A 288,358-nucleotide genomic window follows, 5' to 3' on the forward strand; every position below is an offset into this window, starting at 1 on the left:
TCGCGGCAAGAAGGGGTGCAACGTCATACTGATATGTGAGCTCCTATTACCAAATTCTTTGTAAATTTGAGATCACTGAAATCACATCACATACCCTCTCAAACTGTGAATTTTGTTTCTGTTTCTTCCTTCTTTCGTTTGTGTTTGTCTTTTTATGTCAGGCTGTTTACTGCTTTGTCACGCATCTGATGATGGCGGCGTCTAAACGTTTCAAGTTAGTTGAATCTGAATAAAAAATAAATAACAACTGAGCGGTCAAGACAGAAAATAAATATTGGGTCTATCACGACCCCACAACCAGAATATGACTAAGTACTCTTGCTATTAGTTTGACACTATGAAGGGTTAGCCATCATCATCATCATCATCATCATCATCATCATCTGCATAGTGAATCAAATGATACATTGAGTTCAATTAAGATTTCCAAGGTTATCCTCCCACCTAGTCGTCGCGAGTCTAACATCGGTCCGACATGTCGGTTTTGTAGAGCAAAGCATTTTTCACAAGTCTTTTGATTACCATTCGTGGGATGTGATGTTACCAGTTGTATTTTTGTTCGTCTTTTTGTTTCATTTATATCAAATGAGGTTTTCACTTTTTATGTCATGTCTAATGGTACATCTCGCAGTTCTCCTTAGAAATTTCAACATCGCAGTTTTTCAACAGCTCTCCTCTCCTGTCTGTTCAGAGCCCAGTTCTGAGAACCACAGAACATAATGGCCACTGCCATTTCGCTATAAAATTTTATTTGTGTGTTCTTTCTTGTTCCATTGCCAAGAAGTTACTTCTTTTCGTTGTAGTTTATTACTAGTTAAGGAGCCGACGCATTCTCAAAACTGTAGTTCAGTCTAGTTCCCTTCGACTAAGACGTTGTGCCTCCCAACCAGTACTCGCTATTAAAACTCATCAAAGGTAGACACCGAGATCATATCCAATGACAATCTTTGTCTCTAACAACGACCATGTGCCCTCAAGAAATACAATCACAGCTGACTTTCCAAAGCGAAATTCTGTACCATTCGAAGGAGGAATTTTTTAATAAAAAGCTTCCACTATTTTTTGGTTTATTCTGGAACTATCGCGTAGGCTTAATTCTCCTAACAAGTCGAAGCCATACACATTCAATTTAGAGGTCGCAATTCTATATTTCACTCACATAGGTGCGCAACAAGAGATGTGTTTTCAGCAGTTCTTTCGGATTAATTTACATGAGTCGCTTGGGGCCCGAAAGTCATTGGAATAGAGATACTTCGCATTCTTCAATATCGTTTGCGTCAGTAGTAAACTAAATACCTGTCAAAAATCTTACCTATACACGATACTCGTGATTTACTAACTTGCATATTGTGTGTACTGACCATAGCGTATGAACACACCCCCAACGCGAACACGCGCTTAACTCGAAAAACCGTTTATGAACACGGAAAAAGAGTCCACACGTCTTGATATCGAGTACATTCATCTTGAGAATGGTATTTTTTTACTCATAAGTCTTCAACTGTTATCTCTTCTCATATCAGAACTTTATAGCAGATGTATCGAATAACCCTACTTACGATTAATTGCCTTTCTATTATTTACCGAAAGGTTTTGTCGCATAACTCAGCTCCATTACTTTCAACAACTGAACGCGCGAGCAGCAGCATACTAACAGTTTAACGAGCGGTGTGCGTGCCAGCAACAGAGTGCTGTACGAAAATATTTGCGATGTTTCGCCAACTTGACAACGTTCTATTCGCGGTTCGTTCACGTGGAACGCACTTGTTCTCAGGATTCGACTTACTTGACCGATTTCATAATGTTGTTTAACGCAGTTTACGTGAGAGAAATACTGTATGAACAGGCAGAAAGGTGCCTACCAAAGGAGAAACTTTTTTGATAAACTAGATAATGATGGTGGAAAATCTGTTTCAAAAATTTGAAGTCTTCGGAAAATACTTCATACCATGAAAAGCAGTTAGGAAAACGCTTCACCACAAGAGCAAGGCAAAATTATTTTTCTTATGAATATAAAAAGAGAATGAATTTTGTTAGTACAAAGACATGAGAGGAAGGAGGGTGTAAATGTATCTTTCAGATACAAGAGTTTCAAAAATTATGATATTAAAAATATGGTCTGTGCTATATTTGGCAACACCTGTGTGGCCACTATGGGCTAATACTTTAAGAGCAATGCGGAGACATAAAAGTTTTATTCTCCTAGTTGTATAATCTATCCAACGAGTACGTGATACTTCTTAGCGGCATCTGTGCACTACGAGCGTTTATTTTCAAAGCCAGGCAACAAGTTGTCAAAATCACGCAATAGTTATCAACTAAACGAGTGGATAAAATGCTTTTTTTAAGTAACTGTACACAGGAAGGTTGCGAAGCTCACGTATGACAATTTATTCATTTTTCGGTCGTATTCAGATTTTTTTCTGATAGTGTTACTTACAATCGTATTTCAGGATTGAACTCTGCTGGGGATACTTTCATTTAGGTGTATGAATGTCTATGGAGGACTGACGGCCCATTCTTCCTCAGCAGCCGAATCCAGAGAAGGTAGTGATGTTGGTCGATTATATACGGAAGGTGCTTCGAACCATTCTCAAATGGTATCTGTACAAGATCCATATCGTACAGCAGCTTGAGCCACAGAACGCACAACGACTTGTTGACTAAGCCCGCCGCATCCTCGCAAGGACTGAAGTTGACGAGGGCTGACCCTGTACCATCCTATGGACAGATGAAACTCTGACGGGCGAGGTGAACATAGAATTTCCGAGTGCGGGGGTCTTCACTTCCAGTCATTGTATATGAAGTTCCTCTGTGTGGTGAACGTGTCACCGTATGGCGTGGCTTCACGGCTACGTTCATCATTAGCCCATTCTTTTTTGAACAGGTTGGCGCTCAGGGACCAAACGAGCAATGTGATTGGCCAGCGTTACTGCGATATGCTTCACCAGCATGTCGTACCCGCCCTACAGGAGAGAGAAGCATTGAACTCAACAGTTTTCATGCAAGATGGGGCCCCACCGCACATCGATCGTGAAGTTCACTTGCTGCTGCGAAATACATTTGGAAACGATTGAATTATCATCCGATAGTTTCTAAATGCTTGTTCGGCGCCATCACCTGATTTCACTCTCTGGTTGTGGGGCTATATGAAGGACAGGATTTACCAGTGGAATATTTACACATATGCTAGTCTGAAGCGCAGCATATCAAGAGAGGTGGCCAGCATACATAAGTAAATGCTTCGTTCTGTTGCGCATAATGCAATCCTGAGCTTTCAGACTCTTCTGGACATTGATGGGCGCCATATTGAGCCTCGTTTGTAGCTCTAATGATACCGATATGTAATGGTATGATGTACCGTAGCAACACATTAAAAGTGTTTCAACTGAATTTATTCTGCATTATTTCTCTTCCCCATGTCCTTGACATTAATGCTAGCAAGTTTGCTCCTCATACAGTAATTAGTTTCCATGTTATAAAGTGTTAAATAGGGAAAGTTTAATTATAATCACCCGGTAATATGGAGTTGAGCACCAGATGTCACGAGAGGCGTATCGCCAGCATATAAGGAGGCAGGAATGTGTTGTCACTAGACAATCAGTAATAGCGAAATAGGTCAAACAAGAGAACTCAACGACTTCGAACGTGGACTAGCCATTGAATGTGGCCTGAGCAACAGATCTATCAAGGACATTTCAACCTTTCTAAAGCTGCCCAAGTCGACTTTTGGTGACATGACTGAAGTTGAAACGCGAAGAAACACCTAAAGATCTCAATTACTAACGGACGGAGACTGTCGAAAATTGCTGAGGGTGGTTGCAAAAAATTTCATATAATCAGCAGAAGGAATCGCTTGTGCGTTTCAAAATGCTGCCATCAATCCAACTAGAACAATGACTGTGCGTAGGGAGTTAAAGTGAACGGAATACATTGGTCGAGCAGCTCGTCATAAGCCACACGTTTCTGTAGTCAGTAGTACTGGGCGACGCTTGAGGTGGCCTAAAGAGCGACGCCATTAGAAAGTGGATGGCCTGAAACGAGCGATTTGGAACGATGAATCGCGCTATCCCATGTAGTAGTGCGAGGGAAGGGTCTGGATTTGGCGAATGTCTTGAGAACGTTGCCTGCAATGAAATGTGGTTCCAACGGATGAGGTGGTGTTACGGCGTGGAAGTGTGTTTCGTGGTTGGGTGTGATCTTATCGCGCTTGTAGTTGTTGTGGTCTTCAGTCCGAAGACTGGTTTGATGCTGCTCTCCATGCTACTCTATCTTGTGCAAGCCTCTTCATCTCCGAATAACTACTGCAACCTACATCCCTCTTAATCTGCTTACAGTATTCATCTCTTGGTCTCCCTCTACGATTTTTACCCTCCACTCTTTCCTCCAGAACTGAATTAGTGATCCCTTGATGCCTCAGAACGTGTCCTACCAACCTATCCCTTCTTCTAGTCAACTTGTGCCACAAATTACGCTTCTCCCCAATTCTGATGAGTACCTCCTCATTAGTTACTTGATCTACCCATCTAATCTTCAGCATTCCTCTGTAGCACCACATTTCAAAATCTTCTATTCTCTTCTTGTCTAAACTGTTTATTGTCCATGTTTCACATCCATACTTGGCTACACTCCATACAAATGCTTTCAGAACAGACAGTAACTTAAATCTATACCCGACATTGATAAATTTCTCTTCTTCAGAAACGATTTCCTTGCTATCCCCCTCTACATTTTATATCCTCTCTACTTCAACCCTCCTTAGTTATTTTGCTGCCCGAATAGCGAAACTCATCTACTATTTTAAGTGTCTCATTTCCTAATCTAATTCTCTCAGCATCGCCTGATTCATTGGACTACATACCATTATCCTCGTTTTGCTGTTGTTGATGTTCATCTTATATCCTTCTTTCAAGACACTGTCCATCCCGTTCAACTGTTTTTCCAGGTCCAATGTCATGGGCAAACCTCAACGTTTTTATTGCTTCTCCTTGGATTTTAATTCCTACTCCAAATTTTTCATTGGTCTCTTTTACTGCTTGTTCAGTGTAAAGATTGAGAAACACCGGGGATAGGCTATAACCTATCGCACTTATGGAAGGCTACATGTGGAAGGACATAAACACATTTCAAAGCGTTGTGCAATGCGGTGCAGTAGAGGAACAGTTAGAAGACGATGATTGCATCAACATGAGAATGCACCCCGTCATAAAGCAGCGTCCAAGAGGCAGTTGTTTGTGGATAATAACGTTCCTGAAATGGACTGGCCTGCCCAGTGGACGCAATGGAACTCCTGTGGGATGAGTTAGAACGTTGACTCCGCTGCAGATATCATCGACCAACATCACGACCTGCACAGCACTCGCACTGCCTGCATGCACGGCTGTCTGCCATTGCAACAGCGATTTCATCAACCACCTGTGGTGCAACCACCCGACGCCCAGTTCTCCAGTTGATCTGAACTACTTCATCATGCTCCGCACAGCAGGTGGAGGAAGACTACCCTTCCGTAATCCTTTCAGTAGACGGTATTCTCGAAACGCAGCTGCAGCATTACTGGTGTTTTGATAACAGAGCTTCACCAATAATGCTCTGCTCCTTTCGTCCAAACTCATGTTGAGACGTCAACATGTGCACTGCGACTGATCACGTGCGTGAGACAATGTATCAGGACGACTGATCACTGCACCTAGTGGCCATAGTTGCAACTGGACGGTGGCGCTGTGAGGCATGGAAATTATGAGCCATACTCTGGACATTAATGCTGCAAATCTGGTACTCATACCGTAATTAGTTTCCATGTTATAATGTGTTAAATAGGGAAAGTTTAATTATAACCACCCGCTACATGGGCTGTCAGGACACTTTCGTCAGATAGTGTATGTTACTAAACAGCTAATACGGTTGAAGAGTGGCATCACTCTGTAGTGTGCTGGGAACGCTAGGGCATGAGTGAGTGGTGGTGAGAGGTCGTGGGGCCCAGGACAAACACTGCTAAAGTTTCAAAAAACTTTATTGGTCTTGGTACATGGCGTATTCAGGTGGGCGCTCTCTCCTTGCTGACCCTGGCTGGAGCCGATTAGCAGGCAGTAGCTTCCTCCTGGTGCTGCTGGGATGCCAGCTCGTGCTCGTGAGGCCGGCAGCCTCTGTAGGCCACGGGCGCCCACCTCAGCGGCGCTTTGTGTTGTGTTGCGATAGTGCCCAATCGTGCAGAGCTGGGGCCATTCCCAGAATGGAGCACCATCGCAGCACTGTGAGGAGAGTGAGGAGCTGCTTCCCTGGGCGTCGTGTAGACCCGGCGCTCCCTCACCCCTGCCCCCTCCCCCCTTCTCGTCAACGAGACGATACACGAAGACGGCTGTGCCTGGGGTACGGTCGCTGCTCTCGCTGATGGCCGGCGTTACGGTGCTGAATCCCACTAAGAAACTAGCGTCGGAGTCGGCGGGGCAGCAGATCGGTAGGTCGGAGACGCCAACTCCCGTGAAGGACCTAGAAAGAACACCTTGAGTGTGAGATCGCAAATTCGATCTTCAGTAAGGCTCATTTGAAACTGCTGTGTTAACAGTTATGACAGGGAAAATATTAGCTGCTGATGACTTACCATGTGCTTCAGGAGAGCGACAGAAAATGAGTGTCTGGAAGGTGCAGAGACTCATTCACTCAGCTGTCTTGACGTCCTACCCGTTTTCGAAGCTAATGGTCTAACTGTACCAGAATTCTCTTTCTCGTAGACAAATACGTTTTTACTTTTATGGCGATTTGACGACTAGTAAATTTCTCGCTCACTAAGACAGCTATCACCATACCTCGGCTGCAGTCTTCACAGCTTCAGTCACTTCAAATACAGAAAACGGATAACTCCACTCATTTCTGCCTCGGCGTATATGGACAACAGAGCACATACATGAAATGCTCCGAAATCACTATACACAGAGTTATTCCCTGAACTAGCGCAGATGCTCCTCAAGAACAACAATGAGATTAAGGTACGTCTTTGTAGAGTCCGTGCTACCAACATACGAGGCAGGAAAAAAAATGCAATTACAAACTGACGTGCCCTCGTAGATGTACACTACTGCGCATTAAAATTTCTACACCACGAATATGACGTGCTACAGACGCGCAATTTAACCGACAGGAAGAAGATGCTGTGATATGCAAATGATTGGCTTTTCAGAACATTCACACAAGGTTGGTGCCGGAGGCGACACCTACAACATGCTTACATGAGCAAAATTTCCAATCGATTTCTCATACACAAATAGCAGTTGACCGGCGTTGCCCGTTGAAACGTTGTTGTGATGCCTAATGTAAGGAGGAGAAATGCGTACCATCACGTTTCCGACTTCGATAAAGGTCGTATTGTACCCTATCGCACTTGCGGTTTCTCGTATCGCGACATTGCCGCTCGTGTTGGTCGAGATCCAATGACTGTTAGCAGAATATGGAATCGGTGGGTTCAGTAGGGTATCACGGAACGCCGTGCTGGATCCCTACGGCCTCGTATCACTAGCAGTCGAGATGACAGGCATCTTATCCGCATGGCTGTAACGGATCGTGCAGCCACGTCTCGACCCCTGAATCAACAGATGGGGAAGTTTGCAAGACAACAACCATCTGCACGAACAGTTCCGACGATGTTTGCAGCACCATGGGCTATCAGCTCGGAGACCATGGCTGCGGTTACCCTTGACGCTGCATCACAGACAGGAGCGCCTGCGATAGTGTACTCAACGAGGAACCTGGGTGCATGGATGGCAAAACGTCATTTTTTCGGATGAATCCAGGTTCTGTTTACATCATCATGATGGTCGCATCCGTGTTTGACGACATTGCAGTGAACGCACATTGGAAGCGTGTATTCGTCATCGCCATACTGGCGTATCACCCGACGTGATGGTATGGGGTGCCACTGGTTACACGTCTCGGTCACCTCTTGTTCGCATTGACGGCACTTTGAACAGTGGACGATACATTTCAGATGTGTTACGACCCGTGGCTCTACCCTTTATTCGATCCCTTCGAAACCCTACATTTCAGCAGGATAATGCACGACCGCATGTTGCAGGTCCTGTACGGGCCTTTCTAGATACAGAAAATGTTCGACTGCTGCCCTGGCCAGCACATTCTCCAGATGTCTCACCAACTGAAAACGTCTGGGCAATGGTGGCCGAGCTTCTGGCTCGTCACAATACGCCAGTCACTTCTCTCGATGAACTGTGGTATCGTGTTGAAGCTGCATGGGCAGCTGTACCTGTACACGCCATCCAAGCTCTGTTTGACTCAATGTCCAGGCGTATCAATGCCGTTATTACGGGCAGAGGTGGTTGTTCTGGGTACTGATTTCTCAGGATCTATGCACCCAAATTGCCTGAAAATGTAATGACATGCCAGTTCTAGTAAAATATATTTGTCCAATGAATACCCGTTTATCATCTGCATTTCTTCTTGGTGTAGCAATTTTAATGGCCAGTAGTGTATTAAAAAGATTCGGCGGTTCTGTGAAGGTGTCCACACAAAACTACGGCAAATACACTGACGAAAAAATAATCACAACACCCAGAAGGAGTTTTGCGACATAAACGAAACTTCGTAGGCGTGTCTCTATATCTGAAAGATTATGTTTATTCAAATTTCGCACCAGTTGCGTAAGAATGGCCTGGTAGTACCACTAGCGGGATACAAATGAGGTTTGCTTTAAATACACGCTGTAACGGTCGTGAGCGTCAGTTAACTTTGAGACTGGCCGTGTTGAGTTGAGATTAGTCAAGAATGCCTTTAAGGCGACACAGACGCCAGTAACAACACCTCACTGAGTTTAAACGAGGTCGTGTAGCAGGGCTACGAGAATCTGGACGTTCCTTCTGCGATTTTGTAGAAAGACTTGGCAGAAATGTAGCCACCCTACATGACTGCTGGCAGCGGTGGTCACGAGAATGTAACGTCGAAGAGGACCGGGCTCTGGACGGCCACGTGGCACTACCGAGAGGGAAGACCATCGTGTTCGGAGTATGGCTCTGGCGCATCGTACTGCATCTGCAGCAGTAATCTGAGCAGCAGTTGGCACCACAATGACGTAACGAAATGTTACAAATCGGTTACTCCAAGAAGCCACATGCCCTGTAGCATGTACTCCACTGACCTCAAACCACCGCCGCCTGCGACTTCAGCATTTTCAAGCGAGAGCTCATTGGAAGGCAGGGCAGAGGTCTGCTGTGTTTTGTGATGAAAGCTTCCCGTGCCAGTGAACCCCAAGTGTTGCTTTAAGGAGACCAACTGAGGGCCTACGGTCAAGCTGCCTGCGTGCTAGACAAACTGGACCTACGTCTGGTATTATGGTCTTGGGTCCGATTTCGTATGACACCAGAAGCACTCTACTGGTAATCCCATGCACCCTGTTTGCAAATTTGTAAGTCAATCTGGTGATTCGACCTGCTGTGCTGCCATTCATGAACAGCATTCCAGAGGGTGTTTTCCAACTGGATAACGCTCGCCCACACACTGCTGTAGTAACCCAACATGCTCTGCAGTGCCGACATGTTGCCTTTACCTACTCGATCACCAGATCGGTCTCCAATCGAGCACTTATGAGACTTAACTGGGTGAGAACTCGAGCGTCACCCACAAACAACTTTAACCATCCCTGTACTGACCGACCAAGTGCAGCAGGTATGGAACATCAAGTGCAACAGGCGTGGATTTCCATCCACAAGCACATCCGGCCATTCATGAACAGCATTCCAGAGGGTGTCTTCCAACTGGATAACGCTCGCCCACATACCGCTGTAGTAACCTGTTGTGTACATAGTTCCGCGTAGTCAGCGTGTACACAACTTTCCCAATAGAGCGCGCCCCGCTAAGCACAACAGCACAGGCGCAGCGTTCGTCTGTCTCCACACTACGAGATGGCGCTGCCATAGAGACGGACCAAATTCTGCTTCCGCCGATCCGCGTATTAATATGTAACGCAGCCAATGAGATTGCTGCTAACGTAGAACCTTTTCTCCTCGCGGATCACACTCGCGCAGTGATGCATGAATGTGCGAGGTATTATAACGAGTGTACAGACCTCCGATTAGTCAGTCTGCATTTGTCTGCACCAGTCTGTACCAGTCTGCATTTGTCTGTACCAGTCTGTACGAGTTCTGCATTTGTCTGTACCAGTCTATAGTCAAGTTACAGTTTGCGCCTAATAAGATTACCATATTCCTGTACATAGCCATGAAGATAAATTTATAGACACTTTTGTCAAGTATCAGAAATATATGTGAGAATAAGATTAACGTACCAATACCAAAGTAACATCAGATTGTCAATTGTAAATAGCATCCAGAACCAAGTTAAGTAATTTTTATGCTTGTTATTATTTTATTAAATGTGTGTGAAAATTAATCAAGTTCTGTTTAATGTTGGTCACCGTCAATCTGCTACTCTAAGCGTGCAAGTGGTATTTCTATCGTCTGACCTAACGGCAGAGGATAAACACGCCACGATAAGACCACGAGACATATTGCTGACACTCACCTACTTCGTTAGAGCGACAAGTCAAATAATCTGATGGTGTGTGTACTGAAGGTCTTACAGTACGCTCACCACATAACCCAACATGCTCTTCAGAGTGTCGACATGTTTCCTTTGCCTGCTCGATCACCAGATCGGTCTCCAATCGAGCACATATGAGACATCACTGGATGACAACTGTAGTATCACCCACAAACAGCTTTAACCGTTCCTGTACTGACCGACCAAGTGCAACTGGCATGGAACCCCATCCCACAAACTCACACCCAGTACTTTTACAACACAATCATGCACGTTTTCATGCTTACAATCAACGTTCTGACTGTTACACTGGTTATTAATATACCAGCATTTCACATTTCCATGGCTTTTCGCTCTTACAATAACGTGTGATCAAGCAATGTTAATGACTTAAATATGTTACCTAGACAAATGTACTCCCAAAAGTTCATTACTTTACATTAACTGTTTTTTTGCTGTGTGAGCAAGCGCAGCGTTCGTTCGCAGTGCCGCGAATGAGCCGCAGACAAGCCATGCCCGGGCTGACCTCGAGCTCCGTGTCGGAATGAGAAGGCCTTTGGCGGCGACTGTTATCTGTTTCCGGTGGTACAAAACTCGCCGGAAGCGGAACTATAAACACTGTTCACTGGCGGGGCGACCTTTGTACACCAGGCTATTTCTCACCAGCAGCAATACTACTAGATAAAATGCGGCATACGTAATTGGAGACAAGGCGCACATCGTAAATAGCAGTGTAACGTAAAATGCACCCGGGGCTCGTGGCAATAAAACTGAAGTTTGCATTACTTCTTAAAACGACTACTTCTATTCGTTATTTTAATAACACATTACGCAACTGATAACTTATGTCCTGATTGAGAATAAGATTTTAATAATGTAATTTTTCACCTTTCTTATGAGACCTATGTTATGTTATGTTAATCGGGGACCTAGAAACGACGGAGAGGCTCTGTCCCCGCCGCAACCGCAGTAGTTCCCAACCCCACAACGACTACCGCAGTCCACTTCACTCCTCCGCCGCCCCACACCGAACCCAGGGTTATTGTGCGGTTCAGCCCCTGGTGGACCCCCGGGAACGTCTCACACCAGACGTGTGTAACCCCTATGTTTGCGTGGTAGAGTAATGGTGGTGTACGCGTACGTGGAGAACTTGTTTGCGCAGCAATCGCCGACATAGTGTAGCTGAGGCGGAATAAGGGGAACCAGCCTGCATTTGCCGAGGCAGGTGGAAAACCGCCTAAAAACCATCCACAGGCTGGCCGGCTCACCGGACCTCGACACAAATCCGCCGGGCGGCTTCGTGCCGGGGACCAGGCGCTCCTTCCCGCCCGGAAAGCCGTGCGTCAGACCGCACAGCCAGCCGGGCGAGCCTCTATGAGACCTAAGTTTGCAGCCGACGGTTCCATGACGCATCCGTCACGCGCGCATTTAGGTATGTTCCGATATAAGTAAATACTCGATGCTTTTGTTTAGATACCGAGCACTCTTGGAATCGAGTCATTCTTTCGATACTTACTCGATATCGAAAGAAAAGTAGATTTTATGCGATATCCGAATAGTCCATCCGCCCTGTCTATCTGCATTTTTTTCATTTCATCAATTTATAAAAGTACCTAATATGAATAAGCTTAATTAGCGACATCTAAAGTGCCTACGACACAAACATATATTGTGGCTACTGTACCTCAAGTTTATTTTGAACAGCAACGCTGTTAGCAGGCTGACTCTGCCGGCACTGTGGCCTAGCCTATCATCTGTCAAAAATGTGCGACGAAGCTAAGCTGATTTTGTCTGTCTTTCTTGACATGTCACTATTGCTTCATTTATTAGGCCATGTTGTGAAACAGGTATGCCTCGTCATATTTTAAGCCTATGCTTTCTCATCTGTGAAAGTAATATATTTTAATTGTGACAGATTTTGTTGTTTTCAGATGTAAACCGTCAACTAGCTGTATTCTTTTCCCTTGTTTTGCTGTAGGTCTCAGGACTGTCACTATTGACCGAAACCGGTAGTCTATGGACAAAAACGTTCTGGAAATTTGTGGTAAGGTCTTATGGGACCAAACTGCTGAGGTTATCGGTCCCTAAGCTTACGCACTACTTAATCTAACTTAAACTAACTTACGCTAAGGACAACACACACACCCATGCCCGAGGGAGGACTCGAACCTCCGACGGGGGAAGCCGCGCGGACCGTGACAAGGCGACTTACACCCCGCGGCTACCCCGAGCGCCAAAACGTTTTGTGGTCATTGATGGAAATAAAAGAAATTTATTCTATGGTTCTTCCTATTCCTGTGATTTATCACTTTATGGTACAACAATGGATTCGTTCACCTGCTTAGCAGCATTACGTTAGATACACATCGAGATAACAAACGTCATGCGATAGCGATATGTACATATACAGACGGCGGTAGTATCGCGTACACAGGGTATAAAAGGGGCACCGCATTGGCGAAGCTGTCATATGTATTCAGGTGATTCATGTGAAAATGTTTCAGAGTGTGTGCGTGTGTGTGAATTCCTAAGGGACCAAACTGCCGAGCTCATCGGTCCCTAGACTTACACACTACTTAAACTAACTTATGCTAAGAACAACACACACACACACACACACACACACACACACACACACACACACACACACACACATGCCCGAGGAAAGACTCGAAGCTCCGGCGGGGGGAGCCGCGCAATCCGTGACATGACGCCTCAAATCGCGCGGCCACTACGCGCGGCAATGTTTCCGACATCATTCTGGCCGCACGACGGGAATCGAGACTTTGAATGCGGGATGGTAGTTGGAGAAAGAACGATGGCACATTTCATTTCGAATATCATTAAGGAATTCAGTATTCCGAGATCCACAGTGTCAAGAATGTGCCGAGAATACCAAATTTCAGGCATTGTCTCTGACCATGGACAACACATTGGCCAACCGCATTGCCAACAGCCTTCACTTAACGACCGAGAGCAGCGGCGTTTGCAAGTGCCACGAAATTTGGCATTAATGGGCTATGGCAGCAGACGACCGACTCGAGTGCCTTTTCTAACAGCACCATATCGCCTGCAGCGCCTCTTCTAAGCTCGTGACCATAGGAGTTGGACCCTAGACGACTGGAAAACTGTGGCTTCGTCAGATGAGTCCCGATTTGATTTAGTAAGAGCTGATAGTAGGGTTCGAGTGTGGCGCACACCCGACTAAACCATGGACCCAATTTGTCACCCTGGTAGTGGGTGAGTCACCAAGGACAGGCCACCTGAATAAACTAACCACTTTTAGTGACAGGAGAAAATCTTTCAAACAAAAGCTGCTTAGCTTCAAGGGGGCCATAGTATAGTGTTCATATTTTTGTATGTGGAAGGGTAAAGAAAATATGATACTCAGCTTTGTCATTTTAAATGGACTGGAATGTTTTATTATTTACCTTTAAATAATACTTTTGACGACACATACGACACATTAGGTCGTATAGCAATTATCTTACACCAGATCATGCTGTGGATCTTTTACAAGCGCAGTTGCAAACGCATGCACTGAGACTTGGATGAAATGTACAGTAAGCAATTTAATGGGACCAGAGAAGGTTGTCACAACACGTATTCAAAATGCTTTCCACTAGCAGTCACACGTACTGTTTAACGATTGGATGTGAACAATACTGCACGCTGAATTTCGCCCGAGTTGATACCAGAAGAAGCTCGTATAGAACGGTCTTTTATGGCTCAAATGGCTCTGAGCACTATGGGACTTAACATCTGAGTTCATCAGTCCCCTAGAACTTAGAACTACTTAAACCTAACTAACCTAAGGACATCACACACATCCATGCCCGAGGCAGGATTCGAACCTGCGACCGTAGCGGTCACGCGGTACCAGACTGGCGCGCCTAGAACCGCACGGCCACAGCGGCCGGCCGAACGGTCTTATATGTCTCCACCCGTGGTTGGAATTTCGTTGTAAATTCGTTGTTTCAGTTTCGCCCACGAGTGAAAATCCAGAGCCCTTAGGTCTGGGGAATGTAATGTGCAGGCCATTTTGTGCTGCTGACCGACCAATCCAACGACCTTCAGGTCTATTGTTCAGAACCTCTGTCAGTCTCAGAGCAAAATGTGCAGGAGATTGATCGTGTTGGTATCACCCGACATGACTTCCACTAAAACTCACAAATAATTGGACTGTTCTTCCTCATATACCCTACAGGCAGGCTTTTGCACCTTCCGACCTTCATCTGTCTTACCCAATGAATGAAGTGGAGTTTGTTGATGCAGCAAGACGTTGGTTCCGACGTCGACCAATAGCGTGTTCCGTGCAGGCACACAGAGCCCTTCATTTAGGTGGCGTAAGGCCATCGGATTGAACGGAACTTATGTTGAAAAACACGGTTTCGCAGCCAAAAGAGTGGGGTATCATATGGTGTATTGGAATCCTGAATAAAACCAACCTGCTTTCAGAAAAAAGTGCGTTGCATTAGTTATTGAACGCCCCTCGTTTTCTAAGTTCAAGCATTATAACATACCAGGAACAAATTAGTCTTCTCAGTGGTTATTATCACAAGTTCCGAAAACATCGATCGCTGTAAACTGAAGTAGCACTCTTCATACATGATTGGCTTTATCACATTGGCACTGACTCTGTAGTAGGTATACCAAGTGTCAGGCTATAGTTATTGGTAGGATACTGCATAATCTGCAGACTGTCTAAAAAAAAAAGATTACATACTAATCACTTGCAGGCACATGACAGAATACCGTTCAAGTGTATAGGTTCCATATATAGCCGGACTAACAGGGGATACGAATTGCCACAGACTTGTTTGGTCGGCTAAGGACAACAGTCGAAGAAAATACGACGTACAAGTAGTGAGAATCTGCTTAGAAAAGTTCAATACATATCTGCAGGAACTATGCATATATTCTTCATCCCACTACGTGCCTCTGCCGTAGAGCTGGTGAAGATAGAAAACGGATAACAGCTCGCTGCTCTTTCCACGCTCTATCTGTGAATGGAGAGACAAGACACCATACAATGTTGTTGTTGTGGCCTTCAATACAAAGACTGGTCTGATGCAGCTCTCCATGCTACTCTATTCTGTGCAAGCCTCTTCATCTCCGAGTAACTACTGCAACCTACATCCCTCTGAATTAGCTACTGAATTCATCTCTTGGTCTCCCTCTACGATTTTTACCCCACATGCTTCACTCCAGTACTACATTGGTAATCCCTTGATGCCTCAGAATGTGTCCTACCAACCGATCCCTTCTTTTGGTCAGGCTGTACCACAAATTTATTTTCTCCCCAATTCTATGCAGTACGTCCTCATTAGTTACGCGATGTACACATCTAATCTCCAGTGTTCTTCTGTAGCATCACATTTCAAAAGCTTTCATTCTCTTCTTATCTAAACTGTTTATCGTTCATGTTTACATACTGTTTACATACATGGCTACACTCCATACAAATTCTTTCAGAAAGGGCTTCCTGACACTTAAATCTATACTCGATGTTAACAAATTTCTCTTCTTCAGAACCGCTTTTCTTGCCATTGCCAGTCTACCTTTTATATCCTCCCTACTTTGCTTCCCAAATAGAAAAATTCATTTTAAGTGTCTCATTTCCTAATCTATTTCCCTCAGCATCACCTGATTCAATTCGGCTACATTCCATTATCCTCGGTTTCCTTTTATTGATGTTCATCTTATATCTTCCTTTCAAGACACTGCCCATTCTGTTCTACTGCTCTTCCAAGTCATTTACTGTCTCCAAATTTTTCTTTTGTTTCCTTTACTGCTTGCTCAATGTACAGATTGAATAACACGGGGACAGTCTACAACCCTGTCTCACTCCCTTCTCAACCACTGCTTCCCTTTCACGCCCCTCGGGTCTTATAACTGCGATCTGATTTCTGTACAAATTGTAAATAGCCTTAGAATTTGAAAGAGAGTATTCCAGTCAACATTGTCAAAAGCTTTCTGTAAGTCTACAAATGCTATAAACGTAGGTATGCCTTTTCTTAACCTATTTTCTATGAGAAGTCGTAGGGTCAATATTGCCTCGCGTGTTCCTACATTTCTCCAGAATCCAAACTGATCTTCCGCGAGGTCGGCTTTTACGAGTTTTTCCATTCTTCTGTCTGCTATATGGTGCAATAACCTCCGCCATGCAGTTGTCAGTGAGTAGCAGGATGTAAATGTAGATTTAGTTGTGGACGTACTATACTGAGTTCAGTTTTTATCAACATACAGCTGCTGCTCTTCTACTTCTTGTAAACATCCTTTTTACTACATTTGACATTTCATTCCCCGTTCCCATCGTGAAACTACAGATGTCTGACGTCGACAATCACAGTAAAATTTAAAAAGAGCATACGACGCTTCAGCAGATTACAGGACTGATAATGAAGCGACGTATGAATGTGTAGCATGAATCCGTTATTGTGAGACTCGGGGGAAGCAAAGATAGGACGATTTAAATCACAACTAGGGCAGGAAAAAACACCCAAAGGCAGCGTGAAGAGAAGACAAGCTCATGACAAATGCGGCAGCTGGCCTCGCAGGGGGAAGACGGTGATATGGGCAGCTTGTAAGCTGAGAAGTGGACCCATGCTAGTCACGGAATGGCCACGGGAGGAGGGGGGAGAGAGGGGTGGGGGTGCCCGGAGCAGGTGGCTGGTTTTTGTGTGGCACCTTATCTGGACGTCGGCGGGAAAAACGCCTAATTAAGCTTATTTACGCCGGTCGGCCCTCCATCGCAGCAGACAGTTTATGACGGGCTGCGCCGGGGTAGATATCGGCTGCGACTTACTGCTGGGATAATGGCGGGCCATCGCAGCCCCCTTGTATACTGCTAACGACTAGGCCAGCAGCCTTAATAACAGCCAGTCGGTATGGAAAAAGGGGGGGAGGGCGGCCAGATGCTGCAAGACCCAGTACAGCGTCTTACACCGGCACACGGCACTTAATAAAGAACAGACGACACAATGGATGTGCGGCTACAGCAGAATCGGCGAAAGACCGCCCGAGAGAGTTGCATGGCTGCATCGCCTACTTCAGTCCCTCGTAACACGAGTTTGTGTACGTTTCTATGACAACGCCCCTGTGTTGTTGCTTCTGTATAGACAATAATTGTTTTCTCCTTTAGCCGTTTCCGCTTCCTAGCTGAGAGCAGCCAGGTGTCACGGATTTTCTTGCGGCGACTCCACTACAGTTCTACAGGCAGCGAACTACGCATACCATTCAAGTTGATCAATGACTACATACATTTTATCTGACCAGCTCTTGTGATCTACAGAAACTCAAAAATCTGGCTCACTACCAATATCAAGAATTTCTTAGACTACCTTCAGCATATTCTTGCACCTTTCTTCCATGCTGGTTTGAGGAGGAACAAAACTGAGCTGCTCGTCATAGACAAAAACGATAACTTTTCCTTCTGCGGTATTTACTGGTGAACAATTTTTATACTCGGTAGATTTCGATGCTAATACACAGTTGCTAAATGAGATTTTTACTCTGCAGCGGAGTGTGCGATGATATCAAACTTCCTGTCAGATTAAAAATGTGTGCCGGGCCGAGACTCGAACTCGGGACCTTCGCCTTTCGCGGACAAGTGCTCTACCATCAAAATGCCTAATTAAGATGGCAGAGCACATACCCGCGAAAGGCAAAGGTCCCGACTTCGAGTCTCGGTCCGGCACACAGTTTTAATCTGCCAGGAAGTTTCACACAGTTGCTATATGGTACAAGGACATGAGTTCCTATATAACAGAACGCGGCATGTCATTCTCAATGGAGAGGAGTCTTCCGAAGTAAGAGTGATTTCAGGTGTGCCGCAGGGGAGTGTCGTAGGACCGTTGCTATTCACAATATATATGAATTTCCTTGTGGATAACATCGGAAGTTCACTGAGGCTTTTTGCGGATGATGCTGTAGTATATCGAGAAGTTGTAACAATGGAAAATTGTACTGAAATGCAGGTGGATCTGCAACGAATTGACGAATGGTGCAGGGAATGGCAATTGAATCTCAATGTAGACAAGTGTAATGTGCTGCGAATACATAGAAAGAAAGATCCTTTATCATTTAGCTACAATATAGGTCAGCAAATGGAAGCAGTTAATTCCATAAATTATCTTGGAGTAGGCATTAGGAGCAATTTAAAATGGAATGACCATATAAAATTAATCGTCGGTAAAGCAGATGCCAGACTGGGATTCATAGGAAGAATTCTAAGAGAATGCAGTCCGCAAACAAAGGAAATAGGTTACTGAAGACTTGTTCGCCCAATGCTTGAATACTGCTCACCAATGTGGGATCCGTATCAGGTAGGGTTGATAGAAGAGATAGAGAAGATCCAACGGAGAGCAGCGCGCTTCGTTACGGGATCATTTAGTAATCGCCAAAGCGTTACGGAGATGATATATAGACTCCAGTGGAAGACTCTGCAAGAGAGACGCTCAGTAGTTCGGTACGGGCTTTTGTTGAAGTTTCGAGAACATACCTTCACCGAGGAGTCAAGCAGTATATCGCGAAGAGACCATGAGGATAAAATCAGAGAGATTAGAGCCCATACAGAGGCATACCGACACTCTTTCTTTCCACGAACGATACGAGACTGGAGTAGAAGGGAGAACCGATAAAGGTACTCAAGGTACCCTCCGCCACACACCGTCAGGTGGCTTGCGGAGCATGGGTGTAGATGCAGATGTAGATGATCAAAACATTTACATTCGATCAAATCGAGACCCGCAGTCTTACAAATCCAGGTGTACATGAGATATAGCACTGTTTACATATCCAGCTGACGAATTGTTTCTATGTACATTAACTACCACGTCAGTTAACGTGTTTACAATTCTACAACAGACGCAAAGAGGCGCATGTCATTCCCGTTTTCAAGAAGGGTCACCTAACAGACGATTATAGACGGTCAAGTCGCATTAATGTGATCACTGTCCATGTTCGACGTCAACGTGCAATGACCACTCTCGGACGACAGATGGCAACACTAGCTGTGGGGGCGGGAGGGGTGTATAAAGCGTTTCGGGGGGCCGCGGAAAACAGTGCAGTCGTTATCATAATGCGAAAACGCAACGATTTATCTATGGATCAAAAGGACATGATCACTGGCATTTCCGAAACCGCTAAGATTGTAAATTGTTAGCGTGCCGCCGTGGTTAAAGTACGGGGTGTTCAAAAAGTCTCTCCGCAGTGTCGCATGATAGCCGCGCGTGCCGTATGATTGTTCGCCTGCCTGGGTTACTTCCTTTCAAGTGGGGGACACTTTCAACATTTAATGTGAAAATTTGTAAGTAAAAATGAATATTTCAATAAAATAATAACTTGTATTTCACCGAGTTTCATTTCGGTATATTCACTGCGGCATACGGCACGCGCGGCTAATACGGCACTGCGGAGAGGCTTTTTGAACACCCCGTATATTATGCATGGCAAAATTGCGCTATCCAAAACCGGCGCCGAGGCAAACGTGTTGCACCACGGCAATAGATGACAGGGGTGAACGATGTCTGCGGAGATGTGCAGCTGTTGGGCAGCTGACCGCACAGATGAGCCAAGGGGCTATCAACAGTGTCTCCTCAACGACTGTTCAACGAACGTTGCTACGTATGGGGATGCGCAGGAGGCTCCTCATTCAGGTACCCATGCTGACTGCTGTTAATCAACGATGAAGGCCGGAATTTGCACACCAAAACAGCAACATGGAGTCCCCTGAGAGGTGACGTTTCCGGATGAATCACGTTTTATGCCATCAGCGTTAAAAATCTGAAAGCCAACGCACTGCAACAATCGTCGGAAGGGTCCAGACAGGAATCGGGAGCGTTATGATCTGGGGAATATTTCCGTGGTATTCCCCGGGTGATCTCGTCATTCTGGAGGGCACTATGGGTCAACACAAGTACTCTACTGGCCATTAAAACTGCTACACCACGAACATAGCGTGCTACAGACGGGAAATTTAACCGAAAGGAAGAAGATGCTGTGATATGCAAATGATTAGCTTTTCAGAGCATTCACACAAGGTTGGCACCGGTGGCGACACCTACAACGTGCTGACATGAGGAAAGTTTACAACCGATTTCTCATATACGAGGCCTGTTCAGAAAGTAAGCTCCGATTGATTGCCAAATTGAAACCACAGTGAACATCAGAAATGTTTTACTTGTAACAATTAGCTACACCTTTCAGCTACTTCTCTACGTAGTCGCCGTTCTGACTTAGACTTTTGTCATAGCGTTGTACCAACTTTTCAATAGCCTCATCATAGAAGGCAGCCGCCAGTGCTTTCCGCCAATTCTCCACGCTGGCCTACACCTCGTTGTCTGTGTCAAAATGTTGTCTTCAAAGACAGCGGTTCATGTGACCAGAGATGAAACTCAGGGGGAGACAATTGCGGACTGTATTGTGGGTAATCTCACATTTCCATTTGAAAACGATGCAGGAGCATCTTCATTGCCCCTGCAGAATGAGGCTGAGAATTGTCTTGAAGAAGAAACAGCACGACAGTTATGTAATGTTAGCTGCATAGCTTCAGGCGAAATTTCTCACCAGGCCCTCGTACTTGGCGGCAGACACTATTTTCTAGACATCTTTACGCACTCACTGCGAGCTCAGAAATGAGAAGAGCGACGTGATGCTAACTGGGGTTATACTAGAGACACTACCCAACACATCTGTGCAAAGCTTTATCGGATTTTCATAGTCGTTTCCATTTCGCGACCGATCGGAGCTTACTTTCTGAACGCCCCTCGTACAAACAGCAGTTGACCAGCGTTGCCCGGTGAAACGTTGTTGTGATGCCTCGTGTAAGAAAGAGAAATGCGTACCATCACATTTCCACTTTGATAAAGGTCGGATTGTAGCCTATCGCGATTGCCGTTTGTCGTATCGCGACATTGCTGCTCGCGTTGGTCGAGATCCAATGACTGTTAGCATAATATGGAATCGGTGGGTTCAGTAGGGTAACACGGAACACCGTGCTGGATCCCTACGGCCTCGTATCACTAGCAGTCGAGATGACAGGCATCTTATCCGCATGGTTGTAACGGATCGTGCAGCCACGTCTCGATCCCTGAGTCAACAGATGGGGACGTTTGCAAGACAAGAAACATCTGCACGAACAGTTCGACGACGTTTGCAGCAGCATGGACTATCAGCTAGGAGACCATGGCTGCGGTTACCCTTGACGCTGCATCACAGACAGGAGCGCCTGCGATGGTGTCCCCACGACGAACCTGGGTGCACGAATGGCAAAACGTCATTTTATCGAATGAATCCAGGTTCTGTTTACAGCATCATGATGGTCGCATCCGTGTTTGGCGACATCGCGGTGAACGCACATTGGTGTATTCGTCATCGCCATACTGGCGTATCACCCAGCGTGATGGTGCCATTAGTTACACGTCTCGGTCACCTCTTGTTCGCATTGACGGCACTTTGAACAGTGGACGTTACATTTCAGATGAGTTACGACCCGTGGCTCTACCCTTCATTCGATCCCTGCGAAACCCTACATTTCAGCAGGATAACGCACGACCGCATGTTGCAGATCATGTACGGGCATTTCTGGATACAGAAAATGTTCGACTGCTGCCCTGGCCACCACATTCTCCAGATCTCTCACCAATTGAAAACGTCTGGTCAATGGTGGCCGAGAAACTGGCTCGTCACAATACGCCAGTCACTACTCTTGATGAACTGTGGTATCGTGTTGAAGCTGCATCGGCAGCTGTACCTGTACACGCCATCCAAGCTCTGTTTGACTCAATGCCCAGGCGTATCAAGGCCGTTATTACGGCCAGAGATGGATGTTCTGGGTACTGATTTCTAAGGATCTATGCACCCAAATTGCGTAAAAATGTAATCACATGTCAGTTCTAGTATAATATATCTGTCCAATGAATACCCGTTTATCATCTGCATTTCTTTTTGGTGTAGCAGTTTTAATGGCCAGTAGTGAAATGTATCTATCCTTGGTGACCGTATCCACCCCTACAAGCACTTTTTTTTCCTCCTCGGCACGATGGCATCTGCCAGCAGGACAGCCCAACGTGTCACACAGCTTGTAGTGTACGTGCGTTTTTCTATCAGCAGTATGATCAGTTTATCGTACTTCCCTGTTTCCGAATTTAAACCTAATCGAGTATTTGTCAGACCACCTCGATCGGTGTGTTCGCGCCATGGATCCTCAACCAAGAAATCCAGCGCAGCTGTCTACATCACTGGAATCGCCATGGCTTCACATCCCTGTCGGTACCTCACTCTCTTGCCGCTGTGGCCGAGCGGTTCTAGGCGCTTCAGTCCGGAACCGCGCTGCTGCTACGGTCGCAAGTTCGAATCCTGCCTCGGGCATGGATGTGTGTGATGTCCTTAGGTTAGTTAGGTTTAAGTAGTTCTTAGTCTAGGGGACTGATGACCTCAGATGTTAAGTCCCATAGTGCTCAGAGCCATTTGAACCATTTTTGAATTTTGACTCTCTTCCTGGACGTCTCGTAGCGGTCCGCGCTGCGAAAGGAGGTTCAAAATAGTTCAAATGGTTCTAAGCACTATGGCACTTAATATCTGAGGTCATCAGTGCCCTAGACTTTGAACTACTTAAACCTAGCTAACCTAAGGACATCACACACATACATGCCCGAGGCAGGATTCAAACCTGCGACCGGAGCAACAGCGCGGTTCCGGACTGAAGCGTCTAGAACCGCGTGGCCACAGCGGCCGGCGCGAAAGGAGGTTATCCATGCTTTTGACAGGAGGTCATATTAAGCTGACTGGACTGTCTAGTTTTATATTGCTGAAGCCAGTACGTCGTAAAATTATACAACACGTTTTATGCCCACATATCATGACTTTTGGGTAACAAAAAAAATGTTCAAATGTGCGTGAAATCTTATGGGACTTAACTGCTAAGGTCATCAGTCCCTAAGCTTAGACACTACTTAACCTAAATTATCCTAAGGACAAACACACACGCACATGCCCGAGGGAAGACTCGAACCACCTCCGGGACCAGCCGCACAGTCCATGACTGCAGCGGCAAGACCGCTCGGCTAATCCCGCGCAGCTTTTGGTAACAATGCTCAGCTCTGGAACTACTGCAATTAATAGAGCTCCTCTTACCAATGTAGGCACGTCTAGGTTTTCGACTACAGAGTGACAGCTACACGAATGAAGATGTGCGAGCAAGAATCAAAGTGGCCTGCATGCGATACAGATGTCACTGGTATTCTTTGTGATAAGAAGATACCTATCCACCAACAATCAAAAATAGACCGCATAATGTTGAGACCAGATGAATTATATGGCACCTAGGAATGCTGAGCACCCACTACATGTCATGGAAATGCGGATACTGAGAAGATCATTAGACATGACCCTGCTCAAATATATTACAAATGCGACCATCCGACAACTAGCTGGAGTTGTTCCAATCAATGAGAAGATGCAAGAATGGAGACTTCAGTGGTACGGACACATCAAACGGGCACAACATACTTCATTCAACAGCTCAACCTCTCATCTCAATGTCGAAGGCCAGTGACAACGTGGAAAACCCAAACTACAGTGGCTAGGCACTAAACGCAGATCTAAGATTAAGAAGCCTAGAACCACAGGAAGCGTTAGCACGTAAGAAATGAGATGCATTGACACAAAAAGTGGACCCCTTTCCAACGGGACGTAGCTAAGAAGAAGATGGCCCGCTCTAAAAATGGTTCAGATGGCTCTGAGCACTATGGGACTTAACATCTGAGGTCATCAGTCCCCTAGAACTTAGAACTACTTAAACCTAACTAACCTAAGGACATCACACACATCCATGCCCGTGGCAGGCTTCGAACCTGCGACCGTAGCGGTCGCTCGGTTCCAGACTGTAGCGCCTAGAACCGCACGGCCACGACGGCCGGCGGCATTGGGTCACAGTGCTTCACCACACCCCACACATTTTTGATTGCCGACAAGTCTGGTGATCCGGCGGGCGAGGGGAAAAGGTTGGTATCCTACGACACCAAGAAGGCACGTGTTCGTGCAGCAACATGTGATCGTGCATTCTGCCGGCTGGCCCGCTCTATAGAAATCTATATGGATTCCAAAACACAGATCTTGCGAAGCTCAGCTCGGACTGTTCGTCCATGATATCTACAGGGCAGTACATAACGGCGTCCAGGCTTGTGCTATATTCCTTGACTGCCGGAAGGCACTCAATACTGTGGCGCTTGAAGAACAAATCGTTATAAAATTAACTTCGAGAGTTCACCAAAGGAATATTATAGGGCCTTTTGTGTTATATACATACATGATATACATAAAATTTGAATAGATTATGTTGGGAGCCCAGTGATGCCGTTTGCGGACGATACAGTTGTTTATTAAGAAGGCTGCAGCGCCAGAAAACTTCAGCGCAACGCACGAAGAGCTACAGCGTATCGACGGGGCAGGGACCATCAGTTGACCCACACCGTAAACAAAAGTAACACATTATGCATGAACAGGTGGAAGGATACATTACTGTTCAATTACACTCCTGGCACAATCTCACTGGAAATAGAAATAACCGTAAAATACACTGAAGCGCCAAAGAAACTGGTGTAGGCGTGAGTATTCAAATACAGAGATATGTAAACAGGCAGAATGCGGCGCTGCCGTCAGTAGCGCCTATATAAAACAAGTGTCTGGCGCATTGTTAGATCGGTTACTGCTGCTACAATGGCAGGTTATCAAGATATAAGTAACTTTGAACGTGGTGTTATAGTCGGCGCACTAGCGATGGGACACAGCATCTTCGAGGTAGTGATAAAGTGGGGATTCTCCCGTACGACCATTTCACGAGTGTACCGTGAACATCAGGAATCTGGTAAAACATCAAATCTCCGACATCGCTGCGTCCGGAAAAAGATCCTGCAAGAAAGGGACCAACGACGACTGAATAGAATCGTTCAACGAGATGGACTTCCGCAAATTTCTGCACATTTCAGTGCTGGGCCATCAAAAAGTTTCAGTATGCGAACCATTCAACGAAACATTATCGATATGATCCCTCGGGCCCGAAGGCCCACTCGTATACCCTTGATGACAGCACGACACGAAGCTTTACGCCTCGCCTGGGACCGTCAACATCGACATTAGACTGCTGATGACTGGAAACATGTTACCTGGTCGGACGAGTCTCTCTTCAAATTGTATCGAGCGGATGGGCGTATACCGGTATGGAGACAACCTCATGAATCCGTGGACCCTGCATGTCAGCAGGGGACTGTTCAAGCTGGTGGAGGCTCTGTAATGATGTGGGGCTTTTGCAGCTGGAGTGATATGGGACCCCTGATACATCTAGATACGGCTCTGACCTGTGCCACGGATGTAAGCATCCTGCCTGATCGCCTGCATCCATTCATGTCCATTGTACATTCCGACGGACTTGGGCAATTGCAGAAGGACAACGCGTCGCCCCACACATCCAGAATTGCTACAGAGAGGCTCCAGGAACACTCTTTTTAGTTCAAACATTTCCGCTGACCACCAAACTCCCCAGACATGAGCATTATTGAGCATCTCTGTGATGCCTTACAGCGTGCTGTTCAGAAGAGATATCCGCCCCCTCGCACTCTTACGGATTTACGGACAGCCCTGCAGGATTCTTGGCGCCCCTTCCCTCCAGCGCTATTTCAGACACTACTCGAGTCCATGCCATGTCGCGTTACGGAATTTCTACGTGGTCGCGGGTGCCCTGCACGATATTAGACAGGTGGACCAGTTTCTTTGGCTCTTCAGAGTATCTAAGAGTGACCGTCCGCATCTAAAGAGGGACAACGACATAGAATTAGCTGTAGAAAAAGCAGATTCCAGGCTGAAATTCATTGGAGAAAGCGCCCTGAAAAACACTGGTTCGACCTATTCTCGATCATTGGTCGCCACTCTGTGCCCGTAATCAGGTAGGATTAATAGAGAAGAAACGAAGAGCCAAAGACGAACAGCGCATTCCGTCGGGGATTGATTGAGATGCGAGAACGTTACGGAGATGCACAATTAACGCCATTGGCAGGCGCTACAGGAGAGGCTCTTTGTATCACGGAGAGGTTTAGTGTTACCTTTCCGAGAGCGTACGTTCCACGAAGCCGCGAGCAAAACAGAGGGTAAGAATAAGTCTCTTCGTGATTACAAGAAATTATTCCTAAGGAACTATACCGATTGTAGCTATGCGGTTTTCTGCAAAGGGTATCTTAACTCATATTTTTATGGATGTAATTCCACATATTACGCGGTGTTTTGCGAATGGTCACTCACTCGTGAAGTTTTTCTGCGTATGTGCTCTGACAGCATCTGATATCTTTCCTCCCTCTCTCTTGTTACAGGCAGCGTAAAATTGGGACTGCTGCCGTCACAATGACAGGGGAAAGTGAAATGTGTTTTGTGTTTTCGTGAAACGCGGTCGCCTACCACATTACAGTCACAGTTCCGAAGCGCCTACGGTCGAGATCCGACAGAAGTGTAGAGAATCAAAGGACAGTATAGAAAGTTCCCAGAGCACTCTCGTGAAAATTTTACACAAACAGCTGCATTTTGAGATGTTTATATTTTCCCACCACCGCGTTGCAAATGTTTTGAGTGAAATGCTCAGTCGATGCGCTGTTGTTTTCACGTCAATTCTACCAACATTGAGAGTTGTTTAGTTCTCGGGGTTTTGTAAAATTCCTGGATTCATGTGTCGTCGCTGTGCAGCCTATGAAAAAGATTGCGGAAGACTCCCAAATAAATTCCAAAGTACAGTGCAGTTTTAACACCAATATATTTCTAGGACTCTCGTGTCCGAGCCTGGTGAACTGTACCGGTTACATCACATGTACCCAAAGTTGACATCAAACGACACAGAGTTCACAACAATCAACAAACGATAGGAGCCTACAATACATTTGCTCGCAACCCTAGCCAAAACACGAGTGCCCCAAGGCGCCTGCGTGACCTCTTTTATACTTTTGTTAACAATTACCTACAATGAAAATTACAATTTTATGTAAAATCACAATCAAAAGTTAAACCGAATATGAGATACACATTGCTAAAAATTTACAATCTCAGTGCTGAACAAGGTGAACCTATTTTCAACTTAGTTACGAGTTAATATAACATTTTCTGACTAATTATGTTACAGGTAACAATTACATTTCTAAATTTGTTTATAACAAATCAACTAGTGCCTGAATTTTAGTGCTAACATATATCGGAGATTCAATTAACATGCTTTATTTATACACTGCTGGCCACCGTAAATGCAACACCCTGAAGGAAGCATCCGAATCAAGTGAAATTTACACCATGGGTTTGCTGCGATGAGATATGCAACTGATTAGAATTTCAGCGCAGACGCACATCATGCGCGCCTGCGGCGCCACCTCATAGCGCTATTTAAGGCTTGGCGATTTCTACGAGTGTACGTTCGGCACGTGTGTTTACCTTGTGGTTGTTTCACAAGACGATCAGTTATGCCTCGTAGACAACAGTGAACATCGTTTGATCAAGTATCCGAGTTCGACAGAGGAAGGATAGTGGCTTACCGAGATTGTGGATTATCATACAGAGAAATCGCTAGTCGTGTTGGACGAAACCAAACATCTGTAATGCGGATATGTGACCGTTGGATGCAGGAGGCTACGACGGACCGACGTGGTCGATCGCATTCACATCGGTGCACCACTGCACGTACTGATAGGCAAATTGTGCGCATGGCAGTGACGGATCGCTCAGTGACATCCCGAACCATAGCACAGCACATTGCGTCTGTAACGCATCATCCAGTGTCTGCGCGTACCATTCGACGCCGTTTACGCAGAGTGGTCTGTCCGCAAGACGTCCATTGCTTCGTCTACCATTGACGCAGAACCACAGACGTCTCCGTCGCCAATGGTGTGATGACAGACGGATGTGGACGGCAGAATAGAATGACGTTGTCTTTACTGACGAGGCACGCTTCTGTCTGCAGCACCACGATGGTCGGATTCGAGTGTGGAGACACCATGGAGAGAGGATGTTGGACAGCTGCATCATGCACCGCCACACTGGTCTTGCACCGGGTATTATGGTATGGGGCGGTATTGGATATTACTCTCGCACGCCTCTAGTACGCATTGACGGTACTTTAAATAGCCGGCGCTACATATCCGAGGTGCTGGAGCCAGTTGTCCTTCCTTACCTTCAGGGCTCAGCCACAGCCATATTTCAACAGGATAATGCGCGACCACACGTGGCACGCATTGTCGAAAGGTTCTTCGTCAATAACCAGATTAAATTGCTTCCCTGGCCGGCTCGCTCTCCGGATCTTTCGCCGATAGAAAACATGTGGTCCATCGTTGCTCAACGAGTGACCCAGATTACATCCCCAGCTGCCATACCAGATGATCTTTGGCAACGTGTGGAAGCTGCTTGGGCTGCTGTACCCCAGGAACACATACAACGTCTCTTTGACTCAATGCCGAGACGTGTGGCAGCGGTGATCTCCAAACATGGCGGCTACTCTGGCTACTGATTCTGGCAGGAACCACATGTCACAGACGTCTGTAAACGTAATCATTTGATACTTGGTCAACATGTTATCTACAAAATAAATTTTGTTGTGCTACCTCTTGTCTTTCTTGGTGTTGCATTTACGGTGGCCAGCAGTGTATGTTCTATTTAAGTTGCTGTAGTAATTTTATACTGATAGATTTACTGGTACATCCTGACCATGTGCTACCTTTCTTTCGATTAGTTACAGTATTAATTTCACATTTATATTGCGTTTCTCACATGAGAACAATGTTAATCAGCAAAGCATCGTTTTCGAATTATATGTATACTGAAATAGTGGTTATTTTTGTACGTAATTTGGAAACAGGTCACTTTACAATTGGACAATTAGGACTGGTGTTCCACAAGATTTCGGGATTGCAGCCGGATCTCATCGACTTCTTTCCACGATATTTCGGCTGACAACCTTACAGCCATCTTCAGGCGAGTGTTTGACACTGGAGATTGCTAGTGCAAGTCGCTCTATTTATACGTAAAAGTGCCGCCGGCGCGCATTATAAAATACCTTGCGCGTGTGGGAAAGCCTACATTGGTCAGACCACACGCACAGTACACGACAGCTGCGTTGAACATGAACGCCACACTCGCCTTTTACAGCCCAGTAAGTCGGCCACAGCCGAACATTGTATTTCCACAGGACATACTATGGATTATTCGGCCACGAAAATCTTGCCCCATCGAGATCTTTCTGGGATTCAGTTGTGAATGAATCCGTGGAAATACGTTTATCGGAAAATCTCATTAACCGTGATGGCGGCTTTTTATTGAATAAGGCCTGGGACCCGTTGATTTCTTTAATTTCAACCAAAAGAAAACTTTTTATGGCTTCTGACATGTCGAGCGACATGTAATTTTAATTTTAATATTGAAATTTTGCATTTCATTGTTTTGGACACATCTGCGTGCATGTTTTACTTTTTTCACGCATTCGTTTGCGCTCCATAGATGCAGTAATATTGTAGAGGGCCTTGGAATCGACAGGTGGCGCGCATGCTACGGTAACTTGCGCATGCGCGCCGGCGGCACTTTTACGTATAAATAGAGCGACTTGCACTAGCAATCTCCAGTGTCAAACACTCGCCTGAAGATGGCTGTAAGGTTGTCAGCCGTAATATCGTGGAAAGAAGTCGATGAGATCCGGCTGCTATCCCGAAATCTTGTGGAATATTCAATACGCCGGGAAAATTTCAAGAGTCACATCAAATACCTCTTCGGGGAGGAGATGGCATCTAACATCCAGAAGTTGGATAAGTTACGAAACAAACGTGTGAGATTGTTTCCTACTGAAATGCCGGGATAATGGCCTTATTCCAAAGTTCGCCAGAGTGACACATTTTATCAAGACCGCCGCTGCGAAGTTCATCACTCGTAAAGCAAGTTTAGCCCTTGTGAAGGAGAGGATACGCTTCACTCGCCGGGAACTGGACTTGGTTTCGAAAGAGCTGTTTTATTTGCATATGGAGATTGCATCTAATCTTCCTTCCCTCTCCTGGGAATGGGTCGATAGTGTAACATGGGCCAAATCAGACTGGGTCCGTCAGGAGTATTCTTTAAGACAATCATCGAAGTTCGACCGACTCTCAGCAACGTCACGACAAGAAGATGTTTTTCGACGCTCTGTGGTAAATTTCACGGATAAGGATTTAGACAACGTGACACTGTCTGTACTTGGGAAAGGTCTGAACTTCGCACCGACACCTAGGACCTGACCTTTAACAGATTTTATTAGTGCTGTTGAAGAAGCTGTCAGGCCTCTATCCAGTGAAGCAGCAGAAGAAATCAGGCGGGAAACATGTCGCGCCCTTACGAGAACTCGGCCTCAGAAGAGCAACATTTCTTCAATGGAAAGGGCTGCGCTGCGCAAGTTACGGGAAGATCCTCAGATGGTGGTCCTTCCGGCGGATAAGGGGAATGCCACTGTGCTGTTGCCACGTGATATGTATGATCAGAAGATATATACTTTGCTGAGTGAGACAACGTACAGGAAGCTTGATAAAGACCCTACTCGGAAAGTAGAAAGGAAAACGTCAGAGTTGCTAAACTCTTCTCTGCCGCAAGAAGTTGTGAAAAGGTCTCACAGTTCTGTTCCACCGATGTTATATGGTCTTCCAAAGATCCATAAGGATAATGTGCCCTTACGCCCCATAGTGAGCAATGTCGGTGCTCCAACATATGATTTATCTAGTCATCTGGCTTCGCTACTGAGACCTTTTGTTGGCAAATGTACGCACCATATTCGCAACTCTGCGGACTTTATCAACAGACTGAGAACACTACAGCTGAAGGATTCGGACTTGTTAGTAAGTTTCGATGTCGTTTCACTCTTCACGAGGGTCCCTCTTTTGGATTCATTGTCACTTATCGGCAATAAGTTTACGGCCGATATAACGGCGCTGTTTCACCATGCCCTGTCCTCTACTTACTTTCTATTTAATAATGAATATTTTGAGCAACTTGACGGTGTTGCCATGGGTAGTCCTCTGTCCCCTCTGGTAGCAAACTTTTATATGGAAGACTTTGAGGAGAGGGCTCTCGATTCGGCGATGTTGAAACCAACAGTCTTCTGGCGGTACGTCGACGATACCTTTGTAGTGTGGCCTCACGGTGAAAAAGAGCTTTCACGGTTTTTACAACATCTGAATTGCGTCCACACAGACATTCAGTTTACGATGGAAGTTGAAAAGGATGGTTGCCTACCATTTCTGGACGTCACGGTTAAACGCAGGGTGGATGGGTCATTGGGGCATTCTGTCTATCGAAAACCCACGCATACGGACCTGTACCTGCAGGCGTCAAGCTGTCATCACCCGTCACAAACTATGGGCGTCCTTCGAACGTTGGTGAATAGGGCACATGTCGTGTCTGATAAAGACAGCCTTGCAGTCGAATTAGAGCACTTGAAATCTGTATTTCAACATAATGGATATTCTGCACATCAGGTCAGTACTGCTTTAAGGAGGAAAAAACGTGACCACCCACAAGATCAAGAGGAAAAGGAGGTGTTTAAGTCCAGAGCATTTGTCCCATATGTCGGGAACATTTCATCGAAAGTAGGCAGAATTTTAAAGAAACATCGTGTGAAAGCAATCTTCCGGCCACCTACAAAGACTCGTGCTCTTCTGGGCTCAGCCAAGAATGATCTGGGATTACGGAAGGCTGGAATTTATAAAATACCTTGCGAGTGTGGGAAAGCCTGCATTGGTCAGACCACACGCACAGTACACGACCGCTGCGTTGAACATGAGCGCCACACTCGCCTTTTACAGCCCAGTAAGTCGGCCATAGCCGAACATTGTATTTCCACAGGCCATACTATGGATTATTCGGCCACGAAAATCTTGGCCCCATCGAGATCTTTCTGGGATTCAGTTGTGAATGAATCCGTGGAAATACGTTTATCGGAAAATCTCATTAACCGTGATGGCGGCTTTTTATTGAATAAGGCCTGGGACCCGTTGATTTCTTTAATTTCAACCAAAAGAAAACTTTTTATAGCTTCTGACATGTCGAGCGACATGTAATTTTAATTTTAATATTGAAATTTTGCATTTTATTGTTTTGGACACATCTGCGTGCATGTTTTACTTTTTTCACGCATTCGTTTGCGCTCCATAGATGCAGTAATATTGTATAGGGCCTTGGAATCGACAGGTGGCGCGCATGCTACGGTAACTTGCGCATGCGCGCCGGCGGCACTTTTACGTATAAATAGAGCGACTTGCACTAGCAATCTCCAGTGTCAAACACTCGCCTGAAGATGGCTGTAAGGTTGTCAGCCGTAATATCGTGGAAAGAAGTCGATGAGATCCGGCTGCTATCCCGAAATCTTGTGGAATATTCAATACGCCGGGAAAATTTCAAGAGTCACAGGACTGGTGTTTATCTTTAATGCTCTCCGAGGGATTCTGATAGGTAGCAATGAGATACAGTAATATTTCAATTTCCATCCATACAAACTGCAGCTCCTGCAAGCTTTGGAGCCAAGTGATAGACCCATACGTGCTGAGTTTGCTAGCAACATACTGGGAAAAAAACGATGCAGACTTTCACTTCCTGAACAGGTAGTACTTGAATAATGATAACAAAACCAGCAGCTGTATTTGAATCTACTCTCGTTTCTTCTTTTTAATACATGCTACCAGTTTCGATACCACATAGTGTCATCTTCAGGTCCCGAGCGTAACCTGCCATCCACAATCATTTTCTACCATGCTGGACTTCTTGTTGCCACGGAAGGTACGGAATCCAGTTAATTTTGGCCCGCTGCATACGATTCTGTTCATTGGTCATGAAAACAGTTGTGGGTGGTAGGTTACGTTCGCGGCCTGAAGATCACACCATGTGGTGTCGAAACTTGTAGCATGCATTAAAACGAATAAACGACGGTGGATTCAAACACAGCCGCTGTTTTTGTTATCATTATTCAAGTACTACGTGTCCCGCTGCAGTCCCACTTTTCTTCCTGGATTACCAAGTCCTGAACAATTTTTTTTTTTCAATGAAGCAAGTTTTCACATAGCTAGCAAAGTAAACAGGCGTAATGTCCGGATCTGAGGGCCAGAGAACCCACATACCACGGTACGACAGATTAGGGACAGCACGAAAGTATATCTGTGGTGTGGCTTAATGCACAACACAATTCCTAGATTGTTCTTTTCAAATGATTCAAATGGCTCTGAGCACCATGGGACTTAACTTCTGAGGTCATCAGTCCCCTAGAACTTAGAAATAATTAAACCTAACCAACTTAAGGACGTCACACACACCCATGCCCGAGGCAGGATTCGAACCTGCGACCGTAGCAGTCGCGCGGTTCCAGACTGTAGCGCCTAGAACCGCTCGGCCACACCGGCCGGCTCGTTCTTTATACTGAGGATAATATTAAGGCAAAAATTTAGCATAGGACATGTTGGAATTTTACGTTGAACCTCATTCACAGGAATTTCAACCATGAGTAGTGTTTTAACAAGATGGTGCCCCTCCACAATGTGGGTTATTTGCTCGTCATTTGTCGAATGAAACGTTTTCGGATAAATGGATCACCAGAGACGGTCCAGCATTATGGCCACCTCTTTCACCAGGCATATCCCTCTTGAATCTTTTTTTTTGTGGGGTCACGTTAAGGATAAAGTGTTCCAACACACCAGTTCCTGAAGTGCAAACTCTTACGGCGGGAATAAGAGATGCTGTACATGCGGTGGAGTGAGAGATGTTGGCAAAGACGCGGATAGAAATTGAGTATCGACTAGACGTTCTACGGGAAACAAACAGGGCACATGTGGAAGTGTATCCACAAAAAACGGTATGAGTAAAGCTGCCGTTTGTTTCTAACCCTATAGCTATACCTACAGTTCCTTAGAAATACAAGGATGCTTTGATAAGTCTGGTAAATTTCTAAGAAAGAATGGAACATTTTTGTTGGCCTTCATGGTTGGTAAGCCTGATTATTCCAACGATCCTATACAGAATTTCAAGAGTGGACAGCGAACATTTCAGTGTTGACAGCAGTCTGAACTAAATTAGAATCATATTAATACCGTCCGGCTTCCGCGAGACCCAAATTCTCACCTTGTATGTCCACACACTACATTCGTAGTGTCCCACCCCAACACACTCATTACTCGTGGACGACATTCTTACCAAGTTCCGTAAGAGTTCGGGGAATATGTGTGCATCCGCACAGAAGAAGAAGGTCATGGCCGGTATTGCTAGAACTATATACTTATATGGATATGGTGTCTGTTCTTTCGGACATGTCCGGAAGAACAGATACCATATCCATATAAGCAGGAGATCCCGGGTTCGAGTCCCGATCGGGGCACACATTTTCACCTGTCCCCGTTGATATATAGGGCAACACCCGTCAGCAGCTGAAGGTATTAATATAATTCTAATTTCGTTCTAGACGGCTGCATGTCATCAATGGTGTCTGTTCTTTCGGACATGTCCGAAAGAACAGACACCATATCCATAAAAAAATATGCAGTCTGAACTGGTCAATTTGTCGACTGCTACTGAACATGGATAAAATTTGGTTTCGTGCTGTTATTAAATATTTTCATTTGATGGGTTGGACTGCGGCACAGACCAAAACAGAATTGGATGAAGTTCACACAAACTCTGCACCATCATTGAAGACCATTTTCTTTGGGATTAAAAAATATAAACGTGATCGGACAAGCATAGAAGACGAAGCCACTGACAAAATCCATGATATGTTAATCCAAGACCACCGAATAAAAAAATTCGTGAGATTGGTGAGACTGTAGGCATCTCAACTGAGCGAGTGCATAATATCCTGCAAGGAGAATTGGTATGAAGAAGCTATGTGCGAGTAGGGTGCCACGATTGTTCAAAATGGCTCTGAGCACTATGGGACTCAACATCTGAGGTCATAAGTCCCCTAGAACTTAGAACTACTTAAACCTAACTAACCTAAGGACATCACACACATCCATGCCCGAGGCAGGATTCGAACCTGCGACCGTAGCGGTCGCGCGGTTCCAGACTGTAGCGCCTAGAACCGCTCGGCCACAACGGCCGGCACGATTGTTCATAGTCGACAACAGCGCATCTGGCACAACAGTTGTACGCAATGCTTGTGCTTGGCTATGTTTAATCGCAAGCCGCAACAATTTTTGCGCCGATTTATGTCTTTTGATGAAACCTGGATCCATCATTGCACACCACAGTTAAAACGGCAGTCTGAACAATGGACAAAGACTCGTAAATATGCACCGAAGAAGGGAATGACCGTTTCGTCAGCTGATAAAGTGATGACCACTATTTTTTGGGATTTCTAAGGAACAATCCTCATAGATTACTTGGAAAAGAACAAAACCATAACTGGACCCTATTATGCTCCATTGTTGGATCATTTTAAACTTGCGTTGGCTGAAAAAAAAACCATAATTGACATGCAAAAAAGTTTTCTTTCGCCAGGATAATGCACCATCCCACACATCATCGATAACAATGGCGAATGTGCATGAACTGGGCTTTGAATCTGTACCTTATCCATTCTTTTCACAAGATATCAAGTGACTTCTTCCGGTTCCCTAACTTGAAACATTGGCTTGACTGAAGAAATTTTCATCAAATGGGGAAGTAACGGATGCAGCTAACGAGAATTTTGCAGAGTTTGACACAACCAATTTTTCTGACGGGATGAAAAAGCTGAAAGATAGCTGGACAAAGCGTATGTTCTTCAAAGCAACCTATGTCGCGATGTAAGGTGACTGTTTACGAAGCAAATCATACTTATCAAACCATCCTCACAAGTGTTTGTAAGCAGTGAAAGACTCTATGCTCACACTGTATTACTTCTTCCCACATATATCGCGTGAAATGACGACGACGGGGAAAATCAAAGAAATTCCTGTTCGTCTGGAGTCTTACCGACAGCAGTTCTACAGAACACTGATTCAAATAAAAAAGGCAAAACAAGTAGTTGGATGCCATACAAGTAACTGGTCTCAATGAGGAACGTCTAAACGACGAAACTATGAAGGACTTGGTAAAGGACAAAATTTTGCACCCACTCCATATAATAATCAAATAGCAGATCATAGCAGCCCTACGTAATACGATGCAGCTTCACTCCCGAGAGAAATGACAGAACAGGTTTGCCATGGAAACTCTACAGCCTAACGTCTCCAAAAAAGTGTCACTTAAGAAAGCCACGGGAGGACTGGAAATCGGTTGACAGGGGTTTTGCTACAATCGTAAGATTTTCGATCTGATGAATGATGTTACCTAAGACAGACATGTCAACACCACTAGTAAAACTGACAAGAAAAGTCTGTCCTAGATGCTCCATGATTGCCAGTTAATGTGTTAGAACAGGAACACAAGAAGAGCTTTGCCGGAACAACTGTATGGGCTTCCTGAGGGTACACAAGGAAGGCATTGTCTAACATTTACATCGTTGCCAAACAAAAGACGTCGTTTGAAACACTGTTAATGTTACTAAAATATTCGTGTCCGTTATTCAAGGTAATATTTTCATCATAACCTCAACTGGCAGCTGCAGTATTTTATTGAGAAAAAGAGTGCGAGATACAGAATGAACGTCGGCGTAGGGAAGTAGTCTGAGACTGGAGGAACTAGAAACCAGTACGCAACACACAGAGCGTTTACACTATTGCGTCACGTGTTCAGCTGCACGAAGCTGTACATTAACAGAAATCACAATGGTTCAAATGGCTCTGAGCACTATGGGACTTAACTTCTGAGGTCCTCTAGAACTACTTAAACATAACTAACCTAAGGACATCACACACATCCATGCCCGAGGCAGGATTCGAACCTGCGACCGAAGCGGTTGCACGGTTCCAAACTGTAGCGCCTGGAACCGCTCGGCCACCCCGGCCGGCCAGAAATGACAGCTGAAGCTAAGAAAGTAAGTTTTTATGTCTGTGTATGTTAACATTTCTGTTTTGAGTTGAGATTTTTATGGAACTACTTTTTGTTTTTGGTAATTTCAGTGTACCATACAAAGTGACGAAAAATAAATCACTGTGCGACTTATACTACAGGTGCGTTCAATTAAGTAATTCAACACATTTTTTCTGAAAGCAGGTTGGTTTTATTCAGGATTCCAATATACCATGTTACTCCCAACTCATTTTTCAACATAATCTCCGTGCAATGCGATGGCCTTATGCCACTGTATAGGGAGAGCTTGTACGACCCCATGTTACCACTCTACTGCTCGACGGTGGAACCAACGAAATGCTGCATCAGTAGCCTCCCATCGTCAACGTACTGCTTCCCGTGGAGCGCATCCTTCATTGCACCAACCAGATGGAAGTTGGAAGGAGCGAGATGTGGGGATATAGGGATGATAAGGTTTCGCGAGCTCCTCTTTGGGTGCGCAGAGTTGTGCGAGGCCTTGTGTTGTCACGGAGAAGGAGAAATTCGTTTGCACTCTTGTGGCGATCCGTTTTGTTTCCGGTGCGAAGTGATGAACTCGTGTTGACGATGTTCAACAAAATATCGTCACGATTAGCCTCGTAACATCAAGCAATTCCGCATAGGTAGTCCTTCGTTGCTCTTTATGGTCTTGTGTTAGGCGTCGAGGAACCCAACGCTACATACCTCTGAGTGCCCCGAATGGTTGATGAATGTCAGCAGTACCAACAGAGACGTCGAGTTGTGCAACGAGGTGTTCGATTGTGATCTATTGATCACTTCGAATGAGAGTGTCCGCACGTTCCAACATTGCAGGAGTCACAGATGTGCGCGGACTGCCGGCACGCAGGAGATCGGACAGGTTTCTGCGACCTTACTGTAATGATTACAGACACCTTGCCCAACGACTCACCGTGCTTTTGTTCACAGCCAGGTCTCCGTAGAAATTCTGCAAGCGGCTATGAATATCTGTGACGCTCTGGTTTTCCGCAAAAAGAAACTCGGAGACAGCGCTCTGCTTGGAACTCATCTTCGTTACAGGCGCCATTTTGAAGGCTATGTACAGCGCTGCCACCTATCGGAGCTTCATAAAACTGTGTAGGCCGAACCGGGAATACTCCAAGTTGTCCCACAACAAATTCCGCATTTTTAAACCGAAATTGGCCGAGGAAAAAATGTTACATTACTTATCAAGCGGCGCTCGTGATGAACAGTATTTATTTACGTGTACCAGTCTGAAAATGGATAAATGTTTTATTAATTCGATAGAAAAATCAATACAGCAGACGCCGAGGTTCTTCAGTTAGCATTTTCATAGTTACAGGCCCGTCGTGATCAACAGCTTTGATAATTCCCATTTGCCTTATGGCGCACACACACACGAGCGACCGATCGCAGCCATCCGTCGTATGCGATATTGCCAGCTATAGGTCGCTCGCCTCGAACACTCCATTCACTAGCGAATTGCCAAGCAATTTCAACCACTATTACGTACGCCACTGAGTCGAGAAGTTTTGCTGTATTAAGGACCTGCTATGTTTAGCAGCAGTCGCAGTTGATCTCTGTATCACCACGATACTTGCAAGAAATAAATTTAAAAAAAAACGGGAATTGCAAGTTATTAAACTTGTTTTGAAACGCTATTCTTGGGAACAGTAAGTTACAGAGTACACAGAATATACTACTTTTTTCGCTGACACCAAGTGGGTTGCGTGCATCTTGCTAGTGTACAAATACAATTCGTTTTTCGTTTATCTGTCTTGTATTCGTATTTTATTCATTGGCCCTGTAGTTCATCCCGATGCAATCTAAATGTGTCTATAGAAATGTTGTCATTAGCAGCACTGCTTCCAGAATGAGATTTTCACTCTGCAGCGGAGTATGCGCTGATATGAAACTTCCTGGCAGATTAAAACTGTGTGCCAGACCGAGACTCGAACTCGGGACCTTTGCCTTGGTAGAGCACTTGCCCGCGGGAGGCAAAGGTCCCGAGTTCGAGTCTCGGTCGGGCACACAGTTTTATTCTGCCAGGAAGTTTCATATCATCGCACACTCCGCTGCAGAGTGAAAATCTCATTCTGGAAACATCCCCCAGGCTGTGGCTAAGCCATGTCTCCGCAATATCCTTTCTTTCAGGAGTGCTAGTTCTGCAAGGTTCGCAGGAGAGCTTCTGTAAAGTTCGGAAGGTAGGAGACGAGGTACTGGCAGAAGTAACGCTGTGAGTACCGGGCGTGGGTCGTCCTTCGGTAGCTCAGTTGGTAGAGCACTTGCCCGCGTGAGGCAAAGGTCCCGAGTTCGAGTCTCGGTCGGGCACACAGTTTTAATCTGCCAGGAAGTTTCAGCAGCACTGCTGATTATCACAACTCCCGTTATAAATTCTAGAAAGGGGAGTAGACTATATGGAACAACAAGGGACTTGAGTATAGCAGTACAACAGATCTGCTTTAAACATTTAAATTAAAATATCCACTTAACGTTACGGTATCTGTAAGTCATTCTGTTTGGAAATTAAAAACTTTAATGATAGCTGTACATACGTACAGAAACATGCAGTTATAAGAGTCGAGGGTCTTGAAAGGGAAGCAGTGGTTGGGAAGGGAGTGAGACAGGGTTGTAACCTATCCCCGATATTATTCAGTCTGTATATTGAGCAAGCAGTAAAGGAAACAAAAGAAAAATTCGGAGTAGGTATTAAAATCCATGGAGAATAAATAAAAAATTTGAAGTTCGATGACATCGTAATTCTGTTAGAGACAGCAAAGGACCTGGAAGAGCAGTTGAACGGAATGGACAGTGTCTTGAAAGGAGGATATAAGATGAACGTCAACAAAAGCAAAACGAGGATAATGGAATTTAGTCGAATTACGTCGGGCGATGCTGAGGGAATTAGATTACGAAATGAGACACTTAAAGTAGTAAATGAATTTTTCTATATGGGGAGCAAAATAACTGATGGTGGTCGAAGTAGAGAGGATATAAAATGTAGGCTAGCAATGTCAAGGAAAGCGTTTCTGAAAAAGAGGAATTTGTTAACATCGAGTATAGATTTAAGTGTCAGGAAGTCGTTTCTGAAAGTATTTATATGGAGTGTAGCCATGTATGGAAGTGAAACGTGGATGATAAATAGTTTGGACAAGAAGAGAATAGACGCTTTAGAAATGTGGTGCTATAGAAGAATGCTGAAGATTCGATTGGTAGATCACATAACTAATGAGGAGGTATTGAATAGAATTGGGGAGACGAGAAATTTGTAGCACAACTTGACTAGAAGAAGGGATTGGTTAGTAGGACATGTTATGAGGCATCAAGGGATCGCCACTTTAGTATTGGAGGGCAGCATGGAGCGTAAAAATCGTAGAGGGAGACCAAGAGATGAATACACTAAGCAGATTCAGAAGGATGTAGGTTGCAGTAAGTACTGGGAGATGACGAAGATTGCACAGGATAGAGTAGCATGGAGAGCTGCATCAAACCAGTCTCAGGACTGAAGACCACAAGAACAACAACAACCAATTGGGTTGTGTGCATCTTGCTAGTGTACTAATACAATTCGTTTTTCGTTTATCAGTCTTGAATTCGTTTTTTATTCATTGGCCCTATAGATCATCCAGAAGTAGTTACTGTACACAATTTGTTTGGTAATCTAAATGTGTCTATAGAAATCTCGTCAACAGCAGCACTGCTGATTATCACAATTCCCGTTATAAATTCTAGACAGAGGAGTAGATTATACGGAACAACAAGGGACTTTAGTATAGCAGTATAACAGATCTGCTTTAAACATTTAAATTAAAACGTCCACTTATCGTTACGGTATCTGTACGTCATTCTGTTTAGAAATTAAAAACTTTAATGATACGTGTGATTGTTTCATAAATAACTCAAAATCAGCAGATGTAATCCAGTGTATTGCAACTATTACCATAAACTTCCCATCAGTTCTACTTCTTCAGCACAAGATTGAAAATGATCACTGCAAAATCGGAGTATAATTTTTGTATTATATTCTAATATAAATAGCAAGTCCGGCCTCCACTTCACTTCTCAGAGGAGTTCGCGGTTCCTGAAGAATTACGTATTTTAACGATAAGCTCTTAATAAATGTGGATAAAGCGAAACGAAACAAAACCACACAACCACACATACTAATTAGAGAAACGAGTCGCAGCCATATTGCAACACATCGCTGCTGACCAATCAGGCAACCATATTGCGTGCACGAACAGCACTCGATCCATCAGACTGCCTGGAATTTTGAAGTGACTAGCGATCAGCGACCGAGCATTGCGATTTGCCAACACGCAACGAATCGCCCATCGCTGCGAGCCGTCGCTCGTGTGGGGGGCCCTTAATACGTCATTGATACGAACAACGACTAGAACAATTAACATACTCGATTAAGCACCCTAATAACATTTCGCAGAATTCCTCTTACAGTGGTGTATAGGTTATGAGCATGCATGAAAATGCTATTATGCAACTGTCTTCGGGGATTTCTTTATTATGTATTACAGTATTTCGGAATTGATCTTCTACCTTCAGTTACTTATAAAGAAAAATTCATTACATATGGAGCGAATGTTGCCTACGTCTGTAGACCATAGATGAGATAGACACCGTGTGATGTCGTAATGTACAAATAAATATCATAATCATCTGACGGAAGCATAGCGTTTACCGATAACTTACTGGGTAAATATTAATTTTTCTGCATTATAGTGTTTTTCAAACATTGCACAGCTTTGTGTAGCGAATGGTTGCACAGAAAATTATGTGGTAGGACACAGCATTTCTTTCCACAGTTAAACTTCTTTCACAAATACATAAATATTGCTAACGTGTTTTTCCAAACACAAATATTGAATTACTAGCTGAAACTAAGGGGCGATATCGCTACCAAGCTGATACGAATGGTCATTTAATTAAAGAAATGTTTATTTGTATATAAAAGGTGCGAAATTATTTATGATGGTGCTACATATCGGTCTCGTAAAAATACGAGCGAAAATTTACTGAATAGAGAAAAACAATGGCTTTCTTTTTGCTGCCAATATTATGAATTTCTTTTTACATTACAACCAACACTGGTAACAGTTTTCTCTTTGATGAAGTACTGAGGGATGTTTTGACCTTTACTTTGAAAAGGAAAATGTAAGCCAAACGAGTATGTTTTAAAATTACCAAAATACTGCTAACACGTTTTTCGAAATCCAGTCACGGAATCGTAGTTATACGCAGTAAAGATTAATTTACAGCTGTTCAAAAGAAAAACGCCTTTCGCATACTGCATGTTAAGTTTTTTATTTATCTTTTGCATTGAGACGCGTTTCGCCTTAGCTACAAGGATCTTCAGTGGACCTCCTGAAATATTAAATGGTTTTGTCGTTTACATATACAGGTTATCGTTCGCACTTATAGTTCATAGGTTTAAAGAAGTTCATTGAGCTTTCTGTAATAAAATGGAGAAGTACTTACGTATCACCGTCTTATTCATTATTGTTAAACCATACAGCTTCCTCACACGTGGTAAACTGGTTGAAAGTTTGCACTTTCTCTTTGGCCAATTTTTTTCAGGGCACAGCAAAATAACTGCCATTTTCTATGTGTATAGCGTCATTTGTTTCAGTAAGTGTTGCGAACTTCCCACGGTTTTTCTTTCAACTGATTTTTCTTTTATGACTATATGTATGGTAAAGTAAGTTCACACACAACAGATCAACAATGACACAAAGGTATAATCAAAACAAGATGGTACACAATGACCTACAAGCACAAACTCACACATAAAATAACAAAAATTTGCAAAAGACAAGGCAAAAACGTAGCATTCAAAACAGACAGTTCAATCCAAAAGTACATTCCAAAAATTAACAAAAGACACAGACATCTACCGGAAAGCAGGAACAATGCTATACATGTGATGGAAGATATGTAGGACAAACCAGCAAAACATTCGACACCTGGTACAAAGAACACAGCAGAGTATGGAAATATGGAAAAAGCCACTCAATTTTCGCAGAAAATTTGAGAAAAAATAATCACGAACCTGCTACAAGAGAGGAAGACATGAAAATAGAATAAATAATGAACGGCACCACCTAACCTTCCAAGAAAATTATCACATATACAAAACAAAGGCTGAAAGGAAGATACTACTAAATGACCAAGTGAATATGACTAAGTACTCTCTGTTTACAATGACTGATGATAAAATAGACATTAATCCCAATAGATCTTTCACAAATCCCATCCATTTTCCTCCCAAGAATATCAGTGTATGCGAAAAAAATTAAATTAAAAAGTAGACCCCCCCCCCCCCACACACACACACACAATTTCCATTACCACAAATATAGTCACAAAAAAACAAAGGCAAAAACTGATAAAGTTGGCAACACTTACAGAAACAAATGATACTATACACACAGAAAATGGCAGTTCAATTTCTGTAGCAGAAAAAGGTGACCAAAAGGAAAAGTGCAAACTTTCACCCAATTTGCCACCTTAGGGAAAGCTGTGTGGCTTAAAAGTAATGAATTAGACCCTGATCTGAAAGTACTTCTCTATTTTATTACAGGAAACCTCAACGAACTGTTTTAAATCTATGACCTGTAAGTGCAAACGATTTACCTGTATGTGTAAACGAAAAAAATCATTTAATATTTCAGACAACCACCGAATATGCCTTGAAACTAAGGCGAAACGCGTCTGCGTGCTCAAGATAAATAAAAAAACTTAACGTGCAGATACAAAAGGTGTTTCCCTTTTGAACAACTTTAAATTATATACAGCTGCTGCGAAATAGACCAGCACAAGAAACGTGCAGTAAAGATTGTTCACCCGAATGTTTCGGGGTCGGAAAAAAAGAAGTTTAAGTCAGACGGCATACTCGTATTATAAACTTTTATTTTTCCTCCGTATCTAGTACTTCAGGAGAAAAAAGGGAAAACTGCCATTTTAGAGAGTTATGGAAGAAGAGTCGTCTGTAACGGATAATGAAATATCATACGCATTTTATCTATGCTTCAATACATACGACTGTAACGAAAGTTGTCATTTGTTTAAACATATAGCTTGATTGAATAAGAAATTTCGTTTAACTCAAGATTGGTTCACTTTGGATAAAAGTATGACGATCACCAAAACAAGCTTTGTTAAATATGATCTGCTATTATAAGAACGTTGTAGTAAGGATACTGTGAGCAAAACGTCAGCAGCACACTGTTTTGTAGATATTTTTAGCAGTTAGTAGTCAGATTGAATCAAGAGTTATTTTCGATACTGGTAATCGGCTTTGACTCGTGATGTGTGACAATGCCTGCTACTGCGCCACTTCTTTGTGCATATTTTGAGTTTGCATTTGTGTCGCATTTGTAGTTTTCACATTTTCGCTGAGTTCGAAGCAAATTACTCTTTAATCTGCCGTGTATGAGGAAAGGTACAATAGTTCTTGCTTCTGTAGTAATTCTAAGATTTTGTAGAGCTGTCAGTTCTTTTTATTGTGAAATGTGGAGGTGGTCGCCAGTCCGAAAACTGTACCTGACACTACTGATAGTTTCGAAAATAGCGGGAGTATTGATCTTGGAATTCTGGATGTGCGTTTCACTATTCTGTAACTGAACGAGGAGAGCAGAAATCTGTTGGCCGTCATTAGCTGCTTGAAAATGTATGTCATGTCGCAATAAAAACTTCCGTTTACGTCTGTTACATAGACATGTTCGTAGACACCACTTGAGTTGTCTAAAGTCTATATTGAGATACTAGCTACGATTATTTTATTACAAATGTTTTTTGCTTAGCTTGTGCACATTTTTTCTTGTCATGTACAGGCTCTGCATAAAAAAAAACCGCCTGTTTCATTGCTTTCAAATTCACTGGCTTCGCCAACACACAATCAAACTGTCGTCTCGTGCTACGGTACATATTAGCTTACATGTAAATTGAAGGAGGAGGGGGGGGGGAGGGGGAGAAAAAGATTACTGATGTCAGCTGCATCGAGACATTACGCGGAATCAGCGGCGACGAGTGAAAATAGGCACCGGACCAGAATCCCAACTAGGGATCTCCTGCTTACGGGTCAGATGCGTTAACCACTGCGCCCTCCGCGACACAGTTTTATTGCAACTACGCGGACTATCCCGACAGGCCTCACGGCCGACCTACACCCCCTATCCTCAGCCCCTGTCCTCTTTCTTCATACCGCTACTCTGAGATTCCCGGAGGAGGTCGGACGAACTTGTGCCTCCGTACTGAAGAATGTGGATCGATTGTCCGTCTAGGTGAATCAATTATAGTAATGCGTGGTGCCTGTTCCTCCGGACATGTCCGAAAGAACAGATACCACGCATTCATATAAACACACACTACTGGCCATTAAAATTGCTACACCAACAAGAAATGCAGACGATAAACGAATATTCATTGGGCAAATATATTATAACAACAACTGACACGTGATTACATTTTCACGCAATTTGGATGCATAGATCCTGAGAAATCAGTACCCAAAACAGACACCTCTGGGCGTAATAAGGGCCTTGATACGCCTGGGCATTGAGTCAAACACAGCTTGGATAGCGTGTACAGGTGCAGCTGCCCATGCAGCTTCCACACGATACCACTGTACATCAAGAGTAGTGACCGGCGTATTGTGACGAGCCAGTTGCTCGGCCGCCATTGACCAGACGTTTTCAATTGGTGAGAGATCTCGAGAATGTGCTGGCCAGGGCAACAGTCGAACATTTTTTGTAGGGTTTCGCAGGCATCGAATGAAGGGTAGCGCCACGGGTCGTAACACATTTGAAATGTAACGTCCACTGTTCAAAGAGCCGTCGATGCGAAGAAGTGACCGAGACGTGTAACTAATGGCACCCCATACCATCACGCCGGGTGATACGCCAGTATGGTGATGACGAATACACGCTTCCAATGTGCGTTCACCACGATGTCGACAAACACGGATGCGTCCATCATGATGCTGTAAACAGAACCTGGATTCATCCAAAAAAATGACGTTTTGCCATTCGTGCACCCAGGTTCGTCGTTGAGCACACCATCACAGGCGCTCCTGTCTGTGATGCAGCGTCAAGGGTAACCGCAGCCTCGGTCTCCGAGCTGATAGCCCATGGTGCTGCAAACGTCGTCGAACTGTTCGTGCAGATGGTTGTCTTACAAACGTCCCCATCTGTTGACTCATGGATCGACACGTGGCTGCACGATCCGTTACAGCCATGCGAATAAGATGCCTGTCATCCTGACTGCTAGTGATACGAGGCCGTTGGGATCCAGCACGGCGTTCCGTATTACCCTCCTGAATCCACCGATTCCACATTCTGCTAACAGTCATTGGATCTCGACCAACGCGATTAGCAACGCCGCGATACGATAAACCGCAATCACTATAGGCTACAATCCGACCTTTATGAAAGTCGGAAACGTGATGGTACGCATTTCTCCTCCTTACACGAGGCATCACAGCAACATTTCACCAGGCAACGCCGGTCAACTGCTGTTTGTGTATGAGAAATCGGTTGGAAACTTTCCTCATATCAGCACGTTGTAGGTGTCGCCACCGGCGCCAACCTTGTGTGAATGCTCTGAAAAGCTAATCATTTGCATGTCACAGCATCTTCTTCCTGTCGGTTAAATTTCGCGTCTGTAACACGTCATCCTCGTGGTGTAGCAATTTTAATGGCCGGTAGTGTATTAGTCACCACATCAAAGACTTCAGGGAGGGGAGGAGGCGCCCCACTGCAGCCGAAGAAAGTACAGAGAGTAGCCATAAACACAAGGTTGTGCTTTTACCATGGTTGGGCAACGTTAATAAAAAGATAACTTCATGTTAAACTTATCGTTAACTCGTAATTGTAAACTTTACGTTGTGGATGTAACGAAATGAGCAAGTGAATAAACCATATTACGGTTGCTTCAATAAAAATGCCAATTGCTGCAATGCCAAAAGACTCCCCAATGCTTCTCTGTCTTATTCTTCAAACCGGATTACTGCTTCTGGCTCCGCTGTCAATATCTGAATCCTCAAGATTGATATTTTTTCTTGGTTTTCGACGACCGGCCCCTGCCTCTACTGTTCCTTCAAACTGTACATACCGCGATTCATGTGCTCTTATGTGATGTTAAAAACACTAGTAAACAGCCAACAACTAATTATTCTCATTAGCGCTCAATTGCTCATATCAATCGTGCACTTCCTGCGTAGCCACACACCTACATGACCTGAACTTGTGAAACAGGTTTCGGCACGCGAGTCATTTTTGCCAGAAATGGTTCAAATGGCTCTGAGCACTATGGGACTTAACTTCTACGGTCATCAGTCCCCTAGAACTTTGAACTACTTAAACCTAAATAACCTAAGGACATCACACACATCCATGCCCGAGGCAGGATTCGAACCTGCAACCGTAGCGGTCGCGCGGTTCCATACTGTAGCGCCTAGAACCGCTCGGCCACTCTGGCCGGCTGCCAGAAATGATAGGTATCTAATTAAAGATAACGTAGTCAGACAAAAGTAACGTTTATTAAAATTAACTTGAGAGTTAATTAAGGATTAACGGATTTAAGGTGTTGTACCCGACTACGGCGTTTGCGCTACTGAATTTTGAAAAAATGGTTCAAATGGCTCTGAGGACTATAGGACTTAACATCTGTGGTCATCAGTCCCCTAGAACTTAGAACTACTTAAACCTAACTAACCTAAGGACATCACACACATCCATGCCCGAGGCAGGATTCAAACCTGCGACCGTAGCGGTCGCGCGGTTCCAGACTGAAGCGCCTAGAACCGCTCGGCCACACCTGCCTGCCGAATTTTGAAACGATACTCACTGCATCAAATATTGGGTATTTTGCAGAATTTAGGTCTCTCGGTTTTTGAAACCAATGGTCGACTTCAATCACAACTGGAAAATCACGGACAGTCAGTACCACTTAGCACATGGTTGCCATCCGTACCGATACATCCGGACCGTCGCCGTTACGGTTATCCCGACATCCCGCCGAGACTCAATTTTGTCCCGATTTTGCAGAAGACTGTTACGAGCTTGGTTCAGGTACTGAAGTAACGCCATCTCTTAGCGCATCATGTAGATGCATCCTCGGTTAGTTTTATTTCTCTCCACAATACTATATATGCGCTGCTGGAGTCTTTAACTGTCGACATTGAAATTAATAAAAATATTTAATTATTTTTCAATATACACTGTAAGGACAGAGAAGCTGAAACAGTTCTGCTTATACGTTGATGTCAATCATCAGACGCTTCTGTCTCACTCAAACAGAAGATCCCCGGTGTTGAGAGAATTCTTAAGCATTGGATTCCATTAAAACAATTTTTGACGCCCAAGACAGGCCATCTAGAATAATTTCAGATTTTTTCATCAGTCCGATCAGTGATATTTATTTCATGTTTCTACAGTCAAACTCGGCTCTGTTTGAAAAAATAAATAAAAAGCGTGGAGAAGAATAAAGCCTCGATAATTGAAATAAGAAATATGTTAATCGACACTCAAATATGTCTGAATGAAAGGAAGACTGCCAATTTTATTGACATGCAAACCGAGATGAATTTGAACAAATTAAAGATTGATTTTGAAATTTGAGGATGAGACAACGGCTTTCTATACTGCAGTATTTTATAACAGAGAAATGGGCTATTTCTTTTAATAAAGATCAAGTATTTGAATAGATGACCCCAGATTGGGTGATGACTGAAAACACTATCGTTTACCTGACTAAAGATGTGTGAAGATTTCAGGCGACAATTGTTTTCAGGAATGTGACTCAGTAGAACGGAAGTCTAAACAATCTGTGGAAGGAAGGTGGGTTTACTTTGTTAAGGAAACCGAAAATCCTCACCGCAAACGCCAACTACTAAAATTATGCGAGTATTTCTTTCTGTTCCCGCACACAACGCCACTGTGGAAAGAGTATTTTCGCTGATGTCGGTCAAATTGAGTGATGAAGGAAATCGACTGTTGCCAGGGACTGTGGTATCAATCTTACAGTACCAGTTTAGCTACAAGTTGACTTGCATAGAGTTTTATAAATACGTAAAAGGGAAAAAAGACTTGGTGAACAGGGTAAAATCTTCCGCACAGTATGGTGTACCAACAACTTCTGCAGCAACAAGTTTCATGTAATTGAGTACTAAATAAAAAGTAATTATATTAAATAAATTTTGTACTTCATTTCTGCACGCTCATCTCAGAGTGTCCCGACGAGGTCCCAGCTAGATATGGCAACCCTGACTTCGGATGACGGGTAATGACTACGACTTGGCTTTGTTCCACCCGTCATGTGGCCTTGATGTTGGGGTCAAAGCTCGCAGATTACAATGCTATTTTAATCACACGGAATATGTCCCGCCGTAGCTACAATTAATGTGTTAATATTTTTTAGCAGTACCTTATTTGCCTATGTGGCTATTGTAAAATAATGATAAATATTGACCAGATTCTTTCTACCGTAACGTTTCGATGTAACGTTTATATTTGTACCAAGTTGCTACCGGTATATTTCAATAAACAGAACCTAAATAAATAGGGAAAAAATCACAATGCGACGTAAATAGCATTAAGTGCGGTCTAAATCTATCAATCTGGTGGCTATGATAGATTATATCCCAAATAAAAAATGGCCGAATCGGTCATAAAAGAGAGGTCGCATACCATTATAATGCAGTGTATTAAATATGGACAATTTCGAACGTATTTTTATTAACTATATGCCTCACAACAGATCAGTGTGCCAGCACAACCAATACTTCATTCGGGAGAGAATAACTTTATCCGGACGAGCTATTATGAAATAATACATTGGAACGATATAGTAACACTTAAAGATTTAAAACTGGAACACAAGGTAATATGATTTCTCTGGTTAGATTCAATACGGACGCGTCACCATTTCGTTAACGATTAATTTACTTTATGTGAAAAGAAAATCGACTACGAAAACATAGACAAGTTTGTGGACAACTGAGTTCTATAAGCATGCCATAAATTTACATTCATCAGAAGTACAGTAAGCATAAATGAACGAAGATTTAACTAAGTATGCTTTTAAAAACTAAACTTTTCCAGTGTGTTTAATCTTAAGGACTAGTGCAATTTTCTAGGAATTTTTAATAATGTTTGCACGTAGCATTAGAATAAAATCTGAGTAAATTATTTATATAAATGTTTGTGACGTATTCCTGTTCAAAGGCAACTTGAGTGGCGAAATGGAAGCTCGACGCTATACATTTAGAGTTCGCGACTGCTCTACTATTAACTAGTTTCATGGCAAAGCAAAGATTATGCCAGTGCGTGACTTACGTGTTTTGCAGATCTTCGTTACTATTCTCATGCCTGTTATTTCGCAAATCCAATGAAACCTTTTTTTGCCAGCCATCAGCTCACAACAGAACTTGCAAAGGCTATATAACAATGTCCGGTTATCGTCGATATCAAGAATAGAGCAGTGTGGCCAACCCTAGTTTCGCTAAGAATTCTGTAGCGGCAAGCCATTTCTTATTTGTTTCTGTATCTCTAATTAGACAGTTTTACGATTTGATCTCCGTGAATTTATTGCTGTAATGGGTCTCTAACGCTATCAATATTTTAGCTTGAATTTTCAAGAAAATACATGTCTCTTGAAGGAGAATTTAAAAAAAAAGTGAAATAAAGGAACTGTCTGGTCCTCAAAAGAGTACCGATGGCTTTCTCGAGGTACATGTGCGAGTATGCGTATTTCACTGCGAATATACAAGACATCCTACTTTCTAGTGGATCAACGTTGAAACTAGGCTTCGTAATGCAGTTTCGCGGTAATTCAGCAGAGATTTCATTAATCAGCAAACAAACGTAGATTGGTGTATGATGAGAACTGTCATTCCTAAACAGTACAGTTCCACGAAATTAAGCGAACAAATTCCTAAAAAAGAAAATTTGCCTTGACTTCAGCAAAAAAAAAAAAAAAAAAAAAAGAAAGCTTCTCTTCCTGTCCAGCTACGCATCTCATGAACAACTATTCCATTAATCAACGTTCGACAACTGAAATTTGTATGGAGTTTACCTCATAACATACGGACGGTGGTAACTTTATAACATGTGCAAAAAGCGGCCAACGTTTGTGACTGTAGAACACTGAATCCAACGTACGAATCTATCTTCTCACTGTGTACCCCACATATTTTCTGAGCCGAAGTCGCTGGCCATTATGACATGTATATGACAGTGCACAAAGGCTTACAGATTTTTCTTTTCAAACATATCGAGGATTTGAATAAAGTCATTAGTTTACCAAATAAACTACGAGCAGTTTTCTTTTTGCAGTATATTTCTACCCCTATCTTCTGTGAACTTTGATGTATCTACTTCGGCATGATTTACATCATTATACAAGTGCTGCCATTAACTTTAGCTCCACAGTATTGAGGTTTTCGTTCCTTGTTGAAGGCTGTTAAACAAACCAGTGTCATCCGTTAATTGTAAATTATTCCGTCAGCACCTCCCTCTTCATCACTCCGCATTATTGAACTGAACACCTGTTCCAAAGCCACTGAGAAATATTTGGGTGAAATAGTTCTCTCATCCGAATACTCCTCTGTCTTAGAGCGACTGAATTAAAGCTGTAATGCTATTGTGAATGTCGCTTAATAATTCGATATATGTCAATTCGATCCCCAGTTTCTCGAGTGCTGATTTTGAGGAATCGTTATCGCCCACTCACAAATCTTTTACCTTAAATGCAGTAATAAAGCAACGCCACCAATTATGTGGAATGAGTCATGTTGTACATTTACAGACAGAAGGAGCCACTGCTGACCACATTTAAAGTAAACCAACAACGAATTGCGACTAGAACTTATTAAAGCGATACGGACAGTTTTACTCTCAAAGTGGATCTTAGAGCCTTCGAATCCCGAAGCACGCCCTTAGGAAAAGTAACGCGTATTTTTTCGATGGTCACTGTAGTAGGTAAGTATTTTTAAAAAAATATTTTTAGCTGCAAGAGGAACAGGGTTCTGTTAAATAGATCAGCACGATTTTAAATGTAGTTCTTAGCAGCATTTGCTCCACTGGAAACCGAAAATATCATTGCGAAAATATTATAGAAAAACTTAAAGGGCTTCATTTCTAAGATCTTCGTCACAGGCGGTAAATATGAAAAAAAAATCTATTGCTACATATGCTTCTGCTACATACTTCATTACTCAAAACCAGGCACCGAGCGAGGTGGCGCAGTGGTTAGCACACTGGACTCGCATTCGGGAGGACGACGGTTCAATCCCGCTTCCGGCCATCCTGATTTAGGTTTTCCGTGATTTCCCTAAATCGCTCCAGGCAAATGTCGGGATGGTTCCTTTGAAAGGGCACGGCCGACTTCCTTCCCTGTCCTTCCCTAATCCGATGAGACCGATGACCTCTCTGTCTGGTCTCCTCCCCCAAACAATCCAATCCAATCCAATCAAAACCACGCTTTTAGTTGTGAATAAATGTTGATCCCTACATCACGGCAGTGGCGTAGGGGACGATGTTACTGTGGACAGGAGTGGCATTCCATAGTGTTTTCGGACGAATCCAGGTTCTGTTTGTTTGAAAACGACGACCACATTTTCGTTCGCCACAGAAAGGGGGAGCGGCATCACACTGACTGGATTCGCACAAGACATACAGCGCCAACTCAAGGCCTTATGGTGTGGGGTGCTATTGGGTCAAACCACAAATCACGGTGCGTGTCCAGGACGCAGTGACCAGTGTCACCTACGTGAATGACATCCTACGACCCGTAGCCACACCCTTTCTGCACAACGCCCCAGACGCCATTTTTCAGCAAGATAATGCACGACGACATATTGCTGCACGAACACGTGCCTTCTTGGTGTCACAGGATACCAGCCTTTTTCCCTCGCCCGCCATATCACCAGACTTGTCGGCAATCAAAAATGTGTGGGGTGTGGTGAAGCACTGTGACCCAATGCCAACCACCACAGATGAACTTTGGAACCAGGTGAATGCAGCATGGATGGCTATACAACAGGACGGCAATCGCGCCTTAATGCGCATCGATGCCGTCAAGCATGCAACAAGTTATTACGGCCCATGGCGGACTCTGTGTCTGCTAGGCAACAGGACACGTGCTGAAAAATGGCTCTGAGCCCTATGCCACTTAACTTCTGAGGTCATCAGTCGCCTAGAACTTAGAACTAATTAAACGTAACTAACCTAAGGACATCTCACATATCCATGCCCGATTCAGGATTCGAACCTGCGACCGTAGCGGTCGGTCGGTTCCAGACTGTAGCGCACAGAACCGCACGGCCACTCCGGCCGGCACACGTGCTGAACCGAGGTGACTGAAATGTTAATCACTTCTACATAAGATACTAATGTACATGTCTTGTGAATATGAATGTTCTATCTCTAATCGTTCAAGGTGTTCTCCTTTTTCTGAAAATGAGTGTACAGTCTCACAATCGACGACGATGTGCTTCAGGCCCTTCTGGTTCAGAGGACCTTTATCTCCGTAAAGTTTCATCGAGCTTAAATCCATCTCTTTTGTGAAGTTGTGCAGAATGCAACACGCTCCAATTATTATTGCGAAGGGGTCCTTCTTCGCATTTAGAGGGCGATTAAATATTTCCCATTTGTTCGATAGCATCCCAGAACTGCACTCTATGTAGTGATGCCCCCTCGATAACATTAACAACAAACTTTTCTTTTCTCTGTGAATTTTTTTTCCACTGTCTGGACGTTACATGTTGTCTTCATGAGCAAACGCTTTACCTCCGAGAAAACAAGGTTGAAGCTTTGGCAAATTTAACTCAACAACAGCAATGCCTCAAAAAGTGGTTATCCTGCGGAATGAAACAACAAATATATATTTTTTATTATGCTAAATTTCCTATCACATGAAATTACCACCAAACCATTAGAGTTGGAAGAAGCAGAAGTAAGAGAGAAAGGATGAGAAATGAGGAAAAATTGTTTCAAGTGCTTGCGCAAACATTAAGAAAAAAATTCATCGAAACCTGAAGCAGATAACCCTGACAAGCATTCTCTATTGTCATTAGTTGATGATTTGAAATCTGTGCCACAGTATCTGAAGATGGACGCCAAATTTGAAATAATGTGAGTTTTGAGAAAATAGATCTTACAGTTGACTAGAAAACTGTAATTTTCAGTTCGATTCACCTGTAGATTCAAATCCACCCATAACTGGGCTTGCATCCAACCCAAGCTCAAACATATCAAATCGCCATGCCGCATTTTCACCTTTCATCTGATTCAAGAGTAGTCAGTGATTTATTCTCTGGGTAGCGCAAATATTAAAGAGTTGGTTCACTGTATTTTAATATTATACATCAGAACAAATTACTGTTAAACCTACGTTAAAAATAAGTGTACACTTTAAAAAAGTATTTTATTTACCTTGAAATAATCATCGGTCTTTCATCTGGTGATATACTATTGCTCGTTTGCGCTCTTTCTTTTATTAGATTAGCCCTTAGCACAAAACGTACGTAGTCAAAAAACGTCACACGAATTACGAAATAGTTAAAGAATTTTGCAGAGTTTTCTCTCAATTCCTTATAAATTGTAAAAAAAAAAAAAAGGTCCATGTTGCTCTCGAGTAATTAACATAGGACGAATGCAACACTTTCGTTGACGTCAGTGGCTTCCGTATTTTCTGTTCAATAATAAAGCGAAAGTTCATTTCATACCTGGCTCGCACAAGCACGCAGACAGTACTTGCCATAGAGCTTCTGCTGCGCGCTTCAGTCGCATGTCTCACGATTCAACCGGTCGGTTCAGAAGTGTGATAGTCGCGCATTGCAGCGAATGAACCGCTCGGCGTAATGGTCGAGACGAACTCGCCAGGTTGAATGCAACCTATAGCAGGCAACATATCGTAATGTGACGCAGTTCTCAACAATACAGGGTTCCCTGCAGTCGTCAACGCCGTTGCTTAGCATCAGTTTGAAACGAGACGAGTGCTGAGCGACACTAACGTGTCCATTCCCGGTCAGAAAAATCTTAGGAAAACCGAAATGCGATAAGAGCAAAGAGCAACAACAGCAGTCAGAAGGTAAGCTATCAAAAAACATCTGAGTTTCGTCAACCCGTCGCACTGAAAAACACAGGCATCAAAATCGACTGCACCTTTCCTCGAATTCATGAATGGATGAACATAGCTAATGGGATAATTTCTAGTATCCGATTCCATTCGTCGGCTTTGAACAATGACGTCTTGCCTAAGGCAAGCAGACAACGGATCACACTCGCAAACAAAAAAAAAAATGGTTCAAATGGCTCTGAGCACTATGGGACTCAACATCTTACGTCATCAGTCCCCTAGAACTTAGAACTACTTAAACCTAACTAACCTAAGGACATCACACACACCCATGCCCGAGGCAGGATTCGAACCTGCGACCGTAGCAGTCCCGCGGTTCCGGACTGCAGCGCCAGAACCGCACAGCCACCGCGGCCGGCCTCGCAAACAAACAAATGTAGCATACGATAAAATTACAATCACATTCACGCAGTTATTTACTTAGTCACGAATTATATCGGAACGAACTGAAGATAACGAGAAGAACAAGAATTAAAAACAAATTTTAATGTCAGGTAAGAAGTGTTCTCGTAATTTATGCGACTAGAAAAGCACAGAGAACCTTTAAATTGCATTAGTGAGGCACATGGTGAAGTCATAGTTATAAAATAGCGTTAATTTTACATTAATTATTGAATCTAACGGGAGAAGTGCAGTAAAGTCAGGGTTTTTGGCGGGGAGAAACTAAAATGTATCAGAAAAAGGGAAAAGTTAAATGAATGACAACAAATACGAAGCAGTAGCATAAAATGTGGAGAATCCGACACACTAAATTCTAAAAGAAAAGCCAGTGCATGACAAACGAATAGCTACAAAAAATAAAGAATATTGGAATCCATAACTAGAATTAACCTATGTAGGTAAATTCCAGTTACAGATTCCAATCGCTCCACGATTCATATGTAAATTATTTTCGCAGCTGTATGCACTTAAACGTAATACCATTTTTACATTTATAATGGCCCTCTAAAACTACTGCGGTGTATAACAAAAATTGGAACAAGTAAATAGACCTGATCTTCTACACTCCTGGAAATGGAAAAAAGAACACATTGACACCGGTGTGTCAGACCCACCATACTTGCTCCACACACTGCGAGAGGGCTGTACAAGCAATGATCACACGCACGGCACAGCGGACACACCAGGAACCGCGGTGTTGGCCGTCGAATGGCGCTAGCTGCGCAGCATTTGTGCACCGCCGCCGTCAGTGTCAGCCAGTTTGCCGTGGCATACGGAGCTCCATCGCAGTCTTTAACACTGGTAGCATGCCGCGACAGCGTGGACGTGGACCGTATGTGCAGTTGACGGACTTTGAGCGAGGGCGTATAGTGGGCATGCGGGAGGCCGGGTGGACGTACCGCCGAATTGCTCAACACGTGGGGCGTGAGGTCTCCACAGTACATCGATGTTGTCGCCAGTGGTCGGCGGAAGGTGCACGTGCCCGTCGACCTGGGACCGGACCGCAGCGACGCACGGATGCACGCCAAGACCGTAGGATCCTACGCAGTGCCGTAGGGGACCGCACCGCCACTTCCCAGCAAATTCGGGACACTGTTGCTCCTGGGGTATCGGCGAGGACCATTCGCAACCGTCTCCATGAAGCTGGGCTACGGTCCCGCACACCGTTAGGCCGTCTTCCGCTCACGCCCCAACATCGTGCAGCCCGCCTCCAGTGGTGTCGCGATAGGCGTGAATGGAGGGACGAATGGAGACGTGTCGTCTTCAGCGATGAGAGTCGCTTCTGCCTTGGTGCCAATGATGGTCGTATGCGTGTTTGGCGCCGTGCAGGTGAGCGCCACAATCAGGACTGCATACGACCGAGGCACACAGGGCCAACACCCGGCATCATGGTGTGGGGAGCGATCTCCTACACTGGCCGTACACCACTGGTGATCGTCGAGGGGACACTGAATAGTGCACGGTACATCCTAACCGTCATCGAACCCATCGTTCTACCATTCCTAGACCGGCAAGGGAACTTGCTGTTCCAACAGGACAATGCACGTCCGCATGTATCCAGTGCCACCCAACGTGCTCTAGAAGGTGTAAGTCAACTACCCTGGCCAACAAGATCTCCGGATCTGTCCCCCATTGAGCATGTTTGGGACTGGATGAAGCGTCGTCTCACGCGGTCTGCACGTCCAGCACGAACGCTGGTCCAACTGAGGCGCCAGGTGGAAATGGCATGGCAAGCCGTTCCACAGGACTACATCCAGCATCTCTACGATCGTCTCCATGGGAGAATAGCAGCCTGCATTGCTGCGAAAGGTGGATATACACTGTACTAGTGCCGACATTGTGCATGGTCTGTTGCCTGTGTCTATGTGCCTGTGGTTCTGTCAGTGTGATCATGTGATGTATCTGACCCCAGGAATGTGTCAATAAAGTTTCCCCTTCCTGGGACAATGAATTCACCGTGTTCTTATTTCAATTTCCAGGAGTGTATATAGGTCAATTCTACAGAGTGGCGCACATAAAACCGGCCCGAACCGGACTGCGAACGCGCGTGAGTAGCATTACTAGCATGTCAGTTTCTTTGCCACATTCCAGTAACAGAAGCGTGTGAGTAGTTCATACGGAAAGTAGTCGTTATAAACCGTGTACTTCATTGTCGTGGGTCAATTCTACAGAGTGGCGCACATAAAACCGGCCCGAACCGGACTGCGAACGCGCGTGAGAAGCATTACTAGCATGTCAGTTTCTTTGCCACATTCCAATAACAGAAGCGTGTGAGTAGTTCATACGGAAAGTAGTCGTTATAAACCGTGTACTTCATTGTCGTGCCTTACTCCATTGCTGGAAAATGTCACTGGGGGACATCTTGATCCGTTCCTCCTTTTTTCGACGGATGAAGCTTGGGTTTCATCTGTCGGGTTACGTAATTCACAAAACACAAGAAACTGGGCTACAGAGAATCCCTATGGCATACTGCAAAAGCCGTTATACGATTTAAAAATTTGTCTATAGTGTGCTGTATCTGGTAACAGAATTATCGGGCCATTGTTCTTCAACGAAACTGTCAACACACATGTTTACTTGCAACTCTACAATGAGTTTTGGGCTCTGTTAACCCCAAACGAAAAATGTTGCGCATATTTCCAGCAAGATGGGGCAACTTCTCATATGTCGGATTTGTCCTTAGCTCGTATATACATACTGATTTTACAGAAGAGAGGACCATTAGTAATGGCTTGTGGCCACCCTGCTCTCCCGACTTGTCACCATGTGACTTTTGGCCGGCCGAAGTGGCCGCGCGGTTCTGGCGCTGCAGTCTGGAACCGCGAGACCGCTACGGTCGCAGGTTCGAATCCTGCCTCGGGCATGGATGTGTGTGATGTCCTTAGGTTAGTTAGGTTTAACTAGTTCTAAGTTCTAGGGGACTAATGACCTCAGCAGTTGAGTCCCATAGTGCTCAGAGCCATTTTGAACCATGTGACTTTTACCGCTGGGGACTTCTAAAGGCTGGAGTCTACGGCAACAAAGCCAGAACACTTGACACATTAAAAAACAACATACGCGAAGAAATTTCGAACATTCCTCACAGACTACTGAAAAGTGTTTTCCTTAACATGCTTCGACGCGCACAACTTTGCTTGGACGTTGGCGGAGAACATTTTGAACACAGACTTTAAATTCCTTTCTAAAATATGCTTATCAAACTAATAAAAGCAAATCTGTTACTTAAACTGTTAATTACATAGTCAATAATGAAACTGTACAATAAAAATGTAAGAAAGGGATGATGTACGTTGATTCTCTTCATTCATATTCCTTTCAGCGCAGGGGCCGGTTTTATGTGCGCCACTCTGTAGTTACCGATTCCAATATTAGTAACTTTCTTGCAGTAGTTCAGAGAGCGATTACACATGCAGAAGTCATATTATCCTATATTTTAGTGGGCACACGTGCTAAAAAAACTATCTAATTAATGAATAGCCGAATGGCTGGAATCGGTAACTAGAATTGACCTTCACTTCCAATTACCGATTCCAACTTTTCGATGGTTCATGATTTTGGACATTTTTGCAGTAAATCTGTGTACTATGTTTTTGTAGGGTTTCTAGATTTCTTACTGATCTCAGAACTTCTACAAAAAACTAATAAATATTGTACGTACAGCTTCCAAATATTTCTCCTTTTCATAATAATGACGATAGTAATGACATATGTACAAATTCTCTAACACTTTAGTACACGCACTTATTGTTAAAAAGATTTAAATAACGAACCGTGGAGTGGGTGGATTCGATAACTAGAATTAACCAATATAGGTCAGTTCCAGTTACCGATTCCAGTATTTGTTATACCCCACTTTTTTGTCAGTTTTCGTTACTTGTGTACTCGTCCCGTGAGATTTAGCAATTAGTATTAAAAGTTAACGCTGATTCATTATATTATGACTTCACCATGCGCTATATTGGACTGGATTTAAAGGTAGGTTCTCTGTGCTTTTCTTACTCGTATAAATTGCCATAATAATTTATTTCAGACATATATACTTCTCTTTTTATGTTCTTATTTATTTTCGTTACCTTTAATGCTTGTCGGTATAATTTGTGGCTAAGTAACTAATCACGTGCACTGTGTTTGTAATTTTATCGTATGCGACACTCGTTTGTTTACGAATATGATTAGTTGCTTTCAAAGAATGCCTCTATGTAGCGTCTCTGTCTTAGGTATGACGTTATGGGAGCCTTTATATTTTATGAAGTAACAGCTTTTTCATGAGACGAGAAAACATTTTATTTTGCAAGCACAGATCAAAAACTAACAAGAATAAACAACTCGTAACCAAGCCGACTACGGCAAAGATGAATATTTATCAGCTGCAGCTTTCACCCGCTGTTTTTGGCGCAGTGGATAAATGACGTCGCCACATCAGCCCCCCTCCTTTTGAAACCGGGTGCACCAGGTTTGTGGGGAAACTTGCACTTGATTTTTCTACCAGCTCTCGTGAAAACATCTGGTGCAGGCAATGGCTGCTCCTGCTCTGCACTTGCTGCTTCGTTGTCCTCTTCTGAAACCGAGGGCTCGGCGAGACTCTCTGCTGTTTCTTTGGCCTCCACGTTTGAGGGTGATTTTGCAGACCGAGGAAGGAGTGTACCCTCTTCGGTGTAAGCAGGTTTAAGCCGCTCAATTGAGACTGTCTCTTCTTTACCATCCTTATCGATTTTGAAGCTGTGGCTTCCTCTTGTGATTACCTTGTATGGTCCAGAGTAAGGCGAAACAAGCGGCGGGCGCACCGTATCATCCCTAAGCCACACGTGGGACGTTGCTTGCAGGTCTTTATGTACAAACACTCTCTGGTCACCATGTCTGACAGGGTTAGTGGGTTTGATGTTTCTCATTCTAACGCTGAGTTGTCTCGCGAACTGCGTGCATAGCTCAGGGGCGAACGGCTGTGTACATGCTGGAACGATAAATTCTCCAGGAGCCCTCAATTGCTCGCCATAAACCAATTCTGCGGAAGAGCATTGTAAGTCCTCCTTCACGGCCGTTCTCAATCCGAGTAGGACCAGCGGTAGTGCTTCAGGCCATGAAGTGGAACTACACATTAATGCAGCTTTGAGCGTGCGGTGTAGTCGTTCCACCATACCATTACTAGATGGATGATAGCTTGTGGCGCGTAGGTGGTTGCACCCGCACAGTAGTGAAATTTCATTGAAAAGTTGGCTTTCAAACTGCCTTCCGCGATCTGTTATGTTTTGCGGAACGCCAAACCTGGAGAACCATGAATGCAACAGTGCTTTTGCAACCGGCTCCGCAGAAATGTCTTGTATTACAACTACTTCTGGCCACCCGGTAAAACGATCAATGATTGTGAGCAAATAGCGTTGTTCTGAAGAGCATGATAGCGGGCCCACAATGTCCACATGTATATGTGAAAATCTTGCAGATGGCGTCGGGAAGTCAACAATAGGTGCAAAGACATGTCTGCTGATTTTATTACACTGGCATGTTAGGCATGCACGCGCCCATGCACGACAATCTTTTTGTATTCCAGGCCACACAACTTTGGAGGAAACTAACTTGGCTGTAGCTCGTACTCCTGGATGTGCTAGGTTATGTAGTGCACTATAAATCTCGCGACGATATTGTTCTGGTACGTAAGGTCGCTCCTTTCCTTTTGCTACATCACACCAAATTCCGTCTGGAACATTTGGGACAGACACACGTCTGAGCTGCAGCGCAGTTCTCTGTTCCTCTATTAGACGGCGCAAGAAAGGATCTTCTCGTTGTTTAGACGCTAACTCGGTCCAACGAATTGAATTTAAACTGGCACAATTCTTAGACAGGCAATCTGCGACCAGGTTGTCTTTTCCTGCTATGTGACGCACGTCAGTTGTGAACTGTGCAATGTACTTGACTTGCCTGCACTGACGTGGTGAATTGAGTTCTGTGTCTCGTTGAAATATAGCTACTAACAGCTTGTGATCGGTAAAAATTGCAAAGTGCCTCCCTTCGACAGACGTGCGAAAATGCTTTATGGCTAAGTAAATAGCAAGCAACTCACGATCAATAGCACTCCATTTTTGCTGCTGTCGAGTCAGGTTTTTAGAGAAAAATGCGAGCGGCTGCCATCTGCCATCAACTTCTTGCTGTAGCGCTGCACCCACTGCTGTTTGGCTCGCATCAACCATGAGCGCTAAAGGAGCGCTCGATCTTGGATGTCCCAGTAGTGTTGCCCGAGAAAGACATTTCTTTAAGTCATGGAAAGCTGCTTCAGCACCTGGACTCCATGGAATTTTACGATTTCCTGTTGTATTTTTACCTGCAAGTAACGTTGTGAGTGGCTCTTGGACGGCAGCTAATTTAGGTAAGTGACGTCTGTAATAGTTGAGCATGCCTAAAAATCTGCGAAGTCCTTTGTAAGTTGTGGGAAGGGGCATCTGTTGTACTGCTTCAACCCGCTCAGGCAAAGGTGACAGGCCTGCTGCTGAAACCAAATATCCCAGGAACTTGACCTCGCGTTTTCCAAACGTGCACTTTGTTTCGTTAATAATTATGCCATACTCTGTCAGACGGCGGAAAAGCTGCCGCAGATGTTCGACATGCTGATATACAGAACCAGAGAATACTAAAATGTCGTCCATATATCAAAATACGAATGGTAATTCTCGAAGCACCTCATGCATGAATCTTTGCTGTTTGGGCAGCGTTTCTGAGGCCAAATGGCATAAAATTGTACTAAAACAAACCGAATGGTGTGATAACTGCTGTTTTTTTAATGTGAGATGGAGCCATGGGAATCTTGGAAAATGCTTTGGCGCAATCAATCACACTAAATATTTTGGTATTGCTAATCGTACTGTTAAAATCAGTCACATTGGGTACTGGGTAGCGGTCGGGAATTGTGCGGGCATTGAGCGCCCTGTAGTCTCCACATACTCTCCATGAATTGTCTTTTTTACGGACCATGTGAATTGGAGATGCCCATGAACTATCAGACCTACTTACCTGTTTTTAGAAGTGTGTCGAACTCAGCTCGCGCCGCGAGCAGCTTCTCTGGAGGCATACGCCGCGGGCGGAAGGCAATGGGTTGACCTTGTGTCGTGCTGATGTGATGTTGAGTATTGTGTCTGCATTTCCTGGTTGCGTTGACGGGTTCGGTAAGTGCTGGAAAGTCTTGAAGCAGTTTACGAAAAAGTGATTCCTCCGACAGTGCTCTGATATTGCCTACAGTATACGAATCTTTACGACTATCGGGTGTCTTCTTGCGTGACGCACACGTGTGCGCCCCGCTTAGTTGCGGGTACGAAATCGTATCACAATATCCCGACGCGGATGACGCGGTAGAGGAGCCGGAAATCTTCGTGCGGAAAGACACGGGCACATCGCACTGCACTTGAACCGACGCGGAAGACGCAGTAGGCAATATCCCTACTGTGGGAACTGTCACCAAACAACGGTTAACCAGGTCGGGCATAAGTCGGTAGTTCCGTAAAAAGTCCGCTCCAATTATAGGACTCGGCACATCAGCAACCACAAAAGTCCATTTTGGATGGAAGTTGGAATTCAGATGTAATGCCAACTGTTTCTCACCATAGGTAGATATTCTGGAATTGTTTGCCGCAGTCAGCACATGTTGCGTTGTTGTCGTGAGTATATCACCTCTCTTTCTTGGATAAACACTGACTTCTCTGAACCTGTGTCAATCAGAAACTTCTCACCTGAAGAGAGGTCCAACACGAACAATCGGTGTGATTGGTTGACTGCAGATACCGTGGCGTTTTCACCTCTTTGAATCACGCTATGACTCGGGCGCCTATGTTGTTGTTGACGAACGTTAGCGCCCTTTAACGCTCGCCTTGAAAGTTTGGGTAGCTGCAGGGTTGAATACATTGACGGGCAGTGTTACCGAAGCATCTGTGGTACCAGCACCATTCATCTGTCAAATCCTGTTGGATAGCATTTCTTCGTCTTTTCCAACTGCGACTTCGTAGCTGGTGGTGGTGTGAAGTTACTTGCACGTTGAGTTTTGCCACTTGTGCTGCCAGTTGCTGTATGGTGGGTTCGGTCGATGAGCACTGCTGTTGGGAAGTATTATTGCATGTTCCTGGCTCACTGACGTCAGATTCCATCACACTACACGTTCTTGGGCCTCTATCCTGGCTCTAGTTGAATTCGGAACACGCAGAACCTTCGGTAAGGTGTTTGCGATGGTGTCTGCCTTTTTTGCTGACTTGCAATGGTAAGTCTGTTTCTGCTGCAATGACGGCACGGATGTTGGCAGGAAGTTTACGAATCCATATTAGACGTAAAGGCTCTTCAGGTAGGAGTTCCGGGCCGGCTAATGTACGTAAGGCTTTGAGTACTTGTGACGAAGTCTTGTCGCCCAAATCTTCGTATGCGAAAATTTTTTGTAGTCGCACATCTGGTGACAACGTATAATACTGTATGAGAGCTTCCTTTAGCACAAAGTAATTTTGTTGCGACAAGGTTTCTTCTACTTGCTCTATCACTTCTAAATTTAGATTTGAAACCACTATATTAAATTTGTCAATGTTGTTAGACACCCCACGCTGCCGAAATATGCATTCAGCCTGCGTAAACCAAAGTTGGGGGCGCGTCGGCCAGAACGCGGAAAGCTTAACATTTCCGTGTCGCGCGTAGGTACTCCCATCTTTTGCGTTAACATCTGTCGTTCCGTTTTGTGGCGAATCAAAGGGCGTGGACCGCGATCCTTGGTCGAACAGACTGTAGTCTTCAGTCTTGATTCCACTGCCCCATGCTTTTGTCTCTGAATTCATTATTCTCGTCGGTATATATATTTTCTTTATGCTTCTGCTACGATGTTTCGAGTTCACCACTATGGGAGCCTTTATATTTTATGAAGTAACAGCTTTTTCATGAGATGAGAAAACATTTTATTTTCCAAGCACAGATCAAAAACTAACAAGAATAAACAACTCGTAACCAAGCCGACTACGGCAAAGATAAATATCTATCAGCTGCAGCTTTCATCCGCTGTTTTTGGCGCAGTGGATAAATGACGTCGCCACAACGTCATTGCTCAAATCCGACGACTGGAATCGGACACTAGAATTGACCCTAGCTAATGTATATGGAGATCTGCGCCACTGATGTTATGTTAACGACAATTTGATTCTGCAAACCAGTTGTCTAGACGTTTTACCAAGGTTTGTCTGTGGCGCAGAAGCATGTATTTTATAAATCTTGTAATTACAGGAAAATCAGAATGCTGCAGATTATATCTTCTCTTACGAAGTTTCGGTGCCAAGTGATCTCTATATTCGCTCGTAAAGACGTTGTTGGGCAAGTTGAGCATTTCATCGTTGTGTCTTGAAACACACACTTTCCACGCACATATCATTGGAAATAATGCATTTTTATAAGAATTCCTAACGATTATAATAGAGTTTCAAATATTACGCTGTATTTTTGTCAGGTAACTGATTTGTCTTTTAAATCAGAGGTGTCTTATAAACGGAATACAATGCGTTTTCAAATTGTTGTTTCTGCTTACACACAATTAAATACGTTGGGTCAGATTTCGCCTTTTTACCAGTGCATTTCCCATCCTCAGTCCCAGTATACTGCGACCACATATTCTTGACTTCTCGTCTTCCTAGTACTGAATCGGTGAAGCTCGTTTGAACTGCAGCTGCTAATATGTTGGTTCCTCTCTCTCTGCCAACTTTCGCAATCAAATGATAATGTGTGCAATAGGCCTGACACTATAGTTGTCATTATTTTATGCAGTGGTTCATTCCGGTTATAAGGAATTTACAACAGTGGGTATCATTTTAAATTACCTCTCACTCCACTATGTGCTCCCTGACGTGACACAACAAGCATTAATCATTCACTGAAAGACTCTAGCAATAGAGGTTGATGCGAGTAACTATTTAGATAGAAGTCGAAAGGCTGTGTATGACTTCAGACTCATATTCAATTGTTTTCGCTCACTAAAAGTCTAAATTTTCGTACTGAGTGCGAAGAGTATCTTCATTATACATATCGATATATTTAATCCATTTCAAATTCAGTTACAGATAGCATTTCTGTGATTTTAACTCTGGCTCTTACATGTGATTTCGTTTACAAGTACATACTCTTTGGCGACGATAACTTGACGGTTTCGCTGGTGCTGCCAGAAGCGAAGAAAATCGACACAAACTGTAGGATGTTCGTTAGCCTCCGAGCGCAGCGAGCGTTTAAGTTGCTCCGAGAGGTGAAGTATTACTGTGCCCATTGAAAGGATTGTGTCGACGGCAATTACCTTCTGCTAACACTCACTGAGGGATTTACAATAGCACAAAAATTTACACCAGTTAAATTCTTCAAGTCGCTGAGGCAAGTTAATGTTAGGGACTTGTCACGCAAGTGTAGTCGTTCTTAAGAACCAGAGCAGTCGCATTATTATTAGTGAATAAAAATCGTGATGAAACACATAAACAGTGAAACACAAAAAAAAGGTAACTAGAAGAAATGGATTCAGAAGTGTACATATAGATGCTAGCTATAGTTGAATAATTGATTCGTATTTCTATTCCTCAGAATGATTTCCAAAATCCAATTTGATTATTTTCATACAGAGCAGAATTGATAGATCGATGTTCCTAATTTTTACGTTTTAATTTTCGCCGTTCTCTTTCCTTTTTCGGTTACCAGGGGCTTCTCAACAGTGACTGGGTTACTCTAGCTTAATTATGGCTTGCCGTTGCCACTAGAACAGCCAAAAGTAAATGGTGCAGCCCATTGGTAAACTTGAGTACCGTGTGGTAATTGGTTTCCGTTAACGTCACTGATGTTATAGGTGCATCAGGCCAATCCAGGTGACTCCTCTAGCCGACTGAATTTACCTGATACAGCTGCAACACATCCGCTGCTTCCGAAAATGAACTAAAGCCACGATACTCAACTTTAACAATGGGCTCTACCATTTTGTTGTGGCTCATCTAGTGGCGTGCTACAGTACAGTGGAGCGGGGACTTCCAAGGTGTACCAGGACTGCAGATCTGTAATCTGCAAACAAACGAGCAAATTAATTACGTAACTTTATTTCTTCGAGGTGACTTTGTCCACCCGTCGTATATCGGTGATTGGATCTTGAAAATTGTGTTACCATTATTTTCGTGCTTTTTGGAATATCCCGTCGCTTGAAACAAACAAACAAAATTGGAAATTTGTAGTAAGGACTATGGGACCAAACTGTTGAGGTCATCGGTTCCTAGGCTTAAGCACTACCTAATCCAACTTAAACTAACTTACGCTAAGGACAACACACACACACCCACGCCCGAGGGAGGACTCGAACCTCCGACGGGGAGAGCCGCGCGAACCGTGACAAGACGCCTAAGACCGCACGGCTACCCCTCGCGGCTTTGAAACAAAATATTACTTTCTTTCACAATTACATCCTTTTCTTAATCTAACCAAACACTGCTCAAAACTTCACCGTTACAATCCTGTAATCTTGACCCAAATCACTGCAGAAAAGAAAAATTAATATTTAGTCCATAAACCGCTCGCAACGGATCAGCACGCATCAGCCGATCGAGATAGTGACGTCTAGCGCTGTCCATCTCATCTATGCTCTAAGTTTTCTTCGCAAACACTGTTTGACGCTTACGGGAACTGGTACCTGCATGGCTGTGAATCCACATACCGAGCTCCAACGTGGAACAGAGGTTGTAAGTAGGCTGTTTAGGTTTTTATATTGGTAACGCCACGTAGCGCTCTGTATGAAAATCACTGGCTGTGCTGTGTGTAGTCTGTGGCTGGGTGGCATTGTTGTAATATTCACCAATGTAGTGCTGGGCAGCTGGATGTTAGCAGCGCGTAGCGTTGCGCAGTTGGAGGTGAGCCGCCAGCAGTGGTGGATGTGGGGAGAGAGATGGCGGAGTTTTGAAATTTGTAAGACTGGATGTCATGAACTGCTACATATATTATGACTATTAAGGTAAATACATTGTTTGTTCTCTATTAAAATCTTTCATTTGCTAACTATGCCTATCAGTAGTTTGCGCCTTCCGTAGTTTGAATCTTCTATTTAGCTGGCAGTAGTGGCGCTCGCTGTATTGCAGTAGTTCGAGTAACGAAGATTTTTGTCAGGTAAGTGATTTGTGAAAGGTATAGGTTAATGTTAGTCAGGGCCATTCTTTTGTAGGGATTATTGAAAGTCAGATTGCGTTGCGCTAAAAAATATTGTGTGTCAGTTTAAGCACAGTCATGTATAATTAATTGTTCAAAGAGGACGTTTCATATGTCGACCCTTAGCCGAGGATACCTCACGGGAATCTTCTGATTTTTTTTCCTGTAGTTTGTGTAATTAGTGTAGTTATTGTTTATTGCTAGCGCGTAATTGTAGAGAGAATCTCCTTTGTAGTTGCAGTCTTTCATTGTTGTTGTGGCATGCGTGTAGATTTGCACCAAGTATTTAGTAGCTGCGCTTGCAATTAACTAGATTTTATTTTCAGTGCTATGTTAATGTGTTTTCTTATTTTGCTCTTCAAATTGTGGTTTTCTGTGTTGTCGTGTGAAATATTGTGACAATAATGGCGTGTGAAAAACGTAATACTAGGCTCCAAAGTAAACTGAGAAATGACAGTGAAGACGAAAGCAGTGTGTCAGCGCCACCGTGTAATGAATTAACTAATGTTCAAACTGGTGATTTGGTAATTGTGCATAGGGAAATGGAGCGGGTGGCAAATAATGGCGTAGACAGTGAAACAATTAGTGAACAGGGAAGTATTATCGATCGATCGGTCGGCAACAGCTCGCCTCAGGATTCCGAAGTGACAGGACACAATCTCGCAAATACTGTAGATTCAGGTTTTGGGTCCTCACCGTTTTCTCAAATAAGTCAAGACACATTTTCTGCTTGTCAAAATGTGAATGTTGCCGGTGCATATTCACTGCCGAAAAGCACTGAGGAACATGTTTCAGACACCAATACATTATTATTGCAATTAATGCAACAAATCGAACAAAATCAGAGACAAACACAGTAAAAGCTTCAAAAGTTAGACACAATGGAACAAAATCTTCAAAAGTTAGACGCAATGGAACAAAATCAGAGACAAACACAGCAAAAGCTTCAAAAGTTAGACACCACACTTGAAGAAACACGTCAAGATTTAACTACTGAGTTACATAACATTGAATCGAAATGTCAAAAAGTCTGTAATGACGTAAAAACACAAATTTGTGAGCATTTTCAACCTATTTTTTCGCGGCATGAATATGCATTACAGAATCACGAAGCAGCCGTAAAAGAACTGCAAACAATTGTTCATGAAAATCATGAGACCTTGCAAGCCAAAATTGACTCAGTTGCATCTACCGATTTGGTTACGCAACTTGCAAAAACTCAGGAAAACTTAAAGGACACAGTAGATACTCTGAAAATTGGTTCAGAAAGACACATGGAAGAAATTAGTTCACTATCAGAGAAAGTAGTCGAACTTTCGGATCAGCTAAATAATTTATCTACGAAGGCAGATGATAATCTGAATGACACAAAACCGGTAGTCTTTACTGACACAGAAGAGTGCGAACAAATTAGGAAATTCAAACAAATACAGAATCAAATTAATACGCAACACTAAAGAGAAATCCGGGAAATACAAGATCAACTGACACAGGTAATACAAGAATTACGTATTTCAGAGGACACTCGCGCTCCAACACGGGAAGAGGGACTTAGAAATACGGAAAAGCCGCAAAATAATAACACAGCGCATTTCGGAAATTATGAAAGAAACTGGCAAGGTGCACCGAATTTTGAAATGGAACCGCCGAAACGACGTAACAATGACCGATATGCTACTCGCCGACACGATGATTTTGACTATAAGCTGTTCATTACTACACGCAAATTCAAAATATTTAAGAATTCTGGCAACGACATTCATCCACAAGCGTGGCTTCATCAATTCTCTCATTGTTTCCCCCCCCCCCTACTGGTCATTAGAGCACAGATTAGAATTTATGTGTGGCTATTTAGAGAATGAACCAGCTGTAAGAATGCGATCGGTCATTCACGATTCCCACAGTGAAGGAGAATTTTATCATGCCTTCCTCTCAGCATATTGGTCTCAAGCTACACAAGACCGAGTAAAACATAGCATCATAATGATGAAACATTTCGAACAATCTGAATTCTCCAGTCTTGTGAAATATTTTGAAGACATGTTGCACAAGAATCAGTACCTGTCAAACCCATACAGCCCCTAAGAACTCATCCGCATTTGCTTAATCAAATTACCTGAACATTTACGACATATTATTTTGGCAGGACGTTGCAAAGACGACATTGAAGCTTTTCAGGGACTCTTACAAGAATTAGAAATTGACACTGACAATCGCGGAACGCGAAAACAGGAACACAACAATTACAGGTCACATCCGTCGCAATTCCGCGATGAAAGAAATAATAACTGGACACGACAAGGCTATTCTCACAACACAAATCGTGACCAAAACAGACACCACCCATATGACAACCGTTGGCAGAGTAGTAATAACTACAGGGAAAGATCACCTCTCCGCGGTAATGACTATCACAGAGACAATCAGAGAAACAGACAATATGGGAAACAAAATAAATATTATCAAGGGAGACAGAATAACTTCAGATGCAACGGTCTACCATGCAGTTACGATTCCGGGAGAAATTCTCCACCACATGACCGACAAACAAGAAACTATTTAAACAACCGACAAAGCGACAAACCTGAATTCCATCAGAACTGGCGAGCTTCAAACAGGGCAGGGCCTTCTCGTCAAGGTGAATTTGTAGAAGTTAGGTCTCCTAATCCCAATAACGACGCGCGCCAACAAAGAGACAGACAGACAATGACTTGCACCACAGGCAGCCACGTGCGCCGGCTGGCTCAGCGAAAAATAACATAGACGATAACCTTGAGAAAAATTCCAGTATTCTTTACCGACATATACCACATGATAATTGCGTTCAAGTTGAAACTCTGCGTACTAGGAAGAGTAAAGGTTTACACCACATTTCACATGTAAAACCGTTCATTGAGAGATAATCTGTTTTTTTAATTTAGTCTTTGCTATAAAATTTTTCACTTTACATTATTGTATGCTTTGTCAGACTTAGAATCTGTTAACATGCAACAATGTTTGAAGTTAAATATCCAGTCAAGAACCAAGAGAACTTATTTAAACAGAAATTACGAATGCATTGTTATAGTGAACAGACGTCACAGTGTTATTGTGTATGTACATTCTTGCTTGTTATTTGCACGATTACGTAACGACTACAAGGCTTACATACTTAGAACATATACTGGTACTGCTAATGAGATTTTAATGCAACATTTTGGTTTACTTGAAAATACATTCTGGATTTAAAATACTTTCTGCGAGATACCAGATGACACAGTGGTTAGTTTATGTGACAGCTACACGATTTTATCACAACACTACTAATGAGTGACAATTTACAATGTTGCTGTTTCAGTGTTTCTGTTTTATATCTGCACAGTTATTCTGTATTATTCTGGAAAGTAAAACATGTTTTTGTAGTAACTTTTGTGGTATAGCTACAATGAGACAGCCTTTTTCGTAGCACAACAGTACGTTACATTATAGTACTTTCTTGATCACGGTAAGGTACGTAATAACTACGATATCTATACTCAAAGCATTTCACTTTCGTTTCTGATGAGGTAAGTACATTGACTTCAGCAGAAATTTGCTTACAGAGGACGATAACTACGACACTTCCACAGAATTATCTTACAGCAAGACGCACATTTAGCGCTACAGGACACGCATTTGAGTGATTAATTTTGTACTTAAACCATTTATTTTTCAAGATTTTTTAATTACAAAGAAAGTTTTCCCTGATACATTTCATTCCATTGCTGTAAGCTGTAACACCTGAGGGTATAATTACATTAATCCTCAGGGGTGTACACGCCTACTTTGTGTACCATGTGTTTGGCAAGCACAAGGAGCCCTAGCTAATATGGTATTTGCTTATACAACTTTACACATCGGTACCATATTTCTCTAATACAGAATTACACAGCTATCTGATCATTTAACTGAGAGAGACGAACATTTATTTTACTACATCAGTGACAGATGTTTACGTAATTACACAGTTGGATAACTTCACACTTACGAAATTGTATTTTGTCTGTACTTTGTGAACTGTTCATATTTTTTCAGAACCATTGTGATACTATGAGGGCTTTGAATGATGTATTTGGTATGAGATCATGATTTTTAAAGTACGTTTGAGGTAGATGACACTATTGAAATGAGCAGAGAATATTTTTTTAGGTTTTGAAATTATTGGAGGAAGCTACGACGATTTTGAGAATTGACTGAGATGTTATGATATTATTACGATGACAATGTGTATTATGCTGTTGAGGTATGTTTATGATCAATAAGCTGATACTATATGAGGAATGTGATTACGTGTTTATATGTATATGAATAATGAATAGAAGTTAGGGACTGGTTTGTGAAAAAGGATGTTGGAAACCGAGAATCGTACTTTAAGAGTTATGAAATGTGTGTATATGCGTGAATGTATCACTATGCTGGCGAAAATTTTTTGGACACTGTTATATTTACAGGATTTTATTTCTAAAGTTTTGAAACGCAAATTCTCGACCTGTGAAATTTTTATATGAGACTGTCACTGTAGTGCAAACTGGTGTCGTAAATATTTCGGTAAGAAAGTTAAGTGACCACTTGCATGTAATGCATCGTGGACGCCCAGCTGTACCACCTGCCTGGAAAAAAGCCATTAGTGTGTGCCTTCCAGAGGCACAGGTGGAGAAAAAAAAGCGGCCATTATCCTCGCTATTGACATTTCTTTGCAGAAAGAATCGCAAATACGACACACTCATTACTTGGAAACATGATTACTCGTACTTTGTGCTACTTACTGAAATGCTTATGAATTGATGGGAAATATTCGTACATCTGCACACCTGATTATGACAAGTGTCTTTCTACAAGAATTGAGAGAATTTCTACTGACTTATGAAATGCCACATACCTGTTGAATGATGTTTTTATGCTTTGATTTGCGTAATTGCTTATTTCATTTGATATCTGTTTTCCAGCTGTGTTGCAGCATTGGTTTTATAAAATAAACTTAAATGCATTTGCTAATGTGAACACTTTCTGTCAACAGATCTATTAAATAATAATTTTGTGATCCATATTCTTCGAAAAAGGAGCACTTGGAATGAAAAGAACAATAAGAAGGGTTTAATAACAGTAACTGCACACATAATTTTCTTTTCAACTACTTGGTAATTTTTTTGCTAGAGTAAGTTATCGTGATGCATCACTCTTAGTATTAAGATGTGACATAGGTATTAGACATGGCCATCTTTAGCGTAATATTTTTTCTGCTTGAGCTTTGTCATGTTTAGATATCAGTTATTGCATTTGCTGCTGCTGTTTGCCAGGCATAGTGCTACTGAATTTTAATTTGTGTTACTCCGCTAAGCCAGTTTACTACTGATTTATTCTTCTTGTTTGCTGCACATTGCGTTATATTAGTTGTTATATTGCAATTGCTTTGCTAATTTCTATAATGCTGCTTGCTTTGCAAATCTGCATTTTTTGTCATTGCTGTTTGCGTTAATTGTTTTGCGCTGCTGCATTGCCTCATCCCTTAGTTTAGCATCTGAGCTCAGTAGATTTAAGTTAGCTTAAGAGGGATAGACTATATAAGAGAATGAGTTGCGATGAATTGGAAGAAATGCATTGAGAAGTTTTACAAAAAAAGTACAGAAAGCAGGTATAGATAGCACTTTTTGAAATAATTAAGAACGAAGGGAGATCTCCAAGAAGTAAAGGAAGTTTTGTTTGCAAGATACTGCAGTAAAACAAACCCTGTCCTTTCCCTTTCTGTTATTCCGCTATGTGTTTGTGTACTCTTGTATATTTGTGTTCTTCCTGTCTTTATGTGTTTATCTGATGAGAGTTATGTTGTAGAATTTTTCTGATAATATGTTATTTACCTTGTAAAGGTGCTTAGACATTATTTATTCTGTTTTGTTTTAATGCTCATGTGTGAAGTTGATGTTTCAAAAGTTATTCTGATCTTTTATGTATTTACTTATGTCATAATTCCTGTAACACTGATGTATATGTTTATTTCTATTCTTTTGTAAAGTCTGTGTTACTACAAATGTTATCTGTATTGTTATGTTCTTTAATGATGTATTTTGTACCTTTGTTATTGTATTCTTATGTTATCAAATTGTAATTGACACCAGTTCATCAAATTAAGTAACTTGTAAGTTACATTTCACTGCACACGTTTCTGTTGGTCATAGTATATGGACAATATGTGAGAAGTAGGGACTGATAGTGTTTGCATGTGTGTTAATAATTCAGCAAGGGACTGGATAACAGCATTGCTGGTTCTAAGGACATTTCAAACAAATTTTTTGAGTGGACAAGTGGTGGTTTATGGATTTGCTATATTCTCCGCAAGACTCTTCGATGGTGATTGTGCACCTGCACAGTCGCAACAGATGGCTGCTGGCCGTCTCTACCAGGACTACAGTGGGTCTGCATCTTTGATGGCCCACCAGTACCATTATCTCTACAAGGACTGCCCTGGGTCTGCACCTTTGGTGGCCCACCAATACCGTAATCTCTACAAGGACTACAGTGGGGCTGCATCTTTGATGGTCCACCAATACCATTATCTCTACAAGGACTACAGTGGGTCTGCATCTTTGATGGCCCACGAATACCATTATTTCTACAAGAACTGCACTGGGTCTGCACCTCTGGTGGCCCCCCAATACCATAATCTCTACTAGGACTACAGTGGGTCTACTCTGTGATGACCTACCTACCAATATTCTTCAAAACTTCGAACGACTCTGCTGTGGGTTTGCTCTGTTGTGGCGCATTACCTGTCTGCATGTCAAGAGTCAGCACTGTCTTTCCGTTGGAAGGACAATCAGACTGCATTGAAATCCACTACTTCCATGTGCATTTTCTTTTACTGCTCAGACTTTGAGAAAAAAAAAAACACTGCAATTTTACTGTGATGAATGATCAGGACTGTCTTTATGGGCTGTGAGAAAATTTTAGCTTTTGACCAATATTGTATCAGTAAGTGTGTGCATTTGATTTCTTTGTTGTTGTAATTATGAAAATTTTTTTCAAATCTGTATTGGCCAGTGCCAAAAACAATTTGTAAAATTTTTTGTGGGGAGCATGGGGGCTATGTAAGTAGGCTGTTTAGGTTTTTATATAGGTAAATCCACGTAGCGCTCTGTATGAAAATCACTAGCTGTGCTGTGTGCAGTCTGTGGCTGGGTGGCATTGTTGTATTATTCGCCATTGTAGTGCTGGGCAGCTGGATGTTAGCAGCGCATAGCGTTGCGCAGTTGGAGGTGAGTCGCCAGCAGTGGTGGATGTGCGGAGAGAGATGGCGGAGTTTTGAAATTTGTAAGACTGGATGACATGAACTGCTATATATATTATGACTATTAAGGTAAATACATTGTTTGTTCTCTTTTAAAATCTTTCATTTGCTAACTATGCCTATCAGTAGTTTGTGCCTTCCGTAGTTTGAATCTTTTATTTAGCTGGCAGTAGTGGCGCTCACTGTATTGCAGTAGTTCGAGTAACGAGGTAAGTGATTTGTGAAATGTATAGGTTAATGTTAGTCAGGGCCATTCTTTTGCAGGGATTATTGAAAGTCAGATTGCGTTGCGCTAAAAAAATATTGTGTGTCAGTTTAAGCACAGTCATGTATAATTGTTCAAAGGGGACGTTTCAAGGTAACTAAAAGTCTGAATACAGAGTTTACACTTTTAACTATTTCGTGATCTGTTAAACTTCTCGCGACGTAGCTGGCAAGTATGTCTGTGGGTTGCTTCAGTATTTCATTTGACGAACGTCAAAAAAATTCCTCTCGTCTTGTAGGAGGATTTGAACACTAGTCTTGCGTGTTTTTATAATTGAGACAGTATATTAAAAATTCTTTTGATATAGTGTTCCAGGAGAGACTCACTTGACAAAAAAACGTGTTATTTCAACATTTTGCGTTAATGTTGAAGTAATCTGTAAAAGATATCAGGAACAAAATACAGGGAGCGAAATGTACCTATAGATTCCATAGAAATCACGTTGCAGTTACAGCAACCATAGGACATGAAAAGGAAGCAGTAGTTGAGAAGGTAGTGAGACAGGCTTGTAGGTTATCCCGTTTTATCAACGTGTAAACTGAGTAATCATTAAAGGAAACACAGAAGAAATTTGGAAAGGGAACAAATTTCAGGGAAAAGAAGTAAAAGCTTTTACATTATCCGATAGCACTGTAAATCTTTCAGAGACAAGGTGAAATCTTTTCCATGCCGAAGTTTATACTACTTACAGGAAACCGAAGGAAGCACATTTGTGCCTGTCAGTACTGATAAATTTAACCCTGACAAAGTACAGCTAAGATGTGATACCCTGATAGCTGATTTAAAAGAACTAGATGAAGACGAACTGGACAGGAATATCGCATTAAATTACACTACACTGGGACAATCTGTCAGCTTGGTTGCACTAAGGAATGACGTAGCACATCTATGGGGATAGGACAAGGAGGACATAAAAAGCCTTTACAAGGATACATAGGTTTGTTTAATTCTCCTGGCCCATTGCCTACGGCACCACTAGCTCAACATTATATTCCCACTAGAAGTGAAATAGAAGACTTTATAAGGTAACAGCTTCAAAAAGGTATCGTAGAAACAAGTAACACCACCTGGTCAACACCTGTTGCCTCGTCGTACGCAAGAAGACTACAGCTACATAAATCAAAAAACAGTATCAGTTGCCTATTTGATGTCAAACATAACATAAACTTTAGATACTCTGAGCCCTTGTTGGAATACCACAACTGTGTACGTCCGAAGTGGATACCATTAATTATAGGTAGCGCTTAAAGATCGTGCGAAGACTGTCTTCTGAACCCCATCTGGTCATTATCAATACAGTGGCATGTCTTTTAGGCCGAAAAATGCACCAGCTATACGTACCAGCGATTATTAAATAGTGTGTTGTGAGGATTATAACTGAAGCAATGCAGGATCTATTTAAATGGTATAAATTTGTTCTCCAAGACATCCAGGAGCATATAGTACATTTACACGAAGTTTTCGATCGTCTGTGTACAGCACAATTAACCCTTATCATGGAAAAGTGCCATTTCGTTTTAGAAGTTACGTTATTGGCCAAAGTAGGGTCAGCGCTGATCCACGATTTTTAAATGGCATCAGCCAGCCGCTGTGGCCGAGCGCTTCTAGGCACTTCAGTCCGGAACCGCGCAGCTGCTACGGTCGCACTTCGAATCCTGCCTCGGGCATGGATGTCTGTGATGTCCTTAGGTTAGTTTGGTTTAAGTAGTTGTAAGTTCTAGGGGACTGGTGACCACATATGTTAAGTCCCATAGTGCTTATAGCCATTTGCGCCATTTAATGGCATCAAAAATTTTCTGACACCAGTTACAGTTAAGGAATTAGTCATATTTACGGTACACAATTTTTTATCGAAAATTCGTCCCAAAATTTGCTGAAATTGCAAAATCCCTCACACAGTTGTTAAGAAAAGGGACAAAGTTCCATTGGCCACCAAATTGTGAAGCGACATTTCTAAAAATGAAAGATTTATTAAAATGTAGTCCAGTTCTTTCCTTTGCAGATTGCCAGAAACAGTTTATACTGTCGTATGACTCCAGCAATTTTGTGTTAGGTTGCCTTTTTTGGGAAATACAAGAACAGGGATACCCCATAGCGTATACATCCAGACAGCTTAATAGGGTGGAAGACAATGATTCGACAACTGAGAAAGAAGTGTTGGCACTGATACTCGGAATAACTTCTTTCCAATGTTATTTATACGGACGACATTTAAAGTAATAACCAATCATACACCTCTCAACTGCTTATTGGGACTTAAAGATCCAACTACGAGGGTGAATCAGAAAGTATTTGCCCCTACTTTTTTAGCGAAATTATGGCTGTAATTGAGAAGCCAACATATCCATCCTCGACAATGGACCTCTCTTGGAGCCGAGAGGCTTTACCTGCTGATAATTCTGCAGCACAGCGCTGCTGGTGACTGTGCTTCGCACATCCATGGCATACGAGCAAACGAAGTCCACAGGGGAATGCAGCCCACGTATGGGGAAAAGTGTATCGCCCTGCGGAGTGTGAGAAGGCGATGGTGGTATGAGTACGCAAAAGGCCGTGAAGACTTGCATGTCAATGTTTGGGAAGACCGCTTTCATCGGTGATTGACAACGTTTCCCGTGTGGATGCAAAGACGCAAGCGGAGCGGCGTGTACAACTCAAGAACATTTCCAAGGGTCTTGCATTTCGTATAGGAGTGTTTACGATATCGTTCAAAAATGGTTCAAATGACTCCAAACACTATGGGACTTAACATCTGAGGTCATCAGTCCCCTAGACTTAGAACTACTTAAACGTAACTAACCTAAGGACATCACACACATCAATGCCCGAGGCAGGATTCGAACCTACGACCGTAGCAGCAGCGCGGATCCGGACTGAAGCGTCTAGAACCGCTTGGCCACAACGGCCGGCGACATCGTTCATAAGTCCTTAGGGTATTCGAGTGTTTCATGTTGGTGGGCGCTTAATCATTTGGGTGACACGATGAAAGGCAAGTGAATGATTGCCCTCACTGAATCATCTCACCGGTATGGTGAGGAGAGTGACATTCTCCTCGACTACATTGTTATTAATGAAACGTGGATACTGTGTTTCACGCCGGAATCGAAGCAACAGAACATGGTGGGGGAACATACTGGTGTGCCTGTGACAAAAAAAAATCCATTCAGTCTTCTGGGATCGCCGTGGACAATTCCTGCTGGATTTCATGTCACTAGGAGCGATAAGGGATTCTCGATGTGGACAACGTGGTTATCCTTCACGACTATACGACACCACATGCATGAGCTCCAGTCATTTCACTGGGAGAGTCTGGATTGCCCACCTCACAGTTCAGACCTCGCCCCTAGTGATATCCACATTCTCGTTCCGCGGAAGTAGTTCGTGACTGGACAGCGACTCACGTGCAACGGTTAAGCCAGGACAGCAGTCCAGTGGAGGTTCCACAGTCAGCTAGGCGAATTCTACCACACAGACATCTCAAATTCAGTGCTGCGATGGGACAAATGTCTCAACCGGTGTGGGGACTAAGTGGAAAAATAGTTTAGGGTATGTAGAATAGTACATACGAGGGCCGTTCAGAAAGTAACCTCCGGTTGATTTAAAAAAATACACCAAGTTAAATAAAAATATTTTAATATATACATCTTACAACTACATCTTTGCACTATTTTTCTACATAGTCTCCATAGCGATTGAGGCACTTATCGTATCTCTTCACAAGCTTTGAAATTCCTTCTGCATAAAAATCACCCGCTTGCGCCTGGAGCCAGCCTGTGACCGCATCTTTGAGCTCTTCGTCGTCATCAAACCGCTGTGACCCGAGCCATTTCTTCAAATGTATGAAGAGGTGATAATCACTTGGCGCCAGGTCTGGGCTGTAAGGTGGATGGTTGATAACGTCCCACTTGAAGGACTCAAGAAGGGCCGTTGTTCTGCGAGCAGAGTGAGGACGGGCGTCATCGTGCAAAAAAACGATACCGGAAGTCAGCATACCACGGCGTTTGTTCTGTATAGCCCGTCGTAACTTTTTTATTGTTTCACAGTACACGTCTTGATTAATGGTCGTACCACGTTCCATGAATTCAACCAACAACACCCCTTTGGCATCCCAAAACACCGTTGCCATCAGTTTTCTGGCAGAAAAATCTTGCGAGGCTTTTCTTGGTTTGGTAGGCGAATTTGAATGTGCCCACATCTTTGATTGTTCTTTTGTCTCAGGGTTCACGTACTTAATCCAGGTTTCGTCACCGGTCACGATTCTGTTTAACAATGGTTCTCCTTCGTCCTCATAACGTGACAGAAAGTCTAATGCAGAGGCCATTCTTTGAGTTTTGTGGTGGTTGGTAAGAATTTTGGGCACCCATCGTGCACAGAACTTACGGTAACCCAATCTTGCTGTCACTATCTCGTACAAGAGAGTCTTAGAAATCTGTGGAAAACCAGTAGACAACTCCGACATTGAGAAACGTCGATTTTCACGAACTTTTGCATCAACTGTCTGAACGAGTTCGTTAGTCACCAATGATGGTCTACCACTCCTCTCTTCATCATGAACGTTTTCTCGTCCACTTTTAAATAAACGTACCCATTTACGGACAACTCCTTCACTCATAACTCTTGGTCCGTACACGGCACAAAGCTCACGATGAATAGCTGCTGCAGAATATCCTTTGGCTGTAAAAAACCTTATGACAGCACGCACTTCACATTTGGCGGGGTTTTCTATTGCAGCACACATTTCAAACTGCCACAAAAACTAAACTAGCGCAGGTACGACGTTCACTCGACCACGGCTTGATGCCAACTGACCTGTTGAGTGCGTGAACGCACAGATGGCGTCGCTACTCCCCCCACAACCCGCACTGTGACCAATCGGAGGTTACTTTCTGAACCGCCCTCGTATATTTGTAATTACCTGTAATTGCCTTATTTCGGCTAATAAGAAACAGGGGCAAAGACATTCTGATTCACTGTCATAGTAGACTAATTAGATGGGCGTAACATCTCAATAAGCTTGATTTGGAAATAATACACCGTCCAGGAAGCCCACATGCAAATGCAGTTGGGCTGAAGCGGAAAGTGCGCATCGCGAAATGCGCTGACTTAGACAAAGATGAACGTAAGGAAGCACAAAGCAGTGACCTAGACAGTCACCAGTTCGCCAGACAGCAGACATTCAGAACATTTGACAGTGTGTTGTACAGGAGACCAGATTGGGGGGGGGGGGGGGAGCTAGGCATAATAGTACTGGAGAAATTACGAAACTTGGTATTTGAGGCATACCCACGATTTGAATTTAGGAGGACGCATTGTTCGCAGGGCAACGGAACGCAGAATAGCGCAAAATTACTGGTGGGTAAACGCAGACAAGACGGTATGCCTAGAATTACATTCCGAACGCACAAAGAGCAGAGCTTAATCGTCAAAGGATAATGTTACACAGATTACCTGGAGCAGATAAAGCATTCCAAAAAATTGGTATGCATATTCTCAGGCTACTGGCACAAAAACAAGCAGGGAAAAGTTATGTATTGACGAGAATCGATAATTTTTCACGCTTCGTTTTCCGTGATAGCCAACATAAAGCAGTAGGCCGAAATAGTAGCACATGCAGTGAAGACCAGTGGATACTAAAATTCGGTACTCCTGAAGCAATAGTGACTGACCAAGGAACAAATTTTATGCCGCTTATTGCACATTAAAAAACTGGACTAGTGCATTACATCTTCTAAGTAAATGGTCGAAGAGAGAAGATTCACCAGACAACTGCAAAGTTGTTAAACTAGTACGTTAACTCGCAGCATAATAACTAAGACGCACTACTTGTATGCGTCATAGGAACATACAGTTTCAAAACCCACAACAGCACAGGGCTGTCCACGTTTGAGGTTGTTTTTGATCATAAGATGCCTTCCGCTTTTTAGTTTGTAAGCCTCCCCCCAGGAAGTGGTACTTCATACGTCAAAAATTTCTCTAAAAGCTTAAAAACTATTTGACGACATGTGAAAAAGAAGAACATCAAAGCTTTACAACGACAAGACAGGTTTCATAATAGGAAAGCAGTGTTACTAAATATCACTTAGGTCATTGGACTATGATGAGCAACCCGTATATACCAAATAGAAAAACTAAGAAGTTTGTGACACGCTATCAGGACCCCTTTCAAGTGATAAAAGCGACATCACCTGTTAACGTTAAGCTACAACTCCCAACTCGTCCCACGATAGTTCACGTAGGTCGAATTCGTCCTTGTAGGAGAACCATAGAGGTGCTACAGCGTCTTCGAAAGAAGAGGTACTAGGCGCTTCAGTCCGTAACCGCGCTGCTGCTACGGTCGCAGGTTCGAATCCTGCCTCGGGCATGGATGTGTGATGTCCTTAGGTTAGTTATGTTGAAGTTGTTCGAAGTCTAGGGGACTGATGACCTCAGATGTTAAGTCCCATAGTGCTTAGAGCCATTTGAAAGAAGGGGGGAATCTGGGGAAAAGGGAAAGAAGGGAAAAGTTAGGCAAGAAAAGCGTGACAGTTCTGTAGTAGTCCCGATACATTTCTATGCACTTTGGCCACGACCAAGAGTAGTAAATTAACAACAGGCATTCCTCTTCCTTTAGCGCGCGTGGCTCTGCTCCTGTACAAGCAGAAGCAGTTTCAGCACCAACCATCTTCCTCAGGGCGGAATGGAATGGGAACGCAAAAAGTCCAGGCATAACAAGTCCGCTATGCTGTTGGAGGGTGACGAAAGCCTTGAAAGTACGTCCTCTAACAAGTAGTGCCTTGTTTACTCTACAAAAGGCCTTGATAATGTCAATCATCAATGAAACCTAAAATAAGACTACACTACTTGGACACTAGACAACGAAATTCGGAGGTTGGAAGGCACGTTTGACAAATTACGGCTCATAATAAACAACGAAACTAGGTACAGCGATGTGCAGAAAGGGTATCGGTTTGTTGCAGTCAGATTTTGCACTACTACAGGCACAGATATGCCAGACTACGGAGTTAGTCCCGCGAGTACGACTAAAAAGAGGTTGGTTAGACAGGGGCGGCCGAATTTTGAAAACAGTTTTCGGAACAGCCGTCGCAGAGGTCCTTGAAAATATTAACAATGCGTTACAACAGGTGCAGGCGGATTTAAAAAGCAACCAGGAAACAGAGGAGTTGCACACTACCCAGGTCGCTAGTCTGGAAAATAGCGTTTTAAACAATACCAGGCATCATGCATGCTTCTACGGCTTTGCATTTCTCCTCTTGCCATTCCTGCTTTGCCATTTTACGCTTTCTGTCCGTCTCATTTTAAGGCATCTCTATATTACCAAGCCTGTGACCAGAATAGTTCTGAGAAGAACAGAAAGGAAAATAGAGGAGAATGTAGGAGAAGATGAGCTCGGGTTTTTAAAAAGAAGGTGGAACAGAAGTGCAGTTCAGTGTCTGAGGATGGTGGAAAAAAGATTTTTGGAAGTGAATAGAGAAATGTATGTTTGTTCTGTAGACCGGGAAAAAGCATTTGACAGAATTGACTGGTGTGTGCTGTTGAAGATTCTGAAAGCTACTGCTGTAGTTTGAAAGGATAGAAGGCTGATAAGGCACCTCTACATGGGATGGAAAGTGGTAGTTCGAGAACAAGAAGATGGAACTGGAGATGTGCGTACTGGAAGAGATGTGAGACAGGGCTGCTACGCAGCGCTTTTCAATACATATACTGAAAAGCTAATCAGTGACGCCTTCGAAAAAACGAAACGTATTGTGGTGAGAGGATAAAGAATAAAAAGCATGAAGTATGCTGATGATATGACTGCACCAGTGGAAACGGAAGGAGAACTCCGAGTAATGTGGGTAAGGAGTTTGGAATCATACTAAACACTGTCAAATGAGTGTGTCAAGTCTTATGGGACTTAACTGCTAAGGTCATCAGTCCCTAAGCTTACACACTACTTAACCTAAATTATCCTAAGGACAAACACACACACCCATGCCCGAGGGAGGACTCGAACCTCCGCCGGGATCAGCCACACAGTCCATGACTGCAGCGCCTGAGAACGCTCGGCTAATCCCGCGCGGCCTAAACACTGTCAAGAAGAAAGTGATGTGATCGGAACAGAATTATTAATATATCACTAAATGGAGCGGTATTAGAACAGGTTCAGTCATAGACAGAAAGAACGAAAATATTTGGAAAGTTTTGAAAGATGGTTATGGGGAAGAGTGGAAAAATTAAAATGGATCAACAGAATAAGAAATGAGCAGGACAGAATTACAATGTCAACGGCAACCCTCAAAGTTTTTATTTCTTCTCCCTGTATTTTAATTCCTACTCCAAATTTTTCTTTTGTTTCCTTGTTTGCTTGGAAGAATAGTTGAACGGAATGGACAGTGTCTTCAAAGGAAGATATGAGATGAACATAAACAAAAGCAAAACATGGATGCCGTGCGGGGTAGCCGCGTGGTCTCAGGCGCCTTGATATGGTTCGCGCGGTTCCCCCCGACGGAGGTTCGAGTCCTCCCTCGGGCATGGGTGTGTGTGTTGTTCTTAGCGCAGGTTAGTTTAAGTTAGATTAAATAGTGTGTAAGCCTAGGGACCGACGACCTCAGCAATTTGGCCCCATAAGAACTTACCACCAATTTCCAAAAACAAGCATAATGGAATGTAGTCGAATTAAATCAGGAGAGGCTGAAGGAATTTAGATTAGGAAATGAGACGCTGAAGGTAGTAGATGAGCTTTGCTATTTGGGCAGCAAAATAACTAAGGAGGGTCGAAGTAGAGAGGATATAAAATGTAGACTGGTTATGGCAAGGAAAGCGTTTCTGAAGAATAGAAATTGGTTAACATAGAGTATAGATTTAAATGTCAGGAAGTCTTTTCTGAAAGTATTTGTATGGAGTGTAGTCATGTATGGAAGTGAAACATGGACGATAAACAGTTTAGACAAGAAGAGAAGATAAGCTTTTGAAATGTGGTCCTACAGAAGAATGCTGAAGATTAGATGGGTAGAGCACGTAGCTAATGAGGAGGTACTGAACAGAACTGGGGAGAAGAGAGATCTGTAGCACAACTTGACTGGAAAGAGGGATCGGTTGGTAGGACACGTTTTGCGGCACCAAGATATCACTAATATAGTACTGCAGGGAAGCGTGGAGGGTAAAAATCGTAGATGGGAGACCAAGAGATGAATACACTAAGCAGACTCAGAAGGATGTAGGTTGTAGTAGTTACTCGGAGATGAAGAGGCTTGTACAGGATAGAGTAGCATGGAGAGCTGCATCAAACCAGTCTTTGGACTGAAGACCAAAACAACTAAAGTTTTTAAGCAGAGGGAATGGAACGATCACATAGGCTCAGCTGAAGGTGGCAGACTTGGTTCGATTGGTAGCGTAACAGGAGTACGCAATCACTCAACAGAGGAGATTGCTTACAAAACACTCGTGCGAACCATTCTGCAATATTGCTAAAGCGTATTGAAGCGAGACGAAATTGGTCTACCGTATCTTACGGAATTTAAGACATACAGTACGTGTTTCTTCGGAAAATTGCCTCCAAAATTCAGGTGCGTTTTTTACTCGAAAGTAATATAAAAATGTCCAGCGTTTGATTTAAAATTATGGCCAGTGTTAAAAATGGCCATACATTCGATGCCGTGGGAATCATATCTCTACGAGGTGTGGCTAGAAAAAAACCGGACTAGTACTGGTGAAACAATAAAACGAATGCAATAAGGCTGAAAGTCGCGTGGCCTGTCACGTGACTCTCACTCCGCCTACTGCTCGAGTTTCATCTGCCTCCTGCACTCAGTCTGCCCGTGGCGTCTGTTTTAAGTAGTTGACGTTTTGTCTGTGCGTCGGAAAATGTTGAGTGTACAGAAAGAACAGCGTGTTAACATCAAATTTTGTTTCAAACTAGGAAAATCTGCAAGTGAAACGTTTGTAATGTTACAACAAGTGTACGGCGATGATTGTTTATCGCGAACACAAGTGTTTGAGTGGTTTAAACGATTTAAAGATGGCCGCGAAGACACCAGTGATGACACTCGCACTGGCAGACCATTGTCAGCAAAAACTGATGCAAACATTGAAAAAATCGGTAAACTTGTTCGACAAGATCGCCGTTTAACAATCAGAGCAGTGTGAGTTAACAGGAGTTGACAAGGAAAGTGTTAGGCAGATTCTTCATGAAAGTTTCAACATGAACAAAGTGTGTTCAAAAATGGTTCCAAAGTGTCTCACAATTGAACAGAAGGAACGCCGAAGAATGATTTGTTCTGACATCCTGGAAAACATTGAAAGTGATCCCACCTTCTTACAAAATGTTATTACTTGCGATGAATCGTGGTTTTTTACTTACGATCCCGAAACTAAACGCCAATCGATGCATTGGAAAACTCCTGGTTCTCCACGACAAAAAAAAGCACGAATGTCAAAATCGAAATTCAAGGCAATGATGATTGTTTTTTTTTTTTTTTGACATCAAAGGGATTGTGCACATTGATTGGGTACCAAAGGGACAAACAGTGAATCAGCATTACTACATTAGCGTCCTGGCTACCCTACGTGAGCGAGTACGGAGAAAACGGAACGATTTGTGGAGAAAAAAGTCATGGATCCTTCACCAAGACAATGCCCCAGCTCACAGTGCGTTGTCAGTGAAGACGTTTTTGGCAAAACACAACAGTCCCATCTTAGATCATCCACCCTACTCACCTGATTTGGCCCCCTGTGACTTTTTTCTTTTCCCTAAACTCAAGTCAGCTTTGAAAGGAACTAGAGTTGAGACTGTTGAAGCAGTAAAAGAAAAATCGACGGAAGTAATGTATGGACTTACCGAAAATGATCTGCAGCATTGCTATGAACAGTGGAAAATTCGTATGGAGCGGTGTAGAGACCGAGGAGGAGAGTACATTGAAGGAGATAACATGAAATTGTAAATAATTGTAAATAAATGTTTTTTCCAGCATCAGTCCGGTTTTTTTCTAGCCGCACCTCGTACCTGGCAACATTGGAATCAACCGGCAGCTGCAATGCACCGATGCGACGAACACGAGTTGCGGGGATTCACAAACTCGCTAACACAGTCTGCCCTCCCTGTCCTCCATTACAAACCCAGAACACTGTCTATCCTGTGATGTGTCATTGCATTCTACGGTGGCAGTCTACTTGAATTGAAAGTGATTTGTGTTATCGGTAACAGTACAATATTTTAGGTGGTAGCTAGTTTCGATAATGGAAAAAAGAAAGAACATGGGAACAGAGCAGCTGAGCGGCATTTCGGCCGTCCACCAACAGAAAAAAAAACCCATTCGCAATTGGCGGGCTAGTAACGATAAACTGAAAAAAATGAGGAAGACAAAATGTGCAAATAGAGGACTGAATTCAAAATGGCCAAAACTAGAAGATGATGTATTGAAATCGATTCAAGGGCACTGTTAAAATCGCACTCGGATTAATACAAGAGTGATTCAAATACATGCTCGTAAGCTAGCGCTGTATGGGGTCGAGTTGGTTGGTGCTACAGATTTATGAAGAGTTATGGACTTAGGATACGAACCAAAAGCAAAATATCTCAGAAAATTCCACAAGAGCAAGAAGAGAAAATATTATCTTTCCATCGCTTTGTTATTCAACATCGAAAGAAAACCAGTGTGGAACTAGGCGACATAGCGAATATGGACGAAACTGCGCTGACATTTGATGTGCCGAGTAACAGAACTGTTGTCATAGAAGGTACTAAAACTGTAACTATAAAAACAAGTGGACATGAAAAAATGTTGCGCTGACCGTACTATCCAACTATCATTTTCAAGCGCAAGACAATGCCAAAACCTGAAATACTGCCAGGTGTTGTTGTTCACGTACATGACAAGGGTTGGATGGACGAGGCTGCTACCAAATTATTGATTACCAGAGTGTGAGAGAAGGAAAGGTGCTTTATTGAAAAAGAGTTCTCTTCTTGTGATAGATCAGTTTGGTGGTCATTTGAAAAATTCTGTGAAAGAGAAATTGACACAGGGAAATACTGAGCTTGGAGTGATTCTGGGACGACTTACTTCACAATTGCAACCTCTGGATGTCTCGATAAATGAACCACTTAAAGTGTATATGAGAGAGGAATGGAACAAATTGATGATGGATGAGATCCAACATGAATTCACAAAGGGATCTTTAAAACGACCTACAATCAAACACGTGTGCCAGTGCAGAAAACAGTCATGGTCTAGTGTGAGAGAAGACATTATTGTTAATCTTCCAAGAAGTGCGGCACAAGTAATGCTCTCTATAGCAGTGAAGATCATCTTATATTTAAAGACGACAACGATGACGACGAAGAGGAAGAAGAAGAAAAAGGAAGAAAGTTTAGTTGAAGATTTTCAGGGCTTTTAAAGGTCAGTTCGGTTTTATAAACGAAGAACTTTTTTTAGTCTGTTTTTGCAGTCTAATAATAAAAATTCTATAAATGTCATTTTTTAATAATTTGCTTGAAATTAAGGTGCGCCGTATAGTCCTTAGCGTCTTATGGTCCGTAGAATACAGTAAGAGGGGATACTGAAAGTATAATAAGAGTGGCGTCACAAATGATGACATACTTGTTTGAGCCTCGGGTTGGCGTCACTAAAGTCCTGAGAAACCTGAAGCGGCAGACGCTTGAAGACAGGCGCCAGTTACCTCGCGAAAGCCTACAAAGAAATTTCAAGAACGAGTATCAAGTGAAGAATCTAGGAACATAGCACAGCCGGTAGGGACCACGAAGACAAGAGTCGTCCAATCACAGCGCACATTTCCCCCCGTCGGAGGTTCGAGTCCTCCCTCAAGCATGGGTGTGCGTGTGTCGTCCATAGCGTAAGTTAGTTTACGTTAGATTAAATAGTGTGTAAGCTTAGGGACCGATGACCTAAGCAGTTTGGTCACATAAGATCTTACCACTTTTTTTTTTCTCTCCAGCGCACATTGTGCCATTCAAGCAAGCGTTCTCCTCGCACTCCATCCGCGAATAGAAGAGGAAGAACTCCAACTTCGTGGTACGATGGGAAGTACTCCCTTGCTATGCATTTCAAAATGGTTTGCAGAGCATAGATGTAGACGTAGATCGTCGTAGGTGTACGCTACGGAGGCGTTCATCACTAACTCCAAGCACCGTGGTGTTTCCTAACGGGAAAACATCGTTGTATTCAGCAATATGAAGCACAACTGCCTCTACAAGTTTCTTTATCAGGTCCGAAGCTTTTATATTTTTGTACAGATTGGGGAGATGATAATGTCTTCTTGCAGGTCGTTACTAAGTGGTGCAGCCCGCATCTCGTGGTCGTGCGGTAGCGTTCTCGCTTCCCACGCCCGGGTTCCCGGGTTCGATTCCCGGCGGGGTCAGGGATTTTCTCTGCCTCGTGATGGCTGGGTGTTGTGTGCTGTCCTTAGGTTAGTTAGGTATAAGTAGTTCTAAGTTCTAGGGGACTGATGACCATAGATGTTAAGTCCCATAGTGCTCAGAGCCACTAAGTGGTGCAGAGTTGTTTTCTATCTACATAAATGATATTTTGGATAGGGTGGATAGCAATGTGCGGCTGTTTACTGATGATGCTGTGGTGTACGGGAAGGTGTCGTCGTTGAGTGACTATAGGAGGATACAAGATGACATGGACAGGATTTGTGAGTGGTGCAAAGAATGGCAGCTAACTCTAAATATACACTCCTGGAAATGGAAAAAAGAACACATTGACACCGGTGTGTCAGACCCACCATACTTGCTCCGGACACTGCGAGAGGGCTGTACAAGCAATGATCACACGCACGGCACAGCGGACACACCAGGAACCGCGGTGTTGGCCGTCGAATGGCGCTAGCTGCGCAGCATTTGTGCACCGCCGCCGTCAGTGTCAGCCAGTTTGCCGTGGCATACGGAGCTCCATCGCAGTCTTTAACACTGGTAGCATGCCGCGACAGCGTGGACGTGAACCGTATGTGCAGTTGACGGACTTTGAGCGAGGGCGTATAGTGGGCATGCGGGAGGCCGGGTGGACGTACCGCCGAATTGCTCAACGCGTGGGGCGTGAGGTCTCCACAGTACATCGATGTTGTCGCCAGCGGTCGGCGGAAGGTGCACGTGCCCGTCGACCTGGGACCGGACCGCAGCGACGCACGGATGCACGCCAAGACCGTAGGATCCTACGCAGTGCCGTAGGGGACCGCACCGCCACTTCCCAGCAAATTAGGGACACTGTTGCTCCTGGGGTATCGGCGAGGACCATTCGCAACCGTCTCCATGAAGCTGGGTTACGGTCCCGCACACCGTTAGGCCGTCTTCCGCTCACGCCCCAACATCGTGCAGCCCGCCTCCAGTGGTGTCGCGACAGGCGTGAATGGAGGGACGAATGGAGACGTGTCGTCTTCCGCGATGAGAGTCGCTTCTGCCTTGGTGCCAATGATGGTCGTATGCGTGTTTGGCGCCGTGCAGGTGAGCGCCTCAATCAGGACTGCATACGACCGAGGCACACAGGGCCAACACCCGGCATCATGGTGTGGGGAGCGATCTCCTACACTGGCCGTACACCACTGGTGATCGTCGAGGGGACACTGAATAGTGCACGGTACATCCAAACCGTCATCGAACCCATCGTTCTATCATTCCTAGACCGGCAAAGGAACTTGCTGTTCCAACAGGACAATGCACGTCCGCATGTATCCCGTGCCACCCAACGTGCTCTAGAAGGTGTAAGTCAACTACCCTGGCCAGCAAGATCTCCGGATCTGTCCCCCATTGAGCATGTTTGGGACTGGATGAAGCGTCGTCTCACGCGGTCTGCACGTCCAGCACGAACGCTGGTCCAACTGAGGCGCCAGGTGGAAATGGCATGGCAAGCCGTTCCACAGGACTACATCCAGCATCTCTACGATCGTCTCCATGGGAGAATAGCAGCCTGCATTGCTGCGAAAGGTGGATATACACTGTACTAGTGCCGACATTGTGCATGCTCTGTTGCCTGTGTCTATGTGCCTGTGGTTCTGTCAGTGTGATAATGTGATGTATCTGACCCCAGGAATGTGTCAATAAAGTTTCCCCTTCCTAGGACAATGAATTCACGGTGTTCTTATTTCAATTTCCAGGAGTGTAGATAAATGTAACTTAATGCAGATGAATAGGAAAAAGAATCCCGTAATGTTTGAATACTCCGTTAGTAGTGTAGCGCTTGACACAGTCACGTCGATGAAATATTTGGGCTTAACATTGTAGAGCGATATGAAGTGGGACAAGCATGTAATGGCAGTTGTGGGGAAGGCGGATAGCCGTCTTCGGTTCATTGGTAGAATTTTGGGAAGATGTGGTTCATCTGTAAAGGAGACCGCTTATAAAACACTAATACGATTTATTCTTGAGTACTGCTCGAGCGTTTGGAATCCCTATCAGATCGGATTGAGGGAGGACATAGAAGCAATTCAGAGGCGGGCTGCTAGATTTGTTAGTGGTTGGTTTGATCATCACGCGAGTGTTACGGAAATGCTTCAGGAACTCGGGTGGGAGTCTCTGGAGGAAATGAGGCGTTCTTTTCGTGAATCGCTACTGAGGAAATTTAGAGAACCAGCATTTGAGGCTGACTGCAGTACAATTTTACTGCCGCCAACTTATATTTCGCGGAAAGACCACAAAGATAAGATAAGAGAGATTAGGGCTCGTACAGAGGCATATAGGCAGTCATTTTTCCCTCGTTCTGTTTGGGAGTGGAACAGGGAGAGAAGATGCTAGTTGTGGTACGAGGTACCCTCCACCATGCACCGTATGGTGGATTGCGGAGTATGTATGTAGATGTAGAGTTTAGGTGTTCAACTAGTATTAACCCACACCTTGTCGACGAGGGGAAAAAAATTATGTTTGTCCCGTTTAGCACTTTCGATGGGAAGGACTCCACGGATTTCGCGGTAATGAGCGGTGAGCAACCAGGACTGCTTGGGTTTTTAATGAACTGCGTTTTAATCGTCTTTTTTGTACCCGTTGAAGGAGTCATGCATGGGACAGAACTCATAGCACGTCGTTGATACAATAAGGTGAGTATCGGTCGTAAAGGCGAACGCTAGGGGAACGTCTGATACTGCCTACCTCCATGGCGACTTCGTAGAGCCACACATGACATGGATCATCTGATACTGCCTATCTCCACTGCCAGCTTCGAAGGGCCACAAACGACACTTTGTAGACAGGATGTCAGATACTTGCGAATCCACGGACACACTTGAAATTCTCACCGAACATCTCATTTATCCGTCTACGAATTTCATTCAGGTAGTTACCATAGGCGAGAAAAAATTTGACAATATCGTGTTATTGCGTTAGGCGCAGCCACCTAATGGTATGTATTGGAGGGTTCTTTTTGTACCACTAAGTGAGCCCTCCAACCCTGATCCACACGCGAATAGCGTTTGGGAAGATTTATTGTAGATAAATCTCTGTATTGGCTCTAATGTCTCGAAATTTGTCCTCATGGTCTTGACACGAGACGTATGTGTGGGGAAATAATATGTTGTCAGACTCTTCCCGGAAAGCGCTCTCTCGAAATTTCAATAGAACATCTCACCGTGATGCACTCTTCTCACGTCTGCCAATGGACTTCGTTGAGCATCTCCTTAACGCTCTCGCGCCGGCTGAATGATGCCATGACACAACGTGGTGCTCTTCGTTGGACCTTCTCTATCTCTTCTATAAGTCCATCTGGTAGGGACTCAGGCAGATGAACAGTACTCAAGAATCAGTCGAATAAGGCCCTTGTAAGCCACTTCCTTTCTGGATGACTTACATTTCCTTAAGCGTCTTCCTATGAACCTGAATCTGGCATCTGCTTTTCCCACTACTTGTTTTATGTGGTCATTCCACTTAATGTAGCTCTGGATACTTACTCACAGATATTTTACGGGAGATACTGTTTCCAGCTGTTTTTCATCAATAGTGTAACTATAGAGTAGTGGATTCCTTTTCTATGTATGTGCAATATGTTAAATTTATTTATGTTCAGGGTCAACTGCCAGAGCCTGCATCATTCATCAATTCTCTGGAGGTCATTTTGCAAATCGTTACTATCTTCTGGCGTTGCTGCTTTATTATAGGCAACCGCACCATCTGCGAACAGCCTTAGAGATCCGACGCCTTCTACTAGATCATTTATATATATTGTCAACAGTAACGGTCCTATCACAGTTCCTTGGGGTACTCCGGAAATTGCATTTACAAGTGTCGATTTTGTTGTGTTAAGAGCGACATGTTTAGTTTTCTCTGCAAAGACGTGTTGAATCCACTCACAAATCTGCTCCGATACTCGATAAGCTCGTATTTCTTTTTTCACTAAATGGTTGTGCGGGACAGTGTCGAATGCCTTCGTGAAGTCAACGGAAACGCCGTCAACCTGAGCGCCATTGTCTACGGCACTGTGTATCCCACGGAGGAAAAGACCGAGCTGAGTTTCGCAGAATCTCTGTTTGTGGAATCCATATTGATTATTATAAGAGGAGATTTTCCTTCTCCAAGAACGTCATAACTCTTGAGCGTAAAACATGTGCCATAATTCTACAGAAGATTGGCGTCAACGATGTGGGTCTATAACTGTGTGCAATTATACCCAGTTCCCATAGTATGTGTTATGGTAACTCGTATGTAATTGCTAAAATGTCGTGGTTATTTCTTTAGTGAAACCATCGTCAGGAACAGTAGCCTAAGATTTTAAGTTATGGAAATATTTTTATTACTAAACGGCTAACCCAGTTGCAGGTTGCCTATCTAATAGTTCTGGGGATAACAAGAATTTGATTTTCAGTGGTTCGCACAGCTGTTGACCGAATTCAAAAATTTAAAATGCTGTCATAAACTACTCGTTAGGAGGTAGAATCTTACATTAAACGTTTAACACAGTGAGACAAGTTGTAACCTCCCCACCAAAATATTAAAATGAACTAAGTGTAAACTCCCCACGGAAATAAGAATTAAATGAATTTTAAATATTGTAACCTCTGAACAAAATTGGTTCCCATTTATAGTCTCCGTGCAGATATGCATTCACATTTAATGTAACCACAAAATTCAATTCCTAAACCAGGAAATAATAAAAAATTCAGTAACCTGGTAAATTTTATGACGACAGCAGCGCTGCGCCACGGCTCTGTACTCTGAATAAAAAAAAAGCAAAAATTCTTACCTCAACAAAAACTGCAAATATATCTGCTCTTACCTAAAATTTTTCGGCACAGCTCCGTGCAATGCTGGCCTATGCTTTGTGACTCGTGAAAGGAATTAATTATTCATTGGATAAAATCTTTAAATTGAAATGAATGTTTTTTTTTAATTACTTTATATTATAAAAATTATTATTGGGCATTTTTTTTGAAAGAAATTAAATGACAGTTAACATACATTATTAGATATGCGCAAGGCTGCTTCTTTACCTTCTACAATAATACTCATCCTCCAGAGTCCCGACCAGAGCAGACTGCACACAAGCGCAGACACGCGCCGACTACCGTACACTACTGCCGACTCACGCAGACTACTCAAGACTACAGCAGACTGATGCCGAATAGCGAAAGCAACAACTAAGTACATACTGCTCTCTGGTCAGAGACTCTCCTAAGTCTTGCCTGTTGCAGGCAGCGCATACATCGCATACCTCTTACATAACCCTCCACTGGAGGGGGGGGGGAAATTTGGCAGTGATGGTGAGTCAATTGGACTTGCCATGAGCAACAAATTTTTCCTAATTAACTAAGTTTACAATCACAGAATATATCCATATATATATAAGTACAGAACATGAAATAAAATATAGTGCACATGCACTGGGTACAGAACATATCAAGCAATGACAAAATGTATACACAATGAGTACAAAACATATTAACAAATGGCAAAAGTGCACACGCACTGTAGTACAGAATATATCAGCAAATCACAAAACGTATACGCAATGAATACAAATCATATTAACAAATGACAAAGTGCACACGCACTGTAGTTCAGAATATATCAGCAAATCACAAAATGTATACGTAATGGATACAAATCATATTAACAAATGACAAAAGTGCACACGCACTGTAGTGTAGAATATCAGGAAATCACAAAAAGTATACGCAATGAGTACAAATCATATTAACAAATGACAAAGTGCACACGCACTGTAGTGCAGAATATCAGGAAATCACAAAATGTATACGCAATGAATACAAATCAAAAGTGCACACGCACTGTAGTACTTTTTTTTTACTATTTTACAAGAACTAGGATAGGAAAGGGAAGGATTGCATCATGGTTGTAGCACATTAGGTTGCACGCAGCTGCACTGAAAGTCCATATTTTTCTACAGAGGCACAACACCAAGTGAGACAATCTGAAGTTCTTTTCCCTGAAGTATTAATCAGTGTAGCCAAGACACTGAAATGTCGTAGTAATATTCCATGTTATCATTTTGGTAGTACACCAAACAGTGGGACCATAATAACATCTCCATCGCTCAAGGTGGTGGATAGCATGTCGTGTCAACACCACGTTCTTGTAAGGTACACCAACGTAGAATTAGTGCAAAAACCAAATATAGTGCTCCATGAGCATGAGGATAGACAGGACAAACGGATATTGCAGTAATTTCTGGTAATTAGGTCAGAAGGTGAAGGACATTGAGTCTTATGCCAGTCATAATTGATAATTACTAGTCTATTAACTGATTTAAGTAATTCGTGGCACTCATCGCCCAGTTACTGCACATTTCTGTACCATGTATGAAGTATTACAGAATAATGTTCATAAGTTATCTGTTTACAGAGAACATTGGCACTCATTGACCAGTTACAAATCATCAGAAGTCATCATTCAAAACAGGAGCTAATGAGTGTAGCATCAAGCTACTGGTATTCATATATATAGCATGAAAGTGACATAATATAAATTTAAAGTATAAGAAACAGTGGCATTCGTTGGTCAGCAAGTATTGAATATTACAAAACATTTTTCATCATTCAGGTGACATATGACATATTTAAAAATAATTATTGGCACTCATTGGTCAGTTACAAATCATCAGAAGTCATCAGTCAAAACAGGAGTTAATGAGTTTAGAGCATACATGCATTATTACAAAATATTCACTATTACTCAGAACTCATCATTCAAGTGACATAAGACATAATTAAAATGTAACACTCTGTAACTATTACTCAAAGTCTGTGATTAGAAAACATCATTCAGTATTACTCATAACTCTTTTAAATTGGTAGCATTATTTGGGACTGGTAATACATTTTTTTTGTGCTAGCAATGCATTGCGTTGAGGTCGATAGTTAATTGCTGGGGCATAAAAATATTTGCATTTGACTTATTGCTGCAAATGAAGATGTGTAACGTCATTCGTCATGAGTCAGCTGTAGCAAGGTTATGAAACAAATAGAGTATATGTGATCACATTCATGAATGACACAGGTTTAATGACCAACTGCTTATAGCACATTGATTTCATGAATAATTTCTCCTGCAAAATATACAAATGTATTATTAAACTGAAAGAAGAAACGCATATTATGCTGAAAAGTAATGAACTTCGAATTAACAGGTAATGAAATGTGTATTAAATATATATGTTCTGTAGCTGTCCTTTCCAAAACCTTCAGTCATCATACCATGCGACATAAGACATACTGTCAAAACGAACTGCACCAAATACTTAAATAACTACATGACATAAATACATAAACTTCAACATTATCCTCATCTGTAAAGAAAAACTTCATTATCATCACTATCATCACCCGCAAAGAAAAACTTCATTATCCATATCAACATAATTCCATTATTATCATCACCTGTAAAGAAAAACTTCATTATCCATAGTAGCATATTCTTCATCACTGTTCATCATCATTCATTATCATCTGCAAAAAAGTCACTTCATTATACAACTATTCATAGTATAAAGTTCCTTATTTCTAGCATATTTCATCACTAAAACTAAAATGTGTAGTTCTGTCCGACAGTCTGCATCAATCGCCTCGTATTCTAAAAGAAAAAATTAGTTAAGGCTGCTATCATACGATGTGTATACTATATTATTGTTAATGCTTGTTAATTCTGATCCATTTACTCTTCATGACGAGGTATTGTATCTTCTTTCGTTCATTCCGAAGGTGAAATTCCCATTTCTGTTTAATTTATTTCTTTTACACGTTATTTCTTTCTGAAAATGATGAACAATTTAATGTCTTGCATTTAAATCATATATCCATTAAATAAAAGCTGGTTTCTAGTGATATAATTGAGCATACAGCATAGCATGACAGAAAACGTAATATGTCAAAAACATAGACAGTGTTCAGATGCAAAAATGTACACAGAATATCACAATGTAGCAGAAAAAAAAGAAAAAAAAAGTAAAATAGTCACGATGTTGAGATATCATCAGGCAAAATGTCAAAGTCAATTAGTGTTTGCTACATCTTAAATATTTCATAGTGCATATAAACAAAACAGGAAAACAATCATACATACATAAAAAATGGAAAATGTGCACGGTCTGATGTGTAACGACACGAAAAGCGACCTGCTAACCTTACCTTGCCGGGCACTTGCCAAAAAAAAATACGATAATCATCAGTAAGTGTTCATGTGAATATAATTACATAAGTGGTTATATAAAAAAAATCAGGAAATGTCATTACAGTGTGATAAATCGTAAAGTATGTTCATTCAATAAAGGGTTTGATGTTGGAGATATGATGATTCCCTTTGGTTTTTCTGGTTCTCAAAGATTCGACGTGTACTACATTGGGGTGAGGAATGCTGCGAATTCGATATGGACCTGCATATAGAAGCTCAAATTTACTACATCTACTTTTTCCTCTATTAGATAAATAATGTGTGCGTACTAATATCTTCTGTCCAATGTGAAAGTCACGGCGTGTACAAACCTGTTTTTGCTGTCTTTTCCGGCGCTCTGCGGCACGTTTGATGTTGTTCAGCGCAATGTAAATTATTTCATGGTGTCGTAGTCGACGAGATGTAGGAAAGGTTAATAATTCTTTAATTTTGTTATGTGGTTCAACATTTTTCAGTATAACAGACGGAGACAGCATAGTAGATTCATTTGGTATGGAATTAATTACATCCTGGACTGAGAGTGTGTGTGTGTCCCAATCAATATGTTTTTTATGGCAGTATATTCTACACAGTTTACCAATTTCTTTCATTAATCGTTCACAAGGGTTCGAAGAAGCATGGTACCTGGATATATAGATTGGAGAAATGTTTCTAGCTCTTAACATACGTGTTCATATAGCAGATCGAAACAGTGGTCCATTGTCGGAAATTACTTTCAATACATGCCCTACATGAAATAGAAAATGTTTTACAAATGCTTTCGAAACAGTTTTAGCAGTAGCTTTGCGTAACGGAGTGAAGGTAACAAATTTTGAACTGAGTTCAACAGCGACAAAGATGTAGCAAAAACCTCTATTAGTTCTAGGAATCGGACCAAAAATGTCTACAGCGGCCATGTGCCTCAATTTAACAGGTACAATGGGGTGTAATGGAGGAATATGTGAAGTCGTATCTGACTTAGCTTTCTGGCAGATTTTACATGACGCTAAAACTCGTCGAATACGTTTTTCCATGTTGGTAAAATAACAGTTCTGTCTCAATATAAGAAAACATTTTCTGGCTCCGTAATGTGCGTAACTTAAATTAGTATACCAGATTAATTTGTTAACAAGCTCGTCAGGAATGCATAATAACCAATTGTTGCTGTCAGGGTGAGAGCGGAGAAACAGAATGTTATTGCGTACAATGTGATGGTTTCTAATGGTAACATTATTTCTATCTTGCCAAAGGTGTTTAACTTCTTTCCATACGTTGTCTTTACTCTGCTCTTGAGCTATGTCTTGTAATGACGACGAAACGAAATTTTCAAATGCAACTTGTTGAATGTACATGACGCTGAAATTTACTTTGCAGAAGTTGGTTGCGATGTCTTGCTGATTGTTGCTGAGAGAACGGGATAGTGCGTCTGCTACAATATTTTGTGTACCGGGAATGTGAACAATTGTAAAATTAAATACCTGCAAATAAAGTTTCCATCTACTTAATCTGTCGTGTGTAAATTTAGCGGAAAGTAAAAACTGTATCGCTCTATGATCTGTGTAAACGGTCGTATGTCTTCCATAAAGAAAATGCTGAAATCTCGTAAATGCCCAAACAACACACAATGTTTCAAGTTCTGTAACAGAATAATTGCGTTCAGCAGGTGACAGAATGCGACTCGCAAAGGCGATGTTTTTAATTACTGTAGTGCCATCTTCTTCAATTTCCTGAAAAATGTATACGCCTAAAGCGGTGTTAGAACTGTCGGTGGCAATGGAAAAAATTCTAGTAAGATCTGGGTGTGATAAAAGTGGTGCATTCAACAAAGCTTCTTTCAGGTTCACAAATTCAGGATGTGCTTGCCTATCCCAGCACCAAATAGTGTTTTTACCTGTCAATTGACATAATCTAGGGGTGTCTAAAGCAGAGTAATGAATAAATTTACGAAAAAAGTTAATTAAACCCAAAAAGCTGCGTAGTTGTTTCTTCGTCGTAGGAACAGTAATGTCACGAAAGCTTGACGTTTTTCCGGGTCAGGCGCAAAGCCTTCTGCTGAAATTACATGTCCAAGAAATTTTATAGAAGTTTTGCCAAAGTGCGATTTACTGAGATTAACTGTGAGTCCTTGTGCACGAAAAGTTCGTAACAGTTGTTCAAGAATCAGATTGTGTTCAGACCAGTTAGCTTCTGCAATAAGAATGTCGTCCACATACGTTGTGATTCTGTCTTTAAGTTCTGTCGGAAGTATTGTATTCAAACCGCGAATAAATGCTGCTGAAGAAATAGGTAAACCGAACGGTAATTTACAAAATTGATAACAGTCACCAAAACAGAGAAAAGCCATGTACTTTCTGCAGTCCGGATGGAGTTGAATTTGCCAAAATCCCGATTTCAAATCTAATGTGGAATAAATAGCAGTACCATGAAAATTCTGTAGAAGTTCTTCTAGTGTCTGTGGGCGATCTGTTTCATTAATAATAATGTCATTGATGTGCCGTGAATCAAGTACGAGGCGAAGTGAACCATCCTTTTTCTTAACAATATGGAGCGGGTTTATGTACGGACTAACTGCCGGTTCAATAATTCCTTGGTCAAGCATAGCTTGCAATTCTTTTTTAACTTGTTCTCTGTGAATATACGGAATGGGATAATGTTTGGCTTTAAATGTGTCGTGCTGTTTAACTTGAAATTCATACATAAAACCGGACATAGTACCAGGAACGTTGTCAAAAACTGGAGCTTACTGTAAAAGAATTTTGCGTAGTTGCGTGCGTTCGTCATCTGTATAACGTCATAGTCGGCTTCATCTGGAGTATTATAGTTGTGTACGTACGTATCTGTTAACAATGTGGAATGACAGTATGTTACGTGATGCGGAAGTCACCTCTGTACTATTAATTGTTTGTTCTTCTGCAGATAAAGAGTGCTGAAATTCTAAAGCCAGTTGTACATTTTCATCCTTTAACATTAAATAGGAGTTTTGAAAGTCAATAATTGCATCGTTTTGTACCAGAAAATTCGTACCTAATATAACGTCTGTTGTCAATAAAGGAACAATCCAAAAATTTGAGTGAAATGTATGGCCTGCAATACAAAATGATAAATGTGTCTGTAATTTTACATCTACTCCTTTACCAGATACTGCTCCTTTTACTTTAGTTTTACCTAATGGTAATGTAGGATAGGTATTTTCTTTGTTACATTCGTTGAAAGTTTCCTCATTTATGACTGACATAGGAGATCCAGAATCGATTACTGCTGAAAATTTGGATGATCCAATCTTTACTTCAATGACAGGGTGTGAAATGGTTTTTTGAATAACTGGTTTTTCCTGCAAAAGAGTGTCTCGGATGTTGTCAAAAGTAATAACATTTTCGTGAACAAGATTCCCCGTGTCAAAAGTATTGCATACGTTGCTGGAAGATGCAACCTGTACTGTATTTAGTCAAATTCTATCTGATGTGCTATTATTTTCGGGAGGATGCTGCGGCATTTCGACTATTTGAACTGTTCTGTTATTTCTTCCTGACGTATTACGTTCGGGATGATACCGACTGTCTGGTTCATTCATGATAATATGTTGTTGCTGATGATTTTGCTGTTGGTAAGACCGGCTGTTATTAGACGTACGCTGAAAATTGTGCTCATTACTTTTACGTCTGTCATGATAGTCATTTCTATACGGTGCATTGCGATAGGAATTGAAATAGTGTGTTTTCTGTACGTACTGATTCCCTTGTTGCTGTGCGTTACTATTTGTTGGGGCCGACGCTATACGCGTACGCGGCGAAACATTAAGGCTTGGTTGACCTTGTACATTACATTGTTGGTTAGGTATGCTAACCGGTTGGCTTTCACGCTGTTGCGGTGAAAAACGTCTAATGTTACAAAAATGTGGTTCCTGTTGCTGATAATTTTGTCGATACTGATAATTAAAATTTTGTCTGTTATTAAAGTTCTGGTGGTTGTCGTTCCTAAAGCGTCTATTAGCTTTGCTATTGAAATAGCGTGACTGATCGTAATTGCTATATCCTCGTTGACCTTGGTCATTATGTGAAAAATTTTTGTTTATGAAGGAATAATCCGATTGCTGCACTTCCAAAAGCTGTAACAGATCTCTGAATGCCGAAATATTTTCTTTTTGCTGACCCGTTAAAAGTGACACTCTTAATGATCATGGTAATTTAGAAATACATAACTGAATAAGTGCAGATTCACTGTATGGTTCACTTAAGTACTGGTTTTGTTGGACCATGTGCTCAAAAAATTGCGTAACAATGGGAAAATTTGAGTTCTCATAATTCGGTAAACTAATTAATTGATCCTTGATTCCGCGCTGTGTCGTCTTCGACCAATACGCTGACAGAAAAGCATTCTGAAATTCTTCTACCGAGTAGCATTGTCTCGCGATCGGTCTCATACGAGTTGTCGGTTCGCCTTCCAAAAAACTGCAAATAAATTCAAGTTTATGTGTTACAGGCCAAGTCGGTGGAAAAGCAAAGCTAAATTGTTGTAGCCAATCCAAGGGATGGATCTGTGTTCTGTCATTTTTAAATACTTTAAATTTTCTCACTGATAGAAAATGTTTGTAATCAAAATTATCGTCTCTGTATGTCTGAACAGGTTCACAATTGTATGAGAATCTATTTGTGACTGTTCGGAATTTAACTCACGCCGGCCGAAGTGGCCGTGCGGTTAAAGGCGCTGCAGTCTGGAACCGCAAGACCGCTACGGTCGCAGGTTCGAATCCTGCCTCGGGCATGGATGTTTGTGATGTCCTTAAATTAGTTAGGTTTAACTAGTTCTAAGTTCTAGGGGACTAATGACCTCAGCAGTTGAGTCCCATAGTGCTCAGAGCCATTTGAACCATTTGAACCAATCTAACTCACGTACTCTCTGTAAATTACCTAAATTATACTGGCTGTGTGAGTCTGACAAATGTTCGCAATGTGGCGTCTGCTGTGATGTGTTAAACGCTGAAAACATTTTTCATCTCTGTTACCTCTTGCTGTAAAGTTGACAATTTTCTACGTAATGTACACTCCTGGAAATTGAAATAAGAACACCGTGAATTCATTGTCCCAGGAAGGGGAAACTTTATTGACACATTCCTGGGGTCAGATACATCACATGATCACACTGACAGAACCACAGGCACATAGACACAGGCAACAGAGCATGCACAATGTCGGCACTAGTACAGTGTATATCCACCTTTCGCAGCAATGCAGGCTGCTATTCTCCCATGGAGACGATCATAGAGATGCTGGATGTAGTCCTGTGGAACGGCTTGCCATGCCATTTCCACCTGGCGCCTCAGTTGGACCAGCGTTCGTGCTGGACGTACAGACCGCGTGAGACGACGCTTCATCCAGTCCCAAACATGCTCAATGGGGGACAGATCCGGAGATCTTGCTGGCCAGGGTAGTTGACTTACACCTTCTAGAGCACGTTGGGTGGCACGGGATACATGCGGACGTGCATTGTCCTGTTGGAACAGCAAGTTCCCTTGCCGGTCTAGGAATGGTAGAACGATGGGTTCGATGACGGTTTGGATGTACTGTGCACTATTCAGTGTCCCCTCGACGATCACCAGTGGTGTACGACCAGTGTAGGAGATCGCTCCCCACACCATGATGCCGGGTGTTGGCCCTGTGTGCCTCGGTCGTATGCAGTCCTGATTGTGGCGCTCACCTGCACGGCGCCAAACACGCATACGACCATTATTGGCACCAAGGCAGAAGCGACTCTCATCGCTGAAGACGACACGTCTCCATTCGTCCCTCCATTCACGCCTGTCGCGACACCACTGGAGGCGGGCTGCACGATGTTGGGGCGTGAGCGGAAGACGGCCTAACGGTGTGCGGGACCGTAGCCCAGCTTCATGGAGATGGTTGCGAATGGTCCTCGCCGATACCCCAGGAGCAACAGTGTCCCTAATTTGCTGGGAAGTGGCGGTGCGGTCCCCTACGGCACTGCGTAGGATCCTACGGTCTTGGCGTGCATCCGTGCCTCGCTGCGGTCCGGTCCCAGGTCGACGGGCACGTGCACCTTCCGCCGACCACTGGCGACAACATCGATGTACTGTGGAGACCTCACGCCCCACGTGTTGAGCAATTCGGCGGTACGTCCACCCGGCCTCCCGCATGCCCACTATACGCCCTCGCTCAAAGTCCGTCAACTGCACATACGGTTCACGTCCACGCTGTCGCGGCATGCTACCAGTGTTAAAGACTGCGATGGAGCTCCGTATGCCACGGCAAACTGGCTGACACTGACGGCGGCGGTGCACAAATGCTGCGCAGCTAGCGCCATTCGACGGCCATCACCGCGGGTCCTGGTGTGTCCGCTGTGCCGTGCGTGTGATCATTGCTTGAACAGCCCTCTCGCAGTGTCCGGAGCAAGTATGGTGGGTCTGACACACCGGTGTCAATGTGTTCTTTTTTCCATTTCCAGGAGTGTATTATTGGACGGATCTATCTCACTGATGGTCTGCTGTAAATTTTGGAATTCAGGTGTTTGATTAAACGAAATCGGCGAAGTATCGTCTGATTTGCTGTCATTATTACTTTCAATAACGTCAATACGACTGGACAATTCATCATATTTTTCAGTCAGTATTTTTACCTGATCATCGTTTTTAGTGTCACAAGCATTAATCTGTTTTTGTGTTTTACGTGTGCTTTCGTTCAATTTTTTAACGTCTGCTTTGATGACATCGGGATCCTGTATTAGTTCTAATTGTTCAAGTCTGTCGGTCACTGTCTGAAAGTCTACTATGTGTGTATCTGTTTTTGATTTAAGATCGGAAATTTCATCACGCAATTCGGTGTTCAATTGTTTGATAGTATTAATTTCGTCTGATACTGTAGCAATATTGTTGTCTACGTATGTTTTTTCTTTCGTAAACAATTTACGTTTATCTTCCTGTCTCTGTCCAGTAATTGTTTCCATAACTTGTCGTTTTACTTTATTTTGTTCCTGTAAGAATTTACGGTAACGCGTTTCACTGTTTTGTAGGTGGTGATTAAAATGTTCGTCAATTTGACTATTCTGTTGGTCGAATTTCGCGTCTACTTTTGCATCCAGTGTGCGCGAAAGTTCTGCTGACATTAATTTAAACTCGCCGCGTAACTGTGTTGCGTTTTCAGAGCATTGTTTACCGACTGCATTTATTTCGTCTCTAAGTAATTTAGTTGTATCTGCATGTCTATTATTTAATTCTTGTGCCACAGATCTATTTTCTTCACTACTGTTTCTAGCACAAGCCTTAATTTCCTCACGTAATTGTTCCTTAGTATCATGACACTGCGCGGCAACGGCTGTAATCTGTTCACTAAGCTGTCTGGAATTGTTGTCTAATTTTTCATTAAGGTTGTCATGTTTTTCATTAAGTTGTTTGAAATTTTCATTAAGGTTGTCTTGTTTTTCATTAAGTTGTTTGAAATTTTCATTAAGGTTGTCTTGTTTTTCATTAATTTGTTTATTCTGTTCACTAAGTTGTTTGTGATTGCTGTCTTGCTTATCATTCGACTGTTTGGAATTGCTGTCTATTTTTTCATTCATTTGTCGTAATAATGCCATAACTTGATCCCAGCCAAAATTATCGGCTCTATTCACTGTGCTATTTGATGGCGTACCTGCAATTGTCACGTTTTGTGTAACCATTTGGTCATTCTGTGATTCTCGAAAAGGTTTGCCAATCAGATGTGCACTGTTAGTCACTACCTCGGAATCAAATAAATCTGACGTATTCTGATTACACTGTCCATTTTCGTTAGAAACATTTATCTGTTCATTACGTAAATTTTGCAGACCGGGTGTATCAAGCTGCACAACGTTGATTGTAACGGAACGTGCCGCGTCATCAATTGTCGTTAAATTGACAGAGGACCCAATTGAATTTATTTGTTCATCATTAGGATCAATATCATTATTAGTGGTCGGTACGCACTGATTGTCTGTAAATGGAGGACTATCATCATTACACTGAGTGTCGCAAATATTATCGGTCAAATTATTAGAGTCGGCTATTTCGCTCATTGCACTTCGCGATGTACTGTTAACAGTTTTTCGCGGCATTTTTCACAAATCAAAATTATTCACAAATGAAACAAAGACAATGCAAAATGCAACAAACACAATTACAACAAAGAGCAACAAATTGCCGATGATCTGTGAAAGAAAGAGTGACAAATTAGTAAATGCGTTGCGCCAGATGCAAACTACGTTTAAATAAATAAGAGCAGATATATGGTTACTTATCAGAAGATTCACAAAGAAATACGATCCTGGCCGGATGTCGTCAAGCGTAACCTCCCCACAAAAATATTAAAATGAACCAAGTGTAAACTCCCCACGGAAATAATAATTAAATAAATTTTAAATAGTATAACCTCTGAACAAAATTGGTTCCCATTTATAGTCTCCGTGCAGAAATGCATTCACATTTAATGTAACCACAATATTCAATTCCTAAACCAGTAAATAATAAAAAAATTCAGTAACCTGGTAAATTTTATGACGACAGCAGCGCTGCGCCACGGCCCTGTACTCTGAATAAAAAAAAGCAAAAATTCTTACTTCAATAAAAACTGCAAATATATCTGCTCTTACCTAAAATTTTTCGGCACAGCTCCGTGCAATGCTGGCCTATGCTTTGTGACTCGTGAAAGGAATTAATTATTCATTGGATAAAATCTTTAAATTGAAATGAATGCTTTTTTTAATTACTTTATATTATAAAAATATAATATAATATAAAATATAATATAAAAATAAAAATTATTATTGGGGCATTTTTTTGAAAGAAATTAAATGACAGTTAACATACATTATTAGATATGCGCAAGGCTGCTTCTTTACCTTCTACAATAATACTCATCCTCCAGAGTCCCGACCAGAGCAGACTGCACACAAGCACAGACACGCGCCCACTACCGTACACTACTGCCGACTCACGCAGACTACTCAAGACTACAGCAGACTGATGCCGAATAGCGAAAGCAACAACTAAGTACATACTGCTCTCTGGTCAGAGACTCTCCTAAGTCTTGCCTGTTGCAGGCAGCGCATACATCGCATACCTCTTATAAAGTGCCACGGTTTGAAAGTAGGCGTTTGTCTTGAAGTTACGTAACTCACAGCTCACAAATTACCAAGACTATATTTATACAGTATCTGAGAATGACAGCACTTAGCGATTTTCAACAAACTTCGCAAATAATTCCCAACCTTTACCAAAATCTTTCTCGCTGACTACCCCCCCAGAAAAGGATGAAGGGAAAAAAGTTTATAGCTTACTACATTTTCGTTGTCCGTGCAGTAAAACTGCAGCCTCAGACAGAACTTTTTAATTTATTACTTCTTTATAACGCATTTTGCAGACATTTACGACATATACTGCTGAATGTAGGCGCAAAATTATATCACTATACGTTACATGGTTCAGGAGATAGACGTCATAAACATTGAGAAATATGGAAAAGTACACTCCACAACAAAATTAAAGTATCACTTTTTTGAAATGCCATAATGTCTCCCATTCCGACACATAAGTTTGAAATTTGGCTCAAAGACGCCTAAAACATTCCTCTATAATGATGAAAACGAGTTGGGCCCTGTGACGTCACTCTTGGTTCAGCGACGCTTCAGATAGCAAGGTGTCACAAGTGCGAGAAAAAGACCACAGCTCATAAGTTCATGTAAGCTTCAAGACGGATTAATGATGGCACATTGGCACCAAATCTCACCACAATTCCACCTAACGCCATTATGGACATGTCACACGATAGGAAGCCCGTCACAACCAGTCTTGCCCAAATTTCACTCCTCCTCTAGCCGCCTCTGCGATGGAGGTCAAAACCGCGACTCTGATAAACTCAGCACTGAGCGTCCGCAAGCTCCAAGACCGCTACACCCAGCGTCCAAATCACGTGGTTTTCTTATGAGTGGGTGAGGGAAACATTCCAGACACACCGCCGCTCGGAATCGACACAAAAATGCCGAAGGGGGTGGCATAGAGGGCGTCAATGAAACCACCCCTTGCCTTGGGGCATTCCCACACACATCGCCGTCGAAGTCGACAGTTTTCAGTGCTATGAGCAACAGGAAGACATGCTTGACGACATTCGACACTGATGCCGCCCTCTGGGTGTTCAACCCTATCTCTAAGAACATCGTGGGGGTGAAACCCCACTGAATGTGATCTGAACCCTTTGGAGTGTAACGAGACTGCAATTTTTGCACTGATATACTATGGTGGAATCACTAGGATTTGTTGAAAACCATTGGACAAAATTTGAACGTGATCCGAAGGAGCAAAGAGGTTTTATGCTTTTCAGTCCTTTTGTTTCGCGCGATTCTGTGGTGTGATCACAGGAGGTGAGGGGGGGGGGGGGGGAGGAGCTTACATTAACATGTGCTTGAACAAGATGGCAAAGGCCCCTTCTAACATCCAAATTTCCACAACACCGTCGGTACCACCCACGCAACTTTGTTGAGCACTTTAGAAATGTACCCATCCGAAACTTTTGACACCAATTGAGTCTCGCAGCGGCTCTAGCGCCTGAATGTAGGAAAGCCCCATGTAAAGTGTGTAGAAAGGGGTTGCCTAGCCCTCAGGCGTTACAGCAACGCGAGACTAAATTGGTGTCGATGTTTCTGGCAGGTATATTTTTTAAGTTGCCAACAAAGGTACACGGGGATCAGCGAGAGTGTTGCTCAGCTGGGGGTCTTAGAGGGACCCATTGCCATATTATTCACGCACAGCCTGCCGCCCCCCCCCCCCCCCCCCCCCCCACACACACACACCCTGCCCCGCCACAATGGGGCTCGTAACTGAAGAGCTGAAAAAGCATAAAATCACTTTGCTGCTTAAGATTTCGTCGAATGGTCTTTAACAGTTCATAGTGGTTCCACCCCGTATACCAGATCAAAAATTACGATCGCACTACACTCGAGAGGTGCCAGATCACGTTCAGTTGGGTTCCAGCCCCAGGATGTCCTTAGAGAACGGTTGAAGCACTCAAGAGTATGGCTGTTGTGTCAAACGTTGAGGACAGAGCCGTTCTGTTGCTCATCGCATAGAAACGGTCGTTTTCGACGGCGTACTGTGTGGGAACCAACGCCCCAAGGGAACGGGCGGCTTTTCGTCTCAGTTCTGAGTGGCTGTGTGTCAAAATGTTACCCTCGACCACCCATAAGGAAATCGCGTAATTTCTCGCTGGGTGTTGCTGTTCTAACTTCCACCACAGACGCGGCAAAAAAAAAAGGGTGAAATGTGAGTCATAGGAGCTGTACGTCGCGTGACACGTCGACGGTAGCGCTGAGCAGAATTGTGGTGAGATTTGGTGCCACTGTGACATCATTAACACACCTTACACATCACGTCCAGTTCTGGTTGTGGCCTGTTACCGCATGTGCCAACACCTGGCTGTTTGAAGCGCCACTGTGCCTGAGGGTGACGTCAGAGGGCGCCTGATTTCTGCACCGTTACAGAGGAAGTTCGTAGGCACAAAAGTTTTTCTAACTCATATCGGAAATGGTCCAGCAACTAGTAATACACAATGAAGAAACTAACAGTCTTGGTTGCAGAGTTGTAATTATTATTTATTTACCAATGACGTGTTTCACCTGACTCAGGCATCTTCTGATATTAGAGGTGTTAGGCACATGGGAAAGCAGGCGTACAAAACATACCAGCAAACAGCTGCTCTCGTCAAATATTCGGAAACATTGCGCGGTGTCCGTGTTGAGACACGCAACGTAGTCCAGTGAATACAAAACAGGATCAGACCTACCTACGAGGGTTGCCCGGAAAGTAATGCACCGTATTTTTTTTTTCTCAGCCGAAAAAAATGCTATGAAAGCGGAACCTTACGTATGTATTATTTGAAGTCTCCTGAGGGAGCGCGCCAGGTTTCCGTCACTTCCGACAGATAGCGTAGCTGCAGGACAGTTTCAAAATGGCGTCTGTAAGTGATGTACGTTACAAGCAACATGCCGTCATTGAATTTCTCACTGCAGAGAAAGAAAAATGTGGGGAATATTCACAAACGCTTGTGCAAAGTCTGTGGAGCATCTGCTGTCGACAGTCGTGCAGTTAGCCGCAAGACACTGAGGGTGAGGTAATCAGTAAGCGGTTCGGCGGAGCTCCACGATTTACCGGGTCGGGGAAACCTTCCATGGCTGTCGCACGTGACCTAGCCCCATCGGACTCCACTTGTTTGAGCCATTAAAGAATGCCTTCCGTGGATGATATTTTGAGGACGATGAGGAGGTGATCCACACAGCGAAGCACTCTTTCCGTCACTAGGACAGGGACTGTAACCTACACGGCATACACGCCCGCGTTTCGCGCTCGAGGAAGGCCATTAACGGGATGGAGATTACCTGGAAAAATATTGTGTGTAGGTAAAACACCACTCTTTCGTGTGTGTAATTCTCGTTATGTTCAATAAAGAATTGTTGGAGAAAAAAATGCGGTGCATTACTTTCTGGGCAACCCTCGTAGATCTGTCACCATGCAAACAAGTTGGAGGTGTAGTTACTGCCTCACGTAATTGGCAAATAAATAATATTTACAGTGTTGCAACCAAGACTGTTTCTTCATCGCTTGCATGCAGATTTGAGCCAAATTTTAAAAGTAGAGGAGAAGGTCCAAGTATAGAGTAGCTAAAGTTTTTAGACAGTAACATGTTTCTGTTAATGATTAAATTATTGAAGAAACACTGAGATGGTGCAGTAACATGTGGCCTTCAAAGTTATGGGGGTTAAACAATTAAAAAAACATTATTATAAATAATTTATTTCAGAAACCAATACAAATACGCCGTTTTTTTTTCTTGGGTCTAAATATGGGCTACGTTTAACATGAAGGGAAAAATATATAAAAATATGTTTTAACTGCAAGTTTATTTTCAATAATCACAAACATAAACTCCATTGTCCATCCCTGCACGTTCAGTATGCACCCTCATATGGCAGTAGATACACTGAATCCAAATTTCTCCGTTGGCGTCCGCTGAAAATGGCTGTCGTACAATATGCGCGATACATCTGTCCCAGAAGGCGTTCTGTGTTCAGAAAGCTCGAAACCACTTTCCTTGTCGTCTAGAGTAGTCTCATTAGATAATTGGTCAAACGAAGATACGTCAACTTTTTTTCTTTTGTAGAGTTTTTTTGTTTCTCTTGCCCTCTTTATTTGATATTTGAATCTGCTTCAATTTTTGATCAGGAAAAGTTGGCTGTCTCTGCCTTTTCATTGGCCTGTCCCAGGAACTTGTAAGCTCTTCCTTTTACGATGATCCTGTAGTCGAGCAAGCATTTGCAGATTTCCGAATTCCTGGTTGTGCATCTGAAGAGGAAGAAATGGGCAGGGGAAATTCTGAAAACGTTTCTGGCTGAGGAGAGGATAATCACCAATTTGTTGGTAGATCTGCTGTTGAGATTCTGTGTTACCCGTTCACAACGATCCTGGCTGAGGGTTGGGTGAGGTAAGAGACTGTTGTGCTGGTGCCTACATGTTAGCAGCATCCGGTAGCACTTCAATAGAGGCAATCAATGACAGAGAGTTACAAGATTTTTGAGCTTCCTTTTGACCAGCCAGATAATCGGCGTCATTGAAGAGATGCTCGTTCAAAGGACAAATCCCTGTGGCTTTAAAACCGCTTACTGCAATCTGACCAGTCTGAACATGCAGATAATCTTTTCTGAACACATCCATTACCTCATATGTTGTAATAGGTTCCTGACCGTACTTTAATAGGGGGTCCCATGAAAGCTTTATCGAGGGACTGGAGCTTGTGTGTTGAGTGGGGTGGCAATGAAATGAGGCAAATGTTGTTCATACGGGCCTTACCAATCACTTCATAGTTGTAAACATGACTGCAGTGTCCATCTAAAGCAAGGAGAACTGGTGAATCTTCAGCTGAATTAACCGTTTTGATGAAGTGGTCGAACCACTCTGTAAACAAATGAGTTTGTAGCCAACCAGAAGGGTGGGCTCGGCCGATACTTCCTAGAGGAGCACCGTTCATCAATAGGTCCGACGTTCTGGTTCTGGGAAAAATAATTTAAGGAGGAACAAAATGTACTGATGCACTCACGCAAGCTATGAATGCTATTGCCAGTAAACAGTTTTTGATGTTGCTGAGCAACAGTCATACCGTAATTTTTAAATGAACACACCGCCATTTGACTGTGTTGTTTAATTACGACCCAGGTTTCGGCCTTTTATGCCATTTTCAAGTGATTGAGTCATTTTCAAGTCATTGACATATATTGGAGGACATCAAGCTCAAAATTGGCCATAAATTAAGAAAAATATTCACTCCCCAGGAAATGCCAGATGTAAAATCATCATCTTGTAAAAAAGATCAATAAATAACACTTCATATTTAATAAAGAAGATTTACTTTGGTATACAAAACATGAACACATGTCCTCGAGTCGTAATGATAGTGAAATCAAAGATTTAATGTCTCTGAGTCGCACTGATAGCGAAATCAAAGATTTCACTATTAAGGACATGTGTTCCTCTTTTATATACCAAGGTAACCAGGTAACATTGTTTTTATTAAATATGAGGTGCTTCCACTATTATTTATTGATCTTTTTACAAGATGATGATTTTGCATCTGGCATTTCGTGGGGAGCGAATGTTTTTCTTAATTTATGGCCGATTTTGAGCTTAATGTCCTCCAATATATGTTAATGACATAAACTCAATCACTTGAAAATGCCATAAAAGGCCGAAACCCGGGTCGTAATTAAATAAACAACAATACAGTCAAATAGCTGTGTGCTCATTTACAAAAAAAAAAAAAAAAAAAAAAAAAAGTTGTAGCCAAACCCTTTTGAGCAGAAGTAATTGCCTCTTTCCCTTTCTGCCAATCGCTTATGGTATTTTACTCTGCACAGTACTCAAACTTGTCTCATCAACGTTACATATGCGATCCGGTGGGTAGTGGTGTTTATTGTAAGCCTTTTCTAATAGCTCGTAAATGGCTGAACATTTTCTCTTGAGAAGAAAGCATCGCAGAGCTTATGAACCGATAGGCGAGATGAATGGCGATTTAGAAAAAAGATCCGCCCAACTTCCACCAGCTGCCTAGCGGTGAAAGGTGCGTTAATGGCATTCATTTCAAACCGGACAGAGTATAACCAAAAAACCATTGTTCCATAGTCAACGAGCAAGAAACAAGCTATTCTTCCAGACACAGTCCTAAAACAGGAGGGCTACCTAGCTTAACACTGGTAGCAACATTTGGAGTAAAGAGCGGATTTCTTGCTTAAAGTGTACAGCGTAGAGCGACATACATTATATACTTCTACAGCCATCAGAGTTCCCATTTTCTTCGCCCTCACAGTAGTGATAGCTTCAGTTATCTTCAATGGGTCCCACTTCTTCCTTTTGCAGGTGGCTTTATTTAGGCCTGCTACGTGGCATCCTGTAAAGCAAATCTTGAGTAGATTTCAAATGAAATTATAGGAATATAAATTGGTTCAAAACGGGCTAACCCTTCGCGGTACCCATATCTGGACCACACAGTGGCTCCTGCAGAATGGCCCTAACGGTCATTAGGAAATAGACAGAACAATGAAAACTGGGAAACAGACACTTTAACATATCAGTAATACATTTCTTCGAATTGCATGCAGATCTAAATCAAATTCTAAAAACACTGGTTAAGCACATACCTGTCGATAGAGCGCAATTCACAGAATCGAGGTTTTGACACGCGAAATCTCACTGCAGCCTAACCAGTTGTTTACAGTCGTCCTCGGAGGCGGTGCGAGACAGAGTTACACGCGCCACGGCCAGGTGGCAGCGCTGTCTGTGCCCCGAGTCCTCCTAGCCCATGTTTACCATAGACCACAGCCCGTATTTGGATCCTCTCCTCTACGGGGCGGAATAGTAGACAGTTTAGGGGTTTCGAAAAAGTGATCCTTTAATTTTGGTGCACATTGTAGCTTTCTGAACGAAACACGTGCAAAGGTGAAGATGGGAAATCGCGTAACTGAGGAGTTTGAAATTGTGACAGGACTCAGGCAAGGAGATGGGTTGTCCCCTATCCTGTTCAACTTTGCCCTCGAGAAGATCGTACGCGAGACCTTCCAAGAGAACGAAGGGATTGAAACCGAAGGAAAGAGACTGGCATACTTAGCCTATGCAGACGACATCTGTTTACTCTCTAGGCCGGAAGAGGAGTTGGGGCAAATTACCAAAGCACTAAAGGAGGCTGCCAGCAAATTTGGGCTAAACATAAACGAAGCCAAGACAGAGTACCTCGTTATGACGCGTGGTCATTGTCAGACGGCTGATCATCTACGATCACTGCAGGTTGGGAACCATTCCTACAAGAGAGTGCAAGAATTCAAATACCTAGGGGCACTTTTCACTGAGAACTCGTCATGTGAAGCAGAGATCAATGTCAGAATACAAGCAGGAAACCGATCTTACCGCAGCCTAGCACAACTGCTTCGGTCCAAATCTCTCTCCAGACAGTTCAAGATTCGACTGTACAAAACCCTGATCCAGCCTGTTGTTCTACGAGGTGCTTCAAGTTCTAAGGCCTCCGATTTTTTTTCTAATTAACTACTCACCCGAAATCGATGAAACTGGCGTTACTTCTCGACGTAATCGCCCTGCAGACGTACACATTTTTCACAACGCTGACGCCATGATTCCATGGCATCGGCGAAGGCTTCTTTAGGAGCCTGTTTTGACCACTGGAAAATCGCTGAGGCAATAGCAGCACGGCTGGTGAATGTGCGGCCACGGAGAGTGTCTTTCATTGTTGGAAAAAGCCAAAAGTCACTAGGAGCCAGGTCAGGTGAGTAGGGAGCATGACGAATCACTTCAAAGTTGTTGTCACGAAGAAACTGTTGCGTAACGTTAGCTCGATGTGCGGGTGCGTTGTCTTGGTGAAACAGCACACGCGCAGCCCTTCCCGGACGTTTTTGTTGCAGTGCAGGAAGGAATTTGTTCTTCAAAACATTTTCGTAGGATGCACCTGTTACCGTAGTGCCCTTTGGAACGCAATGGGTAAGGATTACGCCCTCGCTGTCCCAGAACATGGACACCATCATTTTTTCAGCACTGGCGGTTACCCGAAATTTTTTTGGAGGCGGTGAATCTGTGTGCTTCCATTGAGCTGACTGGCGCTTTGTTTCTGGATTGAAAAATGGCATCCACGTCTCATCCATTGTCACAACCGACGAAAAAAAAGTCCCATTCATGCTGTCGTTGCGCGTCAACATTGCTTGGCAACATGCCACACGGGCAGCCATGTGGTCGTCCGTCAGCATTCGTGGGACCCACCTGGATGACAATTTTCGCATTTTCAGGTTGTCATGCAGGATTGTGTGCACAGAATCCACAGAAATGCCAACTCTGGAGGCGATCTGTTCAACAGTCATTCGGTGATCCCCCAAAACAATTCTCTCCACTTTCTCGATCATGTCGTCAGACCGGCTTGTGCGAGCCCGAGGTTGTTTCGGTTTGTTGTCACACGATGTTCTGCCTTCATTAAACTGTCGCACCCACAAACGCACTTTCGACACATCCATAACTCCATCACCACATGTCTCCTTCAACTGTCGATGAATTTCAATTGGTTTCACACCACGCAAATTCAGAAAACGAATGATTGCACGCTGTTCAAGTAAGGAAAACGTCGCCATTTTAAGTATTTAAAACAGTTCTCATTCTCGCCGCTGGCGGTAAAATTCCATCTGCCGTACGGTGCTGCCATCTCTGGGACGTATTGACAATGAACACGGCCTCATTTTAAAACAATGCGCATGTTACTATCTCTTTCCAGTCCAGAGAAAAAAAAATCGGAGGCCTTAGAACTTGAATGCACCTCGTATATGGCTGTGAGACATGGAGTATCTGGAAACAGGACTTCCATAAGCTTCTTGTTTTTGAGAGAAAAGTGCTTCGGAAGATCTTCGGTCTGGTTCTGGATGCAGATACAGGGGAATGGAGGTTCAGATACAACTAAGAGCTTGAGGAACTATACCAGCAACCCAACATAGCAGGAACTGTCAAAGCCAAACGAATGCAGTGGGCTGGCCATGTGGCCCGGATGAAGGATCACAGATGGCCTCGGAAGCTCCTGGATTTCACACCTACAGGAAAGAGACTGCCAGGGAGATCCAAGAAGCGTTGGAGGGATGGACTCCATGAAGATTTAAACCAAGTGTCAATAGATGTGGACGAATGGCGGATAGCAGCAATAAACAGAATACAGTGGAGGAGGAAACTTGTAGATGCGTGCGGTCCACTGGCCCTGATCACGTCGTAGTAGTAGTAGTAGTAGTAGTAGTAGTGTAGCTTTTCTTAAAACGGAGCTTTTTTTATAAATGGGGGGATACGATTCGCTAATACGTCCGTGGTGCGGGTGCGGGTGGGCGTCACTAGACGCTCCCGAACTCGTTAGTGTCTTTTCAAATCGCCAAGGAGTGCGACGCGCCGTGGCGCGTTTCTGCAGCGCTGCGCATCGTCAGGCGTGGCCGCAGAGGACGCTGGCCGGTGACCCCGCGCGGCTAACGGTGGCCGCGGGTCAGCGCGCGCAACGGTACCGCACGCGGACCTCCAGCTCCGGACTTCCAGGCCCCTCCAGACTTCCAGCAGTTCGCGAGCCGTTGTCCGCAGCTGCCTAATAACGCGTCGCCGCCGAGCCGTCCCCACGGGAAAGACGGCCGGCGCGCTGTTCCGCATACCCCTGCCACCTGTGTGACTTATCCCACGCCTGACTCACTGGGTACCGTACACAGCGCCCCCCGGCGCCCGCTGACGTCAAGTGATCGGGCACGTGGCCGCCGCTGTCACCGCGGTAACGAACCATCTCTTACAGGGTGTTTCAAAAATGACCGGTATATTTGAAACGGCAATACAAACTAAACGAGCAGCGATAGAAATACACCGTTTGTTGCAATATGCTTGGGACAACAGTACATTTTCAGGCAGACAAACTTTCGAAATTACAGTAGTTACAATTTTCAACAACAGATGGCGCTGCGGTCTGGGAAACTCTATAGTACGATATTTTCCACATATCCACCATGCGTAGCAATAATATGGCGTAGTCTCTGAATGAAATTACCCGAAACCTTTGACAACGTGTCTGGCGGAATGGCTTCACATGCAGATGAGATGTACTGCTTCAGCTGTTCAATTGTTTCTGGATTCTGGCGGTACACCTGGTCTTTCAAGTGTCCCCACAGAAAGAAGTCACAGGGGTTCATGTCTGGCGAATAGGGAGGCCAATCCACGCCGCCTCCTGTATGTTTCGGATAGCCCAAAGCAATCACACGATCATCGAAATATTCATTCAGGAAATTAAAGACGTCGGCCGTGCGATGTGGCCGGGCACCATCTTGCATAAACCACGAGGTGTTCGCAGTGTCGTCTAAGGCAGTTTCAAAAAATGGCTCTGAGCACTATGGGACTCAACTGCTGAGGTCATTAGTCCCCTAGAACTTAGAACTAGTTAAACCTAACTAACCTAAGGACATCACAAACATCAATGCCCGAGGCAGGATTCGAACCTGCGACCGTAGCGGTCTTGCGGTTCCAGACTGCAGCGCCTTTAACCGCACGGCCACTTCGGCCGGCTAAGGCAGTTTGTACCGCCACAAATTCACAAAGAATGTCCAGATAGCGTGATGCAGTAACCGTTTCGGATCTGAAAAATGGGCCAATGATTCCTTTGGAAGAAATGGCGGCCCAGACCAGTACTTTTTGAGGATGCAGGGACGATGGGACTGCAACATGGGGCTTTTCGGTTCCCCATATGCGCCAGTTCTGTTTATTGACGAAGCCATCCAGGTAAAAATAAGCTTCATCAGTAAACCAAATGCTGCCCACATGCATATCGCCGTCATCAATTCTGTGCACTATATCGTTAGCGAATGTCTCTCGTGCAGCAATGGCAGCGGCGCTGAGGGGTTGCCGCGTTTGAATTTTGTATGGATAGAGGTGTAAACCCTGGCGCATGAGACGATACGTGGACGTTGGCGTCATTTGGACCGCAGCTGCAACACGGCGAACGGAAACCCGAGGCCGCTGTTGGATCACATGCTGCACTAGCTGCGCGTTGCCCTCTGTGGTTGCCGTACGCGGTCGCCCTACCTTTCCAGCACGTTCATCCGTCACGTTCCCAGTCCGTTGAAATTTTTCAAACAGATCCTTTATTGTATCGCTTTTCGGTCCTTTGGTTACATTAAACCTCCGTTGAAAACTTCATCTTGTTGCAACAACACTGTGTTCTAGGCGGTGGAATTCCAACACCAGAAAAATCCTCTGTTCTAAGGAATAAACCATGTTGTCCACAGCACACTTGCACGTTGTGAACAGCACACGCTTACAGCAGAAAGACGACGTACAGAATGGCGCACCCACAGACTGCGTTGTCGTCTATATCTTTCACATCACTTGCAGCGCCATCTGTTGTTGAAAATTGTAACTACTGTAATTTCGAAAGTTTGTCCGCCTGAAAATGTACTGTTGTCCCAAGCATATTGCAACAAACGGTGTATTTCTATCGCTGCTCGTTTAGTTTTTATTGCCGTTTCAAATATACCGGTCATTTTTGAAACACCCTGTACTATACCCTACTTCTTGTTAACATCCGCACTAAGGCACTAAAATACCATATGAATACCTGTTTTACATCCACACCCCGCAAAAGCACTCTACAGTGTCCACATCTTCATCAGCACTCTGGAGGCCATGGCGGAGGATACAGGGTATGAAACGTAGCCTTAAAAAAATTATAAATGACTGTGCTTAAACTGATACAATATTTTTAGCGCAACGCAATCTGACTTTGAAAAATACCTACAAAAGAATGGCCCTGACTAACAATAACCTATACTTTTCATAAATCACTTACCTCACAAAAATCTTTGTTACTCGAACTACTGCAATATAGCGAGCGCCACTACTGCCAGCTAAATAAAAGATTCTAACTACTGAAGGCACTAACTACTGATGGGTATAGTTAGCAAATTAAAGATTTTGATAGAGGACAAACAATGCATTTACCTTAATAGTGCTCAAAAGTCATAATATATATAGCAATTCATGACATCCAGTCTTACAAATTTACTGTCTCTGATGGACACACGTCCAGATCATCCGCTCTCAAAACGCCGCCGTCTCTCTTCCCACATCCACCACTGCTGGCAGCTCACCTCCAACTGCGCAACACTACGCGCTGTTAACTGCCAACTGCCCAACACTACAATAGCTAACAACAATGCAAACCAGACACGGACTGCACACAGCACAGCCTGTATTTTCATACAGAGCGCTACGTGGCGTTACGAATAAAAAAACCTATACAGCCTACTTACAAGGTATAGGCAAAATGACGTAAACCGTGGTAGTGACGGGATGGTTGTGTTTGACGGTCAACAACGCAGATAAGGCACGTGTCGCGCTGGACTGTGCGTCTTCAGTACGGACTAGGCATCACTGCAGGTTGTTTACGAGTAGTTCAAATGGCTCTGAGCACTATGGGACTTTACTGCTGAGGTCATAAGTCCCCTAGAACTTAGAACTACTTAAACCTAACTAACCTAAGGTTCAAATGGTTCAAATGGCTCTGAGCACTATGGGACTCAACTGCTGTGGTCATTAGTCCCCTAGAACTTAGAACTAGTTAAACCTAACTAACCTAAGGACATCACAAACATCCATGCCCGAGGCAGGATTCGAACCTGCGACCGTAGCGGTCTTGCGGTTCCAGACTGCAGCGCCTTTAACCGCACGGCCACTTCGGCCGGCAACTAACCTAAGGACAACACACACATCCATGCCCGTGGCAGGATTCGAACCTGCGACCGTAGCGGTCGCGCGGTTCCAGACTGTAGCGCCAGAACCACTCGGCCACCAGGGGCCGGCTTACGAGTAGTGCACGCTTCGAATTTGCATTCAGAGGCCGAGGTCGAAATTGGGGCTCATATGGAGGCATGTAGACAGTCGTTTTTCCCTCGCTCTGTTTGCCAGTGGAACAGGATAGGAAATGACTAGTAGTGTTCAGAGTACCCTCCGCCACGCACTGTACGGTTGCTTACGGAGTACGAGGTGGGATCCAAAATTTTCGGGACTGGTGCTGCCATCTGGAAAGTAGGAGTAGTAGATCTTTGCACTGCTAGGTGGCGAGAGCTGCACATCTGATGAGTCAGTGTGTGGAGTGGCATTCAGCTGGGAGGACGTGTTGCGTGTCCACAGAGATTTCCGTAATACTCTGTTTGGTGTGTGGCGATTTTACGATCGATTCGCGAACAGAACAGCGTATCAGATCGCATCTGATGATCCAACCTTCTTGTCACGGGGTTATCACCGGCGACGACAGCTGGATTTACGTTTGTGACCCAGAGACAAAGCAACAATCATCCCAGTGGAAGAGCCTGGGCTCTACAAGTCCCAAAAAGCCAGACAGGTGAAGAGCAAAGTGAAGAGCATGATCATCGTTTTCTTTGATACCAAGGGAATTGTGCACAAAGAATTCGTCCCACGTAACCAAACAGTGAATTCCGTATACTACTGTGACGTTTTGCGACGGCACCGTGAAAACTGTACGGCGACGACGGCCCGAACTTGGGCGTCAAGGGAACTGGCTGCTGCATCACAACAATACACCCTGTCACACGTCCTTGCTCACTAGGACCTTTTTGCCAAAAAACAACATGGCGGTTGTATCCCACCCACTGTACTCGCCAAATTTAGCACCTTGCAACTTCGCGCTATTCAAATGGTTCAAATGGCTCTGAGCACTATGGGACTCAACTGCTGAGGTCATTAGTCCCCTAGAACTTAGAACTAGTTAAACCTAACTAACCTAAGGACGTCACAAACATCCATGCCCGAGGCAGGATTCGAACCTGCGACCGTAGCGGTCTTGCGGTTCCAGACTGCAGCGCCTGTAACCGCACGGCCACTTCGGCCGGCTTCGCGCTATTCCCAAAACTGAAACTCAAGTTGAAAGGCCGTCAGTTCGACACTCTAGAGAGGACTGAAGAAGTATCACTGGCAGGACTTCCAGAAAATGATTGACCAGTGGCAGTAGCGCTGGGACCGATGTGTACGTGCGGATGGGAACTACTTCGAGGGTGATGGTGACCATTAGTCCAAAGGAAAGGTTTTCAACAGATGGCAGCAGCAGTCCCGAAAATTTTGGATAGCACCTCGTATCTATGTAGATGTAGAAAAGAAAAATATGTGCTCTTATTTTGTGTTGCTCAGTTTGTAAACAGGACTGCAACAGCTTTGAAAGTAAGCAGAAACATTGGTGCAACTATTGGGAAAAAACTGTACAGTACAGCACAAAGAGATCTTTTGGGGCAGCCGCAACTGAACAAGTCCATTTTGAAAAATGAATAAACCGCAGAACATACTTTTCCTGTTTGTCTTCCTTGCCGCCAGCATGGGGGAACGGTTGTTTATATCTCTTTTGTCCCTTTTACACTTTTGACTCCCATGACAACGCTGGGGTGAGGATGACCTCAGATGATTAAGGCATTTTATTGTTTTACATCACATGATGGAACTTTATGTGTAACGAATACCGCTCATGTACACAGTAAAAAAGATTGTGGATCAAGCAACTGTTCTGCAGTTTCTTCATTTTTCAAAAAGTGCAGTAGAGATTGTGATGAGATGGAGACAGCAAGGCCGCCAAGCTGCCCAGGAAGAAGCAGATGGCTGCTTTGGACGATTTTCAGAAACACACTATGCATTGTCATATACAGGGTTGACCATAGCTCTACCGACAAACTTTCACATGTCGTTCAAGGGCACGTACTGAGTATCTTGGTGTAACAGCCCCACAGTCTCTCGCAGCTCATTACAGAAGTATTACATTATGTTTGGTTTCTTTTGACAGTTAGCTTTATAATATCTTCTTCTTCTTCTTCTTCTTCTTCTTTTACTTGTGCCTTGTGCCGCAGTTTGCGTAGGGTCGGCATTGTTACAATCGGATTTGGCAAGGTTAATTTAAAGGGGTGGCCAGATACCCTTCCTGCCTCCACCCCATACCCCCCCCCCCTCCGGACGGAATCAGTGTACCCCAGCTGCCTGCATTTAGTGTAAACCCTGAAACAGTGCGAACATGTTACAAATATCTGCGAGTCGTGTAACTGTGGCGGGATGTGGGGACCATCCCGGTATTCACCTAGTGGGATGTGGAAAACCGCCTGAAAACCACATCCAGGCTGGCCGGCACACGTCGTTAATCCGGCTGGCGGATTCGATCCGGGGCCAGCGCGCCTACCCGTGTCCAGGAAGCAGTGCATTAGCGCTCTCGGCTAACCTGGCGGTTTCTAGCTTTGTAATATCTACTGCACTGAAAATAGTGCACAACAGAGTAAAAATCGACGGTATGCACTGTGTGTCTTGGTTACATTCGCTAGTGGTCCCTGCTGTTCACAACAATTACATTCTCCTTACCGCACTGCCTTCAAGTTCGCATTCAGTAATGCTCAGTTCTGCCTAAAGTTTAGTAGTCTGGCAGTGCCAGTTGTGGATTAACACTGGACACGCAGCAGTACTGATGATGAGTTGCCCGACATACATCTCCTGTAAGGGTTCACTGAATGCAGTCTTAGAATCGTGCAAAGACGTTATACGACCACATCACAACACTTTTGCGTCGCCTGAGGTTGCACTGTGTTATCTGTATTACGTACCGTATTGGAAATCAGTATAAAGACACGGTCCCTTCGCAAGTAATAGAACAGTATTTGAAGTAGAAACGTATTGTATTTATTATGAAAGTAGTTAACACTTATAAGACAAACAGTCACGATGAAATTTCATAGCTTCTCTCATAAAACAAGTAATGAATAAGCCGTTAGCTTTTACTGGAAATTGATATAAAGGTATTCTCTGTTCTCTTGTGTTACTGCATTGTTAGTTCTTTGTTCAACCTCTGTTCTTTCCAGTTACCACAAAAATTCTTTTTGGCATTGATTTTATTAGAGTTTGCAGTTCTTGCAGTGAAATTGTCATCTACTCTTCTTGCATCGCTCTTTTCATCTCACATACGGCCTCAAATTACCTTCCATTGCGATAAACACGCCTTTGCAAGTATTCCCCAAAGGTCTTCCACAGGGTTCAAATCCGAGTTATGAGCAGGCCAGAGCAAGACATCGATGACGACATCTTCAAATAACGTTTTGAATGTCGCAGAAACATGCACAGACGCATTATATTGTTAAAATATTAGACTTGCGTCCCCTAGGTCCTCATACATTCTATCCACTTCTGTCTCTAACATCTCAGTGAACATGTAAGAGTTCATTCTAGTATTCAGCGAACCCATGCAAGATATACCTTTAGCACAGACGGCTGCCCAAATCACAGAACTTCCATCCATCAAAATTCCAGCCCATTCTTACCTGCTGCTCTGTTATCAGATTATGCCAATAATATTGAAATCCACCTGTTCCATCTACATTAAACTTCTTCCCAGAACTGAAGATGGCTTTATCCCATTCTGAAGCCCATGACGTGTTTCTCAGCAAACTCCAATCTAGCCTGTTTACGTTTGGGTGTTAAGAGCGGGTTTGTGCAGTCGTTTCTTGAATGCAAGATGTTTGTCATGTGACAAAAATTTTGTCGTGCACCTCTGGCAGTTACTGGGAAATGTAAATCAGCTACTAGTTGAGAAGAATAACGGTTTGTGGTCCTTGCTTCGCGCAAAATCGAGCGTTTCGATGACACAGATAATTTTCTACTTTGCCACCTCACGGTCGTGTTCTCGCTTCTCGAGCACGGGCTCCCGGGTTCGATTCCCAGCGGGGTCAGGGATTTTCACCTGCCTCAAGATGACTGGGCGTTTTTTGTTGTCATCATTTCATCATCATTCATGAAAGTGGCGAGATTGGACTGAGCAAAGGTTGGCAATTTGTACGGGCGCTGATAACCGCGGAGTTGAGCGCCGCACAAACCAAACATCATCATTATCATTTTATGTTCCGCCGATATCGTGTACCCAATCTAACGAAATGATCAACACTGTTCTTGAACGGTTTTTTCATCACATAAGTGCTTTCCGCGTAGCATTGTGACAGTCGTGGTTTATGTACACAACAAGCGCTGTCACTAATGGTGTCGGTTTCCTATCCGCGGTAAAGGGACGTACGCACTCACTAATACCGCACAAACCCTTAGTACCGAGTTCCTCCTACCACCTGCATCGCTGATGTTTTGTTATATACTGTACTACTGACATCAAATGCTGTACCATTTGACTGCATTTGTCGGTGTACTGGATCTCATACTATTGCATGTACACTGTGCAAAATTATTCCCAGCGACAATATTAAGTTTCGTACAAATAACCATGCCTTTATACTGATTTCCATTACTGTATTAGTGATTCCACATTACAGGTCTTTTATTTCCTGTTAACATATTTACACAGAAAGTTGATTGGGGTAACAAATCGAACAAATCATAATTACATTATTACTCTGTAAAGAACCGCCTGAGGCTGTGCTTCCATGACACCAAAATACTCAGAAGGTACCCCTGAAAAACCTCTAAGTTTGTCAGTGAAGTTCTGTCTCACCCTGTAATATAACCGGTATGAGCAAATGGAACATCCAACATCATCTTAACTACTCTTGTCGCTTCAGAATAACCATCATTTTTATGGCTGCAGAATTTGCATTACGTGAAATATTCGAAAACGTAGGCTTCAGCTGGTCAACTATTAACTCGTATTATTGGGGAACACAGATGTCAGTCTGGAACCGCGCGACCGCTACGGTCGCAGGTTCGAATCCTGCCTCGGGCATGGATGTGTGTGATGTCCTTAGGTTGGTTAGGTTTAAGTAGTTCTAAGTTCTAGGGGACGATGACCTCAGATGTTAAGTCCCATAGTGCTGCCATTTGAACCATTTTGAACCAGATGTTGCATGGCAGTGCAGATTTGTGCGCACGATCACGGATGAGAAACAGTATAGAGTGGCTAGATGAACCAGCCGTTCATCTACAACTACACTTCGCAAACCACCTTACGGTGTGTGGCAGAGGGTACACTTCTTCCTTTCCTGTCCCAGACATGGATAGTTCGCGGGAAGAACAACGGCCGGTAATGCTCCTTGTGGTCTCGGATCTCTCTAATTTTACCATCATCGTCTTTTCGCGAGATACACGTAGGAGGAAGCAGAATACACAGAAGAGCGAAAGAAACTAGTACGCATGGGCTCGACTAACGTCTGAAGTAGTGCTGGAGGGAACTGACACCTAGAATCCTGCAGGGCTGTCCATAAATCCGTAAGAGTATGAGGCGGTGCAGATCTCTTCTGTACAGCACGTTGCAAGGGATCACAGATATACTCAATAATGTTCATTCCTGGAGAGTTTGGTGGCCAGTGGAAGTGTTTAAACTCAGAAAAGTGTTCCTGGAGCTACTCTGAAGCAATTCTGGACGTGTGGGGAGTCGCTTTGTCCTGCTCGAATTGCGCAAGTCCATCGGAATGCACAATGGACATGAATGGATGCAGGTGGGAAAAAAGGATGCTCACTTACGTGTTACATGCCAGAGTCTTATCTAGACGTATCTGAGATCCAATATCACTCCAACTGCACACGCCCCACATCATTACAGAGCCTCCACCAGCCTGAACAGTCCCCTGCTGACATGCAGGTCCGTGGATTCATGAGGTTGTCTCCATACCCGTACACGTCCATCATCTTGATAAATTTGAAACGAGTCATCAACAGTCCATTGTCGGTGTTGACGGACCCAGGCGAGGCGTAAAGCGTTGTGTCGCGCAGCCATCAAGGGTACCCGAGTGGCCGTTCGGTGCCGAGAGATCATATAGATGATGTTTCGTTGAATGGTTTGCACGCTGACACTTTTTGATGGCCCACCACTGAAATCTGCAGCAATTCGCGGGAGAATTGCAATTGTGTCACGTTGAACGTTTCTCTTCAGTCGTCGTTGGTCCCGTTCTTGGAGGATCTTTTTCCGGCTGTAGCGATGTCGGAGATTTGATGTTTTACCCTATTCCTGATATTCACGGTACACTCCTGAAATGGTCATACAGGAAAATCCGTTTCATCGCTACCTCGGAGATGCTGTGTCCCATCGCTCGTGCACCGACTATGACACTAAGTTCAAACCCACTTAAATCTTGATAACCTGTCACTGTAGCAGCAATAACCGATCTAACAAATGCGTCAGACAATTGTTGTCTTATATAGGTGTTGCTTACCGTAGTGCCGTATTGTGCCTGGTTACATATATCTGTATTTGAATACGCAAGCCTATACCGGTTAGCTGGCAGCGTTGACCGAGCGGTTCTAGGCGCTTCAGTCCTGAACCGCGCGACTGCTACGGTCTCAGGTTCGAATCCTGTCTCGGGCATGGATGTGTGTGATGTCCTTAGGTTGGTTAGGTTTAAATAGTTCTAAGTTATAGGGGACTGATGACCTCAGATGTTAAGTCCCGTAGTGCTCAGAACCATTTGAAACTATACCAGTTTCTTTGGCGCTTCAGTGTATTTCTTGGCTCTTCTAGGGACGCAAGCTCTCGGAACTTTAACAATAAATCATACCGTGATACAGAACGCCTCTGTTGCAGCGTCTGCCAGTGAAGTTCGTTCATCATCTCTGTCACGCTAAATGAACTCGTAACGAAGCGCGCCGCTCCTCTTTAGATCTTTTCCATTTCTTGCATCAGTCCTATCAGGTATGGATCCCATACTGACGAGCAATATTGAAGTATCGGTCGAAGGAGTGTTTTGTGTGCTACTTCCTTTGTTGATGGACATTTCCTGAGGGTTCTTGCAGTGAATATCAGTTTGGTGTCTGCCTTACCCGCAGTTATTTTTTCGTTGCCACTCCGCTTCGGATCGCTCCGTATGGGCACACTCCTAGATATTTTATGGAAGTAACTGCTTCCAGTGATTGTTCTGCAGTCGTGTAATCATCCAATACCGGGTCGTTCTATCTATGTATTCGCAGTGTGTTACGTTTGTTTATGTCGTGAGTGAATTGCCGCTCCCAGCGCCAAGTGTCGACCCTCTGCAGTACATAGCCGGCCGAAGTGGCCGTGCGGTTCTAGGCGCTGCAGTCTGGAACCGCGAGACCGCTACGGTCGCAGGTTCGAATCCTGCCTCGGGCATGGATGTGCGTGATGTCCTTAGGTTAGTTAGGTTTAACTAGTTCTAAGTTCTAGGGGACTAATGACCTCAGAAGTTGAGTCCCATAGTGCTCAGAGCCATTTGAATCATTTTGCGATACATAATAACATCCGCGAAAAGCTTCGTGGAACTTGCGACGCTATCTGATTGGTAATTTATATAAAATGTGAAAGGTAACAGTCCATCAACAATCCCTTGGGGCACGCCAGAATTTAATTTTATGTATGAAGGCTTCATCACGTGAAAGTCTAAGTGAAGGAACCCTCAATGTGCACAACGGCTGTGTCTGTTGGAAAAGGAGAGCGTATCATTGTTTTACATGCCAATGCTTTGAATAGTTTCGAGCTAAATCGCTAAATCGCATGTTAATGTTTCGTTAAAACATTGTAGGAGACTGTCATGGAGAGACGAACAGTATAATTTTTCAGAAGTGATTCGAAACATCGCTTATGGCAAATCTCACAAGACCATCAGTCATTCTTACCGATAATCGACACCTACACGGATACTCCGCAAGCCACCGTACAGTGCGTGGAGGAGGGTACCCTGTACACTACTTGTCATTTCCCCTCCCGTTCCACTCGCAAACACACGAGGGAACAACAACTGTCTGTATGCCTCCGACCGAGCCCTAATTTCTCGTATCTTATCTTCGTTGTCCTTACGCACAATGTATGTTGACGGCAGTACAGTCGTTCGACAGTCAGCATCAAATGCCGATTCTCTAAACTTTCTCAATATTGTTTCTCGAAAAGAACGATTCCTCCCGTCCAAGGATTCCCATTTGAGTTTCCGAAGCAACTCTGTAACACTGGCGCGTTGTTCGAACCTAATGATAAAAAATCTAGCAGCCTGCCTTTGAATTGACTCGTCTTGTATCTTCCTACAGTCACTCAACTTCAACACCTCACCGTACACCATGGCATCATCAGCAAACAACCGCAGATTACTGCCCATCCTGTCCGCCACAACATTTATACATACAGAGAACAAAAAAACGGTCCTCTCACACTGCCCTGAGGCACTTCTGACGATATCATAGTCTCTGATGAACACTCGCCGTCGAGGACAACACACTGCATTCTATCATTTAAGAAGTCTTCGAGCCTCTCACACATCTGTGAACCTCTTCGATATACTCGTACCTTCGTTAACAGCCTGCAGTGGGGCACTGTGCCTAGAAATATGGAATGTGCCTGTTGCCCTTCTACCTCCTCCTTCGTTTATTACATATTTTTACGAGCTTCAAAAAGGAGCGACTGCAGTAATGGATAAGAACTGTGATTTTTGTGTGCAGATGTGAGGTGAGGTGGCGACCCTTCGCTCACAGCTCCAGGCTGCGTTGGCTTCTGTCACACAGTTTGAGGCTGCTGCCAAGTGGCATCACTGTGGGGGGTCGGTCGCGAGGATGCGAGGGACGTCGAGCACGTCCCACGTGTCCCACGATGGGTCCATTGCTGTGGCCGCCCTGGGTACTGCCTGCACTGAGGTTGACCCCTCACCTGTGGTTGAGTGGGAGATCATTTAAATGTCTGGCAGGCAGCGAAAAACTTTCCGAGGGGCCGATCATAGGGCCTCCCCGGTTTGTTTGACGAACAGGTTTCGGGTGTTATCTGTGGCTGACAATGTCTCTAAACCGCATGCAATAATCCACCCCACCGAGCGACGTGACGCAGTGGTTAGACACTGGACTCGCATTCGGGAGGACGACGGTTCAATCCCGCGTCCGACCATCCTGATTTAGGTTTTCCGTGATTTCCCTAAATCACTCCAGGCAAATGCCGGAATGGTTCCTCTGAAAGGGCACGGCCGACTTCCTTCCCCATTCCTTCCCTAATTCGATGAGACCGATGACCACGCTGTCTGGTCTCCTTCCCCAAACCAACCAACCAACCAACCAACCAACCAATAATCCACCCTGTTCCAGAGGAAGCTTCTCGGCTCACAAGCTCTGGGCATTCACAGAGGGTGGGTTTGCTGGTAGTTGGGAGCTCCAACGTTAGGTGCGTAATAGGGCTCCTTAGGAACATGGCTGCCAACGAGTGGAAGGAAGCCAGTGTGCACTCCGTGTGCATACCAAGGGGAATCATTCTGGATGTGGAAAGGGTGCTTCCGGATGCCATGAAGAGTATAGGGTGCAACCAACTGCAGGTGGTGACTCATGTCGGTACCAATGAGGTGTGTAGCTTTGGATCGGAGGAGATTCTCTCTCGTTTCGGGTGCTAGCGGAAAAGGTAAAGACTGCCAGTCTTGCTTCCGAGATTAAGGCGGAGTTCACCATCTGCAGCATCGTCGATGGAACCAACTGTGGTCCTTTGGTGCAGAGCGGAGTGGAGGGTCTGAATCAGAGGCTCAGGCGGTTCTGTAACCGTGTAGGCTGCAGATTTCTTGACTTGCGCCATCGGGTGGCGAGTTTGCGGGTTGCGCTCAATAGGTCAGGAGTCCACTACATAGAGGAGGCGGCTACATGGGTAGCAGGGAGCTGCGTGGAAGGGACTGGGCGGTTTTTTTAGGTTAGAGAGCCTCAGGAAACCACAGGAAGGGCGTACGTCTAAAAGGAGGTTGGTAAACATATTAAGGTAGTTGAAAAAACGATCGGTATTGTAGTTGTAAATTGTCGTGGCTGTGTTGGGAAAAACCAGAGCTCCAAGCCCTAATATAAAGAATTGAAGCTCAAATAGTTATAGGTACAGAAAGCTGGCTAAAGCCGGAAATAAGTTCAGACGTAATTTTTTCAAACGATCTAAAATTGTTCAGAAAAGATGGATTAAATACAGTTGTCGGTGGAGTATTTATTGCTGTCAGAGGTAGTTTGCCTTGTAGTGACCGAGCGAGGTGGCGCAGTGGCTAGCACACTGGACTCGCATTCGGGAGGACGACGGTTCAATCCCGCGTCCGACCATCCTGATTTAGGTTTTCCGTGATTTCCCTAAATCGCTCCAGGCAAATGCCGGGATGGTTCCTATGAAAGGGCACGGCCGACTTCCTTCCCCGTCCTTCCCTAATCCGATGAGACCGATGACCTCGCTGTCTGGTCTTCCCCAAACAACCCAACCCCAACCCTTGTAGTGAAATTGAAGTAGACAGTTCCTGCGAAATAATATGGGTAGATACCTGACAATCGGACGAAACTATTAACTGGATCATTTTACCGACCACCCGACTCAGAAGATATAGTTGCTGAACAGTTCAAAGAAAACTTGAGTCTCATTTCAAGTAAGTATCCCACTCATACAATTACAGTCGGTGGTGACTTCAATCTGCCCTCGATATGCTGGAAAAATTATACGTTTAAAGCCGGAGGCAGGCATAAAACGTCATCCTAAATTGTACGGAATACTTTCTCAGAAAATTATTTTGAACAATTAGTTCATGACCCCACTTGAAGAGCAAATGGTTGCGAAAGCATGCTTGACCTCTTAGCAACAAATAAACCTGGACAAATAGGGAGTATCGTGACGAATACGGGGATTACCGACCACAAGTGAGTTGCTGCTAGGCTGAATACTGTAACTCCTACAACCATAAAAAAGAAACGCAAATTATATCTATTTAAAAAAGCTGATAAAAATGCTCTTAACGCCTTTTTAAGAGACAGTCTACACTCCTTCCGGTCTGATCATGTAAGGGTAGAAAAGTTGTGGATTTGATTTCAAAGAGATAGTATCGACACAAATTGAGAGATATATACCACATAAATTAATAAGTGACGGTCTGATCCCCCATGGTACACAAAACGCGTCAGATCGTTGTTGCAGAAGCAACAGAAAAAGCATGCCAAATTTAAAAGAACGCAAAATCCCTAAGACTGGCAAAGTTTTGCTGAAGTTCGAAACATAGCGCGTACTTTAATGCGAGATGCTTTAAATAATTACCACAACGAAATGATGTCTCGAAATCTGGCAGAAAACCAGAAGAGATTCTGGTCATACATAAAGCACACCAGTGGCAAGATGCAATCATTACCTTCACTGATGACAGTGGCACTAAAGCAGAGTTATTAAACACGGTGTTCCAAAACTCCTTCACCAAAAGTGGAAATGCCGTGTCGCTAGGGCCTCCCGTCGGGTAGACCGTTCGCCTGGTGCAAGTCGTTCGAGTTGACGCCACTTCGGCGACTTGCGTCTCAATGGGGATGAAATGATAATAAGGACAACACGACACCCAGTCCCTGAGCGGAGAAAATCTCCGACCCAGCTGGGAATCGAACCCGGGCCGTTACGTATGGCATTCCGTCGCGCTGACCACTCAGCTACTAGGGACGGACCCTTCACCACAGAAGACGAAGTAAATATTCCTGAATTCCAATCAAGAACAACTATCAAGATGAGAAATATAGAAGTAGATATTCTCGGTGTAACAAAGCAGTTTAAATCACTTAATAAAGCCGAGGCCTCCGCTCCAGATTGTATACCAGTCAGGTTCCTCTCAGGGTAGGCTGTTACAATAGCTCCATATTTAACAGTTATATACAACCGCACGCTCGCAGAAAGATCCGTACTTTGCTCATAGTACACCAATACCCAAGAAGGGAAGTAGGAGTAATCCGCTGAATTACAGGCCCGCATCACTAACGTCGATTGGCAGTAGGGTTTTGGAACATATATTGTATTCGAACATTATGAAGTACCTCGAACAAAACGATTTATTGACACGTAGTGTAATGTAATAAAATAAAAATTATTTGTGACTCTTTTTCTTTGCTACCAGTGTAATGTAATAGAATGAATATGAGCCGTGACTTATATAAAAAAGAACACACATTAATGCAATGGCTCAGCATAAAAGAGAAATAACTAATGTAGAATATTATTAACAGTGTAATATGTTGTTTAATTTAGCCCGATGTGTATAAGCACTCAGTAAACTAGCTCAGTTCTCAGGCTAGTTACGTAATCGTCGATAATTAAATGTTCTTTTCTTATTTACCCAACACTACAGATATTATTTCAGGTTCATCAGAAGTCGTGTGCTTATCGCACCAGAGAATATTTGCCAAGTCTGTTCCCCAATATAAAATAACAAGAGTAGCATCTACAAATGAAATCATATAATGGAACTGGAATCCTGTGACCAGACCTTTTCTGCCTGGGATGTTATTTCGTTATATAAAGAAAACCTGTAAGTAAAATTGTTAAATTATTAGTAGCTGCCTCCGGTCTCGTGGGATCTGAAATAAGGTTAATTGTCCTAACCGACGGCACGTCTCGTAGATGAGCTAAAAGAAAAATGTTAAAAATTTTTCTAAGATGGCGCCTAACAATGAAAATTCTTTGTTAAAGCCCATGTCTACTTAAGACAATCCAGGTATCAGACTACCAATTGATTGACCACATACACAAATTCTTTTGACAAAATAATCACATTTTTCGGGTTTTAAGTACAACTTACATTATCAGCTGGTACAGCAAGATGAGCTTTATACAAAAACGTCCTCTTAGGTCCGAATCCAAGCAGATAAGATAAGTGAAAGACAAAGGAAAGATAATTCATGCATATAAGCGCAAGGGCCCATGAAATAACATGTCCTTTGTAGTTCTATCTCTTCTTATTTGGCGTACTTGTCGATTATTTATAATAGTCTGCAGGGATTCAGAAAATATCGTTCTTGTGAAACACAACCTGCTATTTATACTTACGAAGGACTGAGTGCTATCGACAGGGGATGTCAAATTGGTTCCATATTTTTAGATTTCCAGAAGCCTTTCGACACCGTCCCTCCCAAGCCTCTTCTTACCAAACTGCGAACCTACGGACTATCGCCTCAGTTGTGCAACTGGATTCGTGATTTCCTGTCAGAAAGGCCACAGTTGGAAATAACAGACGGAAAGCCATCGAGTGAAACAGAAGTAATATCCGGCGTTCCCCAAGGAAGTGTTATAGGTCTTCTATTGTTCCTGATCTATATTAACGACATAGGAGACAATCTAAGTAGCCGTCTCAGATTGTTTGCACTTGATGCTGTCATTTACCGTCTTGTAAAGTCATCATATGACCAAAAAGAATTGCAAAATGATTTAGATAAGATATCTGTATGGTGCGAAAAGTGGCAACTGACCCTGAATAAAGAAAAGTGTGAAGTTTGGAACGATCACATAGATAATGTTGTGGGCAGAGCAAACCAGAGACTGTGATTCATTGGCAGAACACTTAGAAGATGCAACAGGTCTAATACAGAGACTGTTTACACCACGCTTGTCCGCCCTATTCTGGAGTATTGCTGTGCTGTGTGGGATCCGCATCAGGTGGAACTGACGAATGACATCGAAAAAGTACAAAGAAGGGCAGCTCGTTTTGTATTATCGCGAAGTAGATAATGCCACAGACATAATACATAAATTACAGTGGCAATCTTTAAAACAAAGATGTTTTTCATTGCGACGGGGTCTTCTCATGAAATTTTAATCACCAATTTTCTCCTAAAATTGCGAAAACATTCTGTTGTCACCCACCTACATAGGGAGAAATGATCATCACGATAAAATAAGAGAAATCAGGGCTCGCTCAGAAAAATTTAAGTGCTCGTTTCCCCGCGCGCCGTTCGTGAGTGGAACGGTAGAGAGACAGCTTGAAGGTGATTCATTGAACTCTCTGCCAGGCACTTTATTGTGAATAGCAGAGTAATCACGTAGATGTAGATATCATATGAGAAAAGGGCAAGCTGAGTTTCGCACGAGCTATGTTTTCTAAAACCATGCTAATTCGTGGACAAAAGGATCTTTGTCTCAAAGTTTATTATATTCGAACTGAGAATATGTTCAAGGATTCTGCAGCAAACCGAAGTTAGAGAAGGTGGTCTGTAATTTTGCGGGTCCGTTCTTTTACCCTTTTTATATGCTGGAGTCACCTGCTTTTTCCAGTCTCTTGGGACTTTGTGGTGAGCGAGAGATTCACGATATTTGGAAGCCAGGTTAATAGCCAATGCTGTAGAGTAATCTTTGTGAAATTTAACTGGAATTCCATCCGGACCTGGTGATTTGCTTTCAAATCTTTTAGTTGCTTCTCTACGCCGGGGATGCTTATTTCTATGTCGTCCATACGGGAGTCTCAAAATGGTTCAAATAGCTCTGAGCACTATTGAACTTAACATGTGAGGTCATCAGTCCCCTAGACTTAGAACTACTTAAACCTAACTAACCTAAAGACATCACACACATCCATGCCCGAGGCAGGATTCGAACCTGCGACCGTAGCAGCAGCGCGGTTCCGGACGGAAGCGCCTAGAACCGAACGACCGGCGCATACGGGAGTCAGTCCGATGGTCAAATGACGGGATGTTTGTGCCTTTCTCCTGTGTGAACGATTTCTTGAAACTGAAATTTAAATCTTCGGCTTTTTTTTCTATCTTCAACTGCCATACCAGACTGGTCAACACGGGACCTTAGCGATTACGACCAGAATTTTCTCGGGTTCTCTGCCAGATCTTTTGCTAAGGTGTGACGGTGGTAGTTGTTGTATGCTTCGCACATAGATCTTTTCACAGACCCACGACTCTGTCTAACCTTGGCTTGTCGTATTTGTGCGTTCCCTTTTGAACCTAGAGTGCAACAGCCTCTGCTTCCTCAGCATCCGTCGAATTTTGTTATTAAGCGATAGTCGGTCCTTTTCCATCCTTCGTCAGCTTACATGTCCCGTATCATTCAGTTGTTCAAGATAAAACACCAACTTTGGCAACAAATACTTCAAACGGTTCTATCGTGACGTAGTTTGTCCAAGTATGCCTGATGACAGGAAGAAAAATCTTCCTTTAGTGGATTGATGGTGTTCTAACAAAGATCATGCGTTGTCTGCTTCCGAAGTACTTGAGGGGTAAAGTCCTAAAAAGAGAACTGGAACCTGAAGGATGTACCGAAAGCGAGCGGTTCTAGGCGCTACTGTCTGGAACCGCGTGACCGCTACGGTCGCAGGTTCGAATCCTGCCTCGGGCATGGATGTGTGTGATGTCCTTAGGTTAGTTACGTTTAAACAGTTCTAAGTTCTAGGGGACTGATGACCTCAGAAGTCCCATAGAGCTCAGAGCCATTTGAACCATTTTTTGTACCGAAAGACAAAATTGTTCAGTAGTCGAAAAGGCGAAATGTTGACCTCAGAGTATAATTGAAGAAGGCTGGACTGCTCGAAATGAAGGCTAAAAAAAAAAAAAAAAAAAAAAAAAAAAAAAAAAAAAAAAGAAAACAATTTCCAACATACTGACATATACGAAAACGTGTGTGTTCTCGCGGTTTTCGCTTTTGCCGCTTGAGTCCGCGAGTATTAGCGACAAGACACGGGGTGCCGTAAACCACGTCGTGGGCGCCTGATCTGTCAGTACGAGTCAATCATTCGTCTCACAGATTTACAGATCTCACGTTGCAGGCGGTTTACCGCCTCACTGGAGGGGGTGGAGGGCCGCTCTGTGCGTGACGTCACTCGTGGGGAGCGTTAGCAGGTGCAGCGGAAAGCGCCGCCACCAACACTGGCCCACATACTACGGCCCTGCAGTAATTTGAATCGTCTGCACATTTATATTCAAATACCCCGGGCAGCTGCCGGAACCGCCGGCTACGTTTTTACCCATCCACTCCTAATATCGTTTCACTTTCAGAGTCCTACATAAAGTGACAGGTATTGCCACAGCTGGAAAGGAGTCTCGTCCAACGGGTTGTTGACTGCTGTGTCACACCGGCTCGCGGGTAGCTGAGGGCATGTGTAAAGACAGTCCCGTCCGCTTTACTCGCAGCTGTGGCAGGGAACCACAGCTGCTTTAGCGAACCACAACGGGTTTAGGAACCTAAAATTCATCATTGAACGGAATGTCTCTTTCGAACGCTACGATTCTCATTTATACTAAAATGTAGACTCACGGCCGGAAATATCATGTCCATAATAATTATCCAGGCTGTTATGCCGTGGTCGGTTGACGAATTCTGTGTCGATTCCCAAAGTTTCGTCTCCGACTGCGGGAGACATCTTCAAGGGGGTCCGTAGCTCGATGGAAGGTCCAACACACCCACTGGCTCGCTACTGAATGCCGCTAAATTCCGTGTCCGCGCGCTCCCGCGCCGCGGCGTGACGTCACGTGTTTTGAAAACGTCAGTGCAATTGGCCGCTGTCCGTCGCCGTTGCCATCACCCAGTAGTGGACGGGTGGTACACATCTTCTTTAACACCGGCATCCATATACCGTGTAATTTCCACGCCCTCCTCCTTTCGGTTGAAATTATTTGGGTGTTTGGCGATTTCGATTGCCTCCCTGTAGAGCCTTTCGTAATATCCGCTTGTGGCCGCTAGTACCTGCGTCTCCTCGAAACGAATATTGTGGTTCCCTGGCTGGAAAGCATGCTCCGCAACAGCTGATCGTTCCGTTTCTCCTCTTCTACAATTTCCCTTGTGCTCTTCCAAACGTTTAGAAACAGTTCTTTTAGTGGTACCCACATGAACATCACCACAGCTGCATGGGATCCTATACACGCTAGCTTTTTCCAATGGTTTGCGAGCGTCCTTGGCAGGCTTAAGGTATTCCTGTATCTTCCTGGTGGGCTTGTAAATTACGGTAATATTCCGCTTCGTCAAGATCCTCCCTATTCTTTCCGTTACATTTTTAACAAACGGCAGGAAAACCTTAGATTTTGCAGTAGCCTGTACTACAGTATGATTTCTGCGTGGCTGCCTCAACGCACGTTTTATTTCGGCGGACGAATATCCGTTCTTCATTAGTGCATTGTGGAGATGTTCCATCTCAGCGTCGAGCAACTCAGGTTCACAAATATTTCTAGCTCTGTCCGCTAACGTCTTGATAACACCCCGCTTCTGTTGTGGGTGGTGGTTCGAATCCCGGTGCAAATAACGGTTCAAAAATGGTTCAAATGGCTCTGAGCACTATGGGACTCAACTGCTGAGGTCATTAGTCCCCTAGAACTTAGAACTAGTTAAACCTAACTAACCTAAGGACATCACAAACATCCATGCCCGAGGCAGGATTCGAACCTGCGACCGTAGCGGTCTTGCGGTTCCAGACTGCAGCGCCTTTAACCGCACGGCCACTTCGGCCGGCTGCAAATAACGGTCCGTGTGCGCGGGTTTGCGGTATACTGAGTGGCCCAAACTACCATTTTCGTTTCTAAACACAAGCACATCGAGGAAATGTAATTTGCCGTCTACCTCCTCCTCCACTGTAAACTGAATTCTTGAGTTTATACTGTTCAGCTATTAGTGGAACCGGCTTAGTACCTCCCTACCACGTCTTCACAGCACAAACGTGTCATCCACGTATCGGAACCATACATTAGGTTTTTTGCTGGCAGTACCTAAAGCCTGTTCTTCGAATTTCTCCATAATTACGGGACTTAGGGGGCTTCCCATAGCCACGCCATCCGTTTACTCATAAAACTGTTCATTCCACTTTAAGTATGTGGTCGTCAAACAACACTTAAACAGTTCTGAAATGTCGGCAGGAAAAATTCGATCCAGCTGTTCCAATACATCGTTAAGTGGAACCATGGTAAACAGCCCGGATAATTATAAAGGACATGATTCTCATTTAGCCTTTATGCTATTTCCCTGAAAAAGTAAAGACAAATACTACGGTAGTTCGTGTAATAACTGTTCCATGTGTAATTATCTTGCCATGGAGAGAAGGCAGCAACTCTACAGTGCATCGTGATGGCCAAGGTACATAAAAAAGAGATAGGATATTCCGGATCCTGGGGAGGAAAAAATTACCAGACGCTCTTGCGCGCCGTGACGTCAAGCAGAAGACCTGTGCGTTCAGCAGAACGCGGAAATCCTGGTGTGCATCCAAAGAAAATTATTCGTTTCATGTTAGTATGAGCAAGGTTTACTGTAATTCCGCCGTGGCACAACGCACTAAAATTGCTAGAGAGACGACAAACTTGATTTCTCACTTTTAATTTATTTTATTTTTTTATTTTATTTTACACGTCTACTTCCGTAGGACCAAATTGAGGAGCATATCTCCGAGGTCACGGAACGTGTCTGTACACGAAATTACAACATAAAAGTAATAGCACATAAAATAAAGTGTTTATGAAACAAAAAAAGGAAAGCCGTAAGTTTATGTAAACGCAATCAACAATATGACACAGGAATCAACTTAATTTTTCAAGGAACTCCTCAACAGATTAGAAGGAGTGACCCGTGAGAAAATCTTCAGTTTCGATTTGAAACCGCGTGGATTACTGTTACGATTTTTGAATTCTTGTGATAGCTTATTGAAAATGGATGCAGCAGTATACTGCACTCTGCACAATAGTTAAAGAAGTGCGATCCAAATGCAGATTGGATTTCCGCCAAGTATTAACTGAGTGAAACCTGCTAACTCTTGGGAATAAGCTGAAATTGTTAACAAGAAACGACAATAAAGAATATATCGGACACTTTCACGTGATGGGTACACACTTAAAAACAGTGACATTATCGAAAGCGGCAGCGTAACGTGGTGGCTGAGGCACGTTTCCCACAAGCTGAAGGTTGTGGATTTGAATCCCATCAGGTGCTCTTACACTTTTATTTTTAAATTCTCATCGAAATAATTTTGATCATCATTTTTATTCAGTTAGTTACTCTAAATGTATTTTTTTTATTTCTAATCATCACATTAAATTTTTTATTTCCCCTATTATTTCTCCCCATCATTGTTTTTTCACTTGAAATCTTTGTACTTCTCATTTTAATTATTTTTATTTATCTATCTTAACATTTTAACTTTTGAAAATGCTGATCTATTGGTTATAAAACAAAAGCCGAAATAACCTGTTTATATTGACTGTGCAGTGTTTTTCATTACAAGATCTACATTTTTTTTTCATGGTAAACGTAACATAACCACTTAAAATATGAATTCTAGTTGCACTATGGAAAAAATAACACAGATGAAGATTTAAACTGAAGAAGGGATTATAAATAAACCGAAATTCAAGCCACATGAGGAATAGAAATAATCAATGCGACAACATGAACGAAAATATAACATAACTAGGAAGAAATTTAGTTACAGCTAATACATAGAAAATACAATCACATGGACAAAACTTTCAAATGAAAAATGATCAGAAATTTAAAAATCATAATCAAACTAATTTATTGAATAAATACAATGACCAAACATATTTCGATAAAGATAAAAAAACAAAATTTACTAGAACCTGAAGAGATTACAAACCCACAACCTTCAGCATGGAGAAACGTGTCTAAAACACTATGCTGCGCCAACACTGTGGGAAACAATATTAATGTCAGAAATATGCGAAGTGCCAGAAGCTGCGAAAGTAGAAGAAAACTCATTAATAGATGTGAGAACATTGTGTGATGACTCCGTACTCTCGGATATTCTTCCAGATGCGCTGAAATACATTGCAGGCTACATTGGGCTTAAATGCCAAAACAGTGATAAATCGTTTGGTTTTCCAGCAACAGAATGTGAGGTAGGGGAGCCTAACATAGACGCAACATGAGTTATACCTCGTTCAAGGCTTTACCATCCAAAGCCAACGTGGAAAAACAAAGTGTTATACTTTGAAGGAGAATTTGTTTCTTTTGTGTGCAAATAAAAACAAGCGTAAAATACTCCAAACAATTAGCAATTTCGCCAGAACACTGCCGGATCACGATTCGCCTCAATCGACCTTCAGAGGGACCTCTGCAACGAATAAAGTGCTCACCGCAACAATCAGAGCTTATTCAAAACATAGTCAGCGGGCAGCGATTGCTGTGGGATTCTAGCTCGAGAAAACCAGAATGAAGGCAACATATACACTGCGATGAAGCAGTTCGATAAATTTACTCTCAAACGTTACACATAATGGCAAATATTTTGACGTTCGGCGATGTAGGATCCTCACATTTGGAAGCCATGAAAAAATGTGCCACAAAATGGTTCAAATGGCTCTGAGCACTATGGGACTTAACATCTTAGGTCATCAGTCCCCTAGAACTTAGAACTACTTAAACCTAACTAACCTAAGGACATCACACACATCCATGCCCGAGGCAGGATTCGAACCTGCGACCGTAGCAGTCACGCGGTTCCGGACTGAGCGCCTAGAACCGCGAGACTACTGCGGCCGGCGAAATGTGCCACAAGGAGGAATTACATCTTATGTGACAAACGGCAATGGAAATCCGAAAGAGGCTACATAAGCATCTGCTTCTTCGTGAAATCAGTGTTTCGTATTTCATCTTAATTATCGTTTATTTAGTCATTACGTGTAATATAAAGAGTGATCAAATAGTTTCCGTTCTAAGGCCGCACAGTCCAGAATCAGTATGCCAATCAAGCAAAATTGCCGTGAACATTGAGACTGCTACCGACACGCCAGGTTGAGGAGCCGCGCGGGATAGCCGTGCGGTCTTGGGCGCCTTGTCACGGTTCGCGCGGCTTCCCCCGTCGGAGATTCGAGTCCTCCCTCGGACATGGGTGCGTCTGTTGTCCTCAGAGTAAGTTAGTTTAAATTAGATTAAGTAGTGCGTAAGCCTAGGAACTGATAACCCCAGCAGTTCGGTCCCATAGTCCTTACCACAAATTTTCAAAATTTTTTCCTGGTTGAAGATACCCGTTTGGTATAACACATTGTTCTGTTGCGTGGATAAGTCAGTAACTAGCTTTTGCGCAGCCTCGTCCGACAAGAATCGTCGACCATTCAACGGCTTTTTTAAGGGGCATAATCCCACGGGGGAAGATCAGAACTATAGGGAAGGTGTTCCAGTGTCTCGCACTTGAGTTGGCGTAGCTTCTGCTATATGGCGACGTGCGTTATCATGAAGTTTGCGTAGCGTTGCACAACGGTGTTTTCTACAGACACGTTCACATTCCTCATTCCACGATGAGGAAGTCTATCGGTGTTTTTCCTTCGGAAGGTCCTGTTTGGTCGCATTTCGTAATAATGTTGCCATAGTTCACCTTCCGCATGTAACAAACGCACGTCGGAAAAGCACGAGTGCTACACCAATCCCTTGCCTACTTGTCGGTGCTTATACACCCGCATCAGAGTTTCCCTGCAGTGTTTATACGCTGCGAAAACTCTCTCAAGTGGTAACTTTTTCTTATCACCCATCACAAATCTATCATGGCACTTGATTTGATTTGTCCCACTTGTTACTGAAACTGACCAAAAGGCAGACGAACGAGTAATATACCGCGGCGTCGGTGGAGCAGCATATTTGCCGTGTAACCACGCTGCTGCGCTGTGCTACGGGTCTTTGCTATGACGTCAGCGTCTATTGGTTAGTACTTCGTACAAACTGTCAGTTGCGTGTTGGGAGAGCAAAATCTGACTGCCGATGTAACCTGTCGGTCCAAAAAGATTCGAGACTGGATTAATTAAAACTGAGAAAGTTAAAATGGTGGTTATAATGCTTCTCGTGTTCTACATAGTCTCAGCCGGCCGAAGTGGCCGTGCGGTTAAAGGCGCTGCAGTCTGGAACCGCAAGACCGCTACGGTCGCAGGTTCGAATCCTGCCTCGGGCATGGATGTTTGTGATGTCCTTAGGTTAGTTAGGTTTAACTAGTTCTAAGTTCTAGGGGACTAATGACCTCAGCAGTTGAGTCCCATAGTGCTCAGAGCCATTTGAACCATTTTTCTACATAGTCTCCCCTCACTTGAGCACAACGCACAGAACGTACATACACCATGTGAAAGAATGAGAAAAGTCCTTGTTTGGAATATACCTCTACTTACGCATTATATGGGCATGAATGTCGGTTATGGCGTCAAAGGTGTCCACGCGTCGTCGTTTTTGTTCGGGAGTCAAGGTGAGCGAGAAAAGCTTTGCACACACTTTTCTCTCCCTCAAAATATTCTGGAGAAAGTCTTCAACAGCTACTTTAGAGCTGTTGCACCACTGTGATATGTGACACCACAGCTTTGATGCACTTCGGCCCCACATTCATTACTTAACAATGGCCGCTCACTACGGAGTGCTCGAATGCACGTTTGTTGTGTGCAGTCGTTATGTTCAAGCTGCAACAGTAGTTACTGCGGTGACGTTGCTTGTACACCAGAAATAAATTCAGCCTCGGAACTTTTTGGACGGATTGTGAATCTCTGTACTCGTCCGCAGGTACTCGATGGCATACCTCAAGGTAATTTAAAAGTGCGTCGGCCAACGGGCACTGCCGCATTGGAAATATCTTAGACGTTGTAGCGACAAATAGGCCGGACCCTATCGACAATGTCACTATAGAAACGGGGATTAGCGATCATGATGTCATGATTACAATTATGATTACGAAAGTTAATAAATCAGTCAACAAGGCTAGGAGAGTGTTTCCGCTGGATAGAGCAGGTAAGCTGTTGTGAGCATCTCACTTAGGCAGTGAACTGACGTTACTTAGTTCCAGTAAGATGGATGTAGGGGAAATAGGGCAAAGTTCAAGCAGACTGTAAGTCGCGGTCTGGAGACTTACGTGCCTAGTAAGTGGATAAAGGACGGAAGAGATCCACCACGGAGTAATAACGAATAGCAGAGGCTGTTGTACTCTCGGTTACAAAGAGAACGCACAAATGACGACAAGCGAAGATTAGTAGAGATTCGAGCGACTGTGAAAAGATGTGTACGCGAAGCATACAACAATTACCACCTATTTTATCACACCTTAGCAAAAGATCTGGAACGGAACCCGAGGGAATTCTGGTCTTATGTAAAATCGCTAAGCGGGTTCAAATACTTCAAAGCACTATGAGACTTAACTCAAAAATGGTTCAAATGGCTCTGAGTACTATGGGACTCAACATCTGAGGTCATCAGTCCCCTAGAACTTAGAACTACTTAAACCTAACTAACCTAAGGACATCACACACATCCATGCCCGAGGCAGGATTCGAACCTGCGACTGTAGCTGTCGCGTGGTTCCAAACTGTAGCGCCTAGAACCGCTTGCCACACCGGCCGGCGGAGTTAACTCAAAATGGTTAAAATGGCTCTGAGCACTATGGGACTTAACTTCTGAGGTCATCACACCCTGTAAGGTGTCAGGCAAATCCAACACTTTCCATGAAAACCCTGACATTATAAGCAAATCCAGTAGTATGTCACATAGCTCCGAATAAATCGTGACATTAAATTAACCAAAGTAATACGAGTAACGAGTGAGCAAATGGAATACCACAGACTAACACAAGAATGCCTAAATGCATGTCATACCTTCCCACCGTGAGACAAGCGCAGTTCCGAGGGGAGAAACGAGAACAGAAGTCGAGAGCAGAACCATGTTAAGCTAGAAGGCCCTACGATAAGGGACGGTCACCCACGTCGCCAGCTAACCGCTAGGACCACCCCCCAGCCCATGTTAAAAGCTAGAGCCCTCCAGAAGAACAGTATAGATATTACGATAACACAAAAAGGGCCACACCAGCCGCAAGTTTTAGCGTGAGACTTTTTCGCGTTTCTGTTACGTTGCAAAGGTTAAAAACATTGCCCCACCACGAAAAGTAACCGACAGGACCACCCCCCAGCCCATGTTAAAAGATAGAGCCCTCCAGAAGAACAGTATAGATCTTATGATAACACTAAAAGGGCCACACCAGCTGCAAGTTTTAGCGTGAGACTTTTTCGCGTCTCTGTTACGTTGCAAACTTTAAAAACATTGTCCCACCACGAAAAGTATAACGTTTCTCATTGGATAGACAGAAGTTTTGTAAGCGGAGCTTAAGGTTAACATTGAGACCCTGATTGGTCAGATGAAAACACAGCCAGATAGTTTTTTTTAAACCAACTTCGGTAAATTGTAGTAACGAGAAGTTAGGAGAGGGTTGCTTCGGAGACGGCGAGCTGGATGGAGCTGCGCCAGCCACCGCCCCCTGACGAACACCGACAAGGTAATGAACGCACGCGATGCCGCATTTTTGAGCGCATAAGGCTTCACTCAGAACTGCAGAAGTCTCATCTGTTACACCCCCGTTTTACGTAATACTAGTGTCGATCGCCAATTGAAGCTCATGGTATTCACATTTGCTACTTGAAGTAAAAATCTGAAACGCGATGATTTTTCTGTTATATAATTATTCAGAAGCCACATCAGCCACTGTAATTTACGACAAGTTAGATAAGTAATTAAAGATAATTGAGGGTCACTGTAGACCATTTTGAGAGTTTTCTCTTTTGTGAAACTTAATTTAAACCTAGATTATAGATGTGATATGGCATAGGTCATCCTTCGAGCCATTGTAGAACTTGGAAAGCCATTCAGGAAATATTCGTTCACATTTTTGTTGAACGCAGCTGGTTTTTGTCATCCTGTATTAAAACATTTCCTTTTATCAACAGTGCAATTTATAAACAATGTTTTGTGAGTAGAATAAAATTTCCAATGGTAAACTTAACTGCTTTTTCGATGTTATTTTACCAGCTAACTAAAAACAGGAAAGCCTTGAACCCCTTCCACTAAATTTAGTTAGTATTAAGATTCTTTTACAGGGAGTGCAGTGGAGCTGGCGCTGAAATCATTAAGTATTTGGTTATATCATCGCTAGTCTCACTGAACTCTTCTGAACTCTACATGTCATCTGTGGTCTGGCGTCTCCTTACCAGCAACAGGTCCCAGGTTCAAACTAGTCAATTCCCTAAAAAACACGCTCAGAGCGTCGTTCCGCGAAAGTGGTAGGGAGACACGACATAGAACAACAAACACCACGCAGAATGTTAGAACCCCTAGAACTTAGAACTAGAAACCCAGTTCGGTTTTACAAAGAGTACTCTATGGTATTGATCCCTTACCTTGCGTGCATTTATCGTTAATCTCTCGCCCTGCACAGAGTCTCAAGTGACTGAAAAAAAGCGCAGATGCCTCCAGTATATAAGAAGGGTAAAATAACGGACCCACAAGATTACAGACCAGGATGTCCGACGTAGTATTGGACGAAACGTTAGGAATAGAAGTATTCCATGGACCACGGCCTTATAACCTGGAAGAATTAACAACAGTACCATCCCGTCGTGAAAGCCTTCATTGTATGATTAGAAGACTCTGCGGGGAGAATGTTTCGAAATCAGTTAGACCTGTTTTACACTGTTTTCACCTTCTGGTCGAGATTACGTTCCAAGTGTGAAATAGGGCTGGAGTAACGTGATGATTTGGGTAGCTACATCGTGATATTCCACTGACACTATGGTTACTCTGCGACGTCACTTTACTTCAAGGATTTGTTATCAGTTTGGGTCATCATGGCTATCCCATGATACAATGTTTCTTTTCCAATGGCGATGCTGTGTTCCAAGATGGCAGGGCCCCTGTTCACACAGCTCGTGTCGTCCAGGACTGGTTCTGTGATGGACGAGGATGAACTGTCGCCTCTCTCCCTGTCACCACAGTCACCAGATGTCAATATCATTGAGCCTTTGTGGTCTGCTTTGGAGACGATGCTGCGTGATCGCCATCCACGTCCATCATCATCATCATTAGCTGAAATTGCCACTATTTTGCAGGAAAAATGGTGTAAGGATCACTTGAGAACCGTACATGACCTGCATTTATCCAAATAAAGTGTCAAATCAAAAACACCTTCAGGTATCTGTATTTCCAATTTCATTTTATTTTCGCTATTATTTCGGCGTTACATTACGCCATTTTCACGCCTCCTGACCGACTTGTACGAGTAGGAAGAATCCCACCTCTCGTGCATTCGAAATAGGAGCCAGCATACAGTGACTGGTATCCGTAGATCACTTCGTTTATCAATTGCAAGCCGTCAGACAAACATTCAGACCAAAATGAGCAAAGTTTTTTTGTGTCTTTGATGCTTTGCTTTGAACGCGTGTCTAATGGTCTGCAGCTGATGAACGACGTAATCTACAGATACCAGTCACTGTATGCTGACCCCTGTTTCGATTGTACAAGAGGTGGGTATCTTCCTATACGTCGGTCATGGGGCTTGAAGATGGCGTAGTGTAACCCCGAAACTGGTAACAACAATTTCATATTGAACAGCCGACGTCCCACAGATAAAAAATGGTTCAAGTGGCTCTGAGCACTATGGGAATTACCATCTGAGGTCATCAGTCCCCTAGAACTTAGAACTACTTAAACCTAACTAACCTAAGGACATCACACACATCCATGCCCGAGGCAGGATTCGAACCTGCGACCGTAGTGGTCGTGCGGTTCCACACTGAAGCGCCTAAAACCGCTCGGCCACTCCGGCCGGCTCCCGCAGACATCCCGTATAAAGATGGACTTACAGAGACTGTATTTATCCATTCTGAGACCACTGGAAGCTTTTTTTTGAACGCTAACCGGTTTCCTACGCTGCAGAGCCAAACAGTCTAGTACACCTGCCTAATATCGTGTACAGCCCTCGCGAGCACGCAGAAGTGCCACAAAACAACCTGGTACTCACTCGACTAATGTCTGAAGTAGTGCTGGAGGGAACTGGCACCACGAATCCTGCAGGGCTGTCCATAAATCCGTAAGAGTACGAGGGGGGGAGATCTATTCTGAACAGCACGTTGCAGGGTATCCCCGATATCCTCAATAATGTTCGTATCTGGGGAGTTTGGTGGCCAGCGAACGTGTTTAAACTGATAAGAGTGTTCCTGGGGCCACTCTGTAGCAATTCTGGGCGTGTGGGGTGTCGCATTGTCGTGCTGAAATTACCCAAGTCCATCGGAATGCACAATGCACGTGAATAGATGCACCCGATCAGACAGGATGTTTACGTAAGCTTCACCTGTCAGAGTCATGTCTAGACGTATCAGGGGTCACATATATCTCTCCATCTACACACGCCCAACACCATTACAGAGCCTCCACCAACTTGAACAGTCTCCTGCTGGCATGGAGGTTCCATTAATTCATGCGGTTGTCTAAATACCCGTACACGTCCATCCGCTCGATACAATTTGAAATGAGACTCGTCCCACCAGGGAACATGATTTCCAGTCATCAACAGTCCAATGTCGGTGTTGGCGGGCCCAGGTGAGGAGTAAAGTTTTGTGTCGTGCAGTCATCAAGGGTACACAAGTGGGCCTTCGGCTCCGAAAGCCCATATCGATTATGTTTCATTGAATGGTTCGCACGCTGACACTTGTTGATGACCCAGAATTGAAATCTGCAGCAATTTGCGGAAGCGTTGCACTTCTGTCACATAGAACAATTCTCTTCAGTCGTTGGCCTCGGAGATTTGATGTTTTACCGGATTGCTGATATTCACGGTACACTCGTGTAATGGTCGCACTAGAAAATCCCCACTTCATCGCTACCTCGGAGATGCTTCGTACCTTCGGTAGTGCGCAGACTAAAAAACCACGTTCAGACTCACATCTTGATAACCTGCAATCGTAGCAGCAGTAACCCACCTAAAAACTGCGCCAGACAGTTGTTGTCTTATAATGGTGTTGCCTAACGCAGCGCCGTATTCTGCGTCTTTACATATTTCTGTATTTGAATACGGATATCTATACCAGTTTCTTTGGCGCTTCAGTGTATATCTTATTAGGAATCATAGTGCGTTGTGTTTTTCGTGTTTCCGTATTTTTGTCTGACATCTGTAGAACGAGTGATTGAATAAGTTTACATTTCACAGCCAGTGGAGCATTTTCCAGAATTTCTGGAGGTCATAAGGGGAAGAAAAAGTCTCTTCCTCGCCGTGGCGAGAATGTTTCCTGTCACGCTGAAATGCTCATCCAGAGTTAGAACTAATAGGGATGGGAGACGATTGTTCAGGAATGCAGTTGCTGCCTTATGTGACAACTGGCAGGATTGAGCAGGAGGGGGGAGGGGGGAGGGGGGGGGCAAGAGAGCGCCGACGCGTCGCTACTTACGTGACGGGGAGTGGGCGTCACGGCATCTCACGCCTTCTTCTCGTAGTAGGCGGCCCTGCAAACGAAAGAAATCCGTGTCAAGGAGGGGCAGAACGGGAAGCGGCGCCGCCTCATTCCGCGTGACTCATCCGCTTGCAGCTGGACTCTGCCTCTGTATCTCAGCACGCAATCACGCGTCTTGTCAGGCTCTGCCTAGCGGGTGTGTGTGCGCGTGTGTGGGTGAGAGAGAGACAGCGGTACAAAACAGGTCCTCTGTCGGCAAGACAAGCACCTCATCTCCCATCTGCGTTAGCTGTCTACGTTCCTCCTGCTGAAAGAACGGGACAATAAATTAATTCATACGTCTGCTACAGCATTGCTCAATAACACAAATGGCAAAGGATAATCTATTCAGGTGTGGCTCGGTGGCTCAAAAACCTACTCACCCGGATATTGTCGGTCTCCTTCAATACCGCACTGTGCTAGATTGGCATTTAACAGCCCTTATGCAGGTTAATTAGTAACGCGTTACTATACACTACTGGCCATTAAAATTGCTACACAGAGCATTCACACAATACCTACAACGTGCTGACATGAGGAAAGTTTCCAACCGACGACCCGTGGCTCTACCCTTCATTTCATTACCCTACATTTCCGCAGGATAATGCACGACTGCATGTTGCAGGTCCTGTACGGGCCTTTCTGCATACAGAAGATGTTCGACTGCTGCCCTGGCCAGTACATTCTCGAGATCTTTCGGCAACTGAAAACGTCTGGTCAATGGTGGCCGAGCAACTGGCTCGTTACAATACGCCAGTCACTACTAGTGATGAACTGTGGTATCGTGTTGAAGCTGCATGGGCAGCTGTACCTGTACAAGCCATCCAAGCTCTGTTTGACTCAATGCCCAGGTGTATCAAGGCCGTTATTACGACCAGATGTGGTTGTTCTGGGTACTGATTTCTCAGGATCTATGCACCCACGTCGCGTGAAAATGTAATCACATGTCAGTTCTAGTATAATATAATTGTCCAATGAATACCCGTTTATCATCTGCATTTCTTCTTGGTATAGCAAATTTAATGGCCAGTAGTGTAATTTACATTCGGTCCTTGGCTATTGTGATATCGCTGCTAGTCATACTCTTAAAGATCTCCCGTGCTCTCTCGCAATGACTTGAGGCTCCTGGCAAGGTAGTTCAACATACACTAATGGAAAAAAAATCACGACATCTAGACGGAGTTATGCGACATAAACGAAAGTTGGTAGCCGTGTTTCTACATCTGGAAGATGATGTCTATTCAAATTTCGCTCCAGTCGCGTAAGACTAGCGCTAGTAACGCCACTATGAGGATACAAATCAGCTTTTCTCATATAAGCCGTAATGGTCGTGAGCGTTAGTTACCTTTTGACGTTAGTCAAGAATGCTTTTAAGACGACAAAGATACCATATCAGCATCTCACTGAGATTGAACGAGGTTGTGTAATGAGGCTGCGAGAAGCTGAATGTTCCTTTTTTGCAAAAAGCCTTGGCAGGAATATAGCCACTGTGCATGAATGGTGGTAGCGGCGATCACGCGAACGCACGGTCGCAAGAAGACTGGGCACCGAATGGCCACTGCACTACCGAGAGGGAAGCCACTCGTGTTCAGATGGTTGAAATGGCTCTAAGCACTATGGGACTTAACATCTGAGGTCGTCAGTCCCCTAGAGTTAGAACTACTTAAACCTAACTAACCTAAGAACACCACACACATCCATGCCCGAGGCAGGATTCGAACCTGCGACTGTAGCAGCGGCGTGGTTCCGGACTGAAGCGCCTAGAACCGCTCGGCCACAGCGGCCGGCTGCGAATCGTGTTCATCGTATGGCTCTGGCGAATCGTACTGCGCCTGCAGTAGCAATATGGCACCACACTAACACACTGAAATGTTACAAATCGGTTACTTCAAGGACAGTTCCGAGCCAGACTCACTGCAGCGTGCATTCCACTGACCCCAAAACACCGCCATTTGCGACTTACGCGGTGTCAAGCGAGAACTCATTGGAGGGCAGGGTGCAGGTCTGTGGTGTTTTCTGAGGAAAGCTGGATCCGCCTCGGTGCCAGTGGCGGCTATGTGTTGGTCAGAAACAGGCCAGTTGAGGACCTGCAGCCAAGCTGTCTGTGCGCAAAACACACTGGACCTGCACCTGGAGTTATGGTCTGGGATGCGATTTCGTATGACAGCAGGAGCAATCTCGTGGTTATCACACGCAACCTGACTGACATTCTGTACGTCAGTCTGATGATTCGACATGTTGTGCTGCCATTCTTGAACAGCATTCCGGGTGTGCTTTCCAACAGGATAACGCTCGCCATGTTGCCTTGGCCTGCTCGATCATCAGATCTGTCTCCAATCGAGCACATATGGGACACCATCGGATGACAACTCCAGCGTCATCCACAAACAACATTAACCGTCCCTGTGCTGACCGACCATGAGCAACAAACGTGGAACTTCATCCCACAAATTGATATTTGTCACCTCGTAAGTAGGCTGTTTAGGTTTTTATGTTAGTAACGCCACGTAGGGCTCTGTATGAAAATCGCTGACTGTGCTGTGTGCAGTCTGTGGCTGGTTGGACTCTTTGTTGAAATATTCGCTTGTTGTAGAATGAAGGCTTTCACGACCGGGTGACATGGCTGTTGATATACTTTCCGGGATGTGAGGTCGTGGTCCAAGAACTTTTCTGCTCCTTACGTTTCGTCCAGAACTGCACTGGACTTCCTCAGAGGCGCTGCTCCGCTGAGTCTTGCCGACTGACTGGTCGGGTGTCTGAGAGCGACTTATATATTGTGAGAAAGGGGGGCGTTGTTCAGGTGACACGTGATGAGCAGTGATAATCCATAGCAAAGATATGGTTGACTATCGATTACCACCTTGTCCAAGATAAAAATTGTTAGCAATTTTGTAGAGCCACTGTCCTTATATCGCTAAGTTTCATAGCCTCCTCTTTCCTATTGAAATTATCGTGATGTTTATAAATTTCGATAGCTTCTCTATATAGCCGTGGAGTCGGCAAGACTCAGCGGAGCAGCGCCTCTGAGGAAGTCCAGCGCAGTTCTGGACGAAACGTAAGGAGCAGAGAAGTTCTTGGACCACGACCTCACATCCCGGAAAGTATATCAACAGCCATATTCGCTTGTGTTGTGTTGGGCAGTTGGATGGGAATAGTACGTAGCGTTGCGCAGTTGGAGGTGAGCCGCCAGCAGTGGTGGACGTGGAGAGAGAGATGCCCGAGTTTTGAGAGGTTGCTATAAGCAGACGATCTGGACGTTTGTCCGCCAGAAAAAGGAAATTAGTAAAGATGGATGTCATGAATTGATAGATATATATATCTGATGACTTCTGAACATTATTAAAGTAAATACATTGTTTGTTCTCTATCAAAATCTTTCATTTGCTATGCCTGTCAGTAGTTAGTGCCTTCAGTAATTACAATATTTTATTTAGCCGGCTATATTGGCGCTCACTGTATTGCGGTAGTTCGAGTAACTAAGATTTATGTGAGGTTAAGTGATTCATGAAAGGTATAGGTTATTGTTAGTCAGGGCCATTCTTTTGTAGTGATTATTGAAAGTCAGATTGTGTTGCGCTAAAAAAATATTCTGTGTCAGTTTAGTGATGATCAGAATAAGTAAAGAGAGAACTATCTGAGTACGTTCAGTTTTACACAGCTGTCTTTGTATCAAATTCTGTAAAAGTTTACTAGCACAGTCATTCATAATTTTTCTAACGGGACGTTTCAACCTGTACAACACAATGCATGCACGACTGCATGCTTGCATTCAACATTCTGGCGGTTACACTGGTTATTAATAAACCAACATTTCACATCTGCAGTGGCTTATCTTTCGCCTACATTAACCTGTGATCTTGCAATGTTAATCACTTAAATATGTTATATAGACAAATTTCACTACTCTACGTTAATTATTTTTTGGTGTTAAGAATTTTTTCCTTCTGTTTACTTCACCCTAGCCACTGTCTGTCTGAGACACTATGCACTTTAACCAACGGTACCATCCTTCCGAGAAGGCATAGAAAGAAACAATATTAGAGAATAACATGCCGTCGACGACGAGGTAGTTAGATGTGGAACACAAGCTCGGATGGAACAGGTACTATCTGGACTTGTGCTGGTCGGCGGCATTCTGTTGTTTGATTTCTGCAGGTATGGCGAGAGACGGCTGGCAATTTTACGATATTGCCTCAGTATTTCAAGCAAAATTATTATCATACGATGTCAACCGGCAAAATCTTCCATCCAGGTGTTTCATCTAACTGCAGTGATGATCACTGGTCTGAAGAACACCGACAGATCAGTATCGAGATAGTCCCGTTTGCCATGGTACTTCAACACAGCCAAGGAGGATTTTAATTTGCCTTGTAACTGTTGAATTGCAGCCAGGAGGATCCTTGCCAGATTTACAATCAATTAAAGCAAGCAAAAAAACTGTGTGAGAAGAGAGAGGGACCATTTTTATTGGTTGTTGGTTTCCAGACACCGCACATTCGATTAAAATTTCCACGAGAATATTTATTATCCACTATAATCTATAAAAGTGCCTGTTAATCACATGCGAACACCTACATTACCGACAGTAGCATGGAATCCATGGACAGACATTAAGGAGAGATGACATAGCATCTACATCTACATCTACATGCTTACTCTGCAATTCACACTTAAGTACCTGGCAGAGGGTTCATCGAACCATTTACATACTACTTCTCTATCATTCCACTCTCGAATGGCGCGTGGCAAAAAGGAACACCTAAATCTTTCCGTTCGAGCACTGATTTCTCTTATTTTATTATGATGATCATTTCTCCCTACGTAGGTGGGTGTCAACAAAATATTTTCGCATTCGGAAGAGTAAGTTGGTGATTGAAATTTCGTAAATAGATCTCGCCGCAAAGAAAACTGCCTTTGTTTCAGTGACTGCCACTCCAGCTCGAGTATCATATCAGTGACACTCTCACCCCTATTGCGCGATAACATGAAACGAACTACACTTCTTTGCGCTTTTTCGATGTCCTCCGTCAATCCTGCCTGGTAAGGATCCCACACCGCACAGCAATATTCCAGAAGAGGACGGACAAGTGTAATGTAGGCTGTCTCTTTAATGGGTTTGTCGCATCTTCCAAGTGTTCTGCCAACAAAGAGCAGTCTTTGTTTCGCCTTCCCCACAATATTATCTATGGGGTCTTTCCAATTTAAGTTGCTCGTAATTGTAATTCCTAGGTATTTAGTCGAAGTGACAGCCCTTAGATTTGTGCGATTTATCGTATACCCAAAATTTATCGGATTTCTTTTAGTACCCATGTGGATGACCTCGCACTTTTCTTTGTTTAGTGCTAATTGCCACCTTTCGCACCATACAGAAATTCTCTCTAGATCATTATGTAATTGGAATTGATCGTCTGATGATTTTACTAGACGGACTCAACATTTGATTCCCTTTTGAACCAAGGCTATATCACATATCAAAATTAATACGGCAGAGTTACTATGCATCAACATCATATGTTGATGACCTTATTGGACAGTTGTTTAGAGAACGTAACTGACATAACTGGAATAACAGTACACTTATCATACTCACAGGAGATCATCTATCACACTTAACCCTAGCATTACCAACGGGGGGGGGGGGGGGGGGGGGGCTCGTAGGCCCACTGACTCAGTTTTTCTATGTTGTATCCACACCCTTTGATATATGAACTTGAAAGCAAAGGTAATTGTTCGTTATTGAATGTACTATTGAGTCATTACAGAATTTCGGAATAAAAATGTAATTAAAATTCATTTACTTGATTTAATTCTCTGTGGGCCTTAGAAGCCCACCCGTTGGTAATAGCAAGGAAAGATTTACGAGGTTGAGTCTCTCGTTTCAAATTCTTACCATGAAACGAATTTTGGCATTGTTGCCTTCAGACATATTATTATGAAGCGGACCATTGTTATTTTCAGTGTTTCTGCTGCTGTTGAACCAGCAACACGAGTAGACATCGTTTACGTGATAGTTCCATTGAAAGAGTGCTAGAAGAAGTTTTGAACGAATCAGATTTAGAGGAAAGTGAAGTGGATGATGATGTGGAAGAAATTAGAACTGATTCATCGTCTGAGAATGAAGATGAGGTTGAAGCCAATCCACCAGATGATAATGATACGGAATGTGATAAATTCATTGCAAAAAGTGGACGAGAGTATATTACGAAGCCATCTCGACAATATCGGCGTTCTGTACAAAATATAGTGCGAGAAAGAATGGGGCTAGGACAACAAGGAAGAATTGCGTCTCCGAAAGAGGCTATAGAGCTCTTTTTTACACCTCAAATTATGAATCTAATAAAACTACACTCAAATGAAGAGGCTTCTCGACTAGGTATTCAGCACACAGATGAAGATGAGTTATTTTGTTATATAGGACTCTTGCTAATCATGGGTTCAAATCATGACAATAAGATACCTGTCCAAGATTTATGGTCTTTGCTTCAGGGCCGACAAGTGTACTATGGATCAATGAGTCGGGCCCGATTTTTCGAATTGACTAAAATATTGAGGTTTGATGATAAGAACACAAGAGAAATTCGTCGCCAGACTGACAAGTTTGCTCCAATGAGGGACATTTTTGAAAGCTTCAATTCTTCACTTCCATTGTATTTCATTCCTGGTCTACATACAACAGTGGATGAGATGTTGTCTTTGTTCCGTGGTCGCTGTCCATTCAAGGTGTTTCTAAAAGAAAAACCTGGAAAATACGGCATTCTAATTCGAATGCTGTCTGATTCTGAGACTAGATATGTGATCAGCATGGACATCTATACAGGCAAGTCAGAAAATACACAGCATTCAAATGGACCGATGGAAATTGTAAAGAGACTAATAAAACCTATTGAAAAATCAGGCCGTAATGTTACCACAGATCGGTACTATACTTCAGTGGAGCTTGCTGAGACTCTATGGAATGATTTTCACCTCACACTTGTTGGCTCCCTACAGTCTAACAGACGACACATACCTGAAGAGCTGAAGACTACAACTGGCCGCAGTTTACACTCTTCCATCTTTGCTTATACTGACCCTCAGACACAGAGGCCACCAGTTACTCTTGCATCAACGCTAGTCCGCGAGAAGCCAAAACGACTGCTGTTGATGCTTTCAACTTATCACTCAGAAGGGGTGTTGAATGAAGACTCAAAAAAGACTAACATAAATCTATTTTATAATTCTACAAAGGGAGGCGTGGACACCATAGACCAGATGACTAGACACTACAGCACAAAGAGAGGAACAAGAAGATGGCCTTTGTCCCTCTTCTACACACTCATTGACATAGCAGCAATAAATGCATATTCACTCTTCCTCCTCAACTTTCCGAATTGGAAAAAGAATTTGCTAAACCGCAGAAGAGTTTTTATCACTAACTTAGGTCTCGAACTAATAAGATCTCAAGTAGATAAACGGGCACAAAATTTGTATGGACTTCAGAAGCCAGTAATAATGGCAATGGAAAGCATCACACAACGGAAGCTCAGCTGCTCTGTAGAACCATCATCCTCAACAGCAGAACCAGGAACACGTGGACGGTGCCACCTATGCTGCCAAGAAGCTGCATCTAAAAAGATCAAGTACAACAAGCTGGGAAAGTCAACTGTTACCTGCTCTCAGTGCCACAAACACGTATGTGGGAAACACTGCAGGAAGACAGTGTTGTGTGAAAAATGCGTTGCAGAATGAGACAGTAAATTTTGTTTGCCTCATGTAGTGTATCGAATTAAAAAAGTCGTTTTTATAAGAAAACACTATTTTGAAACATTATTCCAAAAAATATATAAACTGAATCTCGTGATTTGTTCATTTTATTCCTATTATAATAACATCTTTTATTATCCAGTATACAAAAACAATGTCTAAGCATTTTGAATTGTTATTAGAGGTATCAGAAGTAAATAAACTTGATTTATGATAAAATAAATTGTGGTATTCTTTATGGGCCTTTGAGGCCCCCCCGTTGGTATTACATGTAACAAAAAATACGTTGGTAATGCTAGGGTTAATAGTGGGCGTGTAATAGTCCGAAACCGGTTGTTGTCTAAACATTGAACAATAAAAAATCCTACAAGTGAAGTGGTATTTTCATCTCTAACGTTAAATTAAATACACATTGCACATTTATACACTACGTTAATAAACACACTATTTTTAGGAATGAATATCAGTTCTCAGCTAAACTAATGTGAGTACATCTGCCAATCAGTTGGGCACATAAAAAATAACACTGATAATTATAGCACAAACAGCTTTGTCCAAGATCATGGAAAAAGATCTAGTCTGAATTAACATTCACCAAGAAAGCATAAACTCGAAAGAGCATTTAGTACCGAGAAATAAAACTGTACAATGAAGCGCACAAGTAAACGAAACAGATTACTAAGACAAACATGCTTAAAAAAAGACAGTTAAAAATTATCAGTTAAGAAATACGTTCGATAAAGTGAAGGATTACTTCGATAATAACCACTAGGGGGTTTGGTAAAAACGTAACATAAATAAATAATAATAATGATAACACAACCTACATCATTTCACTTAACACTTGCAGGCTGTTTTCCTTCTTCTATGTTTCCCTTTCCTCTTTTCTAGGAACCATACTCCTAAAGCTATACGATGTATAATATCAACATCTACATCTACATGGATACTCTGCAAATCACATTTAAGTGCCTCGCAGAGGGTTCATCGAACCGCCTTCACAATAATTCTCTGTCATTCCAATTTAGAACAGCGCGCTGAAATAACGAACACCTGTATCTTTCGGTGCGAGTTCTGATTTTCCTTATTTTATTACGGTTATCGTTTCTCCCTATGTACGTCGGCGTCAAAAAAATATTTTCGCATCCGGAGGAGAAAGTTGGTGATTGAAATTTCGTGAGAAGATTCTGCCGCAACAAGAAACAGCTTTGTTTTAGTGATGTTCACACTAAATCCTACCTATATCATTTCAGTGACACTCTCTCTACTATTTCGCGATAATACAAAACGCACTGCTCTTCTTTGAACCTTCTCGATGCACCCTGTCAGTCCTATCTGGTAAGGACCCCACACCGCGCAGCACTATTCTAAAAAGTTGTAGTGCAGGAAGTCTCTTTAATAGATCTGTTACATTTTCTAGGCGTCCTGTCAATAAAACGCAGTTTTTCGCTTGCCTTCCCCACAATATTCACTATGTATTCTTTCCAACTTAAGTTTTTCGTAATTGGATTTTCTGGGTATTTAGTTGAATTTATGGTCTTTAGATTAGACTTATTTATCGTGTAATCGTAGTTTAATTGATTCCTTTTAGCACTCATGTGGATGACCTCATACTTTTCGTTATTTAGGGCCAATTGCCAATTTTCGCAACATAGATTTTTTTTCTAAATCGTTTTGCAACTCGTTTTGATCTTCTGGTGAGTTTACTAGACGATAACCGACAGCGTCATCTGCAACCTAAGACAGCCGCTCAGATTGTCTCCTAAATTCTTTATATAGATGAGGAACAGCAAAGAACCTATATCACTACCCAAAAAAATGGTTCAAATGGCTCTGAGCACTATGGGACTTAACAGCTGTGGTCATCAATCCCCTAGAACTTAGAACTACTTAAACCTAACTAACCTAAGGACATCACACACATCCATGCCCGAGGCAGGATTCGAACCTGCGACCGTAGCAGTCGCGCGGTTCCGGACCGCGCGCCTAGAATCGCGAGACCACCGCGGCCGGCTATATCACTACCTTATCAACTTGTCAACTAACTGAACTCAACATCTCATTCAGTACAGAGGGGTGCTTACTCAGTTTTTCGGGCTAGGAGACGGGAAGTTGTTTCGCACAAAATGGATACCAGACATCGTCGCTATGGTGCTAACGTCAGCTGATGGTGTGTGTAGTGCGTGTGGTGTGTGGGAGTGAGAAATGATGAGTGTAGCACCAGTCATTTATGTTACTAAATAACCTTGCAGAACTAATTTTCACTCTGCAGCGGTGAATGCATTGATACGATACTTCCTGGCAGATTGAAACTGCGTGCCGGCTCGAGACTCGAAGCTGCAATCTTCCCCTTTTGCGGACAAATGCTCTGCCAGCTGAGCTAGCCAAGCACGACTCATGAACCATCCTCCCAGCTTAACTTCCACCAGTACATCATCTGCTACCTTACAAATTTCACAGTTCTCCTGGGAAACTTGCAGGAAAGGATATTTCGCAGACATGGCTTAGCCACAGCTTGGCGGTGGTTTCCAGAATGAATTTTCACTCCGTATCAGAGTGTGTGCAGATATGAAATTTTCAGTGGAATGAGTTGCAGCTGAAAGCGTAACCTGGTGTAAGTGACGGCGCGTCCGGTGACATTTGAACACAAGGTAGGAGCTATAAACCATTAACAGCCGCATTTCGCACACAGAGAAAGAGTCAGAGGTCGCAATTGCTTTGTGCTCCTAGGCAATCACCATAAAACAGCAATATCCCAGTGAGCACGACTTTGTACTGCCACCTGCCGGAAGTAACTCCCAACACACTCTGCTGCCCAGCGACTACATTCAGATGCTTTTCCTGGGACTCGCAGTTTCGGACAGACCAGCAGGCAGCTGATATAGACTACAAAACCAGCTTTTGCATGCTGCTCCGTTTTTAAATGCACATGAAGCTACGGGAATACACTAAGAGCTACAGCTGTTCATCATCAATAGCAAATATAACGTATTAGTTGTAAATATACTGATGTCCAAAATTAAAGCAACAAACTAGTATTTGCCTATTCTCTGACTAATTCACGATATAATCGTGCAAAATGTCAACAGGTGTCCAGCATGGAAGACGGCATTCTGACCAACGGACAACCACGCCAACGATGACGTCAGGACACCTATCAAACAGGATAGCGTTTGCCGGGTAGTCCCACATCCGTAGTCGCTGTGTACACAGTCACAGACGGTGCAGTTTGGCACAGAGAAGACGCCTACAGATCTCTGCGGTGGAGGGCCGTAGGAAGAACAGAAGCACGACAGTCGCAGACTGTTGTGGCCCGATGGCTTAATGTAACTGTTTTTGGATATGGCGATAGTTTATAGAGATCGAAATTTTATCCCGAAGACCGGGGTGCGGCCAACCACGTGTAACATCTGAAAGAGTGCACCGTCATTTGGCTGTAAGCGCCTTAGTGCTGCACTGCAACTGTCATCCGACCTCGCAGCATCCACTGGACGTGTTGTATCGACACAAACTGTGTGCAGAAGGCTTCGGCAAAGTGCTCTTTTTTGTCGGAGACCTGCTGCATGCATCCCTCTGACGCGCCTTCACAGAAGGGAACGTCTAGAGTGGAGCCGTCAACATGCCACTTGTACATTCGAATGTGGGCCAATGTTCTTTTCGCAGATGAGTTCCAATTTGATCTGGACAGTGATTCTCGCCGGATTCTCATCCGGAGGGAACGTAGAATACGATTTCGGGACCCAAACACTGTGGAAAGAGATTGGTGTCGAGGATGATCCCTAATGGTGTGGGCAGGGATTATGTTGACCACTCCAACATCTCTTCATGAAATTGTACGGTTAAATCGGCAAGGTTTGACTACTGTCAGGTATCATGACGAGATCTTGTGCGGTTGTTGCAAGGTGCTGTGGGCCCAGACTTCGTATTGCTCGACCTCATAGAGCACGGGTGGTTCATGTTTTCTTGGAAACGGAAAACGTTGCACGCATAGCGTTGCCTGCTCGCTCTCCCGATTTGAATCCCATAGAGCACGTCTGGGACGCACTAGGGAGACGGGTTGCATCATGTCAGCATCCACCAACCACTCTCCAAGACTTGCGAGCAGCGCTGTAGGAAGAATGGGCGTTATCGCCCCAACGTGAGATTGATGAGATCATTCACAGCATGCCCCGTCGTTTGTCAGGGCTGTATTGCTGCTAGAAATGGTCACACCCCATACTGAGCGCATTAACCAGTTGTTGGAATGTGTGTGTAAGCGCCATCAATTTGGAAAAAAACGAACATTTTTGTCTACCGTTATGCATGGTGCATTTGTTTATGTTCTGTAATCTTTATATTGTTTCCACTGTACTACCACCTGATAATACTGTTTCGTGGCAAAATAAACGCAAGCTTGCAAAATTTCGGCTTGTTGCTTTAATTTTGGACACCAGTATATTTTAAGGGGGTAGTTCGCTTTGAAAATTAAAAGAAAACCATATTTTGCTTAAAATGTTCTCTGGGATGTCTACTTTATTGTGCTGTTCATCCCCTGTTCAGCAGAAACACCGTAATCGAGTTACAAAACGATTTATGGAAATGTGTCTCCGAATACCATTCACGGCGGGACAAAATAGTCAACATCGCGTCCAATGTGACAGCATGTAATTTCAACGAGGCCTAACAGGCATTATGGAAATTACGAGCGGCCTCAGACTTTGATTCGGGCCAACTTCTGCACAGAAGTGCATCGAGAGAGAAAAGCTGCGGATGACGAAAGCTACCAAATAGGCGTACAGGACCACCACGGCCACGAAGAAGATGGAGGAGAACCTCCTTCTGGATCAGGGAGGATGGCTGTGTGGTGCAGGGGTCGCTGACTGGAGTTATGTTTAATTAAATGCAACCCAAAACTTTAAACGCGTTTTTCCGGAAACCGCGTTATTCAAATTGGCGGGAAACATAACTTGAGAACGATATATGCGATTTTCATACCGGAGTTCTAAACTGAATTCTCTATCAGAGTACTTAGCCGCTTAGAGATATCTCCAAAAGTCTATTTTCGGTGCACGCTTTTGTCTCGATTTTGTGGGCGAAGAAAATAGCTTTTGTTTCAACGTCATCATTTTGTTAGTACTTAACGTTTTTAATTTATCCTGTGTATACTGATTAAAAATATATTTAAAATGACGTTTACCCGAATTATTTTGTTGCAGGACCGGTAGGTAGACTTCGGGAATTCCCGCCGACTACCAGTGTTCCGGCTGTTAAGGGTTCTTCCGCATGGTGCAGCGGTTACAGCGAGCGCCCGATTTGGACACAAAAATGATTTCTTAAACGGAAAGAATAAAACTGTAACATCAGATTTGTCATTACTTTGTATTTTACTCGGAAAAAATATCACGAAAATCACCTATGTTTCATGCGTTCAAAGAGGACTACTCCTTAAAAGGAAAAACATTATTAATGTTAGACGCAACCCAAAGAACAACTGGAATCAATTAAACACTCATTTTTATTAAAATATGACATGATTCTACTAGAAAACTGAGGTCGCACTGGAATTTATTACAGGATAACATAATCTACTTACTCGACCACTGCTGGAATTACAGAGTATATCAGTGTATAGACAAGTAGATATAGATTGGACATTCCGTTTTTATACATTACTGTTGTTAGCCTTACATGTCTAGCCACACAGTATGCTTTAATATTTGTTCTTACGTGAGATAGTAAGAAGCCCTGAAAGAGACTGCATTTTACAGTCATATTTTTGGTGAACTGCAGCAAGCAAATTGTGTTTCTTTATTATGTTTCTGTTTTTATAAGTTTCTTTAATTCTTCTGGAAATCCTTTTTTATTTTGGGTTCCATACAGCTCAAGAAAACTTTCTGTGATAGTGAAAGCAAGTCATGCGAACAAAACGGATTAGTCATGCAGTAAAAAAGATACAAATATCTAGGATGAGAGAGATGTACACTCCTGGAAATGGAAAAAAGAACACATTGACACCGGTGTGTCAGACCCACCATACTTGCTCCGGACACTGCGAGAGGGCTGTACAAGCAACGATCACACGCACGGCACAGCGGACACACCAGGAACCGCGGTGTTGGCCGTCGAATGGCGCTAGCTGCGCAGCATTTGTGCACCGCCGCCGTCAGTGTCAGCCAGTTTGCCGTGGCATACGGAGCTCCATCGCAGTCTTTAACACTGGTAGCATGCCGCGACAGCGTGGACGTGAACCGTATGTGCAGTTGACGGACTTTGAGCGAGGGCGTATAGTGGGCATGCGGGAGGCCGGGTGGACGTACCGCCGAATTGCTCAACACGTGGGGCGTGAGGTCTCCACAGTACATCGATGTTGTCGCCAGTGGTCGGCGGAAGGTGCACGTGCCCGTCGACCTGGGACCGGACCGCAGCGACGCACGGATGCACGCCAAGGCCGTAGGATCCTACGCAGTGCCGTAGGGGACCGCACCGCCACTTCCCAGCAAATTAGGGACACTGTTGCTCCTGCGGTATCGGCGAGGACCATTCGCAACCGTCTCCATGAAGCTGGGCTACGGTCCCGCACACCGTTAGGCCGTCTTCCGCTCACGCCCCAACATCGTGCAGCCCGCCTCCAGTGGTGTCGCGACAGGCGTGAATGGAGGGACGAATGGAGACGTGTCGTCTTCAGCGATGAGAGTCGCTTCTGCCTTGGTGCCAATGATGGTCGTATGCGTGTTTGGCGCCGTGCAGGTGAGCGCCACAATCAGGACTGCATACGACCGAGGCACACAGGGCCAACACCCGGCATCATGGTGTGGGGAGCGATCTCCTACACTGGCCGTACACCACTGGTGATCGTCGAGGGGACACTGAATAGTGCACAGTACATCCAAAGCGTCATCGAACCCATCGTTCTACCATTCCTAGACCGGCAAGGGAACTTGCTGTTCCAACAGGACAATGCACGTCCGCATGTATCCCGTGCCACCCAACGTGCTCTAGAAGGTGTAAGTCAACTACCCTGGCCAGCAAGATCTCCGGATCTGTCCCCCATTGAGCATGTTTGGGACTGGATGAAGCGTCGTCTCACGCGGTCTGCACGTCCAGCACGAACGCTGGTCCAACTGAGGCGCCAGGTGGAAATGGCATGGCAAGCCGTTCCACAGGACTACATCCAGCATCTCTACGATCGTCTCCATGGGAGAATAGCAGCCTGCATTGCTGCGAAAGGTGGATATACACTGTACTAGTGCCGACATTGTGCATGCTCTGTTGCCTGTGTCTGTGCGCCTGTGGTTCTGTCAGTGTGATCATGTGATGTATCTGACCCCAGGAATGTGTCAATAAAGTTTCCCCTTCCTGGGACAATGAATTCACGGTGTTCTTATTTCAATTTCCAGGAGTGTATTTTGCGAACGAAAGCACCATATAAACTTGACTGATATTAACGCAGGTGTGAGAGAGATTTCTTTGGCGAAATGCACGTGTAAGTTATCCCCAAAGGAGATCTTTTATGAAACTCTCAAGCAGTCCATAATTGCGTATAGTTCGTCTAGGACCCATCATGAACTTGAAATGACGCAAGAGACAGCGTTTAAGGAACTGCAGTGAGAGATGCTGCAGGCAATATGTGTGCCATGTAAAGTGCTATTTTGAAAATACTTAGAGCAATGTGTTGAAAATATGTGATTTTATACCACAGATTAAAAATTAGAAGAACCGGTGGTAAATAGTTACAAATAGAGGATGGTCAAAATAATACAGACCGGCTAAATATTTCGTGCCCCTTGAGCTAGGCAACCCATCTTAGATCATCCAAACACAGGGCAGCTGATGTAAGCTGGGTCTCCTATACGAAGGCGGATGAAATACTTTCCCAATCCACGTCATTTCTCCCTTTCTGAATATGACTATAAATTATAAATGGCGACAGGAGAAAGTGGAACATCACGACATTAACTGTTCGTCTATCTGCTCCCGTATCAGAGTGTGTGAGGCAAACACTCACAGCTCTTCGTCGGTTCAAAACTTCATGTAAGACCCGCAAAACCACCGTTTTACGAATATTTATTGTTTCATCTGTCACCCGTCTCGTCAAATCCTGGTGATTTTTCATCATTTTAGCGGCGAATTCAGTGACCTAGAGTTTATCGTTGCAGAAGAATGGTGCAGGGGGCCCGATACCGGTTCTCTTACTTTTTCCACTACCCAATCATTTAATTTATAATTAATTACCTCTATAAACAAATCCACTTTGCAATGAGAAAAAAAACGAGTCCATAACAGAGTATTTTTGCTCAATCACACACTACAACGAAATTTATACAATTCATATCATGTCTGGCCAACGGCCTTGCCACAGTGGTAACACCGGTTCCCGTCAGATCACCGAAGTTAAGCGCTGTTGGGCTGGGCTAGCACTTGGAAGGGTGACCATCCGGTCTGCCGAGCGCTGTTGGCAAGCGGGGTGCACTCAGCCCTTGTGAAGCAAACTGAGGAGCTACTTGATTTAGAAGTAGCGGCTCCGGTCTCGGAAACTGACATACGGCCGGGAGAGCGGTGTGCTGACCACATGCCCCTCCATCTCCGCATCCAGTGACGCCTGTGGTCTGACGATGACACGGCGGCCGGTCGGTACCTTTGGGCCTTCATGGCCTGTACGGGAGGAGTATATCATGTCTATTGTGTACAATTAGACCATTACCAGCTACACATTGCATGGGGGCTTAATTAAAATAGAATGCAAATAATTTTAATTTTTTCGATTTAGTAGCTGTCTGTTCGGTTACGAAGTCTCGTAACGGTTGGCCCTGACTAGTATTATTACGCTATCTGACTGCATAGAACAATAACAAAGAATGAAATAGAAATTTTCATTAACACAATTAATTAATTAAGTCCCCAGCAACTATAAAACCTACGAAACCAAAGCACAAGTGTAACTGTTCTGTGTGTGGAAGTATGACTCAACGTACGCATCTGGCACGGTTCTTCTTCAATAACACAAGAAATTCTAAATATCATTTATACTGAATTAATTAAAGAAAATAAAAATACCATAATTACTAAAGAGAACCAGAATTACACTCTAATCCCAGAACACAAGCCAGATGCTTTGTTGACTGAACCTGTAATGACGCATTATTCAGGACATTGAAATAATGAGAAAGAAAAGAAAAGTAGTTTGTTACCTTAATTTATATTGATGAAAAGCACTCTAGACATTACAATCTCTCCACACCGACTCGCTACTATCACATCTCAACAAGAACTTTTCAGTATCACATCTCAGCAAGCACTGCCTACTAGCTCATCTCAACAAACACTCCTCACTACGACATCTCAGCACTGACTACTACGAGTTCTCAACAACCACTGACTACTACGAGTTCTCAATAATCACTGCCAGTGGAGGCGGCGGAACAATGCTCTCTAGCGCGATCTCTGGCGCTATGGCTCAGTGTAGCCACCTTTCATATGCCCTTCCTCCACGGGCTAGAATTTGATGGTATTTTTGCCAGCATTGGTGGTGAAAATACCACCAAATTCGTAAAAAAAATACAGACAAAAATAAAAGATAATATTCATGCGTAAATATCATATAACTAGATAAAATTTTGGCTTTGCACTGACCTTTCAATAACCTAATATATAAAATACAGTAAGCAATACAAATTCTTTCATACATGTGACTTTACATAACAGTTTACACAAGTATTATGTGGTTAAACAGTTCAATCAATAGCGTCAGCAATGACGAATATGTGCAGGTAAGAGTCTCATAACTTATCACAAACAGTAATACACAAAAAAAATCAGTTTATACAAATATTCGCATAAACGCTTTCCATAGCTCAAGAATAAGCAGTTGACAGTTCCAGCAGTAGCACCCAGCAATGGTCAACAGGTGCAAATACCAACAAGTGACATTTTTTCAGTAGAAACAGTCCATCAGTGGCACACAGTAATGTTGAATAGGTGCAGACACCAACAAGTAACACCATTTCAGTATAAGCAGTTCCATCAGTGGCACCAGCAATGTTGAGCAGGTGCAGACATCAACAAGTAACACCATTTCAGTATAAGCAGTTCCATCAGTGGCACCAGCAATGTTGAACAGGTGCCAATATCAACAAGTAACACCATTTCAGTAGAAGCAGTCCATCAGTGGCACCCAGCAATGTTGAGCAGGTGCAGACAGCAACAAGTAACACCATTTCAGTAGAAGCAGTCCATCAGTGGCACCCAGCAATGTTGAGCAGGTGCAGACATCAACAAGTAACACCATTTCGGTAGAAGCAGTCAATCAGTGGCACCCAGTAATGTTGACCAGGTGCTGACCGCAGTCCATAAAATTCACTATCACTAATCACACTGTTCATCAGCAGAAATTAAACATGTCCTAGTGGCACCAATCATGTAGAAAAAGTGCAAATAACAGTTCATAATATTCCCTATCACTAATCACACAGTTCATCAGCAGAAATTAAACATGTCCAGGTGGCATCCACCATGTTGAAAAGTGCAGCACCATCACTAATCAGACAGTTCAGGCATGAACAATAGTTTGAATACACATACAATGCTTTTACACTAAACATACAAATCATAACAAACACACAAATGATATCAGATAATTGTCCTATTAACTATTACAATACACAAATACCAGTAAACCTATAATATTTATGGGTGTCAGTGCAAGCCACAACAAACAAGTAAAATAATATTTAGGAGATAGGTTGGGATCACTTCTCTGGGATTATAAAAGGAAAACACACAAAACACACTCACTCATCTTTCATCCACATTAGTGCTACTGTGTAATTGAATAGTGTTAACTGTGTAAATGCAATTCTGTCAAAATTTTATGTTCATCATGTGTATCAAGTGGTAGTGGCAGCAATGTATAACAGTCAATAATAGTTAGTCAACGTCATAGTCATCATGTCAAGACCAATGTTTGCCAAGCCAGATCAAAATGTACAGTTGCTGAACAACTGTCAGTGAGCCAAGATATGCAATTACTTCCTCTCTCCCAAAAAAAAGTATATACTGCTTAGTGATTTAACAAAGTGTGTGTGTAGACAATCTTCCTTCTACTTGAGTGTTCTAGTCTGCCATCTTCATCCTCCTCGTTCCATATAGACCAACAAAAAAAATATGCTCCTCACTTACTTCACCTCTTATCCACCAAACTCCAATAATCATCAGCATTACATAATCTCAATACTTCAATAATACCTCATTTACCTTACCTCTTGTCCACGAAACTCCAATAATCATCAACTTCACATAATCTCAATACCTCAATAATACGTCGATACATATAAACCTCATCACCAATATCATTTCACTTCCATAACAACTCTTTCCTGTAGTCAGTCTCCTCGAACAAGTACAGACAAAATCCTAGTGCAACTTCAATTCAGCATCCCATACAATCCGAAGACACAGTGTCCACACACAACCTCTGTGTAATCCATCTGACACAAATTTTCTACTCATTATAAATTATAAGATACATTTTGGTTCCTTGTCCATCATTAAATAAAAGAAATGCATACATGACCTCTAACAGCCTTTAGTTTGAATAACTTTCAGTAAGTAAGTAAAGCAAAGCAGTGCATAAAGTAACCTGGATATCCCCAGATGGAAGTACGATGAACCAGATCGATCACGTTCTTGTTGACCGAAGACATCATTGTAGTGTCGAACATGTAAGATCCTTTCGCGGGGCAGATATGAATTCAGATCATTTCTTAGTGGTAGTCAAACTACGTCTGAAACTTTCAACCATGTGGAGAAGAAATTCTGAAATGATGGTCCGCTTCGACAAGAATAAGTTGAAAGATGTAGAAGTGAGACAGCGCTATCAAGAAAAAATTGCAGAACATCTCACAATATCAGAGAACCCTACCAGTGTGGAGAACGCATGGCTGCTGCTGAGGAATGCAGTGTTAGAAAGTGCAAATGAAGAACTAGTTTGCGATGCAAAACGAAGAAGTAAACCTTGGTTCGATGAACAATGTCGAGAATCTGTTGAGATTAGATCAGCGAAGAGGATACAATGGCTACAGCAACTCTCGGAAGAAGCAAGGGTAGCTTACTACGAAGCGAGGCGTAATACGGACCAACTCATGAGAAAGAAGAAACGGGACCACCACAAAAGTCTGTTGATTGCAGTCGAAGAAGCAAAGTCGTCACGCTCGTTTTTCCAGGCCTCAAGATTCGCCAGAGGCGCGTACAGACAACGTACATTGGTCCTAACGAATGAGACGGGTGAAGTTGTACCGCCAGAAGAGCAAGCAACCCTATTTAAAAAACATTTTGAAAACCTATTGAATCCCGACAACCCACCTGTAGGGACAACACAGACGGATGCCCGTTTTGACAGAGTTGAAGTCCCTGAACCATCTGAGGAAGAAATCAGTGTTGCCCTAAAAGCACTCAAGAACAACAAGGCTCCAGGAGGTAGTGGTATCACAGCTGAGATGCTTCGCTTGGGAGGGGAAACACTGGTGGGTGCTTTGAAACGATTAATTTCTACCATCTGGGAAGCAGAAGTAATTCCTGAGGAATGGAAGGGAGCAATCATATGTCCCATATTCAAGAAGGGAGATGCTACTCACGTATCCAACTACCGAGGGATTTCGTTACTTGAAATTGGCTACAAAGTTTTTACAACACTGCTACTAAACCGCATGAAACCACTGGCTGAAGGAATTGTAGGGACCTATCAATGTGGGTTCGTTGCTGGACGATCGACAATTGATCACATATTTACTCTGAGGCAGTTGATAGAAAAATTCTACGAATTCAATAAGGATCTACACCTCATCTTCATCGATTTTCGACAAGCTTATGACAGCATTGACCGCGCCACGTTATGGGAAACGTTAGAGGAACTTGGCATCCCATCAAAATACATCCGCTTAATTGCTGCTTGCTACTCTCAGTCTACGGCCCAAGTGCGGTTTGGTAATCAACTATCACCATCATTCAGTGTACAAAATGGATTGAGACAAGGAGATCCATTGGCGCCAATATTATTCAATTTGGCCCTGGAAAAAGTAAGCCGTGACACTTGTCGAACCAGAGAGATGGAGATGGTGGGAGCAGACACAATCTTGGCATTTGCTGATGATGTTGTGATCCTTGGTGACACTCTAGAGCAAGTACGCAGTGATACCTCCCGATTCCTCCACAATGCAGAGAAAATTGGGCTGGTGGTGAACGATGAAAAAACTAAATATCTTGTTGTATCACGCCGCCGAGATCTCCCTCCTTCCATTGATGTCGACAGGCATACCTTCGAACGAGTTGAAGAGTTCAAGTACCTGGGCTCCATACTAACAAATAAAAGTGAAGTAACGAAAGAAGTACAGCAACGTATAACAAATGCTAATCGCATGTTCTTTAGCCTGAACAATCTTTTCAGATCTCGGCTAATATCGCAGAAAAACAAGATCCACCTATACACGACACTGGTGAGACCAGTACTTTTATACGGCTGTGAAACTTGGGCAACATCAGCAACAACAGAAGAAGCAATATGTGCATTTGAAAGGAAGGTACTTCGGAAGATATATGGACCCATCTACAATGCCATGGAAGGTAAATGGGAACGAAGAAAAAAAGAAGATTTATACCAGCGGTATGGAAAGCCACACATTGGACGAATATTGGCGCAGAAGAGACTCCAATGGTTTGGCCACATCCTACGGGCAGACGGATCCCTTCCAAACAGAGTCCTCCACTCTCAACCCACAGGAAAACGCCCTAGAGGACGCCCAAGAACTCGATGGAAGGATAGGATAACAACGATCCTGAAAGAAGTGGAACCAGCAGCCGTGGAGGAGGACGCCAACGACCGGATGAGATGGACTGCCATATGCAACAGCTCCCTCCTCTCGTGTAATTGACAGACACTGCGTGTGTGTTTTTGTTTCTGTAATGTATCCCTCTTGCCTTTTTAAACCTTTGATTGAATGCCCTGTTTATTTTTCGTTTTTCTTTAAGCTGTAATGTATATATGTAACCTTTACTACTGTATAGTGTACCTTTGTAAGTCTTTTTTCTTTAATTTTTCCGTTTGTTCTTCTTGCTGTAGGCCTTAAAGGCCCGATAAGGCAATAAATGATGATGATGATGAAGTAAGTACGATTACGAAGTGTTAATGATCATAATATTTCACAGTGTGTACACCACTTCAAGAATTATGGCAAACAGAAGCAAACATGTGGAGTATTTCTTGTGTCGTGTCACTTCCTATTTCAATTACTCACGAAAAATGCAGTGTAATAACTGTCAATGGTCTAACCTAGTGTTGGTATGTCATGTCGTTAGCTTCCTTCCTATTAGCATAAATTTATACAGCTTCCATAAAACCTCCATCTCATGTGACTTCTATGAAATTTCTTGTACTAATGTCGTTCGTAGCATTATAGCAGTTCATTTTCTTATCTTAAAAATATCAGGCACTGAGCGTAAGCAAAACATGCACTAGCGAGTAAATATACCAGTAGAGAACAGAATGTCAACAAGTGGATGCAACACAATCCCTACAACGAGGCTCTGCCAAGCGAACAATCTATAATTAATACCATAGTGTGACCTAAACTGTATGTTTGTACACAGTATATCAGCATTTCTATATACCAACTTATAGTTATGACAACAAAACAGAAGTGTGTAAATATGCAATCCATACGCACAGCAGGAAACATATATCTTACGTAATAAACAAGTCATTAGCATCATTCGGCATAAGCAAATAAATGTTCATATGTAATCTTAATAAGTAAACATGAAGGCGCAAGCAGATAAATCACAAAGTGTAACCTACATACCTAACTACAGTCAGCACAATTAATCAGGTGACAGTTATAATTTAAATAAATAAGCACAGCAGGCACATAATAGAAAAATATGACATCAGTGAAAAAGCAGTGCAGCCAAGCGATGCATAATATATACAAATAACAAGCCTGTTCATTAATCAATCATCGTCAAAATCAGTTAATGTGCGTAAGCACGTCGCTTCACAAGTAAATTCATAGAACATGAAATTTAGCACAAAGTATGAGTCACGTAATCGCAAGCAGCAAATTACATCTAAAATACGTACCTGAATGGAAATATGTTACCTGAAAAAGAAACTCATTTAATCGTTACCTTTTTTGTTTATTACTTTCTTCTTCGAAATGACATTCTTCCTGAAATTTTCTCAATAGCAATTCGTCTTAACGTCGGACACGCACAGAATTTACCTAAAGGTCTTAAATATTTTACACAACCGTATCCTGAAAAATACTGAACGTTAATAACATAATTTATAAAGTCACCATAGCTTTATACAGAATTTATTCGGAGAAATTAGACTGTGTATTTGTTTACGGCTGTCAGTGCATTCACACTGAGCGCTCGATCAGCTGTTGGCGCGTGACGTAGGAAGTAATTGTTTGCGGTCAACGACTGCCTTGTGCGGCGCGCAGACTGACTGTTGCTTTGAGTATGTGCCGCCGCCGGAACACAGCGCGGTATCCTTGCATTCTCCGTGTGTTTACGTACAACTGTTGGTTTCTCAGAAGTATGTCATTCCACAAAAATTTTAACATTAGATATGTGATGTATTCCCTTAGAGCGCCGAGATTTAAGAGTTTCTACTTCAATAGTGTTATCATGAATAATTTTGCGAACTCTATATGGACCGTTATAAAGCAGAAAAACTTTGCGACATAAGCCTTTTCCTTTGTGAGACAAACGATGAGACTTAATTAATACCTTCTGACCAACTGACAAAGTTTTTAAACGACCAGGACGCTTCGCTGATTTTTCTCTTCTAGCAGCCGCAGATGCAATATTTCGTAGAGCCAGGTTGACAACTTCAGAATGCCGCAGTTTCCGTGAAGGCGGAAAAGGAACAATTTCAGAAATGCGATTAGTCGGTGTTTTGTTTTTTAATATCAATAGAGGCGGTAAAGAAGTTGAGTCATTAGGAAGTTCATTCAGAATGTTTTGAAAAATATGAAGATACTGATCCCACGTTCTGTGATTCTGATGACAATAAAGACGGCACAATTTATTGATTTCCTTCATCCATCTTTCTGAAGCGTTAGATTGAGGGTGAAAAAGTGAAATAAAAATTGGTTTAATCTTACGACGCCGTAGAGTACGAAGCCAAATTTTAGAGCGAAACTGTGATCCATTATCTGATATAACCTTATCAACATGACCCACTTCTTTAAGAAAATGTTTGATGAAAGCATTAGATACTGAACGAGCTGTTGCTTTGCGTAAAGGTGTAAAACACACATATTTTGATGTTAATTCCACTGCTACGAAAATGTACGCAAAACTATTAGTAGAACGAACCACTGGACCGAACAAATCGACTGCAGCCATGTCCTTTAATTTCGCTGGAATGATAGGAAACAACGATGCTCTGTGAGAAACAGTTGGCGGCTTAGCCTGTTGACATAATTTGCATTTGGCAAGAACAGAACGAATACGTTTTTCCATATTACTGAAGTAGCAATTTTCTCGCAATTTATGAAAGCATTTTCTGGGACCAAAATGTGCATAACTGAAATGTGTAAACGAGGTGTGGCCAAATCATCCAATCTAACAAGGCGTCTAAGAAAATTACGGACACCAAGGAAACTACTAACATCACGTTTTGTAGTAGGAACAGCATAATTACGAATAGCGTCTAATTTCTCTGGATCGGGAAGAATACCTTCTGTAGAAATAATGTGACCGAGAAATTTCACCTGAGAACGATCAAATTCAGATTTTTCCAAGGTCACTGTAATGCTAACTCTTGCAAAAATACGTAATAATGAATCCAAAATTTTGTTGTGCTCACTCCAAGAACGTTTAGCAATAAGAATATCGTCAACATATGAAGTAATATTGTCACGAAGATAAACAGGTAAAATTTCGTTTAAATTACGAATGAATGCTGCAGACAATATATTAAGTCCAAACGGTAATTTCCAAAGTCACTTTTGGGTAAAACAGTCAAATCCGGTTATTCTTTACCTACTGTCTAGATAGATAGATAGTAGAAGAGTTGTTTTTATAGATGCAAAGAATAGTGAAAGAGTAGGCAGCGGTGCAGAAATCTAAAAGAGAAATAGCACCACTACAGCTCGGGGCCCTGTGAACGCTACGGCACATATTCACTTAGTGTAGTGAATCCCCTGAGGACATTAATAGCTGCACATAAATTTCAGTCTGTGACCCAGTGGCAAATTTGGCGGAAGTACGTACGTAAATTGATCTAACCATGCACATGGATGGATCTCATTCTTAGAATTACGAAAGATCTTAAATTTCCGAACAGTCAAAAAGTGTTTATAGTCAAAGTTTTCGCCTCGTGGCGACAAAGACCCACCGCGTCTGTCCCAGTCCGAATGTCGATTATTGTCAAGTTCGCGCGCCTGGCGCTCTCTTGTTGCATCCCGTAAATGAAACAAATTATTTTCTTCAAACCCCTCCGCTAACTGTGATTCCAAATTTCTTTTGCTGTCCTTTCCTTCGATTTCGCCTTCAATTTGTTTGACTTGCTTTCGTAATGCCTCAACTTCCCTTTTAACACGTTCATTAAATTTTCCCTGATTTTCAACATGCTTACTTATGTCCTGGTACTCTTCGGTTTCTGCAAATGGTAATGGAGCTATATCATCTGAATCTCTATCCCCATTTAAACTAAGACTTGTCAATTTATCTGAAATCTCCTCAACTCTTTCCGATAAGTCACCTATTTTTTCTTTCTGTTTACTTACGTCTTCCGTAAGTGTCGCGACTCGGGTTTCAGTATTGACACATTTGGTAGTTAACTGTTCATATTGTTGTGTTAGATTATTTATTCTGTCATTTGGTACGGATTCCTCGATTCTCTCAAATATTTCTTCCTTATCATGTGCACGTTGTAAATTTAACTCTGAAAATTTTTGTACTATCTCGCGATCTCTTTCCTCCTGTTCTCTATCCTGTTCCCTTTGTCTAATCTCTACTGCAATTAATCTATTATTGTGAGCATTCAAAATCGGTTGTACTTCTGATTTCTTTCTTTAATTCATCTTTCATGTTTTTGAAACATGTCCCTATTCGTGAGTCTAACCGTGTTTCCATTGTTCCCATCTGTGTTTTTAATTCAGATCCAAACCGTGTTTCCATTGTTCCCATATCAGTTTTTAATTCAGATCGTAAAGTTCCTATCTCTGTTTTAATTGTTCCTATTTGTGATCCCAGTGATTCCATTGTTCCCCTCTGTGTTTTTAATTCAGATCCAAACCGTGTTTCCATTTTTAATATAGCACTCATCAACTGCTCCATAGTAACTGATTCGAAACTCCTTTCGCCCCTAACATTTCCCGCAAAACCAGTTTCCTTCGTCATAGCTGTAAAGCTATCTGTGTTCGATACTATTTCAGACTCTTATATCGTTAATCTCGTATTCTGTGAATTTCCTGATTGAGAAAAATTTTGAAATGGTTCCGGACTATTTTCCCGACTTATTAAATTGTTTTCCACTCCATTATTCATCATACTGTTGTCCTGTGTTGGCGAGTTCGCCATGTCAACAATTTCGTCATTTTGACTATCCATCATTTTTGCCTTTTTCATTGATCTCGTAATAATTTACAAAACATACAAAACTCGTCACTATATGAAAATTACACACAATGAGACTTTGTCTCCAACAATACCATTCACACGAAATGTTTCCCTCAAACACAATTAATCGAACAATTGAAATAATTGCACTAATTGTCAAACCCGTACACAAGACAACAGAAATGAAATTTTGCAAAAAAAAAAATACCATTAGAAGAATGACAATTACCAAATCCACACATGCAAAATAGACTACAATTGCTAAACTACAAATTACTACAACAATACTACTGTCTACTATTTTTACAATCAGAAGATTCCAAGGGACGATCCTGGCAGGGTCGCCACGTGCATGGGGGCTTAATTAAAATAGAATGCAAATAATTTTAATTTTTTCGATTTAGTAGCTGTCTGTTCGGTTACGAAGTCTCGTAACGGTTGGCTCTGACTAGTATTATTACGCTATCTGACTGCATAGAACAATAACAAAGAATGAAATGGAAATTTTCATTAACACAATTAATTAATTAAGTCCCCAGCAACTATAAAACCTACGAAACCAAAGCACAAGTGTAACTGTTCTGTGTGTGGAAGTATGACTCAACGTACGCATCTGGCACGGTTCTTCTTCAATAACACAAGAAATTCTAAATATCATTTATACTGAATTAATTAAAGAAAATAAAAATACCATAATTACTAAAGAGAACCAGAATTACACTCTAATCCCAGAACACAAGCCAGATGCTTTGTTGACTGAACCTGTAATGACGCATTATTCAGGACATTGAAATAATGAGAAAGAAAAGAAAAGTAGTTTGTTACCTTAATTTATATTGATGAAAAGCACTCTAGACATTACAATCTCTCCACACCGACTCGCTACTATCACATCTCAACAAGAACTTTTCAGTATCACATCTCAGCAAGCACTGCCTACTAGCTCATCTCAACAAACACTCCTCACTACGACATCTCAGCACTGACTACTACGAGTTCTCAACAACCACTGACTACTACGAGTTCTCAATAATCACTGCCAGTGGAGGCGGCGGAACAATGCTCTCTAGCGCGATCTCTGGCGCTGTGGCTCAGTGTAGCCACCTTTCAACATCCTAGCTTCTTCCACAGAATAACATTAGTTTTTGAATCACGCACCAAAGTTACACAAATGTGACCACCCGTTAAAAGAGTGAATAACCACCATTTTTAACGTGGACGTGCAGAAAGATAGTCAGTGACGTTCTGGAAGGTATAAACAGGGATGTGGAGCCGTGCTTATTGCAGTGCAGTGGTCAGCTGCGCTGGATTTCTCGGTTGAGAATCCGTGATGTGAACAGCCCGATGGAGGTGATCCCACAGATTCTCGATTGAGTTTAAAGCCGGGGAGTTTGGTGAGCGGGGCAGTACGGTAAACTCACCCTGGTGCCCTTCGAACCACGCACGTACACTGTGAGCTGTTTGACATGTCGTGTTGTCCTGCTGGAAGATGCAACCGTGCCCAGGAAGAAACAGAGTGCATGTAGAGGTGGACATCGTCCACAAGGATAAATGCATATTCGTGTTGATCCAGTGTGCCTTCTAGAATGACGAGATCACCCAGGGAATGCCATGAAAACATTCAAAATGGTTCAAATGGTTCTACGCACTATGGGAGTTAACATCTGAGGTCATCAGTCCCCTAGACTTAGATAAGTTACGTTTAAGTAGTTCTAAGGACATCACACACATCCATGCCCGAGGCAGGAATCGAAACTGCGACCGTAGCAGCAGCGCGGTTCCGGACTGAAGCGCCTAGAACCGCTCAGCCATGAAAACATTCCCCAGGCCACAACGCTTTGACGATTGTTGCACGGTGTTTGCTTTCTGACGTTTCATGCCTTAACGCCAACGACCATCCATCCGATGGAGCATAAGACGTGATTCATCTGAAAAGACTACCTGTCGCTTCTCAGTGGAAGTCCAGATGCGGTATTGGCGTGCAAATTCCAGCCTTCATCGCTGATGAACAGCAGTCAGCGTGGGTGCATGACCCAGGCGCCTGCTGCGGAGGCCCATACTCAGGAATGTCTACTGAACGGTCGTTGAGGAGACACTTGTGGTAGCCCCTTGGTTCATCGCGGTCAGTCGCTCAACAGCTTCACGTCTATTCACCCGTACACATCTCCGCAGCCATCTTTCATCCCTGTCACCTATGTCCCGTTACGCACCCCAGCTGCTCTGGCGCCGGTTTTGTATAGCGCCATTTGGCCGTGCATGGTGTACTGTAACCACAGCGGCACGCGAACAGTTTAAAACGTCGCCATTTCGGAAATGCTTCCACCCTTGGCCCGAAAGCCAATGATCGTGTCGTTTTGGACGTCAGCTAGATCGCTCTGTTTCAGCATTACAATAGCGACTGGACTGCTTTCTGCGCGCCATGGGGGTGGAATTCTACACAGTTGTGTATGGAGTGTCCAGCCTTGCGGCTTCTCCTCCTGGGTCTGTTGGAGAGATATGTGGACGTCGTGGGACGGTTGTCTTCTGGGTGATCCGTCAGAGGAGTTCTTCACTGGCTAGCCGATCCATTCGACTACGAGGTCCGGCCATCGGGGTGACGCTCGAAAGTGAATTTTCCTCCCCAGCGCTCGTATTTTCGGATTGTGCGAAACTTGCGACTTCTGATAGAAGAGTTGTGCCGTATCGCGGAAACGTTCTCGTAGCCGCGGGGCTCCGGCCATCAGGTGTGCAACAGCCGAAGGGAAGTTGCGATCCATGTGGAGTGCAAGCCGGAGCGCTCGATTTTGCAGGGTCTGCAGCTTCTGGACGTGATCGTCAGCAGCATTCCCCTCTTTTCTGCGTTTTTTTTTTAAATAAGAGGCGGAGCCCCTCCACGCCCACACCGGCATGATGGCCAACTCAATAGGTGTACTGCCATCTCTGCATAAAGGTTAGTATTCACTAAAGTGAGGTGTCGCAGGATGTGGGTACTGCGATGTTTACGTACGTCTGGTTAAGGTTAAACATTAATACGCGCTCATCTGGAGATAGATTGGGTCGAAGTCGAACGAAGGGTAGCCGTTTGAAGGGCAGAGGAAAAAAAAAGCGCCAAGGCAAGAGCCAAGGGAAAAAAACCTCTGCGATAGTTAGGTTCAAATGGTTCAAATGGCTCTGAGCACTATGGGACTTAACTTCTAAGGTCATCAGTCCCCTAGAACTTAGAACTACTTAAACCTAACTAACCTAAGGACATCACACACATCCATGCCAGAGGCAGGATTCGAAACTGCGACCGTAGCAGTCGCGCGGTTCCGGACTGAGCGCCTAGAACCGCATGACCACCGCGGCCGGCTGCGATAGTTAGGTCGGGTGGCAAGAGCAGTAGCGGATGTCTTGCTGCCTGCGATAGGTCGTGCAAGGGTAGGCTTTGTTAGTAGTGGGTATCATGCATGTCGATACCTTTGACGTTGTGCGGTTGTGTTGCTCGGCAGCTGCCGCTGGGTGTCGGTGTAGAGCTCTCGTTCAGCGTCAGCAACCTGCAACAGTTAGGTTTATTATTGTTTTTGTGTCCGATAGGTCATATATCGGATGCACAGTGTAAGGTAATGTTGGCGGTTTGCTTGTGCGTCAGTGGGCGAGTTCGTCGGTGTCCCTGCTGTGGCCTGTTGGTCGGCTCTAACAGCAGCTGGTAATTACCAGTCAGTGTTGCTGATATGTGGGGGTTGCCGACGTTTGTCGCTTGTTTGTGTAAGTTAGTTTACCATAGGTGGCTATGCCCTAGCTAGTAGTGTCTTTGGCCGCTTGTGCCTCCACCTATGGTTGTGATCGTAGTTTTCCAGAGTGAGGATGAAAGGATTGTTAGAGTGTCTCGAGTTCCTGCGTCTCCCCGACACGCTTTATATACCCTCCACTGCTAGTGCTGCCACCTACCGTCTGTGAGTGGTTATTGCACGTTGACGTCCAACATAGGCGGTGCTCACGTTAACGTCACTGGACCGTGTACTTCTTCTCTAGGCATTTTCACCTGATCTAAAACGATACCATGCAAAAAATATTTTATTTACAGGTGTACTTATGTAAATAAAGCTAAAGGATTTTGTTGTATAGTACTCCCGGAATTTTTCTCAAAAGGTTTCCAGTTTTACTTTACATGTGTGAATTTTTTGTTTTGTCTTTGTTTTAGTACGCCAACAAGTTCAATCGAGTACTCACAAAAATTGTGTTGTCTCAAAATGTGATCTAAAAAAGAGTGTTTCATACACCACAAAAGACAGTGAAAATCAACGATTATGGTACGCACTAACTGAACAAAATCGCCTCGACATACAAATCAAAACAACTGGTTCACCTTGTGATCTCCCCCCTCCTTCCTAATTCCATCTGTTTTCCACATTAGTCTTCTATGAAGATTTGAGACCAGCGAAGATTACAATGAACTTTCTAGTTTATTTATTTTTTCGTGTAGAGTTTTCTCCAGTTCTTCTTGTCTAGGGGTCTGATTCTTGAAGCTGAAAATGTCCCATTTTAGGTCCTCACGGTTGGATTGAAATAAATAATTTTGAAGATTGTTGTAGCAGAATTTTTATTTTTACGTTAATATATTTTCTCACATTTTAGTATATGGTTTTTCACATTAACAAATCCGAAATTATGTTGTTCGCACAAAATTACAAAAATACGTCCGATCACATCAGAAGCATGCTTAGGACTCCCACAGTCTGCAGAAATAACAATAATCCAAAAGGTTTCAAAATGGCTCTGAGCAATATGTGACTTAACTTCTGAGGTCATCAGTCCCCTAGAACTTAGAACTACTTAAACCTAACTAACCTAAGGACATCACACACATCCATGCCCGAGGCAGGATTCGAACCTGCGACCGTAGCGGTCGCGCGGTTCCAGACTGTAGCGCCTAGAACCGCTCGGCCACCCCGGCCGGCCTAAAAGGTTTACAATTTTTCTTAACAAATAAATTTCTACTAGTTTCTGTTACATTATTAATTCCGATTATTATTTAATAAATGAATCCAGACATATATTAAACAAGGATTGCGTAATTAATAATAGAAATTTTAAGTGCGCAAATATTTCGCAATTTCAAATGATTCTAAAAAAATAATTTTAACTGTACATTCAGAGCTAGTACTTATCGACTGCAACATCGAGACAAAATTTTTTTTATAAACTAAATCGTTTTCATAAGTCTTAGCTTGAAACATAGCATACAGTCTATAAAATTATATGAAAGTTTTCAGAAAAGCAACTGTGGTAATGTTGACCTATCCAAAATTCGAATAATAATACTGGTATCGATACTATTGTTAAGGAAAAGTAATGTTAGAGGAATATGTCCCGTTACAACTTGTTATTTGAAAGTATATATACTTTTTAAAGGTAAGAATAAAAGGTTTTGTTGTTAAAACAAAACAAAAATTCGATCCCTGCTAACCGCTTCAGACTTCTATGAGGTGAACAAGTGTTGAACAGGGTCACCGCAGACTTCTAACACCAACCGTCCCAAGTGATCTCGCTCTGACGGGACGTCAAACTGTAATCTTCCTGTTTTCTTCCTTTCGTGAAGACAAGTAAGAAGTTACTCGACAGAATAAGCAACTAAAATGACATGAGAGCAGTCGAAGTGGCGTCGAAGCGAAAGGCTCCTACATTAATTATTTTTTCTATTTAGCGATAGTTACAGTGGTCTCGCTTGTCCAGGCTACTGTCAGCCTACCAACGCGTTCGTCGTGCTTCACTGTCCCTCAGCCGGCACGAAGACATTTGTATCACCATGCCGTGTTCACCCACTGTGCGGTTCTGAATCAGTTCAAAACCTTTGTCGCTGCAAAAGCGTCTCAAGGCAAAGTTCAATTGCTACCACCTTAATCACCTTATCTCCCATCTGTCCAGTCTCATACATAGAAGCACACACACACACACACACACACACACACATACACACACACACACACACACACACACACACACACACACACACACACACACACACACACACACACACACATTTCTCCAAGCTGTCGTCCGAAAAACGGAGTTAATGCGAAGGTCGCAAACCTATGGACCACACTGTGCAAACAGGTCATTTTTCTAGTCACCGTATATTTTTCACCGTATTTTTTTAATGTGTGCTCACATATCACATCCGAGAACAAGTTGATCCTTTGCTAATACAGCCATTTACTTCCCGAATCTTATACATCTACATCCTCCTCCTATACACTGCAAAATCACTGTCGGGCAACGCGTTACCTCTTCCCACACACGTCTCACGAAAATGCCTTGTCGGATCAGAGGACCCACCACACTAGCCTTACCTGATCACCGTTGACGATGGCAAAAAAGAATTTGTGCGTGTGTTTGGTGAGGTGGGTGGGTGGAGGGAGGGGGACAGTGGTACTGGAAGTACCAGTCAACAAACACTGACAGGTTGGTTGCGGAGCGTAGATACCCGCGTTTGGTCCATCCTACTTCGCCCTGACACAATAACGGCCCGTGGAAAATAATCTGTCGACATCTCGTCGTCTCCGTCTACACATACGCTGACGTGACAAAAGTCACGGGACAACGATATATACGTATACAGATGGAGGTAGTATCGCAGACAAAAGGTAGAAAACGACAGCGCATTGGCGTAGCTATGATTTCTACTCAGGTGTTTCATGTGGAAACGTTTACTACGTGATTATGGCACGACGGGAATTAACAGACTTTGAGCTCGGAATGATAGTTGCAGCTAGACGCATTGACATTACGTTCCGGAGATCGTTAGGCAATTCAATATTCCGAGATCCGTAGTGTCAAGAGTGTGCCGAGAACACCAGATTTCAGGAGTTACCTCTCAACACGGACAAAGCAGTCGCCGACGGCCTTCACTTAACGACCAACAGCAGCAGCGTTTTCGCAGAGTTATCAGTGCTGACAGACTAGTAACACTGCGTGGACTAACCACATAAATTTGTGTGGGACGTGCGGAGATCGTACACGTCAGGAAAGTGCGGCGAAGTTAGGGGTGAATGGACTACGGCAGCAGACGACCGACGCGAGTACCTTTGCTAACAGCACGACATCGCCCGCAGCTGCTCTCCTCGGCTCGTGACCATATCGGTCAGACCGTAGACGCCTGGAAAACCGTGACTTATTCAGATGAGTGCCGATTTCAGTTGGTAAGAGCTGATGGTGGGGTTCGAGTGTTGTACAGACCCCACGAAGCTATGGGTCCAAGTTGTCAATAAGGCACTGTGGAAGATAGCTGTGGGCTATGTTGACGTGGAATAAACTGGGTCCTCTGGTCCAACTGAACTGATCGTTGACTGGAAATGGTTATGTTCGGCTACCTAGAGACCTTCTGCAACAAACAACGATGAATTTTTATGGATGGCAATGCGCCGTGTAACCCAGCCACAATTGTTCGCGATTGGTTTGAAGAAGATTCTTGACAACTTGAGCGAATGATTTGGCCACCCAGACCGCCCAACGTTAATCGAACATTCGTGGGACATAATCGAGAGGTCAGTTCGTGTACAAAATCCTGCACCGGCAACACATTTGCAGTTAGGGACGGCTATAAGGCAGCATGGTTCAGTATTTCCGCAGGGGACTCCCAAGGACTGGTTGAGTCCGTACCAGGTCGAATTCTGAACTATGCCGGGCAAAAGGAGCTCCGACACGATATTAGGAGCTATCAAATGACTTTTGTGACCTCAGTGTATACTCCGGAAGCCTCCATGTGATATATGGCGGCCGATACTTCCTACGCTGTTGTTACTACCCACTATTGTACTCGTAGTTGCGAATGGCGCGCGGTTAGCACGAAAAAAGGTCGTGGTGGCCAATGCACAGGCACAAGCTGGAAATAATTTTAATGAACGTTAGGCATCTCAGATAATAGTTAAATGAGTCTGGGACTGTTTCTGGCTTGTGCTAAACTTCTGAGGGCCGAAAAACCACGAAATTGTTAGCCTTTTTCAGTTTTTCGCTGATAGCTTAAAAACGATACATCCTACAGAAAATTTCCAAAATACCAAAATGAAAAAGAGTATAAAATTGCGCGTCGAACGACCTACTTAAAAGTTAAAATCGCTTCAGCATTTAGTACAATCTATCGTCAAAGCCGGAAATTTTTCCCGTCTTGGAGGAAAAGTGAGTCATGCTTATTTTCCAACGCTTTTATCTCAAAATCAGCTACTCCAAATGAAAAGTGTGTTTCATGAAAATTTTAGAGCATTGCCAAATCATCGACATTCATCCAAATATTCAAATATAAGTACAACTTAGTTTTGGACAGGTAACCTACATACATAGGCAGTTAGTTCTATGTATTGATATTAATTAAGTATCATGTCAGTCCAAGATGATGATAATTGCAATTAAAAATGAAATAAACGTATCAACTGAAAAGTTTCTTTAATGGAAAAATTCTTTAATCACAATACAATACTGATGAGAGAGAAATTTTTTTTACAAACATTCTTTAAGCCATTCTTGTTCTGTATTTACATTCATTTACGATTTATTTATTTTGTTATGTTTTTCTGCGTTTCGGGGAAGAGTGCCGACCTTTGGCGATAGATTGTGGCTAAATCGCTGAATCGATTTTAACTTTTTACTATCTCATTCTACGCTCAGATTTACGATCTTTCATTTTGGTATTTTGGAAATTTTCTGTAGGGTATATCGGTTTCGAGTTATAAGTGAAAAACTGAACGAAGTCCAACAATTCCATGGTTATGCTGCCCTCAGAAGTTTAGCACAAGCCAGAAATCGTCGCAGTCTCATTTAACACGCATTTGAGATGCCTAAAGTCGATTTTAATTATTTCCAGGTTGTGCATATTTATTGGCCAACAAATATTAGGGGAGGCCTCCAGAACTGCGGAAGGCAACACAATACTTCCGCAGATTATCTTCCCAGCATAATGCAGTCCACTTTATGCACAAAAATGGTTTCCTCTCATGTTAAATCAGTATCCGGAGGTAAAATAGTCCCCCATTCGGATCTCCGAGGAGGGGGGAGGGGGGGGGGGCAACTTGAAAGGAGGCAAAAAAATCAAAACGAGAATTGGTACGTGGAACCTGGAATGTTAGAACTCTGCTACAAGCAGGAAAAGTAGAAAACCTCAAAAGAGAGATGGAAAAGAATCATATGGGTCTCGTAGGAGTTGCTGAGGTAAGATGGAATGAATGTGGAGAGTAACAGTCAGATGAATATGTACCGTACTACTCAGGAGGATAAGTAAAAGGAGTGAATGGAACAGGAATGATTATGACAAAGGAATTGGCTAAATGTGTGGAATATGTGGACTACGCAAATGACCGGGATATTGCTGTAAGGCTGAAAGGAGCACAAAAAGATTTGGTGGTTGTCCAGGTGTAAATGCCAACATCAGAGCATGATGAACCAAACTGTAGAGGAAACGTACAATGTAATAGAGAGAATAATGGACGAAAATAAAAAATGCTGCAAAATAGTAATGGGAGACTGGAACGCCATTGTGGGAAAAGGGAAAGAGGGAAACATAATAGGCAGTCATGGTCTTGGAAAGAGAAATGATACAGGTGAATGGCTAATTGACTTCTGCAGGGAAAGGGAGCTGACAGTGGCAAACACATGGTTCAAGAACCACAAGAGGAGGCTCTACACTTGGAAATCACCAGGGGACAAATACAGAAACCAAATCGATTTTATACTGATAGAAGAAAGATACAGGAATAGAATCAAGAAGGTGCACACATTACCAGGTGCAGATATTAATAGCGACCACAACTTACTTATGGCAGAAATAGAAATAAGAAAAAACTGAAGAAGGCGGCCATGGTGAAGAAGTGGGATCTAGAGAAGGTAAGATCCAATAAAGAACAAACTACAGAAATGCTGTCATTTGAGTTTCTAAACACATTACGAGACAAAGAACCACCTGATAATGTCAACGAATACTGGAATATGCTGAAAGAAGGAATCATTAAACCAGGACAGTAAAATATAGGATATGTAAAAGGGAAAAGGGGAAAAAACCATGGGTCACACAAGAAATGATTTCCAAGATGGAGGAGAGAAGAAAATTTAAAAACAAGAACATTGAAGATGCAACAAAGATGCACCGAAGGTTAAATAATGAACTGTGAAGAGAAACAGAGCAGGCTAGGAAAAAATGGCTAAAAGAGGAATGTGGTGCAATCGAAGAACTGGACAGGAAGGGAAGATACGACTTACTAAAAAACAGAGTAAAGACTATGACATGGGATCAAAACAGAGCAGGAAATGCTACTATAGAAATTTTGAGTAAAGACGAAGAGGTAGTGTACAAAAATCGTGACGATGTCCTCGAGAGATGGGAAGAATATCTAAAAGAGCTATTGCATGGGGGCTTAATTAAAATGTAATGCAAATAATTTTAATTTCTGCTTTAGTAGCTGTTTGTCCGATTACGAAGTCTCGTAAACGGTTGGCCCTGACTAGTATTATTACGCAATCTGACTGCTTAGAACAATAACAAAGAATGAAATGGAAATTTTCATTAACACAATTAATTAATTAAGTCCCCAGCAACTATAAAAACCTACGAAACCAAAGCACAAGTGTAACTGTTCTGTGTGTGGAAGTATGACTCAACGTACGCATCTGGCACGGTTCTTCTTCAATAACACAAGAAATTTTAAATATCATTTATACTGAATTAATTAAAGAAAATAAAAATACCATAATTAATCAAGAAAACCAGAATTACACTCTAATACAAGAACACAAGCCAGATGCTTTGTTGACTGAACCTGTAATGACGCATTATTTAAAACATGGAAATAATGAAAAATAAATCAAGTTTCGTTACCTTCATATATTGACCAAAATCACTCTAATCATTACAATATATCTCCACACCGACTCGCTATTACCACATCTCAACAAGAACTTTTCAGTATCACATCTCAGCAAGCACTCCCTACTAGCACATCTGAACACGAACTGACTACTACGAGTCCTCGACAAGCACTGCCCACTACGAGTTCTCAATAATCACTGCCAGTGGAGGCGGCGGAACAATGCTCTCTAGCGATCTCTGGCGCTGTGGCTCAGTGTAGCCACCTTTCATATGCCCTTCCTCCACGGCTAGAATTTGATGGTATTTTTGCCAGCATTGGTGGTGAAAATACCACCAAATTCGTCAAAAAAATACAGACAAAAATAAAAGATAATATTAATACGTAAATATCATATAACTAGATAAAATTTTGGCTTTGCACTGACCTTTCAATAACCTAGTATATAGAATACAGTAAGCAATACAAATTCTTTCATACATGTGACTTTACATAATAGTTTACACAAGTATTATGTGGTTAAACAATTCAATCAATAGCGTCAGCAATGACGAATATGTGCAGGTAAGAGTCTCATAACTTTTCACAACCAGTAATACACAAAAAAATCAGTTTATACAAATATTCACATAAACGCTTTCCATAGCTCAAGAATAAGCAGTTGACAGTTCCAGCAGTAGCACCCAGCAATGGTCAACAGGTGCAAAAACCAACAAGTAACATTTGTTCAATAGAAACAGTCCATCAGTGGCACCCAGTAATGTTGAATAGGTGCAGACACCAACAAGTAACACCATTTCAGTATAAGCAGTTCCATTAGTGGCACCAGCAATATTGAGCAGATGCACACAGCAACAGGTGACATCCTTTCAGTAGAAGCAGTCCATCAGTGGCACCCAGCAATGTTGAGCAGGTGCAGACACCAACAAGTAACCCCATTTCAGTATAATCAGTTCCATTAGTGGCACCAGCAATGTTGAGCAGATGCACACAGCAACAGGTGACATCTTTTCAGTAGCAGTCCATCAGTGGCACCCAGCAATGTTGAGCAGGTGCAGACACCAACAAGTAACACCATTTCAGTAGAAGCAGTCCATCAGTGGCACCCAGCAATGTTGAGCAGGTGCAGACACCAACAAGTAACACCATTTCAGTAGAAGCAGTCCATCAGTGGCACCCAGTAATGTTGATCAGGTGCAGACAGCAAGAAGCAACATCATTTCAGTAGAAGCAGTCCATCAGTGGTACCCAGCATTGTTGAGCAGGTACACACAGCAACAAGTCACATTTCTCAGCAGAAGCAGTTCCATAAAATTCAGTATCACTGATCACACTGTTCATCAGAGTTTATAAGCAGAAATTAAACATGTCCTAGTGGCACCAATCATGTAGAAAAGGTACAAGTAACAGTCCATAATTTTTACAATCACTGATCACACAGTTCATCAGCAGAAATTAAACATGACTAAATGTCACACATCATGTTGAAAAGTGCAGCACCATCACTAATCAGACAGTTCAGGCATGAACAATAGTTTGAATACACATACAATGCTTTTACACTAAACATACAAATCATAACAAACACACAAATGGTATCAGATAATTGTCCTATTAACTATTACAATACACAAATACCAGTAAACCTATAACATTTATGGGTGTCAGTGCAAGCCACTACCAACAAATAAAATAATATTTAGGAGATAGGTGGGTAGGATTAGGAAAGGAAAACACACAAAACACACTCACTCATCTTTCATCCACATTAAGTACTACTGTGTAATTGAATAGTGTTAACTGTGTAAATGTAACTCTGTCCAAGATTTGATGTTCATCATGTGTACCAAGTAGTAGTGGCAGCAATGTATAACAGTCAATAATAGTTAAGTCAACGTCATAGTCATCATGTCAAGACCAATGTTTGCCAAGCCAGATCAAAATGTACGGTTGCTGAACAACTGTCAGTGTACCAAGATATGCAAATGCTTCTTCTCTCAAAAAAAAGTATATACTGCTTTGTGATTTGACAAAGTGTGTGTGTAGACAATCTTCCTTCTACTTGAGTGTTCTAGTCTGCCATCTTCATCCTCCTTGTTCCATATGGACCAACCAAAAAAATATGCTCCTCACTTACTTTACCTCTTATCCACCAAAACTCCAATAATCATCAGCATAATCTCAATACTTCACTAATACCTCTTCAATACGTCGATACATATAAACCTTAGCACCAATATCATTTTACCTCCATAACAACTCTTTCCTCTAGTCAGTCTCCTCGAACAAGTACAGACAAAATTCTAGTGCAAACTTCAATTCATCATCTCATACAATCCGAAGACACAATGTCAACACACAACCTCTCGTGTAATCCATCTGATCCAAATCTGCTACTCATTATAAATTATAAGATACATTTTGGTTCCTTGTCCATCATTAAATAAAAGAAATGCATACATGAGCTCTAACAGACTTAGTTCGAATAACTCTCAGTAATTAAGTACGATTACGGAGTGTGAATGATCATAATATTACACAGTGTGTACACCACTTCAAGAATCATAGCAGAAGCAAACATGTGGAGTATTTCTTGTGTCAAGTGTCACTTCCTATTTCAATTACTCACGAAAAATGCAGTGTAATAACTGTCAATGGTCTAACCTAGTGTTGGTATGTCATGTCGTTAGCTTCCTTCCTATTAGCATAAATTTATACAGCTTCCATAAAACCTCCATCTCATGTGACTTCTATGAAGTTTCTTGTACTAATGTCGTTCGTAGCATTATAGCAGTTCATTTTCTTATCTTAAAAATATCAGGCACTAAGCGTAAGCAAAACATGCAATAGCGAGTAAATATACCAGTAGAGAACAGAATGTCAACAAGTGGATGCAGCACAATCCCTACAACGAGGCTCTGCCAAGCGAACAATCTATAATTAATACCATAGTGTGACCTAAACTCTATGTTTGTACACAGTATATCAGCATTTCTATATACCAACTTATAGTTGGTTCAAATGGCTCTGAGCACTATGGGACTCAACTGCTGAGGTCATTAGTCCCCTAGAACTTAGAACTAGTTAAACCTAACTAACCTAAGGACATCACAAACATCCATGCCCGAGGCAGGATTCGAACCTGCGACCGTAGCGGTCTTGCGGTTCCAGACTGCAGCGCCTTTAACCGCACGGCTACTTCGGCCGGCCACCAACTTATAGTTATGACAACAAAACAGAAGTGTGTAAATATGCAATCCATACGCACAGCAGCAAACATATATCTTACGTAATAAACAAGTCATTAGCATCATTCAGCATAAGCAAATAAATGTTCATATGTAATCTTAATAAGTAAACATGAAGACGCAAGCAGATAAATCACAAAGTGTAACCTACATACCTAACTACAGTCAGCACAATTAATCAGGTGACAATTATAATTTAAATAAATAAGCACAGCAGGCACATAATAGAAAAATATGACATCAGTGAAAAAGCAGTGCAGCCACGTGATGCATAATATATACAAATAACAAGCCTGTTCATTAATCAATCATCGTCAAAATCAGTTAATGTGCGTAAGCACGTCGCTTCACAAGTAAATTCATAGAACATGAAATTTAGCACAAAGTATGAGTCACGTAATCGCAAGCAGCAAATTACGTCTAAAGTACGTACCTAAGTGGAAATATGTTACCTGAAAAATAAACTCAATTAATCGTTACCTTTTTTGTTTATTACTTTCTTCTTCGAAATGACATTCTTCCTGAATTTTTCTCAATAGCAAGTCGTCTTAACGTCGGACACGCACAGAATTTACCTGAAGTTCTTAAATATTTTATAGAACCATATCCTGAAAAATACTGAGCGTTAATAACATAATTTATAAAGTCACCATAGCTTCATACAGAATTTAGTCGGAGAAATTAGACTGTGTATTTGTTTACGTCTGTCAGTGCATTCGCACTGAGCGCTCGATCAGCTGTAGGCGCGTGAGGTAGGAAGCGATTGTTTGCGGTCAACGACTGCCTTGTGCGGCGCGCCGACTTGACTGTTGCTTTGAGTATGTGCCGCCGCCGGAACACGGCGCGGTATCCTTGTATTCTCTGCATGTTTACATGTAGCTGTTAGTTTCTCTAAAGTATGTCATTCCACAAAAATTTTAACGTTAGATATGTGATGTATTCCCTTAGAGCGCCGAGATTTAAGAGTTTCTACTGCAATAGTGTTATCATGAATAATTTTGCGAACTCTATATGGACCGTTATAAAGCAGAAAAAATTTGCGACATAAGCCTTTTCCTTTATGAGACAAACGATGAGACTTAATTAACACCTTTTGACCAACTGACAAAATTTTTAAACGACCAGGACGTTTAGCTGATTTCTCTCTTCTTGCAGCCGCAGACGCAATATTTCGTAGAGCCAGGTTGACAACTTCAGAATGCCGCAGTTTCCGTGAAGGCGGAATAGGAACGATTTCAGAAATGCGATTTGTTGGTACTTTATTTTTTAATATCAATAGAGGCGGTAAAGAAGTTGAGTCATTTGGAAGTGCATTCAGAATGTTTTGAAAAATATGAAGATACTGATCCCAAGTTCTGTGATTCTGATGACAATAAAGACGGCACAATTTATTGATTTCCTTCATCCATCTTTCTGAAGCGTTAGATTGAGGGTGAAAAACTGAAATGAAGATTGGTTTAATTTTACGACGCCTTAGAGTACGAAGCCAAATTTTAGAGCGAAACTGTGATCCATTATCTGATATAACCTTATCAACATGACCCACTTCTTTAAGAAAATGTTTGATGAAAGCATTAGATACTGAACGAGCTGTTGCTTTGCGTAACGGTGTAAAACACACATATTTTGATGTCAATTCCACTGCTACAAAAATGTACGCAAAACCATTAGTAGATCGAACCACTGGACCGAACAAATCAACTGCAGCCATCTCCTTTAATTTCGCTGGAATGATAGGAAACAACGGTGCTCTGTGAGAAATTGTTGGCGGCTTAGCCTTTTGACATAATTTGCATTTGGCAAGAACAGATCGAATACGTTTTTCCATATTACTGAAGTAGCAATTTTCTCGTAATTTATGAAAGCATTTTCTGGGACCAAAGTGCGCATAACTAAAATGTGTGTACCAAATCAATTTATTGACCCACTCTTCAGGAATACAAACTAACCAAACAGAGTTGTCGACCGATTTTCGTTTGAAAAGAATATCATTGCGAACTAAATAATACTGTCTGATCGCTACACTTTCCTTTCTCCTCCACCTCTCCTTAATGTCCTTCCAGATTGGATCCTTATTTTGCTCCTTAGCGATGTCCTGGAGCGAAGATGAAATAAAGTTCTCAAACGCAACACCTTGAATGTACATCAAACAATAATGGTTTTCTTTGCAGTCCTCTTCAGCACTTTGTTTCAAACCCATAGGTGCACGTGATAAAGCATCAGCAACAATATTTGAAGATCCCTGTATGTAAACAATACTAAAATCAAATTCCTGTAGATACAGCGCCCATCGTGACAATCTGCCATGAGTTAATTTTGTCGACATAAGAAATTCCAAAGCTCGATGATCAGTGTAAACCTTAGTATGTCTACCAAACAAAAATGTGCGAAATTTTGTGAAAGCCCAAACAACAGCCAAAGCTTCAAGTTCCGTAATCGAATAATTCTTTTCGGATTTAGAGAGAACACGACTTCCAAATGCAATAGTCTTCTGTACTACAACGCCGTTTTCTTCTATCTCTTGAAATAAATGTGCACCTAGGCCTTTGTATGATGAGTCCGTCGCCAAACAAAAATCTTTAGATAGATCCGGATGTGAAAGAAGTGGAGCAGCAACTAAAGCATCACGAAGTTGTTCAAATTCTGACTGAGCTTCCTCATCCCAACACCAATTAGATTTCTTTCCAGATAGTTCACATAAACGAGGTGTGGCCAAATCATCCAATCTAACAAAGCGTCTAAGAAAATTACAGACACCAAGGAAACTACGAACATCACGTTTTGTGGTAGGAACAGCATAATTACGAATAGCGTCTAGTTTCTCTGGATCAGGAAGAATACCTTCTGTAAAAATAATGTGACCGAGAAATTTCACCTGAGAACGACCAAATTCAGATTTTTCTAAGTTCACTGTAATGCCAACTCGTGCAAAAATACGTAATAATGAATCCAAAAATTTGTTGTGTTCACTCCAAGAACGTTTAGCAATAAGAATGTCGTCAACATATGAAGCAATATTGTCACGAAGATAAACAGGTAAGATTTCGTTTAAACTACGAATGAATGCTGCAGAAAATATAGTAAGTCCAAACGGTAATTTCCAAAGTCACTTTTGGGTAAAACAGTCAAATCCGGTTATTCTTTACCTACTGTCTAGATAGATGGATAGTAGAAGAGTTGTTTTTTTTCTTTTTTTTTAGATGCAAAGAATAGCGAAAGAGTAGGCAGCGGTGCAGAAAACTAAAAGGGAAATAGCACCACTACAGCTCGGGGCCCTGTGAACGCTACGGCACATATTCACTTAGTATAGTGAATCCCCTGAGGACTTTAATAGCTGCACATAATTTCCAGTTTGTGACACTGTGGCAAATCGGGCGGAAGTGCGCACGTAAATCGATCCAACCATGAACATGGACGTATGTCATTCCTAGAATTGCAAAAGATCTTAAATTTCCGAACAGTCAAGAAGTGTTTACAGTCAAAGCTTCCGCCTCGCGGCGACAAAGACCTACCGCGTCTGTCCCAGTCCCAATGTCGATTATTGTCAAGTTCCCGCGCCTGGCGCTCTCTTGTTACATCCCGTAAATGAAACAAATTACTTTCTTCAAAGCCCTCTGCTATCTGTGATACTAAATTTCGTCTGCTGTCTTTTCCTGCGATTTCGCTTTCAATATATTTGTCTTGCTTTTGTAATGGCTCAGATTCCCTTTTGACGCGTTCATTAACTTTTCCCTGATTTTCAACATGCTTATTTATGTTCTGGTACTCTTCGGTTTCTGCAAATGGCAATGGTGCTGTATCATCTGAGTCTCTGTCCCCATTTAAGTTAAGACTTGTCAATTTATCTGGAATCTCCTCAACTCTTTCCGATAAGTCACCTATTTTTTCTTTCTGTTTATTTACGTCTTCCGTAAGTGTCGCGACTCGCGTTTCAGTGTTGACACATTTGGTAGTTAACTGTTCATATTGTTGTGTTAGATTATTTATTCTGTCATTTAGTACGGGTTCCTCGATTCTCTCAAATATTTCTTTCTTATCGTGTGCACGTTGTAAATTTAACTCTGAAAATTTTTGTACTATCACGCGATCTCTTTCTTCCTGTTCTCTATCCTGTTCCCTTTGTCTAATCTCTACTGCAACTAATCTATTATTGTGAGAATTCAAAATCGGTTGTACTTCTCTGATTTCTTTCTTTAACTCATCTTTCATATTTTTGAAACATGTCCCTATTCGTGAGTCTAACCGTGTTTCCACTGTTTCCAACTCTGTTTCTAAACGTGTTGCCACTGTTTTTAATTCAGATCCTAACCGAGTTTCCATTGTTCCCATCCGTGTTTCCATTTGTGAGTCTAACCGTGTTGCCAAAGTTCCCATCTCTGTTTTTAATTCAGATCGTAACTGTGATCCCAAATTTAATATTGCACTCATCAACTGCTCCGTATGATCTGGTTCGAAATTCTTTTCGCCCCTAACATTTCTCGCAAAACCGGTTTCCTTCGTCATAGCTGTAAAGCTATCTGTGTTCGATACTATTACAGAATCTTCTGTCGTTAATCTCGTATTCTGTGAATTTTCTGATTGAGAAAAATTTTGAAATGGTTCCGGACTATTTTCCCGACTTATTACATTGTTTTTCACTTCATTATCCATCATACTGTTTTCCTCTGTTGGCGAGTTCGCCATGTTAACAATTTAGTCATTCTCACTATCCATCATTTTTGCCTTTTTCATTGATCGCGTGATCATTTACAAAATATACAAAACTCGTCACTATAAAAAAAATTACACACAATGACACTTTATCATCAACAATATCATTCACACGAGATGTTTCCCTCAAACACGATCATCGAACAATTGAAATAATTGCACTAATTGTCAAACCCGTAGACAAGACAACAGAAATGAAATTTTGCAACAAAAAAAAAATACCATTAGAAGAATGACAATTACCAAATCTACACATGCAATATAGACTACAATTACTAAACTACAAATTACTACAACAATACTACTGTCTACTATTTCTACAATCAGAAGATTCCAAGGGACGATCCGAAGCAGCGGTCGCCACGTGCATGGGGGCTTAATTAAATGAAATGAAAATAATTTTAATTTCTGCTTTAGTAGCTGTTTGTCCGATTACGAAGTCTCGTAAACGGTTGGCCCTGACTAGTATTATTACGCAATCTGACTGCTTAGAACAATAACAAAGAATGAAATGGAAATTTTCATTAACACAATTAATTAATTAAGTCCCCAGCAACTATAAAAACCTACGAAACCAAAGCACAAGTGTAACTGTTCTGTGTGTGGAAGTATGACTCAACGTACGCATCTGGCACGGTTCTTCTTCAATAACACAAGAAATTTTAAATATCATTTATACTGAATTAATTAAAGAAAATAAAAATACCATAATTACTCAAGAAAACCAGAATTACACTCTAATACAAGAACACAAGCCAGATGCTTTGTTGACTGAACCTGTAATGACGCATTATTTAAAACATGGAAATAATGAAAAATAAATCAAGTTTCGTTACCTTCATATATTGACCAAAATCACTCTAATCATTACAATATATCTCCACACCGACTCGCTATTACCACATCTCAACAAGAACTTTTCAGTATCACATCTCAGCAAGCACTCCCTACTAGCACATCTGAACACGAACTGACTACTACGAGTCCTCGACAAGCACTGCCCACTACGAGTTCTCAATAATCACTGCCAGTGGAGGCGGCGGAACAATGCTCTCTAGCGATCTCTGGCGCTGTGGCTCAGTGTAGCCCCCTTTCACTATATGACACAGATCGCAAACCAGAAACTCTGGAACTTGAATCACTCAACAGTGTAAGTGATGACGAGAAAGGACCAACCATCATAATGGAAGAAATAAAGTGTGCCATAGCTGCAATGAAAAATGGCAAAACAGTAGGTATAGATACGATACCGTGAGAAATATTAAAATGCTGAACCAAGATGGAATAAGAGAAATAATGAGATTATATAAAAAAATATATGACAGTGATGAATGGTTCAAAATGGTTCAAATGGCTCTGAGCACTATGGGACTCAACTGCTGAGGTCATTAGTCCCCTAGAACTTAGAACTAGTTAAACCTAACTAACCTAAGGACATCACACACATCCATGCCCGAGGCAGGATTCGAACCTGCGACCGTAGCGGTCTTGCGGTTCCAGACTGCAGCGCCTTTAACCGCACGGCCACTTCGGCCGGCAGTGATGAATGGCCTGGGGACTTTCTGACAACAGTAATGATTCCAATACCGAAAAAACAAGGAACCAAGAAATGCAGTGAGCAATCAGCCCCATTTCACATGCAGCCAAAGTAATGTTAAGAATAGTTAATAAGAGACTTGAAAAAGTAATGGAGGAGAATCTTTGAGAGAAGCAGTTTGGCTTCAGACGGAATACGGGCACCAGAGATGCAACAGGGCTCCTACGAATCTTGGGAGGAAGGTTTATTGAAAAAGGAAGAGACCTCTCTATGTGCTTCATCGATCTAGAATAGGCATTTGACATTATGTGGCTTGGGACAAGCTGACGACTATAATCAGGGAAAAGAGAGTGGACTTGAAAACCAGAAGACTTGTAAACTCATTACATCTGAATCAGAAAGCCTCAGTTAAAGTGAGAGGAGAAAGTACAAATTGGATCAGACTAGGAAAAAGAGTAAGACAAGGATGCAGTCTATCACGTACCCTTTTCAACCTCTACTTGGCAAATATGATTGACCAATGCTCGTTAGATGACAAAGGAATAGAAATTGGAGGAAGAAGAGTAGGGTGTTTGAGGTTTGCTGATGATATGGTCGTTCTAGTCACAGGGGAAAAAGAATTACAGGATTTAGTAGACACCATTGAAGCTAACGGAAAAAAATATTGAATGAGAAAACAAAAGCATTGGCACTAGGAGGAAATAAAGAAATAAAAATTATGCTGAATGGAGAAATATTAGAACAGGTGCAAAATTTTAAGTATCTTGTAAGCAGGATAGAAACCAACTGGAAGTGCAGCACAGAAATTAAAACAAGGATAGCAATGGCAAAAGGGGGATTTTGTAAGAAAAGGAGAATTTTCTGCAGTGGTCTGGACAGAGAACTGAGGAAAAGACTCATAAAATATTTTGTATGGAGTGTTCTTCTGTATGGTGCTGAAACATGGACTTTGAGGAAGAAAGACAGAGAAAGGTTGGAGGCATTTGAGATGTGGACGTGGCAGAGGATGGAAAGAATAAGTTGGATGGACAAAGTAAAAAATGAAGTGGCACTGAGAAGAGTGGGAGAGAAAAGAATGTTATTAAATGTAATAAAAAAAAAGAAATTGGATGGGCATATATTAAGAAAGAATGACGGACCAATAAAAACAGTTCTAGAAGGTTATGTAGAAGGGAAAAGGAAGCGAGGAAGGAAGAGATTTCAGATACTGGATGACGTGATGGACGGTACAACAAACAGCAGCCTTAACGGGAGGATTACTATCTTTTGGTTCAAAAAATAGATTTTTTTAAATGACGTTTTTGGATCCATGAAAGTGTTTAGAATACACCCCTGAAACGGTTTTTCCGAATACGGAACGGAAATGTTTGTTATTCGCGGTTGAACAAGAAAGTGCACCTGCCTGAAATCGGCCTTTTTCACGCACCAGGTTTTTTCTTTCCGAGGACTAGTTATTGTACCGGTGCTTGGGAGGAAAGACGCAAAATTCAAATAAAAGTTTGAACGCGTGTGTTTGGAAGTTAGCCCCCAAGCATTTGCATTCTGGTGCGAAGGCTGTGGAGATTGCGACTTTCCTGGCAGTGAGCAGCTTCAACGAAGGGTATTCAGCAATTCTGAAGACCATGACAACGATGGACGTCACCCTGGGACTCTATTCGACGCAGTTCGCCAAGCATTCGGACGACCACCGGATTCAAGCTGCAGAAATCCGCTTGTCACCAGCCGTACGAGCGGCTCTGGAGCAGCGCAGGATGTCCCAGATCGAGCAGAACGCCCTCTGTGAGGAAGAGGAAGGACTAGTTTATGGACCCGGAATAGCAGATTGAACGTACGTTGCATAATATTGCCTTTATATGTAGTCAAAACTTCAAACGCGTTTTTCTCGAAATGACTTTTTTTTCATCGCGCGGTATGGTAACTTCAAATCTACTGAACCGATTGGCATGATTCTTTGTTTCCGACGAAGCTAACTAAATTGTCTAAGAGTTGTACCACTTTTATTCCTATCCATCAACTATAAATATCTTTACTTGGCCGACGAAGTCGAAAAATCGATGAAAAAATCCTATTTTTTTCAAATGGGCGCCATTTTGTTTTCTATGGTCCAAATTACTTAATCAAGGTACAACTCCTAAAGAATCTTATATACTTCGCTAACGTCAACTCAAGTTTGATTTCAGATGAGCTGGCTGACCTGTGACATACCGCGCGTGGAGGTCTACATCGAAATTTTATTTCGTTCCGAGGGTACTTCCGCCTTTGCTCTTCCACATTTCCGGTCGAAAAAATTGCAGTTTGTACAGTAAATATCAATAAACATTGTGACCAAATTTGACATTGATATTTATAACACATCCCAAAATAAAAATTCTCAAAGAACATGCTTTTTTCGGGCCGAAGATAGTAAACGTCCCCATAAGAAGGAAGCAATGGATCGCAGAAAATTTAGAGGCAAAGGACCTTCCAATATAGCAGAAAACTGATGATGATGAATCACTACAAGACATATACGCCCTGGAATGAAGAATATTCCCAGTTTCCTCTCGCACACTTGGTTCTTGGACTTTTGTAACCACGTTCTTGCGAGTTCTTCGGGTATTTGTTTATGCGTCTGCGTTCCAGTAATGTTGTCCTGCCAGTCAAATATGCTTATGATCATTCGTAACACCGATCTCCTTACATCCTCCATGCCCTCTGTTAGCACCACCTGATATGGATCCCATATACTACAGCAGTATTAAAGCATGGGCGGCAGAAACGTTTTGTATGAAACCTCTTTTTCGGACGAACTGCATTTTCCCAATAGCCTACCACTGTATAATACGCTGCCATTCATTTGCCTACAAATGATAATATGTTCTTGTTCCACTCCATATGTCTGCTAATTCTTACTACCGAATTTTTGCATGACGAGACTGTTTCAGTTGTGCCTCATTAATCCTGTATTTGAAGGATACCAAGATTTTATGTTTCTCGAATAACGAGATTGTACTAGGTGCCAGTCTTTTCACCTGTCTGATATTTTCTCGAGCTCTAACTGGATATTTCTGCAATCCTACAGGATTAGAATTTCCTCATGGATTACTACATCCTCTGGGAAAAGTCCGATATTTCAACTAACACTATCCGCAATGTCATTAATATACAAGTTGATTTCATAATGATGTTAAAAAGTTTCAGGGATGATGGAGAAGGGTAAACGTATCACGGACCCTGGTAAGTGAACGACCGAGTCGAAAGTACTAATAGGAAAAGTTCTGATGCCTCTGACAATGTACCTCTTCTCTTTGCATTCCATATTTTGGAACGAGGTAGCATGGACCAAAACAAGAAAAAAATTCCCAGTTAACATGGGCGCTAAAGTGCATAGCTTAAGAGCTATGAACACGTGTTCAGTGTAGTAGAAGTATTTCACACTAGCAAAGATTAACAAATGCTCGTAGCTGTTAAGGTATGCACTTTAGAGCCCACGACCAGTTGATAACTACTTCTTCTTTCGGTCCATACTACCACCTCCCAAAATATGGAAAGCATCGAGCTGCCAGTAGAAGTGCACTATCAAAGACACCAGAACGAGTTTCGCTTATAAAACTTTTACCACGGCCGTTTCCTGATTAGTGTTCCTTACCTCAAATTGGTACAGTTACGCTGCTGCATGATCCCTGAAAGTCTGTAACAACATCACGGACTTATCCTGTACAACATCAACTGCGGCGGTCCTAATACATGCCCCTGCGACGTACTAGATTGTGTGACTTCAGTGTGCGTAAATGGCTCTCCATACTGCTCGGTCCTACTTGTCAGGAAATTTCCGATGCTGTCGCAAACTTGTTTAGTTATCTCGCAGCAAGTTATTTTCCTCATAGGGCGAAAATGTGGTAGTGAATTAAAGGATTTTCGAAAAACTAGAACACCGACTGAAGTTTGTTCTACCTACGGCGCGGAGAATGTCGTGTGTGAAGAGAGAGAGCTGAGTATAGCATGGTGAACTTATTTGTAACCCATACTCATCTGTAATTTTCTGACCGTAAAAACGTAGGTGGTAACAGATGGTAGGTGGAAGTGGATGGACCTGGATCGAAGCCAGGTTGTTCCAGCTTCCCAAAATCCAATAAGGTAATGGTTTCCATGGTATGGCACGTGTAGAAGTGAAGTTAATGCACAATAACAATCCCCCTTTTTATTTTTAATTGTTGGAAATCAATGTTTCGTGCATGCTGCTATTTTTAGTTTGTTGGTCAACATATCAAATCATTTCGCTCTATTGATCGTGTGCCCTCCTACAGACAATATTCAAGAACAGGGTCTGTTGAGCGTTAGGAGAGACTTAACCTCACCCGTTCCGTACGAAACGGACTTTTGAATTTCTTCTTGGTTGGCTATACCGTTCGGTACCGCCGCATACTGTGGTATTTTAATGCTGGCTCCCTATAGCGGCGGATCCACACTTCGTTTGGCGCTACTTTTCTGCTACAAATATTTCGTCTTTGTTGTAACGCCAGGGTAATCTTTGTCTTGCGTCAAAGCTATTGCGCTTGTTCATGATTACGAACTCTGTGGCAACTATTTTTCACAAACTTCAAGGAAGCGATTCTGTTATTAAAGACGATGTCATGGACAGAGCTCAGACCACCAACCTTCATTCTTTTTCTTGTAGGAAGCAATCTCGTCGCTGTTGATTTCATCAGCAGAACATAACTGATTACACCAGGCCAGTAGTTTAATCCACCAGGCAACAATTAGCATACTGGACGAAAGATGGCAAATGGTGAAATGTGTCCGGGGGCGCTGTTTAGTTGTTGCTCATGTGTTAATTCTTGTAGAGTATGTACGGCAAGTCGATCCAGAAGACGACGGAATAACGCAATACATTTTGCAGTAACACGTATTATGGGAAACGCAGAAGGAGAGACTAGAAACGAAAAGACGAAAAAGTGAACACATAATAGGTTTCGTGATGCCATAATGTGATTTTAAAATAAAAAATAAATAATTCGAGTTTCTCTTCGCTTTTTTCCCAGCACATCGATCAAGGCCATCGCGGCTGTTGTTTTTGTTCATTAGGAACTGCACATTCCACAAGCACTGCCGTTCCAGCAACAGCAACATTTGCGATTGTATGGCCACAACAAACAGATCGTGACGAAGCAAATTCTTACGAGATGTCATCTTCCACTGAAAGCTCAGCTTGCTGTGGACCCGGGAGGAGAATAGATTTTGGTTTTCACGCTCTCATACCTGACGCTGGCTACTGCGCTGGAACAGCGGCGTACTCAACTAATGCCGCATGCAAATGTTTCATATTCTCTCTATGAATCTCAAGAAGTACTATTAAATATTAATCGATCTTTTTGATACTTAGTATATCAAATTCTATGTATAACACTATCATACTGCTAAAATTTCATAATCAATATCTTCAATGATTCTTGAATTTCTCCCGGCGTATTTGATAACCAAAATATCCACGGGTGTACTGCCGGTCTACAGTGTCCAACGAGCATAATATTTCGGCGATCATACATGTCGCCATCATCAGGTGAACTGACGGACTGAGCTCCTGTGAACGTGCCGGTACGGAGATCCGTACGCTATGGCTGCTCAGAGGGAACTGGGTTCGGTCGCTGCGGCGGCCGATTTATTTAACCCTCCGCCCGCGGCGCGCTCCCACCGCTGTCCGCGCCCCGCGCCACGTCGCGCGGTGGAACAGATTGCGACGGCGTCTGAGATGACGTCGGTGTGATGGCTCTGTCCGCCGTGGTCGTCACAATTATACGTTTGCTCGATTTACTCTTGATTAAACCAATCGCTGGTTCCCAAGCCTTGCTAAGATTATAGCCACAGTCACGGTTTATGAGGTAGTCATTGGTGCGAATTTCGATGGCCTCTCTAACAACGCTGTCCCAGTATCTCGACGTCTGTACCAGAATCCTCGTGCGTTCATATTCCATAGCGTGATTTTCCGACAAACAATGTTCAGCGACCGCCGACTTGCTCGGATACATCAGTCGAGTGTGCCTCCGGTGTTCACGGCATCGATTCTCGACGGTACGCATCGTCTGACCAAGGTAGGCACTGCGTTTATTCCATATACACGCGCACTCTCGGGGAAAATCGCCTGCATTTTGAAGAAACACCGGGTCGGGACTGTATTTTGTCCTCCGAATAAAACTCGTGCACTGGTGGGGAGCGCCAAAGATGACCTGGGTTTGAGGAAGGCCGGCGTGTACCAGATTCCGTGTCAATGTGGCAAGTCTTATATTGGTCAGACGATGCGTACCGTCGAGGATCGATGCCGTGAACACCAGAGGCACACTCGACTAATGTATCCGAGCAAGTTCCCTCTGAGCAGCCATAGCGTACGGATCTCCGTGCCGGCACGTTCACAGGAGCTCAGTCCGTCAGTTCACCTGATGATGGCGACATGTATGATCGCCGAAATATTGTGCCCGTTGGACACTGTAGACCGGCAGTACACCCGTGGATATTTTGAATATCTTCAATACTTTCAAAGATATAAATTTTTACCGAAAACACATAATAACCGTGCTGGCATTGTGAAACCGAATTAGGGACTGTAATGTATTCATCTATAGTATCAATGGAAACTACAGCCAAGAGGATAGCCCCATATAATCTAATTTTCTGGAATTTTCTTTCGTTTCATTACCACAGATTTCTGACGTAGTTAAAAGTACTTTGGAAAATTATTATTTCATCGTGTTTTGGTTGGGTGACTGTTTTGGAGGGACTGAGAGAGTGAATGGAGGACACACGTAATGTGAGTGTATGATATTGTATTAAGACTACGTGTGAGAAAGTTGTTGTGCAATACGGGAATTTATGACGCACGGCCGAGTAAGCTTGATTTTGTAAAATGCAGCCAGAAGCTGCTTCGAGTACTAAATTTATTAGGAATTTGTACTGTGGAAAGGAATCCTATTTTTTCTTTAAATTTTATTTAGTTTTGGAATCGCGAAATTTCTTGTCTAATGTCTAGAGTAATGTGATAGGCTGAAATTAGAAATACCGCGAGTATAGAAGTGCTCGAGATGATCAGATGGGCTGCTTAACATACTAGCCAATAGGAATTTAGGGTTTCCCGTGCGTTTGAGTAAGGCTTTGTGCCTCAGATCTACAAGTATAGTCGCACGGGAGCGACTTTCTGGTAAACACCAATGTTAAATCCGCTGATCAAATTTGTACCAAAATGAAGAAATCCGCGCGTTTGATCGATTCCCGTATAGTTGATAAAAAGCGACTACATTGTTGGGTATTTTTTGAAAGTTTGAGCCTTGTGAGTGGTTTATTTAAGGAGAGATTCGCCTGTGAACATTTCAAGTGTATATATATATATATATATATATATATATATATATATATATATATATATATATATATATATATATATATATATATATATATATATATAGTGACAATTATGGAACTATATAAAAAACAAATTAGTTACAAACTACGGCGTGCAGGCTTTTTATTCAGCATGTAAAGGGCACTACAGATATTCGGATTTAGGTTATGACATGTTCGATATGCCTGCCATCATTGGCGACGATGTGGCGCACACGAATTCTGCATGGCCTGCTGAAGTGTCGGAGTATCCATGCCCTGTGGTATCTGCCTCGGGCGGCAATTTCGGGGGGCGTCAAATTCATATTCTTGAACAAAAAAAATCTTGCTTCACAAAGCGCCTAGCATCCAGTGCACGTTAGTCTATCGATTATTCATATGAGTTTGAAACATCCCAGTTGGTTTTTGGACATTTTTGAACACGTTCTGAGTTGATTTCTGAACGAATCATAAGCTGATTTTTGAATACGTGCATAGTTTACGTGATGTCACTGCCAGGGGAATCCCCGTCGCATCTAGAACTAAAAAAATTTCCCGCTGACGGAAGGGAACGGGGCTACACGAGTATACGATCTGAGCCCGAATAAACCCAAACGGGTGAATGCCAATCGATGTTTGTTTATACGGTCGATTAGCTGTGCGAATGATCAGCGCTGTTAGAGTTAATAGAGAAGTCCATAGATTCAGACTGCCAGTGTGGAAATTGTATGTAGGCTGTTTAGGTTTTTATATTGACAACGCCACGTAGCGGTCTGTATGAAAATACTGGCTGTGCTGTGTGCAGTCTGTGGCTAGTTTGCATTGTTGTCTGCCATTGTAGTGTTGGGCAGTTGGCTGTTAACAGCGCGTAGCGTTGCGCAATTGGAGGTGAGCCGCCAGCAGTGGCGGATGTGGGGAGAGAGATGGCGGAGTTTTGAAATTTGTAAGACTGGATGTCATGAACTGCTATATATATTATGACTATTAAGGTAAATATATTGTTTGTTCTCTATTAAAATCTTTCATTTGCTAACTATGCCTATCAGTAGTTAGTGCCTTCCGTATCTTTTATTTAGCTGGCAGTAGTTGCGCTCGCTGTATTGCAGTAGTTCGAGTAACGAAGATTTTTGTGAGGTAAGTGATTTGTGAAAGGTATAGGTTAATGTTAGTTAGGGCCATTCTTTTGTAGGGATTATTGAAAGTCAGATTGCGTTGCGCTAAAAAATATTGTGTGTCAATTTAAGCACAGTCATGTATAATTGTTCAAAGGGGACGTTTCATATGTCGACCCTTAGCCGAGGATACCTCACTGGAATCTTCTGATTTTTTTTTCTTGTAGTTTGTGTAATTAGTGTAGATTTTGTTTATTGCTAGCGCGTAATTATAAAGAGAATTTTCCTTTGTAGTTTTAGTTTTTAATTCTTGTACAGTAAAACAGTTGTGGCATCCATGTAGATTTGCACCAAGCATTTCGCAGCTGCGCTTGCAATTAACTAGATATTATTTTCAATGCTATGTTAATGTGTTTTGTTATTTTGCTCTTCAAATTGTGCTTTTCTGTGTTGTCGTGTGAAATATTGTGACAATAATGGCGTGTGAAAAACGTAATACTAGGCTTCAAAGTAAACTGAGAAATGACAGTGAAGACGAAAGCAGTGTGATAGTGCCGCAGAGTAATAAATTAACTAATGTTCAAAGTAGTAATTTGGTAATTGTGCATAGGGAAATGGAGTGGGCTGCAAATAATGTTGCAGGCAGTGAAACAATTAGTGAACAGGGAAGCATTATCGATCGATCGGTCGGCAACAGCTCGCCTCAGGAATCCGAAATGACAGAACACAATATTGCAAATACTGTAGACTCAGGTTTTGGGTCCTCATCGTTTTCTCAAATGAGTCAAGACACATTTTCTGCTTGTCAAAACGTGAATGTTGCCGGTGAAAATGCACTGCCAAAAAGCATAGAGAAACACATTCCAGATACTAATACATTATTATTGCAATTAATGCAACAAATGGAACAAAATCAGAGACAAACACAGCAAAAGCTTCAAAAGGTAGACACAATGGAACAACACCAGAGAAACACAGCAACAGTTAGACACAATGGAAGAAAATCTTCGGAAGTTAGACACCACACTTGAACAAACACGTGAAGATTTAACTACTGAGTTACATAACATTGAATCGAAATGTCAAAAAGTCTGTAATGACGTAAAAACACAAATTTGTGAGCATTTCCAACCTATTTTTTCGCGGCATGAAAATACATTACAGAATCACGAAGCAGCCATAAAAGAACTGCAAACTATTGTTCATGATAATCATGAGACCTTGCAAGCTAAAATTGACTCAGCTGCATCTACCGATTCGGTTATGCAACTAGCAAAAACTCAGGAAAACTTAAAGGACACAGTAGATACGATCTCAACACAAATGGACACTCTGAAACTTGGTTCAGAAGAACACACTGAGGAAATAAGTACACTATCGGAGAAAGTACCCGAACTTTCGGATCAGTTCACTAACTTATCTGCAAAGGTAGATGATCTGAATGACACAAGACCTGTAGCCATCACTGACACAGAAGAGTATGAACAAATGAAAAAATTCAAACAAAATCAAATCAATACACAGTACAAAAGAGAAATCCGGGAAGTAAAAGATCAGTTGACACAAGTAATACAAGAATTAACATATTTCAGAGGACACTCGTGCTCCAACACGGGAAGAGGGACTTACAAATACGGAGCAACCACAAAATAATAACACAGGACACTTCGGAAATTATGAAAGAAATTGGCAAGGCGCACTGAATTTTGAGATGGAACCGCCGAAACGAAGTAACAATGAGCGATGTGCGACTCGCCGACACGATGATTTTGACTAGAAGCTGTTCATTACTACACGTAAATTCAAAACATTTAAGAATTCTGGCAACGACATTCATCCCCAAGCGTGACTCCATCAATTCTCTCATTGTTTACCTCCCAACTGGTCATTGGAGCACAGATTAGAATTTATGTGCGGCTACTTAGAGAATGAACCACCTGTAAGAATGCAATCGGTCATTCACGATTGCCACAGTGAAGGAGAATTTTACCATGCCTTCCTCTCAGCATATTGGTCTCAAGCTACACAAGACCGAGTAAAACATAGCATCATAATGATGAAACGTTTCGAACAATCTGAATTCTCCAGTCTTGTGAAATATTTTGAAGACATGTTGCACAAGAATCAGTACCTGTCAAACCCATACAGCCCCTCAGAACTCATCCGCATTTGCTTAATCAAATTACCTAAACATTTACGACATATTATTTTGGCAGGACGTTGCAAAGACGACATTGAAGCTTTTCAGGGACTCTTACGAGAATTAGAAATTGACACTGATAATCGCGGGACGCGAAAACAGGAACACAACAATTACAGGTCACATCCGTCGCAATTCCGCGATGAAAGAAATAATAACTGGACACGACAAGGCTATTCTCACAACACAAATTGTGACCAAAACAGACACCACCCGTATGACAACCGTTGGCAGAGTAGTAATAACTACAGGGAAAGATCACCTCTCCACGGTAATGACTATCACAGAGACAATCAGAGAAACAGACAATATGGGAGCCAAAATAAATATTATCAAGGGAGACAGAATAACTTCAGTCGCAACGGTCTACCACGCAGTTACGATTCTCCACCACATGACCGACAAACAAGAAACTATTTAAACTACCGACAAAGCGACAGACCTGAATTCCATCAGAACTGGTGAGCTTAAAACAGGGCAGGGCCTTCTTGTCAAGGTGAATTTGTAGAAGTTAGGTCTCCTAATCCCAATAACGACGCGCGCCAACAAAGAGACAGACAGACAATGACTTGCACCACAGGCAGCCACGTGCGCCGGCTGGCTCAGCGAAAAATAACATAGACGATAACCTTGAGAAAAATTCCAGTATTCTTTACCGACGTATAGCGCATGATAATTACGTTCAAGTTGAAACTCTGCGTACTAGGATGAGTAATGGTTTACACCACATTTCACATGTAAAACCGTTCATTGAGAGATAATCTGTTTTTTAATTTAGTCTTTGCTATAAAATTTTTCACTTTACATTATTGTATGCTTTGTCAGACTTGGAAATTGTTAACATGCAACAATGTTTGAAGTGAAATATGCTGTCAAGAACCTAGGGAACATATTTAGACAAAAATTACCACTGCATTGTGATAGTGAACAGAGGACACAGTGTTACTGTGAGTGTACATTCTTGCTTGTTAGTTGCACGATTACGTAATGACTATAAGGCTCACATACTTAGAACATGTAACAGTACTGCTAACGAGATTTTAATGCAACATTTTGGTTTACTTGAGAATACATTCTGGATTTAAAGTACTCTCTGTGAGATTAAAGATGACTTTGTATTTGGTTTCTTTGACAGCTACACGATTATATCACGACGCTACTAATATGTGACACAATTTATATTATTGCATTTGCGCTGTATCTGTTTTATATCTGCACAGTTTTTCTGTATTATTCTGGAAAGTAAAACATGTTTTAGTAGTAACTTTTGTGGTATAACTACAATGAGACAGCCTTTTTCGTAGCACAACAATACATTACATTATAGTACTTTCTTGATCATGGTAAGGTACGTAATAACTACGATATCTATACGCAAAGCATTTCACTTTCGTTTAAGATGAGGTAAGTACATTGACTTCAGCAGAACTTTGCTTACAGAGGACGATAACTACGACAGTTCCACAGAATTATCTTACAGCAAGACACACATTTAGCGCTACAGGAGACGCATTTGAGTGATTAATTTTGTACTTAAAAATTTATTTTTAAAAATTTTTGAATTACAAAGAAAGTTTTCCGTGATACATTTCATTCCATTGCTGTAATCTGTAACACCTGAGGGTATAATTACATTAATCCTCAGGGGGGTACATGCTTACTTTGTGTACCATGTGTCTGGCAAGCACAAGGAGCCCTAGCTAATATGGTATTTGCTTATACAACATTACACATCAGTACCATATTTCTCTAACACATAAATTATACAGCTATCTGATCATTTAACTGAGAGAGACGGACATTTATTTTACTACATCAGTGACAGATGTTTACGTAATTAGACCGTTGGATAACTTCACACTTACGAAATTGTATTTTGTCTGTACTTTGTGAACTGTTCATATTTTTTCGGAACCATTGTGATGCTTTGAGAGCTTTGAATGATGTATTTGGTATGGGATCATGATTTTAACTTACGTTTGAGGTAGATGACACTATTGAAATGAGCAGAGAATTTTTTTTAGGTTTTGAAATTATTGGAGGAAGCTACGATGATTTTGAGAATTGACTGAGATGTTATGATGTTATTTTTAAGACGACAATGTGTATTATGCTGCTGAGGTATGTTTATGATCAATAAGCTGATGCTATATGAGGAATGTGATTACGTGTTTATATGTATATGAATAATGAATAGAAGTTAGGGACTCTGGTTTGTGAAAAAGGTTGTTGCAAACCAAGAAGCGTACTTTAAGAGTTATGAAATTTATGTAAATGCGTGAATGTATTACAATGCCGACGAAAATTTTTTGGACACTGTTTTATTAATAGGATTTTGTTTCTACACATCTGTAACGCAAATTCTTGACCTGTGAAACTTTTTATATGAGACTGTCACTGTAGTGCAAACTGGTGTCGTAAATATTTCGCTAAGAATGTTAAGTGACCACCTTCACGTAATGTGTCGTGGCCACCCAGCTGCGCGACAGTCGCCTGGAAAAAAGCCATTAGTGTGTGCCTTTCAGAGGCACAGGTGGAGAAGAAAAAAAAAAAGGAGGCCGTTATCCTCGATATTGACATTCCTTTGTAGAAAGTATCGCAAATACGACACGCTCAAACTTGAAAACATATGATTATACCGTGGAGATCTTAATTTATATTTACTGAAATGCCTAATGAAATGATGAGAAACATTTTACATCTATTGTCTTTCTAGTTGAGAGAATTTTTTTGCCTTTGGAGACGCCATTTGCCTAGTGAATGACATTTCATATGTTGCTTCATATACATATTTGCTCATTTTGTTTAATATCAAGTTTCTAGCTGCAGCAGCATTGGTTAAAATAAAACTTAATAGATGTACTAATATCACTATTTTCTGTCTACAGACCCAGTAAAGAATAATTTTATGATGTACTTTCGTAGAAAAGAGCACAAATAGACATTTCCCTTCACAGGAATTGCAAAAATAATTTTTTAACAGTAACTCACTCTAGTGTTAAGATGTGACATAGGTATTAGACATGGCCATCTTTACTGTAATATTTTTTTATGCTTGAGCTATGTCATAATTAGATATCAGTTATTGCATTTGCTGCTGCTGCTTGCTTTGCCAATTACCATTTTTTTGTCATTGCTGTTTGTGTTAATTATTTTGTGCTGCTGCATTGCCTCGTCCCTTAGTTTAGCATCCGAGCTCAGTAGATTTAAGTTAGCTTAAGATGGAGTAGGCCATATAAGAGAACAAGTTCTGATGAATCGGAAGAAATGCATTGAGAAGCTATAAGATAATGGTTTGGCCAAAAAAGTATTTTGAAAGAGGATATGAACCAAAAAAGTAGGATTTAGAGACAACAGGTTTAGGAAGGGTTTTTCTTGGAAATAAATGAGTTAAGATAATGGAAAATAAATAATGAGGTAAGGAATGTGTGAACATATAAATACAGAAAGCATGCTTGGATAGAATTTTTTTGGTGGAAACAAATGTTGAAATAAGAGAAAAGATATATGGAATGAAGTTTTGGGGTGGACTGCAGTACCAAATGTCACACTGAAAACAAACCCTGTCCTGTATTTTTGTGTTATTACTCTATGTGAATTTGTGTTTTTCCTGTCTTAATGTGTTTAGCTAATAAGAGTTATGTTGTAGAATTTTTCTGATAATATGTTATTTTCTTTGTAAAGATGTTTAGACATTATTTATTCTGTTCTGTTTTAATGCCCGTGTGTAAGTTGATGTTTCGAAAGTTATTCTGATCTTGTATGTATGTACTCATGTCATAATTCCTGTAACATTGATGTATATGTTATTTCGATTCTATTGTAAAGCCGGTACTACAAATGTTATCTGTATTGTTATGTTCTTTAATGATGTATTTTGTACCTTTGTTATAGTATTCTCATGTTATAATATTGTAATTGACATCAGTTCATCAAATTAAGTAACTTTTAAGCATTTATTTCACTGCACACATTTCTGTTGGTCATAGTAATGCACAATATGTAAGAAGTTGGGACTGTTAGTGTTTGCACGTGTGTTGATAATTCAGCAAGGGACTGGATAACAGCATTGCTGGTTCTAAGGACAATTCCAAACACTTTGTGAGTGCACAAGTGGTGGTTTATGGACTTGCTATATTGTCCGCAAGACTCTTCGATGGTGATTGTGCACCTGCACAGTCGCAACAGATGGCTGCTGGCCGTCGCTACAAGGACTGAAGTGGGTCTGCACCTTCGATGACTCACCAATACAGTTATTTCTACAAGGACTGCAGTGGATCTGCACCTCTGGTGGCCCACCAATACCATACTCTCTACCAGGACTACAGTGGGTCTGCTCTGTGATGACCTACCTACCAATATTCTTCAAAACTTTGACTGACTCTGCTGTGGGTTTGCTCTGTTGTGGCGCATTACCTGTCTGCATGTCAATAGTCAGCACTGTCTTTCTGTTGGAAGGACAACACTACTTCTTCAAGATTGCATGAAAATCCACTACTTCCGTGTGCATTCTCTTTTACTGCTCAGACTTTGAGAAAAAAAAAACACTGCAATTTTACTGTGATGAATGATCAGGACTGTCTTTATGGACTGTGGGAAAATTTTAGCTTTTGACCAACATTGTATCAATAAGTGTGTGCATTTGATTTCTTTGTTATTGCAATTATGATTACGAAAAATTTTTTCAAATCTGTATTGGCCAGTGCCCAAAACAATTTGTAAAATTTTTTGTGGGGAGCATGGGGGCTATGTATGTAGGCTGTTTAGGTTTTTATATTGGTAACGCCACGTAGCGGTCTGTATGAAAATACTGGCTGTGCTGTGTGCAGTCTGTGGCTAGTTTGCATTGTTGTCTGCCATTGTAGTGTTGGGCAGTTGGCTGTTAACAGCGCGTAGCGTTGCGCAATTGGAGGTGAGCCACCAGCAGTGGCGGATGTGGGGAGAGAGATGGCGGAGTTTTGAAATTTGTAAGACTGGATGTCATGAACTGCTATATATATTATGACTATTAAGGTAAATATATTGTTCGTTCTCTATTAAAATCTTTCATTTGCTAACTATGCCTATCAGTAGTTAGTGCCTTCCGTATCTTTTATTTAGCTGGCAGTAGTGGCGCTCGCTGTATTGCAGTAGTTCGAGTAACGAAGATTTTTGTGAGGTAAGTGATTTGTGAAAGGTATAGGTTAATGTTAGTCAGGGCCATTCTTTTGTAGGGATTATTGAAAGTCAGATTGCGTTGCGCTAAAAAATATTGTGTGTCAGTTTAAGCACAGTCATGTATAATTGTTCAAAGGGGACGTTTCAAAATGAACGACGAACAGGAATAACAGGTAAGAATGATTACATATATCTTCTCGGTGTATCCAAGAAAATGAAAATCTGACAGAAAATTTTTGCCAGATCGTTACACTACTAAGGATCAGTTGTACAGTTCCCGCTTTAAGTTCTGTTCTCGGAAAAGCGCGGAAAACGCGTTCCACGAACGCCTAACAAAGCCTAAACGGAGAATAAACGGGGAATAACTGAACTGGTGATTCTGGCAGAGTCAGTGAAATTAACAGGAGAATAAGTTTTCACAATGGCAGCAATAGTTACATAATTAGTGATGACAAGATTATTTGTTAGGACGAGAAGGAGAAGAAACAGGTAAATCACACAAATTTTATGGAAGAGTATGACGATTCCAAATTTATATAAAATTTCTTACTACTACTACTACTACTACTACTACTACTACTAATCTTGGGTCTCGTGCTTGAGAAACTGGAGCGCATGAATGAATGTGAAACTATTTCCTAAGGTAAAATGTTTTCCTTGGCGTAATAGGCATTTGATATTGGTACTGCGTGAATTATATTCTGTCGTGTTATTTATGTAAATGAGGTAGACAAAAATGACCATTTATGCCAAAACAGTCTTGCTTATTTGGCGTGTGTTACAATTGCTACAGTATTGGAAAGGAATATTCCATTTTATCTATCACACAAAGACAAAAAAGGCGTAATCAAATCGAAAAACCCGACCCGTCTTGGGTACTATTCGTATTAACGGCTTTTTCAGCGACATTTTGAATTTTAATGTAACAAAAAGTTTGACGAACTTTGATGAGGTAATAGATTCTTTTACGGAAAGGAAAGCACGCCGAGTAAAGCTGTAGGAAGAATATGTTGTGTTGTTGTGGTCTTCAGTCCTGAGACTGGTTTGATGCAGCTCTCCATGCTACTCTATCCTGTGCAGGCTTCTTCATCTCCCAGTACCTACTGCAACCTACATCCTTCTGAATCTGCTCAGTGTATTCATCTCTTTGTCTCCCTCTACGATTTTTACCGTCCACGCTGCCCTCCAATGCTAAATTTGTGATCCCTTGATGCCTCAAAACATGTCCTACCAACCGATCCCTTCTTCTAGTCAAGTTGTGCCACAAACTTCTCTTCTCCCCAATCCTCTTCAATACCTCCTCAGTAGTTACGTGATCTACCCACCTTATCTTCAGCATTCTTCTGTAGCACCACATTTCGAAGGCTTCTATTCTCTTCTTGTCCAAACTGGTCATCGTCCATGTTTCACTTCCATACATGGCTACACTCCATACAAATACTTTCAGAAACGACTTCCTGACACTTAAATCTATACTCGATGTTAAATTTCTCTTCTTCAGAAACGCTTTCCTTGCCACTGCCAGTCTATATTTATCTATTAGACAAAGACAAAAAAGGCGTAATCAACTCGAAAAACCCGACCCGTCTTGGGTACTATTCGTATTAACGGCTTCTTCAGCGACATCTCTACTTCGACCATCATCAGTTATTTTGATCCCCAAATAGCAAAACTCCTTTACTACTTTAAGTGTCTCATTTCCTAATCTAATTCCCTCAGCATCACCCGACTTAAATCGACTACATTCCATTATCCTCGTTTTGCTTTTGTTGATGTTCATCTTATATCCTCCTTTCAAGACACTGTCCATTCCGTTCAACTGCTCTTCCAAGTCCTTTGCTGTCTCTGACAGAATTACAATGTCATCGGCGAACCTCAAAGTTTTTACTTCTTCTCCATGAATTTTAATACCTACTCCGAATTTTTCTTGTTTCCTTTACTGCTTGCTCAATATACAGATTGAATAACATCGGGGAGAGGCTACAACCCTGTCTCACTCCTTTCCCAACCACTGCTTCCCTTTCATGTCCCTCGACTCTTATAACTGCCATCTGGTTTCTGTACAAATTGTAAATAGCCTTTCGCTCCCTGTATTTTACCCCTGCCACCTTCAGAATTTGAAAGAGAGTATTCCAGTTAACGTTGTCAAAAGCTTTCTCTAAGCCTAAAAACGCTGGAAACGTAGGTTTGCCTTTTCTTAATCTTTCTTCTAAGATAAGTCGTAAGGTTAGTATTGCCTCATGTGTTCCAACATTTCTACAGAATCCAAACTGATCTTCCCCGAGGTTGGCTTCTACCAGTTTTTCCATTCGTCTGTAAAGTATTCGCGTTAGTATTTTGCAGCTGTGACTTATTAAACTGATAGTTCAGTAATTTTCACATCTATCAACACCTGCTTTCTTTGGGATTGGAATTATTATATTCTTCTTGAAGTCTGTGGGTATTTCGCCTGTCTCATACATCTTGCTCACCAGATGGTAGAGTTTTGTCATGACTGGCTCTCCCAAGGCCATCAGTAGTTCTAATGGAATGTTGTCTACTCTGGGGGCCTTGTTTCGACTCAGGTCTTTCAGTGCTCTGTCAAACTCTTCACGCAGTATTGTATCTCCCATTTCATCTTCATCTACATCCTCTTCCATTTCCATAATATTGTCCTCAAGTACATCGCCCTTGTATAAACCCTCTATATACTCCTTCCACCTTTCTGCCTTTCCTTCTTTGCTTAGAACTGGGTTGCCATCTGAGCTCTTGACATTCATACAAGTGGTTCTCTTCTCTCCAAAGGTCTCTTTAATTTTCCTGTAGGCAGTATCTATCTTACCCCTAGCGAGACAAGCCTCTACATTCTTACATTTGTCCTCTAGCCATCCCTGCTTAGCCATTTTGCACTTCCTGTCGATCTCATTTTTGAGACGTTTGTATTTTTGCCTGCTTCATTTACTGCATTTTTATATTTTCTCCTTTCATCAATTAAATTCAATATTTCTTCTGTTACCCAAGGATTTCTATTAGCCCTCGTCTTTTTACCTACTTGATCCTCTGCTGCCTTCACTACTTCATCCCTCAGAGCTACCCATTCTTCTTCTACTGTATTTCTTTCCCCCATTCCTGTCAATTGTTCCCTGAAACTCTCTACAACCTCTGGTTCTTTCAGTTTATCCAGGTCCCATATCCTTAAATTCCCACCTTTTTGCAGTTTCTTCAGTTTCAATCTCCAGTTCATAACCAATAGATTGTGGTCAGAATCCACATCTGCCCCTGGAAATGTCCTACAATTTAAAACCTGGTTCCTAAATCTCTGTCTTACCATTATATAATCTATCTGATACCTTTTAGTATCTCCAGGATTCTTCCAGGTATACAACCTTCTTTTATGATTCTTGAACCAAGTGTTAGCTATGATTAAGTTATGCTCTGTGCAAAATTCTACTAGGCGGCTTCCTCTTTCATTTCTTCCCCCCAATCCATATTCACCTACTATGTTTCCTTCTCTCCCTTTTCCTACTGACGAATTCCAGTCACCCATGACTATTAAATTTTCGTCTCCCTTCACTACCTGAATAATTTCTTTTATCTCGTCATACATTTCATCAATTTCTTCATCATCTGCAGAGGTAGTTGGCATATAAACTTGTACTACTGTAGTAGGCATGGGCTTTGTGTCTATCTTGGCCACAATAATGCGTTCACTACGCTGTTTGTAGTAGCTAACCCCCACTCCCATTTTTTTATTCATTATTAAACCTACTCCTGCATTACCCCTATTTGATTTTGTATTTATAACCCTGTAATCACCTGACCAAAAGTCTTGTTCCTCCTGCCACCGAACTTCAGTAATTCCCACTATATCTAACTTTAACCTATCCATTTCCCTTTTTAAATTTTCTAACCTACCTGCCCGATTAAGGGATCTGACATTCCACGCTCCGATCCGTAGAATGCCAGTTTTTTTTTCTCCTGATAACGACGTCCTCTTGAGTAGTCCCCGCCCGGAGGTCCGAATGGGGGACTATTTTACCTCCGGAATATTTTACCCAAGAGGACACCATCATCATTTAATCATACAGTAAAGCTGCATGTCCTCGGGAAAAATTACGGCTGTAGTTTCCCCCTGCTTTCAGCCGTTTGCAGTACCAGCACAGCAAGGCCGTTTTGGTTAATGTTACAAGGCCAGATCAGGCAAGCATCCAGACTGTTGCCCCTGCAACTACTGAAAAGGCTGCTGCCCCTCTTCAGGAGCCACATGTTTGTCTGGCCTCTCAACAGATACCCCTCCGTTGTGGTCTCACCTACGGTACGGCCATCTGTATCGCTGAGGCACACAAGCCTCCCCACCAACGGCAAGGTCCATGGTTCATGGGGGAAGAGCAAGAATAGAGAGGGAAAAATGCTGGGACCTAAGGTTTGAAGAAATGTGTACTGTCTTGCTTGTCTCTTTATTGCTTTTATGTTTCCGATATTTAATTTTATGTCACACAAAAGAAAAAGTTATTAGCTAATAATAAATAAAGAGCGCAAATTTTCTGTAGAGTTCTTATTCTCCAGGTCACAGATAATCCCATCCAATATTAATTGTGAGATTTTTTTAAAGGGGCTAGGATGTCAAACCGGCCGACTGGGAGCAGGAGAAGCACCACAGGATATTTTAATTTCCACTGTCCTGAATGTAGATTTGATGGCTTCCATTACAAAATGTACACGTTTGAATTGCACAGAGCGAAATACAGTGACGTGCGATAGAATAATGTTGTGTGAAGAGGCACGACACTGCACTTTGGTACACTTAAGCCCAAATAACATGTCTTACAGTTTCTCGAACATATATTTTTTACATTTCAAACTCTACAGAAAGATATGCGCTACAAAATGAACATATTTTTGAAAAAACGATTTTTTTAAGGTTTTGACGACCTATTTCAAATGCTCGCGTGAGAGAGGGGGCGGCGCCACTATCAAGTTTTTGCCCTGGTTCGGAGATGAGCGTCTAGCACGTAGTATAGTGAGGCCGAAGGAGGTGTTAGTTGAAAAGAGAAGTAGCAGCTCAAAGCTCTGGAAAACCGACGACGGTCGGGTGAGCGGTATACTGCTCTCATGGCGTCCGTACCACAACCCAGTAACGTGACTGCCAGGCCATGACAAGGCGTCACGTCATCAAAGAGTGGCTCATAAGGCCGGAATGCGGATTAGTAACTAACTGGTGCTTGTTCATCTGGAAATGTGTCACCATCGTAAATCATAGGACTAATTACTTCAAAAAATAACAAATAAAAAACGGCAATTGCGAGTACGTTTCCAGCTGTGAGGATTCCTTACAAACTTAATTATGTACGTAGATAGTTCATCTATATTAAAGCAGAGTTACTAAACACAGTCTTCCGAAATCCCTTCACCAGAGAAGAAGTAGTAAATATTACAGAATTCGAATCAACAACAGCTGCCAACATGAATAACGTAGAAGTAAATATCCTCGGAGAAGTGAAGCAACTTAAATCACTTAATGAAAACAAGTCTTCTGGTCCAGACTGTATACCAATTAGGTTCCTTTCAGAGTATGCTGATGCAATAGCTCCGTGCTTAACAGTCATACACAACCGCTCCCTAGACGAAAGATCCGTATCCAAAGACGGGAAAGTTGCACAGGTCACACCAGTATTCAAGAAAGATAGGAATGATCCACTAAATTACAGGCCCCTATCATTAATGTCGATATGCAGCAAGGTTTTGAAACATGTATTTTTTTTCTATCATTATGAATTGCCTCGAAGAAAATGGTCTGTTGATACACAGTTGGGTTGGGTTGTTTTGGGGAAGGAGACCAGACAGCGAGGTCATCGGTCTCATCGGATTAGGGAAGGACGGGGAAGGAAATCGGCCGTGCCCTTTGAAAGGAACCATCCCGGCATTTGCCTGGAGCGATTTAGGGAAATCACGGAAAACCTAAATCAGGATGGCCGGACGCGGGATTGAACCGTCCGTCGTCCTCACGAAGGCGAGTCCAGTGTTTAACCACTGCGCCACCTCGCTCGGTGTGTTGATACACAGTCAACGTGGCTTTTGAAAACATCATTCTTGTAAAACACAACTAGCTCTTTACTCATTCGAAATCTTGTGTGCTATTGACAAGGGATTTCAAATTGATTCCTTATTTCTAGGTTTCCAGAAGGCTTTTGACACTAACACACAAGCGGATTGTAGTGAAATTGCGTGCTTATGGAATATCGTCTCAGTTATGCGTCTGGATTCGTGATTTCCTGTCAGAGGGGTCACAGTTCGTAGTAATTGACGGAAAGTCATCGAGTAAAACAGAAGTGATTTCTGGCGTTCCTCAAGGTAGTGTTATAGGTCCTTTGCTGCTCCTTATTTATATAAACGATTTGGAAGACAATCTGAGCAGCCCTCTTAGGTTGTTTGCAGATGATGCTGTCGTTTATCGTCTAGTAGAGTCATTAGAAGAGCAAACCAAATTGCAAAACGATTTAGAAAAGATATCTGTGTGGTGCGGAAATTGGCAATTGACCGTTAATAATGAAACGTGTGAGGTCATCCCTATGAGTGCTAAAAGGAATCCGCAAAACTTCGGTTACACGATAAATCAGTCAAATCTGAAGGCCGTAAATTCAACTACATACCTAGGAATTACAATTATGAACAACTTAAATAGCAAAGAACACATAGAAAATATTGTGGGGAAGGCAAACCAAAGACTGCGTTTTATTGGCAGAACATTTAGAAAATGTTACAGATCTACTAAAGAGCCTGCCTACACCACGCTTGTCTGTCCTCTTTTGCAGTACTGATGTGCGGTCTGGGATCCTTATCAGACAGGATTAATGGAGTACATCGAGAAAGTTCTAAGGAGAGCAGCACGTATTGTATTATTCCGAAATATGGGAGAGAGTGTCACGGACATGATACAAGATTTGGGGGTGGGGGGCGGGGGTGTAACACAAATCATTAAAACAAAGACATTTTTCGCAGCGGCGGAATCTTCTCACGAAATTTCAGTCACAAACTTTCTCCTCCGAATGTGAAAATATTTTGTCGACGCAGTCCTACATAGGGAGAAACGATCATCATAATAAAGTAAGGGAACTCAGAGCTCACACGGAAAGATATAGGTGATCGTTTTTTCAGCGTGCTATTCGAGACTCGAATAATAGGGAATTATTGTGAAGGTGGTTCGATGAACCCTCTGACAGGCACTTAAGTGTCATTTGTAGAGTATCCATGTAGCTGCAGATATAGTTTTTGATGACAGTTTTCTAGTATAAAAATATCTGACTCAAATGGCCATATGGTTTGTAAGTAGGCTGTTTAGGTTTTTTTATTGGTAACGTCACCTCTGTATGAAAATCACTGGCTGTGCTGTGTGCAGTCTGTGGCTGCTTTGCATTGTTGTAATACTCGCCATTGTAGTGTTAGGCAGCTGGCTGTGGAAAGCGCATAGCGTTGCGCAGTTGGAGGTGAGCCGCCAGCAGTGGTGGATGAGGGGAGAGAGATGGCGGAGTTTTGAAATTTGTCATGAACCGCTATATTTATATATGAAGATATCAAGGTAAATACATTGTTTGTTCTCTATTAATATCTTTCATTTGCTAACTATCCCTATCAGTAGTTAGAGCCTTCCATAGTTTGAATCTTTTATTTAGCTGGCAGTAGTGGCGCTTGCTGTATTGCAGTAGTGGGTGAAACGAAGATTATTGTGAGGTAAGTGATTTAGTGATTTGCGAAAGGTATAGTTTAATGTTAGTCAGGGCTATTCTTTTGTAGAGATTTTTGAAAGTCAGATTGCATTGCGCTAACAAAATATTGTGTGTCAGTTTAAGCACAGTCCTTGTATAATTGTTCAAAAAGGGGACGTTTCATATGGCGACCCTGCCAGGATACCTCACTGGAATCTTCTGATTTTTTTTTTCTTGTAGTTTGTGTAATTAGTGTAGCTATTGTTTATTGCTAGCGCGTAATCATAGAGAGTATTTCCTTTGTAGTTGTAGTTTTTCATTGTTGTACAGTAAAACAGTTGTGGCATGCATGTAGATTTGCACCAAGTATTTCGCACCTGCAATTAACTAGATATTATTTTCAGTGTTATGTTAATGTGTTCTCTTATTTTTGCTCTTCAAAGTTTTTCTGTGTTGTCGTGTGAAATACTGTGACAATAATGGCATGTGAAAAACGTAATACTAGGCTCCAAAGTAAACTGCGAAATGACAGTGAAAACGAAAGCAGTGTGTTAGCGCCACCGAGTAATGAATTAACTGATGTTCAAAGTAGTAATTTGGTAATTGAGCATAGGGAAATGGAGCGGGCGGCAAACAATGGCGTGGACAGTGAAACAATTAGTGAAGAGGGAAGCATTATCGATCGATCGGTCGGCAACAGCTCGCCTCAGGAATCGGGAATGACAGGACACAATTTTGCAAATATTGTAGATTCAGGTTTTGGGTCCTCACCGTTTTCTCAAATGAGTCAAAACACATTTTCCACTTGTCAAAATGTGAATGTTGCCGGTGCAAATTCACTGCCAAAAGCACTGAGGAACATGTTCCAGACACCAGTGCATTGTTATTACAATTAATACAACAAATGGGACAAACACAACAAAAGCTTCAAAAGTTAGACACAATGGAACAAAATCAGAGACAAACACAGCAAAAGTTAGGCACAATGGAACAATATCAGAGACAAACACAGCAACAGCTTCAAAAGTTAGACTCATTGGAGCAAACTCTTGAACAAACACGTGAGGATTTAACTACTGAGTTACATCACATTGAATCGAAATGTCAAAAAGTCTGTAACGACGTAAAAACCCAAATTTGTGAGCATTTCCAACCTATTTTTTCGCGTCATGAAAATGCATTACAGAATCACGAAGCAGCCATAAAAGAACTGCAAACTACTGTTCATGAAAATCATGAGACCTTGCAAGCTAAATTTGACTCAGTTGCATCTACCGATTCGGTTACGCAACTTGCAAAAACTAAGGAAAATTTAAAGGACACAGTAAATACTCTGAAACTTTGTTCAGAAGAACACACTGAGGAAATAAGTACACTATCGGAGAAAGTAGCTGAACTTTCGGATCAGTTCACTAACTTATCTACGAAGGTAGATGATAATCTGAACGATACAAAACCGGTAGTCTTTAATGACACAGAAGAGAGCGAACAAATTAGGAAACTGAAACAAACTATGAATCAAATTAATACGCAACACCAAAGAGAAATCCGGGAAGTACAAGATCAGCTGACACAGGTAATACAAGAATTACGTATTTCAGAGGACACTCGCGCTCCAACACGGGAAGAGGGACTTAGAAATACGGAAAAGCCGCAAAATAATAACACAGCGCATTTCGGAAATTATGAAAGAAATTGGCAAGGTGCACCGAATTTTGAAATGGAACGGCCGACACGACCTAACAATGACCGATATGCTATTCGCCGACACGATTTTGACTATAAGCTGTTCATTACTACACGTAAATTCAAAACGTTTAAGAATTCTGCCAACGACATTCATCCCCAAGCGTGACTCCATCAATTCTCTCATTGTTTACCTCCCAACTGGTCATTGGAGCACAGATTAGAATTTATGTGCGGCTACTTAGAGAATGAACCACCTGTAAGAATGCAATCGGTCATTCACGATTGCCACAGTGAAGGAGAATTTTACCATGCCTTCCTCTCAGCATATTGGTCTCAAGCTACACAAGACCGAGTAAAACATAGCATCATAATGATGAAACGTTTCGAACAATCTGAATTTTCCAGTCTTATGGAATATTTTGAAGACATGTTGCATAAGAATCAGTATCTTTCAAACCCATACAGCCCCTCAGAACTCATCCGCATTTGCTTAATCAAATTATCTGAACATTTACGGCATATTATTTTAGCAGGACGTTGCAAATACGACATTGAAGCTTTTCAGGGACTGTTACAAGAATTGGAAATCGACACTGACAATCGCGGGACGCGAAAACAGGAGCACAACAATTACAGGTCACATCCGTCACAATACCACAATGACAGAAATAATAACTGGACACAAGACTATTCTTACAACGTAAATCGTGACCAAAACAGACCCCACCCGTATGACAACCGTTGGCAGAGTAAAATTAATTACAGAGAAAGATCGCATTTCCATAGTAATGACTATCACAGAGACTACCAGAGAAGCAGACAATATGGGAACCAAAATAATTATTATCAAGGGAGACAGAATAACTTCAGACGCAACAGTTCGGCGCACAGTTACGATTCAGGGAGAAATTCTCCACAACGTGACGGACAAGGAAGAAACTACGGAATCTACCGACATGACGACAGACGATATATTCGTAACGACAGACCTGAATTGCATCAGAACTGGCGGGATTTAAACAGGGCAGGGCCTTCTCGGCAAGGTGAATTTGTAGAAGTTAGGTCTCCTAATCCCAATAACGGCGCGCGCCAACAAAGAGACAGACAATGACTCGCACAGCAGGCAGCCGCGTGCGCCCGCTGGCTCCGAGAAAAATAACACAAGACGCTAACCTTGAGAAAAATTCCAGCATTCTTTACCGATGTATAAAACATGACAATTGCTTTTCAGTTGAAAGTCTGAGTACTATGAAGAGTAAAGGTTTACACCACATTTCACATGTAAAACCGTTTATTGAAAGATAATCTGCTTTTTAACTTTGTCTTTGCCATAAAACGTTTCACTTCACATTTCTAGTATGCTTTGTCAGACTTAAGAAACTGTTAACATGCAACAATGTTTGAAGTTAAATATCCAGTCTAGAACCTAGGGAACATTTTTAAACAGAAATTACGATTGCATTGTTATAGTGAACAGATGACACAGTAATGTATTTGTACATTCTTGCTTGTTAGTTGCACGATTACGTAACAACTATCAGGCTCACAACTTAGAACATATATCGGCACTGCTAATGAGATTTTCATGTAACATTTTGGTTTACTTGAAAAGGAATTCTTTATTTGAAGTACTTTCTGTGGGATTAAAGGTGACTTAGCATTTGGTTTCTTTGACAGCTACACAATTATATCACGACGCTACTAATGTGTGACAATTTACATTGTTGCTTTTGTGCTGATCTGCTTTATATCTGCACAATTTTTCTGAATTCTTCTGGAAAGTAATACATGTTTTAGTAGTAACTTTTGTGGTATAACTACAAGGAGACAGCCTTTTCTGTAGCACAACAATACGTTACAGCACAGTACTTTCTTCATCACGGTAATAAGCGTAATAACTAAGATATCTATACGCAAAGCATTTCACCTTTGTTTATCATGAGGTAAGTACATTGACTTCTGCAGAACTTAGCTTTCGGAGGACGATAACTACGACACTTCCACAGAGATTATGTTGCAACATGCCGCACAGTTTAGCGCTACAGTACACGTATTTGAGTGATTAATTTCGCACTTAAAACATTTTTTTTAAGATATTTGAGGTGCAATGATACAAGGGTTTTCCGTGATACGTTTCATTCCATTGCAATAATCTGTAACACCTGAGGGTATAATTATATTAATCCTCATGGGGGTACACGCTTACTTTGTGTACCATGTGTGTGGCAAACACAAGGAGCCCTAGCTAATATGGTATTTGCTTATACAACTTTACACATCGGTACCATATTTCTCTAACACAGAATTACACAGCTATCTGATTATTTAACAGAGAAACGAACATTTCTTTACTACATCAGTGACAGATGTTTACGTAATTACACAGTTGGATACCTTCACACATTGTATTTTGTCTGTACTTAGTGAACTGTTCATATTTTTTCAGAACCATTGTGATATTATGAGAGCTTTGAATGATATATTTGGTATGAGATCATGATTTTTAAAGTACGTTTGAGGCAGATGACACTTTTGACATGAGCAGAGAATTTTTTTTAGGTTTTGAAATTATTGGAGGAAGCTACGACGATTTTGAGAGTTGACTGAGGTGTTATGATATTATTACGATGACTATGTGTATTATGCTGTTGCGGTATGTTTATGATCAGTAAGCTGATGCTATATATTGAAGAAGTGTCGACGAATATGTATATGTGTAATAAGGTAAGGAATAATGAGTAGTGTTTAGGGACTCTGATTTGTGGAAAAGGATGTTGGAAACCAAGAATCGTACTTTAAGAGTTATGAGATGTGTGTAAATGCGTGAATGTATCACAATGCCGACGAAAACTTTTTGAACACTGTTATATTCATAGGATTTTTGTTTCTACACATTTGCAACGTAAATTCTTGGCCTGTGAAATTTTTTATATGAGACTGTCACTGTAGCGGAAACTGGTGTCGTAAATATTTCGGTAAGAAAGTTCAGTGACCACGTGCACGTAATGCGTCGTGGGCACCCAGCTGAGTGGCCAGGTGTGCCAGACGCCTGGAGAAAAAGCTATTATTGCGAGCCCTTTTCAGCGGCACAGGTAGAAAAAAAAAGGGAGGCCATTATCCTCGCTATTGACGTTCCTTTGTAGAGAGCATCGGAAAAACGACACGGTCGAACTTGAAAACATATGATTACACTGTGAAGCTCTTAATTTATGATATTTACTAAAATGCCTAATGAAACGATGAGACACATTTCACGGCTATTGTCTTGCTAATTGAGAGAAATGCCATATGGCTTGCTTTATGTATTTGTTTACTCATTTTGTTTAATATCTAGTTTCTAGCTGCACTGCAGCATTGGTTAAAATAAAATTTTATAGATGTACTAATATAAATATTTTCTGTCTACAGATCCAGTAAATAATAGTTTTGTGATATATTTCCAAAAAAATGAGGGAGCACAAAAAGACATTTCCCTTCACAGGAACTGCATTCATAATTTTCTTTTCAAGTACATGGTCATATTTTTTTACAATAAGTTGTTGTGGTGCACCACTTTAATTACATAGACATTAAGATGTGAATATACATTTCCCTTGTCTGCATTTTTATCTTTAGTGTACTATTTTTTCTGCTTGAGCTATGTCATGTTTAGGTATTTCATTTTCTGCTGCTGTTTGCCAGGCATAGTGTTGCTGAATTTGAATTTGTGTTACTCTGCTAAGCCAGATTCATTTTTCTTGTTTGCTGCGCATTGCCTCATATTAGTTGTAATGTGAATTGCTTGGTAATTTAGATTTACTGTAGCTTGCTTTGCAAATTTCCATTTTTTTGTCATTGCTGTTTGTGTTAATTGTTTTGTGCTGCTGCATTGCCTCGTCCCTTAGTTTAGCATCTGAGCTCAGTAGATTTAAGTTAGCTTAAGAGGGGTAGACTATATAAGGAACTAACTATGACGAATTTGAAGAAATGCACTGAGAGGTTATACGAAAAAAGTACAGAAAACAGGTATAGATAGGACTTTTTGGAAATAATGAGGAACGAAGGGAGATCTCCGAGAAGTAAAGAAAGTTTTGTTTGCAAAATACTGCAGTAAAAGAAACCCTGTCCTTTCCTTGTGTTACTCCGCTATATGTTTGTGTACCCTTGGGTATTTATGTTTTTTTCCTGTCTTTCTATGTTTGTCTGATAAGACTTATGTTGTAGAATTTTTCTAATACTAAGCTACATTCACTATGATGAGGAATACTGTTATCCTCAAATATAATTGGCATTAATAATATGTTATTTACCTTGTAAATATGCTTAGACATAATTTATTCTGTTTTGTTTTAATGCTCATGTGTAAAGTTGATGTTTCAAAAGTTATTCTGATCTTTTATGTATTTACTTATGTCATAATTCCTGTAACACTGTTGTATATGTTATTTTGATTCTTTTGTAAAGCCTGTACTACAAATGTTATCTGTATTGTTATGTTCTTTAATGATGTTTTCTGTATCTTTGTTATTGTATTCCCATGTTATAAAATTGCAATTGACACCAGTTCATCAAATTAAGTAACTTGTAAGTTACATCTCACTGCACACGTTTCTGTTGGTCATAGTATTGCACAATATGTGACAAGTAGGGACTGTTAGTGTTTGCACGTGTGTTAATAATTCAGCAAGGGACTGGATAACAGCATTGCTGGTTCTAAGGACAATTAAAAAAACCTTTGTGAGTGCACAAGTGGTGGTTTATGGACTTGCTATATTGTCTGCAAGACTCTTCGATGGTGATTGTGCACCTGCACAGTTGCAACAGATGGCTGCTGGCCGTCTCTACAAGGACTACAGTGGGTCTGCACCTTTGATGACTCACCAATACCATTATTTCTACAAGGACTGCAGTGGGTCTGCGCCTCTGGTGGCCCACCAATGCCGTCTCTACAAGGACTATAGTGGGTCTGCATCTTTGATGGCCTACCAACCCCATAATCTCTACCAGGACTACTGTGGGTCTGCTGTGTGATGACCTACGTACCAATATTCTTCAACTTCGACTGACTCTGCTGTGGGTTTGCTCTGTTGCGGCCCATTACCTATCTGCATGTCAAGAGTCAGCACCATCTTTCCGTTGGAAGGACAACACTACTTCTTCAAGACTGCATGGAAATCCACTACTTCCGTGTGCATTTTCTTTTACTGCTCAGACTTTGAGAAAAACACTGATATTTTACTGTGATGAACGATTAGGACTGTCTTTATGGACTGTGAGAAAGTTTAGCTTTTGACCAACATTGTATCAATAAGTGTGTGCATTTGATTTCTTTGTTATTGTAATTATGAAAAAATTTTTCAAATCTGTGTCGGCCACTGCCCAAACCAATTTGTAAAATTCTTTGTGGGGAGCATGGGGGCTATGTAAGCAGGCTGTTTAGGTTTTTTTATTGGTAACGTCACCTCTGTATGAAAATCACTGGCTGTGCTGTGTGCAGTCTGTGGCTGCTTTGCATTGTTGTAATACTCGCCATTGTAGTGTTAGGCAGCTGGCTGTGAAAAGCGCGTAGCGTTGCGCAGTTGGAGGTGAGCCGCCAGCAGTGGTGGATGTGGAGAGAGAGATGGCGGAGTTTTGAAATTTGTCATGAACTGCTATATTTATATATGTGAAGATATCAAGGTAAATACATTGTTTGTTCTCTATTAATATCTTTCATTTGCTAACTATCCCTATCAGTAGTTAGTGCCTTCCATAGTTTGAATCTTTTATTTAGCTGGCAGTAGTGGCGCTTGCTGTATTGCAGTAGTGGGCGAAACGAAGATTATTGTGAGGTAAGTGATTTAGTGATTTGTGAAAGGTATAGTTTAATGTTAGTCAGGGCTGTTCTTTTGTAGAGATTTTTGAAAGTCAGATTGCGTTGCGCTAACAAAATATTGTGTGTCAGTTTAAGCACAGTCCTTGTATAATTGTTCAAAAAGGGGACGTTTCAGGTTCAAATGGCTCTGAGCACTATGGGACTTAACATCTGAGGTCATCAGTCCCCTAGAACTTAGAACTACTTAACCCTAACTAACCTAGGGACATCACACACATCTATTCCCGAGGCAGGATTCGAAGCTGCGACCGTAGCGGTAGCGCGGTTCCAGACTGAAGCGCCTAGAACCGCTTGGCCACCAGGCCGGCAAATGGCCATATGTTTTGATTTCATTGACTTATAAGATTAAAGTTTCCACATCCAGGGGCCACAAATCCTAGTATATGACATAAATTTCAACTTACACCCCTACCCGTTCTTGAGAAAAAGGGGACATTAACAGGTGGACAGACAAAGGAATAACGAAGTGACTCTGTAAAGGTTCCGTTTTTACAGATTTAGTTACGGAACTCTTAAAAATGCGAGGAAGAAAGTACTGGGGGGCTGGCATTTAATAAGAATGGCGTCGTGGTGGCCGTTGGGTCTTGCGAATCTATACGATAGACTACACCATCAGATGTAGGACCGCAGCGTGTTTTCTGAATATGGGAAGACTGGAAAATGTAGCTACCATAACAGGGGAAGAAATAAGAGACAAACGTCAGTCAGAGAGGTGGCGGTAAACGGGGACGGGATAGCAGTGACCCGGGCCGGAGAGCTTATACCTTATTTTCCAACATCAGGGAACGGTTGTACAGGTTTTGTGTCATACAGAAAATTGTAATTTTGGTAATATTTTGGATCTCACGCGGAAAAACAAAGCTTGTATAACATCTCAGTAATACACGGCAACTTCTCTGTCAAAGATGTTGCGCTGCGAGAGACTTACGAGGACCATTGTTTAGGAGTGGAGTGCAGTCCTAGAGAGAGAGAGAGAGAGAGAGAGAGAGAGAGAGAGAGAGAGGAGAGAGAGAGAGAGAGTGGGCGGGGGGGAGGAGTCGAGATGTATCTTGTGATGGACTAACATGTGTTTAGGCCGTGCTGTGTGCTGGCAATAATTTTCTTATTTTTCATTTATGGAGAGATGTGTTGTAAATTCATTCAGAGGACTTCAGAAGGTTCTGTAATAGCGCATTTGCCGAGTCAGTCAAGTGTAGTAATTAATTTGGTCAGAGATTTAGAACTGGAGATTTTTATGATAACGTAACAATGTGTGATTAACTGATCTTTCTTCAAAGATGGCTAGCATACGTGTTTCAAGGAAAGTAAAGAGAATTTGTTTTTCCACTATTAATGTAAAGTGAATTTTGTCTTACTGATGTAAAATTTTGCTGATACAGTTACTTTATTGTTTTTCCACTAATCAGCATTCGTCTATTTCAAGTTTCACATACACAATTTTGCTTTCCCGAGTTTCTTCGTAACAGAACTTTAATTGACAATGATAATTACAGTAATGAGATTTTTATCAGCACAGAAGTTTTGTGGATTTTTCTATAGCTTAAAGAACGCATTGCACTTCGCGTTGCCAGTAGTTTAAATTTTTATTTTTTAACTAGCGTGGCAGCAACAGCCACAATAGTTAGGAGGTAGCAGCAACACGGAATTTATTCATTGGACAAACAGGGAGGCCATTTATAATTTACGTGTGACACAATTTACTTTTCAACAGCGACATTCTTTTCAGGCAGGGAATTTTTGGTATCTATGTTCCATATTTGTATTATTGCTAACAGGACAGTTTTCTTAAAATTTAACAGAACACACTGTACTATCGCCACGAGCGTTGCAGTACACAGTTTAATGTTGCATTTCTGATTAACTTTTGAATTGCTGATCACTTTTCAAGAATTACGAGATTACTTACGAACTTAAATACGAGCTTAATTGTTTCTCTAACCACGAGTTCAATTTCAAATTACCACGCAGACAAAATACTAGTAAATATAACTAGACATTGCCATACAACAAAAACCAATCATTCGCTTTCACGGTTAGGAATGAGACATGTCGACCCCAGCAAAGGCATGATCCACTTCCCGATTGGACATGACCACTACCCGATGCATTTAAGCCGCATGCGTCTTATTCTTAGTGAAAGAGAAGTGTGTACTTGTGGGGAGAGAGGTTCCACAGAGCACGTCGTAATGGACTGCACACACTTCTCACAGAGGCCGGATGACACGTAGGGGGACTTAAGCAATGCGTTTGGAGACGAAGCAGCATGGAAAGAAACTGATAGCAAGGCAGGCTCGTTCTGAGAGGCCCTGCACCGTCAGCACATAAGAGAACGACGAAATCGGCGTAACATGACAACCGGGGCCCAACAAATGTCTCGTGACAACGTCTCAGAGGAAGGTGGCGAAACTGACCAAGCAATAATACAGAGGATGATGACGACAATTTCCTTGACCAAATTACCTAGTACATGGACCGTGAGAGGTTATTAGTAACCAGACAAACCAGCTGTAAACGAATGGCTCGGTTCCTTTCAGAGGTATCTCCCCTCCACTCAGCTAGACTTGGATGGGAGTAATCTATGACTCACGTCTAGCCGACCGCGGTGGCCGAGCGGCTCTAGGCGCTGCAGTCCGGAACCGCGGGAATGCTACGGTCGCAGGTTCGAATCCTGCCTCGGGCATGGATGTGTGTGATGTCCTTAGGTTAGTTAGGTTTAATTAGTTCTAAGTTCTAGGGGACTGATGACCTAAAATGTTAAGTCCCATAGTGCTCAGAGCCATTTGAACCATTTTGAACTCACGTCTAGCCTTTCCTATCATTCAGTTTCAACGAATTTCTAACATCTTACTTAACACCAGCCATTTCCGTTAGTCATTACTTACATTTTCTTTGTAGCTCACTATTATTACCTCAGTTTTGATTTCTGAAAACAAAACAAAAAATGGTTCAAATGGCTCTGAGCACTATGGGACTTAACATCAGTCCCCTAGAACTTAGAACTACTTAAACATAACTAACCTAGGGACATCACACACATCCATGCCCGAAGCAGGATTCGAACCTGCGACCGTAGCGGTCACTTGGTTCCAGACTGAAGCGCCTAGAACCGCACGGCCGGCTTCTGAAAACAGTAACTGCTTTTGATATAGCACAATTTATGTTGCCAAACAAAAAATTTAAAATATACGACCCATTTTTAAAATACTAGGCAACTGGCCTCTAAATATACAGCTGAGCAAACGAAATTAAAAGAAAATGAAATGTTCGTCAGGGTGGTGGTGGATGGGGGCACTTACAGCCGAAAGATGATGCGGCAGTACCTATTGGGGGGGGGGAGGGGGGCAAAAATATAAATACATCCAAAGAACGACATTTTACCATGCCTTAAACGATGTAGGAAACACACTGACGAGGCGCGGGGTAACCGCGCGGTCTAAGACGCCTTGTCATGGTCGGTGCGCCGGCCGCTGTGACCGTGCGGTTCTAGGCACTTCAGTCCGGAACCGCGTGACTGCTGCGGTCGCAGGTTCGAGTCCTGCCTCGGACGTGGATGTGTGTGTTGTCCACAGCGTAAGTCAGTTTAAGGTAGATTAAGTAGTGTGTAGGCTTAGGGACCGACGACCTAGGTAGTTTGGTCCCACAAGACCTTACCACATATTTCATATCAAAACACATTGACACTCAAAACCGGTTCCAGTCGTATCGTGATGGATGAATACAGGTCCTTTATGGTTTTCAACAGAATCTTATACCATTCTTACTGCAAAATAGTGGGAAGTTCACGTAACGATGATGGAGGTGGGTAGCGACCCTGCACCCTTCTCTACGAAGAAGACCATGATCCAGTGACTGTGGTGGGCAGAGGAGATTCGACAATTCGTGTTTGTGGCAAAACAACCAGTCCTGGACGATGTGAGCTGCGTGTGGTCCTGGAACACAGCGTCACCGCTGAGCAACAAACATTGTAGCGTGCGATGGAACTGATCAGCCATATAATCCTTGGCAGTGATTGCAGATTAACGTGAGGCCCGTGGAATACCACTTTATGGCTGCCCAAATTATCGCTGAAGCCTAACCCTGTTTCAGTCATGGGACGTAAACTCTGGCAAATGTTGGGAACAGTGTGGAACAAGACTCATCTGATCAAATGACTCTCTTCCCCTGCTCCATTCTCCAGGTTTCATGGCATACGCACCACATTTTCCTGTTACCGGCATTTGCATCACTGATGAGTGGTTGTTGAATTCCAGCTCGGTCTTTTTTTTTTTTCCTTTATTGTAATTTTAATCACCTATACAGGCGGGCTGGCAGCAGCACATTACGCTGCTCTGCAGCCTTAAGTGGAACAATAACATGACATAGAGGTGATACAGACAATACAAAAAACGGCGGGCAAAAAATGGAGATACAAAAAAAAACAATAAACATGAAGCCCTTCACGTTCGACGATAAAAACACTAACACTTGTGGACACGGCGCACAAAACACGGAGAACGGCGATGGCACATGTGAACAGTGGAGTCGTAACTGCACGAAACACAAAACGAAGCACACACACGAGATACTGATGTCGATGATCTCCGGTGCGCGAATGTTCACTATGCGTGTGCGAGTCCGGGGACCTGCCAAGAGAGGAGGAGGAGGAGGAGGAAGGGGAGTGAGAGAGCGAGAGGGGAGAGCAGAGATGCCACGGGCAGGGGAGAAAGGGGGGAGGGAGGAAGGGGGAGGGGAAACCCGGGGGAAGAGGGGTGGAGGGAGGGGACGTGGGAAAAGGAAAGAGAAGGGAAGGGAAGAGAAGGGAGGGAGGGTGCCCAAAGGACACCGGAAGTGGGGGGTGGGGCAGGGTCAAAGTTGATAGGAGGGGTAGATGGAGGGGAGGAGGACCATCAGGGAGGGGGAGCTGGCGGAAGCCACCTTGGGAGAGGGTAAGGAGGGTGGAGAGATGGAGACCGGGTGGGACGTGCGAATACAGGCGCGGCAGCGGGCGGGGGTGGGAGAGGATCGGGGAGACGAGCAGGTGAGGAGGATCGAGTTTGCAGGAGGTGTACAGGATCCGTATCCTTTCAAGGAAAAGGAGGAGGTGGGGGAAGGGGATGAGATTGTACAGGATCCGCGTGGGGGAGGGGAGACGGATGCGATAGGCGAGGGGGAGAGCATGACGTTCGAGGATTTGGAGGGATTTATAAAAGGTAGGGGGGGCGGAGATCCAAGCCGGATGGGCATAACAAAGGATAGGGCGGATGAGGGACTTATAGGTGTGGAGGATGGTGGAAGGGTCCAGACCCCACGTACGGCCAGAGAGGAGCTTGAGGAGACTGAGGCGGGAGTGTGCCTTGGCTTGGATTGTCCGGAGGTGGGGAGTCCAGGAGAGGCGACGGTCGAGGGTGACGCCAAGGTACTTAAGGGTGGGAGTGAGGGCGATAGGACGGCCATAGATGGTGAGATCGAAATCAACCCAGCTCGGTCTGAAAATACCTGCTTATGGAATTCCCGTCGCGTAGTTTTGGTGCGAGTGCGACATTCAGTTCTGCAGTGACTCTTGGAGCTGTCGTCCTCTTATTTTTCGTCACAGTCCTGTTCAATGACCGTCTATGACGACGACTCAACACGCACGTTCGTCTGCGTTGTGACTAAAGCTACTTTTTCCTAGCTGCGGGAATTTGTCGCAGCGTGCTGCGGAATATGCTTGGGTCTTCCGTTGTGAGATGCCCGTCGCAGGGTGCTACGTGAAACGTTTTCCTAGGCGCGGCGCGGTGAGCGTCAGACCCTAAAAAATGGATTTGGTTTTAGAATTTGGCAACTGCACCTGATAGAGTGATACGAGAACCACCCCCTGATACCTCTTTTTTAACTCAATGAATATTTTGTGCTACAGAAATAGACAAATAGTTAGGATTTTAAGGAAAGTTGATTTTTCGCGCTACTCGATATTTATCACGCCATTAGCTCCTAAACTAAGAGTCTTACAACAACATAACTTTATAGTTGCCTTCAGTAGTATATGACGATAACGTCTGCAAAAGTTCTCGCCAATAAAATCATTACAGTGAAGTAATAAATTAAAATGTACCGTCTGACGCGGAACTTTTACCAAACCAACATCCAAAATATAGTAAGCAACAAACTTTTGCCGGTTACATTTTTTGTGGGGGATAAAAGCGAGAAAAAGTTTCGGAAAGGTTTTAAATAATTTTTACAGTTTGTTGCAAGTCGGTGGGTGCTATAGTTTCTCCTAGACGAGAGCAGTTTCGTGCGGTTTGTTGGCGCGACGCTGTTTCCTGCGCACTTGAAGGCCAAACATGCAGTGCAGTGCTCGAGCTAAAAACTGTCAATTGTGGCACTCCGAAAGTACATGGAAGTTAGGGAAGAGGAGGTGGACTGTATGTTATTGGAAACAGTACTCAGGAAGCGCAATGCAGTGAGACGAATGTTCTTGCATCGTGAAGAAGAAAGAGCGTACAAAATTTTAGTTACAAAACATTTGCTCGACGATGCGGAGAAGTTTATGGCATTTTTCAGATTCGCACCCAACCAGTTTCATTGTTTTCTTTCGTTTCTTCAAGACAAACTGAGAAGTAATTCCTGTAACCGAGTGGCAAAATGTATTACATTGGACATAATAAAAGACATCTATATCTACATCATACTCCGCAAGCTACCTAATGGTGTGTGGCGGAGGGTACTTTCGGTACTGCTATCTGATCCCTCCAACCCTATTCCACTCGCGAAGAGTTTGATTCATTTTTATTCCGACTTCTGACCAAATTAAGTCTTTTTTCATTTGATTTTTCCACTTGGCCTGTGCCGTATTCCACATAATTTGCTTTTCGGTCACCAGTTCGATAAATGCTCATTCTCTGAGTCAGGGAAGCGGCCAGCCGACATTTCTGGTGATTGCTTTTATAACAACTCTGTTAAAAATTCCCGCACCTAGGAAAACGCAGCTTTAGCGCATGATGTTTTCCCGCTTTTCCTGCATGCAGTACAAGGAAGACTGGGTTTAACGTCCCGTCGACATCAATGTCATTAGAGACGGAACACAAGCTCGGATTGTGTCAAGGATGGGGCAGGAAATCGGCAGTGCCTTTTCACAGGAATCATTCCGCCATTGGAATGGAGCGATTTTGGGCAATCACGGAAAACCTAAATCAGGATGGCCGGATGCAGGTTTGAACCGTCGTCCTCCCGAATGCGTGTATGCGGTATGAATCTTCGCTACGGTACCTCTTGAAACACCAAACTCTTCGGCTGCCTTGGTTACGGAAGTACGCACAGTACGACCACAGACAATACGCCCTCGTTCGAATTCAATCAGCTCCGACATAATGCACTCAATACTACACAGAACACTGTTTCGACTGCGGCCGACACCTGTAATGTATTGAGGACACTGCACAGGCGCCTTTCGCCATCAAATATATCACCATCTGCAGGCTTACCTAGGATCTGCATTCATGTTCGAGCATGCATTTCTCGTCCTGTTTCCGTATTTGTCCCCACCCTGTGCGGGGAAATCGTGTGGCCAAACACTCTCGGTGGGCACGTGACCTGCGGAATCAGACTGGTCGGTTCGAGCAAAGGAAACATGCAGAGGTCTCTGTCGTGTCGAAATATGCACACGTGCCCTTCAGGATAGCTCGCGAATGCAATGCGTGTTCATTCCCGATCCCTGTACTCACTCGGCAACGGTGCTTACCTTTAAACGCACAGAAATTCACACGGAGCGGCTGAATGCAAACAGTGTGCTAGTTGGAGAGGTCGCCGTGGCCAGCACAGTGGAACTAGTGTAGCGGTTGCGGCGTAGTTTGGCGCGCAGAATCGGCACTGGCTGCGTAGCCTTGCGCCCCACCTCCGGCCAATTACCGCGGTGGGTGTATTTATAGCGGCCGGCCGCTATTGTTTTCTAATCGCGCAGGTAGGGGGGTGCCGCCCGCCGCCACGGCGAAACAGCTGCCCGGCTGTGGAAGAGCGCTACGGCGCCTCGCGTCCAAACAACACAGCCGGCCTCTGTCTCCACAGCTCTGATCAACGCGAGCAGGCAGTCTCCAAGAGGGATACAATCAACAGAGAGAAACTGTATAAGCGTGACACCACTCTGGGTGGCAGCAACCAAATCACGCTTGAGATACCATACTACACTAAAATCCACTACATACCGGTACTGAGAATTACTTCCCGAAAAGCGTCGTGCGGGCAATAAACAAAGAATAATCACAATTGGCAGCAGCAAATGTTACTGTAGAACGTACAGAACCAAACGATTCTATACTAGAAGGCAGTTTGTATCACTCAGTTTCAGGTTGCAAAACGTGGCTGTTAAGTCTCCAATTGGCTTCAAATACAGCGTCTCCTCGCCAGTCTGTGTTGTCTATATACAGGGTGTTACAAGAAGGTACGGCCAAACTTTCAGGAAACATTCCTCACACACAAAGAAAGGAAATATGTTAGGTGGACATGTTAGAGCTCATTTTATTACTTCTCTTCAAATCACATTAATCATGGAATGGAAACACACATCAACAGAACGTACCAGCGTGACTTCAAACACTGTTACAGGAAATGATCAAAATGTCCTCCGTTAGCGAGGATACATGCATCCACCCTCCGTCGCATGGAATCCCCGATGCGCTGATTCAGCCCTGGAGAATGGCGTATTGTATCACAGCCGTCCACAATACGAGCACGAAGAGGCTCTACATTTGGTACCGGGGTTGCGTAGACAAGAGCTTTCTAATGCCCCCATAAATGAAAGTCAAGAGGGTCGAGGTCAGGAGAGCGTCGAGGCCATGGAATTGGTCCGCCTCTACCAATCCATCGGTCACCGAATCTGTTGTTGAGAAGCGTTCGAACACTTCGACTGAAATGTGCAGGAGCTCCATCGCGCATGAACCACATGTTGTGTCGTACTTGGAAAGGCACATGTTGCAGCAGCATAGGTAGAGTATCCCGTATGAAATCATGATAACGTGTTCCAACGAGAGTAGGTGGAAGAACATGGGGCCCAATCAAGACATCAACAATGCCTGCCCAAACGTTCACAGAAAATCTGTGTTTATGACGTGATTGCACAATTGCGTGCGGATTCTCGTCAACCCACACATGTTGATTGTGAAAATTTACAATTTGATCACGTTGGAATGAAGCCTGTAACGTTGTTGCTTTAATTTGTTATGAAAGTGGTGCTGATAGACAATAAAAGCAGGTTAAAGCTGTGAGCTGTCTGGGGAAGTTAGCCTTGCATTACTGAGCAACTGTTTCACCAGGTATCCAGTCTAGCTTACCAAATTCCCAACCAGACTAACATTAATTATAATCTTTTAATCGTCATCCGACAACCGGTGATATATATATATAAAAAAAGAGAATTTAAATGAAAAGAAATAAATCAGTTTATATTTGGAAACTTATTTTAACACTGATCATTGAAATTTCAGCATATTAAACTTGAGTCATAACTAAGCTGGTGCCTTATTTAGGACTGTGAAAATGTGAGTTTGTAATCTTACGGAACACATCAAATAGGGAGCCAAGATTGGGAGACTACCTACAACACTGCATTCATAAAATAACACACAAAGAACGTTGAAACATATGCAAGAGGAAATTAACCACAACCAACCGATTCAATTTTCACCCAAAGAAGTTAAGTTCGTAGCACAATCCTGTCCGTCATGTAATTACCACACACTGGTATACTAAATTCATACTAACTCTCTGTGAAATCTTCCCGAAAAGAATAGCTGAGGGCTACTTTCATGCTTTCACCACATGCTTCACGTGGTCAACTTGGTTTACACAAAGAGTGTAACTCCACAATAATTTTGATAATTAAAATAAATTACATCGAAACGCAATTTACTAAAGAAAAACCTCGAACTGGTTACTATCGTCTTACTATTAACCTGATGGTTCAAACAGTTGTATAAGCACGTGGTACTGGTCTCAAAGTACACCCCAAGTGGGTCGAACATAAAGAAAAGTTGCTATATTAAAACAATATTGTCAAGACGAGACGTTATAATCACACGAGCATTCGCATTTAAGATTTATGATCTTAGTTAGAGTTACTGATCAACACGTGGTTCCACTTTACTCACAAAGTAGTGACAAAGCAACTACCGGAAGATATTCTGAACTTCACACGCGAATTACACTGCGTTGCAATTTAAGATAACATTAGATATTTTAGAGCTAAACCTGAAATAAAGGTGATTAAATTTTCAGTTAGGCTGAACTTAAGAAATCCATTGTCCTACGGACTTAGCAGACACGCGCTTAGCCGGAGATCTTACCACTTCAGACGCTCGCCGCGGACAGACTGACGTGGTGGCTCACAAATACAAACGGAAGTGACCAGAGAGGCAGCTTCCTATACCAACATGACAAGGGACGGACAGGACCATACTAAGGATAGAAACCTCTCTGCTTTTAGAAAGCGTAGCTACCTGTTCCGACGTTGGTCCTACTGTTCTCTAGCAGACAGGCTTGTCTGCTACCATCCAGCATGCAACTAGAAATACATGTGCTCATTCATTCTTTCACACAGAAGGGAAGGGGGATGACAGTATCTTGTCATACACAGTATATGAAAGAAAGCGGATGTAGGTTCCGTATGAGACTGTGTGACATGAATTACATATAAACTGTGTTTTAAAGTGTAGTAGTGTGACAGATCGTTCTTGTTTATGTGTAAAAGTAACACGTTCCACTACTCAGTCTCCTCCCAGATAGTCAGAAACGTCACAGCAAATTTAGAAGAGGAATTTATACCGTAAATGACAACAGATTTAAGAAATCAACATGAAAGGAATCCAACAGAGACCTTTCATAACCCCAACGCTCCGGGAAAGAACTGTGCAGGGAATTTTCTGGCCATGCTAGGACATTCCCAAGCAGGCTTCTCACACCCAACTTAAACCAAAAATGTAAAGAAAAGGCAAAAGGTCACCAGCTACTTGCTAAAACACAATAATTACAACACATCTTTAGAATCTACCAATTTCAAAGAGAAAAAAACAATCTGTGACACCTATTTAAAAGATAGTGTAGACCTAATTCGGTCAGCAAGTAAAAACAATGGTCCCTGTGTCATTAATATGAAAACAATTTCTGGTTGTTACCCTTATGGAGTTCACCAGTATTTGCTCATTGCAAGAGCCAACTGATCACAGGAAAATTTATGACTGTTTATTAACAAGTAAAATTTATGAAAATAGCAAAAGTGCCACAGCAATTAAAGAAAAAACATGAAAATAACATCAGTATTATAAAGCAGAACATTACAATGCACAATCTGTAAAAGCCAAAGAAAATGATAAGAGAAAATATGTTTTACAAAGTGGTTATCACAAAAAAATTCTATATCTTATAAAACTAACAATTTGTAGAATTAAAATAACTTTGTGGCACTAATTCAATTACTCTGCTATATTTAAGTTCAAAATGGTTCAAATGGCTCTGAGCACTATGGGACTCAACTGCTGTCGTTATCAGTCCCCTAGAACTTAGAACTACTTAAACCTAACTAACCTAAGGACATCACACACATCCATGCCAGAGGCAGGATTCGAACCTGCGACCGTAGCAATCCCACGGTTCCGGACTGCGCGCCTAGAACCGCGAGACCACCGCGGCCGGCTATATTTCAGTTAATTAGCAAACAATGATCACTGTGTCGTTATACTGAAACCACAATTAATTATGTGATTGTTACCCTTATGGGGTTCCTCACTATAAATATGCCCCATGCAAAGGCTAATCGATCACAGTCCAATGAGAATGAATAGCTATCTGACTGATAAACGAAGCAATCCCACAGGAATGAATTTACGAAACAAAATATCACAAATCTAATACATCACACAAGAACAAACATTGATCAATAAAACAGCTCTGAAAGTACAATAGTCAACGCCTAAAAAAACACCAATAAATAAAACACCTGCAAAATACAAGAGTCAGTCTAATAAACACCAATAAATTGAACCCCTGCAAAACACACGAGTCAAAGTTTCTCTGAAAGAAAACACGTATATGCATTGGACTAAGAACCGTATAATCACTGTCCACTGGCACACTCAGTAGTTCTCCTGTTCCGAGGCACAATATACGAGGGGGGGGGAGTTTCGTCGCCGCAGCTGTCAGTAGGGATTTTTTTGTCCATCTGTTGCGTGCAATATCACCGTCTCTGCCCTCTCATGAAGTTTCTCTTGGTGGCCCGTGTCACTTACATCTCGATTTGGTTCCATGTTTGTGTTGTCAAATTCGTGCGGTATCCTCGTTTGCCACGCCAGGTTGATATTCCTGGGCAAGGATGACACTTAATGGCTCTTCTTTGTGCCACCCTTAGCTACCAGAGAACATCGAACTATGATTTACTGTCGCTTGACAGTGGGCATCCGCCAGGAAATGTTGATAGGGGTCGTATGTCTGTCTGCCAGTTTCTCTGGACAGTATGTGTCAAAAGGCTCCACGCCCCTTTATCCCCAGTCTTCTGTCGTTTCACCGCGGCCGTCTCGTCACGGTCGCGTGCGTGTGGTGCGTTGCCAGCACATGTATTTCCGCGCGGAGGACCGCTCGGCCATCTCATCGCCTCCACGAAGGGTCTCACTGGTGCGGCCGGCCATTAGCTGCGGGCGCAAGGGAAAGTGTTTGTCCCGTACCCTTCTTTTGTTGTGACCGCGCTCCCGAAGTGGCCCGGTTGACAGTGTGTCCTGCTGGGAGACCCGCCAGTTTACAACTAGCCCTCCTCCTCGCTGCTTCTGCTGTCACGTAAGAGTTTAGCCGGTTTGCTTTCACGTTCTCAACTGCATTCACAGAAATTGTTCATCATAGTTACGTGATTACAAAATGTCATACATGATACCACTTAGCATTGTCTTTCACAATTTTTAAGAACAAAAGTGAGTCTTAATTTTCCTTAAATAAAAAAGTTAGATGAATCGACAATATAAAAATAACAGTTAAATTACTCGACAATATAAAAAATAAAAGTGAAATGACTCGACACTATAAACATAAAAATTAAATGAACTGACAATATAATATCTAAATCCACATCACTAATGTGGTTCACTTCCGTTTTAATAAATCGAATGCTACTTATTAATTCACTAAAATGATTAGGATTATGCCTTGTGCAAGTATAGGTCAGGGCAGCATAGGGTTCAAATGTTATTCACACACACACACACACACACACACACACACACACACACACACACACACACACACACACACACACACACACACACACACACACACACACACACACACACACACACACACACACCTGTTGTTTATACTACAAACTAACTACCCATAAACATGTATTACTCAAAATGCTACTTCAATCCACTACAAGTTAATCCAAAAAGCTACTTCAATGCTACTTCAACAAAGTGTTTACACCACTACAACGTTGTTGTAATTCGTCCTCTTCCTGACGCTCGCCGCATATGTCTTGTCACATGATAAATATGGAGAAACTTTCCTTAAACATACACAGTAAAAAGAACAATGGTTATTTACACGCCAAAACAATTATACCAGTTCACACACCTGATAAGAGACTCGCAATTATACATTAATCATACTCTTATGTTTATACATAAAACAGTAAGACAATTTCATCTAAAATTACGTTATCATAAGAATTAATCACACAGATGACTCTGAGAACGGTAAGAATATTTTCATTATACAGGTTATACTACATTTTCTTACCCATTTCTTTCCTTCTTTAGGTTACCTTTTGCTTCCAAATCAGTTATTTCGCCTGTGGTGGTGATTCTAGATTCATTTCTCATGAATGGAAAAATTGTGGTCTCCTCTATTCTGTAAAACAGTTTCATCTTAACATATTGAACTTACAACAGGCACAAAAGATCCGAATCCTCCTGTAGTTTAAATCACAAATGTTTTGGTTCATCCTTATTACATTAAACCAAGCTTTCCTTCGCTCCCATAATCAAAATTATTTAGTCTTCCTCTACCTTCAAGAGGGACATTTCTTCAGTACAACTCATATAGGCTGCAGTGCTTCTCGCACCAGCGAAAACAGTAAGCTGTAATGCTCACAGCATCAGCAAAACACATAAACGTCACTTTTCTAGGACAAGTATTAAAGCAGAATAATTTTTCAGGCTCTGGCGCAACGTCAGTCAAGACTACAAAAGGGATCCATATTTCCGTTCCATTCTCCATTTGCTGGAAAACTGCTCGTCATTTGACTGCCATAATACTATTTCAGGGCCACGTAAATTACACAAACCACAACTCTTCTTTCACCTTGAAGGGAATCAATCTACTTACGAAATCCACAGACAGCACTTTACGTACTCAGCTATAAAGAACAAGAAAGATATATCATCAATATTAACATATTAGCGCGTATTGGGAAGCCATTGGTTAAACAATCGTATTATCGCATCCTGTTTTCAAGATTCCAAACTTACTCATTCCTTTCTCAGAGTTCTCCTATCTTAAAATATTCATACAGCACGCATACTATAGTAAGAGATCCTCATTTATACTGACAGATATAGAATAGTAATAGATAGATAGTAGGACCGAAAGCAGAAAAACGGAAACAAGGCTACTAACAGCTGGGGACCTGGGTTTGCCAGACCCATAATACCCACAGATCGGATATTCCCCTGAGTTTTGCATTAATTCAACACAGATCTTGCTTCCCTCAGGAGCGACTCGTTTCAATTTACACAAAAAAACCATAAACAGCATTTCACTCGTTCACAAAGAAACCCTTTATCTTCACATTTGAACCAACGTAAATCCTAATTGCACAAGGAAAGAAAAAAAAACTAAAAACATCACTTCAATCAGTCACATAGAAACATCTTTATCATTAATTTTACGAACATATTATTCAAAATGCATATGTCACAAATGTAAACCAATCAATTCATTCTCCTCTCTATACACCCTATGTACTCATTTGTCATGTCACTCATTTGTTCCGATTGGGCGCCTTCTGCGCTGATCGTTTGTCATTGCCGGTTTTGTTCATTTCCATTTGCTGGATTATGTCTAGGGTTAGCCGGCCGAATTTCAACATCATGAGGTGCTCCGCCTACAGTCCTATTCCCACCGTGTTCACTGTAGTATCGATTCTGGTTGCCGTAACTGTTGCGTTCACGATCCTGTCCACGTCCTCTATCATTTCCATTGTTCCAACTGTGTTCGCGACTGTTACCCCAGTTTCTATACGGCCGGTCCCGATTATTGTTCCGTTCGCGTCGCGACGACCAGTCACGCCGTTGATTAGTACTACGGCCACGACTGCAATCGCGCTGCTGTGCCCCGTAATAACTTTGTGCCTGATTAGGCGGGCATTCTGCTGTATTATATTCCAACTCTTGGAGAAGTGTCAAACGTTTCCACGTCCTCTTTGCATCGTCCCGCAAGAATGACGTGGCGCAAGTGCATCGGCAATTTGGTGATGCATATCCTAACTAGTTCCGCAGGCCCGAATGGGTCGTATAGAAATTGATTTGCCTGCAGCATGTGGTCGAATAGGCGTGCTGGGCTGCCGAAACCAGACTGGTTCAAATTTGGCAGCATAATTATGCCATGCTTGACCCTATCTTGTGCCGCTTCCGACCAATAGGCGGAGAGAAAGGCTTGTTGAAACTCCCGAGTGGAGTTGCAGTGACGCGCTGCCGACCTCATGCGAATCACCAGTTCGCCTTCCAAATAGCCACACATATATTCTATCTTAACTTGCCCAGTCGGGGGGAAGACAGAACTCAAATTTCTCGAGCCATGCTCGTGGATGTATTCCTTTTTGCGAATTTCGAAATCTCAAACTTTCTCACCGTAAGGAAATGTTTGAAATCAAATCCCCGCATTTCCGCCCGACGAGGCCCTTGAATGTTTCTATTTTTCTCATGTCTGCCCCTCAAAATACATTCTTCCCTGTCGTCAAAATCTCCCTCGTGGCTGGAGTCCCTCTCTGCACTGTTCGTACAGCTATTTTTCGTGCTATTGGCGAGTTCGGAATCACACCCCATGCGGCTTTCGAGATGCGCCACACGTTCTTTTAATTCACCTGTTACAGCTTTGTGCCACCTGTTCACTTCGAACTGTCCCTTCTGAAATCTAAGAAGCGAACGCACTTCTTCGGTCTCTATGACCGCTACCGGTGTAGTATTGTTATCGCTCTCCGTCACCTTCATCGTGCCTACGATGTCCGCTAATGCCGCAATCTTATCATGTATTTGTCTGTTGTCCTCCGCCCCAATCTGCTTCAATTGTTCTACTTGCTGTTCGAGTGCGTGAATCGCTTGACTGTTGTCCGCTACTGTGTTGCTAACGGACGTGGGACAATGCGTTTCCACCTCCTGGACCCTGGAGAGTACCTGCTGGTGTTTGCTTTGGCATTCTTCTCTCAGCGCTTGGAAATTCCTAAGTAGCTGTTCCTCGCTCTCTTTCGATTCCGCATCGCGCCTCCGCTTGCCCTGTTCTAAGGCTTGCAGACGATCATCGATTTGTTCAAATGTACGGCCTAATTCTTTCATATCACTTTATTTCACTTGCCATATTGTTTATTCTTTGTGAGATATCATCAGACACTCTCTGCATCGACTTGACTTTATTTGTCTGATTGATTAGTTTTTCGTCTATTTGTTGGCGTAGCCCGCGGATCGATTTTTCAGATTTATGCGTCATTTGTTCGCCTAGCTCATGGATCGATTTTTCAGATTTCTCTGCGTTTTTTTTATTTTGTAGCAATAAGGCTTTCATGAGTTCTGCCAAATCAATTTGGTTAGTTGGAGGCAAATTAATTTCTGTCTGATGTGAGCCCGTTCGTCATGTTTTGCATTTCCTCTGAAGTATTCCACAATGCATTTTCGGAACCGTCCGACGCGTTAATATTCGAAATCAAATTATCCCCTTCGTCCATGTTGCTGAAGTTGTTGGACCGCCTACTTTTAGCTTGGTTACGTGTCTGCATTAGTTCAATTTATACCCGGTATGCAACACACTAATCAGAATAAATGTATCCCCCAAAAATTACGACAGTCACACGAAAGGTACCCAACCTAGTACGCACTTTTTCACACGCAAAACAAATTTATATCTTTGATCGAAGTCAGTACAATTTACAAGCGAGAAAAAAAACACATACATATAAAACACACAAATATAGAAAACAAAACAAGACAAACACCAACGCCGCTCAACAACGCAGTGAATCTTTTGAAAGTCTCCTCAGAAACAACGTAGAAGTAGTTTGAGCGCTGCAGGGGAAAAAAATTAAGATTATACAACGCTCACAATCTAACGTTTCAGAGATTCCAGAGTCTAGCGGAATCACAGAACAGGGTCGCCATGTGTAATGTTGTTGCTTTAATTTGTTATGAAAGCAGTGCTGATATACAATAAAAGCAGGTTAAAGCTGTGAGCTGTCTGGGGAAATTAGCCTTGCATTACTGAGCAACTGTTTCACCAGGTATCCAGTCTAGCTTACCAAATTCCCAACTAGACTAACATTAATTATAATCTTTTAATCGTCATCCGACAACCGGTGATATATATATATATATATAAAAAAAGAGAATTTAAATGAAAAGAAATAAATCAGTTTATATTTGGAAACTTATTTTAACATTGATCATTGAAATTTCAGCATATTAAACTTGAGTCATAACTAAGCTGGTGCCTTATTTAGGACTGTGAAAATGTGAGTTTGTAATCTTACGGAACACATCAAATAGGGAGCCAAGATTGGGAGACTACATACAACACTGCATTCATAAAATAACACACAAAGAATGTTTAAACATATGCAAGAGGAAATTAACCACAACCAACCGATTCAATTTTCACCCAAAGAAGTTAAGTTCGTAGCGCAATCCTGTCCGTCATGTAATTACCACACACTGATATACTAAATTCATACTAACTCTCTGTGAAATCGTCCCGAAAAGAATAGCTGAGGGCTACTTTCATGCTTTCACCACATGCTTCACGTGGTCAACTTGGTTTACACAAAGAGTGTAACTCCACAATAATTTTGATAATTAAAATAAATTACATCGAAACGCAATTTACTAAAGAAAAACCTCGAACTGGTTACTATCGTCTTATTATTAACCTGATGGTTCAAACAGTTGTATAAGCACGTGGTACTGGTCTCATAAAGTACACCCCAAGTGGGTCGAACATAAAGAAAAGTTGCTATATTAAAACAATATTGTCAAGACGAGATGTTATAATCACACGAGCATTCGCATTTAAGATTTATGATCTTAGTTAGAGTTACTGATCAACACGTGGTTCCACTTTACTCACAAAGTAGTGACAAAGCAACTACCGGAAGATATTCTGAACTTCACACGCGAATTACACTGCGTTGCAATTTAAGATAACATTAGATATTTTAGAGCTAAACCTGAAATAAAGGTGATTAAATTTTCAGTTAAGCTGAACTTAAGAAATCCATTGTCCTACGGACTTAGCAGACACGCGCTTAGCCGGAGATCTTACCACTTCAGACGCTCGCCGCGGACAGACTGACGTGGTGGCTCACAAATACAAACGGAAGTGACCAGAGAGGCAGCTTCCTATACCAACATGACAAGGGACGGACAGGACCATACTAAGGATGGAAACTTCTTTGCTTTTAGAAAGCGTAGCTACCTGTTCCGACGTTGGTCCTACTGTTCTCTAGCAGACAGGCTTGTCTGCTACCATCCAGCATGCAACTAGAAATACATGTGCTCATTGATTCTTTCACACAGAAGGGAAGGGGGATGACAGTATCTTGTCATGCACAGTATATGAAAGAAAGCGGATGTAGGTTCCGTATGAGACTGTGTGACATGAATTACATATAAACTGTGTTTTAAAGTGTAGTAGTGTGACAGATCGTTCTTGTTTATGTGTAAAAGTAACACGTTCCACTACTCAGTCTCCTCCCAGATAGTCAGAAACGCCACAGTAAATTTAGAAGAGGAATTTATACCGTAAATGACAGATTTAAGAAATCAACATGAAAGGAATCCAACAGAGACCTTTCAAGCCTCATCCGTAAAGAGAACATTTGCACTGAAATGAGGATTGACACATTGTTGGATGAATCATTCGCAGAAGTGTACCCGTGGAGGCCAATCAGCTGCTGATAGTGCCTGCACACGCTGTACATGGTACGGAAACTGGTTCTCCCGTAGAACTCTCCATACAGTGACGTGGTCAACGTTACCTTGTACAGCAGCAACTTCTCTGACGCTGACATTAGGGTTATCGTCAACTGCACGAACAATTGCCTCGTCCATTTCAGGTGTCCTCGTCGTTCTAGGTCTTCCCCAGTCGCGAGTCATAGGCTGGAATGTTCCGCGCTCCCTAAGACGCCGATCAATTGCTTCGAACGTCTTCCTGTCGGGACACCTTCGTTCTGGAAATCTGTCTCGATACAAACGTACCGCGCCACGGCTATTGCCCCATGCTAATCCATACATCACATGGGCATCTGCCAACTCCGCATTTGTAAACATTGCACTGACTGCAAAACCACGTTCGTGAAGTACACTAACCTGTTGATGCTACGTACTGATGTGCTTGATGCTAGTACTGTAGAGCAATGAGTCGCATCTCAACACAAGCACCGAAGTTAACATTACCTTTCTTCAATTGGGCCAACTGGCGGTGAATCGAGGAAGTACAGTACATACTGACGAAACTAAAATGAGCTCTAACATGGAAATTAAGCGTTTCCGGACACATGTCCACATAACATCTTTTCTTTATTTGTGTGTGAGGAATGTTTCCTGAAAGTTTGGCCGTATCTTTTTGTGTAACACCCTGTATATACTAGGGGCCATCAATAACTAATGTAACACATACTTTTTCGCGGTCAGTTTCAAAAAATCTAGAATTTATTGTGGGATGTCACGAAATATTCCTGCTTCATCCCCTATAGTTTCATGAAGTTCCGCTAGCTGGAAGCGCTGTATGTAGCTTTCAAAAAGGAGTCTGTAACGGACGTGCGTTCCAAGCAGAGAGCTGTCATTTAAGTTTCTTTTGTCGGAAAGCCAGAGCATCGCAGATATTCATAGGCGCTTGCAGAATATCTATGGAGACCTGGCAGTGAGCAAAAGCACGATGAATCGTTGGGCGAGGCGTCTGTTATCACAACAAGGTCGTACAAACCTATCCGATCTCTTGCGTGCCGGTCGACTGCACACAGCTGTGACTCCTGCAATGTTAGAAGGTGCGGACAATCTCACTCGAGGTGATCGACGGATCACAATCAAATGCCTCGCTACATAACTGGACTCCTCTGTTAGTAGTGCTGACACAGTCGACCACCAATTGGGGCACTCAAAGATGTGTGGCCGCTGGGTTCCTCGCCTCCTAACAGAAACTACAAAGAGCAACGAAGGACTATCTGTGCGGAACAGCTTGCTTGTTACCAGACCGATCGTAACAGCTGGAACATCATCACAGGCGATGAAACATGAGTTCATCACTTCTAACCGGATACAAAACGGCAATCCACCTCTCCTCCATAGAAAAAGTTCAAAGCCGCATCCTTAGCCGGTAAAGTTATGGCGATGATCTTCTGGGACGCTGAAGAGGTTATTCTGTTTAATGTCCTTACACACGGTGAAATGATCGACACTGAAGTGTATTGCGCTACCCTCAGAAAATTGAAGAAACGATTTTAGCGTGTTCGTCGCCACAAAAGTGCCATCGAACTTCTCCACGACACAAGTGTGCCCACCCGAGAGAAGACCACAGCACTTCATTGGACTGTTCTTCCTCATCCACGCTACAGCCAGGATCTCGCATCTTCCGACGTCCATCAATTTGGCCCAATGAAGGATGCACTTCACAGGAGGCGAAACTTGGATGATAGGAACGTTATTGATGCAGCAAGACGTTGGCTGCGTCGTCTGGTAGCCAAAAAAGTGGGAAACGGGATGGTGCACTGGGATAATGCATAAAATCAACGCGTTTTCAAAAAAAAAAAAATTGTACTTCATTACATGTTGAACACCCTTCGTAATTCCCCCAGCATGACGTGACAATTCGAATACATTGCATTATCTTTCTTTTGCTTTGGTTGATGCTCATCTTATATCCTCCTTTCAAGGGGCTACCAATTCCCTTTAACTGCTCTTCTAAGTCCTTTGCTATCTCTGACAGAATTGCGTCAGTGACAAACCTCAAGGTTTTCATTACTTCTCACTGAACGTTAATTCCTACTCAATTTATTTATTTGCTTTACTGCTTGCTCAACGTATAGATTGAATAACATCGATGAAAGGCTACAACCCTGCCACACTTCCTTCTCAACCACTGCTTCCCTTTCATGCCCCTGGACTCCTATAACTGCCGTATGATTTCTGCACAAGTTGTAAATAACCTTTCACTCCCCGTATTTTAGTCGTGCTAACTTTAAAATTTCAAAGAGATTATTCCATTCAACACTGTCAAAAGTTTTCTCTAGGTCTACAAATACGATAAACGTAGGTTTACGATACTGGCATGACAACCTTTGTACAGCCACACTCTGCATTGTTTCCAAATTTATTCAAGATGGTAGATCCAAGATGGCGATAATTATGGCAACGTTGCAATGACGTCATGGTGGCAAGTTCAAATTTTGGCGGCAAAACAGGTCAATTCGGCTACCTCCACTAACCTAACCCCCTCCCATCCCCTTCCCCCTCCCCTGCATCCTCCCCTCACCCAGAAAATGGTGGTAAGGTCAAATTCTGGCAGGAAAAAAGGTCACTTGGGCAATCTCCACCAAACTAAGAAAATGGCGAGAAAATAGGGCACTTGGGCTACCTCCACTAGCCTAAGTCATCCGGCTGCCAGCTCTTCATTGGAATTGGCAGGAAAAGGACTCAGCTTGTCCTGGGCTGCTGGATAGGATGGATATAAGTCTTTATTTTGCAGGCAGTCTTTATTTAAACAATTTGAGGCAGTAGCTCCATCCAGTGCATTCACCATGAGGCCCAGAGTCCAACTGACCTAGTACCGCCATCAGAGGGCGTTGTCGTCCCTTCCGTGACATAATCTAAGATGGCGGTCTGTGGGAAAAATGGCGGGAAATGGACTCATGTGCTAGCAGCTGGAGAGAGGAAGGAGTTTACTTTATTCTGGAACAATTTATTTAGGGATGGATTTCACATAGTTACTTTATTACAGTGATACAAAACACTCACTCTGACGTTCTTGGGGTCACAATACACAGCCAACAGTCCTGCAAACTACTCGTAAATTATCGAAATAACGCAGTACACTGATGTACAGACACGCAAACAACTCGTAAATTACCGAAATAGTGCAGTACAGTGATGTACAGACATGCAAATATCGATTCTGAGTGATACGTGCACAATATAGCTTTCCAGAGATGTATAGCATCCACTGTTCACATCTGATCACAGTTCAGAAATTATACTATGCCCACATCAGTCCCATATAAAATGATTATTAGTAACAGGGAATATCTCTTACAAGGAAACAGATAAATGCATAGCAGGGGCATCCGACATGTGAAATTACACGTCATGTCGCCACTAACTCTGTAAACAGCACATCTGTCAAGCAGATGTATACACAGGGATTGCATCATCTCACAAACATCTATCGCGAACTTAGAATTATCTTAGTTATGAAACTGAAGACACGATTTTTTACCCAAGATGCGACAGGGAATGGAGTACATCGCATAAATCTTCGTTCGTTTAGAGGAATGTGTCGAAACAGGATGGTCACGTTTCATCACACATGAGATGGAAGTCTTCTGATGACTGACTGATTTGTTGTTAACGATCGCAAGTAGACAGGGCTCTAATTCAAATACAGAACACGTGGCTGCATATGAGTCGAATGCAGACTATGTCACACGATTGAATAATCCTGACAGAAAGGCGGGAAAAATGGTCAAATAACCTCCAGCAACATCTCCTTCTCTAGAATGCATCATTTAAATCGTACCTCGTTACAGCTCCATCTCAATCCATCACCCCATCCACTCTCTGTTATCCTTTAACGCAGATGTATGTAAGTTTAGAAGCAGTTTTTTCTCTGTTTTTCTGAAAAGCGTCAAATAGAGTAGTAAACACGCGTGTATCACTGTTACCTCAATAGAAATACAGTAGAATGCTGCCTCGACGGTAAAAAGTGACTATTTCCCTGATTCCCATCGCTTCTATATCGACGTTTTCTCTGATTCCGCTTGCTGTCACATACTTTCTCCCACGAACAAATTGGTCTGCGCCAAACAGAAGGTACGTAAGTACTTCCTCAATTTCCCCACATTTCGATGTATATTCCGTCAGTCTATATGTATTTTCCATTATTTATCGCAATTATATCGATTATATGTCAGTTCTATCCATACGATCATGACCTCACCTCTTGTTCCATGTTATAAAATTGCTTGTAAATATAGTACAGTTGCCAACACCTAGTGCAAATGCACTATCTTTTGATCGGGAGGCATAGTATAACATTGAACTCGAATGCATCGAGTCGCCTCCATTCCTTGTATTCCATATTTGCAGCGCATTTGCTCTGTTTTCTGTATGTGTGTGTATGTGCATGTGTCACATACTGCTCCCAGGACCCGCTCCTGCCGCAGGTGGACCCAACTTCGAACACAGAACACATCTTCAGATGTAACGCGTGGTTGGTCGACCTGCAAGCCCTATCCCAGATGTGACAAGTGGTGGATCCGCTTCTGTCCATCAGTCTTGATATATAGTGTTGTGACTTGGCAAGACAGCCAAGCCACTATGAGAGGAAGCCGAAAGGCACGCGTTTAAGCTCACGCAGGCTGGCGTGAGGCCTGGAACAGTTAAAGGAATAGAGACTAGCAAAAAAGGTACGTAGCTTCTGGAATACTTAACTTTAATCCATAATTGGTGAACATCGGTCTGACGGTACATGCATCACAAGATAAATAGCAAATGATAATGGCGCCTTGCTAGGTCGTAGCATATGACGTAGCTGAAGGCTATGCTAACTATCGTCTCGGCAAATGAGAGCGTAATTTGTCAGTGAACCATCGCTAGCAAAGTCGGCTGTACAACTGGGGCGAGTGCTAGGCAGTCTCTCTAGACCTGCCGTGTGGCGGCGCTCGGTCTGCAATCACTGAGAGTGGCGACCCGCGGGTCCGACGTATACTAACGGACCGCGGCCGATTTAAAGGCTACACCTAGCAAGTGTGGTGTCTGGCGGTGACACCACATATAGTTCGCGGCAGAACCACACTCTAACGCTAACTCAGATGTGGTATGTTGTGGAATTGCATCCCAACATCGCTCTATCCTAGACATAGCATATTGTGGATCCGCATCACAACATCGCTCTGGATATAACGCACGGCAGATCAACACTCGAATGCTAACTCGGGTCAACTGCGGGTCCTGTGAGCCATCAACGACACATGTACATACACAGACATACAGACAACAGAGAAATCGCACTGCAAATGTGGAATATGTGGGGTGAAGGCGACTGGATGCAATCGAGTACAGTGCTAAACTATGCCTCCCGATCAGAAAAATAGTGCATTTGCGCTAGGTGTTCGCAGCTATACTACATTTACAAGCAATTTTAGAACACAGAACGAGAGATGAGGACGTGATCGCATGGGTAGAACTGACACACAATCGACAGAATTGCGAAAAATGATGGAAAATACTTATAAATTGAGGGAATATACTCAGAAATGCGGGGAAATTGAGGAAGTACTTATGTGTCTTCTGGCTGGCGCAGAACAATTTGTACATGGGACCAAGTATGTGACAGCAATAGGAATCCGAGAATATGTCGACATGGAAGCGAAGAGAACCAGGGAAAAGTCACTTTTTTTCTGGCGAGGCAGCATTCTATTGTACGTCTATTGAGGTAACAGTGATACACGCCAGTTGACTACTGTATCTGACGCTTTTCAGGAAAACAGAACCATCTGCCCCTAAACTTACTCGCATCTGCGTTAAAGGTTAACAGAGAGTGGACAGAGTGATCGACTGAGATGGAGATGTAACGAGGTACGATTTAATGGCAGACTGATGATACATTCTAGAGAGGGAGATGTTGCTGGAAGTCATTTGATCATTTTTTCGCTGTTCTGTCAGGATGCATCAGTTACATGACATAGTCTGTGTTCGACTAGTGTACAACCACGTGTTCTGTATGTGACAGAGCACTGTCTACTTGCGATCGTTAACAACAAATATCTCGGTCATCAGAGGACTTCCATCTCATGTGTGGTGAAACGTGACCATCCTGTTTCGACACATTCCTCTAAATGAACCAAGATTTACGCGATGTACTCCATTCCCCTGTCGCATCTTCGGTATAAAATCGTGACTTCAGTTTCATATCTAAGACAATTCTAAGTTAGTGATAGATGTTTGTGAGACACTGCAATCCCTGTGTATACATCTGCTAGACAGATGTGCTGTTTACAGAGTTAGTGGCGACATGACGTGTAATTTCACATGTCGGATGCCCCTGCTATGCATTTATCTGTTTCCTTGTAAGAGGTATTCTCTGTTACTAATAATCATTTTAAATAGGACTGATGTGGGCATAGTATAATTTCTGAACTGTGATCAGATGTGAACAGTGGACGCTGTACATCTCTGGAAAGTTTTATTGTGCACGTATCACACAGACTCGATATTTTAAGGAAGTAGTTTTTTTCATTTTACAGTTTGTTACCGTAGTTTAACGTAGAGAAACCTGCAAGGAGGATGTATGTCAAACGTTGAAATATATTTGTTGCACTGGAAAAATAACAGCGCTGCATTCCACTCCACTAATAGGTCAGAAACTGAAGCGTTCTAACATTATAGCCTGTTTTAAGTGCAGAACAGTGTAGCCTTAGGAGTGCGTGCTTTTATGTTCTCTCTTACCAATACTCTCCTGGTTTTGATCCTAGACTCTAGAACAATACTTTAGCGTTGATAGCGTAGTTGATTTACGTAAAGTAACTCCATCTGTCTGGATCTCCATCACGCATAAAAACCACACGTTTCTTGTTTTTCGTAATTGTCTGCTATTACATCACAACACTTTCAAATCTAATATTGTACACCAATAAGGGGTGCTAACCTCCTCGACATGGGCGCTTCTGGGAAATCTTGGAATGTGGCGGTCTACTCCTCGACAGCTGTTGATTAAATCGGTAACGGTGCTGCAGGGCAGGTTGTTCAAAGACAATGCGAGGGGATATTTCAGTCTCTAAATTTATCCTAAGACTGCGAGAATGCGTGTGATTCTCATCTGCGCAGAGACAGATCGCAAATTATGTACTATGTAGATCACTGTCTGGTATACTTTAATGATGTACAGGGTGGTCCATCTGAAGTTTCGAATGAGATTATCTCGAAAACTATACATCGGGTAAAAATAGTGGGTAAGACAAGTTCGTAAGCTCAAAGGGGGACATCAAATAAATGATACTACACGTGACCTCCAGCCCCCGCCCTCTTGGGTGTGTTGGGGGGGGGGGGGGGGGAACTTTGAAATCTTGAATGGAAACACCTTTTTTTTTTGCAGATTCGGATTTTTCATGAAAAAGTAATCCAGTTTTGTGTGAAACATTTTTTCAAACCATTGACAGATGGCGCTGAAATCGAGAGACATTAAAATTGGGGAAGAACTCTGATTTATTTACAATTATCCAATTCTTTCGTTACTCCAGATTAAGCTATTTTTGCACAAAATGTACTGTATCCTACTTTTAGCATTACCCAGGAACAACGACATGGACGTAGTAGCATGATGTTCCCGTAGGGTGCATCATTAGTGTGTGTCCCCTTGTGTCTCACATGTTGGGGTGCTTCATTAGTTCAAATGGTTCAAACGGCTCTGAGCACTATGGGACTAAACATCTGAGGTCATCAGTCCCCTAGAACTTAGAACTACTTAAACCTAACTAACCTAAGGACATCACACACATCCATGCCCGAGGCAGGATTCGAACCTGCGACCGTAGCAGCTGCACGATTCCGGACTGAAGCGCCTACAGCGACCACAGCGGCCGGCGCTTCATTAGTGTGAGTCACTTTGCCTCTCACAATTTGGGGTGCTTAATTAATGACATTAGCTACGAAGAAATTGTTCAAAATTATCCCCATTTGCTTCAATGCATAAAGTCAATCGTCTGCGAAAGTTGTCCACAGTTTTGAGCAGCACATCCCGTGGTATGGCTGCACACGCTCTTCGAATCCGTTGTTCCATATCGTTTCGGGTTGTGGGCTGTCTTTCATAAACAATATTTTTTAATAAACCCACAAGAAAAAATCAGGAGATGTTAGGTCTGGTGAACGTGGAGGCCACTGAATTGGTCCGCCGCGTCCTATCCACCGACCAGGGTACCGTAAATTTAAAACGTTCCGCACATTTTTAACATAATGGGGAGCTGCTCCGTCCTGTTGGAACCACATTCGTTGTCTAGTTTCTAAATCAACATCTTCCATTAGCTGCGCAAATCATCGCGGAGAAGTTGTAAATAAGATTCCCCAGTAACATTTCGGTCAAAAAAATACGGTCCTATTAAGCAACCGTTTGAAATTCCACACCAGACCATTAACGACTATTTGTGTTGATTGTAAACGGATCTGTGCCCGGATTGACAGGGGACCAATAATGACAATCACGATGATTTAATTCGCCATTGTTTTTGAATGTGGCTTTATCGGTGAACATAACGTATCTAAAACACAATCATTGTCACCTCTTATCATTTCCAAGCTCGATTGGCAGAAATGCTCGCATATGTGCATATCTTTCGGCGTTAATGCCTGTGTCAGTGTGGTATGAAACGCATGATATTTATGTGCTTTCAAAATCCTCGAAACAGTTGATTTCGGTATTCCAGTTTGTCTCTGAATCGCACGACTACTCATTTTGGGATCCAGTTGAACACAGGCGAGAACGGTAAGGGTTCAAATGGTTCAAATGGCTCTGAGCACTATGGGACTTCTGAGGTCATCAGTCCCCTACAACTTAGAACTACTTAAACCTAACTAACCTAAGGACATCACACACATCCATGCCCGAGGCAGGATTCGAACCTGCGACCGTAGCGGTCGCGTGGTTCCAGACTGTAGCGCCTAGAACCGCTCGGCCATCCAGGCCGGCTAGCGGTATTACGAGCTCGTTGAGAGCAATTTCGAATAATGTTCTTGCTTGGATGTCATCTGTTTGGGAAACGATCTTCATACAATTGCGCAGCTGCACTGTAATTGTTATGGCATTCACCTAAAATTAACATATCAACGATCTCTGTAGGAGGATAGTGAACCACATTTCGCTAAAGAATAATTACTTTCGTCTGTTTATGTTTACGGTTCACAATCTGAAAGTGAAGTGACGTCCGATCGCAGTGCACCGACCTTTATACTGAGCCATAGTTAGCAGTTTGGCCACTGTAGCGCCACAGTCGGATGAGTAACGCAATTGTGAAGAATTCCCTGACGAGATTTTAGTACCATTCCGCTTCCCTCAATCAAAAACTGTGGCGGGTAGGATACATTTTGTAACAAAATAGTTTAACTTGGCGTAATGAAAGAATTGGCGCATATTTTGTATCGATTTGATGCGTTCTACTCGGATCATTCTAAATAAATCGGAGTTCTTCCCAATTTTAATGTTTCTCGATTTCAGCGCCATCTGTCAATGGTTTAAAAAATGCTTCAGACAAAACTTGATTATTTTTTATGGAGAATCCGTATCTGGAATTAAAAATGGGTGTTTCCATTTAAGATTTAAAAGTTGCCCCCTGCCTCACCCAAAGGGGCGGGGGCTGGGGGTCACGTGTAGTATCATTTGATGTCTCCCTTTGAGCTTAGAAACTTGTCTTACCCACTATTTTTACCCGATGTATAGTTTTCGAGATAATCTCATCCGAAACGTCAGATGGACCACCCTGTATAGGTGGGAGAATTAACAATGAATGTACATACTGCGCAGTCATCTATCTACATTCGCAACGGTACTCGCAAAGTAGAGGAAGGGGGGTTTAGCAATGATACTGAAATTGGGAAGCATACTGTCGCATCATGGGTAGGTGTTGAAACTACTGTAAAATTTCCAGAATGAGATTTTCACTCTGCAGCGGAGTGTGCGCTGATATGAAACTTCCTGGCAGATTAAAACTGTGTGCCCGACCGAGACTCGAACTCGGGACCGAGTTCGAGTCTCGGTCGGGTCACAGTTTTAATCTGCCAGGAAGTTTCATACTGTAAAATTGCTAAAATTATTCGCACTATCAACCGTGATGCTTATTATTACAGTACATCCACATTGCCTTTTCCATCCCATCCGTCCACTGGAACGCTGTTGATTGCCACATAATGATTGACTGACATCGCTTGTTTGAGATGGAGAACGAGTCTTGGTGGAGGGGCAACACCTTCTGGGGGGCAGCTAGCACCGAAACAGTGATCACGTACAAGAGTGCAATATGAGGAATCAATCGAAACGCAACAGAGAGTCATCATCTATCCCGTCACTGTGACAGATGAGTTTAAATGTAGAAGTCGTCAGTCATCTTCGGACAACAGTTTGGAAACACCCCACAACACCGCAAAACTCTTCCAATTTCCTTACGTTGTGACTCTCTTTTATTTAAAATTATCCACTGTGTGTTATGGAAACAGCAGCAACAATTGCAAATTGCAAATTGATCTGAGCACTATGCGACGTAACTTCTAAGGTCATCAGTCGCCTAGAACTTAGAACTAATTAAACCTAACTAACCTAAGGACATCACACACATCCATGCCCGAGGCAGGATTCGAACCTGCGACCGCAGCGGTCGCGCGGTTCCAGACTGTAGCGCCTTTAACCGCTTGGCCACCACGGCCGGCAGCAGCAACAACATGATTTACAGTATGCGACGTCTAGTTCTGTGAGAGGCTATGGATCAGAACGTCTTAATGTCAGTTTAGAACCTGACGTAGACCTTGAAGTCGTGGTGGAAAAACTACATGTACGGCAGTGTACAGAGTGTGTTACAGTAGATAAAAAAGCAATGCTTCAAACAATGACACAGTGTCACAGGGAGAGTCTCTTGTGACTTACAGTATAGTCTGTGGGATACGGTCATCCTCCTACAGTACAGGTGATGGAACTTTGAACTGATCTGTACGGTGGATCAATACCTCTTTGTTTAGTAGGACTGCCACATGTACTCAGTGATGGCATGCGTGCAGGATTTGTTTTCGATATATGGGAGGAGAGAGATATGCGGTAAAAATCTTATTGAGTTCTCTATCGGATGAAGTTAGTGGAGCTTTCGTAGTTCGTAATTTTTCTCTGTTGGATGGTACAGAATAACGATGATAAAATGTTGGGGTGATAAACGTGAATGGGTCCTGAGGGACGCAAATCTGCTTCGGACTGCAGTACCTGTATGTAGTTCGGAGAAGCACCACAGTACAATAGCAAAATCCTCGTCCTTCTCCCAGTTCTCATACCGTCTGTTATAATACCTCGCGTTGCAGGAGCGGGCCTCGTTTGGCGCTGACCTTACACATCGTGCATAGTTGGCAGAGCTATGACAATATGTTCCTGTTTCCACTGAATGGTCAAAACACAGTCCTATCGCACTAACACAGCTTAGCCTGTTTCTACACAGGTTTCAGAAGGTGGTACATATAGCTTTCTCCTACTTCTACTCAGTTCTGACTTATATTGAAACGATCACATGTGCAAAGCTACAGGGATGGTAGTGCAGAGTCCTTCGAATTTTATTGTAGCAGATAGTTCAAAAATGGTTCAAATGGCTCTGAGCACTATGGGACTTCTGAGGTGATCAGCCCCCTAGAACTTAGAACTGCTTAAACCTAACTAACCTAAGGACATCACACACACCCATGCCGGAGGCAGGATTCAAACCTGCGACCGTAGCGGTCGCGCGGTTCCAGACTGCAGCGCCTAGAACCACTCGGCCACCCCGGCCGGCGTAGCAGATAGGTTCGAGATAGGTGACTCATTTCGAGATATGAGAATGCCTGAAATATGATTCACTAGTGGCTGTACTCATTAAAGGACTTCTCCATAGGATCCAGTGCAGGTATGTTGTTGAATGTAAAGACTTGATTCCAAATCCCAGACAGCATTTCTACCAGACAGTGTAACACTAGAGATCTGAAAAGCTTGTGTACATTTCTCACAACCTCAATCAGCACACCATCTACTGTCTGTGATGCTTCTCAATCAACCATCGCCTATAACCTTAGTGGATACATTGCAGAACCTCTGACATGGCAACGAAACAGAATGCGTTACAAATACTGTAGAAATATCTAGCGGCAGCATGAGGCAGTTGCAAATACCGGTTTCATAACGCGTTGCTTAGCTGAACCACTTTTTGAATTCAGTGATTTTTCATGAGGTTGCATCGTCGGCGACGTGTAACCGCACTGTTCGTCTGATAATATACACTCCGGCGATTACCGTCTATATTCAGTGTCACGGTATTTGTCTGGAAAAACCACTTCATTTGGAGGTAATGCCATACCTCTATTTATGAAGCCAGTTCTAACATTCTGCGTGGTATCTGTTTGTTCTAAGTCGTGTCTCCCTATCACTTTCGCGCAACGACGCTCTGAGCGTGTTTTTTAGGGAATTTACTAGTTTGAACCTGGGACCTGTTGCTGGTAAGGAGACGCCAGACCACACATGACATGTAGAGTTCAGAAGAGTTCAGTGAGACTAGCGATGATATAACCAAATACTTAATGATTTCAGCGCCAGCTCCACTGCACTCCCTGTAAAAGAATCTTAATACTAACTAAATTTAGTGGAAGGGGTTCAAGGCTTTCCTGTTTTTAGTTAGCTGGTAAAATAACATCGAAAAAGCAGTTAAGTTTACCATTGGAAATTTTATTCTACTCACAAAACATTGTTTATAAATTGCACTATTGATAAAAGGAAATGTTTTAATACAGGATGATAAAAACCAACTGCGTTCAACAAAAATGTGAAGGAATATTCCCTGAATGGGTTTCCAAGTTCTACAATGGATCGAAGGATGACCTATGCCATATCACATCTATAATCTAGGTTTAAGTTAAGTTTCATAAAAAAAGAAAACTATCAAAATGGTCTACAGTGACCCTCAATTATCTTTAATTACTTATCTAACTTGTCGTAAATTACAGTGGCTGATGTGGCTTCTGAATAATTATATAACAGAAAAATCATCGCGTTTCAGATTTTTACTTCAAGTAGCAAATGTGAACACCATGAGATTTAATTGACGATCTACACTAGTATTACGTAAAAAGGGGATGTAACAAATGAGACTACTGCAGTTCTGAGTGAAGCCTTATGCGCTCAAAAATGCGGCATCGCGTGCGTTCATTACCTTGTCGGTGTTCGTCAGGGGGCGGCGGACGGCACAGCTCCACGCACCTCGCCGTCTCAGAAGCAACTCTCCCTAACTTCTTACTACCATTTACCGGAGTTGGTTTAAGAAAAGCTATCTGGCTGTGTTTTCAAGTGACCAATCAGGGTCTCAATGTTAACCTTAAGCTCCGCCTACAAAACTTCTGTCTATCCAATGAGAAACGTTATGCTTTTCGTGGTGGGGCAATGTTTTTAATGTTTGCTACGTCACACAGACGTGAAAAAGTCTCACGTTAAAACTTGCAGCTGGTGTGGCCCTTTTAGTGTTATCGTGAGATCTATACTGTTCTTCTGGAGGGCTCTATCTTTTAACATGGGCTGGGGGGTGGTTTTGGCGGTCGGCTGGCGACGTGGGTGTCTGTCCCTTATCGTAGGGCCTCCTAGCCTACACAATTCTGCTCTCGGCTTCTGTTCTCGTTTCTCCCCTCAGAACTGCGTCTGTTTCATGGTGGGAAGGTATGACATGCATTTAGGCGTTCTTGTGTTAGTCTGTGGTATTCCATTTGCTCACTCGTTGATCGTATTACTTTGGTTAATTTAATGTCAGGATTTATTCGGAACTATGTGATATACTGTCGGATTTGCTATCGTGTCAGGGTTTTCATGGAAGGTGTTGGATTTGTCTGACACCTTACACAGTATAGCTTTTACATGGATACTTGTGTGCACCCATAGAACCAAGACCGATTGTGATAGTAGTATGGTCGTTGCGATCGTCTTTTTTAACATCGGGTGGTTTGTAAGAAGATTACGCCTCTTTTTCTAAGCTAAAACTTCAAAGCTAAAGTTTCGGGTTTCTAGAGAAATAATTTCCAGTCTATATCTTCAGAATTATGCTGTACAAGCATACTGCTATGCACGCGATATTGCTATGTGCTTGATATCGAGAAGTATCACGTAATTGGTATGATATTCTGGCAAACCATGAGAAATCACATATGTTCTGGCAATTCCCGAGTCTGGAGATGGGTGCAGAAAGCAAGCGAGCAAGCAGGTATGGGCCAGAAACAGTAACACCTTTGTGCCGAGGGGAACCGACCCCGACTTTGCACAACAGTTCGGAGAGTAGCTTCAGTCCGCTGAGGGCTCTCTTGTCATGCGTCGGGAGCAGATGACTTGTGACTGTTGGCTGAGATGGATGACCGTCCGACCTGGCGGGAAGTACCTAGTGTTGCGAGGAGTCTGGGGTGCCATTTCATTGCATACCAGAACCTCTTTGGTTATCACCCGCAGCACGCTTACAGGTCAGCGGTACGTCGACGGTATTCTACGCCCCGTTTTGTTGCCCTTCATGGCAAGCCACCTTTGGCTTACTTTTCAGCAAGATAATGCCTAACCGCGCATGGCGAGAGTTTCTACTGCTTCTGTTCGAGCTTTCCAAACCCTACCTTGGCCATCAAGATCGCCGGATGTCTCCCAATGAGAACGTTTGGAGCATTATAGACAGGACCCTTCAACAAGCTCGTCGATCTAACGCGCCAGTTGGACAGAATTTGGTATGCTATCGTTCAGGAGAACATTCAACAACACCATCAATCATTGCAAAGCCGAGTAACTGTTCGTTTATGGACCAAAAGTGGATCAGCGCGTTATTGACTTCCTGAGTTTCTGTAGCTCTTTCTCTTGAATAAATTATCCAGCATTCTGAAGTAATTATTTGTTTGTGGGTACCTGTACATCACATCTACCGATTTCCGTCCCATTCGGACAATTCCTTCGTCATGCATCGTTTTCTTTTATCTTACAGTGTATTTGATGTGAAATATTTATGTTTGAAGATACAAAGGCCGGATCATGTTGGTTTTAATAGGTTCGGGTTATGTGAATACTATCTGTGCAGAGCGTGTTGCGAATAGAGTTAGTAATAAAGAATTAATATATTTTAGCGTTTTACTTCATACTGAATTATTACCGCGTGAGTAACGGAAATTTAGTAAGGGATAAACTGTTTTCCATCCTTTATTTGGTGGCTATACGCGAAAAAAAATTCAGGAAACGTTTGAAATTACGACTAAAGATTGTTCTAAGCGATCATTAACAAGCACAGTATGAGTATAGTCTGGGGTAAACTAATTCTTCACGCGTCTCAAAGTTTATGACGTCATATCTCCTGAACTATCCGGGGTACAATGACATAATTTTGCAGCTACATTCAGTGGTATATGAGGATATTGTCTGCGAAATGTGTTGTGAATAGAATCAGTTTTAAAGAAGTAATAAATTAGAACGTCGTGCCTGATGTTGAGATTTTACTGCGTGAACGGCGAAACTGTAGTAAGCGATAGACTTTATTTCTGTCATTATCTTATGGGAGGTGTCAGCGATGTGTAAAGTTTGTTGGAAGTCGCTAAGTGCTCTCATCCCCAAATACAGCAACAGTACAGTGCGGGCAGTTAGCGCGCCGTGCGTCACACTGCCTCGAGACATTATCGTGATTTGAAACTATGACACTTGTCTCACTGAGTTAAACGTTTCGCGTAAGACCGTGCGTCTTAGTGAGTAGATGATAACATAATTTAAGTTTTCAAATTCGGTTAACAATTGTATGAGATACTGAAAATGAAATTTTTGTTCCTCCCGGAAGCCGGTAGACAGGCAACGTGCGAATGGGACCCTCCACTACCGGCTTGGTAATGTACAGGGTGTCCCAGGGATGTGACAGGAACTGTCCTCCGAAACAACAAAGTCTAATAAACATAGGCTCTAAAACGCACTCGTTGAGACCTGTGAGCACTTTTTCGTCTTACATGATGCAGACTCTTTGTTTTCCGTATTTTAAGGAGAGGTAATATGGACCGAATTAAGGGAAAAAATGTCCAGTAAACATGGGCACTGAAGCACATGTCGCAGCACCTACGAGCACTTGATCATGTTCGCTACTGTGAAAGACACCTCTTCTACTGAACGTGTGCTCATAGTTTGTAAGATACGCATTAGAGCCCCATCGAGCGAAGTGGCGCAGTGGTTAGCACACTGGACTCTAATTCGGGAGGTCAACGGTTCAAACCCGCGTCCGACCATCTTGACTTAGGTCTTCCGTAATTTCCATAAATCGCTTCAAGCAAATGCTGTAACGGTTTCTTTGAAAAGGCACGGCTGACTTCCTTCCCCATCCACCCCTGATTCGATAGGACCAATGACATCGCTGTTTGCTTTCCACCCGCGAATCAATCATTACAGAGCCCAACTTCACTAGACAATTTTTGCTTGTTTTGCTCCATTGTCCCTCCTCCCGAACCATGAAATGCAAAGAGTTTGCAGTAGAAGTTATTCGTTTCACAGTATTGAAGATGGTGAAGTGCTGACAGCTCGTAAGGCAGTGCTTCCCAACGTTTCTGAGACGAGTACCCGTGTGTTATATGAGATATTAGCTAGAAAACCCCCTCTCTAGCCCCCTCCCCTCCACCACGCCCTACCTTCATCAACATTACCGCTATGGGTAACTGGAACGAAAAAGAACTTTCTACAGACCCTTTCATACACTACTGGCCATTAAAATTGCTACACCAAGAAATGCAGATGATAAACGGTTATTCATTAGACAAATACACTCCTGGAAATTGAAATAAGAACACCGTGAATTCAGTGTCCCAGGAAGGGGAAACTTTATTGACACATTCCTGGGGTCAGATACATCACATGATCACACTGACAGAACCACAGGCACATAGACACAGGCAACAGAGCATGCACAATGTCGGCACTAGTACAGTGTATATCCACCTTTCGCAGCAATGCAGGCTGCTATTCTCCCATGGAGACGATCGTAGAGATGCTGGATGTAGTCCTGTGGAACCGCTTGCCATGCCATTTCCACCTGGCGCCTCAGTTGGACCTGCGTTCGTGCTGGACGTGCAGACCGCGTGAGACGACGCTTCATCCAGTCCCAAACATGCTCAATGGGGGACAGATCCGGAGATCTTGCTGGCCAGGGTAGTTGACTTACACCTTCTAGAGCACGTTGGGTGGCACGGGATACATGCGGACGTGCATTGTCCTGTTGGAACAGCAAGTTCCCTTGCGGTCTAGGAATGGTAGAACGATGGGTTCGATGACGGTTTGCATGTACCGTGCACTATTCAGTGTCCCCTCGACGATCACCAGTGGTGTACGGCCAGTGTAGGAGATCGCTCCCCACACCATGATGCCGGGTGTTGGCCCTGTGTGCCTCGGTCGTATGCAGTCCTGATTGTGGCGCTCACCTGCACGGCGCCAAACACGCATACGACCATCATTGGCACCAAGGCAGAAGCGACTCTCATCGCTGAAGACGACACGTCTCCATTCGTCCCTCCATTCACGCCTGTCGCGACACCACTGGAGGCGGGCTGCACGATGTTGGGGCGTGAGCGGAAGACGGCCTAACGGTGTGCGGGACCGTAGCCCAGCTTCATGGAGACGGTTGCGAATGGTCCTCGCCGATACCCCAGGAGCAACAGTGTCCCCAATTTGCTGGGAAGTGGCGGTGCGGTCCCCTACGGCACTGCGTAGGATCCTACGGTCTTGGCGTGCATCCGTGCGTCGCTGCGGTCCGGTCCCAGGTCGACGGGCACGTGCACCTTCCGCCGACCACTGGCGACAACATCGATGTACTGTGGAGACCTCACGCCCCACGTGTTGAGCAATTCGGCGGTACGTCCACCCGGCCTCCCGCATGCCCACTATACGCCCTCGCTCAAAGTCCGTCAACTGCACATACGGTTCACGTCCACGCTGTCGCGGCATGCTACCAGTGTTAAAGACTGCGATGGAGCTCCGTATGCCACGGCAAACTGGCTGACACTGACGGCGGCGGTGCACAAATGCTGCGCAGCTAGCGCCATTCGACGGCCAACACCGCGATTCCTGGTGTGTCCGCTGTGCCGTGCGTGTGATCATTGCTTGTACAGCCCTCTCGCAGTGTCCGGAGCAAGTATGGTGGGTCTGACACACCGGTGTCAATGTGTTCTTTTTTCCATTTCCAGGAGTGTATATTATACTAGAACTGACATGTGATTACATTTTCACGCAATTTCGGTGCATAGATCCTGAGAAATCACTACTCAGAACAACCACCTCTGGCCGTAGTAACGGCCTTGATACGCCTGGGCATTGAGTCAAACAGAGCTTGGATGGCGTGTACAGGTACAGCTGCCCATGCAGCTTCAACACGATACCACAGTTCATCAAGAGTAGTGACTGGCGTATTGTGACGAGGCAGTTGCTAGACCACCATTGACCAGACGTTTTCAATTGGTGAGAGATCTGGAGAATGTGATGGCCAGGACAGCAGTCGAACATTTTCTGTATCCAGAAAGGCTCGTACAGGACCTGCAAAATGCGGTGGTGCATTATCCTGCTGAAATGTAGGGTTTCGCAGGGATCGAATGAAGGGTAGAGCCACGGGTTGTAACACATCTTAAATGTAACGTCCACTGTTCAAAGTGCTGTCACTGCGAACAAGAGGTGACCGAGACGTGTAACCAATGGCACCCCATACCATCACGCCGGGTGATACGCCAGTATGGCGATGACGAATACACGCTTCCAATGTGCGTTCAACGCGATGTCACCAAACACTGATGCGACCATCATGATGCTGTAAACAGAACCTGGATTCATCCGAAAAGTGACGTTTTGCCATTCGTGCACCCAGGTTCGTCGTTGAGTACGCCATCGCAGGCGCTCCTGTTTGTGATGCAGCGTCAAGGGTAACCGCAGCCATGGTCTCCGAGCTGATAGTCCATGCTGCTGCAAACGTCGTCGAACTGTTCATGCAAATGGTTGTTCTGTTGCAAACGTCCCCATCTGTTGACTCAGGGATCGAGACGTGGCTGCACGATCCGTTACAGCCATGCGGATAAGATGCCTGTCATCTCGACTGATAGTGATACGAGGCTTTTGGGATGCAGCACGGCGTTCCATATTACCCTCTTGAACCCACCGGTTCCATATTCTGTTAAGAGTCATTGGATCTCGACCAACGCGAACAGCAATGTCGCGATACGATAAACCGCAATCGCAATAGGCTACAATCCGACCTTTATCAAAGTCGGAAACGTGATGGTACGCATTTCCCCTCCTTACAAGAGGCATCACAACAACGTTTCACCAGGCAACGCCGGTCAACTGCTGTTTGTGTAAGAGAAATCGGTTGGAAACTTCCCTCATGTCAGCACGTTGTAGGTGTCGCCACCGGCGCCAACCTTGTGTGAATACTCTGAAAAGCTAATCATTTGAATATCACAGCATCTTCTTCCTGTCTGTTAAATTCCGCGTCTGTAGCACGTCATCTTCGTGGTGTAGCAATTTTAATTGCCAGTAGTGTATTTTAAATGGTAAAAGATTAATCGTATTTAGTTTTTGTTAGTGTTTTATTAAACCACGAACTGATGTGTCTGTGAGACAATTGGTACTGCTGTCCGCAGCTCATGATCTAGTGGCTAGCACTGCTTCCTCTGGATCACGGGGTCCCGGGTTCGATTCCCGGCCTGGTTGGGGTTTCCTCTGCCTGGGGACTGGGTGTCTGCGTTGTCCACATCATTATCATCATTCGTGACAGTGGTTCGATTGGACTGTGTACAAATTGAACAGTGTAAAAGTTGGGACTTTGTACGGGCGCTGATGACCTCGTAGTTGAGCGCCCCACAAACCAAACATCATCATCAATTGGTACTGCTTTTTTCTAAATACTTCTTTTTCATCCCGAGTGATATCTACAACTCCTCCTCAGAAAGGAAAGCTAGCTATCCATTATTAAGGTAGACACTGTTACAAAATATGCTTCCTCTGTACCAAAGCTACTCTTGCTTCACGCACACTCTGTACCCCATTTACAATCAACCAAGTTAAAATGCATCCACTGTGCTTCGGCCTCCTGTTTGTAAATCACTTGATTTGTAGACTGCTCACTTCTGAACTGGTAGAAACTGAAAGACTTTAGGCTGACCTCTACCACTAATAATAATAGCAATAATAATAATACAGCGTCAATCCTAAAGCAATATATTAGCCATTACATAGTTACTGTTGTACTGTCAACTAGTTCGTGTATTGTTGCGAAGTGAATAATGAAGGAATTCGGGTTTACTTCAGCAACTACCTACAACACGGAGAAGACATTTTCATGAAATATTTGAGCCTATGTGATGCATATGTCTCAATTTTACTGTCACAGACGCTCGCTAGAAAGTGTGTGCAGTGGGTGGACTATGTGTGGAAGATGTTGTTCATACACTCATTTCACAATCTATAACTTGACCCACATTGAGTAGTGGGTTAATTCTAGTATTTAAAAACAAACGTAATTATTGGTAACCTGCATTGTCACCATTGTAGTCTTATGACACAATCTAATAGTAATGAACTTTTAAAAATAATTTTGGTTTCATGAGCAAAAAAGAACTGGACCCTTTTTTTTAACCACTCAGAAAATTGCATATTACCTTTCAGTGGGTAATTAACCCCGGGTTGAGAACCATTGTCTTAAGGTGGGCGTATTACATCTACATCTACGTGATTACTCTGCTATTCACAATAAAGTGCCTGGCAGAGGGTTCAATGAATCACCTTCAAGCTGTCTCTCTACCGTTCCACTCTCGAACGGCACGCTGGAAAAACGAGCACTTAAATTTTTCTGTGCGAGCACGGATTTCTCTTATTTTATCGTGATGATCATTTCTCCCTATGTAGGTGGGTGCCAACAGAATGTTTTCGCAATCGGAGGAGAAAACTGCTGATTGAAATTTCGTGAGAGGATCCCGTCGCAACGAAAAACGCCTTTGTTTTAATGATTACCACTCCAATTCACGTATCATGTCTGTGGCACTATCTCCCCTATTTCGCGATAATACAAAACGTGCCGCCCTTCTTTGTAATTTTTCGATGTCATCCTCAGTCCCACTTATTGCGGATCCCACACTGCACAGTAATACTCCAGAATAAGGCGGACAAGCGTGGTGTAAGCAGTCTCTTTAGTAGACCTGTTGCACCTTCTAAGTGTTCTGCCAATGAATCCCATTCTTTGGTCTGTTCTACAAACAACTATGTGATCGTTCCAATTTAGGTTATTTGTAATTGTAATCCCTAAGTATTTAGCTGAATTTACAGCCTTCAGATTTGTGTTACTTATCGCGTAATCGAAATTTAACGGATTTCTTTTAGTACTCATGTCAATACCTTCACACTTTTCTTTATTCAGGGTCAATTGCCACTTTTCGCACCTTACAGATATCTTATGTAAATCATTTTGCAACACGTTTTGGTCATCTGATGACTTTACAAGACGGTAAATGACAGCATCATCTGCAAACAATCTAAGACGGCTACTCAGATTGTCTCCTATGTCGTTAATTTAGATCAGGAACAATAGAGGCCTATAACACTTCCTTGGAACATGCCGGATATTACTTCTATTGTACTCGACGACTTTCCGTCTATTACTACGAACTGTGACCTTTCTGACAGGAAATCACGAATTGAGTCGCACAACTGAGACGATACTCCGTAGCCACGCAGTTTGGTTAGAAGACGCTTGTGAGGAACGGTGTCGAAAACCTTCTGGAAATCTAAAAATATGGAATCAATTTCACATCCCCTGTCGATAGCACTTATTGCTTCATGAGTATAAAGAGCTAGTTGTGTTTCACAAGAACGATATATTCTGAATCCGTGCTATGTGTCAAAAAATCGTTTTCTTCGAGGCACTTGCCGCGCGGGATTAGCCGAGCGGTCTCAGGCGCTGCAGTCATGGACTGTGCGGCTGGTCCCGGCGGAGGTTCGAGTCCTCCCTCGAGCATGGGTGTGTGTATTTGTCCTTAGGATAATTTAGGTTAAGTAGTGTGTAAGCTTAGGGACTGATGACCTTAATAGTCAAGTCCCATAAGATTTCACACACATTTGAACATTATTTCGAGGCACTTCATAATGTTCGAATACAATATATGTTCCAAAACCCTACTGCAAATCGACATTAGTGATATAGGCCTGTAAGTCAGCGGATTACTCCTACTTCCCTTTTTGGGTATTGGTGTGACTTGAGCAATTTTCCAGTCTTTAGGTACCGATCTTTCTGTGAGCGAGTGGTTGTATGTAACTGCTAAATATGGAGCTATTTTAGCAGCATACTCTGAGAGGATCCTGACTGGTATACAATCTGGATCGGAAGCCTTGCTTTTAATAAGTGATTTAAGCTGCTTTGCGACACCGAGGATATCTACTTCTATGTTTGTCATCTTGGCAGTTGTTCTTGATTGGAATTCAGGAGTATTTACTTCGTCTTCTTTGGTGAAGGAGTTTCGGAAAACCATGTTTAATAGCTCTGCTTTAGTGGCACTGTCATCAGTGACTTCACCGTTGTTATCGCCCAGTGAAGGTATTGATTGCGGCTGCCACTGGTGTGCTTTACGTATGACCAGAATCTCTTTGGGTTTTCTGACAGATTTCGAGAGAGAAATTCGTTGTGGAAATTATTAAAAGCATCTCGCATTGAAGTACGCGCTATATTTCTAACTTCTGTAAAACTTTGCCGACCTTGGGAATTTTGCTTTCTTTTAAATTTGGCATGCTTTTCTCGTTGCTTCTGCAAGAACGATCTGACCCGTTTTGTGTACCACGGGGGATCAGTACCATCACTTATTAATTTATGGGGTATATATCTCTTAAATGCTGTCGATACTATCTCTTTGAAGACATTCCACAATTTTTCTACACTTACATGATCAGATCGGAAGGAGTGAAGACTGTCTCTTAAAAAGGCGTTAAGAGCATTTTTATCAGCTTTTTTTAAATAGATGACTTTGCGGTTTTTTTATGGTTGTAGATAGAGTCCATGTTCAGTAGAGTTGTGGCGATTCCTGAATGAGTCGTTCATTTTAACGACTCTAAAGAATCGTAAGAATCGAATCGTGATCGGACGAATCCTCGTTCAAAAGGAATCGTGAGAACGATTGCGTGTTTCCGAGTCGTGACGATTCCAAGTTCCAACGATTCATCGATTCTTAGTACGCTATGCTTCGAAGGCAACTTCCGAATCATGCCGAGTCGTGCCGAATGATTACGACCGCCAGATGGCAGTCAAGTGGAGGATGCGTATGAACAAAGGAAGCAATTTTGCACCACCTTTCGCACAAATCGACTCCACTTTCCTGGCATACTGAAATAAAACAATAGATGCAATCAAATGAAACGTGACCTTTCATCAATTAAGGCATTACACGTATAAATCGAGAATCACACTTGTAATTTCATATGCATGTTTATTGATAAATAAACTATTTCTGGCATATCTTATCATGACACAGTTCGATTCTAACCCCGTTGACTATTTCAGACATGTCCTGCCATCTGTGAGTAAGATGTAGAACTTTTTTCATTCCGTAAGAATCGTGCCATCGCAGACTAGAATGAATCGTGAGAGAATCGTGAACGAATCGTAGGAATCGATTCGCAATGTGAGATAGAGATGGGTCGAACTCGTTGATTCCCGTGAACTACTTCATTCATTTCACTCTTTGCCGTGAAGCGTTGAAATGAAGTAGTTCATTCATGAAGTACGGAAGCCTGGCGAAGTTGCCCAGTTCGCCGCTCAGTCGCGGCTACGCTCGCTTCGCCTCGCTCGTACAGCAAAGGTTCGTAATACTTCATAATTTTACCAACAGATGGCCAACTATGCAGTAACGTCCACGCAACGTTTTACGCTCTTACAGCGTCTGAGCTAACTTAAATAGATCATGGTCGAAGGGGACAAAGGAAAGATAAACAGAGAAGCCTGTCACATATAAAGAAGGTATTACATTTAATCTTGCTCGACATTTTCTCATGAAGCGCCCAAAAAAGTCTTCATCTGCCAAGTGAAACATTATTTGTTGTATTCATGGACTGAAAAACTAGGGCTACCAACAAAATGCAGTCCAATTTCATGTTCCTTTTAAAATTTAATCCGAAATAGAGTGAGTATGTTTACCACTGTCACAAAGTCTATATATCTACGTTAAGTAATTATTCAGAAGTTTTCCTGTAGATTTTATTTTGTTGAGAATAATATAACCCCCCAAATTCATAACGTAAACTGTCAGCTGTAGTAATTGGTACGATTTCAGGTAAAATCCCTCTTTCAGTGTTATTAACAAAACTTTTATTTTCATGTTGGCTGTGTGTGACGCGAAGTATTAACTGAACTGCACAAATACTCACGGGTAATGATGTCAGCACTGCAGGAAGCAGCTGACGCTGCCTTCCCCTCGACCCTCACCCCCCAACCTCTCGCAAACCTATAGTTTCCCACAAACGCCGCGCGATTCGTCGACAGGCAGTAGAGGGGGGGACTGAAGTGAAGGGAGAATGAGTGACGTAACGCCGATGTAATGGGATGAGGGTGAGGGGAAGAGAGTGAGTGAACTAGAAGAAAGTGTGGAGTGTGTTACCTGTGAAGAGTTTGAAGTACCAGTTCATTGAAATTGAGTGGTTAGTTCACACTTCACTGGAGTGAAGCGTTCATTTGAACGACTCATTCACGAGCTCCCCATCACTAATGTGAGATGAATCATAGGAATCGAATCGGGTAAAAGAATCGTGTTGCCCAACTCTTAATGTTCAGTAGACATTTCAGCTTGGAATGAGCGTTCCTGCCACACGCCTGAACGACGATCATTGCTCCTGGCACGGCGAGCAGAGGGAGTCACTGCCCGGTCCGGGTGCCTGTGGCGAGGCGTGGGCGCCGCTCTCGGAGCGCCAATTGGAGGCAATTGTGTGCCGCTACGGCTGTGGCAGCGGCGGCGGCAGCTGACGGCGGGCAGCTGGGAGAGCGCGTGTGTGCTTAGTTAGGCTGCCTCTCCTACCAGTCTCCCCTTGCCGTGTCCGTGTGTCTGTAATAAGTGTCGCGCCGCGTCGCCTGCAGACCGCGTCGCCGGAAGCGGCCGGCCGCGCCATTCATTAGCAGGCGCAAAAAGGAGCACGATACACACACAGTACAGTAGCTGGCGAGACAGACAGCCACAGCCGGCTCTTACTGACAGCCTCTCCCAGCCGCCAGCCGCTACACACAGCAGGCGCCCCACTGCACCACTATCGCGCGGCAGGGCCTGAGCTGAGCCCGGTCAACCAAGGCCGCAACTAGAAATGGCCAAGTGCGAGGAGCACTCGCGAGCTGAGAGTTCTGTCCTGACTTACAAGGAGACGGCTCGGCCGTGGTGTCGGGAATTTGTCCGATATTTTGTGTTGTGAAAGAGGACCCCTAATACCTCATGTGGTTAAAATATTAGGACGCACTACCAGGAAAATCCCGAGAAAAATCGATCCAAAGTTTCTTAGGTGCGTTATGAGTATAAAATGTTAGTCCATTGCTAAGCCGACGTTTGGCCTAGATGGACAATACGCATTGTAGCGAAGCGGTTCTGGTGCTTGATTGCTGTACCGACGGTGACGGGCACGAATACTGTTAGACTGTAATTTTGCCGGCACGGTAACTCAATGTGTTCGGTCAGCGGGTTAGCTACCCTCTGTAATAAAAATACTGAGTTAATAGATCAACGACGAACTGAAACGGGTGTCTCGCGACGTCCGCCCCGAGCAGATACAACGAACGAAAGCGAACAAAATGAGGTTAAAAAAAAGATGGAAGGGCTCTGACTTTTACGCCAGAGGTCTTGGGTTCGATTCCTCCTACGGCACTTTTTTTCTTCTGTTATTTTGTTATTCCACCATTATTCAAAAAGTTTCTCAAACCTACATTATTTTTGAAACATTTTAGCTCAAGAACGTAAAGTTTTTCATTCACTGAAAAATATTCGTGCTCGTTGTTCTGTTTCGTTTTATGGGGTTTCAAGGTTTAAAGTGGCTTTGTAAGGGTCCCCTTGGGATTATAACGGTCATCTGCGCAAAGGACTGTGCGCGAGCCGTGAGAAGCAAACGGCAGTTTGTTTTTCGATTTCGTCGTGAACAGACGTGCCTGTTTCAAATTTCAACGTGTTATTCCGATCCGAGGTTAAACATGTCGACTGAAGAAGTTGCTGGCTCATCTGGAATATGAGAAGAAATTCCTGAAGAACCCATTCATAGTGATCTATCAAAATTACGATTGAAGGACGCAGTGGTGTAGTATGAAAAGCTGTTGACGGAAAATAATTTAATATCATCGACATCTTCGGAAGAAATCTCTCGCGATGCTATGTTATTGGCCGAAGAAAAAAAAATGTGCTGGAGGAGGAATCGATGCAGAGACGTCTAGCGGAAGAGTCCGAGGCCTAACATCTAGGCCAGACGGCGGCTCAGCAGTGGGCTAACGTTTCATACTCATAACGCACCTAAGAAACTTTGGATTGATTTTTCCCGGGATTTTCCGGGTAGTGCGTCCTAATATTTTAACCACGTGAGGTGTTAGGGGTCCTCTTTCACCACACAAAATTTCGGACAAATTCCCGACACCACGGTCGTGCCGTCTCCTTGTTAGTTATGCCAAAGAAACTGGTACACCTGCCTAGTAACGTGTAGGGTCCCGGCGAACACGCAGAAGTGCCATAATACGACATGGCATGGTCTCGACTAATGTCTGAAGTGGTGCTGGAGGGAACTGAAACCATGAATCCTGTAGGGCTGTCCATAAATCCGTTAGAGCACGAGGGGGTGGAGAACTCTTCTGAACAGCACGTTGTAAGGCATCACAGATATGCTCAGTAATGTGCATTTTCAACTTCTCGTGGCGTAATGGATAATCCATTGAATTTCGGGCATGCAGCCGCGCAAATGAAATTTCCTCCACTGATATTTCGGCCGCGTATCGTCCGGCCATCCTCACAAGGGAACCTCCCCATCGCACCCCCATCAGATTTAGTTATAAGTTGGCACAGTGGATAGGCCTTGAAAAACTGAACACAGATCAATCGAGAAAACAGGAAGAAGTTGTGTGAAACAGTGAAAAAAATTAGTAAAATATACAAACTGAGTAGTCCATGCGCAAGATAGGCAACATCAAGGAAAACAAGAGCTCAGGAGCGCCGTGGTCCCGTGGTTAGCGTGAGCAGCTGCTGAACAAGAGGTACTTGGTTCAAGTCTTCCCTCGACTCAAAATTTTACTTTCTTTATTTTCGCAAAGTTATGATCTGTCCGTTCCTTCATTGATGTCTCTGTTCACTGCAATAAGTTTAGTGTGTGTTTTGCGACCGCACCGCAAAACCGTGCGATTAGTAGACGAAAGGACGTGCCTCTCCAATGGGAACCGAAAACATTTGATCGCAAGGTCATAGGTCAACCGATTCCTCCACGGGAAAACACGTCTGATATATTCTATACGACACTGGTGACGGCATGTGCGTCACATGACAAATATGTTATCGACCCACTTAACTTGTACACTTAGCGAATGGGTAAAAAGATTCTTCTACCTTGCCCGATTTAGGTTTTCTTGTGGATGTGATAATCACTCCCAAAAAAGTGATGAAAACATAAGAGTGTCACATAAACTGAAAATAAAAAAGTAAACTCTTCGCTCGAGGGAAGACTTGAACCAAGAACCTCTCGTTCCGCAGATGGTCTCGCTAACCACGGGACCACGGCGCTCCTCGACACCGAGCGTCCTTGATGTTGCCTATCTTCGCATGGACTACTCAGTTTGTATATTTTACTATTTTTTTTCATAGTTCCGCACAACTTCTTCCTGTTTTCTCGATTGATCTGTGTTCAGTTTTTCAAGGCCTATCCACTGTGCCAACTTATAACTAAATCTGAGGGAGGTGCGATGGGGACGTTCCCTTGTCAGAGTGAATCACAAGACTGACGACAAGATGCCAAGCGCGGCCCTATATGCTCCACCGCGGCGTTACTGCGCATGCGGGTCACAGATGCTGGTCGGCGGCAGAGACATACGCTTACACATGCGCCGCCTGTGGCGAAGGCGTACAGACATTCGATTCGCTTATCGATGTATGATCGGCGGCAGTGACAAGTGGCTCAAATGGCGCTGAGCACTATGGGACTTAACTTCTGAGGTCATCAGTCCCCTAGAACTTAGAACTACTTAAACCTAACTAACATAAGGACAACACACACATCCATGCCCGAGGCAGGATTGGAACCTGTGACCGTAGCGGTCGCGCGGTTCCAGACTGTAGCGCCTCGAACCGTTCGGCCACTCCGGCCGGCGCGGCAGTGACACCATGACGACTTCTCTGAAGTTTATTTGCCCCAAGAGCCGGATTCCATGCTTTGTCCAAATTAAAACCATTATCGCTATTTATTAAATTATTAGCTAATCTAATCTCTACAGCTTCCTTGAAGACAGACTCCCAAAAGGAAGAGGTGGATGTCAAAATCTTCACATCACTATAATTCATGGAATGACCTGTATCAATACAATGTTCGGTCACAGCTGACTTGCTCCACACACCTCTCATGAACGGTGCCTGTCGTTTGGCCAATGTACGACTTCTCAAAATTTCCTCAAGGAATCTGATACACACCCGCTTTACGAAGCTGTAAATCGTCCTTCACAGAGCCGAGTAAAGCTGCAATCTTCGTTGGGGGGGGGGGGGGGGGGGCGGAAGATCACCTTAACACAGTGTTTCTCAAGAATACGGTCTATTAGCCAACAATTTAAAACAAAGACAATGGTTTTAATTTGGACAAAGCTTGGAATTCGGCTCTTGGACTAACAGGGTTTATACGACCCGGGACAACCGGCAAATCCGGGAAAAACCCGGGAATTTTTTCATCTGGGAGAAAACCGGGAAAAAACCGGGAATTTTTCAGAATTCCGGGAATTTGTCATTGTTTTAGCTTTCAGTTAAATTGTTATTTTGACTGGTAAGAATTGATTCTCTAGCGAAGAATGTTATGTATACTACTACTGGAGAATGATATTGCAGAATAAATTATAAACGAGAGGGGAAAATAATAAAACTTTAGTGGCAAAGGAAATGCGCAATTTACAGCAACAAAACACTGAGCACGCACAAGCATCTGCAAATAGCAAAAATATGTCAAAGGCCGTTGGGCGAAGACTGTGTAATTCTTCGTAACAATAGACTGCTTGCTATGAGCATGACGTCACGACTGTTCACATTAGGTTCGTTTGACCACTTGTCAGCGGGCTGATGAGCATGCTCAGTTGACTCGCATATGAGCAGTACCTACTCCCGCTTTCCGCTACTTGAAGTGTGGCTGTTAGCTGTACCAGCAGTATCCTCTGATGCCCTGTTTCTTTTATTGTGTAATGTAAGCTCTCCTAGTGCTTTATACATACGAACATGCGGTCTTCCTACACAACTGCAGCTACGTATGCGCAATAATGTCTGTTTTCTGGCACACTCTGGCAACTGGTAAATCGAATCTTTTTCTAACAGTCTCCGGATATTATTGTGAAAGGTGGTTCGAAAAGCCTTACATTCAAAGTAAATTTCTTTTTACGCAAGATGAATTATGTTGCGTGTGAGAAAGTGGGATGAATTTCTAAATCACAGAGCGTTTAAAACTGAACACTTTGAGGACTAGCCCCTTACAAGAATTTCGAGCTCAGGCGTTTATGTTATAATTTTAAATTTACTGGCACATTTGTGTGATGTGTCTTAAAATATAACACACAAAAAAAGATCAATATTACATGTGAAAGCTTAGCTTCTGTTGTAGCTTGTTAGTCTTAGAAACCAATATTATATGTGAAAGCTTAGCTTTTCTTGTAGCTATACTATGTATATTAATGTAAACCGTTAACTTTTCCTCTTTGTGTGTTCGTGCTACGTAACCAGTGATCTTGCTATTGGCTGACGATAACAGGTGTCCTATGCTCTGAATATCTGCTGTCATCGGCTGGCGTGAGATATGATTGGCTCACAAAAGGACATCGCAAGCTCCGTTTCAACGCTCTGGAAACTGTGTTTCGTGCAATTCGAATTTATACTTTCGTAATACGAAAATATGCAGCGTATATGTTGCTGCAAATCAAAGGTCTATCCCATCACTTCTCCCCCACCCCCCCTTTTCTTCATTAAAAGTCTTTCCAAAACTTCTCTCCCCCGTCTTTACTTTTCTTCCGGGAAGTTCTACGCGAGTGTATAAAACGTTAACCATTCAAAGGATTGATAAGTTTTACAGTTCCGAGGGAAAATCGATGGAAAACCTACTGTCACTTAGCCCGAGAAAAAGGATATTTTTAAACGGGATATCCGGGAATTATTTTTCCTTGTCCCCGTATACACCCTGACTAATTAAACTGCAGAGAAGTCGGCATCGTATCACCGCCGCCGATCATACATCGATAAGCGAATCGAATGTCTGTACGCCTTCGCCACCGACGGCGCATGTGTAAGCGTATGTCTCTGCCGCCGATCAGCATCCGTGACCCGCATGCGCAGTAACGCCGCGGTGGAGCATATAAGGCCGTGCTTGGCATCTTGTCAGTCTTGTGACTCACTCTGACGATGGCCGGACGATACGCGGCCGAAATATCAGTGGAGGAAATTTTATTTGCGCGGCTGCATACCCGAAATTTAATGGATTATGTTCAATAATGTTCATGTCTGGAAAGTTTGGTGGCCAAGCAGAAGTGTTTAAACTCAGAAGAGTGTTCCTGGAGCCACTCTATAGCAATTCTTGACGTGTGGGGTGTCTCATTGCCCTGCTGGAATTGCCCAAGTCCGTCGGAATGCACAGTGGACGTGAATGATGCAGGTGATTAGAAGGAGTGCTTACGTACATGTCACATCTCAGAGTGGTATCTAGACATACCAGCCGTCCCATAACACCCCAACTGCACACGCCCCACATCATTACAGGGCCTCCACCAACTTGAACATTCCCCTGCTGAAATGCAGGGTCCATGGATTCATGAGGTTGTCTCCATATCCGTACACGTACATCCGCTCAATACAATCTGAAACGAGACTCGTCCGACCAGGCAACATGTTTCCAGTCATCAACAGTCCAACGTAGGTGTTGATGGGCCCAGGCGAGGCGTAAAGCTTTGTGTCGTGCAGTGATCAAGGGTACACGAGTGGGCCTTCGGCTCCGAAAGCCCATATTGATGATGTTTCGTTGAATGGTTCGCACACTGGCATTTGTTCATGGCCCTGCACTGAAATCTGCAGCAGTTTGCGGAAGAGTTGCACTTCTGCCACGATGAACGATTCTCTTCGGTCGTCGTTGGCCCCATTCTTGAAGGATCTTCCGCAGCGATGTTGGAGATTTGATGTTTTACCGGATTACTGATATTCACGGTACACTCGGGAAATGGTGGTACGGGGAAATCCCCACTTAATCGCTACCTCGGAGATGCTGTGTCGCATCGCTCGCGCGCCGACTATAACACCATGTTCAAACTCACTTAAATCTTGATAACCTATATTGTAGCAGCAGTAACCGATCTAACAACTGCGCCAGAGTATATACATATATACATATACACATATACATATATATATATATATATATATATACACACACACACACACAGTATTTCACAATTACTCCGAGAAATGTCGATGGGAAGAAAAAGGTATCTTGAGGAAAGGAATGAGGATAGTAACCCGTGTGCAGCAAACGTCATCCAACGACGCGACAGAGCATCGAAGTTACAGGCGCCGGCGCCTGTGAATGTATGTATACAGGGCTTTTCCGTACATGCAAAAATGTAACATGACATAGAGAAAGCTCCAATGAACAACGTGAGGTATGGAACCTGGAGTCGGAGAAGCCAGTTTACGGAGATATGGAAGTAAACTTGTCTACCGCTTTCTCTAGCATTACTGCTTTCCAGCTTATTTACAACCAAAATGCGTACAAGTTTGAACTTACTGTGCTGTTTGTTTATTCGTACATTTTTATTTCTTGCAAGAAACAAGGGGGACGAGCCTAATTACCAGGAAGTCATGCTGCAGCTTTTATTTACTTTACTTGTCCTTAAGGTGGCTCTGCTGTATCGTATATACATTGACCCGTGACAGAACGTGCTATGAATCAACGACAGACCCATTCATTACTCAGCACTATCCAGTGACGTACAGTACGATACGATCGAGCAATACCAGTACAGTATTTCCTTGTCTTTGGATTGGAGGGGGAGGTCCTATTCCATGGCCTGCGACGACACCTGGCCTGTATCCCCTTGATTATTTGCTATGGGGATATCTAAAGTCACTTTTTACGGGACCTGAGTGCATACGGAGATGGAATTAGTTGCCAGAATTGTAGCTGCCTGTTATGTGATTTGAAAACATACTAGTGATATTTATTAGCGTGCGTCAGAATCTTGTTTGCCGATGTCATGCTTGCACTGAGGTTGACGGCAGTCAGCTTCAGCACATTTAGTAACATACAGTACAAATGGTACGTTCATTGTGTTAGTGATGGTGTTTGCAATTAACTGTAACTAACATAAATTAAAAAGAACACAGTACTGTCATTTTATTCCTATTATCTCCCTAAGCTCGCTTCCGCGACCCCAGGCTCCCTACCTCAAATTGTTCAGTGGAGCATCCTCTATATCCTGTTTAATTTTTGCACACTGTTGCGTAAACACCCCGTATACAGGGTGTTTCACAATTTCCAGTAAACATAAGCTCTAAAATGCACATCAGAGGAGCTATGAGCACTTTTTCATTTTCGCTGCTGAGAAACAAATTTCTTCTACTGAAGAAGTGCTAATAGGTCTTAAGGCATGCATTTTACTGAACATTTTATCTTGTTTAGATCCATACAACATCCTTAGAAAATGAGGAAATCGAGGGAAAAAATGTTTGCCTTCTGCGTCCCCTCGATCTCTCAAAAATGGTTCAAATGGCTCTGAGCACTATGGGACTTAACTTCTGAGGTCATCAGTCCCCTAGAACTTAGAACTACTTAAACCTAACTAACCTAAGGACATCACACACATCCATGCCCGAGGCAGGATTCGAACCTGCGACCGTAGCGGTCGCGCGGTTCCAGACTGAAGTGCCTAGAACCACTCGGCCACCGCGGCCGGCCCCTCGATCTCTGCTGTCGGAGTATATATATATATATATATATATATATATATAGGGTTTGTAAGATGGCAAGAACTATGCCTCTTACATGAAGTCATTAAAGATCACCGAACCCACATCGAGCGAACAGTAGTGCTGAACAAAAGTGACCGACAAGGCACAATGCATAATTAATGTTGTGTGATGGTTTTGAAGTTATTCATGCGACATGAAAACTTTGTGGAAACGCGTTGATTTACTGGAGGCTAGTTTATCCCAGGGAAGTATTCAGAGTTGAAAGCAGCCTGGTGGTGGTGCGCAGCTGGGGAGCGGCGAAGGGAAGCGACAATAGGCAGCTTAGGGCGGCTCAAACTCTGAGAAAGCGGTAACAGGGCACAGCCTCCAGTTGCCGTAAGATGAGTGGCAGTCAGGGGGTGGTTGACCCCATGCTGGTGTACTGGGAAGTAGATGGGGAACTTTTATGCCTGTCGTCCCGTTTTCAGTGAAACATGCGAGAAAGCCACGCAAAGCTATGGTGGAGTGGTCAACAGAGGCTGAAATATGCGTGTTCGTGACTATAGCAACTTCATGCTAAATGCACGGTCCACAGAGTCTGAAGTAAATCAGGTGAAGAGTGACAGAATGAAATATGCCGGCCTCCGATGGGAACGTAGGACCAAGGAATTTGAAGTACTCTCCTGGGAGTCAGAATTTCGGAAAAATTGGTGTTTTATGCAGATGCTAACCATGGATGCCTTGGAGGAGCTAAATAGCAGAAGTTGAGAGGAAGGGAAATTTTGTGGGAATTTGTTCACTTCCCAGAGCAGGTATTGGTTGGCGCTGGGAAGCAACGCATAATTAACGCGACTTGCACTGCAATTGGTGTAAGCGATTTTGCTGGAGGGGAAACCGAGGCGAAGGGCGGACTGGCAGAAGTCTCCGTAGAGTTTTCTGTTCCCAGCTTGCCTAGAGTGCGGACATGGCGCTCTTACTCAGCTTGCCTGAGAGAGAGTGAGCATCTTTGCAGCTTAGCACTTAGCAAATGGAACGATTGAGCTTGGAGATAGAAAGTTTTCGTTCAGCTATGTACTGAGCAAGACAGCTAGGAGTGAATAGACGAGCGCAGCCTTGCAGCACCACGTCCGCACAACGACGACGCCCCACCCCGCTGAATTCGGTGATATTGCGCCTGCTCCACCTTGAGTTAGGCCACTGATTAATTTGTTGGATCACGTTGGCAAAGTTTCCACAAGGGTTTCATGGTCCGTGTATTGTAGAATTCTTCTCGCACTTTGCATTACGCCTGGGTCAGTCGATAGGAATTAATTTTGATTTATCGCGCTTTACTGCACATAAACGCAATTTATTCCCACTGCCTGTTAGGAGAGTCATGTAAAGTGATGATTGGAGGTCGTGAGTTAAAATAAATTTGTGCTAATCGTCTGAATCTGTTTTCAATCAAGTAGTTGAAATCCCAAGTCTCTGCTGGCCGTGGTGGCCGAGCGGTTCTAGGCGCTACAGTCCGGAACCACACGACTGCTACGGTCGCAGGTTCGAATCCTGCCTCGGGCATGGATGTGTGTGATGTCCTTAGGTTAGTTAGGTTTAAGTAGTTCTAAGTTCTAGGGGACTGATGACCTCAGATGTTAAGTCCCATAGTGCTCAGAGCCATTTTGAACCCAAGTCTCTTTCTTAATTTTATGTTCAACATTTGCATCTGGTGTTCAATAGCTGAATATAACATCAATTTGAACCCATTTTTAATTAAGAGGGATCAATTTTGAATTAATTAATGTCAACACTGCCGCTGCAGTTCAATCAGGAGTCACAGGGCCTTATTACTTTCTTTGCGTTATCCGATATTGCGGCAGTTTTGCACTCTGTATTGATCTGTTAGTCAATTAGCTGGGGTGAACACACGCCAAAACCAGATAAGTGACGGGTGTGGTGTTACAGGTGTATACGAATAAATGTAGAAAATGAGGGCTGGCTCGTAGAGTGGGTCATAACAAGTGTATTTCACACAGCAACCCATGCTGGCATCCCTTAGCGTACGCCGCTAGACCTCGCTGGACAACCTCACACACCACAAAGAGTGTAAAAAATATAAATGTCGTGTGACTAGGGTCTCCCGTCGGGTAGACCGTTCGCCGGATGCAAGTCTTTCGATTTGACGCCACTTTTGCGACTTGCCCGTCGATGGGGATGAAATGATGATGATGATGACAAAGTAACACCCAGTCTCTGAGCGGAGAATCTCCGACCCAGCCGGGAATCGAACCAGGGTCCTTCACAACATGCTATCCGAGCCGTAATGGTAGCAGGTCTGTATGGCAACGATGTCAATGTATTTGTGGCATCAAAGTAAATGAGAAGTCGCATCAAAGTAAATGAGGTGAACTTTTACTTTATTTGAAAACAGTTACAAATATTGCGCCCTCCTGCTTGAATGCACGCCGTGCAACGACGCTGGAATTACTTTCGCACTCTTTTGAACACTCCTGGCAAAGTGGAAATCGCTTCGGAGGCTGCCATAGAACGTGGTATCAGTTCTTCAGTCTCAATGGGTGTTTCATAGACGACAGATTTCAATTGGCCTCAGAAGAATGAATCAGTGGGTGTCAAATCGAAGGGGGGCTACGGGGGGGGGGGGGGAGGAGAGAGCCCTATCCAGTTCTCACCAAAGGTTTCATCCAAAGCATTCGCACTGCATGTGCAAATTGCGTAGGTACGGCATCGGGTTAGTACCAAATTCGCTGTGGCACGTTGAGTGGGACACGTTCTAACAACTCTGGCAGAGTTTCTCGTAAAAAGATTAAGTATTTGTTTTGCGTTCAGTCGCCGCGGTAACTCGCATGGACCGGCCTACCAAGCCGGCCCAAATGTTGACAGCGAAGCGATCTTGGTTCAAATGGTTCAAATGGCTCTGAGCACTATGGGACTTAACAGCGAAGGTCATCAGTCCCCTAGAACTTAGAACTAATTAAACCTAACTAACCTAAGGACATCACACACATCCATGCCCGAGGCAGGATTCGAACCTGCGACCGTAGCAGTCGCGCGGTTCCGGACTGAGCGCCTAGAACCGCGAGACCACCGCGGCCGGCCAAGCGATCTTGGTAACCGCGAACAAAGGCGGTGGGCACATTTTCCGGTGCCCACGCGAGTTGATTGAGGCTGCTGAACTTACCCTCTTGTGTAAAACATGTCTCATCCGTAAAAGTACGCTGTTCGGAAAGTCCATCTGAATGGCACACCTTTTACAAAAATCATTGGCAGAATTCAGTTCGACGTGGAAAATCGTCTGGTTTAAGGCGTGAACCTCCAGAAGGCGATAGGGGTCCAAATCGTCTTCATGCTACACACGCCAAATTGTGGAATTGGTTACACCCATTTTCCGTGCAACACGCTGCGAGCTTGTTGAGGGTGTGTTTTGCAGCAGTGCTAACGCCTCCTCTTCAAGCCCTATGCGTTGACGACCGCGTCCGTCAGGCGGCCGCACTTGTCACACAAAATGAATACAGCGGGTTCCAGAGTAGGCCTTAAACCCACATGTGTATTACGAGAACTTGCCAGTGGAAAACGTACCCCAAGTGAACCTGTCTCTGGTAGGGACCTGTGGATGGCAGTAAATGTGAGTGGATCTGCCACTTGACGATTCAGAAACCACCGAACGTACAGACGTTGGGCAGCTTGAGCATTCCCATCTGCCGCACCGTAAGCTCAGTGCGTATCTGTCCTTTCCTCCCAAGAATAGCACTCCATTTCCTGTCCGCTTCATACAGTCATAAACACAAGAGTGTCCCCGTCTGATGTCAAACTGACGCAGGGCGAACCAGACTCCGTACTGTGCATAGGTGCTACCCTCTATACAACACCTCTGAAACAGGCATCTGCGTAGCCAAAAGCAACGCACTTATATCCCAGTAAGAGGCGGAAAAACCCCTTGTGTTGTCTTGCCTGGAATATCCGAAACTACGTCGACTACAGCGGTTGCAAATAAAGGTCTCAAATTCTCAACCCGAGGTCTCTCTCACCTTGATGCCACAAATACACTGAAATCATGGCCCTGCAGACCTGATACGACGACAGCTCGCTTGGCACATTGTGTGCCTACCCTCTTGGCGGCACGCGGCGCTGTCCAACGACGCCTAGAGCCTTACGCTAAGGCATGCGGACATGGGTTGCTAAGTAAAAAATGTTTGTTATCACCCATTGTGCCAGCCCTCTCATTTTCTACATTCATTTGAGATCCACCCTGTAAATATATACATAAGGGGTGTCCCAACAAACGGTGGTCTCGCGGTTCTAGGCGCGCAGTCCGGAACCGTGCGACTGCTACGGTCGCAGGTTCGAATCCTGCCTCGGGCATGGATGTGTGTGATGTCCTTAGGTTAGTTAGGTTTAAGTAGTTCTAAGTTCTAGGGGACTGATGACCACAGCAGTTGAGTCCCATAGTGCTCAGAGCCATTTGAACCATTTTTTTGTCCCAACAAACACCGACAAGCTTTGGGGACAAGTTCCTTACATCAAAACAAGAAGAAAGTCTAGTAAATATGGGCTCTAAAATGCATACCTTGAAAGTTATGAGCACTTGTTCAGTAGAAGGGATGTGTTTCACATTAGCGAAGATGAACTAGTGCTCATAGCTTTTAAAGGATGCATTTTTAGACCCCATATGTGCTGGACATTTTTTCTTGGTTTGGTCAATACTATATCTTTCCTAAATCTGGAAAGGAAAGTCCTTGCAGTCGAAAATATCTGTTTCATAGTATGTATTTTAGAGCCCATGTTTAGACTTTGTTGTTTTAGTGTAAGGAACCTGTGCGTAAACCTTGTCGGTGTTTTTTGGGGACACTCTGTATGTCGTTCACTCACTCCGTCAATGGAGGATCTCAACAATTTTTGCCTGTCTTCGACACAGATACTGGCAAGATATCGGTCCCAGGAATTCCAAGAACGTATCAAAATCTCTACGGGAACTTTAGATTATAGATATTGGTACAGAAGATTTAATAAGATATTTTTATCAACTTAAGAAAACATGACTACAACTTACATTTTGAGTTTGCATTCCGTAATATTCCTCTACTATGCTATTGAGAGATGATGAATGAATACAATATACTGGCTGTTCAAATGGCAAAAAGATATTTTTATGTGATATAATTACAGTTTAACAATTCTCAGATTGTTTTACTTTACTTGTACTGTGAAACCTTGCTTCTTGCCAAACTTCATGATTCTAGAACTTGGTGAGCCACAAATTCCAATTTGATACGCCATCCTGTCCACGAGAAAAAGGGGTCTTAAAGACCGACAGACAGGCAGACACATAAAAGTGACAAAGAAATATTTGTTGATGCCATATAATTAAAAATTAACAATTTTCGGATTTATTCCTTTACTTTTAGAGTGAAACTGTTCGTCTTTTCAAATTTCATGATTCTAGGTCGGCGGGAAGTACCCTATAGGTTTCGATGAGTGAGTTTTCGTGTAGCAGAATATGTGACATAAATTGAATTGGCTTCAAATTTTTAAACTGCCAATGTCTTAGTGTATGACAAATTTTAACTCTGTACGCTACTTGCTCATCTTCCCTACTGGGAAAATTTTGAACTATTTATGAGGAATCTGTATTCTTAACTGTGCTATCTGTCAGACCGCAACTAGCAGTTAATAGTCTGTGGTGACTTCAGTGTAGATTTTCTAAGAGATTCGGGAAGGAAAAATTATCTGGAGACCTTATTTGGATACTATAAGTTGGTCTCAGTAATTAATTTTCCACTGGTAGGAGGGGGGACCCTCACTGATAATGTTTTCTTTGATGGCTGAAAGTACGAAAATTGCTGTTTACCCATCAACAAATTCGCTGTCTGATCATGATGCATAGTTAGTTAAGATAAATATCATAGGACATTACATTATGGATCCTCCGCAGTAGAAATCAGAAAAATTAATGATTCCAGGACAATCGTTTTTAAGAAGAATTTACAGAAGATGAAATGGAGTGTAATTTTTAATGAACCAAAAGCTAATGTAAAATTTTTCTCCATGACAAATTCATATCAATATTTGAAAATAGCTTTCCGCATAAGCTAATCAGAAAGGACACTAAACAGCCGTGTAAAAAGCCATTGATCACTAGAGATTAAAGCATCTTGTGAAAGGAAAAAGAAAATGTATGGCAAGAACAAGTAGAGATCCTATAATAGTTACACACAACTGCTCAAAACTGCTAAGAAAGATTATTAAAAAATCAAAGAACATGCACATAACGCCAAGAATCACTGCTTCCGACAACAGACTTGGCTGTACGGAATGTAGTGAAACGAGAGACAGAACAAGACAAAATCCCTATCGAACTGAATTGAAGGGCTACAAATGATGAGTCATAGGCAGCAAATTCATTCAATAATCATTTCTTAAATATGGTAGACACCATAGGGACAAACAGTTCAACAGCAAAATCACAGCAGTATGTTAAAAACGTAACTTTCATAAAATTCAGTCACATGAATGTATCACATATTTCTCCTTCTGAAATTAAGAAAATTATGCATTATCTCAAAAATAAAAGCTCATCTGGTTTTGATGTTTCCAATAGAGCACTAAAAAATTGCTCCCATATAATAAGCCCATTCTTATCTGCGACATGTAGTGCATTGCTAACTCAAGGCATTTTTCCACAGAGAGACTGAAACATGCCGTTGTTAAATCTCTCTTTACGAAAGAGAATACGAAAGATGTCAATGCCTACCGACCTGTTTCACTGCTGATATTCTCCAAAATTTTTGAGAAGACTATGATTCTAGAATAGTATCTCACCTTGGCAACAATAGTATCCTTAGCAAATCACAGGTTTGGGTTTCAGAAGGGTTGCTCTACTCGCGCGACTGCTACGGTCGCAGGTTCGAATCCTGCCTCGGGCATGGATGTGTGTGATGTCCTTAGGTTAGTTAGGTTTAAGTAGTTCTAAGTTCTAGGGGACTGATGACCACAGATGTTAAGTCCCATAGTGCTCAGAACCATTTGGTTGCTCTACTGAGAATGCCATTTACACGTTCACTCATCAGATTTTACAAGCATTAAATAATAAAATAGCGCCAGTTGCTATTTTTTGCGACCTATCTAAGGCATTTGGCTGCGTGAATCACAATATTATCCTAGATAAATTGACATTTCATGCGACTGATAGTATAGCCATCTAACCAAAAGAATGTAGAACGTTGTACTTCGTAATTCAAGCAATATAGTCCGGTGACATAATTCTGACTAGGAAGAAATCACTTATGGGGTTCTCCAAGGTTCAATCTTGGTCTACGAGTGTTCCTCATATATGTAAACGATCTTCCATCTAGTATACAAAAAGCAGTATTAGTTCTTTTTGTAGATGACACTACTACTGTAATCAGTACCATCCTATGTACAGAAACAGAAGACATGGTAAACAAAGTTCTTAAAAGTATCGTTGACTAGTTTTCTGCGAATGGTCTCATACTCAATTTTAAAAACACACAACATATTCAGTCCTGCATATCTACAGGCTCGACACTTACGACAAGCGCATCACGTGGTGAGGAAATAACAAAACAGGGTAGTAACTTCAAAATTCTTAGGGGTCCATACTTATGAGAATGTAAACTGGAAAAGTATATTGTGAAACTCCTAAAACAACGTAGTTTAGCTACATTTGCTCTTAGAATCATTGCAAATCTTGGGGAGATACAAATCAGTAAGTTCTCATATTTTTCATGTTTTCATTCAGTAATAATATCATGTGGAATAACGTTCTAATATAACTCATATTCAAGAAAAAAGTCTTCATTCCACAAAAACGTACTGAAAAAGGCAATATGTGGTGCTCACCCACAATCATCTCTTAGACATCTGTTTAAGGAGCTGGGCATTCTGACCACTGCTTCACATTATATTTATTTCCTCATGAAGTGTGTTGTAATAATCCACTACAGTTCAAAAGGAACTAAGTGGTACATAATTACAATACCAGAAGAAAAATGGCATTCATTACTCCGCATTTATTAAGATTATCATGAACACAAAAACAGATGGAGAATGTTGCAACAAAAATTTTTGATCACTTACCCAGTGATATAAAATGTCTGACAGACAGAAAAGTATAATTTGATAAACTGATAAAGTTTCTCCTTGACAACTCCTTATAGAAGAATTTCTATATTTCTATTACTGTAATGTGTAAAAGTGGTGAGTATAAATTACTCTCTCTCATCTGTATGTCTTTTTTGTTTTTGAAAAAAAAATCCTTAGAAATGTTTACAATGTAGTCGTATGTACAAATTAATTTACGATGTAAATGTAAAGTGACTCGTTCCACACTATAACGCTATATAGTGCAAAATGATCCGTGGAACATGTAACTAACTAATTTCCTCAAGAAAAAAAGGGGTCCTAACAGACGGACATATAGACAGACGGATGAAAAATGAGAAAAAATATTTTTTCGTGCTATATAATAATAAATTTATAATTTTCGGAATTTTTCTTTACTTATGCCGTATAACCTCTGTTCTTGCTAAGTATCATGATTCTAGGTCAACGGGGAGTAGCGTATAAGTTTTGATGCCTGAGTTTTCGCGTATCAAAATACGTGACATAAATGGCCATATCTTTTGATTGAATTGACTTAAAATTTTTACGCTGCCAAGGCACCAGAGATCTTAATATGTGATGTTAATTTGAACTTCATACGTCTACTCGTTTTTGAGAGAAAGGCTTCTTAATAGTCGGATAGATAGAAAATAGACAGACAAAGTGATCCTATAAGGTTAGGTTAGGTTAGTGTCGTTTAACGTCCCGTCGACAACGAGGTCATTAGAGACGGAGCGGTAGCTCGGGTTAGGGAAGGAACTCGGCCGTGCCCTTTGAAAGGAACCATCCCGGCATTTGCCTGAAACGATTTAGGGAAATCACGGAAAACCTAAATCAGGATGGCTGGAGACGGGATTGAACCGTCGTCCTCCCGAATGCGAGTCCAGTGTCTAACCACTGCGCCACCTCGCTCGGTGATCCTATAAGGGTTGCGTTTTTACAGAAAAGGTTCAATAGGAGAAAAATCGTGCAGTCAACAGATTTTTGTTCACTGGTAGGAGGGAGTGTCGTCAACAACAAACCAAACATCCCGACTGGTGGAATGTAAGCATGGTGAGCATGGTGGATGGAGGAGGGACGTTTAAACCTCACTTTTGTATGTTTTCTTTGAATAATTCGAAAACCGTGGCTTCTAGCGAAAATGTTTCCCAGTACAGAATAGAATTACATTACATTTCCCACAAAGAATTGTCCCGCGTTGCAGGAGACAGGAAAATCCGAATTAGAGTTCTAACGGTATAAAATTACTGTTTGCTGTTAAATGATGTGAGTTAACATTAAATCTGTGTAACACATTGAGTGCAGTACTGCTGTATTAAAGGGTAAGTTGTGTTCTGGGTGTGTAACAGGGTGGAGGAGGCAGAGGTAGAGGATAGAAGCGCGAGGGAAGATAAAATGGTGCAAATGGCTCTGACCACTATGGGACTTAACTTGTGAGGTCATCAGTCCCCTAGAACTTAGAACTATTTAAACCTACCTAACCTAAGGAAATCATACATATCAATGTTCGAGGCAGGATTCGAACCTGCGACCGTAGCAGCAGCGCGGTTCCGGACTGAAGCGCCTAGAACCGCTCGGTCACAACGGCCGGCTGTAGGTTTCAGTTGTTATTTGGAGTGAAGAGCGTTGTACAGGATGGTATAGCATGGAGAGCTGGATCAGACCAGTCTTCAGACGGAAGACAACAGTAACAACTCATTTGTAAAGTAATAAGACGTGTACATCTATTTTATTCGTGGGAATTGGATTCTTTAATGAATAGGGAATGGTAGTGGGGGTTACTGTTATTTGCTATTTCTCACGCAACAAGTTGAGTAATTCTTATGCATGCGTGCAAAGCAAGAACAAGTAGGTGTGAAACATACAAATGAGTCTAACTAGTTTTGTTTATTAACGGTGCAGAATTGTGCCGAAGGTTATTCCGACGGGCGGCATCAGCCTTGTCCCGATCTCTTTACAGCCCGCTGGAGCTCGTGAACGAACAGAGCAAGCCGAGTTTCACACGCCAGGTGCTTTCGCAATCCGCCTCGTTCTATGCGAGCTGGTTTCCGCGGCCGAGACCGCTTCGCACAGCGTAAATAAACACAGATGTCTGTTCGTGGAAGAGAGGAGGACAGGAGGAATGAAGGCGGTAGGGCGAGGCTGAAGAGGACTGGGGGGGGGGGGGGGCAGTGGTTGGGAAGGATCGCGGCGTGTCGTGGGTCGTGGCAGGGACGCCCCCGGCGGCGAGGTCGGTGGGGATTCTCGCCTCAAAGGTCGCCCGCTGGTCGTGACACCCATATCTCAAGCCGCCGGGAAGAATAACACGCGCTCCAGTCTTAATCTCGGAGCGGCTAATCTCCCTCAAGTATCTGGCCTGCCTATCGCGTTCGGAATCGCGAACGTGTTTATTTGCAGCATCCGGCTGGAGTTGGTCCCATCCAGAAAGTCATCTGTGACCGCGTGCGAGGGCTCTGCGGGCGATAGCGAAGGCTCAACCGGGTCATTCAGTAGCAAGGAAAACTGAAAGAGAGGAAGGAATATCAGGGTTTTACGTCCCGCCGACATCGAGGTCATTAGAGACGGAGCAAGGGCTCGGAGTAGTTCAAGGATGAGGAAGGAAATCGGCCGTGCCCTGTGAAAGACACCATCCTGATATTTGTCTGGAGCGATCTGGAGAAATCACGGAAACCATAAATCTGAGTGGCCGGACGCGGATCTGTAACGTCGTCCTGCAGCATGCGAGTCCACTGCGACGCCTCGCTCTGTGCAAGGGAAACTGACAAGGGAAATGTTACGAGGCTTGCGCATGTTGGTGGAAGCTTGACAGAGTGTGACAAGGCCTCTTACTCGTTAGCACAATT

General features: G+C 42.9%; 1 long non-coding RNA gene and 1 pseudogene across 1 annotated transcript; one reads left to right on the forward strand and one right to left on the reverse strand.

Moving 5' to 3' along the window:
• Positions 1-6,390: 6,390 nt before the first annotated feature.
• LOC126253329 (uncharacterized) lies at positions 6,391-232,845 on the reverse strand. The gene is made up of 4 exons (XR_007545941.1): positions 232,760-232,845; positions 177,155-177,231; positions 147,329-147,383; positions 6,391-6,486 (listed from the first exon to the last, which is right to left on the reverse strand). It is a non-coding gene; the product is annotated as an uncharacterized LOC126253329 (long non-coding RNA).
• On the forward strand, positions 163,433-163,550 carry LOC126253718 (5S ribosomal RNA; annotated as a pseudogene).
• Positions 232,846-288,358: the final 55,513 nt, after the last annotated feature.

This window comes from Schistocerca nitens, chromosome 4, assembly GCF_023898315.1.
Source record: "Schistocerca nitens isolate TAMUIC-IGC-003100 chromosome 4, iqSchNite1.1, whole genome shotgun sequence".
Lineage (NCBI taxonomy): Eukaryota > Metazoa > Arthropoda > Insecta > Orthoptera > Acrididae > Schistocerca > Schistocerca nitens.